The sequence below is a fragment of the Felis catus genome, chromosome X (genome assembly GCF_018350175.1).
Source record: "Felis catus isolate Fca126 chromosome X, F.catus_Fca126_mat1.0, whole genome shotgun sequence".
NCBI classification, from domain to species: Eukaryota; Metazoa; Chordata; class Mammalia; order Carnivora; family Felidae; genus Felis; species Felis catus.
In genome coordinates, this window is record NC_058386.1 from 41,769,577 (window position 1) to 42,044,345 (window position 274,769).

The following is a 274,769-nucleotide window of genomic DNA, read 5'->3' on the forward strand; positions in this document are numbered from 1 at the left end:
AAGAAATGTGATTTTAAAAAAATACGAAATTTTATAGAATGTCAATTACTCAATACATGTAAAAGATAAATGAGCAGGACATTAAACAGAGTGCACTTAGTTATGGATACCCTACCCCCCCCCCCCCATCTCCCTGGACATAAATGAACTCATCCGCTGATTGGCAGATGAGCTACATTTGCTGACATCCTGGCCCGCTACCCTAAAAGGGTTAGCTTTCTGCCACACCAGCAAAGACTCTCAGGACTCACGGTTCACACTCTGGGCTGGGAATCCATCCTGGGGAACAAGGTAAGCAGACGCTGACACAGCTGGGCCAGTATGGCCTTAGTCCCCTCCAGAGGTGTCCACCCTGAGCATCGCAGCATTTATAGAAGGTGGTCATTGGCTAGTCTGCAGAAGCTGCTTGAAATAGGCAAGAGGATGGTCGCATTTAGGACATGACTCTGCAGTGGAGTCAACATTCTCCCAGGCAGGTGCTCCACCAAGCACATCATCCACTTCTTTCAGCTTTGGATACTTTGTTTTGTTACCTTGCAGGTGATGTTGTGCAGGTAGGGGCAGGTGTTGCAGGCGAAGCGGCGGGAGCACTGTCCCTCCTCCACGATCAGCCCATTCCTCTAGTCCGGGTGGAAGAGTCAAGGGGACGTGCTAAAAAAAAAATTGTTTTTTCTAAATCTTGTTACATATAGTTAAAGTTGCATTTGGTGTGATTGAAACAGACTCCAGGTAGTTAGACAACTATTACTGAGTTAATCTACAATATATTCCTGTGGGGTAAAAAAGGGTGTTATACTTATCATCTTTATTTAACACAAAAGAACACAGAGTTCTGATGAGCTGGAGATGGGTCTCAGCAAATCTATTAAGTTACATTTCACAGAAACGTTTTTTTACTTTTAAAAAACATGTTTCCAACTTTATTTTTACATTTCAAACCTACAGAAAAGCTGGCAGTGAACACCCATATAGCCTGCATTTAGACTCGCCAAATGTTAATATTTGACCGTATTTGCTTTCTCTGTTTCCAGACTCAGCAATAATTATTGACATGACTACATAGAATTCCACGTTTTAGACGACCTCAGATTAAAAAGAAAATTCTAACATTTATTTATTTTTGATAGAGAGAGAGCGAGCAAGCGAGCACGGGCGTGAGCGGGGGAGGGGCAGAGAGAGAGGGAGACAGAATCCAAAGCAAGTTCCAGGCTCTGAGCTGTCGGCACCGAGCCCGACAGGATGGCCTCAGATTTTTGAGCTACTCCTATGTTATTGGATGTTTGGATGTGTCCAGTTTTTTCTGTGGTTAACACCCAGGATGGGATAACAGTCTTTGCTTTCCTATTTTTGTATAATACTATGATGATTTCCTCATGATAAATCTCTCAAAGTATTGATCTAAAGGATGTCACTGCATTGTAAACCAAGTATTGACAATTGTACACATATTTCCAGTAACAAACTTCCTCATCTAAGCTCTACATCATTGGTTTGCTGACCTTTGATGTTTTTCTACAGCCTGCAGTCTAAGAACACTGGTTTCACTTTTTTAAATGCTTGAAGAAAGTAAAAAGAATATTTTGTGACGTGTGAAAATTCTATAAAATTCAAGTTTCAGTGTCCAATAATAAAGTTTTATTGGAACACAGCTATACTCATGTCTGTGGATGCTTTCATGCTTCTAGTGGTAGAGTAGTTGCCAAAGAGACCATGTGGCCTGAAAACCCTAAAGTATTTACTATCTGGCCTTTTATTTTTTTTAATGTTTATTTATTTATTTTGAGAGAGGGAGAGAGAGCCAGAGAGAGAGAGGAAGAGAAAGAATCCCAAGCAGGCTCTGCGCTGTTAGCGTATATAGTCTGACGTGAGGCTCGATCTCATGAACGGTGAGATCATGACCTGAGCCGAAATGAGGAGCTGGACGCTTAACCGACTGAGCCACCCAGGCGCCCCACTATCTGGCCTTTTATAGGAAAAGTCTGCCAACCTCAATCATGTCAGCTCTATACAACCATGTTAATCACCAATACGTATGTTGGAGCTCTAAGTATGTGGGCCTACCAAGCTTCAACTGGTGACCTCTCACCTGGCTTACGGATACGGGTGTTTTCAGGCTGGTGCTTCTGGGAGGTATGAGGCCGACACTGTCTGTCATCTCCATTTGTATTTTCCCTCCCTCCCAGCCAACCTCCTGCCCACAAGCCTCCCCCGGCTTTGACTTAGAGATCTCTGTCTTGCCCTTACCTAAGAAGAGCAAGAAATGACTGAGGCCCAGATGAATTAGAGCTAAACTCTTGATTCACTGCCTCCTTTATTTTCCACTGGGTATTTGGAACCCGTTAAGAATACATCTCATGGGGCGCCTGGGTGGCGCACTCGGTTAAGCGTCCGACTTCAGCCAGGTCACGATCTCGCGGTCCGTGAGTTCGAGCCCCGCGTCGGGCTCTGGGCTGATGGCTCGGAGCCTGGAGCCTGTTTCCGATTCTGTGTCTCCCTCTCTCTCTGCCCCTCCCCCGTTCATGCTCTGTCTCTCTCTGTCCCAAAAAATAAAAATAAATAAATAAATAAAAAAGAATACATCTCATAAAATTGAAAAATAAAGGTAGGCTCACAAAAAGTATAAAGCAAGTAGAAAATTAACGTCAGGGGAAATTGGGATGTAGGTATGAAATTCTCTTCCGTGCTTAGCTGTGAATTTGTCTCTAAGCTTCCTACAGCAATAGCAAAAAGGGAAATGAGGTTAGTTATGTGACGGGTATTGCCCACGAGGAAAAAGCATACCAGTTCATCAGCAGAAGGATATATTTCATGCCATTCACCAGGAAACAATAAAATTAGAACTCTCCCTCACTTCCTACACTAAAATAAATTCCAGGTGGATTAAAGATTTAAATGTAAAAATGGAACCATCAGTGTGCTAGAAGGAAAAAATGGGAGAACATTTTTTATTATTATCTTAGAGTGAAGTCCCTTCTAGTCATGACATAAAATTCGGAAGTCATGAGAGAATATATTGACACACTGTATTCATAAATTTTTTTGTTGCTTAGAAATATTTTATTTTACATAGACTTATCAGACCATAGACTAATGTTAATAGCATCATTATTCTATGCAATTTTAAAAATACATATAAATATACTGTGTATCTAAAATGATTAATTTAACCAGTTCCCTGTGTAGACATTTAAATTATTTAGTTTTCCTGTATCAGAAACCATAAACATGCTTTTGGCTAATCTCTATGTACGAGTCTAATTTTTTTATTAATTTTTTAATGTTTATTTAATTTCAAGAGAAAGAGACAGAGCAGGAGTGGGGGAGGGGCAGAGAGAGAGGGAGACACAGAATCCAAATCAGGCTCCAGGCTCTGAGCTGTCAGCACAGAGCCCGATCTGGGGCTCGAACCCACGAACCGCGAGATCATGACGTGAGCCAAAGTTGGCTGCTTAACCATCTGAGCCACCCAGGGGCCTCTATGAGTCTAACTTTTAAAAAGTTTTTTATTATGGAATCTTTCAAACATATACAAAAGGGTAAGGAAAAGTGTAATAAATCCCCATGAATCCATCATTTAGCTTCAAGAATTATCAACATACAGCAATCTCATCTCATTTATACCATTCCATTTTCCTCTCTCACTTATTGAAGCAAATCTCAGATATGATACCGTTTTATCCTTAGATGAAGTGTGTACTTCTAAAAGATAAGCACTCTTTATAAAAACTGTGGTTGTCTCATGTTTAAACCATATGTGTGTTGTAGAAAAAATTGGGAATAGTAGATAACTGTGTTAGTTTTCCATTGCTGTGTAACAATTTACCCATCGTGTTCATAAAATTAATGTATGCAGGGTTAACCTTAAAAACCCTGAGGCCAAATGGCAGATTGCAAAAAAAAAAAAAACCATTTGCAACAGATGCAGTCAATGGCTGGTTAATTAATGCGTAAAGTACTACAAATCTATACAAAAGCCCAACAATTTAGAAGAAACAAGACAGACACAATTCACAGATATGCAAATCACTTTTGAATACATGAAAATGTGTTCATGCTCGATCATACTAGAGAAATGCAAAATAAAACATGTGAAATGCTGTTTTTCACCTACAGGGTGGAGAAGACCAGAAGGGTTTGTAATATACTGTTGGTGTCACAGCTTAAGTTCTTCAGGAAGCAGATACTGACATGGGGGTTAGAAGTCCAGGTCTACAGGGCATCCGTGAAAGAAAAAGGGGCAAAGCAGGATTGAGCCGAGGGACGTTCAGACCATGATGCCAACCTGACAAACATGGAGTTCAACGTGGATCTCCACATGGAGCTCCAGAGCAAAGATTGTCCGTTAGGGGAGTCCCACCTAGTCCTTTGAATCTCCTCATTGCTCGGTCATTGCCTAGAGACAGCCCTGACGATAGCTGGACCCTGGTGTGAGAGCTGAGGTGAAGCCCAGTGGAGCTAACTGGAGACTGAGTCTCAAGTAACCCCGCTTCTCACAGCTGGGCCCTGAGCCCTTCCCTGAAGAGGAATCGGAGAAGCTCCTCTCCACGTTGGCTGCGGTTGACAGGTATGCGGGGAGGCTAGTACTGTTACATACTTGGGGAGTAAATACAGAAGTACTTTTTAAAAATTTTACCTTTCTTGGGGCCCCTGGGTGGCTCGGTCAGTTAGGCAGCTGACTTCGGCTCAGGTCATGATCTCACGGTCTGTGGGTTCGAGCCCTGCATGGGGCTCTGTGCTGGCAGCTCAGAGCCTGGAGCCTGCTTCCGATTCTGTGTCTCCCTCTCTCTCTCTGCCCCTCCCCTTCTTGCTCTCTGTCTCTTTCTCAAATAATAAACATTAAAAAATTTTTTTTTAATTTTACTTTTCTTTATTGTGGTGAAACACACGTACTATAAAATTTACCATTTTAGCCATTTGTAAGTTTACTTCAGCGGCATTAAGTACGTTCACATTTTTGTGCACCCATCACCACCATCTGTCCCCAGAACTTTTTCATCTGGAATATCTTTTACCAGTTTAAAGTATACTTACTTTTTGATCTATGAATTCTGCTTCTGGGAATTCATCTTACAGGTATATTAACACCATTATGTATCAAAGTATTACCGGAGCACGCATGGCAGCGTTGTGTGTGTAGCAAAATACTGGAAACAAGCCAAGTGTCCATGAATAGTGGATGGGTCTAATTAATTAAGGTACATCTATACAAAAGAACATGAACAATTTGCCAGAAAGTTGTGATCCGGTGCCTGGATGTGCCTAACAACATGACCTCAAAATAATACATTTTTAAAAATAAAATTCTAGGGGCGCCTGGGTGGCGCAGTCGGTTAAGCGTCCGACTTCAGCCAGGTCACGATCTCACGGTCCGTGAGTTCGAGCCCCGCGTCAGGCTCTGGGCTGATGGCTCAGAGCCTGGAGCCTGTTTCCGATTCTGTGTCTCCCTCTCTCTCTCTGCCCCTCCCCCGTTCATACTCTGTCTCTCTCTGTCCCAAAAATAAATAAACGTTGAAAAAAAAAATAAAAAAAAATAAAATTCTAAAACGTCTTTTACTAGTTCTTGTCAGCCAGGTCACCTAGCAAAAACTTCTCTCTGTCTTTGTTTCTCCAGGAGCATATTTTTGTTTCATTAAAATTTTTTTCTTGTTTAAAAATAATTACAGCTTCACCAGGATTTGGAAAGATAGCACAGGGAATTCCTGTATACACTTTGCCCGGTTTCCTATAGTGGTTAAATCGTATGTAACTATAGTACAGTGTCAAACAAAGGCAGCTATCTGACGTCAGTCCAATGTGTGTGTGTAGCTCTGTGCTCTTTTATTATGGGTGCACATTCGATGAACCTCTACTACAATGCAGAAATATCCTCTCACTGTAATGATCTGCCTCATGCTACCCTTTTGTAGTCACCCCTACCCCTCTTCCCGCTATCCCTAACTCCTCACAGCCACTACTCTGTTTTCCATGTCATAATTTTCTATACTTTATAATTCCTATAAGTTTGTCATTTTGAGCATGTTTTATAAATAGAATTATACAGTATGTGTCCTTTTGAGATGCACTCTTTTTTTTTTTTTTTTCTCATTCAGCACAACACTCTGGAGATCCATCTAAGTTGCAGGTATTAATAGTTTCTTCCTTTTATTGCTGAGTAGTATTCCATGGTGTGGATGTATCACAGTGTATTTAACCATTCACATAGTCCTCACTTGGACATTTAGGGTGTTTCAAATTTTTGGCTAGTACAAACAAGGCTGCAATGAACGATTGTGTACAGGTTTTGTGTGGACTTAAGTTTCCGTGTCTGTAGGATTAATGTCCAGGAGCTCAACTGTTGGGCTGCAGGAGAAGTGTATGTTGAATTTCTTTAAGAAAATGTCAAACTATTTCCTAGAGTGTCTGTACCATTTTACATTCCCACCAGCAATGCATGAGAGAGCCGATATCTCCTCACCCTCACTAGCATTTGGCATTGTCACTATTTTTTTAATCTGTTCTAATAGATGTGTAGTGATATCTCATTGTGGTCTTAGTTTTTATTTCCCTAATGGCTAATGATATAGAACAAATTTTTATGGGCGCATTTTACCTATGTATATCATCTCCAAAAAATTATTTTGGGGGCGCCTGGGTGGCTCAGTCGGTTAAGTGTCAGGACTTCGGCTCAGGTCATGATCGTGCAGTTTGTGGGTTCGAGCCCCGCGTTGGGCTCTGCACTGACAGCTCAGAGCCTGGAGCCTGCTTTGGATTCCGTGTCTGCTCTCTCTCTGCCCCTCCCCCGTTCATGCTCTGTCTCTCTCTGTCTCAAAAATAAATAAAAGTTTAAAAAAATAAATTTTTTTAATTTTTAGAGAGGGAGTGTGTGTGTGGGGGGGGGGGAGGGGCAGGGAGGGAGGGAGAGAGAGAGAGAGAGAGAGAGAGAGAGAGAGAGAGAGAGAATCCCAAGCAGGCTCTGCACTGAGTGGGGCTCGATCCCACTACCATGGGATCATGACCTGAGCCAAAATCAAGAGTTGGATACTTAACCAACTGAGCCACCCAGGCAACCCTGTATGTCATCTTTAAATTTTTTTAATGTTTATTTATTTTTGAGAGAGAGAGACAGAGCATGAGCAGGGGAGGAGCAGAGAGAGAGAGGGAGACACAGAATCCGAAGCAGGCTCCAGGCTCTGAGCTGTCAGCACAGAGCCCGACGCAGGGCTCGAACTCACAAATCGTGAGATCATGACCTGAGCTGAAGCCGGATGCTTAACCGACTGAGCCACCCAGGCACCCCCTGTATGTCATCTTTAATGAAATGTCTCTTCATGCCCCTTGCTTATTTATACATTATATCAATGGAATAATACCGTATGTAACCTTTTGGGATGGATTTTTTCACTCAGAAGTCCCTAGAGGTTCATCCAAGTTGTTGTATCAGTAGTCCAATCCTCTTTATTGCTGAGTAGTGTTCCATGGTGTGTATGACCATAGTTTAACCATTCACCTGTTGTAGAACATTTGGGTTGGTTACTATAAACATCAGGGGACAGGTTTTTATGTGGACATAAATTTTCATGTCTCTGGAATAAACACCCAAGAGTAAAATTGCTGGATCCATGTTTAATTTTATAAGAAACTGCCAAATTGTTTTCCAGAGTGGCTGTATCATTTTACAGTCCCACCAGCAATGTATAAGCGACCCAGTTTCTCTGCATCCTCCCTAGCCTTTGGTGTTGTCACTATTTTTTCAAATTTAATCATTCAGCTAGGTGTGTGCTGATATCTCATCATGGCCTTAGTTTGCATTTCTCTGATAGCCAGTAATATGGAACATATTGTCACATGCTTGTTTGTTATCTGTATATCCTTTTTGGTGAAACGTCTTTTTACGTCCTTTGCTTATCCTTTTCTAATTGGATTGGTTTTTCCCCCCTTTCTTAAAAACCTTTACTTTGAGACATCAGGGAAAAATCTGACAGGTACACATGGAAAAGTAAGACATGATCACAGTTAAAAGTGAAGACAATCTAACCAGAAAGGTTTAATGACTGTCAGCTAATGTTGAAGCTAAAGTTCTGAGTGTGACATGCTTTGGGACTGAGAGGAATGGTAATTAGTATTCCTCTCCTTCCTCTTCACCCTCTCCTTCAGTAGGATCCACACCGACCTCCTCATAATCCTTCTCAAGGGCAGCCATGTCCTCACGGGCCTCAGAAAACTCTCCTTCCTCTATGCGCTTACCCACATACCAGTGAACAAAGGCATGCTTGGCATACCTCAGGTCAAACTTGTAGTCCAGGTGAGCCCAGGCCTCAGTGATGGCCATGGTGTTGCTCAGCATGCACACAGCTCGCTGTACTTTGGCCAGGTCTCCACCAGGTACCACAGTGAGAGGCTGGTAATCAATGCCAACTTTGAAGCCAATGGGACACCAGTCTACAAACTGGATGCTGCACTTGGTCTTGATAGTGGCAATGGCAGCACTGACATCTTTGGGAACCATGTCGCCATGGTGCAACAGGCAGCAAGCCATATATTTACCATGGGGAGCGTCATATTTCACCACCTGATTGGCTGGCCCAAAGCATGCAGGTGTTCATGGTACACTTCTCAGCAGAGATGGCAGGGGCATATGTGGCCAGAGGGAAGTGGATGTGGGGATAGGGCACCTGGTTGGTTTGGAATTCTGTTAGATGAACATTCAGCCCTCCATCAAATCTAAGGGAAGCGGTGATGGAAGACATAATCTGGCTAATAAGGCAGTTAAGGTTAGTGTAGGTTGCATGTTCAATACTGAGGTTTCTAAAACAGATGTCATAGATGGCCTCATCGTCTACCATAAAGGCACAATCAGAGGGCTCCAGGGTGGTATGGGTAGTGAGGATGGAGTTGTAGGGCTCAATCACAGGAGTGGAAACCTGGGGGGCTGGGTAAGTGGAGAACTCCAGCTTGGATTTCTTGCCATAATCGATGGAGAGATATTCCATGAGCAGGGATGTGAACCCGGAACCAGTTTCCCCTCCAAAGCTGTGGAAAAACCAAGAAGCCCTGAAGACCTGTGCACTGGTAGGCCAATTTCCGAATTTGGTCCAAGACAAGGTCAATGATCATTTACCTTGATCACTGATCCTTGCCAGTGGTGTAGTACCCTCAAGCATAGTTATTGGCCGCATCTCCCTTGCCTGTGGTGAGCTGCTCAGGGTGGAAGAGCTGGCGGTAGATGCCAGTGAGAACTTCATCAATGATTGTGGGTTCCAGGTCTACAAACACTGCCCTGGGCACATGCTTGCCAGCACCCGTCTCACTGAAGAAGGTGTTGAAGGAGTCATCTCCCCCAGGGGTCTTGTCACTTCGCATCTGGCCATCGGACTGGATGCAGTGTTCCAGGCAATAGAGCTTCCAGCAGGCATTGCCTTTCTGGACACCAGCCTGGTGAACGTGGATGGAAGTGCACTCACACATAGTGGCTATGGGTTAGCAGGCGCAGGAGACAGGAGTAGACACTGGGTCCCAGATACTGTCCTTGACAGGCTAAGAGTCAAGGTAAGTAATGCACTGGTTTGTTTGTTTGTTTGTTTGTTTTTTAACTGTTGAGTTTTGAGAGTTCTTTGTATACGCTAGATACAGGTCTTCTGTCATATATTTGGTTTGCAAGGATTTTCTCCTAGTCTTTTTGTTCCTTTTTAAAAGGATATTTTTTCTTTAATTTAATTTTGATGGCTGAGCAGAGAGAGGGGGACAGAGGATCTGAAGCCAGCTCTACACTGACACCAGGGAGCCTGATGCGGGGCTCAAACTCACAAACCGTGAGATCACCACCTGAGCCGAAGTCTGACGGTTAACTGACTGAGCCACCCAGATGCCCCTCTTTTTGTTCTTTTAAACAAAGCAACAGGTTTTAATTTTGAAGTCCAATTTATTGATTGCTTTTTCTTTTTTGGATTATGGTTTTAGTGTCAGGTCTTCACAAGACAAAACTCCCATGATTTTTTCCCATGTTTTCCTCTAAAAGTTTTGTAGATTTATGTTTAAATTTACAATGCTTTTTAATATTCTTTTTTTTAAGTTTATTTATTTTGAGAGAGACAGAGCGCGAGCGGGAGAGGGACAGAGAGAGAGGGAGACACAGAACTCAAAGTGGGTTTCAGGCTCTGTGCACAGAGCCCGATGTGGGTCTCGAATTCACAAAACTGCGAGATCATGACCTGAGCTGAAGTTGGACACTCAACCGACTGAGCCACCCAGATGCCCCATGTGACTTCACGTGTTCTGTCTTCCTTTCTGATGTTTTGCAATGTATATTATAAATTGTAGACAGTATTTCAATTTGTGGTCTTAAAAATGAATTGTAATTTCTTTCATTTTTGTATTTTGTCATCTGTAATGGTTATACACAAATACTTCTTTAAGTTATTTTTATTTCTGTTTTTGTTAGTTATGTTTGAAACTAAGCGCTACAAAAAAAAACTAGCAATCCATCCAAAACTTGCTTTTAAAAAAAGTCTGCCAATATACTCCTTTGAAAATTTGACTTTGTTAAGTGATTTTTAAAAATCAGTTTTTGTGAGAACATAAAAATAACAATCATTTGATTTTATAAAGTAAAATATTTCAGATTACCGCCAAACAACGTTTGAAAGCAAATTTGTTTATGGATAATACAAAAGGGTTATTTAGAATCATGGACATATAGGGCAGTGACTACCGGGTATAATACATAGTAGAAAGATATGCTTACTGAACTATTAATTAGTCTGCTGAATTCATGCTAATCAAACTGAATTATCAATATATCTTTATAACTGGGTTCTAATAGATAATGGGCATAATTTAGTTAAGTACTATATAGAATGTTAATAATGAAGCTAAATATTTAATGTATGGATTTATATATTCTGAACAATTCTCTATGGCCCTTTTTCTGTAAAAGGATGAGAGAGTATACATTTTAGGCTTTGAGAACCATCAAAACACATAGAATGACTGAATGGATGAAAAAAACAAGATCCATCTTTGTGCAGCCTACAAGAGACTCATTTCAGACTGAAAGACATCTGCAGATTGAACGTGAGGGGACGGAGAAATATCTATCATGTAAATGGATGTTAAAAGAAAGCTGGGGTTGCAATACTTATCTCAGCAAAATAGACTTTAAAACAAAGACTTTACAAGAGACAAAGAAGGACACTATATAATAATAAAGGGGACAATCCAACAAGAAGATATAACACTTGTAAAGATTTATGCATCCAACATGGGAGGACCCAAATACATAAAACAGTTAATAACAAACATAAAAGAACTAACTTATAGTAATACAAAAATAATAGGAGACTTTAACACCCCACTTACGTCAATGGACAGATACTCCAAACAGAAAATGAAAAAGGAAACAGTGGCTTTGAATGACGCACTGGACCAGATGGATCTAATAGATATATTCAGAACATTCCATCCTAAAACAGCAGAAGACACATTGTTTTCAAGTGCACTTGGAACATTCTCCAGAATAGATAACATGTGAGGCCACAAAACAAGTCTCAACAAACTAAAAAAAATCAAAGTCATAATGGAGAAACATGTGGAAAAGACTTAGAAGCAATAGTCAGTGCAGTGGCATTGAGAATTCCTAGTGTCCGGAGGGGAGCCTATATATATATCATTACCCACTGAAAGCAATCAGGGATCCTTTGCAAAATGAGTGATTTTAGGACTGTAGAAAGAAGTGTGTGAGATGATATCAGACCATCTTGTTATTCCAGCTAGCCAGCAAGTTTTCAAAAGCTACTATAGTCATGTCAAAAGAACTCAGAAACCAAATGAAGAAGCTTCCACTGGTGAAAGATGGGACAATTTGAACATCATTAGGGATAACTGCAATGGTTTGAAGCACATTGAATATGTTTAAATCCAAGAGTTCATATTGATACAAAAACAACTCTTAGGTCACATTTGGAGATGCTCATAAACCACTTCATTAATTTAAAACTGGCTTAAAAAAAGGGAAGAATCAAACATTTATTCTGCTGTTCTTGTATGATTTTTTTTTTTTTACTGAAGATAACAGAATAATTGATGAGAGAAGAGTTTTCTTGATGAAGGTGTTTTTCTAACAAGTGAAGAAGGGTGATAGAAAATCATTACTTTGCGAACCATTTTGAGTTAGCGTAACTAGGCAATAACCACCAGTTACTGATCAAATCACAAAAAATGACAATCTAACATCCCAACCTGATGAAAGCACATTGGTCACACCACCTCTGAAGCATTTGTGACAAAAAGTTGAATCAGAATCTTATCAATAGATCTAACCACCAATTTACCAGAGATGTAGAAAACAGAGGAACATGTGAACTAACACCATGGGATGCATTTGGAAATTCATTCCAAGTACATTAATTTTGAACTTCTTGAAGACTATCTCTTTTCATCAACAAATACATGCAAGGAGGGATAAAAGAGGTGGATAAGTACTATAGATTAAGAAATTTAAGAAAGCTATCAACCAACCAGAATGTGAGAGCCTTATCTGTATCATGATTCAAACAATTCATTTAAAACTGTGTGCTACATGGAACACCTGGGTAGCTCAGTCAGTTAAGTGTCTAAGAGTTTGGCTCAAGTCAGAATCTCGTGGTTCATGAGTTTGAGCCCTGCATAGGGCTGTCTGCACAGAGCCCACTTCAGATTCTGTCTCCCTCTCTTTCTGCCCCTCCCCTGCTTGTGCATGCATGCACTCTCTCTCTCTTTCTGTCTCTCAAAAATGGATGAACATTTAAAAAAACTATGATACACTTGGGGAGATTTGAACACTGGATATTTGCTGTTAAGCTGGAATTGTAAAATTTTTAGGTGTGATAATGATATTATAGTCATTGTTTTCAAAGACATCCTTATTTGGGGGAGTAACATTAAATAAACATGGTGTCTGGAATTTGCTTTGAAATAATCCAGGGGAAAGCAAGCAGGGATATAGAAAAAAAGTCCACACCTTGTATCAGTTTCCAGTCATAACAGTTTCCTCCCTTTTTATTTATTTTATTTTATTTTATTTTATTTATTTTTTTCCTCTCTTTTTAAAATGAAATTGATTTGGTGGAGAATTCTGGTCATTGGCTCTGTAGAATGTTCCACAACCTGGATTCAATTGACTTTTTTTCATCATGGAGTCTTCTTTGTTTTTTAACATTTGTTTATTTTTTGAGAGACAGAGATAGAGCATGAGTTGGGGAGGGGAAGAGAGAGAGGTAGATACAGAATCTGATGCAGGCTCCAGGCTCTGAGCTGACAGCACAGACCCTGACACAGGGGTCGACTCCACGAACCAGAAGATCATGACCTGAGCCGAAGTTGGACATTTAACCGACTGAGCCACCCAGGCGCCCCCATCATGAAGTTGTCTAATTTGATTTCCCATTATTCGCATTTCATGTAAATGTGACCTATATCTGGATGCTGGATTAAATTTAGGTTCAATTTTTTTTTTTTGTGATCATTCTTCATAAGTGGTGTTGTGTGCTTCCCATTGCCATGTATTCTTGTTGACAGACATAACGTCTATCATCTGATCTTTAGTGATGCTAAGATTGATATGCAGATTCAGGTGATACCAACTAGGTCTTGAGTTAATGAGTAATTGTTTACAATATTCTATAAATGTTTTAAAGTAAATGTTATCCGTAGTTATTTCTCCCTTTTCATTCTATTTTCAGGATGCCTTTTCTCTTTTTTTTTCTAATTAGCTTTGGTACATGTTTACCTTATTAAATTTTTCAAAGAATCAGAATGAGCTCATTGTTCTTTAAAATATATTTTATGGTTGGAGCGCCTGGGTGGCTCAGTCGGTTGAGTGTCCGACTCTTGATATCTGCTCAGGTCGTGGTTTTGCAGTCGTGGGATTGAGCCCCGCATCGGGCTCCATACTGAGCACAGAACCTGCTTGGGATACTCTCTCTCTCTGCCTCCCCTCTCTCTGCCCCACCCTCAAAATAAATAAATAAACATTTTAAATATTTTTATGATCGTGGAGAAAATAGTACAATGACTCCACCTTGTACTTACCATCCAGCTTCAATAGGTATCAACCTTTTGCCAGTATTTGAGCTGAATTGTTTTTTAAAAAAACAAACCTTTAATTTGGAATCATTTTAGATTTACAAAAAAGGTGCAAAGATAGTAGGAAGAGTTTCTGTATAACCCTTGCTCAATTTCCTCCATTATTCAAGATCTTACATTTCCATGGTATATTTTTTGAAAATGAAGAAACCAATAGTGACACATTGCTATTAATGAAACTCTACACTTTATTTGGATCTCACCAGTTTTTCCCATTAATGTCCTTTTTCTGTTCTAGAATCCAGTCCAGGTACCATCCTGCATTTAGTTGTCATATCTCCTCAGTCTCCTCTGGTCTGTGACAGTCTCTCACTCCCTCCTTGTTTTTTGTGACCTTGGCAGTCTTGAGGAGTACTGGCCAGGTATCCTGTAGAATGTCCCCCAGTCTGGGTATGTCTGATGTTTTTCTCTTGATTATACTAGATTATGAGTATGAGGAGAGGGATAACAGTAGAAGGTATTTTTGGCATGATGACTCTTTAAACACATATTGTCCTGCCTCCCTCCATCTTGGAAGGAGACTCAAGTTCTGCCCTCTGCAGATGGAAAGGGCCAAGAACTATTTGGTTCCAGCACCTCCTGGTTAGGGTAAGTTGAAGTATATCAACATCAAAAATCTCTCCTGAGATTTTGTAAAACTACGATATTCTAATTCTTTCTAATGATTTGGGGATTCAGTAACAATTTTTTGAGCAAACCAGGTCTCAATTTATAGTGCTCTGTGAAATGGGTATGTACCTTTCTGCTCAGAGAAACATTTATTTATCTTAACTGTCTCAGAACCAGTCTTTCCTCTCAATACTAATACTCTTGGATGTGTGTTTGTCTTTGACACCTCACTCCTTCAGCCTGCTTTTTTTTCCAGCAGAATTTAATATCACCCAATATATAATTTATTATTAGTCTAATTTCTGCCCTTCACCAGTAGAATGTAACTTCTCTGTATGTGCTGTGGTTTGTGATCATTCACTGATGAATCCTCAGCGCCTCTATGTAGCAAGCTCTGAATAAATAGCTGAATGAACTTAATAAATGAGTAAGCCAGAGATAAGCACCTAAATGCAGGCAGTGGGGCCTGAAACACAGGTATTTTGCCAGCAGGAGGAGCTGCATTTGAGCGGAATGGAACATTTCATTGACTAGTGCTTTATGGTGCACAGCAAAATTCTAGCCAACACTTCTCTGATTTGACCATGCACCTGAAATCCCTGAGGATCTTTCTTAGGATCATGGTCACTTTTTAAAATGTTTTTTAATTTATTCTTGAGAAAGAGAGAGAGAGAGACAGAGAGAGACAGAATCCCAAGCAGTCTCCAGGCTCTGAGCTGTCAGCACAGAGCCTGACACAGGGCTCGAACTCACAAATCGTGAGATCATGACCTGAGCTGAAGTCAGATGCTTAACTGACTGAGCCGCCCAGGTGCCCCAGGATCATGGTCATTTTTATTCAGGAGGTCTGTGTTAGGACTCAAGATTCTTCATTTCTAACATGTTCCCAGGTCATGTGCTTGGTTCACACACTACACATGAATTAGCAACATTGTATGACCATCTCCTAGGTATATTAAGGAATAACAACATCCCTGATAATTCCAAAACTTTAAGTTTCTTTCTATAGACGTAGTGCTTGGGAGAGTTTAGGCTTTGGAGACAGACAGACCTGCATTCAAATCCTGACTCAGACTATTTCCCACTGGGCATGTTAATAATCCTGTCTGTTTTAGGTTAATAATCGTCTGTGTCCATGTTTTCTCAGCCATTAAGTGGGGGAAAGAATATGTACTTGGCAGAATTATAAGAATTGAATGGACAAATGCAGGTAAAGTTCTCAGGATGATCTCTAGCACATAGTGAGTCTTCAGGAAATAGCACTTTAAAATAATCAATATGAATATAGTAGAGCACTTTACATTTTACAAGTCTTTCCCAAATAAGATAGAAACAGAGAGGGAGGCAAACCATAAAAAACTCTTAAATATAAAGAACAAACTGAGGGTTGCTGGAGGGGAGGTGGGTGGAGGGATGGGCTAAATGGGTGATGGGCATTAAGGAGGGCACTTGCTGAGATGAGCACTGGATGTTGTATGTAACTGATGAATCACCGAATTCTACTCCTGAAGCCAATACTGCATTATATGTTAACTCACTTGAATTTAAATAAAAAATAAAAATAAATAAAAGACTTTCCCATGTGTAGTTTGGCCCACTGCCGTGGTATAGCTAATGATTTAGGTTGCATTACTGCTGGCTGATGGTTGTTGATGAAGCAAGACTACAGGTACCACTGGATCAAGGAGGAATGAGGTTGACCTGGCCAGCTACATTCTCAAACTTGGAACTGTTAATTTCTTCCTCATGGACAGCCAGATTGAGTCCTCTTTACTGATGCTGGGTGAGACACGACTACCCTGAATTCTTATGACAGCAGTGTGTGAATGTGTAGGGAGAGAGGAAGAGCTCAAAATTAGTGTGTGTGGAAGCATCCAGGCTTGTGACTGTGAAATGTGAGAAGCCTGGATTCTCTTGGCTCTACTGTCTCAGTAGCCTGCCTGTTTCCTGAAAAAGACTCAGGGGAGGAAATAATGACTTCTGGATTGATGACAAATTTGTCACAAGTGAATAAGAATTTGATCTTTCTCCAAAAGGTGGGCACCAGGCAGACATTTCTCCTTTGCCTGGCAAGGAGTTTCTGGAAGCACATGGTAGCAACTGCTACCTGGATTCCTGATCATGTTTTGCCAGGTCTCTGGGCCACTTGTGGGTAGGAGTGACTACACAGACATGCTCCCATTCAACTCCTCACCCAGGCTGTCTGCCCTCCCCTGTGGATCACGTTCTGCTGAGTGCTGTGGTGGACACTACAGGAGGAGATAAATATTCTTTGTCTCAAGAAATTCATGTTCTCACCGGGGATATCACTTTTCAGTTGTTGAGTGTTTTGCTCATGTGTACATTGTTTTGGGGATTGTGCTCAATTTTGGAGAAAGAGAGGAGTAAGTCTGGAAGAACTGAGTCCAGTATTGGAAATATAAGTGAAGGCATGTTTTAGAGGTGCTATTAGAGTTATGAGACTGGATACATTGCCTTGGGAGTGAGTGTGGACACTGAGACTTAGGGTAGAAGACCCATCTAAATATCCTCTGAATCAGGTCTCCATGCCACAGGGCTTTCACCTCACTCATCTTCCTATGAACATTAGAGGAAACAGTATCTCACTGAGACAGAATCTGTGTGGTTTTTTTGGAATCAGTGGCCTTCAGGTATGTGGCTATGGACTTCCCCTGAGGAAGAGTGGGATTTGTTGGACCTCACTCAGAGGACCCCATACAGAGATGTGACATAGAAGAACTACAGCAATCTGATGATAGTATGCAAAACTGGCATCATTCCTTTACTTACTCATTTATGGGGCAAGTATTTCCTAAGCACCTATTGCATTCCTGGGTGCGGGTTGAGGATTGGGAAAACACCAGTACATGGGACAGAATGATCCTTGCTATCATGGGGCTTGTTGTCTAATGACTTCCCTATGAGATGAAGACCTGTACTTTTCACTGACTTTTCGTTTCCTCCATGGTTAAAAGGCTTGGGGTTCCTTAAATGTGTATCTAAGTTTGGGCATGAGTTTCAGGTATCAGAGACCCTCACAGTATATTGGGGGCACAGAATGGATATTTGAGTTTGGGATCCTTTTGAAAGACTTATATTGGGGGCGCCTGGGTGGCTCAGTCGGTTGAGCATCTGACTTCAGTTCAGGTCATGATCTCATGGCTCGTGAGTTCAAGTCCCACACTGGGCTCTCTGCTGTCAGTGCACAGCCCACTTCAGATCCTCTGTCGCCCCCTCTCTCTGCCCCTCCCCCATGCTTCCTCTCTCAAAAGTAAACAAACATTAAAAAAAAAAGAAAAAAAGAAAGACATATTGGATTGGTGAGAAATTTGGTTTGCTCATTTGCCACGTTTACAGGCATATTTGCTTGTCTTTAGAACCCCTGAGAGTGCAAAGGTTGGCGGTTTCATGGAAGCTCTTCTTATCCTCTGTGCAATTGTCCCACATCATGTACTCTTTCTCATGAGCAGGACATCAACCATACAAACCTAATTTCAGTGAGAGACCTATTTATGTTCTTTAAGTTTAACATTTTCATATGGGCTCTTAATCAACTTCTCCCCACTGGAGATTTCTTTTTTTTTAACTTTATTTTTTATTTTTTAAAATTTACATCCAAATTAGTTAGTATATAGTGAAGCAATGATTTCAGGAGTAGATTCCTTAATGCCCCTTACTCATTTAGCCCATCCCCCCCTCCCACAATCCCTCCAGCAACCCTCAGTTGGTTCTCCATATTTATGAGTCTCTTTTGTTTTGTCCCCCTCCCTGTTTTTATATTATTTTTGTTTCCCTTCCCTTTCCCCACTGGGGATTTCCGATAACTTCTTTTTGTTAACATCCATCACAATTGTCATAGAATCATTGTTAGTAAATCACCTAAAACGTCTACACCTTATCCCTGTAATTGCCAATATGCCTATACAGCCCAGGCTCTAAAAATCTGTCTTTTCTCATAATTGCATGTTTCCCCATTTAGGGTCTGTATTTTGAATTTGGAAGAAATCTATATTGGCCATACTGACTTTTTTTTTTTTTTGGTATATTACATCCCCATGACTTATTTATTTTATAACTGGAAGTTTGTACCCCTTGACCCCACACTGACTTTTTAAATCTTCATTCTGGCATTTCTTTCTCCATATTTTAAATATTTGTCAAGTTTGTTTCAGACTGAGGTTCTACTTAAGCACCCAGGGTCAATCTCTTAGCAGGGCATATTTGGGCATCAACCATGCAATGACCCGAGCATTATACGAGTCACATGGGGTGATTCTTTGTCCTTTACATTAAGAGAATACTGGAAAGGCTCTGAATTCGAAAAATTCATGTGTGGTAGGCTTCCCCAAAGACATTCAGGTGTGAATCCCTAGAGCCTGTAAATGTTGCCTTATATGGCAAAAAAGGACTTTGCAGATGTGATTCAGTTAAGAATCTTGAGGTGGAGAGAGTATACTAAATTATTCAGGTGGGCCCTAAATGAAATAACCAATGTCTGTATATGAGGGAAGCTGAGGTGACTACAGAAGAGGCGAAGGTGATGTGATGACAGAAGCAGACGTTGAAGATGGAGGAGGGGCCCACAAACCAAGAAATACAGGCAGCCACTACAAGCTGAAAAAGGTAAGAAAGCAGGTTCTTTCCTCAGAGCCTCCAGAAAGAACAAGCACTGCCAACACCTTGACTTTAGTCCAGCAAAATCGATTTCAGACTTCTGACCTCCACAACTGTAAGGTAATACATTTGTGTTGTTTTAAGCCACTAAGTTTGTGGTAATTTGTGGAAGAGGCAACAGGAAACTAATGCACCATCTAAAAACTGGGAAAGGCATCTAAGCAAGTGGAATTCACTCAGGAGAAAGCAGGAAAGGGCCTATGAATATTATAAACTTAGCTCAAAACACATTTCCACTGAAAATTCATGTATGTGTTTCCATTAACTTGACTCAGATATTGAGTGTTTATAAAATAATTAAGCCTTAAACCATTATAAAATCTGTGTATGAAAATAACAAGCATGCCTCATTGCAGAAGAATCACCCTTTCAACCTGGAAAAAAACTTAAGGGAGGAGCCATATACACGCACAGGAAATCATTCAAAAATATAATGTCCTTCATAGACATAATGGCAGGACAGAATTCCAGTGGGGATGGAATGAATGGGTTGAAAGCAATGAATAGAATTTCCACAGTCATCACTCATCTCTTCATCAATAGGAGAGATTGTATTCTGAAGAGAAACCCAATGAATATACCATTTCTTTTGAAGTTTTCAACATAAGAGCTAACTCTTTACTCAGTACCAGAGAATACATACCAGGCTGAAGGTCTATGAATGCAATGAATTTGGAAAAACCATCAGGGATTTCCCTACACTTAGGAATCATGTGAAAACTCACACTGGAGAGTATGAAAATTAATAAAAGGAAACCTTATTTAGAATGGACTTAGGGAGGCCAGCAGGGGAAGCTCTCATGCCCTGCCACTTGTCAATTGCAGACCCAGCAGGAAGAGAGTAACCTTGCAAGCTAATTCTATTTTACTATTCCAGCAGGAGGAAGTTTTCTTCCTCCCCCACCAATAGCCCAGCCAATGAAAGTCATAGCTCAGCCAATGAGAAACCACTATACTTGGAATTCCCAGTTTACTCCAATAGCCTTCTTGTTTATAAAAGCCTTCTCAGGGGTGCCTGGCAGGCTCAGTTGGTTAAGAGTCTGACTCTTGATTTCAGATCAGGTCATGATCTCATGGTTAATGGGATCAAGCCCCATGTCCGGCTCTGTGCTGACAGCAGAGAGCCTGCTTGGCATTCTCTATTCTGATCTCTCTGTCCCTCTCCCACTCATTCTCTTTCTCTCTTTCATTCTCTCTCCCTCCATCTCTCTTAAAATAAATAAATAAACTTTAAAAAATCCTTCCCAACTTCCCCTTTTCCTCTGTAAAAGAGTATTCTTCTCCTTTGTACTCCAGACAAAGCCCATATTTTTGCTGCAGCTTGCTTGTCTCAGATTGCAAATGTTTGCTATTCCCAAATAAATTCCTCTTTTTCTGGTAAAACAACTGAAGTTTTCGTTTTAAGATTAATAGGAGAAATCCTTTGGATGTATTCAATGTGGGAAGACCTTTAGTGTAAGCATATCCATTAAGGCATACATGAGAATTCACAATAGAGCAAATCATTATGAATGAAATCAATGTGGAAAAGTGTCCAACACAAATGCTTACCTTAAAAAGCAAAAGAGACTCTGTAATGGAGAAACTGTATGGATATTAGGCTGAAAATACCTCTGGTTGTCCCACATCGCTTAGGAGTCACCCAAAGATGCACACTGGATAAAAAATCTTCTGAGCATAATCAACAGGGAAAAGATTTCAGTCTGAGGGCTCAGGATAATACACATTGGGGAAAAACCCTATGAGTGCAAAATTTGTGGAAAGACTTTGGTGATTCCTCTTCCCTCGGGAAACACGTGAGATTTCGTGCTGGAAGGAAACTAGGGATGTTTTCACTTACTGTACACGTGGGAACTTAAAATGGGAGTGAAACCTTATAAATGCTATAGATATGTAATTGCCTTTATCAGTATCTCACCTTCAGAATGGACCACTAGGTCATTAATTTTTGTTCTTTTGCAATGTAAACATTTAAGACTATAAATGTCCCTTTAACTAATTCTTTAGCTACATCACACAAGGCTTATTATTTACCATTGCCTTCGAATTTCATTCTAAATATTGTCACATTTCCATAATGACAACTTAAGTGATACATGGTTTATTTCAAATTTTATTTACTATTTAATATGTGTATATTTCAATTATATTTTTGTCTTGTAATATCAAATTGTGTACAAAGAACATTATCTTTATTAAATTGATTCTTTGATATTTGTTGGGGCTTATTTTCTGCTCTAGTATGGCAAATGCTTCTAGCTACTTATCTATTATCCATTCTTCCCTTCTGCCATGCTTAGGGAATACTGATTTTTCTCAGTTTAGTAATATGCACTATTATGAGTAAATTATCTCCCAGCTTTTAACAGTAATAAACAGATCCATCTCTGCCTGTCTCCTGTGTTTCTTGGTTCTGAACTTGAAAGCAGATAAGATAGGTGTTATTTCTACATAGTTTGTGTGTCCTCTGTCCACTTATATATTCATATTGTCTCCTGAATGTCTATATGGGCCTATTTCTTAACAGTGCTGATTGACTAGGCATCTCTCTGTGTGCACATCTGTCTCCAAAGGAGACATCCAGATGGCTGACAGACACATGAAAACATGCTCAACATCACTCATCATCAGGGAAATGCAAATCAAAACCACAATGAGATATCATTTCACATGTGTCAGAATGACTAAAATAAAAAACTCAAGAAACAACACGTGTTGACGAGGGTGTGGAGAAAAAGGAACCCTCATGTACTGTTGGTGGGAATGCAAACTGGTGCAGCCACTCTGGAAAACAGTGTGGAGGTTCCTCAAAAAGTTATAAATAGAACTATCCTGTAATCCAGCAATTGCACTACTAGGTATTTACCCAAAGGAGACAAAAATACTGATTCAAAGGGGTACATGTATCCCAATGTTTATAGCAGCATTATCAACAGTAGCCAAACTATGGAAAGAGCCCAAGTGTTCATTGACTAATAATGGATAAAGAAGATGTGGTGTATATATATACAATGGAATATGACTCAGCTATCAAAAAGAATGAAATCTTGCCTTTTGGAAGACAAGAATGGAGCTAGACTGTATTATGCTAAGTGAAATAATACCCTATGATTTCACTCACATGTGAAATTTAGGAAACAAAACAGATGAACATATGGGAAGGGGAAAAAAGAGAGAGAGGGAAACAACCCATAAGACACTCTTAACTATAGAAAACAAACTGAGGGTTGATGGAGGAAGGTGGGTAAGGGATGGGCTAAATGGGTGATGAGTATTAAGGAAGGCACTCGTTATGACGAACATTGGGTGTTATATGTAAGTGATGAATCACTGAATTCTACTCCTGAAACCAATATTACACTATATGTTGACTAACTAGAATTTAAATAAAAATTTTTAGATTTTTTAATGTTTATTTTTTTGAGAGATAAATGTTTATTTACTTTTAAGAGAGAGAGACAGAGCATGGGTGAGGGAGGGGCAGAGACAGAGAGACAGAGAATCTGAAATAGACTCCAGGTTCTGAGCTGTCAGCATAGAGCCTGATGCGGGGCTCGGCCTCAGGAATGGTGAGATCATGACCTAAGCTGAAGTCGGACGCTGAACCGACTAAGCCACCCAGGCGCCCTAAATAAAAATTAAAAAAAAAAAAAAAGAAAAGAAATGATAGCCTTTAAATAAAAAGAAGAAATGTTGAAAGTCTAAGGATGGTGTAGTTATATTAACAGTAGACAATATAGACATTAAAGTCAAAATATTAAAGGAATAACTGCATAATGATAAAAAAGTTCAAATCACTTTAAAAAGGCTTAATTCTAAAACCATATGCACTTAATACACATATAATGCTCTCAAAACATACAAACCAAAACTTGATAGAAATACTAAGAAAAAATGGGAAATCTGTGATACCACACTTTACCTGTTTCAGCTATCACTTGCTGTCACTTGATCACAGCTATCATTTGCGAGGATGTTGGGGAACAACTCAGATTTGATGCCTCTAGTGAACATCTTCAGGTATCACTACCACACTTATAGATGTTATAGTAGGATCAAAGACAAGGTGTTGGGGCCAAAAAATCTGGATTGTAAACTTGGCTCAATCACAGAATTCATAAAGATTCAGGCATATAATCTAAACTCTCTATACCTGGATCAGTAAAATGGCAATAATAATCCATATATATATATATATATATATATATATATGTATATTAGGATTTAGTGGGAGAATAAATTAAATAGTTCATGTGTTGGAAAGTTTTTTCTGCCTATCATTTCCCTAGCTTGTTCTGCCCATGTGAAATACCAACATTCAGGGGTATGTCTGTTCCGTTACCCTTCTAGGTGCTCAGCAGATCACAGTTCTTCTTTGGGGGACTTATGTGTTTCCTGGGCCATGGGAAACAGGGCTGTCACGTGAAGTTTTCACAATATGTACAACAGAGGTGACATATTTATCGTAGCAGAATGTGGACATGATGCTCACTTGTGGCCAATTATGTAGGGTGAGGTACTCCAAGTGTTTTCTCTCCTCATTGCCACCCCCATGAGCTATGCCTCATAAGCCCTGGGAAAGACTGGACACGGTCATTCCCTGATTGGGATCTGGAGTACTCATACCCACATCCTTGGCCTCTTTGCTATTTTCTAACACTTTCTATTCTCATCAGCTAAACAAGAAACTGGGCTTAAGATCTCCTCCTGTCCAGCCCATGCAATAACAAATCACAGAGAAGCCCTGCTCTGTGGGGGTAAAGAAATCCCTTCACTTTGGTACATTATTTAGGGAGCCTATTCTGGAAAGTCTCCACCCTGCTTTCCTGAAGTTGGTTAAAAAACACCACAAATAACCAAACTGGTTAAACCTTGCTTATCTGTTTATTTATTTTTTTGCTAGGTCCCCTGTATAAGCCACAAAGACCAAAGCTAGCTTCACAACCACACTCCTTTCCAAGTTGCACTTTCTTTCACTTTCAGTGACTTTAGGCTTCTTGTTTTCCTTCCTTGACCACAAGAAAGAAATCAAGGATGGAGTTATAGTGAATCTAGTAAATCTGATAATTCATTCACAATAGGGAAAAACAGGAAGCAGTCTAAATTTCCAATAACTTGTGAATGGGTAGACAAATTTTGATACATTCATAGGATGGAATATTACTCAGCAATGAAAAGAAAAATACTGATACAACATGGATGAATGTCAAAAGCATTATGCTGAGTGAAAGAAACCAGACACAAAATACTCCATATAACTACAGATGTATGGATTCCATATGACTCTGTGACTCCATATGCAATACTGTGTACTGTGTGATTACCTGAAAGTCTAGAACAGATGCATCTAGTCTACAGTGACAGAAAGAAGGTCAGCAGTTACCTTGGTGGGAGGCAGTGTGTGGACCAAAAGTGTCATGAGGGAGACTTCTGGGGAATATTCTATATCTTGGTTTGAGTGAGTTGTCAAAACTCATCAAACTGTACACTTAATACTTGAGCATATTATACACTTTACTGTGTATATTATACCTCAATAAAAGAAAAGTTAACAAGCAAAACAAAATGTAGAATACAGGATTTATCTCAGAACAATACCAACTCACACCTTTTTGAAGGAGCATAGGTCTGTTTCTCCTGAGCATATTGATGCTTTCACAGATTCTGCTTCTCTAACCTTTGCACCCATGGGGATCTTCCTGTTGTCCTCTCCCTGCCTGAAGTTTCACTTGAGGGTGTTGGGGACAGAGTAGTGACAACTGCAGGAGTAGAGAGGATGGATCAGTTTTTTCTCTCCTCAGGGCTACAACAATGCCTGGACCAGGATTAGTGCCATAAATATATGCTGAGTGAATGATGTCAGAAAGTCTCCCACAGTCACCAAGAGGTCATTTCACTTCATGGAATATTTAATTTTTTAATGTTTATTTATTTTTGAGAGAGAGAGAGAGAGAGAGAGAGAGAGAGAGAGAGAGAGAGAGAGAGAGAATGAGTGGGGGAGGGGCGAAGAGAGAGGGAGACACAGAATCTGAAGCAGGCTCCAGGCTCAGAGCTGTCAGCGCAGAGCCCAACGCGGGGCTCTGACCCATGAACTGAACCATGAGATCATGACTTGAGCCGAAGTTGGATACTTAACCGACTGAGCCACCCAGGCGCCCCACTTCATGGACTCTTTAAAGTGCACAGTTCCCCATGACTAATTTGGTTAGTATGCAAGAAAAATCTTTTTCACTCCGCGAAGGAGGGATGCGATAGTGTAGAGCAGTGAGGACGGTTTGCTAATCTTTTCCCATGATTCCATCTCCATTGGGTTACCAGCAGGTGTTTCCCAAGAGTCGGTACCCTACAGATTTTACATAGACATGCATACAGGTAACTATCTTGTTGGTACAAATTGACCCAAAATATATATTCCCACATATTTCTATTTTTTAAATTTGGGGTATAATTTACATACATTAAAATGTTCCCGTATTAGGTATGTAGTGTGTTGAGTTTTCATAAATGTATAGGCCCATGTACTTTCACCCTGACCAAGATATTTCCATCACTCCAGAAAGTTCAGTTATGGCCTCTTCTCAGCCAATCCTCCCCATTCAGTGGTAAGCATTATTCTGACTTCTATCACTATGGATTAGCTTTGTTTGTTCTAGAACTTCATTTAAATGGAACCATACAATATGTACTCTTTTCTTTCTGGCTTCTTTTACTCAGCATATTGATTTTGAGATTCCTCTATGATGTTGTGTGTATCAGGCTTTTGGTTCCATTTTATTGCGGAATAGTATTTCATTGTATGGATATACCACAGGTTGTTTATATAGTCTCCTGTTGTTGGATAGTTTGGATCTATTATGAATAAAGTTTTTATGAACATTTATGAGGGACAGTGGGTTGGTTTCTGGAGTGGGAGCCATAACCTATGTCCTTCAGGAATGGTCAGTGTTTGGCCTCTCCATAAGTCACTTTTGGAAACTGTGTGGGCCAGTGATTGACAGTCTGGGAAGAATGATGATTGGAAACCTGCTGGGGGCATGGCACTGGCACGCCTGTGTTGCGTATTATTTGAAGTTCCCGTGGAAAGCAGATAAGGGCTGTCTCTTGGATGTAGTAATTGGCCATCACTGGATTAATGATGTGAGGAGCCTGGGACATGCCAGTAATTGGGGACTTTGAAGTGTCCTCTGGCAGTCCCTGTAGTCCAGCCATGGGTGGCTTCTGCTGCTCAGCAAATGACTGGCAGCAAGAGGAATCAGAGGTATGGTCCCAGGGACCGGGGCCTGAGGTGACCACAGATCAACAGTCCTGAGTTGGTCTGTCACTGGGGGACCTGATGTACACCTGGTTTCCAGGGTCCAAGAAGGAGGTGGGGAGGGTGAGTTTGAGTTTTCCTCTCTGTCACAAGAGGGAGGGCCATGTAGATTGCCCTGGATGTGCACTGAAATATGCAAAAGTTCTGTTTACGTACATGAAATGTTGTCACCTCTCAGCCTGAGTGCTTTGAAGACAATAGAAAATAGAAGTGTCGTATACTGGGAACTGGCCCTGTATGGGATTCACTATTGCAGAGTGTGGACACTTTGGAGCCAGCTGACCTTGGCTTACATATTTCCCTGTCCTTCCATTTGCTAGCAGCGTGACCTTGGGGCAAATGACCTAGCATCGTTGCACTTCGGCTGCTTCTACTGTCAAATGTGCCTAATGATAACCATTGTCATCTAGCTGACAGGGTTGCAGTGAAAATACAGTGAAATACTCATTAATGGTCACCAGGGCCTCAGGGGAGGGGCAGGTGGGTCACAGAAGCAGCAGATTCCAGACTTGCTGCCCCTGAGACAGCTCACCATCCTCCTGCTGAGAGTGAGCACCGTGTGGCTGATGTCCCACATCCAGAGCCTTGTGTGTTTCAGTGGAAAATGTGACGCAGCTGATGGAGGAAAGGTGGGATGGGAGGGTCAGTCCCACATCTGGGGAAGGCAGCTCCCTACAGAGTGTCTGCAGGCAAGGTCCAGGTAGGAGTGGCCAATGGCCCTAGGCAGGGAGATGCTACCTCTGATCCCCAGCACAGGCCATGCACTATCCATTGGCTCTTTGCAGATGCTCAGCTGATCCACACTAGACCTTCCTTTTCCCCTGGCACAACACTGTTAAACCGAATTCAAATTTCACCAATCTTTCCACTGAGATCTTTTTTTTGTTTGTTTCAGGATCTCCTCCAATCTTTAACAGTTCCTATCTTTCCTTGTCTTTCATGACCTTGACACTTTGGAAGAGTACAATTCAGGCATTTTGTAGAATGTCTCTCAGTTTCTGTTTGTCTGATGTTTTCTCATGATTAGTTGAAGTTATGCATTTTAGCAAGAATACCACAGAAATGTCCATCTCAGTGTACCTTATTAGGAGGTACATGATGTCAATGTTAACCTTGAGGTTAAGGTAGTATCTCCTGGTTTCTCCATTGTGAAGTTTCTAATTTTCATGTTGTATTTAATAAATATCTTGAGGGAGATACTTTGAGACTATGCAAATATTCTGCTTCTATTCCAACTTTTGTCCACTAATTTTTTCATCCATCAGTGGATCTTTCCTACATACATATTACTGTGGTGTTTGCCCAATAGTTATTTTGTATTTTCCTCATTTCTTCTATAGTTATTCATTGGATTTCTTCTGTATGAAAGAGTTATTCCTTCTCTTTCATTTATTAAATTTTCTCTATATATCAGTCTGAACTCATGGATAGTTATTTAATTCTCTGGGTTATCCTCGAATGCTATCATTATTTATTGTGTGGTTCAAATTGTTTTAACTATGGACATTGGGAGTGCCTTCAGGATGGCTCCTGTGTCCTTTTCTTATTTTGAAATAAACTTTTTATCTAGAATAGCTTTAGACTTAGAGAAATGTTTCAAAGAGAGTACAGAGAGTTCCCATGTACCCATCCCCCAGTTTTTCTATTGTTCATATCTTACATTTCTATGGTACATTTGTCACAACTAAGTAACCAACATTATCACATTACCATGAACTAAACTATACACTTTGTTTGGATTTCACTAGTTTTAAACTGCTCTCCTTTTTCTGTTCCAGGATTCCATCCAGGATGCCACTTTACATTTAGTCATCATGTCCCTTTGCCTCCTGTAGAGTGTAACAGTTCCTTAAAATTTCCTTGTTTGCGATGGCCTTGACAGTTTTGAGGAGCACTGGTCAGGTGATTGATAGAATGTCTTTCAGCTGGTTTTATCTGACATTTTCCTCATTACTAGATTAGGTTTTGGATTTGGGAAAGAATACCACAGAAGTAAAGTGCCAGGCTCATCACTTCATATCAGGTGTACATTATCACCAATAATGTCAACCTTGATTACTTGACGGGTGTTTGCCAGATTTCCCCATTGTAAATTTACTCCCCTGTCATTTCATACTCTACTCTTGGCAAGCAAGTTACTAAGAATACCCCCACCCCCGGGGGTGGGGGGAGGATGTTAAACACTGCCTCCTGGAAGAGGGAGTATCTATACAAATTACATGGAATTCTCCAAGTTATTTGTCTCTCTTCCCACACTTATTAATTTATTCCATCATATATTTATGTCAATATGGACTTATGGATATTTATTTTATTCCATGGGTTATAATCCAAGAATATAATTTGGCCATTAGGAGCTCCTCCAGGTTGGCTCCTGTATCTTTTTGACTTGCCCTGTCCTTTTTGGGGACATATTCTTACTTTTTGGCACCACAAGATGTTTCACACTCATCTCGCAGTCTCCCTGTTCTAGCCCTGGGCTCCACCATTTTTCTAAGAAGCAGATTCCTTTTATTGGAGAACAGTATTGACAGACCAAAATCTGAGCACCAAGTGTGCTCATTGACTAGTCAAATACTATTTTCCAGTGTTACCTAACGCATTCTTAGACTCCAAACCAAGAGACAGAAACCACACAGTAATTTTAAGAGAGAAGGTTTAATATAAGTAATCATTAACTATGATTATTTATTTAAAAATTTTTAAAATGTTTATTTATTTTTGAGACAATGCGAGAGACAGCGTGCAAGAAGCGGAGGGGCAGACAGAGGGAGACACAATCTGAAGCAGGCTCCGGGCTCCGAGCTGTCAGCCCAGAGCCCGACGCGGGGCTCGAACTCACGAACCACCAGATCATGACCTGAGCCGAAGTCAGAGGCTTAACCGACTGAGTCATTCAGGCACCCCTAACTATGATTATTTAATAGTAACTAAAGTAATTAAAGTAATAGAAGATTGTCTAGTAAGAAGTAAAGAGAACTCTAAAGAATAGAAGAGTAGTAGCATATATGTGGAGTAACCATTGTCTCTAGTGCTGAGATAAAACGTCTGAAAGAGGCCACTGCCCATCTCTCCACCCTGGCTTAGAACTGGATCTCACTGTCTGGTATGGCAGACACATTGGGTGGCAGAGAAGTTCGCTGATCTGCTGTGTTGATGGGGCTTGCCCTGTGGGATACAGAGGGAAGCTGTCCACAGGCAGGAGTCACACTTTGGAACTCAACAGCAAAGCCACCCAGGGGATGCTGGGGGACGCTGTTCATGGGATGTGCCACATGCTGCTGGGTTCTGGGTGCTGCTGGCCACCTAGAGATGAGTTGCAGAAGCCATGGGTGCTGTGGGAGCCCGGGGAGAGAGGCATACCAGAACTAGGAAGAGAAATCTTTTCCTCATTCTGTGTCTTTCTAGTGCCCTCTACTGATAATTGGAACACTTAGGCCAATTCTTTTCTTTCTCCTCGTCTTCAGTGTCCTTATAATATTAATTTTTAATATAGGTATACCAGGCACATTAATTTGTTAATTTTATGCAATTTATGGTTCCCTCCACATTGTAATTTTTTTGGAGTATGTGACACTATACCAAAAAGATATATTCAGAAAATTGTCTCTTACCTTCTTATTCCTACTACTCTGTCCTGTTTCCATTTATCCCCTCTAGGTAAATAAGCTCTTTAGTTTCTGCTTTATCTTCCTGTGTTTCTTTCATATAAATGGACAAGCACATGTATGTCTTCTTATATCGCCTTCTTTCTATGAAGTGTAGCATACTCTAGATACTCTTTAGAGCTTTGCTGTTTTTCACTTAACAGTATGTTCTCAACAATGCTTTATATCAGTTCGTAATATTCCTTTTGTTGTAGATAGGGTATATTTCTAGACATGGGACTGCTGATTTAAGAGGTAAGAGGAAATGTGATTTTGTCAGGTATTGCCCAATTCCCTGCCAGAAGGGTTGAACCAGTTTGCATTCCTATCAGAAATATACAAGTGTTTGTTTACCCACAATCTCACCAGCACAATATATTGTTATACTTTTAATTTTTACCAATATGACAGATAAGAAATGGAACCTCAGTGTTATTTTGATGTACATTTCTCTAATCGCAAGTGAATTTAAACTTAAAAAATGTGTTTGGTGGCCATATTGTATCTTTTTATGTGAATTGTCTGTTCATGCCTCCATTTTCATGAGGTTTTTGAGACCCTTGTCTCTCAATTTCTCAGAGTTCTTTAGGTCAGGGGTCAGCAAAGCAGATCCCATAGGCCAAATCTAGTCCATCACCAGTTTTTATAAATGAAGTGTTGTAGGAACACAGCCAAACTCATTTGTTTACCTATTGTTTATGCTGTTTTTACACTACAACTGCAGAGTTGATTGGTTGTGACAGGGACCATCAAAGCCAAAAATATTTACTCCTTTACATAAAAGGCTTGCTGGCCCCTGGTTTCCATATTACAGATTAGCCCTTGACTGTGCTAAAATATTGCAAATATTTTCTCCAAGTTTGCCATTTGTATTTTGACTTTGTTTCTAGTGTGTTTTGCCATGCACATTAGTTGTTTGCAAATGACATATCTTAAAGGGTTAGTATCCAAAATACATAAAGAACTTACACAACTAAACACCCCAAAACAAATAATCCGATTTAAAAATGGGCAGAATCCATTAATAGACATTTTTCTAAAGAAGACAGAGATGGCCAACAGACACATGAAAAGATGCTCAATATCACTCATCATCAGGGAAATACAAATCAAAACTACATTAAGCTATCACCTCACACCTATCAGAATGGCTAAAATTAACAATACAGGAAATAGCAGGTGTTGGTGAGGATGCACCGAAAGGGGAACTCTTATGCACTGTGGATGGGAATGCACACTGATGCAGACACTGTGGAAGACAGTATGGAAGTTCCTCAAAAAGTTAAAAATAGAACTACCCTGCAATCCAGCAATTGCACTACTAGGTATTTACCCAAAGGATACAAAAGTACTGATTTGAGGTGATACATGCATCTTGATATTTATAGCAGCATTATCAACAAGAGCCAAATTATGGAAAAAGCCCAAATGTCCATCAACTGATGAAGAGATAAAGAAGATGTGATATATATACAATACAATATTATTCACCCATAAAAAGGAATGGAATCTTGCCATTTTCGACAACACGGATGGAGCTAGAGAGTATAATTCTAAGCAAAATAAGCCAGTCAGAGAAAGACAAATACCATAGGATTTCACTCACATGTAGAATTTAAGAAACAAAACAGATGGACAGAGGGGAAAAAAAGAGAAGTAAACCAGAAAGCAGACTCTTAACTATAGAGAACAAACGAAGGGTTATCAGAGGAGAGGCGGGTAGGAGATGGGTGGATTAAATGGGTGAAGGGTATTAAGGAGGGCACTTGTTGGGGTGAGCACTGGGTATTGTATGTAAGTGATGAATCACTGGATTCTACACCTGAAGCTAATGCAACACTGTATGTTAACTAACTGGAATTTAATAAAAGCTTAAAACAAAATAAATAAACATAAATAAATCAATCTTCTGTCTTTTTAAAAGTTTTTAAATTTTTATTTATTTTCTTAAAGTTTTTATTTTAATTCCAGTTAGTTAGCATACAGTGTTATATTAGTTTCAGGTATACAATATAGTGATTCAACAGTTCCGTACATCACGCAGTGCTCATCACAATAAGTGTACTCCTTAATCCCCATCACCTATTTAGCCCATCCCCCCCCCTCACCCCTCTCCCCTCTGGTAACCATCAGTTTGTTTTCTACAGTTTAAGAGTCTGTTTCTTGATTTCTCTCTTTCTCTCTCTCTCTCTGTCATTTTTCCCCTTGCTTGTTTTGTTTGTTTGTTTGTTTCTTAAATTCCACATATGGGTGAAAGCATATCATGATTCTTTCTCTGATTTATTTTGCTTAGCATTATACTCTCTAGCTCCATCCATGCCGTTGCAAAAGGCAAGATTTCATTTTTTTTTATGGCTGAATAATATTCCATTGTACATTGTGGAGTTATTTCTAGAGAGTGTATTGTAAGTCCTGAATGGTGAATGGGGCAATAGCTGAAATATCAGCAATGTTCTAGTCTCAAGGCTGTCGAATGCGATAGCATTATGAGATACAGAACTCCATGATCCCCCAGAGGACAGTTAGATACAAACTCCACTGTAACTCCCCGGCACTCCTTGAAACTACATGTACTCCCTGCATGCCTTCACGTAGCCACCAGGTGCATGTCTGATTAATGTCTAAAGATCCTTTGTGTTCTCTTCCCATGCTTTGATATTTTTTGATACTCATATCTAAGAAAATACAAAATAAAGTCTGTGTGTAGTCTGCTGCTTCTGCTCTCCCGCAGAGCAGCCCTGGACATCCACTCAATCTAGTGTCCGAGAACTTTTTCTTCAGTGAGCGGCCACAGTATGTATATACCACTTCTTCTTTATCCATTCATCAATCGATGGATGCTTGGGCTACTTCTATATCTTGGCTATTGTAAATGATGCTGCTATAAACATTGGGGTGCACGTGTCCCTTTGAATGAGCGTTTTTGTATTCTTTGGGTAAATATCCAGTAGTAAGATTGCTGGGTCATAAGGTACTTCTATTTTTAACTTTTTGAGGAACCTCCATACTGTTTCCACAGTGCCTGCGCCAGTTTGCATTTCCACCAACAGCGCAAGAAGGTTCTTCTTTCTCCACATCCTCACCAACACTTGTTCCTTGTGTTGTTGATTTTAGCCATTCTGACAAGTGTGAAGTGATATTTCATTGTAGTTTTGATTTGCATTTACCTGATGATAAGTGATGTTGAGCACCTTTTCAGGTGTCTGTTAGCCATCTCTATGTCTTCTTTGGAAAAATGTTTATTCATGTCTTCTGACTATTTCTTAATGAATTAGATTATTTGTTTTTGGGTGATGTGTTTGATAAGTTCTTTATAGATTTTGGATACTAGCCCATTAGCAGATATGTCATTTGCAAATATCTTCTCCCATTCTTTAGGTTGACTTTTAGTTTTGTTTTTTGTGTTCTTTATTGTACTGCATCCTTTAATTTTGATGAGGTCCCAATAGTTTATTTTTGCTTTTGTTTCCCTTGGCTCAGGAGACATACCTAGAATGAAGTTGCTATGGCTGATGTCAAAGAGGTTACTGTCTGTGGTCGCCTCTAGGATTTTTATGGTTTCAGGTCTCACATTTGTGTCTTAAATCCATTTGAATTTATTTTTGTGTACAGTGTAAGAAAGTGGTCTAGTTTCATTCTTTTGCATATTATTGTGCAGTTTCCTCAACACCATTTGTTGCAGAGATTGTCTTTCTTCCATCGGATATTCTTTCCTGCTTTGTCGAAGATTAATTGACTGTATAGCTGTGGGTTCATTTCTGAGTTTTCTCTTCTGTTCCATTGACCTATGTGTCTATTTTTGTGCCAGTACCATACTGTCTTTATCACTACAGCTTTGTAATATAACTTCAAGTCCAGAATTGTGATGCCTCCAGCTTTGCTTTTCTTTTTCAAGGTTTCTTTGGCTACTTGGGGTCTTTTGTGGTTTCATACTAATGTTAGGATTGTTTGTTCTAGCTTTGAGAAAAATTGCTGTTGGTATTTTGCTAGGGATTTCATTGAATGTATAGATCACTTTGGGTAGTAAGGACATTTTAACAATATTTTTTTTTTCTAATTCATGAGCATGGAATGTTTTCCCATTTCTTTGTCTCATCTTCAATTTTTTTCATCTGTGTTTATAGTTGTCAGAGTACAGACCTTTTACCTCCTTGGATAGGTTAATTCCCAAATATCTTATTGTTTTGGTGCACTTGTAAATGGGATCAATTCCTTAATTTCTCTTTCTGCTTCATTATTGGTATATAGAAATGCAATAGCTTTCTATATGTTGATTTTGTATCCTGCAATTTTACTAATTTCATGTGTCAGTTCTAATAGTTTTTTGTGGAGTCTTTCGGGTTTTCTACATATAGTATCATGTCATCTGCAAAGAGCGAAACTTTTACTTCTTCCTTGCTGATTTGAATGCCTTTTATTTTGTATTGCTGTCTGATTGCTGTGGCTAGGTCTTCCAGTACTATGTTAAATAACGGTGGTGAGAATGGACATCCCTGTTTTGTTCCTGACTGTAGAGAAGTTCTCAGTTTTTCCCAATTGAGGATGTTGTTAGCTGTGGGTTTTTCATAGATGGCCTTATTATGTTGAAGTATGTTCCCTCTAAACCTACTTTGTTGAGGGTTTGTATCATGAATAGATGTTGTACTTTGTCAAATGCTTTTTCTGTATCCGTTGAAATTATTATATGGCTCTTATCCTTTCTTTCATTATGTGGTGTATCATGTTGATTGATTTGCAAATATTGAACCACCCTGGTAACCGAAGAATAAATCCCACTTGATCATGGTGATTTGTTTAATGTTTTTATTGGATTAGGTTTGCTAGTATTTTATTTAGAATTTTGCATCCATGTTCATCAGGAATAATGGCCTGTGGTTCTCTTTTTTAGTGGAGCCTTTATCTGGTTTTGGTATCAGCATAATGCTAACCTCATAGAATGAATTTGGAAGTTTTCTGTCTTTTTTCTATTTTTTTGGAAAAGTTTAAGAAGAGTAGCTATTATCTCTTCTTTAAATGTTTGGTAGAATTCATCTGTGAAGCCATCTGGCCCTGGACTTTTGTTTGTTGGGAGTTTTCTGATTACTGATTCAATTCCTTTGCTCGTTATCAGTCTGTTCAAGTTTTCTATTTCTTACTGTTTCAGTTTTGGTAGTTTATATGATTCTAGAAATTTGACTGTTTCTTCCAGGTTGTCAAATTTGTTGGCATATAGTTTTTCATAACATTCTTGGCATGTAGTTTTTCATAACATTCTAACTGTTGTATTTCTGTGGTGTTGGTTGTTATTTTTCCTCTCTCATGTGTGATGTTATTTTTTTGGTCCTTCATCTTTTCTTTTTGGTAAGTGTGACTAGAGGTTTATGAATTTTATTAATTTTTTCAGAGAACCAGCTTATTGTTGCATTGATCTGTTCTATTTTTTTTTAGTTTCTATATCATTTATTTCTGCTCTAATCTTTATTATTTCCTTCCTTCTGCTTGTTTTAGGTTTTGTTTGTTGTTCTTTTTTCTAGCTCCTTTAGGTGTAAGGTTAAGTTGTTTATTTGAGATTTTTCTTGCTTCTTGAGGTAGGCCTGTATTGCTATAGACTTCTGTTGATGTTGATGGGATTTCTCTGTGCCTCCTGAATCTGGATGTCTGTTTCCTTCCCTAGATTAAGGCATTTTTCTGCTGTTATTTCTTCAAATAAAATTTCTGCCCCCTTTTCTCTCTGTTCTTCTTCTGAGACTACTGTAATACAAATTTTATTACATTTGATGGAATCACTGACTTCCTTAAGTCTATTCTTATGTTACATAATTCTTTTTTCTCTCTTTTGTTCAGCTCCATTACTTTCAACGCCTTTTCCTTCTAGGCCACTACTTCATTCCCCTGCTTCTTCCAGCCAGCTGTTCATTGAAGGAAGCCTGTTTCCAATCTCATTTATTGCATTCTTCATCTCTGACTGATTCTTTTCAAACTAATTTATCTATGTGGTAAGGGTCTCACTGATGTCTTCCATTCTTTTCTCAAGCCCAATGAGTATCCTTATGATAATTGCTTTAAATTCTCCATCAGACATGTGACTTTTATCTGTTTCACTTAGATCTGTGGCTGTGCCCTTATCTTGTTCTTTCATTTGAGATTAATTTCTCTGTCTTGGCATTTTGTCTAAGTCTTTGACTTCTTCTGTATGTTAGGAAAGCCAGTTATGTCTCCTGTTCCTGAAAGTAATGACCTTCTGAAGAAGAAGTTATGTATTTCCCAGGACCTACTGTTTCAGGGAGTGTCTCCAGTGTGTGCTGCATGTGCTCTGCTGTTGTATTTTGGCTGTTGTATCTTTCAGCCAATCGTTTGCAAAGGCTACTTGCCTGCAGTGGGCAATGTTTGGTCCCTGGCCTGAATGTGGCTCATTTTAACTTGGTGTGCTCTGGTCTGCCTGTGAAATGAGACCTGGCAACAACTCTACCGGAACTGAAGCCCCGCAGAACTCTCTGGTCAGGAGATGTGTGGTCAGGGCTTGTGCTGTTCTTCTGGGGAGGAGCCTGCCATGCTGTACAGAGGAAATCTTGACTAGGAAGGGCAGTCCCACAATATCACAGGGGCCTGGGCTTGGTGTAAGCAAGTTAGGCAGCCAGTGTCTGCACTAAGCTCTTTACCTCAGGTGGCTCTGTGTTTATGCTGAGGGGTGATGGAGGGAAATGGCACCAGATATCTCAGATATCTCAGATACCAGATATCTCAGATATCTCAGAGAGGAATCTCCATGAACACTGCCTGCCAGGGACAAGCCCCAAGAAGAGCAAATAATCTTCCCACTGTGTGTCCCAGATGTTTTTCAGATTGCTATTTCCATGCTGTCTGCCCCAGGTTGTTTGCCTGCCTTCTTTCCAGGAACAGGGCAGTGCTCTCCAGTCTCTACCCACCAAGCCCTGTGACCTTTAACACTCTAGGTCTTAAGCCCCATTGGTTGCAAGAAACTCACAAAATTCAGCCCCTCTCATTTTCCAAGCTAATGGCTCTGGGGAAACATTCTCCTGTGCATTCCCCTGTGTGCTCCTCACTCTCTAGCCCTTCTCTACAATCACAGCTCCCTCCACTCCATAGCACCTGTGATCCATTTCTCCACTAGACCACATCTCTGCACTATCTACCTTCTTTGATGTAGACTTTCCTCTCCCTTTAATTGTGGAGTTTGTTCTGCCAGTCTTCAGGTTGATTTCTGGGGTGTTTAGGATGATTTGATAGTTATCTAGTTGTGTTTGTAGGATGAGATGAACCTAGGGTCCTCCTACTCCACTGCCATTTTGAAAAATCTCCTTAATAGTTGCATTTTTAATGTATTAGTCTCTGAAATCATGCAAAAAATAAGTGTAGTTGTGCACCGTTATTTTAATAATACTACCTTTTATAATTTCCCATCTATTTACCTTTACTGAAATCTTTTTTTAAACATTTATTCATTTTTGAGAGACAGAGAGCAAACAGAGTGGGGCAGAGAGAGAGGAAGACACAGAATCTGAAGCAGGCTTCAGGCTCTGAGCTGTCAGCACAGACCCTGACAAGAGGCTCGAACTCACAAACCATGAGATCATGACCTGAACCAAAGTCAGACGCTTAACCGACTGAGTCACCCAGGCGCCCCTGAAATCTTTATTTATTTATTTTTTTGTATGGCTTCAAGTTTCTGTTTATTGTCCTTTCATTTCAACCTGCAAGACTCCCTTTAGCAGTTCTTACAGGGCAAGTCTAGTGGTAATGAACTCTGTTAGCTTTTGTTTACCTGGGATTGTCATAATTTCTTTCTTACATTTGAAGGACAACTTTTCTGGAATAGAATTCTTGGTTGACAGGTTTTTTTTTTCTTAGCATTTTGAATCCCTTATATGTGATGAGTCACTACTCTCTTGCTGCTTTCAAAATTCTTTGTCTTTTGAAGGTTTGTTTGCAATGTGTCCTGATGTAGCTCTCTTTAGGTAAATCTTACCTAAAGTTTACTGAGCTTCTTGGATGTTTATATTCGTATCTTTCATCAGGTTATGAAGTTTTTGGCCATTCTTTCTTAAGTATTCTCTCTTCTCCAGAGTTCTGAAATAGTTACACCAGGAAGATTCTGCAATTGTTGTCTAGATGGGAGACAGATTTCTGGTGCTTCCTACTCCTCCATCTTCTCAGAATCCTCTTCTTGTCAACTTATCTTTTAAAAATTGTTTATTTATTTATTTTGAGAGAGAGAGAGCAGGACAGGGACAGAAAGAGAAGGAGAGAGAGAGAATCCCAAGCAGGCACTGTGCTGTCAGTGCAGAGCCTGACATGGGGCTCAATCTCATGAACTGTGAGATCATGACCTGAGCCAAAATCAAGAATTGGATGCTTAACCACCTGAGTCACCAAGGTGCTCCCTTATCAACTGATTTTTTTAATAAAATGCAAAGTATTTTTGATTGAGAAGGGGTTGTCTTTTCCTTTTTAAAAATTTTTAAAATTTTTGAATTTTTAAAAAAAATTTTATGAATATAATTTATCGTCATATTAGTTTACATACAACACCCAGTGCGCACCCCAACAAGTGCCCTCCTTAATGCCTATCACCCATTTCCCCCTCTTCCCCACCCCAGCACCAAAGTTGAACACTCAGAGACACCCTTAGTTTGTTCTCTGTATTTAATAGTCTCTTGTGGTTTGCCTCCTTCCCTCTAGGCTTGTATCTATTTTTCCCCCTGGTTTTTCAATAAATATTTCTGGAGGGGTGCCTAGGTGGCTCAGTCAGTTAAGTGTCTGACTCTTGGTTTCAGGTTATGATCTCATGGTTTTGTGAGTTTAAGCCCTGCATCAGGCTCTGTGCTGGCTGTGGAGCCTGCTTGGGATTCTCTCTCTCTCTCTTTCTCTCTCTGCCCCACCTCTGCTTGCACTGTCTCTGTCTCTCTCAAAATAAGTAAATTTTAAAAACTTAAAAAAATAATTAATTCTGGAGAAATTGAATATCCATATAAAAAACTCTCAAAAAAAACCCAAAACAAGATGAACTTCAACCTACATCTCACATCTTATACAAAAATTAATTCACACAGATCATGACCTATATGTTAAATATACAATTATAAAACTTCTGAAAGAAAATATGAGAGAAAATCTTTGTGGTCTTGGATTAGGCAAAAAGTTTTATATATGATACCCAAAGCATGATCCATAAGAGATTTTTAACTTATTAGATGTTATAAAAACCAAAATTATATGTACAGAAACAGTCTGCAGAGGAAAGGTTAATTTTAAAGTATCCACTCCTGGACTGGTTCATGTTCTTGCTCCATCCCATCTGGATGGCCATCCTAGTGTTTGTCTCTAAGGAGGTGCTCTTTCTTTCTCACAAAGCACTTAGCATCTCACATATCTGGGAAGTCAGAAGAAACCAAAGCAATAAGTCAAGAATCACTAGCGATTGTTGTAGGAGCACTGGGCTGGGAGTCAGGGCATTCACATCCAGCTTTGCCTTAACTGTGTGGTGGAGGAGAGAACCCTGCTATCCACACAGTGATGCAAAGCAGAATGACAGAATTGCTGTGGAAAAACTGAAGAAGGAAGAGAAAGGGGTTTGGAGAAGGCATCCTAGTGGGGCAAGCATCTGAGCTTAGTTTTGGAAGATAAGCAGAATGTTGACAGGCAAAAACAGATGAACATGGAACAGATATGAGAGGTATAATCAGCAACCCCCCATCCTTTATAATCCCAGGATTAAAGTAAAAGGAACACCACTCACTGTTATAACTATGCCCACAAGTACATTCGAAAGAGACACAGGTCACCCAGTTGGAAAAGAAGTAGAGGGAACTTTACAGGTGGTGGTGCCAAAGCTGAGTCTTGAAAGGTGAGCAGAAACTAGCAAAAAAGAAGGGCAGATCTGAGCAAAGGCCTGGTATGTGGAGCCTATGCTGGATTGACAAGAGAGTGAATATCCAGGATGACCTGAGGGTTTGACACCTGGAGGGCCTGGGAAGAGGACGTGTCTGTCACAGGGAAGTGGGCCCCTGTCATAGACAACTTTGAGGGGAACATCATAGAGTGCAGAACTGATTCTGATTCTGGGGATCGAAGGAGGATTCCCAGGGAGGATGGTGACATATTTCTTTATCTGCAGCCCTTTGGGAATACAATCCTGTAGGCAAAATGGATCAGCCAGCCACATCGCAGAGGAAGAAGTTCATTATGATGTAAAATATGAGAAACCTAAACTAGTGCTGTGGAATTGAGAATGAAGGAAAACAGCAGTAAAGAAACATTGGAGAAGTAGGTATGAAGCCAGAGGTGAAGGAGAGAGAAAAGCTGTCCAAGACTCACTGAGTTGGCCACAGTCTTGAAAAATAATTCAAAGAGAAGTTAAAACATTAGCTTGGACACCACAAGTAGTGCTTATAAACTTTCACGACCATAGCGAGTGGGTTAAAATTTTCTTTAGAGCTCACAGACTACTTCTGAGTTCAGCCTGGATTTCTTATCTCTTGCCCAGATCCCTAAACTGGGTTAGATATAAGCTGTGAAGATTTAGCTAGGGGCACTGTCATTAGATGCCAGGCTTGAATCAAGGAAAAATAGTTTCTTCACAGAAAGATCTTAAACATTTGTTGAACACTGATTTTCTTGTCAAAGATATTTAAACATAACTCTAATGTAAATGTCAGCGTATATTTGCTTTTATCTTCAAGGAATAATACAGAACCAGATAAATTACAGTAATTTTCCATTTTGCAACAACACTTGAGGGGCAGGGCCCCTGATGCATTCCTTTGATCATTGTTGGTCATTGGACACCCCTGTGTGCCAGGCAGTAAACTGGGCATTGGGCAACCAGAAGTGACCAAGACCAACATTGCTCCTACCTTCATTTCTAGTGAAGAAGACAGGCACAAAACAGGTATGAAGAGTTCAGGCAATGCCCCCATTTCCTTCTTAATTTCAAGATTAAAATAAAAGGAATTTCCTTGCTTTTTTTATTTAAAAAAAAAAACTTTTTTAACGTTTATTTATTTTTGAGGCAGAGAGAGACAGAGCATGAACGGGGGAGGGTCAGAGAGAGAGGGAGACACAGAATCTGAAACAGGCTCCAGGCTCTGAGTGGTCAGCACAGAACCCGACACAGGGCCCGACGCGGGGCTCGAACTCACAGACCGCGAGATCATGACCTGAGCCCAAGTCAGGCGCTTAACCAACTGAGCCACCCAGGTGCCCCGGAACTTCCTTGCTTTTATAATTATGTCCATGGGTACCTGGGTGGCTCAGTCGGTTAGGTGTCCGACTCTTGGTTTTGGCTCAGGTCATGATCTCACAGTTTTGTGGGTTGGAGCCCTGCATTGGGCTCTGTGCTGGAGGCGTGGAGACTGCATAGGATTCTTTCTCTCCCTCTATCTCTCCGCTCCTCCCTGACTCATGCTGTCTCTGTCTCTCTCAAAAATAAATAAACTTAAAAAAATAATTATGTCCAAAAGTTCATTCAGAAGAGAGTCTGGTCATCCAGATGAAAAGGAAGCAGAGAGAGCTTTGCAGACAGTGATGCCAAAGCTAAGTCTTGAAGAGTGAGTGGGAATTGAAAGAGCAGTGGGGTTGTAATATTCTATAATGGGAATATTTGTTTTCTAAATCACCTTTTGTTCTAATATATTTTTCTTCATATTTATTTTACAGCATTTAATTGTGTATAAGATTGAATTTTTTTACATATTCATGGTGAATCATGTCATTTTGAAATTACCTTTTCAATCCCAATGAATAACTTTTTGTCTTAGTCTCTTTAGTCTGATATTAAAATAACTGACCTAGGGGCGCCTGGGTGGCGCAGTCGATTAAGCGTCCGACTTCAGCCAGGTCACGATCTCGCGGTCCGGGAGTTCGAGCCCCGAGTCGGGCTCTGGGCTGATGGCTCAGAGCCTGGAGCCTGTTTCCGATTCTGTGTCTCCCTGTCTCTCTGCCCCTCCCCCGTTCATGCTCTGTCTCTCTGTGTCCCAAAAATAAATAAACGTTGAAAAAAAAATTATAAAAAAAAATAAAATAACTGACCCTGCTTCATTTTTTTTTTAATTTTTTTTTAACGTTTATTTATTTTTGAGACAGAGAGAGAGGCAGAGCATGAACGGGGGAGGGTCAGAGAGAGGGAGACACGGAATCCGAAACAGGCTCCGGGCTCCGAGCTGTCAGCACACAGCCCGACGCGGGGCTCGAACTCACGGACCGCGAGATCATGACCTGAGCCAAAGTCAGCCGCTCAACCGACTGAGCCACCCAGGCGCCCCGACCTTGCTTCATTTTGATTAGCATGTACCTAGAAAATTTTCTTCTATCCCTTTGCTTCAAATGTTTCTGTATCTTAATGATTTGCTAAGTTTGGCATAAACAGCATATGACTAGGTTTGTTATTTTTCATCCAAAATGGCAATCTTTGACCTTAACTGGAGAGTTTACCCCATTAATAACTTTTTATTACTGATTATGTAATAAAATATGAACTTGAAATGTGAACTTATTCCTACTTTCTTACATTTTGATTTCTTTTTTTCCTGGCTTTTCTAGAAATCTTTTTCTCTTTTCTTGACTAAGTGTTTTTGTTTGTTTTTCTCATTGCTCACTACACAATTAAAATAATAGAAGATGGTAAAATAGTAATGACACGACATTATTCAAAATAACCGGAAATGATAACGGGATCAATTTTCCTGTCATATACAATAATGCAATGATCAATCACTCCAATATATGAAACTCGGTATTGACGCCAGAAGAGACAAATGTATCCATGTAGGCCTGAGGTGATGTTCTGAAGAATGGCACACGTGTAGCTGTATCATTTCTTTGTAACCATGTTCTTCTAACTTTTGTCTGTATATCAACTCTGCAGAGGATCTTGAGCAAGCAGAAACCCAACACATCCACGAGGGGGCGGAGCTAAAGTCGCTACCGGAACCGGAAGTAGCTCTGTCAACCATTTCACGGCACTTGCCTGGAGGCTCCGGACAGTTAAGCGTCTGTTCGGTGCTGAGGTATTTTTAAGGGTTTTGAAGAGGGACTGTAGGTTCTGTGACTGGAGAGGTGTGTGTGGGGGTCATTAAAGTGGTTGTTGGCGTTGGTAATGGCGGGGTCAGGTAATGGGTTGGAGTCGGGATAGTGACTCGTTGCAGTTTGAGTTGAAAGCAAGGGGTCACTAATTTCCGTCTTTCTTTTCTCATATTTTTGTCCTAAAGTTCCACATTTGGGTATGTATTGCTTTCGGTCTTATTAAGTGATAAGTTTTTTCCAATTTCAGTTATTTTTCTTTTTACCAAGAGTTACTTAAAAGTGCCTTTTCAATTTTCAAAAGTTAAACCGTTTATTAATTTCAAATGCAACTTATTTGTGCCTTATGTGATACTCATTCATTGGAATGTGTTCAGACTTCCTTTAAGGCTAATTTTAGGGTCAGTTTTTTATTAATATTATATCTCTAACTCAATAATAGTGTGAGTTCTCCAACTGATAATGGTCTTATTCAAAAGTGTATATTCTTTCAGTGTGTGTGCCTGCTCTTTTAACCACTGAAAGTGATTTGTGTGTGTGTATGCATATATATGTGTATATACAAAATGTATGTGTGTGTGCATATCTATATCTATATACGCACACACACATAAATTTTCAAAATTTTTGTATATTTATATATTTTACTTGGTGTCACTGGGTTCACATAGGAGTACTTTTCAGAATAAAGATCACAAAATTATTCTAGGTAAGTGAGTCATGGCAGACAGGTCATGATCTGGCATGTGCATGTGGGGAGTGGGGGTGGATAGGGCTTGGCATGGCCTAGGACATGGAAGGTAAGGCAGAACTGGGTATGTACAGGAAGTGGGAGAAACAAATGAGGCTGAGAGAGTCTGGGAAGAGGGAAGGGCCTTGTATGTTTGTATGAGGCAGGGTTAGGTATGCCTTGGCGTAGTGTATGGGGCTCACAGGGCTGGGACTGTAAGGTGAGACAGAATGTGTCCAAGAGGGCAGTCTGGCAGGCGGGGCCTGGAGAGACTGGGTAGGGCAGGCAGGTGGGTGGAGCATGTCTGAGGTGTGGGGTCATGCATGTTTGGGTGGGCTAGGCAGAGGTGGCTTATTTGGGTCCATGGTACAGGGCAAGCAGGGTTGCAAGTATGTCCTGAAGGATGGGGCAGGGCAGGCTGTATTGACCAACTGTGAAGGAGTGTAGTCCAGCCTTTTTGGGCAGATAGGCAGGGCTTTATGCATTTTGGTGGGCAAAATGGGGGTGAGAAGGACCAGCCAGGTGTGTCTGGATAAAGTGGGCAAGCAGGGACAGGTGGTGCCATTCAGTCCCAGGCAGGTGCAGTGGGACCTGGCCATGTTGGCCAGAAGGTGGGACCAGGAGTGTTGGGACAGGGTAAGTCTGTTTCCACTCAGTGCTGACCCAGAGTCCTCCTCCCATCATCACAGGAGCCCTACTTGTAATTCCTGGTCTCTGGTGAGTTTAGGACACAGGGTGGATGGGGGAGTGGAGCTAGTGCAAGGGTTTGCCCTTCACACTGCCCACTGCCCATTCAATCACAGCTTCCTACTTTGGAATGCAGAAGTCCAGGCTGTCCCAGAAGTACCAGGTGCTGGCAGTGCCATTAGCAATAAAAGAGGCCTCTCAGATAACAGCCTCACTCCAGCTGTTGTCTGAAAAGGACCTTCCTCAGGGCTGAAACCTATGCCAGGACATTTGGAGAGGGGACTTTAGACAAAGCCTGATAAGTGTATGGCAGGCCTCTGGGTGGAAAGAAGGGGACAGTGAAGACAGAGAGGGTCATCAGTTTGGAGAATGAAGTGAGGCAGTGTCCAAGTATCATTTAAGAAACAAGTTGAGAAGACCTGCCAGCATTTTCCTGGCCTACAGTCCTGGATGAGTGACACTGAGAAGTTTCCGCTCCTGGATCCTGAAATGCAGGAAGCAGCAGTGAAAGTGAAGACAAAGAAGTTGAATAAAAAGGTGGAGTGCAAGGCGACAGAAATGGTGGAATGGGGGGCATGAAGACAGGGGTCGGGTGGAACACAGGGCTGGGTTGCAAGGTTAGGAAGCTGACATAAACTCTCCTATCCTTGCCTTGACCACTCTTGTCCCACAGAAAGAGAAGAAGAAGAAGAAGCGAAAGCTCATGTCAAAGCGTAAACACCAAGAGAAGGCAGATGCCAAGGATTTGGCCTCGCTGCAGCAGTGCCTGGGACCTGGCTGTGTGTATCCTACCCGGCCAGGCTCCAAGTACTGCTCAGATGATTGTGGCATGAAGCTCGCAGCTGAGTGAGTGAAGTTAAACGACAGGGTGTGGAGTAGGGCATAATATATGCCATCCGTAAGTCTGTCTATCCCTCTACCTGTGTATCCTCCCACCATTCATCCACCTACCCACCCATCCATTCACCCTTACAGTCACCTGCCCACTGAACCACCCATACACATTCCATCCACCAACCCACGCATCCATCCTTATAGTTATTTGCCCACCTATCCATCCACCATTCAATCACCTTTCACCACCATTCGGTCACTCACCCATTTTTTCTTTTGATGTCCCTACCTACCCATTCCATTTCTTGTTGCCTCCTTTTCTAGCCGCATCTATGCGATTCTGCCCCAGCGCATCCAGCAGTGGCGGAAGAGCCCCTGTATTGCTGAGGAGCATAGCAAGAAAATGCTTGAGCGCATCCACCAAGAGCAGCAGGACACTCACACCCGCCTGAAGGACCTGGAGTGCCATTTCTATGAACTTGAGGCCATAATTCTGCGTGGCAAGCAGCAGCCTGTGTGCAAGGATGAGGAGGTGCGTGGGAGTGGGTGGGATGGAGCAGAAAGGTATTTGCTATCTTGCCCACTCTTCACTGGCCCTTCCACTGTCCTGTGCAGATCAACAAAAGTAACAGGAACAATGCAAACCTGCAGATCTTCTGTGTCTCCTGCGGGCAGTCAGTTAACATGCATGTCGCCCTGCGCCACATGGAACACTGTTTTGTCAAGGTTAGGGAATTGGCTGGGGGAGGAGGAGGTAAACGTGTTTTTGGCTGGGTGGGATCCATAAGGAGGAGGGCATGTTTGGTGCCTGGGTGTTTGTTGTAAAAATGCAACACACATCCATGGTTCTACCCATTTGTGCTTCTCTTCCATCCTTAGTAGGAGGGCCAAGACTGGAACATCAGCCAATGGTGAGGGGGGACATTGGCTGGGCAGACAGGAGCATAGGAGCCACAGGGACAAATGTGTTGTTTGGGGCTTGTCATGGGAGGGCATGCTGTGTAAGTCCACAGTTTCTCCCATTTGTACTCTTTCTTCCCAGTATGAAGGCAAGTCGTCCTTCGGGTCCATGTATCCCACTTGCATTGAAGGGTGAGTGTGGGTGCTAGTTGAGGTCAAAGGCATGATGTGGACAGGGTCAGGAGCAGGGTGGGAAAGATCAGAGGGTGTGTTCAGAGGCAGAGGTGGATAGGTTAGTGGCAGGGTATGGGTGGGGTTAGGGACAAAATATGGGCTTTGGGGTTCAGGTGGGACCTCCCTTCTTCTGACCCTTAGCACTTCACTTTCATCCTCCCCCCAGGGCCACCAGGCTCTTCTGTGATGTTTACAACCCAAAGAGTAAGAGGTACTGTAAGCGGCTTCAGGTGCTGTGTCCTGAGCACTCGAGAGATCCCAAGGTGACTCTTCTTTCCCTACCTCATCATCTTTCATTCCTCCCCTTCTCCCTGCCGTATTCCTCTCTTCCTCTTTGCTTGATTGCCTCCTATTTCTTTCTTCCTTCTGCCTGACTGCCTTCATATCTTCTGACCAACTCCCATGTGTCCCCTTCTCCCTTTCTGACCACCCCACATTCCCTGCTCCTTGCTGGCTGATTACCTTCTGTTCTTACTTTTTCTCTGCCTGACCTACCCCCCTACATTTCTCTCTCCCTCCTCTCTGCCTGACCATTTCTGTTTCCTTTGCTCCTCATGTATAACCATTCCCCATTCTTCTCCTTTCCTTGCTTGACCATCATACATTCCTTTCCCACCCCTTGCTGGACTGTCCCACCTTCCTCTCTTCCTCCCTGTATGACCTCCCTCTCTTCCTTACTTTCTGACTTTCCTTCGTTCTTATTCTGCATGCCTCACTGCCTCCAGTCATCTTCTCCCTTCTTGTCATCTCCTAAATCCTTTCTTCCTCCCTGTTTAGCCAACCCCTATTACTCCCACCCTCCCTGTCTCATTCCTCACTTTTTTTCCATGCTTTACCAACCCTCTTCCATCTACTTCTCCCTGTCAGACCTTCCCTCCATCCTTACTCTCACTCTGGTTTGATCTCTTTCTGTTCTTCCATCTTTTCTGCCTGATCACCTCCATTCCTCTATTCCTGCTTATTTAACTTCTTCCTTCATCTTCTGTGCAGGATAATTCCCCTTTTGCCTCCTCTTCTCTACCTAATCCCTGAATTCCTTTCTCCCCCCCACCCCCGCTGAGTTATTCCCCATTCTTCTCCTTCCTGCCAGAGTGCCCTCCATTTCCCATTCTCCTCATAATGCCTGACTGATCACTCCATTTCTATCCTCCTCTGTACCTCATCATCCCTTATTCTTCCTCACAGGCATCAGATGATGAGGTGTGCGGTTGCCCACTAGTGCACAATGTCTTTGAGTTCACTGGTAATTTCTGTCGCCTACCTAAACGCGTATGCAACCTCCACTATTGCTGGGAGAAGCTGAGGCGTGCTGAGGTGGACCTAGAGCGTATTCGCATGGTAGGCCACAATGGTGACTGGGGCTGAAAGGGTGGGATAGCATCCTGAAATCCTTCTCTCATGTTTACCTCCCACAGTTGAACAAGCTGGAAGAGCTACTTGAGCAGGAGCACAAGGTGCGCACAGCTATGACAAACCGGGCAGGGCTTCTGGCCCTGATGCTTCACGAGACAGTCCAGCATGACCCGCTCACCACTGACCTGCGCTCCAAAGCAGACAGCTGAGCCCTGCTTGACTGAGATCCTGTACCCAACGCTCCGTGCAAGGGAGACACTCAATGAATTCTTCACACACTAGTTCCTATAACCACTTTTTTCTTAGGTCATCTTAGAGTTTCTCTGTGTTTCTCTGTTCGCCATTTGGTCTCCTGTCTCTGCTTACCCCTGGATGGGAAGGGGTCCTCAAAATCGCTCTCTGTTGCCATCATTCCCCATCCCTCTCTCTCTTTCTTCCCTGAAACTTGGCAGGGCCAAGGATCTGCCCTGCCTTCATCCCCCACTGTCCAGAATTTTGTTGACAAACTTTGGAAGAACAAAGGATATTAATAGCCCCTGAGGGCCCTCTAACCTGTCTCTCTGGCCACAAACCCAATTTCAAACCTCTGATGGCGGTGGGTGGCAGTGCAACTGTACTTAGGAGGAGGCTGCGGTGCACATGCAGAGTGGCTGTGAAGTGACACCCACTCAGGGCTCAGTGGGCCCTCTTCTGTCAGGGGAGCTATGACCGTATAAAGAAGGCGCCAATGGCTTTTGTTCCTGGCAGTCCCCCATTCTAGGCCATCAGACGTGTAGTTGGCACCTGATTAGTGCACAGCCCATTCATCAACTTCTATGCAATCGTTAATATTCCCCAGGCCAAAGGTGTTACAAAAATGGGATGGGAGATAGATGAGTGTAGGATAATCCCCCCCTGATGATTCCACTTTGGGACACTGAGGAGGATTCAAGGTATCATGGCAGTCATGCCCCTGCCCATGTTGTTCCACACCTTATCATCATATGAGGTCCCAGCTCTTTTTGTCAGCCTTGGCCCCTGCCAGTCCAGTCCTGGTCTGTCTCCCCCAGCACTTCCTATCACATCCTCTCCTGCTCCCTCCACCACACTGCTCTGGGTCTGTCCTTTCCAGCCTGCCCTGTACATTGAAGCCCCTTGTGGTCATGACCATTTCACACCTGTAGAGTTGCCAGAGGAAGACTGAGACCTCTGCCATATCTGCCTTTGTCAGCCCCAGCCAGGTCTCCTGTGGAGGTGTGTCCGATAATGCTGCCTGTGGGTACTGGTATGTTTGAAATGAGAGACTTGAACACTTTTCTTAACTTTTCTCTACTCACTGGTCCCTTATGATTTTTTTCATTAATCTTCATAATTCCTTTTTTCCAGGGACTCACACATTTCACTTAAATGGTTAGGTATGTTGCTCTTGACTTATACCTAATAGTCCCCCATAGTTAGTTTATATTACTACCTAACCTCATGCAATGTCTCCCCTTTAAATTACTAATTAGTGCACTTTTGTACTTCTCTTGATCAGATTTTCCAGGGGCTAAGCCACATAATTAATTGATTATTTGAAAGAACTGGCTTTTTAATTTATTCATATTCCTTATTATATTTATTTTATTTATTTAAACTTTCATTTTTATTAATTCCCGCTTCTTGATATTTTGTTTGGTGTTTCATTTTCATATGTTTACTTCATTTCTTTGTTCTTGTTCTGATCTTTTGAAGCAAATTCTTAACTCAGTTATATTAGTGTGTTCAGTCTCCTGTTTATATAAGTATAAATAAATAGATATAGATAGATATAGATGATATAGATATAGATATAGATATAGATATAGATATAGTAAAGGATTTCAGGCCACACACTTTCCTCTAAATGCACTTATAGCTCCTGAACTTTGGTATGAAAGGTGAAACTTCAGAATTGATTTCTTACTTTGATCCTAGCTGTTGAAGAAAGTTTCTTAGTGTCTAACTATTAAGTATTCATTATTTTTTCTTTCTTTTTTGTAATTATGATTTTTCTATGATCAGAGAATGTGGCCTGTTGAATCTAAACTTGTAGGGGTGCCTGGGTGGCTTAGTCGGTTGAGTGTCTGACTTCAGCTCAGGTCATGATCTCATGGCTTGTGGGTTCGAGCCCTGCGTTGGGCTCTGTGCTGCCAGTTCAGAGCCTGGAGCCTGCTTCAGATCCTGTGTCTCCCTTTCTATCTGCCCCTCCCTGGTTCACACTCTGTCTCTCTTACTCTCAAAAATAAATAAGCATAAAAATTTTTTTTGAAAAAAAAAAAAGATTTTCTTTGTAGGTCATATATTCCACTGAATTGAAAAACTTTCATGGAGGGGCGCCTGGGTGGCGCAGTCGGTTAAGCGTCCGACTTCAGCCAGGTCAAGATCTCGCGGTCCGGGAGTTCGAGCCCCGTGTCAGGCTCTGGGCTGATGGCTCGGAGTCTGGAGCCTGTTTCCGATTCTGTGTCTCCCTCTCTCTCTGCCCCTCCCCCGTTCATGCTCTGTCTCTCTCTGTCCCAAAAATAAATAAAAACGCTGGAAAAAAAAAAAAAACTTTCATGGATATAAAAGAAGAAAATATATTCTTTGCTAGGTACAGATTATTCATTAAGGCTTTCAATCTAGTTTGATGATTAATGTTTCTTTACTCTGATTCTTTTTTTTGTCTACTTCAGCTGTTATATTACAAAAAGATACAATAAATGCAATAATCTTTTAAAACACATTCTCCTTGTGGTTCTGTGTTTTGTGGGGGTGGCGGGGGGGGGGGGAAGCAGCATCCTAAATTGTATATCTTAGGCCATATTGCAGCATGACATTATGTATTTTCCTTGTTTTGTCTTTTTTTGTTTTTCCTTGTTTGAATGCTTTTAACCTTGAGTTTAATTTGATAAGTACATCACCACTGCTGCTTTTATTTTGCTGCCACTCGCCTTATGTATCTTTGCCTAAATCTTTATTTTGCATTTTTATCTTTAAGATACACTTTTTGTAACTGCGTATGTTTTTTTTCTTAATCCCACATTAGTGTCTTGAGATTCAGTCCATTTAAATTTGTATAATTATGCTAATTTTATCTTTTTGTATTGTGCTCATTACTGATTTTACTATTTCCTAAATACAACTTTTATCCTTTTCTTCTTCCTAGTAGCTCAGTGAAGTTTCTGTTCATGTTTGTCCCTCCCCCTTACCTCATTAGTTTGGAAATGTTTATTTTTACTAATTGTTCATTATATAAATTTTCACTTCTAACAGACATGATTTAATTTGTTTTCTCTATTATTTGACCAGAATATAATTAGACCTTTCTTTTTCTCTTTAGAAAAAAATTTTTAATGTTTATTTTCGAAAGAGAGAGAGAGAGACAGAGCGTGAGCAGGGGAGGGACAGAGAGAGAGGGAGACACAGAATCTGAAGTGGGGTCCAGGCTCTGAGCTGTCAGCAGAGAGCCCAACACGGAGCTCGAACCCACGAGCTGTGAGATCATGACCTGAGCCAAAGTTGGACACTTAACCGACTGAGCAACCCAGGCGCCTCTAATTAGACCTTTCATTATAAAGAAAAATGCTCCTGTATCGTTTGGATAAATTGCTAGTAGTGCTATTAGAGCCCAAAGGTCCATCAACTGATGAGTGGATAAAGAAAATGTGATTTATATATACAATGGAATACTACTTGGCAATGAGAAAGAATGAAATCCTGCCATTTCAACAACATGGATGGAACTAGAAGGTATTATGCTAAGTGAAATCTGTCAGAGAAAGACAGATATCACATGTTTTCACTATGTGGAACTTGAGAAACTTAACAGAAGACCATGGGGGAAGGGAAAGGGAAAAAATAGTTTCAAACAGAAAGGAAGGCAAACCATAAAAGATTCTTTTTTAAAAAATGTTTATTTATTTTTGAGAGAGAGACAGAGAGACAGAGTGTGAGTGGGGGAGGGGCAGAGAGAGATGGAGACACAGAATCCAAAGCAGGCTCCAGCCTCCGAGCTGTCAGCACACAGCCCGACATGGGGTTCGAACTCACTGACCTCACTGAACTCACTGATCATGCATGGTCTGAGCTGATGTGGGACACTCAACCGCTGAGCTACCCAGGCACCCCAAGAGATTCTTTTTTTTTTTAATTTTTAAAATGTTAATTTATTTTTGAGAGAGACAGAGACAGGATGCGAGTGGGTTAGGGAGAGAGAGAGAGGGAGACACAATCTGAAGCAGGCTCCAGGCTCCGAGCTGTCAGCACAGAGCCCAACATGGGCTTCAAACTCACGAGCTGTGAGATCATGACCTGAGCCGAAGTCCGAGGCTCAACTGACTGAACCACGCAGGCGCCCCCCAAGAGATTCTTAAATACAGAGAATAAACTGAGGATTGATGGGAGGATGGGGAAAGGGGAAAATGGGTGATAGGCATGAGGAGGGCACTTGTTGGGTTGAGCACTGGGTGTTATATATAAGCAATGCATCATGGGAATCTACCCGCAAAACCAAGAGCACACTGCATACTCTGTATGTTAGCTAACTTGACAATAAATTATATTAAAAAGAAAAAAGAAATATGCTCTATCCTCTATATTTGTCTCAGCAAGATTAATAATATTACTTATGGGTTTTTCTAGAGAATTTTAAACTGTTTATTTGAAGACTTTTTCTTAAACTAAGTCAATTCTGCTTCAAGACAATTTACTTTAACATTTTAATTCAAAATCCCCAGTCACATTGTCGTAATTTAACTATAGCTATCTGCATGTATTTTACAACAATCATTGCTAACCATTGTTTTGTTCTTTTATTTTCAGATCTATCTTCTGATTTAGTATTCATTTATTTAAAATACTTCCTTTAGTGTTTTCCTCAAATAGAGTAAGTTGGTGGAATACTCTTAAATATTTGATGTCTGAAACTATCATGGTTTTGCACTGACTGAGGAATGGTATTTTGGGAAGAGGTGTAGGATCTCTGCATTGGAGTCCTCATTTCTCTATGATCTATGGGAAGTAGCTTCCAAGATGGCCTCCAGAAATTCATGCTTCCTGGTATTCATGACCTGTGTAATCCCTTTTATTTGAGTAACTTGCTTTTCACCAATAGCATACTTTAAAATTGAGGATACATCACCTTTGTGATTAGATTACAAGAGATGGTGGCTTCTGTCTTTGCTAACAGGCTTTCTTTGTTGGCTTCAGTGAAGCAACTTGATATATTGGAAAGGCCTGTGTAGCAGTGTCCTCCAACCATCAGTCAGTAAGAAACAGAGGCTCTTAGTTCAACAGCCCAAATGAACTACATAAATGTCCATGGAAGCAGATCCTTCCCTAGTTGAGGCTTCAGATGAGTCCCTAACCTTGGCTGACACCTTATTTGCAGCCACTTGAAAGAACCTGAAACAGGACCAAGCTAAGTTGTGCTCAGATTCTTGACCCATATAAGCTACAAAATAATGTGTGTGTTGTTTTAGACCACTATGTCTGTGGGGATGTGGAGCCATACTATTAGGCCTGGAAGGCCAGTGATTTTGGGAGGAACACCAGGTTGATTTCTGGAGTGGGAGCCATAACCTATGTCCTTCAGAATGGTCAGTGTTTGGCCTCTCCATAAGTCACTTTTGGAAACTGTGTGGGCCAGTGATTGACAGTCTGGGAAGAATGATGATTGGAAACCTGCTGGGGGCATGGCACTGGCACGCCTGTGTTGCGTATTATTTGAAGTTCCCGTGGAAAGCAGATAAAGGCTGTCTCTTGGATGTAGTAATTGGCCATCACTGGATTAATGATGTGAGGAGCCTGGGACATGCCAGTAATTGGGGACTTTGAAGTGTCCTCTGGCAGTCCCTGTAGTCCAGCCATGGGTGGCTTCTGCTGCTCAGCAAATGACTGGCAGCAAGAGGAATCAGAGGTATGGTCCCAGGGACCGGGGCCTGAGGTGACCACAGATCAACAGTCCTGAGTTGGTCTGTCACTGGGGGACCTGATGTACACCTGGTTTCCAGGGTCCAAGAAGGAGGTGGGGAGGGTGAGTTTGAGTTTTCCTCTCTGTCACAAGAGGGAGGGCCATGTAGATTGCCCTGGATGTGCACTGAAATATGCAAAAGTTCTGTTTACGTACATGAAATGTTGTCACCTCTCAGCCTGAGTGCTTTGAAGACAATAGAAAATAGAAGTGTCGTATACTGGGAACTGGCCCTGTATGGGATTCACTATTGCAGAGTGTGGACACTTTGGAGCCAGCTGACCTTGGCTTACATATTTCCCTGTCCTTCCATTTGCTAGCAGCGTGACCTTGGGGCAAATGACCTAGCATCGTTGCACTTCGGCTGCTTCTACTGTCAAATGTGCCTAATGATAACCATTGTCATCTAGCTGACAGGGTTGCAGTGAAAATACAGTGAAATACTCATTAATGGTCACCAGGGCCTCAGGGGAGGGGCAGGTGGGTCACAGAAGCAGCAGATTCCAGACTTGCTGCCCCTGAGACAGCTCACCATCCTCCTGCTGAGAGTGAGCACCGTGTGGCTGATGTTCCACATCCAGAGCCTTGTGTGTTTCAGCTGATGGAAGAAAGGTGGGATGGGAGGATCACCCCCCCCCATATCTGCTGGAGTAGGGAAGTGGCTCCTTACAGGGTGTCTGCTGGATAATTCCAGGTGGGGTGCAGCCCTAGGCAGGGAGATACTACCTTACCCAGAACCCCCAGCACAGGCCCTGCACTACCCATTGCGTCTTTGCAGATGCTCAGCCAATTCCCACCAGAGCCTCCTCTTCCCCCCCCCCCCCCCCCCAATTCTGGACATTTGCTGATTTGTCCTCTATCCTGATATAGGGCAGAAAAATCCCTTTTCTTTGGAACTGAGAAGACGGTAGGGTAATAGAGTGACAATAGTCTCCAGGGCCCTTCCAGTTTGTCCTCCTTTCAAAGACAATAAAATGGCCTGAGAAAAAAACATGACTTACCCAGGCTTCTCAGAATGTGAGTGACAGCACTGGACTGGGACCAGGTCTCCTGAATGTGTCCTCCACCCTTGCCGCACGACAACCAAACCAAGTTTCCCACTAAAAGTTCCCCTTGAGAATATGTAAACAAGAGAAGATGATGACAGAGGCAGACCCTGCCTGACAGCTTCATACTTTCTTGTGGATGCTGTCACCTCTGTGACAGGCTCCTTGTCTCAGGGGCCTAGGGTCATGTGGTCAGTAAGACCTTACATATTCTAAGACTCCATTATTTTAGTTTTGTTTATTATATAATTATATTCATGACAGAAAGCTATACACTAAATCAGAGAAAGAAGAAAGTTAAAATGACCTCTAACTCTATCATCTGAATATAAATTCCATTAACATTTTTATTTATTCATTTCCTGATATTTCTTCTGGGCATGTGCTCTGGTGTTTATGTGCATGAGTGTTTAGTATATTCTTTTAATTTAGATTAGAACTAGAATCATGTTATTTTGTTACTATCTTTTTTTGCTTTGTTTTCTAACCAAAATATTTTCCTGTGTCAGCAAATATTTTTTATACAATTTTAGCAGAGCTGCATAATATTGATTCTTTAAATGTATCATAATTTTTATAACCAACATACTGTTAGTAAACATTTACAGGGGCACCTGGGTGGCGCAGTCGGTTAAGCGTCCGACTTCAGCCAGGTCACGATCTCGCGGTCCGTGAGTTCAAGCCCCGCGTCGGGCTCTGGGCTGATGGCTCAGAGCCTGGAGCCTGTTTCCGATTCTGTGTCTCCCTCTCTCTCTGCCCCTCCCCCGTTCATGCTCTGTTTCTCTCTGTCCCAAAAATAAATAAACGTTGAAAAAAAAATTAAAAAAAAAAACATTTACAAAGGATGGTTTTAGTTTTGACTGTTATTAACACCAAATGTAGTGAGATTCCTACATTGAAATCTTTTTGCATGTATATGATTATTTTCTGGAAATTGAAATCTTGGATCACGGTGTAGGATAGATATTAAATGGTAAATTATTTAGGAGAGGACAGTTGTACACTTGCTCCCAATGAAAAGCCTGCCTTTTCCAAGGGTCATGCGATGTCAGTCACAGATATACAGCTTGTGGCCACAGAAATGTGGTGGTTCCTTTTCTAGTTGAAGTATGGAGGTTTCCAGACTCATGAATCTGAGCTCTGCAAAGCAGCTTCTCATTCTCTCCCCTGCAACTTTGACTTTTCAGGCCCATGCTCCTTCCCAAGAAAAGCAGGAAATAACCAATTTTTTTTCATGAGTTATCATTAATTCATGTATTTGTTTGTTTCACCCATTGCTTTTCCAGTGTTTTTTTTTTTAGGGGGGGGGGCATGTAAGAATCCCTGTATTAATATAGCAGCATTATCTACAATAGCCAAATTATGGAAGCAGCCCAAGTGTCCACTGACTGATGAATTGATTAAAAAATATATGGTATATATGTGCAGTGGAATATTACTCAGCCATAGAAAAGAATGACATCTTGCCATTTGCAATGACATGGATGGAGTTAGAGAGTATAATGCTAAGCTAAATGAGTCAGTAAGAGAAAGACAAATACCATATGCTTTCATTCCTATGTGGAATTTAAGAAACAAAAAAAATTAGCAAAGTGGAAAAACAGAGAGAGAGGCAAACCAAGAAACAGACTCTGAACTATAGAGAACAAACTAATGGTTACCAGAAGGGATGTCATTGGGGAGATGAATTAAATAGGTGATGGGGATTAAGGAGCGCATTTGTTCTGATGAGCACAGGGTTCTGTATGGGAGTGCTGAGTCACCATATTGTACACCTGAAAGTAATATTACATTGTATGTTAAGTAACTGGAATTTAAATAAAAAATTAAAAATAATCTATTTTAAATATGTTATCCTAATTGTATAAAATACAATTTCAGTAGGGAATATAACTGTTTCAAGATACAAAAATTAGATAGCATTTCTTCCCTGCATATATAATCCCTTAGTGGCAATCCATTAATTCAAAGAAAAAAAATCCATAGAGGGGGGCCTGGATGGTTCAGTTGGTTAAGCTTCTGACTTTGGCTCAGGTCATGATCTCACGGTTTGTCAGTTTGAGCCCCACATTGGGCTTGTACGGACAGTGCAAAGCCTGCTTCAGATTCTCTGTCTCCCTCTCTGTACCTCCCCCACTCTCTCTCTCTCAAAAATAAATAAACATTAATACACACACACACACAATGTGTGTGTGTGTATATATATTTATACATACATATATATATATATATATATATATATATATATATATATATATGAATTTTAATCCATACATTTTCTGGGGCACCTGAGTGGCTCAGTTGGTTAAGTGTCCAACTTCGGCTCAGGTCATGATCTTGTGGACTGTGGGTTCGAGCCCTGCATCAGGCTCTGTGCTGATGGCTCAGAGCCTGGAACCTGGTTCGGATTCTGTGTCTCCCTCTCTCTCTCTCTCTCTCTCTGCCCCTCCCCCATTCATGTTCTGTCTCTCTCTCTCTCTCTCAAAAATAAATACACATTTAAAAAAATCCATACATTTTCCATAATGGAGTCCAGCATTTGTCCTCAAAATTTTTTAAAATTCATTTTGCTTCACTGAATGTCACATACTACTTCTTATACATAGAGTTATTGGACATCAGATACCTTTTCTTTACTTCCACATCTTTGCACTTTGCATCGCACATCTTATCTTTCAATTTAAGTTCTTCCAATACTGACAGGTAAACTTATTCCCCCATGGAGAATTTACCTTTACTACCTACTTGTATTTATTTTGTAGTTTTCAGGGTTGCTACAAGACCAGGAACGTGTATAATATATTTCTCTCTTCTCAGTTCCAAGCATAGCATCAGGTACTCAACTGGCCACGAGTAGTGTTTTTGGAAGCTCTCAAAATAACTGAAGAATTAAGAAAGCTTAGTTTAGTCCTTATAGTTTAGTAAAGAATAACTTTTACTGTATGGACATAGTGAATTGTAAAAATTCCAATTATGCTTTTTCTCCTAAAAAATATTGTATAATATTAAGTATTTAGTAGGCATACTATGTTACACACGATGATGAAAACTTATTAAACACTATTTTTTTAATTTTTAAAGTTTATTTATTTTTGAGAGACAGAGAGAAATAGGGCATGAGCGAGAGAGGAGCAGAGAAAGAGGGAGACACAGAATCTGAAGCAGGCTCTAGGCTCTGAGCTGTCAGCACAGAGCCCGAAGCGGGGCTTGAACTCCAAACCGTGAGATCATGACCTAAGCTGAAGTCGGACACTTAACCAACCGAGCCACCCAGGTGCCCCTTAAACATTATTAACCAGAAGGTATGAATTTTCTTGGACTGGAGCAGGAAAAGTTCAAGATGAATCTAAATGTTCTGTTGTCCTGGAAAGTCAGGATATGCTGAAGGAATCATGGGGACATGTCAAAAGGTCGTAAGATTCCAGCTGGAAGTGATTTCTACTGGCCAAAGCTGAGAATGTCTTAAAATTTTCAAAATAAAATTTCATAATAAATATAGTAATAGATTATAAACTGATTGAATAAAATAAGGATCCTTGAGTCTGTTTGTTTATAAATAAATGAAAAAGAAATTCTACCTCTTTATAGGAGAATGTCAGCTAATAAATACAAAAGACATTTGGAGTTAGGAAATTACTATCTATAAGCTAGTGGATAGAAGTTAGAGAAGGAACAGGGTATTCACATAATCTCAAAGAATTTCCCCATAAATTATTTATCAAAGAGAGAATAGTGATTTTACAATGGAGAAACCTGGTAAACTCCCCATTAACTGAGTGATTAAAGCTAATCTCACCTATCCTGGGACAAACAGATATCCTGGCCTACTGATATGTTGCACTGAGGAGGATACAACATCATTGCAGTAGTATTCCTGACAAAAAAATGGATAACCCAATCTTATAGAGAAACAATCTCATCCCCAATTTGAGGGACATTCTACCAAATAACTAGTCTGTACTCTCTTTTTTTAAAAATGTTTATTTATTTTGAGAGAGCATGAGCAGGGGAAGGGCAGAGAGAGAGGGAGAGAGAGAATCCCAAGTAGGCTCTGTGCTGTCAGCACAGAGTCTGACTCAGAGCTTGATCTCACGACCATGAGATCATGACCTGAGCCGAGATCAAGAGTCAGATGCTCAGCTGACTGAACCACCCAGCTGTCCCTACTAGTCTTTAGTCTTAAAAAATTTCAGGTCAATAAAAGAAGGAAGTCTAAAGAACTGCTCCAGATTAAGGGGAGACTAGAGAGATATGATTAGTAAATGCAGTACAATGCATGATAATGGATTGGATCCTGGACTGGGAGGAGAATAGCTATAAAAAATAATTTTGATGTGATCTCAGTGTGGTTTTGATTTGTATTTCCCTGATGAGGAGTGATGTTGAGCATCTTTTCATGTGCCTGTTGGCCACCTGGATGTCTTCTTTAGAGAAGTGTCTATTTATGTCTTCTGCCCATTTCTTCACTGGATTATTTGTTTTTTGGGTGTGGAGTTTGGTAATTTCTTTATAGATTTTGGATACCAGCCCTTTATCTGATATGTCATTTGCAAATATCTCTTCCCATTCCTTCCATGGGGGGTGGGATGGAGGGGAAAGTGGGTGATAGGCATGGAGGAGGGCACCTGTTGGGATGAGCGCTGGGTGTTGTATGGAAACCAATTTGACAATAAATTTCATATTAAAAAAATAAAAAATTAAAATTAAAAAAATAATTTTGAACAGTTTAAAAAATCTGTAATGGGCTGTTGATTAGATGATAGTATTCAATTAATATTCAATTTCTTAACTTTGATAATTGTACTATGGATACCTATGAAAAAGTTCTTGTAATCAGGAGATGTTTCGGAAAACATTACATGTGTGTGTATACATACATAAATATATACACACGTATACATATATAGAGAAAGAGGGAAATAGACTGATAATGTGAATGAGGAAAAATATAAACAGTTGGAGAATCTGGGTAAAGGTTGGGGAGTTCCTTATGCAGATCTTCCTTGGCTTACACTGAGATTACATCCTGATAAACCCATCAAAAGTTGAAATTATAGCAAGTTAAAAATGCATTTGATACACTTAACCTACTGAATATCATAGCTCAGCTTAGCTTACCTAAAATGTGCTCAGAACACCTAAAGTAGCCTCCAGTTGGGAAAAATCATCTGACACAAAGCTTATTTTATAATAATGTGTGAATATCTTATATAATTTATTGAATCCTGGACTGAAAATGAAAAACAGGATGGTTGTATGGGTGCAGAACAGTTGTACGTGTTGCAGTTTACTTTTACTGTGTGGCTGACTAGGAGCTGTGGTTGCTGCCACTTTCCAGCATCACAAGAGAAGATCATATCACATATTGCAGCCCTAGAAAATACCCAAATTCAAAATTTGGAGTACAGTTTCTACTGAATGTCTATCCCTTTCTCAATGTCATAAAATAAAAAAAAATCATAAGTCAAACCATTGTAAGTCAGGGATCATCTGTATTATTCTTGCAATTCTTTTGCAAGTTTAAAATTATCTCATGGCACAAAAACAGACACATAGACCAATGGAATAGAATAGAAACCCCAGAACTAAACCCACAAACGTATGGCCAACTCATCTTTGACAAAGCAGGAAAGAACATCCAATGGAAAAAAGACAGCCTCTTTAACAAATGGTGCTGGGAGAACTGGACAGCAACATGCAGAAGGTTGAAACTAGACCACTTTCTCACACCATTCACAAAAATAAACTCAAAATGGATAAAGGACCTAAATGTGAGACAGGAAACCATCAAAACCTTAGAGGAGAAAGCAGGAAAAGACCTCTCTGACCTCAGCCGTAACAATCTCTTACTTGACACATCCCCAAAGGCAAGGGAAGTAAAATCAAAAGTGAATTACTGGGACCTTATGAAGATAAAAAGCTTCTGCACAGCAAAGGAAACAACCAACAAAACTAAAAGGCAACCAACGGAATGGGAAAAGATATTCGCAAACGACATATCGGACAAAGGGCTAGTCTCCAAAATCTATAAAGAGCTCACCAAACTCCACACCCGAAAAACAAATAACCCAGTGAAGAAATGGGCAGAAAACATGAATAGACACTTCTCTAAAGAAGACATCCGGATGGCCAACAGGCACATGAAAAGATGTTCAGCGTCGCTCCTTATCAGGGAAATACAAATCAAAACCACACTCAGGTATCACCTCATGCCAGTCAGAGTGGCCAAAATGAACAAATCAGGAGACTATAGATGCTGGAGAGGATGTGGAGAAACGGGAACCCTCTTGCACTGTTGGTGGGAATGCAAATTGGTGCAGCCGCTCTGGAAAGCAGTGTGGAGGTTCCTCAGAAAATTAAAAATAGACCTACCCTATGACCCAGCAATAGCACTGCTAGGAATTTATCCAAGGGATACAGGAGTACTGATGCATAGGGCCACTTGTACCCCAATGTTCATAGCAGCACTCTCAACAATAGCCAAATTATGGAAAGAGCCTAAATGTCCATCAACTGATGAATGGATAAAGAAATTGTGGTTTATATACACAATGGAATACTACGTGGCAATGAGAAAAAATGAAATATGGCCTTTTGTAGCAACGTGGATGGAACTGGAGAGTGTGATGCTAAGTGAAATAAGCCATACAGAGAAAGACAGATACCATATGGTTTCACTCTTATGTGGACCCTGAGAAACTTAACAGGAACCCATGGGGGAGGGGAAGGAAAAAAAAAAACAAACAGGTTAGAGTGGGAGAGAGCCAAAGCATAAGAGACTCTTAAAAACTGAGAACAAACTGAGGGTTGATGGGGGGTGGGAGGGAGGAGAGGGTGGGTGATGGGTATTGAGGAGGGCACCTTTTGGGATGAGCACTGGGTGTTGTATGGAAACCAATTTGTCAATAAATTTCATATAAAAAAAATAAAATAAAATACTTTAATAAAAAAAATAAAATAAAATTATCTCAAAGTCAATAAAAAGACATTTTTTTGGCATAAAAACAGACACTCAGATCAATGGAGCAAAATAGAGAACCCAGAAATGGACCCACAAACATATGGCCAATTAATCTTTGACAAAGCAGGAAAGAATATCCAATGGAAAAAAGACAGTCTCTGTAACAAATGGTTCTGGGAGAACTGGACAGCAACATGTGGAAGAATGAAACTAGACCACTTTCTTACACCATTCACAAAAATAAGCTCACAATGGATGAAGGACCTGAATGTGAGACAGGAAACCATCAAAACCCTAGAGGAGAAAGCAGGAAAAAACCTCTCTGATGTTAGCCGCAGCAATTTCTTATTTGACACATCTCCAAAGGCAAGGGAATTAAAAGGAAAACTGAACTATTGGGACTTCATCAAGATAAAAAGCTTCTGCACTGCAAAAGAAACAATCAAAAAAACTAAAAGGCAACCGATGGAAGGGGAAAGATATTTGTAATGACATATCAGATAAAGGGCTAGTATCCAAAATCTATAAAGAATTCACCAAACTCGACACCCGAAAAACAAATAATCCAATGAAGAAATGTGCAGAAGACATGAATAGACACTTTTTTAAAGAAGACATCGAGATGGCCAACAGACACATGAAAATATGCTCAACATCGCTCCTTATCAGGGAAATACAAATCAAAACCACACTGAGATATCATCTCACACCAGTCAGAGTGGCTAAAATGAACAAATCAGGAGACTATAGATGCTGGAGAGGATGTGGAGAAACAGGAATCCTCTTGCACTGTTGGTGGGAATGCAAACTGGTGCAGCTGCTCTGGAAAACAGTGTGGATGTTCCTCAAAAAATTAAAAATAGATAACCCTATGATCCAGCAATAGCACTGCTAAGAATTTACCCAAGGGATACAGGAGTGCTGATGCATAGCAGCACTTGTACCCCAATGTTTATAGCAGTACTTTCAAGAATAGCCAAATTAGGGAAAGAGCCTAAATGTCCATCAACTGATGAATGGATAAAGAAGATGTGGTTTATACATACAATGGAATACCACTTGGCAATGAGAATGAAATCTGGCCATTTGTAGCAATGTGGATGGAACTGGAGAGTATTATGCTAAGTGAAATAAGTCAGGCAGAGAAAGACAGATACCATATGTTTTCACTCATATGTAGATCCTGAGAAACTTAACAGAAGACCATGTGGGAGGGGAAGGGGGGAAAGAAAAAGTTACAGAGAGGGAAGGAGGCAAACCATAAGAGACTCTTAAATACTGAAAACGAACTGAGGGTTGATGGGGGGTGGGGGAGAGGGGAAAGTGGGTGATGGGTATTGAGGAGGGCATCTGCTGGGATGAGCACTGGGTATTGTATGGAAACCAATTTGACAATAAATGATGTTTAATAAAAAAATCTCTGTTCATGAGGAATATAGGTCTCTAGTTCTCTTTTCTTATTAGGTCACCTCTCTTATTCATGATGTTGATAATTTGTTGTTTTTACTCCATTTTTCTGATAAGGCTGGCTATAAGCTTATAAATTTTATTGATCTTAAAGAATAAGCTTTTGGGTTTCATTGATTTTCTGTATTGCTTTTCTATTTTCTATTTAATTAACTTCTCTTGATCTTTCTTATTTCCTTCTTAGTTTTGGTTTCATTTGCTTTTAGCTTTCTAGTTGTATAAGGTAGAATTCAATATGCAACTTTCTTTTCTTTTTTTAATTTTTTTAATGTTTATTTATTTTTGAGACAGAAAGAGACAGAGCATGAGCGGGGGAGGGGTAGAGAGAGACAGGGAGACACAGAATCTGAAGCAGGCTCCAGGCTAGGAGCTGTTAGCACAGAGCCTGACGTGGGGCTCAAACCCACGAGCCATTAGATCATGACCTGAACTGAATTCAGATGCTTAACTGACTGAGCCACCCAGGCGTCCCACTTTCTTTTCTAATATAGTTATTTAGTACTTAAAATTTCCCTTTTATGTACTCCATCCCACAAAATTAGCTGCATTGCACAAAATTTAATATGCTGTGGTTTCATTGTCACCTAGTCTAAAATACTTCTAATTTCCCTTCTGAATTATTCTCTAATGCATGGGTCACTTAGATGTGTATTATTTACTTTTCAAATACTTACGGATTTTGTAAATAACTTTCTTTTTAAAAAGTTTTTCTTTAAATTACAGCTAATTAACATACTGTGTAATATTAATTTTAGGTATAGAATATAGTGATTCAATACTTCCATACAACACCCAGGGCTCGTCCAAAACAGTGCACTCCCTAATCCCCATCACCTATTTAACCCATCCCCACACCTGCCTCCCCTCTGGCAACCATCAGTTTGTTCTCTATACTTAAGACTCTGTTTCTTGGTTTGCCTCTCTTTTTTCCCCCTTTGCTCATTTGTTTCTTAAATTCCACATATGAGTGAAATCATATGATATTTTTCTTTCTCTGATTGTCATATTTCATTTAGTGTAATAGTCTCTAGCTCCATCCACATCATTGCAAATGGAAAATTTTTATTCTTTGTTATGGCTGAGTAATATTCCAGTATATATATATATATATATATATATATATATATATATATATACTCCTTTATCCATTCATCAGTTGATGGACACTTTGTCTGTGCCCATTTTTTAATAGGATTATTCACTTTTTGGGTGTTGAGTATGATAAGTTCTTTATAGATTTTCGATACTAACCCTTTATCAGATATGTCATTTGAAAATATCTTCTCTCATTCCACAGGCTGCCTTTTAGTTTTGTTCATTGTTTCCTTTGCTATGCAGAAGATTTTTATTTTGATTTACTTCCAATAGTTTATTTTTGCTTTTGTTTCCCTTGCCTCATGAGACATATCTAGAAACAAGTTGCTATGGCCAATGTCAAGGAGGTAACTTCCTGTGTTCTCTTCTAGGACTCTTATGGTTTTCAGGTCTCAGATTTAGGTCTTTAACCTATTTTGAATTTATTTTTGTGTCTAATTTCATTCTTTTGCAGGTTGCTGTCCAGTTTTCCCGGAACCATTTGTTAAAGAGACTGTCTTTTTCCTATTGGATATTCTTTCCTGTTTTGTGAAAGATTAATTAACCATATAATTGTGGGTTCATTTCTGGGCTTTCTATTCTGTTCCATTGATCTATGTATCTGTTTTTGTGCCAGTACCATACTGTGTTGACCACTACGGCTTTGTAATATAACTTGAAGCCTGTAATTGTGATACCTCCAACTTTGCTTTTCCTTTTCAAGATTGCTGTGGCTATTTAGGGTCTTTTGTGGTTCCATACAAATTTTAGGATTGTTCTAGCTCTGAGAAAAATTCTGTTGGTATTTTGATAGGGATTGCATTAAATGTGTGGATTGCTTTGGGAAGTAGAGGCATTGTTAACAACATTTGTTCTTCCAGTACATGAGTATGGAAGGTTTTTTCATTTGTGTTGTCTTCAATTTCTTTCAGTGTTTTATAGTTTTCAGAGTATAAGTCTTTCACCTCTTTGGTTATGTTTATTCCCAGGTCTCTTATTGTTTTTGCTGCAATTGTAAATGAAATTCATTCCTTAATTTATCTTTCTGATACTTCATTAGTATTAGCAGTAGTATATAGAAATTAGTAGTATATATAAGTATATAAAATATATATATATATATAGTGTATTAGCATATAGTTATTAGCATATACAAATGCAACAAACTTCTGTCTATTGATTTTATATCCTGCAACTTTACTGAAGTCATTTATCAATTCTAGTAGGTTTATGATGTATTTTAGGATTTTCTCTATATAGTAACATATCATCTGCAAATGTTAACAGTTTTATTTCTTCATTACCAATTTGGCTGTCTTTTATTTCTGTTTGGTGTCTGATTGCTATGGCTAGGACTTCCAGTATTTTGTTGAATAAAAGGAGTAAGAGTAGGCATCCTCGTCTTGTTCCTGATCATAGAGAAAAAGCTCTCAGTTTTTCTCCATTGAGTATGATGTTAGCTGTGGGATTTTCCATATATGGCCTTTATTATGTTGACATATGTCCCCTCTAACCCAACTTTGTTGACAGTTTTCATCCTGAATGGATGTTTTACTTTGTCAAATGCTTTTTCTGCATCTATTTAAATCATCATATGGTTCTTATCCTTTATTTTATTAATGTGGTATATCACATTGATTGATTTGTGAATATTGAAACACTCTTGCATCACAGGAATAAATCCCACTTGATTGTGGTGAATGATTTTTTTTAAAATGTATTGTTGGATTTGGTTTGCTAGTATTTTACTGAGAATTTTTGCATTCGTGTTCATCAGGGATATTGGCCTGTATTTCTCTTTTTTTTTTTTTAAAGATTTTTTCAACGTTTATTTATTTTTGGGACAGAGAGAGACAGAGCATGAACGGGGGAGGGGCAGAGAGAGAGGGAGACACAGAATCGGAAACAGGCTCCAAGCTCTGAGCCATCAGCCCAGAGCCTGACGCGGGGCTCGAACTCACGGACCGCGAGATCGTGACCTGGCTGAAGTCGGACGCTTAACCGACTGCACCACCCAGGCGCCCCTAGGTATTAATTCTTTAAGTGTTTGGTAGAGGGGCGCCTGAGTGGCTCAGTCAGTTAAGTATCCAACTTTGGCTCAGGTCATGATCTCATGGTTCATGATTTCAAGCCCCGCATCAGGCTCTCTGCTGTCATTGCAGAGCCTGCTTGGGATTCTCTGTCTCCCTGTCTCTCTGCCCCTCCCTTGCTCTCTCATGAGCTCTCTCTCTCTCTCTCTCTCTCAAAAATAAACTTTTAAAAAATTAAAAAAAGCATTTGGTGGAATTCATCTATGAAGCCATCTGGCCCTGTACTGTTGTTTGTTGGGAGTTTTCTGATTACTCATTCAATTTCCTTGTTGGTTATCAGTCTGTTCAAGTTTTTTTATTTCTTCTTGTTTCAGTTTTGGTTTTTTATATGTTTCTAAAAATTTATCCATTTCTTCCAGATTGTCCAATTTGTTGGAATATATATTTTTCATAATATTCTCTTATGATTGTTTATATTTCTGTGGTGTTGATTGTTCTTCCTCCTCTATTGTTGGTGATTTTATTTATTTGTTCCTTTCTCTTTCCTTTTTGGTAAGACTGGCTAGAGGTTTGTCAATTTTGTGAATTTTTTCAAAGAATCAGCTTCTGGTTTCATTGATCTGTTATACATTATTGTTTTAATTTCTAGAACATTTATTTCTGCTCTAATCTGTGTTATTTTCTTCCTTCTGCTGGCTGTAGGCTCTTTTTTTTGGTTCTTTTTCTAGTTCCTTTGGGTGTAAGGAGATTTTTCTTTCTTCTTAAGATATTCCTATATTACTATATACTTCCCTTTTAGGACCACGTTTGCTGCATCCAAAAGGTTTTGGACCATTGTGTTTTCATTTGTTTCCATGTATTTTTTAGTATCTTCTTTGATTTCCTGGTTGATCCATTCATTGTTTAGTAGCATGTTGTTTAATCTCCATGTATTTGTAGCTTTTCTATATTTTTTTCCTGTGGTTGATTTCTAGTTTTATAGCATTGTGGCCAGAGAAGGTGCATGGTATGATTTCAATCTTTCTGTATTTGTTGAGGCCTGATTTGTGAGCTAATATATTATCTATTCTGGAGAATGTCCCATGTGCACTTGAAAAGAATGTGTATTCTGCTGTTTTAGGATGGAATGTTCTGAATATAAATATTCTGCAGGGCCTCAGTTCTACTGGAAGTGGTGTCACAAGCAGACCTGAGCACACCAAGTTAAATGTCACCACATTCAGGCCAGGGACCAAACACAGACCACAGCAGGCAAAGAGAGTTTCTGCAGAAGATTGGCTGAAGAATAGAGCATCCAAAACACAATAGCAGAGCACATGCAACACATACCAGAGACACTCCCTGAAGCACCAGGTTCTGGGAACTACATAACCCCTTCTTCATAAAGCCATTACTTTCAGGAGCTGGAGACATAACGGGCTTTTCTGATACACAGAAGAAGGCAGAGATCTAGATATAATGCCAAGACAGTGAAATTTATCCCAAATGAAAGAACAAGATAAGGCCATGGCCACACATCTAAGTAAAACAGATATAAGTAACATGCCTTATGGAGAATTTAAAGCAACAATCATAAGGATACTCACTGGCTTGAGAAAAGAATAGAAGACATCAGTGAGACCCTTACCATAGAGATAAAAGAGTTAAAAAGGAATCAGTCAGAGAGGAAGAATGCAATGAACAAGATTGGAAACACGCTTGATGAAATGGACAGCAGGTTGGAGGAAGCAGGGGAATCAATTAATGACTTAGAAGACAAAGTAATGGAAAATAATGAAGCTGAACAAAAGTGAGAAAAAAGAATATTGCAACATGAGGATGGACTTAGGGAAGTCAGTGACTCCATCAAATGTAATAACATTTGTATTACAGGAGTCCCAGAAGACGAAGAGAGAAAAGGGGGTAGGAAAAATTTTTGAGGATATAATAGCTAAAAACTTCCCTAATCTGGGAAAGGAAACAAACATCCAGATTCAGGGGGTACAGAGAACTCCACAAATATCAACAAAAGCAGGCTAACACCAAGACTTATTGTAAATAAATTTGCAAAATATAGAGATAAAGAGAAACTATTAAAAGCAGCAAGACAAAAGAGGTCCTTAATTTACAAGGCACGGCCCACATAAGTCTAGCTGGAGACTTCTCAACAGAAACTTGTCAAACCAGAAGGGAGTGGCATGATATATTCAAAGTGCTGAATGGGAAAAATCTTCAGGCAAGAATATTCTATCCAGCAAGACTATCATTCAGAATAGAAGGAGAGATAAGGAGTTTCCCAGACAAACAAAAACTAAAGAAGTTTGTGACCACTAAACAAGCCCTGCAAAAAATATTTATTTTTATAACATTTATTCATTTTTGAGAGTGAGAGAAACAGAGCATGAGTTGGGGAGGGGCAGAGAGAGTGGGAGACACAGAATCAGAAGCAGGCTCTAGGCACAGAGCCCGACGTGGGGCTCAAACTCACAAACCATGAGATCATGGCCTGAGCCAAGGTCGGATGCTTAACCGACTGAGCCACCCAGGTGCCCTGTGGATTCCCTTGGATTCTTTGGATTAGTGTTAACATGGTAATTATTTTCCATCCTTTTACAGTTGGCCCTTAAACAATGTAGGGGTTAGGGGTGCTGACCTGCCATATAGTCAAAAATGCATATAAGTTTTGACTCCCCCCCCAACTTAACTACTAATAGCCAAATGTTGATCAAAAGCTTACTGATAAGGGGGGACTACTGTATCTTAATTGTGGTGTGGATATGCAAACTTATATATGTGATAAAATGTATAGAACTAAATACATACACAAATAAATAAAAGTAAAGCTGGGAAAATTGGAATTAAAGTCAGTGTATTGTATCAACATCAACATCCTGGTTGTGATGTCATATCATAGTTTAGCAAGATGTTACCATTGGAGGAAACTGGGTGCTACGGATGGGATGTCTGTGTTCCCCACCTCCAAATTTCATACTTTGAAATCCTATCCCCCAAGGTAATTGTATTAGTAGGTGAGAACTTTGGGAGATAATTAGGTCATGAGGTTGGAGCCTTCATGAATGGGTTTGGTGCCCTTACAGGAAGAGATATGAGAGCTTGATGTCACTCTCTTTGCCATGTAAGGATTCATTGATGAGATGACCATCAGCAAACCAAGAAGGGGCTGCCACCAGACACTGGAACTGCTGGCACCTTAATCCTGAAGTTCTTAGCCTTCAAAACTATGAGAAATAAATTTTTGTTGTTTAAACTATCCAGTCTATGGTATTGTTATAGCAGCCTGAACAGACTAAGACACTGGGTAAAGAGTACACAGGATCTCTCTGTATTATTTCTTACAACTGTATGTGAGTCCACAATTATTTTAAATTCCAATTAAAAAAGATAATTGTGGGGCAACTAAGGAAATTCATATACCAAATAGGTAACAAATGATATTAAGAAAGCATTGTCAATATTTAAACTATGATAATGGTGGGGCGCCTAGGTGGCTCAGTCAGTTGAGCATCCGACTTCAGCTCAGGTCATGATCTCACCATTTGTGAGTTTGAGCCCTGCGTTGGGCTCTGAGCTGACATATCAGAGCCTGGAGCCTGCTTTGGATTCTGTGCCTCCCTCTTTCTCCGCCCCTACATGCTTTCTCTCTCTCTCTCTCAAAAATAAATAAACATAAAAAAATAAAGCATGACAATTGTATTGTAAAACAGAGATACATACTAAAGGAAGTAGGAATGAAATATCATTTCAGTAATTTGCTTTCAAACAATCTAGCAGTAGTTGATAAAACAAGATTGGTTATATGCTCATAACTGTTGATAATTATTGTACATGGGTGATGGGTATAAAGGGGTTCATTATACTTTTTTGCATTTCTGAAATCTTGAATATTATACACTACACATGGGTAAGTTCTGTAATGTCAAAAATTAAAAGACAATGTTTTTAGAAAAAAAGGAAGAAATGACCACAATAAAAAGCAGGACTGAAAATGATATATGACTAATGCTCCTTATAACTTTGATCTATCTGTGGTTTAAGCAGTGTCACAAGGCTGACCAAGAAAAATAATTACGGAGGATTACTAAAGTACATTCAGCCCATCCATTGATACATATACTTTAGTTTTTTCTCTTTGTATGAAGTCAGACCGTCAGAAAGGTGTGTCCTCAGACACGGTTTGGGTTGCTTGCTATAATACATTTGCTGAGATCTGCTTTGACCCTAGGCCTTTGGCTTCTTCTGAAGAATGCTCTAGAGCAAAGGTAGGGAAGTACACTCATTGTTTTTTTATACATTGTCTATGGCTACTCTCATGCTTCGAAAGCAGAGTTGAGTACAGTTGAGTAGTTGTAACAGAGACTGTATGACCCACAAAGCCAAACATGTTTACTATCTAGCCCTACAGAAAGTTTTCCAAGCCCTGCTTTAGAAGACAGTCAAAGCAAACATTGTACTATCTGCAAGATGGGTTGTTATGCATGACACTGTCTCTCTATTATTAGGCTGACTATATGTCCAAGTTTATACTGGCTGTCACAGCGTAAATATGAACAGAGTCCTTATCTATCAATTTACTATGAAGATTAAAAATCTTTTTGAAAATCGAGGAAGTCTTTACCACAGAGGAATTGTCACATGGTGCAGACAATTTACTCACATAACTGTGTATTTCTTTCATTCTGTGTCACAAAGAACACAAATTTGCAGCATAATTTGAGTAGCCATGTTACCACAATTCATCCAGCATTGTGTATAGTTTAAAAAAAAATTTTAACGTTTATTCAGTTAATTCACAACGTTTATTCACAAATGGTGAGATCATGACCTGAGCTGAAGTTGGCCGCTTAACCGACTGAGCCACCCAGGTGCCCCTGTGTATAATTTTATTTTGATCAATTAGACCTACAGTCTAATTAACGATCTGTTGTGGACTTTGTCCATTCTGTCTGTATTTTCCCTGATCCTAACTTAATGAATTGTATGTTGTTCATTTTCCTATATTGATTATTATAAACCTCCTAAATCCAATATTAAATGGAAGCAGCAACTAAACATATAAAGGAACAAATGGCAATTTGCCAGAGACAGTATTTCCTGACTCTTTGGGGGAAAGATAAGAGATCTGTAGAGTCAGAGTTGGGGAGGTGAGGGGGTACAGGTGAGAAGGTACCTTGCAGAATCTAGAAGCAGCAGGGAGATCCCTCCCCTCACCCCTAGGCTGTGGCACTGACTCCCCCACCCCCCATCCCACCTTTCCTCCATCAACTGCATCCCATTTTCAATCAAAATCAAAACATGCAGGGCTCTGGATGTGGGACATCAACCACGTGGTGCTCATGCAACAGGAGGACGGTTAGATGTCTCAAGGAGAGTCTAGAATCTGTCATACCCTGGTAACTGGTGCTAGGAGATGAGGCTATCTCACCCTATCATGCTATCTCATGCGAGGAGCCACATCCCTCTGTAGCCAGGGTTGGGGACCACTGGGGACAGCTCAGGTTAGCTGGCATGTTACTGCTGGGCCTCAGCCCTTGGGCTCTCTTACTGACAACTCGGCTCTTCCCACAAGCTTGAAGCCAGACAGGCATCTGTGGACTCAAACCAGCTGCTGGGGCTGGGAGGTAGGTCCTGCAGCCTTCACTATGGGGTGTGGTCCAGGGACTTTTCAGAGACTCCAAGAAACCCTGGAAAGACAGTGCCCACGTTGTCAGTTGCTCCACATTCACCCCACAAATCCTTCCCGGGGCATCCAGGGGTGACTCACTGTGCAGGATACTATAGAATAGAAAAGTTCAGAAAAAAACTAACTCTTAATTAATAACCATGGTTGAATATAGGAAAGATGATAAAATTTGGACTAAATTCTGTAAAGGTTTGAATCCCAGCTCACTCACATTTTAGCTGGGAGAGTATTAAGTAGTTACCTGTGGATACAGATTCTAATACAAGGATGAATATGTCTGTTTACTGGGTGGTTAAGATGAGATGATACTTTTTTTTTTAATTTTTTTTTTCAACGTTTTTTATTTATTTTTGGGACAGAGCGAGACAGAGCATGAACAGGGGAGGGGCAGAGAAAGAGGGAGACACAGAATCCGAAACAGGCTCCAGGCTCTGAGCCATCAGCCCAGAGCCTGACGCGGCGCTCGAACTCAGGACTGCGAGATCGTGACCTGGCTGAAGTCAGACGCTTAACCGACTGCGCCACCCAGGCGCCCCCGAGATGATACTTTTAAAGGTAAGTGCTGAATAAATGTTAGTAATTACTGTTATTAAAAAGTACGTATCAGGTATCTCATTTAATTTTCACAACTCTGACAATTAGTTGTTACTATTATTATTCTACCCATTTTACAGATGAGAAAATAGAGACTTAGAAATTTTACAACGTTTATTTATTTTTGGGACAGAGAGAGACAGAGCATGAACGGGGGAGGGGCAGAGAGAGAGGGAGACACAGAATCGGAAACAGGCTCCAGGCTCTGAGCCATCAGCCCAGAGCCTAACGCGGGGCTCGAACTCACAGACCGCGAGATCGTGACCTGGCTGAAGTCGGACGCTTAACCGACTGCGCCACCCAGGCGCCCCAAGACTTAGAAATTTTAAAGTCCTATGCATTAAGGTCACAAAGCTAGCAAATGGAATGACAGGATTCAACCCACATCTATTGGTTCCAAAAATCACACTCTCAGGTACTACGTAATATTGCATTAAGTGCCCAATTCCTGGCCTACTCTAACCTACTGATAATTGGTCACCACAGGCCCCAGACTCCTGAGACCACATAATTGGCACCTCTGGCTGGTAGCAGAAGCTGCCAGTGATTGACTGAACCACATCAAATGCAGGGTGCTACTGAAAAACTAACCGAATATTGACATGGCATAGGCTCTTAACATAAACTCAGAGATTACAAACTACTTTTCCAAAAGGTAATTAGCCTAGCTTTCAGAGGCCCCTCAAATAATGCCAAACACAAGATCCCAATAACATACCCCCACCAGGAATCCAATCATTGATCTCCCCAGACAGCCAATCAAGGATCCTTACAGTGTCTAAAACTGACCAATGGAGAGGTCAGATGCTGACCTTCCAGGCCCCTATTAACTGATTCCACATGGCCACAAGTCTTAATACCCATAGGACTCCAAATCACTGATCCCAAGTATTTTCAAAATATGACCCCCAAGGCTCTCATTTAGTCACTCACTGTCCACATCAGCCCTTCAATCATCATCTTGCAGAAGCCTTAATCACTGATTCCTACAATCAGTGATTCCTACAAAAATGCAATCACTTTCCAAAAATATGCCCAAGTATTATTTGCTAAGGGCTCCCTCAAATCCAGATTGACTATTGTCAAATAAGCGACTCTGGCGGGACTTTCCATCATTGATACCATTAGGCCTGAAATCAGTGGTTCTGAATGCTACCTGTATATCAGAATGAAGCTAGGATCTTCTAAACATGCTTATGGAAGGTTCTGCTCCTGAATTAGTGTAACAGGATACCTGTAGGCCCATGCATCGCATCTGTATTTGTAAAAACCCTACAAGAGATTCTGATGCACTGGGAACAACAGTCCTGAATCACTGATCCTCCCCCCAACATGGCTTCCTAGCACCAGACTTCTTACTTACAACAATGAAATCCAGAGTCATTTAACATCTATAGACCATGGAGGGAAAAGAACTGCAAGGTAAGGAGACTATATCCCTCCCAAAGATGTCATTTCTCAGCTTGGGCCAAATAGGGGCAGTTTCATTTTTTTATTTTTTTTAAATATAATTAATTGTCAAATTGGTTTCTATATAACACCCAGTGCTCAGCCAGGAAGGGCAGTTTTAGACATGAAATAATTTGTTCCATCAATTTACCATATTTGAGGAAAACTTTGAAGGAAGTATTCTAACTAGAGGAATATTGAATCAGATGTGTGATCTCCAAATAAAAGAGCAAAACAATGAATACACGCACACACACACACAGAGAATCATCCAACACCACAAGATCTTTGAAGACAACAGGATGCATATGTATGCAAGTATGTGCATAATCATAACAGAGGAAGAAAATGTGGCTGGGAGTGTGAAATAAAAATGCTAAGTATCTTAAGACAGACACTTAGAAAATATGAATGGGCTGTGATAAAATTTTTAAGTTATCTTTGAAAATGTCACAAGTAGAACTGTTCATCTTGCTGAAGAAAATTAAAAGGAGAGGGCGTGTCTCGACAGGTATAATTTTATTTTGATCAACTAACAGAGAAAACATAAACTTAATTAAACTTGATAGAAGTGGGAAGATATAACCTCGAAGGTTATATAAAAATTAAAATTCCCTGACTTAAAAGGTAGGTGGGTTGGAGAGAGGGTGAATGATCATACCTACATTAGGTCATCAAAAGTAAGAAGGGGAAGGGCACCTGGGTAGCTCAGTCAGTTAAGCGTCTGACTTTGGCTCAGGTCATGATCTTGTAGTCTGTGGGTTTGAACCCCATGTCCGGTTCCGTGCTGACAGCTCGGAGTCTGAAGCCTGCTTCAGATTCTGTGTCTCTCTCACTCTCTGCCCCTCCCACACTCATGCTCTGTTTATCTCTCTCTCTCTCTCTCTCTCAAAAATAAATAAACATTAAAAAAACCCAAAATTAAAAAAAAGTAAGAAAAGGAATAAGAAATCAGAAAATAACATAATTAGTAAACATAAAATAAGAAACAAGGCATAAAATTAGGTATATTATGGTTATGTGAAGTTGAATTGGCTGATTCATTCTGTCAAAAATGAGATAGTACTGGAATAAAAAAGCAAGCACAATGAATCATAGTTATAAGAAACATGACTACAATATAGTGACAAATTGCAAAATAAAGAGCTGGGCAAAAATACATCAAGGAAAGTCCAGAAACAGGAAAAGCCTCTCTGGTGATATAATTATCAAAAAGAAATTCAAATCAAAAGCATCCAATCAGCATAAAGGGATTATATATGAAGGCAGAACTACTGTGCTAAGAAGCCTAGGAAGAGTTGGTGTGAGTGGGTGGCTCAATCGGTTAAGCTCAGGTCGTGTCTCGCAGTCTGTGGGTTCGAGCCCCGCATCAGTCTCTGTGCTGATAGCTCAGAGCCTGGAGCCTGCATCAGATTCTGTGTCTCCCTCTCTGCCCCTCCTCCCCTCAAGTAATAAATAAACATTAAAAAAAAAGAAGCCTAGGAAGAATGAACTTAGGAACCCAATCCCAAATAGCCAAAACAATTTTGAAAAAGAACACAGCTGGAGGTTTTACACTTCCTGATTTCAAAACTTACTACAAAGCTACAGTAATCAAAACAGTGCAGTATGGCATCAGGACAGACACAGATTAATTGAATAGAATTGAGTCCAGAAATAAATCCTTGCATACATAGCCAAATGATTTTTGACAAAGGTGCCAAAAACATTCAATGGAAAAAGAATAGGGTCTTCACTAAATGGTATTGGGGAAACTGTACATCCACACATAAAGGATTACACACACCATATGCAAAAATTGACTCAAAATAAGTCAAAGGCCTAAATATAAGACCTGAAATTATAAAACTATTAGAAGAAGCCATAAGGAAAAAGTTTCATGGCATTGGATTTGACAGGGAATTCCTGGATATGACACCAAAAGCACAGGGGGGAAAAAAGAAAGCAAAATTAGACTAATTGGACTACATCAAAATTTTAAAAACTTCTGTGCACCAAGGGACGCAGTCAACAGAGTGAAAAAGGTATCCTACAGAATGGGAAAAATATGTGCAAATCATGTATCTGATTAGGGGCTAATGTTCAGGATATATAAAACACTACAACTCAAAAACCACAAAAAAAAAAAAAAAACAAATGGCCTGATTAAAACACAGGTAAAGGTCTTGAAGAGACATTTCTCCACAGATGACATACAAATGGACAACTAGCATATGAAAAAATGCTCAACATCACAAATCATTAGAGAAATGCAGATCAAAACCATCATGAGATATCACCTCACACCCATTAGGATGGCTACTATCCAAAAACCAGAAAATGATGTATCAGCAAGGATGTGGAAAAATTGGAAACTTTGTGCACTGTTGGGAATATAAAATTGTACAGTCACCATGGAAAACAGTATGACGGGTCCTTAAAAATGTAAAAATAGAATTAACAAACGCTCTAATAACCTCACTTCTGAGTATATATCTAAAAGAACTGAAAGCCAGATCTCAAAGAGATATTTGCACACCCATGCTCATAGCAATATTCACAGCAGCCCAAGTGTCCATCAAGAGATGAGGGAATAAACAAAATGTAGCACATATACACAATGGAATATTATTCGGCCTCAAAAAGGAAGAAAATTCTGAGACATGCTATGTAACATGGATGAACTTTGAAGACATTAAGCTAAGTGAGGCAAGCCAGTCACAAAAGACTACTGTATGATACCATTTACATAAGCTACCTAGAGTAGTCAAACCAAAGGTCAAAGGGTGGTTGCCAGGGACTAAGGGGGAGGGGAAATAGGGAGTTGCTGTTTAATGGGTATAGAGTTCCAGTTTTGCAAGATGAAAAAGTTCTAGAAACTGGTTGTACAATAATGTGAATATACTTAACAATATTGGACTGTACACTTAGAAATGGTAAAGATGGCAAAGTTGATGGTATGTGTTTTTACCAAAACAAAAATAATTAAAAATAGATAAATAGGTAAAAACTAAAAACTGGACTCCAGGTGCACCCACAGTCCTGCTATATGCTTCATATCAAAAGTTATTGGACAGGGGCGCCTGGGTGGCTCAGTCGACTAAGTGTCCAACTTCGGCTCAGGTCATGATCGTGTGTGGTTCATGACTTCAAGCCCTCCTTCAGATCCTCTGTCCCCCTCTCTCTCTGCTTCTCCCCCATTCATGCTCTCTCTCTCTCTCTCAAAAACAAACAAACAAACAAACAAAGGTATTGGACATAGCAAAAGCTATATTTATAAGAAAATTTCCAGTCCTACATGATTTTGTTATTAAGAGAAAACCTCAAAATAAAGAAGCTGAGTACTCAACCTAAGCAATTAGAAAACACACAGGGGCGCCTGGGTGGCTCAGTCAGTTAAGCATCCAATTCTTCACTTTGGCTCAGATCATGATTGCACGGTTCATGGGTTTGAGCCCGGGATTAGGCTCTGTGCTGGTGGTGTGAAGCCTGCTTGGGATTCTGTCTCCCTCTCTCTCTGCCCCTCCCCTGTTTGCTCTCTCTCTCTCTCTCTCTCTCTCTCTCAAAATAAACAAAATAAACTTAAAGAAAAAACACAAAAGTATGTTTATAAGACCCTCAAGTAGTAATAATCAATGAAAATAAAACAAATGCATTATATGTGTGTGTATGTTATACGTACACGTAACGTATAAATAAAGTGAAGGGCTGATCCTTTGAAATGATCAGTTGCATAAATAAATTCCTAGCATACCTGATAAAAGAAATTGAAAGAAAAAAATACATATTAGGAGTGAGTGGATATTACTAGTAGAGGAGATATTCCACTAAATATTATTTCCAGTAGAATACCATGGGCAACTCCATAGCAACACTTAAATGTGGAGGTGAAACAGGTGCTTCCACGGCAAAATATAAATTTACAAAATTAATGTGAAATAAGAAACAACGTGGGTGCCTGGGTGGCTCAGTCAGTTAAGTGTCTGACTTCGGCTCACGTCATGATCTCACGGTTGATGAGTTGGAGTTCCGCATCAAGTTCTGCACTGACAACAAGGAGCCTGCTTGGGATTCTCTCTCTCCCTCTCTCCCTCTTTCTCTGCCCCTCCCTGACTCATGCTTTCTCTTTCACAAAATAAACAAATAAACTTACCAAAAAAAAAAAAAAAACAAAAGAAACCCTAAGTGATCCATGAAAAGAAATCAGAAAGTTTGTATGTGTATCATTTTATTTTTTAAAATTAATTTATTTATTTTGAGAGAGACAGAGACAGGAAGAATAGGGGAGGGGCAAAGAGACAGGGAAAGAGAGAGAATTCCAGGCAATGTGGGGCTCAAATCCACAAAGTCATGAGATCATGACCTGAGCCGAAACCAAGAGTCAAACACTTAACTGACTCAGCCACCCAGGCACCCCTTGTATGTGTATCATTTTAAAAAACTCTAGTTCTCTGTATTATTTTTTGTAATGTCCTGTGAATTCATAATTATTTCAAAGTAAAAAACTAAGTACAAAAAAGACACCAGGATGAAACTGACTTAATATGGAGTGCAAATTTACTTTTTTTAAAAAGAGTATTTCTACACTTAAAATTTTTTTAATGTTTATTTATTTTTGAGAGAGAGAGACAGAGCATGAAGGGAGGGGCAAAGAGTGAGGGAGTCACAGAATCCAAAGCAGGCTCCAGGCTCCGAGCTGTCAGCACAGAGCCCGACATGGGGCTTGAACTCACAAACCATGAGATCATGACCTAAGCCAAATTCGGACGCTCAACTGACTGAGCCACCCAGGCACCCCTGATTTTTTTAAATGTTTATTTATTTTTGAGAGAGAGAGAGAGAGAGAGAGAGAGAGAGTTTCTACACTTTATAAACAGTTCCACACCAGGGGTTGGCAAATTATAAGCTACAGGTCACACCTGGTCCATATCCTATTTCTGTGAACTAAATTTTATTGGGAAACAACCATATCCATTCATTTACATAGTGCCTATGGCTGCTTTTGCTACAACAGCACAGTCTAGTAGGTGCAATAGACACTGCAGTAATGGCAAAACCCAAAATATTTACTATCTGGCCCTTTACAGAAAAAGTTTGTCCATCCCTATTTTAAACAACAGAAAGACCTGGAAATCTTCCAAAATCATTTTACGAAGCATTATAACCTAACCTTAAAGAATATAGTCCTGGGTGGCTCAGATGGTTAAGCGTCCAACTTTGGCTCAGGTCATGATCTCACGGCTTGTGAGTTTGAGCCCCGCATCCAGCACTGTGCTGACAGCTCAGAGCCTGGAGCCTGCTTCAGATTCTGTGTCTTCCTATCTCTCTCTCTCTCCCCCTCCCATGCTCTGTCTCTGTCTGTGTCTCTCTTTCTCAAAAAATAAATAAACATTAGAAAAAAATATAGTCCTAAAACAAACAAGCAATTATCTGGAGATTATTTCCTCTTACAGATGCTAAGATCTTAAATAAAATATTAGTAATCTGAATCCAGCAAGTATCAAAAGAAAAATTTACCACATGACCAAATTGGGTTTTCAAGTAAGGCAAAGATGATTAATGTTGGTACGTTTATCAGTTTATTTACTATATCAATAATTTCAAAGGAAAAACATCCCAATTGTATCAGCAGATATAAAAAAGATATTTGACACAATTCAGCAGTAATTCTCAAATTAAAACAAGACTATAAGGAAACTATGAAAATTCAGCAAAAATCATAGTCTTGAAATCACCAGGAAGCATAATACTAAATGGTAAAATGCTGAAGACATTTCCATTAAAACTAGTGACAACATGGGGCTGTTTCTATTGCAACAGTGTTTTGAAGGCTCTAGCTAATTCAATTAAATATGAAACTGAAATAAACTGGTTAAATATGGAGAAGGGAGAGAAAATCAGTGTGTGTGTGTGTGTGTGTGTGTGTGTGTTATTTTTTAATGTATTTAAATCCAAGTTAGTTAACATATAGTGTTATAATGATTTCAGGAACAGAATTTAGTGATTCATCTCTTAAATATAACATCCAGTGCTCATCCCAACAAGTGCCCTCCTTTTTAAAAACTTTTCTAATGTTTATTTTTATTTTTGAGAGAGGCAGAGACAGAGCACGAGCAGGGGAGGAGCAGAGAGAAGGAGACACAGAATCGGAAGCAGGCTCCAGGCTCTGAGCTGTCAGCACAGCTTGAACTCATGAGCCCTGAGATCATGACCTGAGCTGAAGTCAGACGCTTAACCAACTGAGCCACCCAGGCGCCTCCCAACAAGTGACCTCCTTAATGCCCACCGCCCATTTAGCCCATTTGCAGGTCGTATCATTGTATACTCAGAAGATTAGCATAAGGAATTTCATTAAGGTGGTGGGATACAAGAAAATAAGTACAGCAGACTGAAACATATGGAGAGAAAAAAATTCTATCTTCAATAATGACAACAAACGAAACACCTAAAAATCCCACAAAATATGGGGCGCCTGCATGGCTTAGTTGGTTGAGCATCCAACTTCGGCTCAGGTCATGATCTCACAGCTTGTGACTTCGAGCCCCACATTGGGCTCTGTGCTGACAGCTCAGAGCCTGGAGCCTGCTTCTGATTTTGTGTCTCCATCTCTCTGTCTGTACTTCTCTCTCTCTCTCTCATTCTCTCTCTCTCTCTCCCTCTCAAAAATAAATAAACATTAAAAAATCCTACAAAATACAAGAATAGTACTGGACACAAAATAAGAAAACTAATAGTTATTATTTTAGAATATGATACAAAATTTAAGCACATGGAGAGACAAACCATATCCCTGGACAGAAATATAATAAAATAAAGACCTCACTGCTTCAAGGTTAACCCTATTGAAGTAATGAAGTGCCAAACAGCATTCCAATTCTTTTCCAATTTGGTAAAACAATTTCAAACTCTTATATGGAATTTAAAAAGCCAAGAAAATTATGTAAAGAAATACTGATAGGGTCTTTGAACTAGCAGATATTAAAAATTACATTAGGGGTGCCTGGGTGGCTCAGTTGGCTAAGTGTCTGGCTTATGACTTCAGCTCAGGTCATGATCTTGCAGTTTGTGAGTTCAATCCCTGCATCAGGCTCTGCACTGACAACATGGAGCCTGCTTGGGATTCTCTCTCTCCCTTTCTCTGTCCCTCTCCCACTTGTGTTCTCTCTCTCTCAAAAAATAAATAAATTAATTAATTTTTTAAAAGTTAAAAAAATTAAAAACTTACAATAACAATGAATGCAATCAAAACAAGGATAAATCAGCCAGTAAAATATAGGGAAATGTCCAGGCATTGATCTTAATGCATATAGGAATAGATATAACACTGGTGATGTTCAAATGAGGGAGTACAGGAAAGTTCAATATGTAAAAGCCAGGGGAGGGAGAGAAGAATGAACAAAGGATACAGGAATGCACAGAAGGAATCTAAGGCCCAATTAACCAGAAAAGATGTTCAACCTCACTGAGAGGTGGAAAAAGTAACACAGAACTAGGTATAATTATTCACCCCTCAGAATGATAAAAATGAAAAGTACAACATCATTCCGTGCTGGAGAGGATTTGGGAAAATGGGGTATTTATACATTGCTGGTATGAATATTTCATAAATCTGTATGTATGTATACATATATATTACATGTATTGGGTATGTAATATATATTATATATATACATATTATATACATATATACTTATATATGTATATATACATATATGTACATACATACATATATACATACATATATATGTATACATATATATGTATGTAATATACTGTATATGTATACGTATATATATGTATGTAATATAATGTATATAAAATTTTTGAGAGTCAACTAGCAATATCTAATGTAAAAATATACACACCTGTACCTCATAAGTTTCAAACAATACACAAAAATTGACACAAGCAAAACGAAATGCACAAAATCACTGTCACACTGCCCTCTACAGAGCAAGTAGGTGACAAAAGACCAGAGAGAGTATACAAGTTTTGAAAACCAGAATTAACAACTGGAGAACACATATTTTTTTAAAGCAATAAATGGAATATTTATGGGAAGATGCAAAGGACTTTATCATAAAGGCAAGACTCCACAGGTTTCAAGAAACATTCATGCCACAATTCACATTCTCTTACAAAGTGAGAAACTAGGTTAGAAATCAGTAACAGATTAACTGTTTATTGCAAATAGAAATGCACTTCAAATGACATGTGTGAAATGAAAAAAAATCGTAACTGAAATTTTGAAATATTTGGAAATGAACAATAATACCATATAATACATCTTTTGGGCCTTATATGGAAATGTGAGGCCTTAAGGCTTACATTAGAAAAAGTTAAAGCTGAATAACAATTAGCTGGGCATCCAATGTAAAAGACCCCAACACTGAATCCACACAAGCCCCATCACCAACACTGATGATCTGCATAACTCAGCACAGTAGACCAGGAGAGGTAACTACTGAAAACTCACCTCAGCCCGGCTCGAGTACTAACCCGCATGCCCCTGAAAACCCCTTCTCTTCTGAGTTCTGACTTTTAATAGCACGGCGTCCAAGGGAGGAATGGGTTGGGCGGGTGTCTGGTGCGCATGCTCAAAAGCACCTGCGAAGCTACGGTCTGCAGTCAACAGGGCGCAGTTACCGAGCAGTCTGTGAAAGTTTCCTTACCATCCCCAGTTCTGTTGGGCTCAGAATATGACTGTTCGCAAGTGGCGCTGCTCCATGGGGACTGCCATCTTGGAAGGGTGTCCATGCCGTATGGTGGAAGAAACTTGCCTTCCATCTAAGTAGAACAGTGGGGCTGCCCTGGGAAGAGGTGGCCAGCCCTTCTTTGAGTAGACTTCTTGGAGACAGGAGTCTTTGGATTTATGCTCTGGAGCTCTTCTGGAGACACTATGGGGCGCCTAAGGGACAGAGCACAGGGGAGAGGGGAATCATTACTAATGAAAACAGAGTGAGAACCTAAGTGACTCTGAGAGGTAATACTGGGGGGAAGGGGAGAAATGTCACAATAGTAGCCTCCCCTGGGTGATATTATAGAGTGTTCTAGAAGGGATGCAGTAGGAGCATATAGTCCCCCACCCCCCAGATAACCACAGGAGAGGGGAGAAATGTCTGAGTCGTAGCATCTAGTCCCACCACCTTAGGCAGGGGAGTGAGGGCCTAAAGGTGACTGTAATCTCAAACAGCCCCTACACCAGCCAAACCACCTCAACTAAAATAATAATAGGCATCAGAAAAAATAAATTTTACATTGATATGTCAATGGTTGTTTTCTCTATCTAAATGTAATGTGTCAATAAAAGCATCTTCTAGGTCACTCTATTATTCATACCTCCTTATGAAATAAAACCTAAGTAATAATTATGCAGGTGAAGCAATTACCACAAATTTTCAACACTGCTCCACAGTGTTTGCTGCCCCTTAACACCTCAAATATGGAAATTACGGAGATGCCATTGACCCTCCGGTGCAGAGGTAACTATGTCTTCAAAGGATGAATTGCTACACATTCTTCAAAACCCAGTTCACATATCTCTTATGGGAAGCCCTCCCTGACTGGGGTAGGAGAGGCCACACCAGCTGAAGGCCCTTCTGACTCAGCAGGTGGAGAAAGCTTTTTGAAAAGACCTAGGCCTGAGCTCTGGTATTCTCCATCTTTGTGCCCTCAGACCAGTCACATCCTTTTTGGACCCCAGTTCAACATTCTGGACAGTAGTGGACTGGACTCTCTAATGACCAAGTACTCCTCTGTCCCTCCCACAGCCCTGGATTGGATAATAGTTTGTTGAGTGAGAAAATAAAAGAAGAAATTGAATCTTTAGAAGCTTGCTAGCATACAGACATGTATAAAAAACAGCAATAATGTCAATTTTGTTAGCTTGATAATGGTAACGTCAATTTTATTATGTGTGATGGTTCTGCTAAAAGAAGGGGGATGCCTGGCTGGCTTAGTTGGGAGACCGTGTGACTCCTGATCTTGGGGTCATGAGTTTGAGCCCCAAATTTTGGGTATAGGGATTGCTTAAATAAAAACTTCTAAAAAGGAGGAGGAGATGAATAAAAAAATGAAAGCAAAGTATCCTTAGATGCTAGAGATTCATCCTGAAGTATATGGGTGAAATGATATGAAGTCTGGTATCAGCTTTCAAATACTCAAACAAGGGAGGACACGAGTGAGGAGTAGAAGAGTGAGGGGTAGAAGAACAAGAAAGACAGAATGTTGATAACTGTTAAAAATCAGTGACAGGTACATGGGGATTTGGTATGCTATTTCATCATGAAAAGTCTTTCTTTTAAAGATTTTATTTTTAGGGGTGCCTGGGTGGCTCAGTCGGTTAAGCATCTGTCTTTAGTTCAGGTCATGATCTCGGGGTTCGTGAGTTCGAGCCCCACCTCAGGTTCTGTGTTGACAGCTCCGAGCCTGGAGCCTGCTTCAGATTCTGTGTCTCCTTCTCTCCGCCCCTCCCCTGCTTGCGCTTTGTTGCTCTCTCTCTCTCTCTCTCTCTCAAAAATAAATAAACATTAAAAACAAAAATTTAAAGACTTTAAGTAATCTCTACACCCAACATGGGGCTTGAACTCACAACCCCAAGATCAAGAGTCACATGCTCTATCAACTGAGTCAGCCAGGTGCTCCTGAAAAGTTTTTTTTTTTTAATTTTTAAATGTTTATTTAGTTTTGAAAGAGAGAGAGAGAGAGACAGAGTGCGAGTGGGGGAGGGGCAGAGAGAGGGAGACAGAGAATCCAAAGCAGGCTCCAGGCTCCAAGCTGTCAGCACAGAGCCTGACGGGGGGGGGGGGGGGGGGGGGGGGGGGGCTTGAACTCATGAACTGTGAGATCATGACTTGAGCCGAATTTGGTCACTTAACCAACTGAGCCATCCAGGCACGCCAATTTTTTTTTAATGAGGACAACAAATGGATAGAATATTGACAACTAATAATGTTAATATTAGAAAAAATAGATTTCAAAGTGATGAATTTTAAGAGAAATAAACAGATTTCTTCATTTAAAAGCATACAGTCATTGAGAGAATGCACCAATCATGAGCATTTATGTGTGTGTGTGTGTGTGTGTGTGTGCACGCATGTATGCTTTTAAAATATATAAAACAAAAACTGATACAAAAGGGAAGTTTTTGCAAATATTCAATTACAGCATAAGAATTATATTTCTCACAGAAATGGACAGGTCAAGGGATGAAATGTGTAAGGTATACAGATTGGAATAATACAACTTAAAAATTTGATATTGTGTATGTCAACATTCAATCTTTATTTTGTACTCAACAGAGAATGCACATTTTTATACATAAATGAAACATGCTGAAAAAAATTCTCCTTGCACTATGCCATAAGGGAATACTTAGGTTAAGGAGGAAATTAAAACAGATGACCAACATCATCCATGTGATGTGTAAAGTGATACACTTACAACGATTCATATCACAAAGTAAATTTATTAGTAAATGAGAAAGACTGAAACCGATTATTTAAGCTTTCAGCCCAAATTGGAGAAAAGGGAAAAAAATATCCACAGAGGAATTAAGTATAAGCTAAAACAGAAAAAATAAAATTAGCAAATCATTAATGGTCAAAGAGATGCACATTGAGACCACAGTGAGATCCCATATATACCCTCTCATTTGGCAAAAATAAAGCAATTGGGCAAGACTTAATGTTGGTGAGGGTGTGGACCCACAAGATCTCTTACACTATTCATGGAAGGGTAAATTAGTGAAGCCACTTTGGAAAACTGTTTGGCATCCCCTTCTATAAATACCTCACCACACTGCGAGTCCACTCCTAGGAGTAACCCCAAGAGAAACTCTTGCCCACATGCCCAGAAAACATGTAAAAGGACATTCATGAAAGCCTGTTCACAACATAAAAACCTGGAAACAAATCAGATGCTCACCAAAGGAGTCAAAATGAACAATGTACAGTGAGACCCAACAATATGAGAAGTATTATGTAGAAAAAATTAATCAGAAACAATTGTATGCAGTATGACACATTCATTCCAACTTTTTATTGTGAACATTTTTTTCAGACATAAAGAAAAGTTGAAAGAATTTTAAAGTGGGTGTGCATAAAAACACATTTTATTATATTTATCTCTCATACTCATTTATACACCCTCTTTCCACTCATCAACTCATCTTTTTCTGATGCATTTCAATACGTTTTACAATAACCAGCACACATCACCCCTAAAGACTTCAACATGCATATCATAAACTGAAGGTCCATACTTGTTTACATTTTTTTTATTGATAGTGAAGAGGTTTTTTTTGAATTTTCTTTTTTTATTTTTTTTTCAATATATGAAGTTTATTGTCAAATTGGTTTCCATACAACACCCAGTGCTCATCCCAAAAGGTGCCCTCCTCAATACCCATCACCCACCCTCCCCTCCCTCCCACCCCCCATCAACCCTCAGTTTGTTCTCAGTTTTTAAGAGTCCCTTATGCTTTGGCTCTCTTCCACTCTAACCTCTTTTTTTTTTTTTTTATTCTTTCTCATTGCCACGTAGAACTCCATTGTGTATATAAACCACAATTTCTTTATCCATTCACCAGTTGATAGACATTTAGGCTCTTTCCATAATTTGGCCATTGTTGAGAGTGCTGCTCTAAACATTGGGGTACAAGTGCCCCTATGCATCAGTACTCCTGTGTCCCTTGGGTAAATTCCTAGCAGTGCTATTGCTTGAAAAATAACAGCTTTGTGTTGATACTGAAGGTTAAGAGATAACAGCCTTGCTTTACTCTTGTAAACTATGCCTCATACTCTTGTAAATTAGGCTTCACCAATTAAGGAAACAAAAAGTCCAAAGAAAAGAGCATCAGAGGCAGGGTCAAGGAGATCCACTGGTTGCAACTTAGAGGCAGAAAGTCTAAAATAAACACCTCATTAGGCAACTGTTTCTAACTCATCTGGCAACTGTTTCTGACTCATCTGGAAACTTTCTTTGTTCTGTTCCCAGGTGATGATAAAACGATGTGATCGGCTTTAAAAACTCTGTGCCCCGGCTGTTCAGGGCTGCACTCTTATCAAGAGTGTTGGTCCCGATCCGTTGGCCTTGCCTCTCATTGTAATAAACTTTGTTGTGACTGTCACTGGTGCCCACAGCATTCTGTTTCAGGAGTCGTGTGGATGCAGCAAGATTCACATGAAACTTCACACTAAAGGCCCATACACCTCCGATAGCCAACACATCATGTCAAGCTTTCAACAAAAACTTATAAAAGCAGGCTAAAAGCAAGTGAGAAGGAAAGCTGCTAAAAGCAGATTAAAAAGGACCAGCCAGATGTCTGAGGCCAGATATTCCCCTTGTATGCTTTTGGCTTCTGCAATATTGCTTGCCTCTCAAATCAGCCAGCGGTCAGGAAACAGATATGTGTAAAAGATCAGTAAAACCTGAGCAGAATGCTCAGCCTTTGGAGGTGACTCCACTGGGCTGGCACCTGTGTGAAATAAACAGTCTTTCCTGGTTCCCTGAGTGCATGTTGCTTGTCTCTTCCTGGGTGCTGAGTATTCACTGTAACACAAGAAAAACAGTTTAAAGAAACAAAGCATGCGTCAGAACCAGACACAGATATGACATAGAGTTTGAAATTATCATCTAGGAAATTTAAACTAACTATGTAAAGTTAAAATAAGTATGTTAAGGATCCTAATGGTAAATACAGACAACATGTAACAACAGACAGGTATTGCAAGAAGAGACGTGGAAACCCTAAGAAAGAATTGAAAGGAAATGCCAAAAATCAAAAACATTGTAACAGAAATTAAGAATGCCTTTCATGGGCTCATAAGTAGACTGGACATAGCAAAGGAAGGAATCAGTGAGGTTGAAGATAATATCAATAGAAACTTCCCAGACTGAAATGCACATAGAAAAAAATATCAAATAAAAGACCCCACACAGAATATCCTAGAACTGTGAGACAATTATAAAGGGTGTAACATATGCACAGTTGGAAAATCAGAAGAAGAAAGAGAGAAAGAAGCAGAAAAAATTTGAAGAAATAATAACGGAGAATTTTACAAAATTTATGGCAGACACCAAACCACGGATTCATCAAGTTCAGTGACCACCATATGGCATAAGTACCAAAACAATCTACACCTAGGCATATGATATTCAAACTGAAGTACCAATGGCAGAAAGAAAATCTTGAAAGAATCCAGAGCGGGGAAAGCCATCTTATCTATAGGGGAACGAAGATAAGAATTATATCAGACTTTTTTCTTGGAAAGCATTCCAGCAATAAGAGAACAGAATGAAATTTTTCAAGTGTTAAAAGAAAAAAACACCCAACAACTTAGAATTCTATAACCAGTGAAAATACCCTTCAAAAGTGAGGGAGAAATAAAGACTTTCCCAGCAAACACACATTGAGAGAATTCATCACCAGATCTACCTTGCAAGAAACATTAAAAGAAGTTCTTCAGAAAGAAGGAAAATAATATAGGTCTGAAAGTAAGATCTACATTAAAAAAGCAGAGTGCTGGAGAGGAATCAATGAAGTTCAAAGGAACTGGGATATGCCAACCCCAAATATACCAATTTGGCTTAAGGAGTGTTTTGAGCTGAAAGCAATTAGCTCTCTGCCTTCCAGATTTCCATTTGAAAGCAGGGCATAGATTTCTTTTCTGTAAAGGAAATTTCCATTTGTAAAGGTGTCCTCCTCTCCTATACTAGGAAAAGGAAAAAAGATGCTGGAGACAACTCCTTTCTCACCTGATAACTTGAGTCTGCATAACAAACCTTACTAAACAATCCTTATTTGCCCATCACCTTCCCACAATTTATTCCCCCATCCCAAGACCAAATTTCCTTTTCCTTTATTTAATTTCTTCTCTACACTCAATTACCCTTTGTTAAAATGGAATATAACTCCCCAGGTCTAATTATCTCTTTGGGGTCTTCACTTCTTTCTGCTTTGAAAGGCAGGCTCCATAACTGTTTCTCCTGTTAATCTGGTTTTCTTTTGGTCAGTTTAATTAGCAGGGCCCCAGGTACACAATTTAAGAAGGGAGAGGAGGGGCGCCTGGGTGGCTCAGTCGGTTAAGTGTTCGGCTTCGGCTCAGGTCTTGATCTTACGGTTCATGAGTTTGGGAGCCCTGCATCAGGCTCTGTGCTGACAGCTCGGAGCCTGGATCCTGCTTCAGATTCTTTGTCTCCCTCTCTCTATGCCCCTCCCCCACTCACACTCGGTCTCTCGAAAATAAATAAACATTAAAAATTTTTAAAAAAAAGAGGGTAGAGGAAAAAGGATTTTGTCCCCTACAAAGTTAAACTATTTTATTTTTCTTGTTCTAAATCAATCTAATAGTCAGCTACTTATTCAAAATAATAATAGTTATCATGTGTTACATGATTATAACATATAGATAAATGAAATAAATGACAGCAACAGTATAAAGGACAAGAGGGAGGAATTGTGAATACTTAGCTATAAGACCTGCGCTGCCCATGAAGTAGTATAGTGTTAATTGAAAGTAGCCTTGGATTAGTGGTAAATGTATATTGCAAACTCAGGGGAAACCACTAAAAATTTTAAAAAGAAGTATAATTGGTTTGCTAAGAGATGAGAGAAAATGGAATAATATATAATGATCAATTAAAAGCAGAGAAGGCAAAAATTATGGAAAGATTTTTAAAAAGGAAAATAACAAGTGCAATGAATAGAAAACAGTTCAAAATATGGTAAATACTTCTTAAAATTTTTTTTTAAAGTTTATTTACTTTGAAAGAGAGAGAGAGTGTGTGTGTGCAGGGAAAAGGCAGAGAGGGAGAGAGAATTGTATCAGCGCAGAGCCCAATGTGAGGCTCAGTCCCATGAACCATGAGGTCATGACCTGAGCCAAAATCAAGAGTCGGACAGTCAACGGACTGAGCCACCCAAGTGCCCCAAACGTTAATTAATTAATTAGTTAATCATGGTAAATATTAATCCAAGTATATCAGTAATCACTTTAAATGTGAATGATCTAAAGACACCTATTAGAATACAGGGACTTTTGGAGTGGATAAAAAAAAAACAAAAAACAAAACAAAATCCAGCTATGTTGTTGTCCATAAGAAACCCATTTTAACATGTGTAAATGTGTAACATGTATACATGTATAACATGTATAACTATGTTTAAATATATAAATAGAAGTGCTAACACTAATGAAAAGGAAGACGAAGTAGCTATATTAATTTCAGACAAAACAGACTTCAATACAATTACATTTATCAGGGATAAAGAGGGATATTACATAGTGCTAAAAGGGTCAATTCTCCCAGAAGGCCTAACAATCAGTGTGCATGCACCTAACAACAGAGCATCAAAATACCTAAGGAAAAAATGGACAGACAGCAGGGAGAAATGGACAAATCCACTACTATAGGTGGAGACTTCAACACCGCTCTTTTAGTAATTGATAGATTTGACAGGGAGAAAATCAGTAAAGATATAGTTGAACTGAACAGAACCATCAATAAACTGGATCTAATTGACAGTTTTAGAATACTTCATCCAATAACAGCAGAACACATTCTTCTCATGCTCACATGAAACATTCCCCATGATAGACCACTTTTTGGGTCACAAAACACACCTTAACAGGTTTAAAATAATAGAAATAATAAGTATGATCTTATATCACAATGGAATAAAACCAGAAACAGAAAGATAGCTAATAGAAAGATAGCTTTAAAATATCCTAAAGTGGGGCACCTGGGTGGCTCAGTCGGTTAAGCGGCCGACTTCGGCTCAGGTCATGATCTTGCGGTCCGTGAGTTTGAGCCCCGCGTCGGGCTCTGTGCTGACAGCTCAGAGCCTGGAGCCTGTTTCAGATTCTGTGTCTCCCTCTCTCTGGCCCTCCCCCGTTCATGCTCTGTCTCTCTCTGTCTCAAAAATAAATAAACGTTAAAAAAAATTTTTTTTAATAAAATAAAATATCCTAAAGTATTTATGGGAGTCTGGGTGGTTCAGTAGATGGAGCGTCTGACTTTTGATTTCAGCTCAGGTCATGATCTCACAGTTCACGGGATCAAGCCCTGTGTTGGACTCTGTGCTGGCAGTGCAGAACCTGCTTAGAATTCTCTCTCTCTCCCTCTTTCTCTCTGCCCTTCCCCTGCTTGCATGCTGTCTCGCTCTCAAAATAAATAAACTTAAAAATATATTTGAAGGAAACAAAAACTAAAAATACAACTTATGAAAATTTGTGGGATACAGTGAAAGCAATGTTTAAAAGGAAATTTGTGGGGTTTTTGTTTATTTGTTCTATATGTTTCAAGTTTTTATTTAAATTCTAGTTAGTTAGCGGATAGTGTAATCTTGGTTTCAGGAGTAGAATTTAGTGATTCATCACTTACATATAACACCCAGTGCTCATCCCAACAAGTGCCTTCTTTAATACCATCACCCATTTAGGCCACCCCCCCACCTCTCCTCCAGCAACCCTTAGTGTGTTCTCTATAGTTTGGAGTCTGTTTCTTGGCTTGCCTCCCTCTCTTTCTTTTCCTTTCCTCTATGTTCATCTGTTTTGTTTCTTAAATTCCACATATGAGTGAGATCATATGGTATTTGTATTTCTCTGACTGACTTATTTAATTTAGCATAATATACTCTAGCTCCATCCACATCATTGCAATGGCAAGATTTCATTCTTTTTGATGGCTAAGTAATATTCCTGTGTGTGTGTGTGTGTGTGTGTGTGTGTGTGTGTGTGTGTGTTTATCCTTTCATCAGTTGATGGACATTTGGGCTCTTTCCATAATGTGGCTATTGTAGATAATGCTGCTATAAACATCAGGGTGCATGTGCCCCTTTGATTCTGTATTTTTGTGTTCTTTGGGTAAATACCTAGTAGTGCAATTGCTGAGTCATAGGGTAGTTCTATTTTTAACTTTTTGAGGAACCTCCATACTGTTTTCCAGATTGGCCGCACTAGTTTGCATTCCCACCAACAATGTAAGAGAGTTCCCTTTTTTCCACATCGTCACACAACATCTCTTGTTTCTTATGTTCTTAATTTTAGCCATTCTGACAGGTGCAGTGGTATCTCATTGTGGTTTTGATTTGTATTTCCCTGATGATGAGTGATGTTGAACATCTTTTCACGCATCTCTTAACCATCTGGATATCTCCTTTGGAACAATGTGTGTCCATGTCTTCTGCCTATTTCTTAACTGGATTATTTCTTTTTTTTGGGTGTTGAGTTTGAGAAATTCTTTATAGATTTTGGATACTAATCCTTTATCAGATATGTCTTTTGCAAATATCTTCTTCCATCCCATAGGTCACCTTTTAGTTTTATTGATTGTTTCCTTTGCTGTGCAGAAGCTTTTTATCTTTTCTTTTTCTTTTTCTTTTTTGACAGAGTGAGAGAGTGTGAGCAGGGGAGGGGCAGAGAGAGGAGTGAGAGAGAATCCCAAGCAGGGTCTTCACTGTCTGTGCAGAACCTGATGCAGGGCTCAATCTCAGGAACTGTGACATGATGGCTAGAACCAAAATCAAGAGTTGGACACTTAACCAATTGAACCCCATCCAGGCATCCCCAGAAGCTTTTTATTTTGAAGTCCCAATAGTTCGTTTTTGCTTTTGTTTCCCTTGCCTCTGGAGAAATGTCTAGTAAGGAGTTACTATAGCCAATGTCAAAGAGATTGCTGTCTCTGGCCTCCTCTAGTATTAAAGGGAAATTTGTAACCTTGAATATTGAATATTGAATATTGGAAAAGGAGAAAGACTAACATCAATAATCTAAGCTTTCTCCTTAGGAAACATACAAATGGCCATTAAGCAAACAGAAAGATTCATTAGACAGCAGGAAAATGCTAATTAGAACCACAATGAGATATCACTTGACATCCATTAAAATGGCTAAAACTAAAACGACAATTTCACCCAGCATTGGCAAGGATGAGGAACATCTGGGACTATCATAAACTGCTGGTGGGAATGTAAAATTGTAAAAGTACATTGGAAAACAGCTTGGGAGTTTCTTAAACATGTAAACATATACCTACCATTGACCCAGCCTTTCCACTCTTACATATATACCCAAAAGATATAACAGCTATGTCCACACATAGACTTATACATGAATATTTATAATAGCCCAAACCTGGGAAGAATACAGAGATCCATTAAGAGTTGAATGGATAGACTAATTGTGATGGATCCATACAATGTAATACTATGCAGCAATAAAAAGTAAGTGATACACAGAACAACCTGAATGATTTCAAAATAATTATGCTGGATGAAAGAAGCCAGAGACAGAAGAGAAACACTGTATTATTCCATTTCTATAATATCCTAGAAAATGCACATGAATCTCTAATGACAGAAAACACATCAGTGGTTATTTGGAAGTGAGGATGGAGGAACTTATGAAGAAATTTGGTGGGGGGCAGTGATAGAAATATTTGTTATCTTGATTGTGGTGATGTTAACATGTGTGTATATTGACTTGTAAAGTTCTGCGGAAAAATAAAAAATTTAGAGCATCCTAATTTAGAAACATCAAAGAAAAAAGTTCCTAAGTAAAACATTAGAAAACAGAATCCAACAGTACATTAAAAGAATATTATGTCATAACCAAATAAGGCTAAAGGAGGACTACAAGGGAGTTTAAAATTTTCAAAGAATATTAGTATGAATCATCATATTAATTGAACTAAACATGGACAAAAATCATTAAGAGAAAAACTAATACAGATGATTTTATTTTATTTTTATTTTTTTATTTTTTTAATTTTTTTTTCAACGTTTATTTATTTTTGGGACAGAGACAGACAGAGCATGAACGGGGGAGGGGCAGAGAGAGAGGGAGACACAGAATCGGAAACAGGCTCCAGGCTCTGAGCCATCAGCCCAGAGCCCGACACGGGGCTCGAACTCACAGACCGCGAGATCGTGACCTGGCTGAAGTCGGACGCTTAACCGACTGCGCCACCCAGGCGCCCCCAGATGATTTTAAACATATGAAAAGATACTCAATCACTTTCGTACTAAGAGAAATGAAAATTAAAACTATACTTGGGATATCATTTCTCACTTATCAGGTTGGCAAAAATCTAAAAATTTAACAACTCTCTCTGTTGGTGAAGTTGTGGGAAAATGGACACTCTCATCTATAGTTGGGGGGTAGTCAAAGTGATACAATCATATGGAGGTGAATATGAAAATATTCAGCAAATTCTAAATGCATTTAATTATGGCTCAGAAACTACATTTCTGGGACTCTATTCTAGGAATACACCTATACATATTTGGAAGGTATAGTACAAGGTGGTTCATTGTGGCATTGTTTGAAATAGAAAATACTGGAAAATCCAAGTGTTCATCAGTAGGACTCAAAGAAATCAATGAAATCAAATGATCAGCATGATTCCAGTCAACAGAATCAAGAAGCATCTAGATGTAACATTAGAAGTAAGAATAAACATGGTTTCAGAGCAAGACAAAGAAAAATCAGGGGACTAGTATATATGAAAAATCGCAATTTGGGAGGGAAACTGGAATCTATGAGTACAGACTGTGTCCAGGAGTTCTAGTAGAATGTTATGATAGTACTTATTATTCATTAATTGCACTGATATTTCTTAAGCACGAATTGTGTATTATGTACACATTATGATGCAAATACATTATGATGCTGGCACATAAATATAATAATTCTCAACAAACAAACATGCAAGAGGAAGGAAAACTCTTTTCTTTTAAAGTAGACTCCACACCCAGCGTGGAGTCCAAAACAGAGCTTGAACTCACGACCCTGAGATCAAGACCTGAGCTGAGTCAAGAGACAGACGCTTAACCAACTGAGCCACCGAGGCACCCCAGGAAACTGTTTACAGAACAATGCCAACTAATAAATAGAGAAAAATAAAGAATTAGAAAACCGCCATTTTGCAAACCCCAAGTTAATCATTGTTTAGGCAAAGATCATCAATGGATGATAAAACTATTTTGTGAATGCTTACTGAGTGTTGTGGGCTGAATTTTGTTCCCCCCAAATTCGTATGTTGAAGCCCTAACCCTCAGTATCCAAGAATATGACATATTTGGAAATAGGGTCTTTAAAGAGGTGATCCAATCTGACTGGTGTCTTTATATTTTAATGTTTATTTATTTTTGAGAGAGAGACAGAGACAGAGACAGAGACAGAGTGAGAGTGAGGGAGGGGCAGAGAGAGAGGGAGACACAGAATCTGAAGCAGGTTCCAGGCTTTGAGCTGACAGCACAGAGCCTGATTTGGGGCTTGAACTCACGGACCGTGAGATCATGACCTGAGCTGAAGTGGAACGTTTAACCAACTGAGCCACCCAAGTGCCCCAAGACTGGTGTCTTTATAAAAGGAGATTAGAATTTACAAAGAGATACCGGGTACACAGAGGAGCAACCTTGTGAGAATGTGGCAAGAGGGGGACCATATGCAAGCCAAGGAGAGAGGCCTCAGGAGAAACCAAACCTGCCAACATCTTGATCTTGGATTTCCAGCCCCTGGAACTGTGAGAAAATGGATTTCTGTTATTTAAGCTACCCACTTTGTGGTGTTATGTTATGGCAGCCCTAGCAAACTAATACATTGAGGGAAAAGATTATTCACAGTGTCCCCAAAGAATCACCCCACGGGTAAGTAATTAAATACAAAAGAAAAAAGATTTCTTTGCAATGAAGAAGTTAAACTTAGCATTACCAAATACAGGATGCATGGACACACGTTTCCAGACATGACTCACTAAGAAGGACATATCACCCAAGCTCTTTGACCTGAATCTATTCATGAGGAAACAATGAGAAATGCAGAACCATCTACAACACAATTGGCAAATGCTGGTCAAAAATATCAAGGTCATGACAGACAAAAGAGGCTGGGAAAATTCTCTTAGATTATAGAGAGATTAGAGACTAAAGAGGCATGATGCTATGCACAATGCCAAATGTCATGCATGAACCCTGTTTGGATTTGGGATTTTAAAAAGTTGGAAAGAAATTTGAGGATAATTAGAAAAATTTGAATTTGGGATACATAATATTATTGTATCCTTGTTAAATTTCTTAGGCGTGATGAGGTGTTTGTAAGGAGTTGGGGGGAAGTGATGGAATTCTTCTGTATCCTGATGGCAGTGGTGGTTACACAAATCTATACATGTATTCAAATTAATGAACTAGACACCAAAAAGTTAATTTTACTATATGATAATTTTTAAATTAAATTGAAAATCATACCTTAAATTTCTTAGATGTGAGAATGGGCTCGTGGCTATGTAAAAAAAAATAAAGTCTTTGTTCTTAGGAGCGTGGAAATATGCAAAGATCACCGAAATGAGAACAGAAACTACACAGGTCTCTATAGCAAGGGAGTCAGCCACTATCACGTGGGAAAGTTTTATAGTGAAAGAAGGAAAGACTTTATGTATGCCTTGTGGAAATAAATGAAGACAGACCAAAAGAGAAAAGCAAAGGCCATTTATTCCAAGCTTGCTATAGCAAGGAAGTTCAACATTGTCACTTGCTTTTTGGCAGAGATTCAAAGGCAAGCAGAAGAATGGGAAAACTTTACAGTAAGAAAAGGGAAGGCTTCAGGTATGCCCTAATTGCAAAGCCATTGGCATGGGGAAGCTGTAGGCAAGCTAACTAGAAGCGGGGCATCCTGGGTGATTGGTTTGGGGAGCAGATTTGGTTTTCTCTGGTTGGACCTGAGCCGGAAGTGGAGAGTGGAGGCAAAAAATAAGGAGGCTGGTGGTCATTGACCAGATCCTAACTATCTAGACCCATTGCTGCAGGGGTAGCGGTTTGGCTTCCCAGGCTTGTTGCTACAGAGCTTGTAGGTCAGAGTTCTATTGTCATATACAGTTGACCCTTTAACAACGCAGGAGTTAGAGGCACCGACCTCCCTTCCCCCAACACAGTGGAATAACTTTTGATTTGCCCCAAATGTAACTACTAATAACCTACTGTTGACTAGATGCCTTACCAATAACACAGTCGATTAATACATATTTTTTAAAAATTTTTTAATGTTTATTTATTTTTGAGACAGAGAGAGACAGAGCATGAACGCGGGAGAGTCAGAGAGAGGGAGACACAGAATCGGAAGCAGGCTCCAGGCTCCGAGCTGTCAGCACAGGGCCCGACGCGTGGCTCGAACTCACGAACCTCGATCATGACCTGAGCTGAAGTCAGCCGCCTAACTGACTGAGCCACCCAGGCGCCCTGATTGATACATATTTTGTACGTGCTTTGTATTATATACTGTATTCCTACAATAAAGCCAGCTAGAGAAGAGAATGATATTAAGAAAATCATAAGAGAAAATACATTTACAATACCGTATTTATTGAAAAAATTCTGCCTGTAAGTGGACCTCCGCAGTTAAAACTCCCATTGTTCAAGGATCAACTGTATGTGGTCTAGCCATTATCTGTTTGTATATTCAGTCCCTCAGGAGATACATGCTGAGTATTTAGCCTTTAGGGAGCATGATGTCCACAGTTTACTGTAGAAAGGTATTATAAAACAAACATGCCAGAGTCCTTCCCTTCCCTTTCCTTCCTCTTTCTTTCTTCCTCCCTTTCTTTCTTTTTCTTTCTTTCTTTCTTTCTTTCTTTCTTTCTTTCTTTCTATTTCTTTCTTCTTTCTTCTTTCTTTCTTTCTTTCTTTCTTTCTTTCTTTCTTTCTTTCTTTCTTCCTTTCATTATCTATCCCTTCCCCTCCAGCATGAACTTTGACTAGCAGATAAGCCACAAGGCTTACAAAAATAATTCTCAGAAAGTGCTGTTCTTCTGGTATGTGGCTCTCATCGAGAGAGGGGAACAAAAACAAGAGCAACCCTCTAACTGTGAGTTTCCCTTAAAGTACACAAAACTATCACCTAAGCCCAAACTGCAAAGATACATATTCAACTTTCCCTTATAAAAACCCTAATCCTGCTTCAATCAGGGTGTTACCTAATGCCCATCAGCTGAATACAACCTTCAATGACTTAAATAATTTTCTTTGGACATTATTTTTATTTATTTATTTATAAAAGTTTATTTATTTGAGAGGGGGGAGGGGCAGACAGAGAGAGAGAGAGAGAGAGAGAGAGAGAGAGAGAACCCCAGCTCTGAGCTGTCAGCTTCCACCCTGACATGGGGCTTGAACTTATGAACCATGAGATCATGACTTGAGCCCAAACTAAGAGTTGGATGCTGACCCACCCAGGCTCCCCTGGACATCATTTTTAAATGATGGGGCCTGTATGTATGTACGTATGTATAAAAAGATAAAGCAAATGTGGCAAAAGGTAACAGTTATTATATCCAGGTGGAGGGCATTTGAATGTTCATAGCACAATTCTTTCAACTTTTGTATAATGTAAAAATTTTCCATTAAAAAGCTGAGTGTAGGGGAGTGCCTGGGTGGCTCAGTTGGTTAAGCATCTGACTTTGGCTCAGGTCATGATCTCATGGTTCGTGAGTTCAAGCCCTGCATCAGGCTCTGAGCTGTCAGCTAGCTCAGAGCCTGGAGCCTGTCTTCAGACTCTGTGTCTCCCTCTCCCTCTGTCCCTCCCCTGCTTTCTCTCTCTTTCTCTCTCTCTCTCTCTCTCTCAAAAATAAATAAAACAAAACATTTTTTTTAAAGTTGGGTGTAGGGGCACCTGGCTGGCTCAGTTGGCAGAGTGTGTAACTCTTGATCTCAGGGTTGTGAGTTTGAACCCCACATTGGTTGGAGAGATCACTTAAAAATTAAAAAAAAAACTTAAAGGGGCGCCTGGGTGGCTTAGTCAGTTGAGCGTCCGACTTCGGCTCAGGTCATGATCTCACGGTTCATGAGTTTGAGCCCCGCATCAGCCTCTGTGCTGACAGCTCTGAGCCTGGAGCCTGCTTCAGATCTTGTGTCTCCCTCTCTCTCTGCCCCTCCCCTGCTTGCACTCTCTTCCTCTCTCTCTCTCTCTCAAAAATAAACATTAAAAAAAATTTAAAAAACCTAAAAAATAAAATAAAAATTAAAAGCTGGGTGTAGAATAAGTAAGCTGAGGTTCCTGCTTAGCCATTGAACCTGATGCTTTCATGAAGTGTTCTATCTCTGTCAGTGGGAGACAGATAATATGTTACAATGTTGTGAAATATTTTTCATCTACTAAAAGAAAGTGTGCAAGACAAGACTGATCAGAAGACTGATTTTTGTATTTACTGTAGGACAAAGAGGTGCTCATCATTATGTCCTTAGCTGCAGATGTGAAAATATTCTGACCTTGCATTCTTACTTGTTTTCAACTGGACGTTGGCATAAATGGGAAGATTCACAACTGGCCTGCTCCAGGATTCAAGACAGTCATTTGTAGAGTTTAAAAGGAAACTCCGATCTCTAGGGGCTCCTGGGTGACTCAGTCAGTTGAGTGTCCAACTCCTCATTTTGGCTCAGGTCATGATCCCAGGGTCATGGGATCCAGCCCCATATAGAGCTCCGTGCTAAGCGTGGATCCTGCTTAATATTTTCTCTCTCTCCCTCTGCCCCTCTTCCCTTCCTCACACTCTCTCTGAAATTTAAAAAAAAAAAAAGGAGACTGATCTATTTGACGTGGCAACTCCCCTCCCTCCCACATTTCTAACTCATGTCACTGTCCCATCCACCCCCTTTAGCAGTTATCAACTTTTGATAAACAATGTTTATTGCCCTCTTTCCCACTAGGATGCTGGGCTCATGAAGCTAGGAATTTAGGGCCTGTTTTGTTTTGCCAAACATCAAGCATCAAGAGCAGTGACTGGCGATCAACAAATATTTTATGGATGAACAAATAGGGTCTTATATATACTTATAAGTTCTGCATCTTTTTACTGTTTCCTGCATTACTCCTACCAAGTCAATTTTGTAACTAGTTGTGTCATTCAGAGATGCTTGCAGAGTCTTTTGAAGGGAATAAGTAATCTTTTAAGACGATGAACCTGGTTGTGTTTTACTGCTCTCTGCATGTGTGGTGGAGATACCAAAAATAAAGTAGTTGATTACTCCACCTATGTGAGAAGCAGAAATCACTTCATTATCAGCGTGAACAAGTAAAGGAGCAAACAGCACATGAATACAATCATTTCCGGTAAAAAGGAAGGGTAGGGGCATCTGGGTGGCTGGGTCAGTTAAGCGTCCAACTCATGATCTCTGTTTGTGAGATGGAGCCCCGCATCAGGCTCTGCGCTGACAGTGGGGAAACTACTTGGGATCTTCTCTCTCTCCCTCTCTCTCTGCCCCTCCCCTCCTTGCTCTCTCAATCTCTCTCTGTCTCAAAATAATAAAAAAAAACATTAAAAATGTTTTAAAGGAAGGCTATGAAGAAAACAAAAGCATGGTGAGGAGCTAGAGAGTAGTGGGGTAAGTCAGGAAAGAAAGACATCTAAAGAAAAGACACTTGAGCAGGTGTAATGGAACCAGAGCATCTCTGTCAGGGGCTACAGTAAGTGTCAAGGTCTGGAGTTCCTGCCTCTCTGCTCATCCTACCACTGGATGGCATCTCTAGGCTGGGGCCAAAGATTTTCTTGCCCCATTCAAGGAAAGGACAGCACTTTTCTCCATGCCGACTTTCTCTTTTTATATTTAGATTTTTATCTAACAGTTTAATTTTCCCAATTAATTTAAATAGTTTTAATAATAAGGTTAGTACTTAATGTGTCTACCACCCATTGTATGGCCTTGACAATAACCCCCATCTGTCCATGTGGTCCCCCAATTCATTGCCCTGCCTCCCCTTAACTGAGGTAAATATCATCCTGAATCCCAAGTTCATCAATCTTTTATTTTTTAATATGATTTTATCACAACTACACACAATCCTAAATAATTTATGTTCTTTATACTAGTAGCTTTTAATTTTGTGAAAGTGTGTTATTCTTTATATAATCTTTTGGGAATTACAGGGCTCTTTTCCTTTAATATTCATCCATATTGTTGAGCATTGTTCTAGTTTATTCATTTTGACTCCTGTTGATGAGCATCCATTTTTGTTTCCTGGTTTTGCTGTTGTGAACAGATTGTCATGCATATCCTAGGTTTGTGCAGAGTGTTTCTTTTGGGTATATTCCTAAGAGTGGACTGGTTGGATTGTGAGATATGTAAATATTCACCGTAGGAGGGAATGCCTACTTTCTAAAGCTGTTACACTGATTCACATTCCTTCAACAGGGCAAAAAGATCCTGTGGGTGCACATCCTCTTGGTATTTACGGAATGAAATTTTTGTAAATTGAATGGGTGTAAAACATAACCTCATTATGTCTTGATTTGTATTTCTCTGATCGCTAATGACTTTGAACATCTCTTCATATGTTTATTGGCTCTATCTTTCCTTCTCTGAAATGGTCTAACAGATGACCTATTATTTTTTTAAACATAACCGTAGTACTATTAGGATGTTCAACATTAACAATGATTCTTTTTTAATGTTTATTTATTTTTGAGAGAGAGAGAGAGAGAGAGAGAGAGAGAGAAAGAGAGAAGGCAGGGGGAGGGGTGGGGGGGGCAGAAGATCTGAAGGGGGCTATGCGCTGACAGCAGGAAGTCCAATGTGGGGTTCAAACTCAAGAACCACGAGACCATGACCTGAGCCAAAAGTTGGAGGCCTAACCGACTGAGCCAGCCAGGCCCCCATGTAAACACAACTTTTATATGCACAGGGAATCCAAAAAATTCATTTGATTCACTTTATTGCCATATTTATTTTATTGCAATGGTCTGGATCCAAACCTGAGATATCTTCAAGGTATGCCTGTAGATCACCACTGAAATGTTTTATATATCAGGAAATCATTTTAATATGATTATCTTTCTTACAAGCCATGAGATCATGACCTGAGCTGAAGTCGGAGGCTTAACCAAATGAGCCATTCAGGCACTGCCTCCCCCTTTTTTCATTAACAGTGATTCTTGGAGCTCTGTATAGAAGTGTCTGCATGCCAGACATGCTACCCTTGATTCAATTTCTTCTTCGTTTATTCATTCAATAAACTCTCAGACCAGGCTTATAGATGTAGAAAGAGAATTTGGAATAGAGAGTCCAACACTGTAAAAAGCAAAAATTATCTCAGACTATAAAAACCTGCCCTGCCATTCATCAGGCTGGGAGAACAATCACAGATGCAAAATTAACAGGAAACATTATTTCTCCCAAGGACTGCAGCTGTAATGTCACACAGAGCTCTATTTTGAGTGACTACTACTTTCTTAGTTGCCGGGAAACTTCCTTCTCTACAATCATAGACTATCAAAAAACTGCCATTCAAAACGGTATCAGTACGAATGAAACATCCTACTCTTGCTGGAGACTCTAAGTCACTTAGACCCAAAAATGTAGCCATGATTTTCAAACCTGAACAGAGATAAGGGTACTTAGACACAACACTCTACATCTATCTTAATTTTATCGTTTCCAAAAAAACAGGACTCGGTTCACTTTGCAGTTCACATACGGCCTTGTTTTGCTTTCATGTTACCAAAACACTTTCATTTATATTTCACCTGAACTTCACCAGTTTTCAGAATCCTATAACTCTATCTTTTCCTTTGATGAGTGAAATAATCCGTGGTTCCTCTGGTGTGTGGTCTCCCTCATTGATTGATGGATCTTTCAGACCACAAATTAGTCCCAGATGGTCTTAGGCTGAGTAGGACACCCTTACATTCCAGACTGTTAAACTGAGACCCAGAGGGGATGTGACTGGGCTGAGAGCATCCAGCAAGTTCATACCTGAGACTGTGTCAGTTCCTCTCAAAACATCTTCCTCACCTGACGATTCAGAAAGGCCTTCAGCGGCGCACAGGGCCTTCTACCTCGATCAGGAGGATTCCCTGGAGGAGGAGATATCTGAACTTGGTTTTGAAGGAAAAGTATGCATTCCCAGGTAATGGCAACGGGACTTCTCTTTCTGCCCAGTGACATCTCCTAGAAGGGTATAGGCATCTCCAGAATTTCTATATGAGAAGTACTATTAGGGACAACAAACTGGCTGAAGTCAGGCAGAATCGGTCTTGTCTTAAAACTACATTTTCAAAGGGACTATCACTATGCAGATTTTATTTTATGTGGAAATAAAAATAATGGTTCCCTAAAGATGCTTTTATTGCCATATTGCTTTAGATTAAGAAAAAATCAAAAGATATATTATTTTATGCCTTTTATTTTATCTGGGGTTGCTGGAGTGGGAGATAATGTAGACTAATGGGAGCATTCAGACCCCCACAGCCAACCCCCACAAGCACAGCAGAGGGGAATCTAACACTGACTTCTCCCCTTTTCCCCCCAGTGCTACATCCTAGTAGGGTTTGCACACCCCCAATTTCTTCCCCTTCTTCCTTCGTGGTATGTTCCAGGAGGGGACTGTAAACCAGTCTGACTTCTCCCCCTTCTCATCCTGTGGTATCTGCCAGGAGAGAACAGCCACTGGCACGTCTGCGTCTTTCCAGAGGCCCTTCAACTTCTCTGAACATTATTGCACAGATCCAGAGTACAGATGCAAAGACCCCCTCCCCCAGGAAGACCGCCCAGAATAACGTTCGCACCCATGCTCTGCGCCACCTGTGAGACGGCTACACTGCTCTGCCTTGTGAGTTTAGAGGCTTCCCCACCCTCCGTACGGAATGATCACTCCCCCAACATGGCGCACCCCACAGGGAAGCGCGACCTGGGCGCGGCCATTTTCCCCGCTTGATAACACGGGCGAGGGGCACTGAATGCGCCAAAGCACCGACTCCGTAACGTCCCCACGTTGACTTTGGGCTGACAGTGGCTTCGAATGTGGTTTTGCGCGTGTGCAGAACCACGCCCCCTTCGTTCCTCGCCCCAAACCCTGAGAAGGGGCGGTGCTAGGGTTGGTGACCGGAAGCAGCTACGGTTCTCAGCAGTGGTTCAATAGTTGTCGGGAGGATCTCTTTGCACTGTGTCGGAGGGATGTGGAGGTGATGGGTCCCCAGGGAGGGTGAGTGTTGGGGAGTTCTGTGTGGTCAGTGGTAGAATCGGTTGTTCAACCGTAGTTGGATGATTCGATCATTATTTTCCTCTTCTGTCAACGTTAAGATCCTGAACTTCACTCCAAGACCCACAAGGTTTGGTGCATTATGTTCTGAGTGTTCCCTAAGAGTTGATTTTTCTTCTGCCCCAGGTACTTAGAAGTGCGTTTTTAGTTTCCAGAAGTTTATCTTTTTAATAGATTTCTAACCTTAGTCTTCTGTGGTAAGAAAAGTGGCTACGTGAAGCTCCCTCCTTGAAATAGGAAGACACTCATGGTCTAGGCCATAGTTAATTTTTATAAATGTTCCGTATTTTAATCAGAAATAATATTTAGTTGTTTAGTTGTCAACTGTGTCATACAAAATTTGCACTCTTTGTTGTCTTTTTCTCCTGTTACTGACAGAGGAGAGAGAAACTCTCCAGTGTGATGGTGATTGGTGCATTTCTTTCCTGCTGTCCATGATGCCTTTTGAGTTAATAATGTATAAAGTGTGAGACTTAGATTGAAGCTCATCTGTTTGGATGTCCAATTACTCAAGCACCATTTGTTGAAAACTAGCCTTCCTTCCTTGACTTGTTTTGCGCCTTTGTCAAAAATAAATTGGCCATACTTGTGTGGGGCTATTTTTAGGTTCTTTATTCTTTATTTTGGAATGTTGAACCAGCCTTACATTCCAGGAATAATTCTCACTTGGTTTGGGTGTATAGTTCTTTTTATATGTTGAAGGAATTGATTAGCTAATGCTTTTTTTCTGAGGGATTTTTGAGACTCAGTTTATGACAGATACTGGCCTATAGTTTTGTTTGTTTGTTTGTTTTTTTGTTCTGTCTTTGTCTGGTTTTAGAATTAGGGTAATATACAACTCATAGAATGAGTTGGGAAGTATTCTTTTGTTTTGTATTTTCTGGAAGAGATTGTGTAGAGTTATGCTAATTTTTCTTTAAGTGTTTGGTAGCATTCTCCAGTGAAACCATCTGGGCTTGAACATTTCCTTTTGGAAGCTGTTTGATTATGGCTCCAACTTCTATAGTAGTTATAGGACTATTGAGATTATTTTTTTCAGACTATTTAATAGTGGGTGAGTTGTGGGAGTTTGTGTTTTGTGGAGAATTGGACTATTTCATCCAAATTGTTGGATATATGTGCATTTAAGTTGTTTATGGTATTCCCTCACTTTCCGTTTAATGGAAAGTTTAGCGTCTGTAGTTATATCTTCTGTTTCAGTTCTGATATTGGTAATTTGTATCTTCTTTTTATATTTTTTCAGTCTTACTAGAGGATTACCAATTTTATCAATCTTTTCAAAGAACCAGCTTTTGGTTTCATTGATTGTTCTCTATTGTTTTTCTGTTTTCAATTTCTTTCTTTCTTTCTTTCTTTCTTTCTTTCTTTCTTTCTTTCTTTCTTCCTGTGTTTACATATATATTTTTTTCTCAACTATTTTTGTTTATTACAGGTGTACTATAGAGTGATTCAACAATTTGGTAAGTGTTTTAAATTTATTGATTTATGCTCTTTTATTTATTACTTCCTTCCTTTGGCTTGCTTTGAGTTTTCTTTGTTCGTTTTCTAGTTTCTTGAGATGGGAGCTTAAATTATTGATTTAAGTCCTTAATTCTTTTCTTTTAAAAAATTTTTAAAACATTAATTTTTGAGAGAAAGAGAGACAGAACACGAGCATGGGAGGGACAGAGAGAGAGGGAGACACAGAATCTGAAACAGGCTCCAGGCTCTGAGCTGTCAGCACAGAGCCCGACGTGGGGCTTGAACCCAGGAACCATGAGATCATGACCTGAGCCGAAGTCGGATACCCAACCAACTGAGCCACCCACACGCCCCATCTTAATTCTTTTCTAATATAAACATTTAGTACTATAAATTTCCCTCTCAACACTGCTTTATCTGCATCCAAAAAATTATGATATGTTGTGTTTTTAGTTTCAATTCATTACTTTTTAATTTCCATTGATCCATGGATTATATAGAAATTATTGGGGTGCCTGGGTGGCTCAGTCGGTTAAGCGTCCGACTTCGGCTCAGGTCACAATCTCACTGTCCGTGGGTTTGAGCCCCGCGTCGGGCTCTGTGCTGACTGCTCAGAGCCTGGAGCCTGTTTCAGATTCTGTGTCTCCCTCTCTCTCTGACCCTCCCCCGTTCATGCTCTGTCTGTCTCTGTCTCAAAAATAAATAAATGTTAAAAAAATTAAAAAAAAAATAAATTATTGTTTGATTTCCAAGTGTTTAGACACTTTCCTGTTATCTTTCTGTATTGATTTCCAGTTTGATGATATTAGAGAACATACGCTATATGATTTCAATTTACTGAGGTTTGTTTAATGACCCTGGGTGTGGTAGGTATTGGAGAATATTGCATGGGTGCTTGAAGAGAAAGTGTATTGTTAGTATTTGGCTGGAATGGGATGGATATGTTTAGTTAGTCCACCCTTTTCTTGGTCCTTTGATTAAGGGAAGTAGGCTTTTCTCAGAGTTTTTGTCTCTGTACCTGTTGACAGTTCTGAGTTATAAGCTTCTCCAGTGCCCTGTTTGTGATATATGGGAGGAAAAGGAAACCTAGGGAACTCACCACTGTGTTGTTCCTCAGACCCTGAGATCCATGGGCTATCTGCCTTTCCTTTCTACATCTCAGAGTCTTACTATTTGTATTTGTTGTGTGATGTCTTTTTTTTCCTGGTCTCTTATACATTTATTGTTCTCTTTTGTTTTTTCCCTGTATTAACTTTGTTAATTTACACCTTGCTAGGGAAGCACCTGTTTCACATCAATATGAAAATATGTTGCTATACAGTTATGCATAATATCCCACAATAAGTAGTTTGAAACACTGCCTTATCTGGGAAAGATATCTATATCTATATCTACATGTATATCTACATCTACATCTATATATCTATATCTATACTTATTATATGTTTTAAGCTATCCTCCTTTATCTGGTTTGCCATGGGGTTATCTCTGACATTGGTCATTTCAAAGGACTAGCTCTTTGTTTTCTTAAACCCCTTATTATATTTATTTGAATAATTTAAGATTTTATTTTTATTAGCAACTACTTTATTTTTTTGGTGGAGGGGGCTTTGCCTAGTTTTGTTTTTTCTAATTCTAATGTTTTAGGCTGAACACATAGTTCTTTTGTTGTTATATTTATTTTTAATAAAATCAACCATTTAAAGGTGTAAATTTCATTCTATATGACTTTAGTGTGTCCCATGACTTCTGGTAAAAATTGTGTGGCTTCTGTATTGACTTCCCACTTACCCTGGATTATTTAGGAATGCCTTCCTTTTCTTTTAAAACAGATTTATTTAAAAAAGTACAAATTAAAAAATAAATCAGATTTATTTAGATATACAAAATAGATTTAGATATATTCCAGTAACATAAAATTCATCCATTTAAAGTATACAGTTCAGTGGTTTTTAGTACATTCACAGAGTTGTGAAATCATTATCACAGTCTAATTTTAGAGCATTTTCAATACCCCAGAAAGAAACCTGGTACACATTAGCAGATATTCACCATTCACGCCACCCCACACTCCCAGCCTAGGCAACTACTAACCAAGTTTCTGTGTCTATGTATTTGCTTATTCTGAATATTTTACATAAGTGGAATCATAAAATCTGTGGTCTTATGTGACTGGCTTCTTTCAAGTAAGATAGTGATTTCATGGTTTATTCATGTTGTAGCATGTATTAATACTTCTTTTTTATTGCCACATGATATTCCATTGTATGGCTATACTAAATTTTGGTTATCCATTTTCAGATGATGGACATTTATGTGGTTTCCAGACTTTGGCTACTGTGAATAATACTGCTGTGAATAGTTGTGTATATAAGTTTTGGAGCAGACGTGTGTTTCCATTTCTCTTGGCTAGGTACCTAGGAGTGGCATTGCTGGATCATATGGTGACTCTATGAGTAACATTTTGAGGAACTGCCAAACTGTTCTTCAGGGTGGCTATCCCATTTTACAATTCCACTGACAATATATGATCCAATTGATTTGCATCTCACCAATGCCTGTTACTACTGTCTTTCCCCCCCCCCCCCTTATTTTAGCCATCCTGATGGATGTGAAGCAGTCTCCTAATGAATAGAATATTTTGGTTTTGCTTTGCATTTCCGTAATGACTAATGATATTGAACATCTTAAAAAAATTTTTTTAATGTTTATTTAGTTTTGAGAGAGAGAGAGAGCGTGAACATGGGAGGGGCAGAGAGAGAGGGAGACACAGAATCTGAAGCAGGCTCCAGGCTCTGAGCTGTCAGCACAGAGCCCAGTGTGGGGCTTGAGCTCACGAACAGTGAGATCGTGACCTGAGCTGAAGTTGGACACTTCATCAACTGAGCCACCCAGGTGCCCCTATATTGAACATCTTATACTATGATCAGACAATGTAGCCTGTCAATTCCCAGTATAAAAACATCTACCAGATTTCCTTCCTGGCCAAACTATTTGGTGGAATTTTATAAAAGTTAATGCGCATAAGAAAAGAAAGCATAGTCCCTCTTTCTTTGGTATAACATGTTTATGTATTTAAAATTCAACTTGATCATGCCTTTTATTTTACTCCTTATTTACTTTCTTGTTGCCTCTTTATCCCATTTCTTATTTTTGTTGTCTTTCTTACTTCTGTTCCTCTTCATTTTATAAAGGATACTTTCCCTTTCCTACCAAGAATGACTAAATCTATAGTGCTTCCATTAGTTGATCAGAATAAAATTGTTCCTCAACATAGACACAGAGACATCCTCTCCTCCCTAGACCCCGTAAAAGGAGAAACAGTTTTATCTCTGAATATTTTGAAGTAATTAAAACATTACAGTCCCAGGCTATTAATATTTTCCTTATGGCATATCTCTTCTGTTTTAAGAAACTTTCCTCTTTTTTTATTCCAAACCTCAGTCATGTTTTCAACATCTGTTAAACAGAACCATGTTTATTTTAAGCCGACCACACAAAAGGTACTGTGTTGTAGTGTTGAGAATGTGAGCTTTGAAGCCAGGTAGACTGGGTTTGACTTAACATCACTAAATCCCTGTTTCTGTGTGCATAAAATGAAATAATAATGATTATGGCAACGTGTAGGGGACAGGATTGTTGTGCAAATTCAGGGAGGTACCTGCTTTTGCATATTCCATGATTCCGTGTAATCACAATGCTTGCTAATATGAATTAAATGTTTTACTTGGGCCAGCCTGGTGCTAAGTGTCTTATGAACAGCACTGCATTTAATTTTCACAGCCTCATGAGGTAGTTTTGACTCATTTTGAAAAGAAAATGAAGAAACATTTTTTGACATGTTTATTTTTGAGAGAGTGCAAGTGGAGGAGGGGCAGAGAGTGGGGGACAGAGGATCTGAAGCGGGCTCCCCGCTGACAGCAGTAGGCTAGCCCGATGTGGGGCTCAAACCCACAAACTGCATGATCATGACCGGAGCCGAAGTCAGACACTCAACCGACTGAGCTACCCAGGTGCCCCTTTTAATTTTTTAAAAATATTTTTGAGAGAGAGAAAACGAAGAAACATTTTTATACTCTCGTAGCTAAAAGTTGGCAGAGCTAGAATGTAAGCCTTTATTAATTTTAATCTAAATCTCATGGTCTTGCTCATCTTCCATTTTGACGAATAACCAGAATCGATATTGACTGGACTTTGTCTACCCCGCAGTATCCAGTGCCAGGAACTGTACTTGGGTGCCTCCAGGAAGTGTTCGTGGGGTGACTGCTGAATGACTGACTATGTGGACTCTGTCTTTCCAGGTTTCTTGGAGTCTCTGTTGAGCCCGTGGGCCAGACCCCATAGCGGAGGCTGCAGAAACTTCCGGCCCCAGCAGCTCTGTTTGAGTCCACGGACCCCACCTGGCTTCTGGCTCTTGGGAGGAGCATCAGGAAGAGAGCTGGAGGGCTGAGGCCCAGCGGGAACATGCCAGCCAACCAGAGCTCTCCCGGGCCATCCCTGGCTCTGGCTGTGGGGAGATGTGACAACCCGTGTGAGGTGAGGAGGAAAGGGTGCCCAGGGGCAGGAATTCATCCAGAATGAAAGATAGTATCTGATTATTTTAATTTGTACAACTTGTATTTTAATCAAGCAGCATAATGAGGGAATTTTTATTGGTCATTCCTTTCCCTTGTGTGAATTTCCTTCTCTTGTCTATTGCTGTTTTATTTATCTTAGCTTATGGACTTTTTTAAATTGAGCTATAATTAACATAGGATATTCTATTAGTTTCAGATGTACAGCATATTGATTGGAAAGTTTTATACATTACTAAATACCACAATAAGTGTACTCACCATCTGTCACCATACAATGTTATTACAGTATTACTGACTCTGTTCCCTATGCTGTACTTTTCATCCCTGTGACTTATTTATTTTATATCTAGAGGTTTGTACCTCTTACTCCCCCTTATCTATTTTGCTCATTCCCCCATTGACCTCTCCTCTGGCAACCACCAGTTTGTTCTCTGTCTTTAAGAATCTGTTTGTTTTGGTTTTTGGGTTGTTCGTTTTGTTTTGTTCTTAAGATTCCACAGATAAGTGAAATCCTATGGTATTTGACTTTCTCTGTCTGACTTATTTCACTTAGCATAATAGCCTCTAGGTCCATTCATGTTGTCATAAATGGTGAGATTTCATTCTTTTTTAAAAGATTTTATTTTTAAGTAATCTCTACACCCAGTGTGGGGCTCAAACCCACAGCCCCGAGATCGAGAGTCACACATGCCACTGACTGAGCCAGCTAGGTGCATCGAGATTTCATTCGTTTTTATGGCTGAGTAATATTCCATTCTTCATGGTGTGTGTGTGTGTGTGTGTGTGTGTGTGTACCACATCTTCTTTATCCATTCATCTATTGACAGACACTTGGGTTGCTTCCTTATCTTGACTATTGTAAATAATGCTGCAATAAACATAGGGGTGCATATATCTTTTTGAATAAGTATTTTCATTGTCTTTGGGTAAATACACAGTAGTGGAATCAGTGGATCATATGGTAATTCTATTTTTAATTTTTTGAGTAATTAAATTACTGTCTTCCAAAGTGGTAGTACCCATTTACATTCCCACTAACAGCGCACGAAGGTTCCCTTTTCTCCACATCATCACCGACACTTATTTGATTCTAGCCATTCTGACTGGTGTCAGGTTACATCTCATTGTGGTTTTGATTTGCACTTTCCTGATGATTAGTGATGTTGAGCATCTTTTCATGTGCCTGTTGGCCATCTGGATGTCTTTTTTGGGAAGATGTCTATGTAGGTCCTCTGCCTAGATTTGAATCAGATTACTTGGACCTTTTTGGTGTTGAATTGTATAAATCCTTTATATATTTTGGATATTAACCCCTTATTGGATATGTATTTTTAAGTATCCTCTCCTATTCGCTAGGTTGCCTTCTTGTTTTGTTGATGGTTTCCTTTGCTGTGCAAAACCTTTTTATTTTGGTATAGTCCCAGTAGTTTATTTTTGCTTTTGTTTCTTTTGCCTCAGGAGAAATATCCATAAATATGGATTAGTGCCTGTGTTTTCTTTTAGAAGTTTTATGGTTTCAGGTCTTACATTTAGGTTTTCAATCCATTTTGAGTTTATTTTGCATATATTGTAAGAAAGTGGCCCATTTTCGTTCTTTTGCATGTAGCTGTCCAGTTTTCCCAATACCATTTACTGAAAAAGACAGTCTTTTCCCTATTCTATATTCTTACCTACCTTTGTTATAGACCAATTGACCGTATACATGTGGGTTTATTTTTGGGCTCTCTTTCCTGTTCCATTGATCTGTGTGACAGGTTTTCTGTCAGTACTATGATATTTTGATTATTACAGCAGATCTTGAAATCCAGGATTGTGGGGGCGCCTGGGTGGCGCAGTCGGTTAAACGTCCGACTTCAGCCAGGTCACGATCTCACGGTCCGTGAGTTCGAGCCCCACGTCGGGTTCTGGGCTGATGGCTCAGAGCCTGGAGCCTGCTTCCGATTCTGTGTCTCCCTCTCTCTCTGCCCCTCCCTCATTCATGCTCTGTCTCTCTCTGTCCCAAAAATAAATAAACGTTGAAAAAAAAATTTAAAAAAAACAAAAGAGGAAATCCAGGATTGTGAAACCTCCAGCTTAGTTCTTCTTTCTCAAGGCTGCTTTGGCTATTTGGTGTCTTGTGGTTCTGTACAAATTTTAGGAATATTTATTCTAGTTCTGTGGAAATTGTTGCTATTTTGAAGGGATTGCATTGAATCCATAGTTCACTTTGGGTAATATGGACATTTTAAAAATATGAATTCTTCCAAACCATGATCTGAGTGTATCTTTCCTTTTGTTTGTGTCATTTTCTTTTTTCAATTTTTTTAAGTTTACTTATTTATTTGAGAGAGACAGAGACAACACGAATGGGGAAGGGGCAGAGAGAGAGGATGAGAGAGAATCCCAAGCAGGCTCCGTGCTGCCAGCGCAGAACTCGATGTGGGGCTTGAACTCATGAAACTGTGAGGTCATGACCTGAGCCAAAATAAGAGTCAGATGCTTAACCTTCTGAGCTACCTGGCGCCCCTGGTGGTGTTATTTTCTTTTCTTTTCTTTTCTTTTCTTTTTTATCATCAATGTTTTATAGTTTGCAGAGTACAGATCATTTACCTCCTTGGTAAAATTTTTTCCTAGGTATTTTATTCTTTTTTGGTACAATTGTAAATGGGATTGTTTTCTCAATTTCTTTTTTGGCTACTTCATTATTAGTATATAGAGATGCAACAGGTTTCTATATATGGATTTTGTATTCTGTAGCTTTACTGAATTTATTTTTCAGTTCTACTGGTTTTTTGGTGAAGTCTTTATAGAGTTTTCTATATAGAGTATCATGTCATCTGCAAATAGTGATATTTTACTTCTTCTTTACTCATTTGGCTGCCTTTTATGTCTTTTTTCTTGTCTGATTGCTGTGGTTAGGACTTTCAGTACTATGTTGAATAAAAGTGGTGAGAGTGGACATCCTTGTCTTGTTCCTGATCTTAGAGGAAAAGCTTTCAGTTTCTTACCATTAACTATGATGTTAGCTGTGGGTTTTTCATGTATGGCCTTTATTATGTTGAAGCATGTTTCCTCTAAACCCACTTTATTGAGAGTTTTTATTATGAATGAATACTGTATTTTGTCAAATGCTTTTTCTGCATTTATTGAAATGATCATATAGTTTTTATCTTTTCTCTTGTTAATGTGATATATGGAATAAATTTCACTTGATTATGGGTTAGGATTTTAATATATTGTTGGATTCCATTTGCTAATATTTTGTTGCGGATTTTTGCATCTATGTTCATCAGAAATATTGGCCTGTATTTTTCTTTTTTTGTAGTGTCCTTGTCTGGTTTTGGTATCAGGGAAATGCTGGCCTTGTAGGATGAACTTGGAAGTTTTCTTCCCCCTTTTATTTTTTGGAATAGTTTGAGAATAGGTAGTAACTCTTTTTTAAACATTTCACCTGTGAAGCCATCTGTTCCTGGACTTTTGTTTGTTGGGTGTTTTTTGATTACTGATTCAGTTTAATTGCTGATAATTAGTCTGTTCAAATTTTCTGTTTCTTTTGGGTCCAATTTTGGGAGATCATATGTTTCTAGGAATGTATCTAGTTCTTCTTGCTTGTCCAATTTGTTGGAATGTAATTTTTGATAATATTCTCTTACGATCCTTTGTATTTCTGTGATGTCGCTTGTTATTTCTTCTTTTTCTTTTCTAGTTTTATTTGTTTGAATATTCTTTTTTCTTGATGAGTCTGATTCAAGGTTTATAAATTTTGTTGATCTTTTCAAAGAACCAGCTCTTGGTTTCATTGATCTTTTCTATTGGGTTTTTTTTGTTGTTGTTGTTGGTCTTTATCCCATTTATTTCAGGTCTAATATTTATTATTTCCTTCCTTCCCTAGCTTTGGGCTTTGTTTGTTCTTCTTTCTCTAGCTCCTTTAGATGTAAGGTTAGGTTGTTTACTTGAAATTTTTCTTGCTTCTTGAGGTAGGCTTGTATCTCTATAAACTTCCCTCTTAGAGGTGCTTTTGCTGAGTCCCAAAGATTTTGGACCATTGTGTTTTCATTTTCATCTGTCTGTATGTATTTTTTGATTTCCTCTTTGATTTCTTGGTTGAACTATTTGTGGCTTAGTAGCATGTTGTTTAGCCTCCATGTGTTTGTGTTCTTTCCAGAGTGTTTCTATTTGATTTCTAGTTTCATAGCTTATGGTTTTTTTAAAGTTTTTTTTTTTAATATTAAGTTTCATGACCCTTTATGGTTCTTGTATATTTTTGTGAATATTTTTTGCCACTTTGTAATTTGAAATTAGTTTTTTGTTTTATTTACAAGTGGTAAAGGGTGTCAAACAGTTCTGTAAGTCGTATTTTATTTTATTTCATTTTTAATGTTTATTTTTTCTCTTAGTTTTTTAATGTTTATTTTTGAGAGAGGGAGAGGGAGAGAGAGAGAAAGAGAGTGTGAGTGGGGGACGGGCAGAGAGAGAGGGGGACACAGAATGTGAAGCAGGCTCCAGGCTCTGAGCTGTCAGCACAGGGCCCTACGTGGGGCTCTAACTCATGCACCATGAGATCATGACCTGAGCTGAAGTCGAATGCTTAACTGACTGAGCCACTCAGGCACCCCTACTTACACGTTTTTAACTTTTTTTTTTCCATTATAACCCAGTACAGTTACTATAATGACCTGGATTTTGTAGTTTAAGTTCCTCTGGAGTTTGATGGTTTTTTTTGTATACTGTGATTCCCTCTTTACTGCCAGCCAGTTGGCTCCAGAATACTGTTCCTTTCAGGAACAAGCTTTTTTAATTGTTTTAAATGTTTGTTTATTTTTGAGAGAGAGAAAGAGAGAGCGAGAGCATGAGCATGAGTAGGGGAGGAGCAGAGAGAGAGGGAGACAGAATCTGAAGCAGGCTCTGCGCTGGCAGCAGAGAGCCCGAGGTGGAGCTCAAACTCATGAACCCCGTGAGATCATGACCTGAGCCAAAGTCAGAAGCTTAACCCACTGAGCCAACCAGGCGCCCCAAATGTTTGTTTATTTTAGAGAAAGAGAGACAGACAGCATGAGCAGGGGAGGGACAGAGAGAGAGGGAGACACAAAATCCAAAGCAGGCTCCAGGCTCTGAGCTGTCAGCACAGAGCCCAACGCGGGCTCAAATTCACAAACTGCAAGAACATAAGCTGAGCCAGTCGGTTCCTTAACTGACTGAGCCACTCAGGTCTAAATTGACTTTTAGAATGGTTCTTCCCTGCTTTGTTTCTGCCAGATTCCAGCTTGCTGGAGGCAAACATTCTTAATCTTTTCAATGGATTCAATTTTTTTTTTTTTTAAGTTTTGGCTTAAATTATCTGTTGACTTTCCATTATGGAAGGTGGAGATTTAGCTTTTCCATACACCCCACCAACATAAACGTTTGCCTATAAATACTGTTTTGATCAGATTCATCATAAGTGTTTATTACTGTGACTATTTAGAGTTGGATCACATAGTGCCTATGCTGTGATTACTGTTTCCGCACAACTCTTTCTTTTCCCTGGAATTAATAATTTTCTGGTTTAGTCATTTCTTTGCTTTACTAGATACATATCAATGATTCAAGTCCAAATTCTTCACAGTTGTTTAAATCTCCTCTCTGCATATTCAGACATATTAGGTAATAATCATAATGACAATAATTATAAACACTCATGTCATGTTTACCATGTGCCAGCAGTGTTATATGCACACAACATATACTAACGCATCTTCATAACAACCTCCTGGAGCTGGTTGACTTGCTGAAGACTGGTCAGGTAGCTCTCAGCTTCACCCGCAGCTATTACCTTGGTAATACATTTGCCATCCCCTAAACAATCTTTCTTACCTCTGTCTTGTGTCCTATCCCCTTTCCTGGGGATCCTCTGCCTTCTTTCCTGTTTCCTGGGTCCTGTGTCTTCCTCTTTCTTGATTTACCCCCTCATTTTGTGGGAGTACATTCTTCAGTCTATCCCTGAGAATGGATGCATGACAGGTAGATTTTATGAAACTTTGTATGTTTGACAATTTCATGCAAGAATATATTATTTACTATCTATAATTGTATAAGTACATTTATAGAAATAAAAAAGTAATACATGCCATGGAAATATACTTACTTGACCTTGACACTAAAATATATCTTTTTGGCTGATTATAGAATTCTAGGTTGGAAATCATTTTTGTGCAGAATTTTATTGTTAAATTTTTTTTAATGTTTATTCATTTTTGAGAGACAGGGAGCATGAGTAGGGGTGGGGAGGTACAGAGAGAGGGAGACACAGAATCTGAAGCAGGCTCCAGGCTCCGAGGTGTTAGCACAGAGCTCAAAGCAGGGCTCTGACCCACAAACCACAAGATCATGACCTGAGCCGAAGTCGGATGCTTAACTGACTGAGCTACCCAGGTGCCACAATTGTGCAGAGTTTTAAAAGCCTAGTTTCCAGTCTAGTCCTTTTCTATTCACGCACACATTTTTCTCAGCTTTACAGAAAAACGGTTATTTGGTTGTTGATTCTCCATTTTAAAAAATTCTTTGTTCTGATTTTCATTTCTTTTTCTTTTGTTCTCTTTTCTAGTTGTTTTTTTTTTTAAAAAATTATCTCCCAGGTCTTCTTTTGTGTTGCTCATTAATACTTATATTTTTATTTCAAATAGCTATTTTTATTTTCAGAATATTTTTAAGAGAGAGAGAAAGAGAGCAGGGGAGAGGGGCAGAGGGAGAGAGAGAGAGAGAGAGAGAGAGAGAGAGAGAGAGAGAGCGCACGCATCTTAAGCAGATTCCACGCTCAGCATGGAGCCCAACACAGGGCTCAATCCCATGACCCTGGGATCATGACCTGAGCTGAAATCAAGAGTCGATGCTCAACCAACTGAGCCACCCAGGTGCCCCCTGTTTTCAGAATTTTATAAAGGCTTTATGGGTGTAGTGTCTTATCAGTCTAAGGATATTAGTAATAGTTTTTTAGTTTAATTTTTTGAATAATGATATGGACACATGGCTCAAAAGTTAAAAAAATGTAAAACTGTATACAATTTAAAAACGTAAAAGTGTACAGTCTAAATTCTCTTACCATCTTTCTCCTCTCAGCTTGGTTCTCTCTAATATATTCTAACCAATTTAGTTACTTTTCTCTGAATGATTAGGGTTTTTTATGTAAATAAAAGCAGCTGTGAACACATTCTTTATCCTTTTTATTTCATGAATGGTGGCCTACTAAACATATCAGTTTTATTAATTTTCAGTCTTTTGGTGAAATACAGTATGAATTACAAACAATGCTGCCATGAACACTTTTTATCATGTCTCCTCATGTACATGTGTACCCCTGTCTCTTAACTATATATATAGGGGTGGAGTTAATGGGTCATAGCTTAAGCCTATATGTAAAATTTTTTATTGTAAAATACATCTTACATACATACAGAAAAGTGTACAAAACACACATGTATAGCTCAGTGATTTTTCACGATAGGTCTAGAAAGTATCCTTACTCAGCATTCCAGGATCTCCCTACTCCCAAAGATAACTACTACCCTGACTTTTACAATAATCACTTCCATTAAGAGGATCACAAGCCTCAGGGTAGGAGAAGAAATAGACAAGACAGGACTTATATAAGAATATATAAAGACTTGTATAAGAATATATAAAGAACAACAAAACAGTAAGAAAAAGCAGACTACCCAGTAGTTCAGAGACTTTATTTGAACAGACATGTAACCAAAGAAGATGCACAAATAGCTAATAAACACCTGAGAAGGGGCTCAATCTCATTAGTCATTAGGGAAATGCACAATTTCAACCACAATGTAATACCACTACACTGTCACCAGAATGGCTAAGATTAAGAAGACTGACAATGACAAGTGTTGAGTGGATAAAGAGCCATATCAGTGGCTCATATGCTCGTGTCAGCGCATACAGCTGTTGATACATTAGCTTATATCTGCAGTTCTGTGCTGCTGGTGGGGCTATAAATTGGCACAGTGTCTTTGGAAGACATTTTAGCCTTCTTCCTCCAAGCATGTGTAGACCATATGAGGAAACAATTCTCCCAGGAAAATGTGCAACAGAAACCCTTGGCTGATGTACCAGGACTCGTGTATAAATGCTTCCTGTAGCATTACTTGCAACAGCCAGAACCTAGAAATAGCTTAAATGTCTATTAACAGTAGACTGGTTAAATAAAGTGAACATAATATTGAGTAAAAGAAGCCAGACACAAACAAATTTGTGTTATTTCAATTTGCGTAAAGTTTAAGGCAGGCCAAAAAAATCTGTATTGTACAGGGGTGTATGGTGAGGTTGTCGAACTAGAAAGTAAATCAAGGAAGTGGTTACCATCAGAGGTAGGACAGTGGTTTTCTTGATTGGCGGGAGTTAGGGGTCGGGGAGAGGAAAGAGGCATGAGGAACGCTTCTGGGCAAGGAACTAGCACTGTTCTGTTTCCACACTAGGGTGAGAATTAGTCGGTATTTGCCTTGAATAATCAGTAAGCCAAATATTTATGTTTCATATATTTTTACATGAATAGTATATTTCATAATAAAATCTTTTGAAAAGAAAAATTTTTTTAAGTTTTTAACTTTAATTCCAGTATCATTAATATACATGTTAGTTTCAGCTGTACAATATATGATTCAGCAATTCTGTACATTACTCAGGATCAGGATCATCAGGATAAGTGTACTCTTTAAACCTCTTCACCTATTTAACCCAACCCCTCACCCACCTCCCCTCTGGTAACCATCGGTTTGTTCTCTATAGTTGAGAGTCTCTTTCTTGATTTGTCTCTCTCTCTCTTCTTTTTTCCTGTGCGCATTTGTTTTGTTTCTTAAATTCCACATATAAGTGAAATCATATGGTATTTGCCTTTCTCTGACTGGGTTTTTTCACTTAGCATTATACTTTCTAGATCCATCCATGTTGTTGCAAATGGCAAGATTTCATTCTTTTTTATGGCTGAGTAATATTCCAGTGTGTGTGTGTGTGTGTGTGTGTGTGTGTGTGTGTGTGTGTGTGTATACCACATCTTTTTTATCCATTCATCTATGGGTGGACACTTGGGCTGCTTCCATAATTTGGCTATTGTAGATAATGCTGCTATAAACAGAGGGGTGCCTGTATCCCTTTGAATTAGTGTTTTTGTATTTTGGGGGGAAATATCCAGTAGTGCAATTACTGGATCATAGGGTAGTTCTATGAGGAACATTTACACTGTTTTCCACAGTGGCTGTACCAGTTTGCATTCCCACCAACAGTGTATGACTGTACCCTCTAATTTTGACCCCAGTCTCCCATATACCCTTTGCAAAGGCAGATGCACACACACGCACACACACACTCACACACTCACACCTCTATATCCATTTTTGAGTTTTCAATATTTGCTTTTCCTACTTAATAAATCTTGGTGATCATTCAGTGTTAGTGGATGTAATGAGTTACATATTCTTTTTAAAGACTGAATTGAAATCTTACTCTAATATGTGGATATATCAAAATATAACCAGTCTCCTCTTTATGGACATTTAAGATATGTCCAATCTTTTGCTATTACAAACAGTGCTGCAATGGAAATCCTTATACATGTTTCACTTGACACAAAAGGGAGTGTGTTTAAAGAGAAATATCTGCAAATGGAATTCTCAGAAGAAATTAATAATGCATTTTCATTTTTTTATTTTTGGAGAGAGAGAGCATGCACGATTGAGTGAGAGGGGGAGAGGGAGAGAGAGAGAGAGAGAGAGAGAGAGAGAGAGAGAGAGAGAGAGAGAAAATCTTAAGCAGGTTCCACACTCAGCACAGAGCTCAGCTTGGGGCTTGATCCCATGACACTCGGATCATGACCTGAGCTGAAGTCAAGAGTCGGACACTCAGCTGACCAAGCCACCCAGGCACCCTGGCATTTTGGCCTTCCTTGTGGTTTCTATCAGTTACAGAAGAGTGCCTGTTTTTACCATACCCGGTGGAGTACAGTGTCTTGTCATATTTGTTTTTTCTTTTGGGCACATTGGATAGATGAAAACATGGTGTCTCCATATGGATCTAATTTGCATTACTCTCAGTATGGCCAAAGTTAAATATATTTGACTGTGTTAAAACAGCCATTTATATTATTTTTCCTGTGCTGTTTTTAAATTTTCTTTGCCCATTTTTCTATTAGGTTGTTGCCATTTTTTAAATGTTTATTTATTTTGAGAGAGAGAGAGAGACAGACAGAGAGAGAGAGAAAGAATGCGAGCAGGGAATGGGCAGGGAGAGAGGGAGAGAGAATCCCAAGCAGGCCCCTTTCTGTCAGCATAGAGCCTGATGCAGGCTCGATCTCACAACCATGAGATCATGACCTGTGCCAAAATAAAAAGTTGGACACTTAACCAACTGAGCTACCCAGGCACCCCTAGGTTGTTGCTATTTGTATCTTAAGGAGAGTAGCTCTTTGTCTTTTATAGGAGACCCAAATATTTGTCCTCATTTGTCTCTTAAATGAAAATTTTGGTGTTTTCTCCAGGTATTTTACATAATTGTGTTTATGAATCTTTTATGTCCTCCAAGTTTTGTATCATAACTAGGAAGGCTTTCCCCAATGCTCAGCTATGCTTGAGCAGTTTTTTTTTTTCAGTACTTTAATGTTTTTACCTTTAACCTCTACTTCTCTGACTATCTAGATTTTCGGTGGTTGTTTTAAAGCCTTAGGTAGGAATCAATTTTTTTTAAACATTTATTTATTATTGAGAGACAGAGAGAGACAGACCGTGAGCAGGGGAGGGGCAGAGAGAGAGGGAGACACAGAATCTGAAGCAGGCTCCAGGCACAGAGCCCGGTGTGGGGCTCAGACCCACGAACCATGAGATCATGACCTGAACTAAAGTCAGACGCTTAACTGAGCCACCCAGGCACCCCAAGGTAGAGATCCATTTTCATTTTTTCTTCAAGATGCCTATTGATCTGTCCCAACACCATTTATTGAATGACCTATATTTTCCCCACTAACATACAATACTACATTAGTATATGTATATATTCTAATATGTAACTCTGGGTGTATTTATGGACCTTATTCTGTTCCATTGATCTAATAATAGTCATAATCTTTGTGATTCTAATTCCCCTATATTTATAATTTATTCTAATAGATTGTAGGACTAAGTCTCTGATTACCCTTCTTTATCAGAAATATACTGTACTCTTGATTGTTTTAATTTTTGTACGCAATTTATAATCAGCTTGCCAAATTTAAAAACAAATCTCCTTGCTGTTGTCAGTGAGCTTGCATTACATTTATATTTTAAGGTAGAATCATTTGTCCCTTTATGACGATTCAGATTTCCTGCTAAAGAATAAGGTATGTCATCTATATTTTTTCAAAGAATCTTTGCATTTCCCATTAGTGTGTTAATATTTTCTTCAAATATATTCTTGACATCAGTTTTTGTTTCTATTATCTAAAGGAAAAATAACAATGCAAATATATGAGTGTATATCATCACAAATTGGACCTGAAATTATAATTCTATACACAAGAGGTAGTTGGAGAGTGGGTAAAAGGAAAAACAAAGAATACTGTGGTTCTCTTATTCTTTTGTTTTTTTGTTTTAATGTTTGTTTATTTTTGAGAGAGAGAAAGTGTAAGTCAGGGAGGTGCAGAGAGAGAGGAGGACAGTGGATCTGAATTGGGCCCTGATGTGGGGCTCGAACTCATGAACTGTGAGATCCTAACCTGAGCCAAAGTCAGATGCTCAACTGACTGAGCCACCTAGGTGCCCCTCTGTTATTCTTATTATGATAAAGATATAGATATTGCTAGAGCTTGTTAGAGAAACATACATATAACTATGGTCTTACGCTGGAATAAGTGAGCAGAAAAATGAAAATAGAATGGGTAATTTTCAAATGAGCATTAAATAAGGAAACACCCAAAAGTTGATTTGTCAAGGAGATTAAAAGAAACGAAAAGAACTATATAAATAGCAGAAATCAGTCCTAGTGTTATAGTAATCACATATTATGAATGCATTAAAATCATTCCTTAAAAGAAAGAGATTCTCAGACTGGATGGGAAAGAAAAGCAAAAACTGTCCAAGGTCAAGCATTATTTTATAAACTCTAGTTACACTTAAAATGAAAAGATGGAGGAAATGTGAAAATAAAGGAATAGAAAATGATAGACTTGGCAAATAAGAACCAGTAGAAACCTGGAGCTGCATTTTTTTTTATTTTTATTTTTTTTATATGAAATTTATTGACAAATTGGTTTCCATACAACACCCAGTGCTCATCCCAAAAGGTGCCCTCCTCAATACCCATCACCCACCCTCTCCTCCCTCCCACCCCCCATCACCCTCAGCCGTAGCAATCTCTTACTCGACACATCCCCAAAGGCAAGGGAATTAAAAGCAAAAGTGAATTACTGGGACCTTATGAAGATAAAAAGCTTCTGCACAGCAAAGGAAACAACCAACGAAACTAAAAGGCAACCAACGGAATGGGAAAAGATATTCGCAAATGACATATCGGACAAAGGGCTAGTATCCAAAATCTATAAAGAGCTCACCAAACTCCACACCCGAAAAACAAATAACCCAGTGAAGAAATGGGCAGAAAACATGAATAGACACTTCTCTAAAGAAGACATCCGGATGGCCAACAGGCACATGAAAAGATGTTCAGCGTCGCTCCTTATCAGGGAAATACAAATCAAAACCACACTCAGGTATCACCTCACGCCAGTCAGAGTGGCCAAAATGAACAAATCTGGAGCTGCATTTTTAATATCAGACCAGAGGGAATGGAAGGTGAAATATATCACAAGGGATGAAGGTAAATGGTTCAAACTATTAAATGCTAAGAAATATAAAAATGATCAACACCCTTAAAGCTGATGATATATATCCTTAAAGTATGTAAAATTGAAACTAGCAGAAGTAGTTGGGGCGCCTGGGTGGCTCAGTCGGTTGGGCGTCCAACTTCAGCTCAGGTCATGATCTCGCGATCTGTGAGTTCGAGCCCCACATTGGGCTCTGTGCTGACAGCTCAGAGCCTGGAGCCTGTTTCAGATTCTGTGTCTCCCTCTTTCTCTTTCCTCTCCCGCTCATGCTCTGTCTCTCTCTTCTCAAAAATAAATAAACGTTAAAAAAAAAAAGAAACTAGCGGAAGTAGCTAATTCTACCCTTAGCCATTTTAACCTACCCTTGGTCACACAAAGCAAAATAATCTAAAGCTTTGCTATAATGTAGGTGGTGATATTCTACAACCACAGAGAATTAAAAATAAAAAGCAAAAAGCTAGCAAAAATAAATAATACCTGCAAACATTAAAATATTTTACATGAATATATTTTTAATTTTTTTTAACATTTATTTATTTTTTGAGAGACTGAGGAAGACAGAGTGTGAGCAGGGGAGAGGCAGAGAGAGAGGGAGACACAGAATCCGAAGCAGGCTCCAGGCTCTGAGCTGTCAGCACAGAGGCTGACATGGGGCTTAAACCCGTGAACCATGGGATCATGATCTGAGCCGAAGTCAGATATTTAACTGACTGAGCCACCCAGGAGCTTCTACATGAATATGTTTTAAATAGAAAACAATTTTACAAAAGACATAGAGGGTGTCTTAGCTCGAGCTGTCATAATGAAATACCTTAGACCTGGTGGCTTAAGCAACAGTATTTTTTCCCTTACAATTCTGAGGACTGGAAGTCGGAGATTCTGATGCCAGCAGGGTTGGGTTCTAGTGAGGACCTGGCATGTAGGTAACCATCATCTCACTTTCTTCACGTGATCTCTTCTTTGTGTGCACGCGGACGGGAATTGCAGAGAGCCAACAGGTTCTCTGGTGTTTCTTCCTATAAGGGCAGTCATATTAAAGGCCCCAGTCTAATCCCATCATTAGGGCCCCATCCTCATAAGGTCATGTGTTCATTACCTTCCAAAGGCCATATCTCTGCATACCAAGTCATTGGGATCAGGGCTTCAACATAGGAATTTTAGGGGGACACAAGCATCCAGTCCATAACAGGTGAGCTTCAAGTGGCACATTTTTAAGTTTATGCAGTAAAGCAAAACTTGCAGGTAGAGGGAAAATGAGAGGGTTGAATGCCTTTACATCTGCCCTCCCTGTGCCCGTGAACTTTCCTTTCTGTTAAAAAGAAATGAGCTCTCCACTGAACCCCTTCCCACCCCCATATAGGTATCTCCTCTCTTTCCTGTATCATCACCTTTCCTCTTCTGTGCTGGTACCTTCCCAAAGCATATAACGTGCAGTCACATTTGTCATGTCAAAAATTCTCCCCTCGACTCCTGATCCACTTCCAGCCAAGCTGTTTCACCAGATAAGTAATTCCTGTAAGCTCACAGACAAGACCTTCTGTTCTATATATGTTTAATGTCCTCTCCTGTTGGTTGGGTTTTTGGCCAGGGACTTGGTTCCTCAAACTGGGGTTGGGGGCGTCACTCCCCCTATAGCCCTCCCCCATTGTACCGTTCCTCTCTGCCCATCCTAGGAGTCTCAGTTAACCCAACCTCCCAGCCCTCAACTCTTTGTTTCTTGGGCTCCAAGCCTCCATTCTCCCTACATACTCTATATCCCTGCGAGAATCCTGCTTTCCCTAGGGTCTCTTATACTTTCTGTTTAATGTTTTGGTACAGAAGCCTGACCAAGGGAACACCCGCTACAGATCAGTCTCGCTTGTGCATAGTGACGGGGCAATTATAAATGAAATGTTATCAAACGGAATCTAGCAGTTCCTTAAAAATGCTTCCTTTCTGAGCACATGGTTCAATATTATGAAATCTCTAGGTAATTCACCATATTAGCATACCATTGGAGAAAAGTGATTTGATAAAATTCAACATCCATTCTTGATTTTAAAAAGTATCGAAGTTGAGCATTTCACACTTCGGTTCCTTCCCCAGACTCACAGTAGGGATTGTCACTGACACAATGGGGTTTGATTAATGACATCCAGAATTCTTCATTTTGAATTGAGTCCTTTATCTTTATATATTGCCTTCCTGTGTCTTGTTTCATACTTTTCCAGAATTCTCCTCTGACTGATACTAAAATGGAGACCTTGCTTCCTTTTTGTGGATGCGTCTTTATACATTGATGATGTCCAGAATTCTTTATTTTGGATTGAGTCTTTTATTTAGAAAGTGTCTTCCCCTGTCTTATTTAATTTTGTTGTCCCAGAATTCTCTTCTGATTGATATTAAAATGGAGACCTTGCTTCCTTTCTGCTGGCATTTGCTCATCCTTTTTATCATTATCACTCTGAGTCGTTTTTGTAGAGCATTTTTGCTATACAACATATGAACAGTGTGTTTTACATGTCTTCTAATTTTAAAAAAATGTTTATTTTTGAGAGAGAGAGAGAGAGAGAGAGAGAGAGGGAGGGAGAGAGAGAATCCCAAGCAGGCTCCACATTGTGAGCGTAGAGCCCAATGCAGGGCTTGCACCTGCAAACTGTTAAGAGCATGACCTGAGCCGAAATCAAGAGTCAGATGCTTTACTGACTGAGCCCACCCAGGTGCCCCTGACGTCTTCTAATTTTAATGCTGCTTTTTAAAATATCTTTCACTACCTGGTCTGTTTTGCTTTGTTTTGAGTTCCTTCTAGTAATTTGGGAGGGTTGAATTCTTTTTTGGTTCTTTCAGTGGTTACTACTATAAAAATATAATTAATATTCCAATTATTGAAACAGTATCTACTAACTGCCCAGTATGAGTAATGACAAGATTTGTATACTGCTATTTCAAGAGTTCTTTTATTTGTTGTAAGCTTTCCTTGAATTTTATTTGAGAGCTTGTCTGTTCAATTTGTTTGGGTCAGTCTAGGGACACAAATTATATGTATATTGAATTTCCTGTCTTCCCTGTTTTTGTTGTTTTTTTTCTCTAGCAGATTTTAAAGTCTTCATTTCCACCTCACTTTGTTTACTAGTCATAATTCTTTCTCTGTCCCCTGTTCTCCGGGCAGGAATTGTTCTAGACATCATTTCTATATTATTTCTTGTTTGTTTTGTTTTTTCACTTTTTTTTATTGAGGTCTGCCAATATATTACACCAATTTAAAAAAAAATTTTAATGTTTATTTTTTTTGAGAGAGAGAGACAAAGACCGAGCATGAGCAGGGGAGGGGCAGAGAGAGAGGGGGACACAGACCCAAAGCAGGCTCCAGGCTCTGAGCTGTCAGCACAGAGCCCAACATGGGGCTGGAACTCACGAACTGTGAGATCATGACCTGAGCCGAAGTCAGATGCTTAACTGACTGAGCCACCCAGATGCCCCAATATTACACCAGTTTTTAACGCAGCTGAAGCAAGTGTCTTTTCAAAGTTGGTTACTTCAAATCAGAATCCACATGAAGTGCACACATTGCATTTTTTTTTCAGTTTTTATTTTCATTCCAGTTAGTTAACATACAGTGTTATATTAGGTTCAGCTGTGCAACATAGTGATTCGAACACTTCCATTCATCACTCGGTGCTCCTCAGGACGAGTGCACTCCTGAATCCCCATCCCTTATTTCACCCATTCCCCGCCCCCCCCACCTCCCTTCTGGTAACCAGAAGTTTGTTTTCTATAGTTAAGAGTCTGTTTCTTGATTTCTCTCTGTCTCTCTCTGTCTCTCTCTCCCCCTTTGCTCATTTGTCTTGTTTCTTAAATTCCACATAGGAGAGAAATAATATGGTATTTGTCTTTCTCTGACTTATTTCGCTTAGCGTGCTACTCCCTAGCTCCATCCGTGCCATTGCATTTTGTTCCTGTGTCTCTGTCAAGAATGGGAAGGGTCTGAGACTTTATCTACTTGCAAGCTAACAAACAAGCCTGCCACAGTGGCCTGGATGCTGGCAGAAGATGTGAGACTTCTGGGTCAGAGAAAGAGGACTTAATACCCTTGGCATTTGTGCCAGTTCCCTAAGTCCCGGTTCCTACAGGGTGACATGAAGAGGACCACGTGACACTTGCACACACAGTGGGTTACTTAGATTACCCGAATCTTTTTTTTTTTAATGTTTATTTTTGAGAGAGCAAGGGAGCGTGCATGTGTGCGCAAGCAGAGGAGAAGCTGAGAGAGGGGGACAGAGGATCCAAAGCGGGTTCTGCGCTAAAAGCAGCGAGCCCGATGCGGGGCTCGAACCCTCAAACTGCGGGATCATGACCTGAGCCAAAGTTGGGCGCTTAACCCACTGAGCCACTTATGCGTCCCCACCTGAGTCTTTTATAATGAGTAGTAAGCAAACCTATCCTTTGCCCTGGAGCGGGGCACACACATGTCCCAAGGCTGTTTGCAATGAGAACATCCTTGAGGTGATAGTCCAGACCAAAAGGACAGTCTGTGCTTGTGCCCACAAGACATGTAGAAGTGTGAGAGTCCCATGGAGAATTGTCTCCCAACAGTGTCCACCCCTCATTTCTATATTGTCTTGCCTTCTGCAAATTTTCTCATGAGTACACTATTCCATTGGCCACTCTGATTAATCTGACTGAGGGAGGCTAGGGCCAAATCTGTTGTCTCATGCAGCACTTAGTTGAAGTTATTATCAACAGGACCCGAAGTGGCAGAATGAGGCCGTTGTACAGTATTTTGCTCAACCATGACCTCCAGGGTTCTAGACTCCATCAGCTGAACGTACCCCATAAGTCCTTAAGGTTTACCTTTCAAAGCCAGGTGCTTTTCTCCTTAAGTTTCTGTATTAACCTTTCTGCTTGGCCTGAGACACTAATCCAGGTGCCACAGCATGTATTAGCAATTGCACAGATTCTGCCTTGGCAATTTCGTCATCTGTGACAACCCTGGACAGTAAGCTGAGGCTGACCAGAACACCCTCTAAGGCCAAGGTAGTTTGATTGATCACCTCAGCTAAAATCAAGGACAAATGTCTTAACCACGTTTTCTTTTTCTTTTAATTTTTTTTTGATGTTTTATTTATTTTTGAGAGAGAGAGAGAGAACACAAGCAGGGGAGGAGCAGAGAGAGAGAGGGAGACACAGAATCCAAAGCAGGCTCCAGGCTCTGAGCTGCCAGCCCAGAGCCCAACGCGGGACTCGAACCCAGGAACTGGGAGATCATGACCTGAGCTGAAGTCAGATGCTTAACCGACTGAGCCACTCAGGTGCCCTTCTTAACCACCTTTTCTATGGATGATTCCTGTTATAGGAACAACTTCCCTCAGTGTGCACATAAATACCAAGGCATTGGGGCACCTGGGTGGCTCAGTCAGTTGAGCATCCGACTTCAGCTCAGGTCATGATCTCATACCTCGTGGGTTCAAGCCCTGCGTTGGGCTCTGTGCTGACAGCTCAGAGCCTGGAGCTTGCTTCGGATTCTGTGTCTCCCTCTCTCTCTGCCCCTAACCTACTCACATTCTGTCTCTGTCTCTCTCAGAAATAAATAAACATTAAAAAATTAAAAAAAAGCCACCAAGCCATTTATCCCTCTAGGAAGCTCCTCCTAGCAAACCAAGAGTAGCCTCCTTTTGGAGAGATCTCCAGAATCATTTAAGGGCTACCTGAACCACCAGTCCCTACCGTAAACACTTGCAGGTCACTTATGACCACCCCTAAGATGCAAAGCACTATGATTTTTTTTGAGGGGTGGGGAAGGCAAGTTAATGTCTGGCTTCCACACATAAAGCACAGTTCCAGGGTGTCCCTCCTGAATGAAAGTGGCATTTACAACAGGTGGAGCCCTCTAAGTAGGACCCCTAGCAGTCAGGGGACACAGGTTGAGATTGCTTCCAATGTGACCTGTCAGCCAGCCGATAGCCTTTACCTGTTAAAGACAAAACCGAACAAGAAAGGAGATTGATTTCTGTTCAGGCTGTTGTAGTAAGGAGAGCCCCCCAGATCTGAAGATCAGACTGTCTCAGTAGGGTAGTTTTACCTTTTACTCTCATAGGGAGGAGTAGACAAGTTATAGGAGGGCGATTTACAGGTGGAATTGTTTCTGCATTGGGGGAAGTCTCAGCTGAAAAGAAAATGTTTATCTCTGTGTCTAGCTAGTTTAAGTGGGACAGACTGCCAATCTCAGTTAATCATTCATGAGACAAAGAATGGGGAATTGGAAGGTCTGTGTTTGGCCTTTCAGCAGATTCAACAAAAGGAGAAAGGTCTGTGTTTGGCTTTGTCACAGGTAAACTCAGGAGTCTTATGGAGGTTATGAGAACAGGTGGACAGCAAGTCTTATCTAAAGTATATGGGGCAAGGTATTCTTTGCCATAAGTTATTTCCAAGAATACAAAAGGGTGAGATGATTTCTTAACTGTTGCTATTTCCAGGGCTCAGGTGGAATTCAGCATTCAACATTGTCAGACCCCCTCTTGTTCAAGATAACCATAAGGTTGTCCTTAAGCAACTTTGTCTGGAAACAAGGCGATGTGAGCAATGCCCAGGTCTATATGATTTTCAGTCCAGATTTGGTCTCCACAGGTAAAATTGTCAGTTCAAATTTGGCCTCTGTATGCAAAGTCAGTTGGAGGAGTAGTTGTTCTTAGGTCTGTTGTTGTTGAATCATTTGTCAAGACTGGCTGAATAGTAGCATTTAAGACTCTGGGAAGGATGCATTCCCAACCGCAAGGGGTAAGATTATAAACAGTAGCCTTCTTGAATTTAGTGATTATTTGGCCTGTGGTGCGTATCCAAGTGCAATGAGATGTGTTGTTGGCTGTGGCTAGGAAGGAGGTCAAGAGCTACACCATTCTCCATAATGACTTGGGCCAGTGAGTTTAAATGTACTCACTGTGCTCCTAAGGTAGAAGTGGTATCATTTATTACTTCGGCAAGGGTTGAGTAGGGATTTTTTTTTCTAGTGGTATAATTCCTTTGGTGGGTGAAGTGGCTCTCATAAAGAGATGCTTCCCAGGGGCGCCTGGGTGGCTCAGTCAGTTAAGCGTCTGAATTTGGCTCAGGTCATGATCTCACCATTCCTGAGTTCGAGCCCCGCGTTGGGCTTTCTGCTCTCAGCACAGCCTGTTTCAGATCCTCTGTGTCCCTTTCTCTCTGTCCCTCCCATGCTTGCGTGCTCTCTCTTTCTCAAAAATAAACATTTAAATAAAGAGATGGTGCATAGAGAATTGCTGATTTCCCAGGGAAGTTCAAGGACACCCTATAGTCACCTCATTTTGGAGTGACTGTTGAAGTCTCCAAAGGGACATGTGGTCAGCAGGTGGAGTGGTAGTTTTCAACATTTGAAGGTCCCAGACAAGGATTATAAAGACACAGGAAAGATCCATGTGAGGAAGGCAGGGGTAGGCTGGCAGCTATAAAAAAAAGTAGTTTCATAGGGGTCACAGACAGTGTTTGTGTTGTGGGAACTGTTACTTTTTTTTTAATGTTTCTTTATTTTTGAGAGAGAGAGACACAGAGACAGAGTGCGAGTGAGGGGGGAGGGGCAGAGAGAGAGGGAGATAAAGAATCCAAAGCAGGCTCCAAGCTCCCAGCTGTCAGCACAGAGCCTGATGCCAGGCTTGAACTCATGAATTGTGAGATCATGACCTGAGCCGAAGTCAGATGCTTAACCGACTGAGCCATCCAGGCACCCCTGGGAACCATTATTAATAAATGGCTGTTGTTAACCTTGGCATGGCCCCTCAGGACAGAAGAGTCTTTAGGGAGAACTAAGCCAAGTCTGTAAGGCTGATCGGAAAGTGGTAGAGGAGAAAATGGTGGTTATCAGGGATGAAGAGGGCTCCTATATATTTTTTTATACCCGATCCTGAGGAAGTGAGTTGTGGAGTTGGGAGATTTCAAGAGAAGCATTAATTATGTTGGGGAATAAGGTATAGTTAGTATATACCGAAAGGTTGGGATTGATGGTGTGGGGTGGTTTAAATACCAGTATGGACCACTAAGGGCAGACAGGATGTGCTGAGGGGAATGGTTGATTAGATTGTTGGTCCTGAGGGTCTGATGAAGGATGAGACATGCTTGAGTGCAGTATAACAGTTGAAAATCGAACGAGGGATTTCATCTTCTTTGTTCATACGGTGGGGATGTAAAGGGGAGAGGACCACCATGAGGGGCCAATTCACCTTACAGGGTTGGATCGAGAGATGGTTGGGTTAGAGGTCAATGGAAGAGAAGGAGAGATACAGAAAGATGCATAATGCCAGAGGTTAATTTTGACTGAAACAAACCCAAATTCTAATTTTGCTTAAGTGTAATATTTGATGCTAAAACTTCTTAAACAACCTATACATAAACTTTTTAAACCTCAGCCAACTTTGATTACAGCAAATAAAATTCCCTTTCTGTGAACTTTCTACAACTTTTGGTGTCCATTCAGGTTTTGTCCTGCGATTTCCTCTTTCTCATTCTGGAACAACCAGTCATTTTACTTTAGGAAAAACTGCTTGCTTTTTCCTTAACAGAAACATACCCTGCATAACCTTGCATACAAAATTATCCCTCTCTGCCACTCTTGCTCCTAGCAGAATCTCATTCACATATTATTGATTATGACTTTTTTCTTTTTGAGAGAAAGGGCACAAGTGAGCAAGGGGCAGAGAGAGAGAGAGAGAGAGAGAGAGAGAGAGAGAGAGAGAGAGAGAGAAGTGGGGAAAAAAGAGAGGCAAACCAGAAAACAGACTCTCAACTATACAGAACAAAGGGTTGCTGGAGGGGAGATGGGTGGGGGGATGGGCTAAATGGATGATGGGGATTAAGGAGGGCACTTGTTATGATGAGCACCGGGTGTTATATGTAAGTGATGAATCACTAAATTCTACACCTGAAACTAATATTACACTGTATGTTAATGAACTGGAATTTAAATAAAAACTTGGAAAAAGGAAGAGTGGACATGGCTATAGCATTAAAAAGCTGAAATCCATCAGTAATCTAAGAGCTTCCTTTCAAATGATACTCTACATCAAAAAATTGAGATTGAACAGGAACAAACATACATTTTTATTCTGCTTGGGTAATTCTTTCTAAATTTTCCCAGGTTTACTGGGTAACTTTTGAGCTCACCTGATGTGGGGCTTATGCTTACCCAATGCAGGGCAGGAGATGACCTGATGTGGGACTCGAACTCATGAACTGTGAGATCATGACCTGAGTCGAAGTCAGATGCTTAACGACTGAGCCACCCAGACGCCCTGTTTACAACTTCTAACTGCAATAGCTTCTATTTCACAGAGAAAACCAGGGGCTGTGAATAACTGTGAATTGTCTGCCTGCATCAACATTTTGTAGCCAACCAGCAGGTCTTATGAATATACATCTCACAGTTTTTCATAGCATTCACATCCTTGGTAGTACAACTTCTCACAGTGGCAAAACCAAACATGTTCATTGACAGAATCAATATATGTAACCTCCCTGCACCATATAAAAATAAGTTGCAAAAGGTATGTAAACTTAAAATTAATCTTAATGTTTCAGTTTTATGTCTTATCTAGAAATGATACAGGTGTCTAACGAATATCCATTAACATAAGTCCAAGGTTACAATAAGTTACCTAAAGATATTGGAAACTATCTTTAAGGTAACACACTACAAAACATAATTACTGTTGAAATACAGTTTGTCAGAAAGGTGGTTCAGTTTGGTTAAATACAGATTTATATATTTCATAACCTTAAACCTCTGATAGATGAGATGCTAGCTTATGCACTCAGTAAACGTGGGTAAATTTAGAAAGAATTACCCAAGCAGAATAAAAATGTATGTTTATTCCTTTTCAATCTCAATTTTTGATGTAGGGAATCGTTTGAAAGGAAGCTCTTAGATCACTCATGGATTTCAGCTTTTTAATGTTATAGCCATGTCCACTGTTTTTTTTTTTTTTTCCTTTTTCAAGTTTTTGTTTAAATTCCAGTTTGTTAACATACAGTGTAATTTCATGCAGTGTAGTTTCAGGTGTAGAATTTAGTGATTCATCACTTACACATAACACCCGGTGCTCATCATAACAAGTGCCCTCCTTAATCCCCATCACCCATTTAGCCCATCCCCCCACCCACCTCCCCTCCAGCAACCCTCAGTTTGTTCTGTATAGTTGAGAGTCTGTTTTCTGGTTTGTCTCCCTTCCCCGCCCCCCGCCATGTTCATCTGTTTTGTTTCTTAAATTCCACATATGAGTGAAATCATATAGTGTTTGTCTTTGACTTAATTATTTCATTCAACATTATACTCTCTAATTCCATTCACATTGTTGCAAATGACAATATTTCATTCCTTTTTTTATGGCTAAGTAATATTCCATTATATATATACCACATCTTCTTTATCCATTCACCAGTCGATGGACACTTGGGCTCTTTCCATAATTTGGCTATTGTTGACAGTGCTGCTATAAACATCGGGGTGCATGTACCCCTTCAAAGCAGTATTTTTGTATCCTTTGGGTAAATACAAGTGCGATTTCTGGATCATAGAGTAGTTCTAGTTTTAACTTTTTGAGGAAACTCTATACTGTTCTCCAGAGTGGCTGCAGCAGTTTGCATTCCTACCAGCAGTGCGAGAGGGTTCCCCTTTTTCCGCATTCTCGCCAGTGGACCTGTTGTTTCCTGTTAATCTTAGCTATTCTGACAGGTGTGAGGTGGTATCTCATTGTACTTTTGATTTGTATTTCCCTGATGATGAGTGATGTTGAGCATATTTTCATGAGTCTGTTAGCCATCTGGATGTCTTCTTTGGAAAAATGTCTATTCATGTCTTCTGCCTAGCCATGTCCATTCTTTTTTTTTTTTAATTTAGTTATTTATCTTTCAGAGAGAGCGAGCACATAAGCAGGGGAGGGGCAGAGAGAGAGAGGGAGACACAGAATCTGAAGCAGGCTCCAGGCTCTGCGCTGTCAGCACAGAGCCTGATGCGGGGCTCGAACTCATCAACGGTAAGGTCGTGACCTGAGCTGAAGTTGGATGCTCAACTGACTGAGCCACCCAGGCACTCCGCTATGTCCATTCTTAACAGAAGTAATAGTCACTTAGCCTGCAGGGGAGTACAGAGAAGTCGGTGATCCAGTGATTGACGGTCATTTGGAATGAAAAGCAAGATGGCAATTTTCCAGGAAGCACTGATGTGCTGAGCACCTCCCCAGTAATGCTGCCTGATGGACAGAACTTTCTCTGTCCACTGAGTTCATGCTTATTTTGTAGACTTCAGTCAGACATTCTGGATTCTTCAGGCAAATATTTTATCTAATGGAAAATGACATTGCAATCTGTTGCTTTGCTTGTCCTTCAAGGCAATCTGGCGCATAGAGCAAAGGCTTTCAAACAAGCAAGGGTTGTTAAAGCAACCCTTAGAGCAAGGGTTTTTAAAAGGTCATTGAGCCTTTTTGCACACATTTTGAACTGTGAGGCAAGGGGAGAAGTACATTTTACATGGTGACTGGTATATACATCCTGACTGTATATATACACATGCTCACACTGTACACACACACAAATATAATAAACCAAAGTTTTAGAAGCAGTACCCTTTAGAAATAATGTGCTGGGATATTTTCTCTCCTTTTCTCTTTTACTCTATTTCGTTAAAAATAAAAGCTGCTTGCAATTTTAGACAAGTATGCTTGTATTATACTTGATGCTGGTAATGCAGAAGACATGGCTGTTTTTTATTAACCAATAATATTAAACTAGTTCCATTTGCCCAAGATTTACCTCAGTTATTTGAACTTGAGTTCTTAAAATATTTGAGTTAGTTTCTGTAAGAATACCTTGTTGTAAGCACATTGAAAGTATTAGAAGTTCAAAGGTATTTAATTTGGTGGAATTTTAGGACTCTTCATTTTTCCCTCGAGGTAGGAATACATTACTTCCTCATAGGCATGTAAACACACATACAGACACAAATAGAGGGCTGATAGCTCACTGGTTCATGTGAAAGAGCTATTTTTTCCCCAGGGGGCTTACTGGGGTAGTGGAGCTAAACAGAACCCTGTGCTGGGTACTGAGAGAACCCGGTAAGACAGAAGGAGGTTTAGATGGAAGAAAGTCATGCGGTGGGTTATCCAGATCCACCATAGGTATGGTGTGTATATCCTGAGGGAGGGTGGTAGGAAAATAAGAGGTGTTAGTAGTGGAATTTGTTGCCTTGAGTCCACTAGCAAGGTGATGGGATGTCCATGGCTTGGGGATGATTATTTCCACTCGCACATTGAGTCAGGTGTGGGCACAAGTGGGAGGGTCCCTTTGAAGAAAAAGCCATTGAGGAGATGGAATTTTAGACTTGTTCCCTTTTTTAAAAAAAAAATGTTTATTTATTTTTAGAGAGAGAGGGAGAAAGAGAGCAAGCAAAGGAAGGGCAGAGAGAGAGGGAGAGAGAGAGAGGGAGAGAGAGAGAGAGAGAGAGAGAGAGAGAGAGAGAGAGAATCCCAAGCAGGCTCCACACTGTCAGTGCACAGCCCAATGCGGGATTGGACTCCCAAACCACGAGATCATGACCTGAGCCAAAATAAGAGTCAGGTGCTTAACGGTCTGAGCCACGCAGGTGCCCCTAGACTCTTGTTCCCTTTTGTATTTTTAGGCCAAGAAATCCCAAGTCTGGTGCCCCTTTCCTTTTTAAAAATAATGTGGAGGTTTTGGGTGGAGCAGATTGACCTGGCTTGTTTTCTTCTAATTATTTAAGTTGAAAAGTCTTGGGTTTGCATTGTGTTAACTAGGGGAATCCTTATGGTCTTGAGCTAGTTAGTGTATATATTTAGGAGAGAAGAGTAGTTCGCCAGTTTACATTATGTTTTTGGATAATGTCTTTAATTTCTGGTTGTAAGCCATCAACAGTTAGCGACCAAGGTGGATGCAATTTGATGGTTGAGAGTGAGAGTGGAGTAATTTTTTCAAATGTTTTCTAATCTGTCTGTAGTTAGAGATCAACTCACCTCTCTGTTGTCTGCAGTGTTGTATCTTTGACCAATAAATTTTTGAGGGGACTTCGGTGGGAATGGATTGCAAAAGGCTCTCCCCAACATTGTGATTCAACTTCTCTATACAGTATGCTGAGCTCACCACAAGTGTAGCGACCATCTGTCACCATGCAATGTTATTACAATACTATGGACTATATCTCCTATGCTGTGCCTTTTATTCCTGTGACTTATTCATTCCATAACTGGAAGCCTGCATCTCCTACTCCCCTTCTCCCATTTTGCCCATCCCCTCACTCCCCTCCCCTCTGGCAACCATCTGTTCTCTGTATTTATGGATCTGATTCTGCCTCTTGTTTATTCATTTTTTTTTAAGATTCCACATGAGTGAAAGCATGTGGTATTTGTCTTTCTCTGACTTATTTCACTTAGCATAACAATACCCTCTGTGTCCACCCATGTTGTTGCAAATGGCATAATCTCATCTTTTTTATAGCTGTATAATATTCCTCTGTGTGTGTGTGTTTGTATTTATTTATACACCACATCTTCCTTATCCATTTGTTTATCAGTGGACGTTTAGGTTGCTTCCATATCTTGGCTATTGTAAATAATGCTACAGTAAACATAGGGGTGCATACATCTTTTCGAGTTAGTGTTTTTGTTTTTGGGGGGTAAACGCCCAGTAGTGGAATTAATGGATCATATGGTATTTCTTTTTTGTTTAATGTTTGTTTATTTTTGAGAGAGAGCTCATTGTGATTTTGGTTTGCATTTCTAGGATGATTAGTGATGCTGAGTGTCTTTTCATGTGTCTTTTGGCCATCTGTATGTCTTCTATTCAGGTTCTCTGCCAAGTTTTTAATTGGACTCTGTGTTTTTTTTTTTTTTATGTTGACTTGTATATGTTCTGTATGTATTCTGATATTAACCCCTCATTGGATAAATCATTTGTGAATACCTTCTCCCATTCAGTAGGTTACCTTTATGTTTTGTTGATGGTTTCCTTTGCTGTGCAAAAGCTTTTTATTTTGGTGTAGTCCCAAAAGTTTTTGTTTTTGTCTCCCTTACCTAAGGAGACATACCTAGAAAAATATTGCTACAGCTGATGTTAGAGAAATTATTGCCTGTGTTCTCTTCTAGAGTTTTTATGGTTTCAGGTCTTACATTTATAAAGGGCTTTAATCCATCTTGAGTTTTTTTTTTCTGAATGATGTCAGAAAATGGTCCAGTTTCATTCTTTTGCATGTACCTGTTTAGTTTTCCCAACACCGTTTATTGAAGAGACTGTCTTTTGACCCTTGTATATTCTTGCCTCCTTCACTGTAAACTAATTGGCCATATAATCATGGGTTTGTTTCTGGGCTCTCTAGTTTGTTCCACTATTCTATGTGTCTATTTATGTGCCAGTGCCATACTGTTTTGATTACTGAGGCTTTGTAGTAAATCTTGAAATCTGGGATTGTGATCCCTCCAGCTTTGTTCTTCTTTCTCAAGATTGCTTTGGCCATTCAGGGTCTTTTGTGATTCTATATGAATTTTGGGATTGTTTATTCTAGTTTTGTGAGAAGTGCGGTTGGTACTTTGCTCTCCCTTATGGTTTTTTTTTTTTAATTTTTCAACATTTATTTATTTTTGGGACAGAGAGAGACAGAGCATGAACGGGGGAGGGGCAGAGAGAGAGGGAGACACAGAATCGGAAACAGGCTCCAGGCTCTGAGCCATCAGCCCAGAGCCTGATGCGGGGCTCGAACTCACGGGCCGCGAGATCGTGACCTGGCTGAAGTCGGACGCTTAACCGACTGTGCCACCCAGGCGCCCCTCCCTTATGGTTTTAACTTGCATGCTAGCCTCGGAGGAGGTGTTGTGATTTTTTTGAAGGTCCATCGTTGGGGCCCATTAGCAGTTGTATTAGTTGACATAAACCAGGGAGCCCAGGAGACTATGCCCCAAAGGCCAGTCTGAATAGATGGCTAAATTCCTCTTTGTTGTTACAGGGGTCTGGAAAATCTTTAACAATTGTATGTAAAGCTGAACGAGACCAGGCCTTGTTCAGCTAGGCACTCAGGTTGTTGACCTTCCATCATAGTTGGAGAATGGCAGTAATCCAGGTGAGGGTAGGTGTTTGGGAGCAGTGAAGTATAATGAGCCACAGAAGGTAGAAGAGGGGGAGTAGGGGCTAAAGGCGGGATAAAAGGAATCTACAGAATAAGGAGTAATCATAAGTAGGGGAAAGGACTAGGGTGGCACACAAGGAGGGTTCTGGTGAGGAAAGGGTTGTAAGGAGGTGAAGGAAGAGCAGGAGGGGTAGGCTGGTGGTGAGAGAGATAGTCCTTAAGGGACTGTACAGTTTGGGATAGATTGAAGGCATTTTCTCATTTTTCAGCCTCTTTGTGCCAAACAAAGAAGCTGACCATTGGTGAAAAGAGATCTTAGAGCCCTAAGATTTGAGGGTGCTTCATAAATGAACAGGTTTAGGGAGATCTCAAATGCCCCAAAGGGGACAATGGAGTTCTAAGTTGTCCTTAGTTATCAAAATATGCTATTTTTGGAGGCATTGAATTGTCGCCATAGTGGCGAGGCATGTAATCAGCAGGAGTTTTTTGAAGGAGTTGAGAACTGGATGGAAAGTTTCCAGTGGATACCAACATTGAACAAAATCCAGCAACAAGATAAAACCAGAAGAGCATTCAAAGAATGAAAATCACATCCTTACTGTACTACCATGGACAGTGTCCAAGCACAGAGATCAGAAGTTGAACTCGTCATGGGATCCCCGAATCACCAGTCAGGGAAGGAGCACAGTGTGCTGCAGGGACCTCAGTACCTGGGTGGGGAAGATGGGGTTCCCGGGGTGGGCTTTCCAGTCCTAATTCAAGTCATGGCACCATACTGTCCAAGACAAAAACTGAATAAGCAAGAAGATTGATTTTATTCAGGCTATTGCAATCAAGAGAGCACTTGAAATCTGAAAACTGGAGTGCTTGGGCAGGGCAGTTTTGTCTTTTACTTTCACAGGAGGGAGTAAGCAAGTTGTAGTGGGGAGATTTATGGGTGGTATTGTTTTAGCAATCAGGAAGAGTCTCAAATCAGCTGAAAAAGAAATGTTTTTTTTTTTTTTGAAAAAGAAATGTTTGTCTCTGTGTCTGCCTAGTTTAAGAGGGACAAATTTCTTTTATTTTTCTTTACTTTCTTTTTTTAATAAATTTATTTTTTAATTTATATCCAAGTTAGTTAACATAATGCTGTAATAATTTCAGGAGTAGATTGCAGTGATTCATTCCCTATGTATAACACCCAGTGCTCATCCCAACAAGTGTCTTCCCTAATGCCCCTTACCCATTTAGCCCATCCCTCTACCCACAACCCCTCCAGCAACCCTCAGTTTGTTCTCTTGTATTTAAGAGTGAGAGAGACAAATTTCTCATCTCACTTAATCATTCATGAGACAAAGAACAGGGAGTTGGAGGGTCAGTGTCTGGCCTTGTCTGCAGGTTCAGGCCAAAGGGGAAAGGTTTGCATTTGGCCTTGTCACAGGTAAATAAGGGAGGTGTTTGAAACTCTTATGGGAGTCATGAGGAAGAGTGGATAGCCAGGCTTATCTAAGTTCTATGGGAAGAATGATTCTTTGTGGCGAGCCATTTCTTGAGGAAGAACACAAACAGGTGGGGGTATTTCTTAACTGTCACTATTTCCAGGGCTCAGGTGACGTTCAGCATTATCAAGCATTCTCAATTCTGTTTGGAGGCTGGAGTCTAGTCCTATATGTCTGTGCCACCAGCCACCTGGCATTCTTCTGCCTCTCAGAATGGCTGACTGGTGGCTAAGGGAAGTGGTTCAAGGAGACATTTAGAGGTGTTGACAGCTGTTCTGCCTGTGAGATGCAGGAGCCGGGGCCCCTTCCTGCCGTTTCTGATAGACTTCTCGGCAACATGAAGGGGAAGGGTGATAACATCCTGGTTGCATGTATTGGCAGACCCGATCATCGTTAAATTTAAGGCCCTTGCAACAGTTTGGGGGAGGTGCACCAAGACACTTTCCTTTGTGAGGAAGTCTCCAGGGGCAGTTATGAAAGACCAAGATCATTAACGTCCCTCCTTTTTCTGACCTCTTGGGATCAAAGGTGTTTCTTCTTCAGGTTCTGTGTTGATGCTCACCCTCTACTGACAAAAAAAAAAAAATCGTTATGGCCTATGCTAGTAACTGTAAAAATGCCCACCCCAAGTCGTCTCCTACTAGTTCCCAGACCTTTCCTCTGACTGGGTCAGATGCAAGAGGGGCAAGGGCGTTTTTATAAATTTACAGAGATCATTACATTCTGCACTTTAGCCCATGTGGGTCACTGTAAGGGGGCACAGTGAATAATGTTCTAAACCAAGTAGTAATTGTCCTTATGATCTAGGGCAATGTCAATCCAACCAGAGAGTTCAAGTGGCTGAACCAGAATTAAATTTATTGTATCTTTTTAATGTATATTTATTTATTTATTTTGAGAGAGAGAGAGAGAGCATGCATAAGCAGGGAGGGGCAGAGAGAGAGAGAGAGACAGGGAGAGGTAGAATCCCAAGCAGGCTTCCTACTGTCAGCGCTGAGCCTGATGTGGGACTCAAACTCACGAACCGTGAGATCATGACCTGAGCCAAAATCAAGAGTTGGGCGCTTAACTCACTAAGCCACCCAGGCACCCCCAGAATTAAATTTAAATCTTAGGCTCCCTCCCTTCTGGCTGGGCTGCCACCCAGTGGGTTAGCGAAGTCTGGGGTTGTTCTTAGGTGAAAGAAAGAGGATTATACCCAGGAACTTTTAAGACAGCATCCCAAACTGTCAAAATATGTCCATATAACCCCTAACACCTTTTGTTCTGATCATTACCCAGGGAATGGCTGAAAGATTATTCTGGGGACAGCCATATTCATTGATCAAACTTCCTTGCTAGGGTATATGGACCAGGAAGAGGTGGGGGAGGTAGAGTCTGAAGTTCTTTTGGGCCCATTTTTGAGGAGGCCATTCCAGTGCTCAACAATACCAGATGCCAGTGTAGATGTCCATTGAATACCTTGACTATCAGCCCACAGTTACATGGCTTTTTTGTAATAAAAGAAGAACCATCTTCAGGCTGCAAATAGTCCAGAAAGCTGACAACCTGACGCACATTAATTCTAAGTGCCACAATTGTGTGGCTGGAGCCAGATGAGCAGACCGAAACAGTCACACTTTCACCTGAAAAAAATGTCAACAGGGGTGCAACACCAGTGAAAGCCCTAAGAGGGGGCTTGAGGTGTGATACAGTCAGTTTGTCATGAGTAGGTGGGGCCATATTTCATGCAACATGTCCTTCCTCCTTACAATGAATGGATCATCTTTGGGAAGGAGTGACAAGTCTGGCATGCAATGGTTAACTTCTGCGTCAGAAAGGTAGAGTCTTGACATTTGTGCCCAGTCTGTGTTGATGGATGTGTTGCCATGTCCAATATGATGATGGATGCAGAAAGCAGTGGCAGTAAGCTGGGCAGAGAAGGCTCAGCCAGCAGCTTTATTCTAGTCAGTGTCATCAGAGAATGGCCCTTTACCATAGGCATCTATCTGGGTGACCCAGACTGTTGCAGTTACAAGCTGCGATTTGTTTCCACAGTCCATGATACCAAAGAGGGCTGTCCAGTCTCTCAGTCTACAGTCTTCCAAGTGGGAGACTGAATAGCTGGACATTGGCAATAGCTCAAGGATCAAAAAATACCAAAGGGGGGAGTGCACCTGGTTGGCTCAGTTGGTTAAGCGTCCGACTTTGGCTCAGGTCATGATCTCGTGGTTCATGAGTTTGAGCCTCGCGTCAGGCACTGTTCTGACAGCTCAGAGTCTGGAACCTGCTTTGGATTCTGGATCTCCTTTTCTCTCTCAAAACCAAATAAACATTAAACAATTTAAGTAAGCAAATTCTTAAGAAAAAAATACATCAAAGGAAATATTGGCTATGTCCTGAGAATGGCCTTGACTTCTGCCTTCTGAGTGGAGTGTCCACATCTCGTCTCAGTTCTGCTGAGATAGAATAGCTACAGAGCCTAGTGGAAAACATTAGATTCCAGCTTGGCCAAACCATCAGTGGATCAGGTCCAGGCATTTGGGGAAACCTCTGTGAATCAAGGCCCTCATTAAGCCCAGCAGCCTTGCTCTCCTTGGGAGAGTGGGAAATACATTTCCTCCAAAGGAATAGCTGTCCTGTTTTCATATAAAGCTAATATGCTGGGGTGCCTAGGTGGCTCAGTTGGTTGAGCATCCAACTTCGGCTCAAGTCATGATCTCACAGCTCTTGAGTTTGAGCCTCACGTCCAGCTCTGTGCTGGCAGCTCGGAGCCTGGAGCCCGCTTTAGATTCTGTGTCTCCATCTCCCTCTGCTCCTCCCCCGCTCATGATCTCTCTCTCTCTCTCTCTCTCTCTCTCTCTCTCTCTCTCTCTTTCTCTGTCGCTCTGTCTCAAAACAAATAAACTTTAAAAAAAATAATTTGCATAATTCCTGAACAACAGTGGAAATAAAGTGACTTCCTCTGTCTGATTCCATGTGCTCTAGTATCCCCAAAGTGGGAATTATATATTTTTTAAAGCTTATTTATTTTATTTTGAGAGATAGCGTGAGTGGGTGAGGGGCAGAGAGAGAGAGACAGAGAGACAGAGAGACAGAGAGACAGAGAGACAGAGAGAGAGAATCCCAAACAGGCTCCACAGTGTCAGCATGAAGCCGGACACAGGGCTTGAACCCAAGAACTGCGAGATCATGACCTGAGCCAAAATCTCGAGTTGAACATTTAACCCACTGGGCCACCCAGGCGCCCCAGGAGTTATATTTATTAAAGAATGTTTACCATCGCCTGAGCATTGGTTTTGGAGAAAGGAAAACTTCAGACCCTCTTCACATCATATATACCATATCTAGACAAAACCTCTTACCTTCTGCAAGCATCAGTGTATGAAATCCCACTGCCACCAGGTCCTGGTAAAGTTGGTTGGGGAAAACCTCTGGCACTTACCTTGAGAATGGCCTGGAAAGAACTCGGCTGACAAATAGCACATCTCTTTAATATGTTTTGAGTACATTCATCTTTTTGTGAGCAGAGTAAGAGTCTCATGCCTTTAAAATCCCTCTCTGGCTTAGCTGATTTTGTTGATGACCCAACAATACCCTCCAAGTATGTAGAGACCGTGGACCAGGAATTATATTGTCAGGTAATTCCCATGGTACAGTTGAATTTCTTTTTTGCCCCTTTCTTAATCTGTTTGTCCATTTCCTTTTGGCAGGCATCTTTTTAAAAAAGAAGGAAGATTTCCTGTTGTATTAGAAGTGGGGCTTCTAAGCCGAGTCTGCCACGTTTTAACAGTGACTTTCGCAGCTCGGGCAGCAAAATCCTTGCCTTTAGAAATGTAGTCATTCTGTCCTGTATGTGCTCTGCAATGGAGTACTGATATCTGGGCAGGCAGTTGTGAAGCCACTGACAACTCAGATATTAATTTTTCACGAGACATTTTAGTTCTCATTGAAGTCAAGGACCCCCTAGTTTTTCACATTTTCCCTGTTACATAACAGACACCAAACACATATTTACTATCAGTAGATAGACTCGCTTTAAGTCCTAAGCCAAGCATTGTAGCCCTAACATTGCTATTTGCTTGGCTGCTGCTCATTTAATTTCAGGCAAAGCATAATAAGCTGCCAAGATTTCCTGAGCAGCCGCCACAATGTTTGAAGCCTCAAGGTGGCCCTTTTCCTCCCGGGTAAATGACCCAGCGGTAAATATTTATCAAATGTGCATTTTGAACAGGAATATCGGAAAAATCAGGTTGCTGCCCAGTGTCTTCTGTTACCATTATACACTCATGATCATCTGTTTGGTCAGGATCCAGTAAAAGAGCAGCAGGGTTTAGGAGATTACATCTTCCAAGCACAAGATTAGGACTGGATAATAATGCTTATTCATGGTCAGATGGGGTACCAATAAATGCTGGCTCTTATGTACTTGGAAGATAGCTGGCATAGCATGTGGGACATGCAGATAAGTCAAGTGACCCAAGGTAAGGGCTTGAGTCTTTTCACTAAGTGTGGTGGCTGCTTCCACCACTCCAGGGCATCCAGAACTGAGAAATATGCCATTGGTCTATAGTTTTAGCCCATCTTTTTTTTCTTGTTTGTTTTAGATGACACTTTTTATTCGTATAATAATAAAACAAAAATAACATTTTATTGCATAGGTAACGTACTGAAAACTACAATGGGAAGCGAGTGTGCCAATATCTTATACAAATGATATATTTCATAAAGTAATGCACATCTAAAATTGGATTATTAAAAATTTCGTAAAATAGATGTTGCAAAATTTTGTTACTTCAAAAAGCATATTCATCTGATTTTTTTTTTTGCAAATGGCAAGATTTTATTCTTTTTCATTGTGGTTTTTCTTATTTTTAATGTTTTATTTATTTTTGAGAGAGAGAGAGAGACAGAGCGTGAGTGGGGGAAGGGGCAGAGAGAGAGAGACACACAGAATCCGAGGCAGGCTCCAGGCTCTGAGCTATTAGCACAGAGCCCAACGCAGGGCTTGAACCCACGAACTGTGGGGTCATGACCTGAGCCAAAGTCGGATGCTTAACCATGTGAGCCCCCCCCCCCGGCACCCCGAACCCCATCTTTTGAGTGAAAATTCCACGAAACAAGTGGGAAGGTTTTTTAAGATTTGGAATCCCCAAAGATGGGGGGAGCCTATAGCCAATTTCAGTTGTTCACAAGCCTCTTCAGGTTCTAGGGACCAAATCAGAATCTCTGAAGACTCACTATGTAAGTGCTCCACTAAAGGTTATGTCCTCTCTGTGGAAGCTGGGATCCACTGTGTATAGTACCCTACCAGTCCCTCAAGTTGTCTGAATGTCTTAGTGTAATAGAACCTTCCATCTGCTAAATTACAGCCTTCCCCTGTCAACAGATTCCCTAAATGTCTTACTTCAGCATGGCAATATTAGAATTTGTCCAAGGAGGCCGTGTGCCTCAGAGAAGCAAGGAATTGTAACAAAGCCAAAGTCCCAGCCTTGTATTGTTCTTCAGGTTTCAGAGGCTGCTAGCACATAACATACATATTGAATAATTGTAGATTCCTCCAGTGGGACAGATTTCACTAAGCTTTCCTGTGAATGGCTAGAGAAAGTAGTAGGAGAGTCCCTTGCCATAAATACTGGAGTCCTTAATGAGTAAAATCAGACAAGAATTTAGACTCATAAGCTAGAGGAACAGAAAAAAAAAGCAGGACACAGATACACTACAGAAACACACTTTGTAGACTCTGGCACCAAAGTCAGAATAGTTGCAGGGTTAGGAACTATAGGGGTTAATGGAACAACAAATTTATTTACTTCTCTAAACTCTTGTACAAATCTATATAGCGATTGTCCATTGTCATCAAATTTTATCTTCTTTCTTTACTGGAAGTGTGGGGGTATTAGAGGGTGAATTCCCTTTTTAAATTATCCCTGGTTTTTCCAATTCTCTTATAACCGATTTTATTCTCTCTAATTGGGCTCTCTGCAAAGAATATTGATTTATACATGGCCACAGCTCATCCTTTTGGAAAGCTACTTCTATCGATTCTCTGTCTTCAATTGAACCAATATTATTATTTTCTAGGGCCCGAAGCAATGCATTGATTTGTCTCAGTTTGGGGTATTTTTCCAGCACGGTGTGAGACTGCCGCTCTCTCCCATACCCCTTTTCTTTCTGAAGGCACATAGCCACCAAATCAGGTGTCTTTTCTGTAGGCAGCGCCAGAGCAGTCTGTCCAGGGTACAGAATATGGTGGCTTTTATTTTGCACAGCAAATTTGCAAGTGGGTCTCTTGCCAGTAGGTTTACAGGAGAAGGAAAGCATATTCTTCATCAGGTGGCCTATCTTTATGGAAACTATGGAAGAAAAGGAACAAATAGAAAACATCAACAACCTGTGTGGACCTACCACTAGATGAAAGTGACAGATTTCTGAGGGAATTTCAGAATAAGTAGCATCAGTATTTACCAGAAAAGGCAAGCATAGTTTAGCCTGCGGGAAAGTTATTGAACTTGTGGTTCGCCAGGACCCACCTCCAAGACTTCCTCGATCTGTCAGGGTTTTTTTTTTTAAGTTTATTTATTTATTTTTGAGAGAGAGCAAGCAGGGGAGGGGCAGAGAGAGAGAGAGGGGAAGTGAGAATCCCAAGCAGGCTTTGTGCTGTCAGTGCAGAGCAAGATGTAGGGCTCAATCTCACAAACCCCTCCCCCGCTCGTGCTCTGTCTGTTGCTCTCAAAAATAAACATTAAAAAAAAAAAAGAAGGGACTCTTGGAGGTGAAAGCTAGCATAAGCATGAGATGGAATCGGACACAAATCTCACACAGGGCAAATAACTCATTACCGGCTCCAAAAGCGGTGCCCCTGCTCCTCTTTGCAGGGAAATCTGCTAATTAACAGAACTGCCTGTCTCAAAGATCATAGCTTCCTTCTTACCAGGAGTCAGTGGAGACGGGAAGGAATAAAGAGATCCAGCAGAAGAAGGGGAGCAAGGGAGTGGGACAGCAGAGAAAGGAGGAGAGTTTAGTAAAGAAAAAGTGACTTTAATGCTCTCATTTCTTCTTCCATTTTGTCATTCTTTCTAAATAACTTTTAACTTTTTCCCTGGAATGATATTTATCCCATGAGCACAAGTAATTCATTTGCTCAGGGTGAGGTCCTTGTAAAAACCCACACAGATAAGTTAATTCACTCGAACCAAAGGCATTGTCCTCAGGCCACTGTGATACTGGCTTTTCATTTCAAATAGATTCCATTCCAAATGTTCTCTAGAGATACAAGAGCTCTTTTAGAAAAACACGTGCAGGCAACATTCGTGGCTTACCATATTTTTCCACCATCAAAGCTGGTGGTGGTCCTGATGGATTTTAGGTCCTGTATTTTGCATGTTTACTCGAGAATAAAATCTAGAATTCGAAAAGCATGATTCATCCAGCTAGTATTTGAAAAGAGCACAGAGTTAGAAGGGAGACATGTTATAGTTCGCCTTCAGCTGGTCTGCTTAGTTCAGGAACTTTAAGGCTATGCCATCCTCAGCAGATTGTTGCGGAAAATTAAAAACAAAATCTCCTGGCAACCCCATGGGTAATCTGCTAAAAAGATTGCAGAGAGAGGGGCGCCTGGGTGGCTCATTCAGTTAAGCGTCTGACTCTTGATTTAGGCTCAGGTCATGATCTCATGATTCGTGAGTTTGGGCCTCCCATCGAGCTCTGCACTGACAGTGCAAAGTCTGCTTGGGATTCTCTCTCTCTCCCTCTCTCTCTCTGCCCCTCCCAAGCTTGTTCTCTCTCCCTCTCTAAATAAACAAACAAACAAACAAACAAACAAACTTTTTAAAAAGAGAGACAGAGGCAGATTGCAGAAACGGAAAGAAATCTCACCCTCGGGGCGCCTGGGTGGCGCAGTCGGTTAAGCGTCCGACTTCAGCCAGGTCACGATCTCGCAGTCCATGAGTTCGAGCCCCGCGTCAGGCTCTGGGCTGATGGCTCAGAACCTGGAGCCTGTTTCCGATTCTGTGTCTCCCTCTCTCTCTGCCCGTCCCCCGTTCATGCTTTGTCTCTCTCTGTCCCAAAAATAAAAATAAACGTTGAAAAAAAAATAAAAAAAAAAAAAGAAATCTCACCCTCTTTTGTAGCTGAGCAGATACAGTCCATTATATGCACGTTTTCAAGATAAATGGTAACCAGTCCTCATGGAGATTACTTGGTAGCACCATTTGCTCCACATTCTTTCATAGTTCATCCTAAATTCACCTGGCCATTGGAGTGGCCATCTGTGCTAGTTCATTGCATAGAAAGGCAAAATCAAATTTCCCCTGCCTCTGTGACAAGCAGGTAGTACAGTTTAGAGCCAGGCACCTAGGCTAAGCTCCCAGCCTGACAGGGAAATAGGGACGCCATCGTCCTTTACATTCAAAGAGATGGCTTCCAGGCCCTTAAGAAAAACCTCCCTGGGTTGTAATGCTGACAAAAGCCTTATTTAGCCTTTTTAAAGATTTGCATACATATCCAAGGGGCAGAGGAAAGATTTACAGATACCAGGTTTTTTTTTAAGTTTTTTTTTAAGTTTATTTATTTTTGAGAGAGAGAGAGGTACAGAATGTGAGCAGGGGAGGAGCAGAGAGACAGGGAGACACAGAATCTGAAGCAGGCTCCAGGCTCTAAGCTGTCAGAACAGAGCCCGATGCGGGGCTCAAACCCACGAGCTGTGAGATCATGACCCTAGCCGAAGTCGGACACCCAACTGACCGCCCAACTGACCGAGCTACCCAGACTCCCCACAAATGCCAGTTTTCTTAAGGAAATGCTCTAAGGGAAGGGGGTGGGGGGGAAAGGTCTCTATTTGGGCTACAGGGAAAGTTCCCTGTTTTTAACCTTCCAGGCTGTTGGTACCCTAAGCTGCAGTCCCCCCAGGGGCGACTCAGGTTGTCCTTGACAGCTGCCTGCACAGGCAGTGAGTTGCATGACAGAAAATGAACACGGAGCCTGGGTAATCGGCTGCTTACTAGCAGCCTGCAAGGCGGCCTCAAGGCTGCTTGCTGCAGACGCAAACCTGAAAAATGCCAAGGAACGAGTGTTCAGGGCCTTGCTTTCTTGTCCTACCCAGCAGGCTGTATGGGAGCACAAGAGACCCATGGAGGAGTGTCTTCCAACCCCACTGGAACAGAAAAGAAAACTTAAGGCAGTGTCTAACCCAGCATCCCAAATGCCATCGGTCTGTGCAGTATATTTAGTTACAGTCACCATGTCTGGAAGAGCCAGGGCCATGGGACTGACAGCTGAATTCCATTGGCAGAAATCCATAGTGAGCTGCAGCTTCTGCTAGTATTATTTTTAAAAGTTTATTTATTTTGAGAGAGAGAGAGAGAGAGAGCAGGGGAGGGGCAGAGAGAGAGGGAGAAGGAAGATTCCAAGCAGGCTCCCCCCACTGTCAGCACAGAGTCGGATGTGGGGCTCAAACTCATGAACCGCAAGATCATGACCTGAGCCAAAACCGAGAGTTGGACACTTAATTAACTGACTGAGCCACCCGGGTACCCCTCTGCTAGTCTTTTTCACTGGCCATATAGGGCTGTTTTATTGATGTGTTCCTTATCTTATTGTACCTGCTACATATTAGTCTTAATCAAGGCTATGACTTGCCTTTGTCCTCCAGGGATTCTCTGTTATTTCTGTTGGGCCACGTGGGAGAGGCTAGGGAGATAGGTTGGGGAGCAGTGTGCATGCCTCACTATCATGTCTCTTCATATGGCAGTCCCTGAACAGGTGAACCCCCTTCAGACTTTATGAACATTCACAGAACAAGCATGTAAAACACCATACCAGTGATGCATTTAGTCATGGAAGCTGCAATGACAGTACATTGAATTGGCCTAAAGCCACCCCCCCACCCCAGTCCCTTTAGCTTCCTTTCCTTGCTAATCCATGCCAAAACCCCATCAGTTGAATTTGGGTGCCCCCTTGTTCCCTTGAGATAAGATAGTTTGGTTTCGGGCAACTCTCTCCAACAGAGCCTTAAAAAATCTGAGCTCTGGGGCGCCTGGGTGGCTCATTCATTTAAGCATCCAACTTCAGCTCAGGTCATGATCTCGTGGTTTATGAGTTTAAACCCCGCATCAGGCTCTGTGCCAACAGCTCAGAGCCTGCTTGGGGTTCTCTCTCTCCCTTTCTCTCTGCCCCTCCCCCGCTCATGCTTTTTCTCTCCCTCTCTCTGTCTCTCTCAAAATAAATAAGTAAACTTAAAAAAAAATCTGAGCTCTCCCATCCCTGAAGGGGTGTCTATGGCCTTTGGTCTCTCTTGGGAACAGGGAGCCTCTGTCCCATTCCTAGTCATTTCTTCACAGCAGCTGTTTTCAGGGTAGACAGAGAGAAAGGGATGAGACATGGAGTGAGAGGGCGGATGCACGCCATCCGGCAAGTCCTTATGTTTACTTTTGGGTTTGAACGATAAAGCGGCTACTCAGCTCACCCAAATGAACATCTTATGTTTTCAGGATGTGCAGAGCTCTCTATAAGGTGGCTAAGTCTTCATGACTGGCACCATCCATTTCAACTTTGGGGATGCCCCAATTCTACAACCACAGCCACATTGCTTACCAGCTGTGCCCATTGACTAACTCAGGCTTTGTGAGGACAGTAGCAACTTTTATTCAAGGATATCCACTTAAAATTTTTTTAATGTTTATTTATTTTAGAGAGAGAGAGAGAGAGACAGACAGAGCACAAGCGAGGGCGGGGAGAGCAGAGAGAGAGGGAGACACAGAATCCGAAGCAGGCTCTAGGCTTCGAGCTCTCAGCACAGAACCCAAAGCGGGGCTCGAACCCATGAACCGTGAGATCATGACCTGAGCCGAAGTTAGGATATCCACTTTAATCTGGGGCACTCACTGGTCATTTTAATGACAGTGTAGGGGAGGAAAAATTTTGACCTTGACCTTCTTCAGGTCCCTTGCTGGGTCTGAAAATTAAACTGACAAAAGACAGATTCATGAGAGAAGAGCATACAGATTTAGTTAATATAAGTTTTATGTGTCAGAGGAGCCTTCATAAGGTGAACATCGACATACTCATTTCTGGTTCCCATGGGCTTCCCTCAGATCCCCTTAATTGGCCCATGTATTACTTCTATCACTTCTGTAACAAATGGCCACAACTTTAGTGGCTTGAGACAAGCAAAATATGTTATTTTCTAGTACTGTAGTTCAGAAGTCAGAAATAACTCTCACTGAGCTAAAATCAGGGTGCCAGGCAAGCTGCACTCTTTTCTGAAGGCTCAAGAGGAGAATCCATTTGCCCTTCCCAGCTTCTGGAGGCCACTCACATTCCTTGGCTTGTGGCCCTCTTCTTTCATCTTTAAAGCCAACAACAACAGCATATGGATTCTTCTCATATTGTATCACTCTGACCTTATGTTTCTAAGGACCCTTGTGATTACATTGGCCTCACCCAGATAATCCCAAATACTCTTCCTGTTTTAGGGGCGGCTAATTAGCAATCTTAATTCCATCTCTAACCTTAACGCCCTTTTGCCATGTAGTATCATGTAGTCACATGTCCCAGGGATTAGGATGTGAACACCTTTGTGGCAGTGGCGAGCGGCAGGGGGTGAGGGGTGGTCATCATTCTGCCTACCAGAGGCCCACGAAGCCCTCATTCTTTTTCCAGAAAGCCACATCTCTGTGCGCAACCATTCCTAATCACCAAAAACTTCCAAGAACTGTGAAGGGTCTGACATTTTATCCTATTTGCAAGCTATAACAACTTACCTGCCACCATTTTATGGAGTCTGGCAGAAGAGACAAGACTCCTGAGTCAGAGACAAAGGACTTTAATACTCACAACAGTAGTGGGAGCCAGAGTGTGAACATTTGTGCCAATTCTCTAAGCCTCGATTGCCACAGGGTGACACGAAGAGGGCCAGATGGTACTTGCCCGTGCAGTGGGTTCCATTAGATGAAAGGAACTCGAAAGCTTTTGGACCCCAAATCTTTCATAATGAGCAGTAAGCCTGCCTGATCTTTGCCTGGAGGGAGAAATTATCTTGAGTGTAATTTCTTACATTACCTATCCCATAGCTCTGGAGTTGGGGGACTCTATCTTATAAGGCTGTTTGCTGTATAAACATGTTTGAAAAGATGGCTTGGAAAAAAAGGCAGTCAGTGAGGGTGCTTGCAAGGCATGCAGAAATGTGAGAGACCCCTGGAGAGTTGTCTCTCAAGTCTCTTTTAATCTGTAACAGATCTGCCACGTTCTCCTCCTTTGCATTTCCCCCTTGCTATTTGTTTCTTGAAGAAACTGGGCTATTTTTCCTCAACCGTGTCCCACATTTTGGGAATTGGCTAGTTGTATTCTTGTGGTTGTTTATTTAACAGTTCCTGTATCTCCATTTTAATTTGAACTGACAAATCTCAAGGCTTGATCAATTCATATTGAATTTTTTAGTCAGAATACTTCGTAGGTGGTGGTGAATGCTTGCTAATTCATCCCTCTGGCAGCCACATAATGCCTGGTTGTCTCTCTCAGTGTGTTCAGGGGTGTCAACCCGAGCCATAGATGGTGAAGTTCCTTCAGTCTTTGACCCTAATGGTTTTCCACCCACTGAAGATCTCTGCTTTTATTAGCACCAATTAGCTCGAAAACTTCTGCAAAGAAAAGATTTCCATAATCAACTATTTATCTTAAAATGCAGTGCTTAGAGGAAAAATAATCATTTTAGAGGATATCTTTTTTCTTTAAGTTTATTTATTTATTTATTTATTTTTTATATGAAATTTATTGTCAAATTGGTTTCCATACAACACCCAGTGCTCATCCCAAAAGGTGCCCTCCTCAATACCCATCACCCACCCTCTCCTCCCTCCCACCCCCCATCAACCCTCAGTTTGTTCTCAGTTTTCAACAGTCTCTTATGCTTTGGCTCTCTCCCACTCTAACCTCTTTTTTTTTTTTCCTTCCCCTCCCCCATGGGTTCCTGTTAAGTTTCTCAGGATCCACATAAGAGTGAAACCGTATGGTATCTGTCTTTCTCTGTATGGCTTATTTCACTTAGCATCACACTCTCCAGTTCCATCCACGTTGCTACAAAAGGCCATATTTCATTTTTTCTCATTGCCACGTAGTATTCCATTGTGTATATAAACCACAATTTCTTTATCCATTCATCAGTTGATGGACATTTAGGCTCTTTCCATAATTTGGCTATTGTTGAGAGTGCTGCTATGAACATTGGGGTACAAGTGGCCCTATGCATCAGTACTCCTGTATCCCTTGGATAAATCCCTAGCAGTGCTATTGCTGGGTCATAGGGTAGGTCTATTTTTAATTTTCTGAGGAACCTCCACACTGCTTTCCAGAGCGGCTGCACCAATTTGCATTCCCACCAACAGTGCAAGAGGGTTCCCGTTTCTCCACATCCTCTCCAGCATCTAGAGTCTCCTGATTTGTTCATTTTGGCCACTCTGACTGGTGTGAGGTGATACCTGAGTGTGGTTTTGATTTGTATTTCCCTGATAAGGAGCGACGCTGAACATCTTTTCACGTGCCTGTTGGCCATCCGGATGTCTTCTTTAGAGAAGTGTCTATTCATGTTTTCTGCCCATTTCTTCACTGGGTTATTTGTTTTTCGGGTGTGGAGTTTGGTAATTTCTTTATAGATTTTGGATACCAGCCCTTTATCTGATATGTCATTTGCGAATATCTTTTCCCATTCTGTTGGTTGCCTTTTAGTTTTGTTGGTTGTTTCCTTTGCTGTGCAGAAGCTTTTTATCTTCATAAGGTCCCAGTAATTCACTTTTGCTTTTAATTCCCTTGCCTTTGGGGATGTGTCGAGTAAGAGATTGCTACGGCTGAGGTCAGAGAGGTCTTTTCCTGCTTTCTCCTCTAGGGTTTTGATGGTTTCCTGTCTCACATTCAGGTCCTTTATCCATTTTGAGTTTATTTTTGTGAATGGTGTGAGAAAGTGGTCTAGTTTCAACCTTCTGCATGTTGCTGCCCAGTTCTCCCAGCACCATTTGTTAAAGAGGCTGTCTTTTTTTCCATTGGATGTTCTTTCCTGCTTTGTCAAAGATGAGTTGGCCATACGTTTGTGGGTCTAGTTCTGGGGTTTCTATTCTATTCCATTGGTCTATGTGTCTGTTTTTGTGCCAATACCATGCTGTCTTGATGATGACAGCTTTGTAGTAGAGGCTAAAGTCTGGGATTGTGATGCCTCCTGCTTTGGTCTTCTTCTTCAAAATTCCTTTGGCTATTCGGGGCCTTTTGTGGTTCCATATGAATTTTAGGATTGTTTGTTCTAGTTTCAAGAAGAATGCTGGTGCAATTTTGATTGGGATTGCATTGAATGTGTAGATAGCTTTGGGTAGTATTGACATTTTGACAATATTTATTCTTCCAATCCATGAGCAGGGAATGTCTTTCCATTTCTTTAAATCTTCTTCAATTACCTTCATAAGCTTTCTATAGTTTTCAGCATACAGATCCTTTACATCTTTGGTTAGATTTATTCCTAGGTATTTTATGCTTCTTGGTGCAATTGTGAATGGGATCAGTTTCTTTATTTGTCTTTCTGTTGCTTCATTGTTAGTGTATAAGAATGCCACTGATTTCTGTTCATTGATTTTGTATCCTGCAACTTTGCTGAATTCCTGTATCAGTTCTAGCAGACTTTTGGTGGAGTCTATCGGATTTTCCATGTATAATATCATGTCATCTGCAAAAAGCGAAAGCTTGACTTCATCTTTGCCAATTTTGATGCCTTTGATTTCCTTTTGTTGTCTGATTGCTGATGCTAGAACTTCCAGCACTATGTTAAACAGCAGCGGTGAGAGTGGGCATCCCTGTCGTGTTCCTGATCTCAGGGAGAAAGCTCTCAGTTTTTCCCCGTTGAGGATGATGTTAGCTGTGGGCTTTTCATAGATGGCTTTTATGATCTTTAAGTATGTTCCTTCTATCCCGACTTTCTCAAGGGTTTTTATTAAGAAAGGGTGCTGGATTTTGTCAAAGGCCTTTTCTGCATCGATTGACAGGATCATATGGTTCTTCTCTTTTTTTTTGTTAATGTTATGTATCACGTTGATTGATTTGCGAATGTTGAACCAGCCCTGCATCCCAGGAATGAATCCCACTTGATCATGGTGAATAATTCTTTTTATATGCCGTTGAATTCGATTTGCTAGTATCTTATTGAGAATTTTTGCATCCATATTCATCAGGGATATTGGCCTGTAGTTCTCTTTTTTTACTGGGTCTCTGTCTGGTTTAGGAATCAAAGTAATGCTGGCTTCATAGAATGAGTCTGGAAGTTTTCCTTCCCTTTCTATTTCTTGGAATAGCTTGAGAAGGATAGGTATTATCTCTGCTTTAAACGTCTGGTAGAACTCCCCTGGGAAGCCATCTGGTCCTGGACTCTTATTTGTTGGGAGGTTTTTGATAACCGATTCAATTTCTTCGCTGGTTATGGGTCTGTTCAAGCTTTCGATTTCCTCCTGATTGAGTTTTGGAAGAGTGTGGGTGTTCAGGAATTTGTCCATTTCTTCCAGGTTGTCCAATTTGTTGGCATATAATTTTTATAGTATTCCCTGATAATTGTTTGTATCTCTGAGGGATTGGTTGTAATAATTCCATTTTCATTCATGATTTTATCTATTTGGGTCATCTCCCTTTTCTTTTTGAGAAGCCTGGCTAGAGGTTTGTCAATTTTGTTTATTTTTTCAAAAAACCAACTCTTGGTTTCGTTGATCTGCTCTACAGTTTTTTTAGATTCTATATTGTTTATTTCTGCTCTGATCTTTATTATTTCTCTTCTTCTGCTGGGTTTAGGCTGCCTTTGCTGTTCTGCTTCTAGTTCCTTTAGGTGTGCTGTTAGGTTTTGTATTTGAGATTTTTCTTGTTTCTTGAGATAGGCCTGGATTGCAATGTATTTTCCTCTCAGGACTGCCTTCGCTGCGTCCCAAAGCGTTTGGATTGTTGTATTTTCATTTTCGTTTGTTTCCATATATTTTTTAATTTCTTCTCTAATTGCCTGGTTGACCCACTCATTCGTTAGTAGGGTGTTCTTTAACCTCCATGCTTTTGGAGGTTTTCCAGACTTTTTTCTGTGGTTGATTTCAAGCTTCATAGCATTGTGGTCTGAAAGTATGCATGGTATAATTTCAATTCTTGTAAACTTATGAAGGGCTGTTTTGTGACCCAGTATATGATCTATCTTGGAGAATGTTCCGTGTGCACTCGAGAAGAAAGTATATTCTGTTGCTTTGGGATGCAGAGTTCTAAATATATCTGTCAAGTCCATCTGATCCAATGTCTCATTCAGGGCCCTTGTTTCTTTATTGACCGTGTGTCTAGATGATCTATCCATTTCTGTAAGTGGGGTGTTAAAGTCCCCTGCAATTACCACATTCTTATCAATAAGGTTGCTTATGTTTATGAGTAATTGTTTTATATATTTGGGGGCTCCGGTATTCGGCGCATAGACATTTATAATTGTTAGCTCTTCCTGATGGATAGACCCTGTAACTATTATATAATGTCCTTCTTCATCTCTTGTTACAGTCTTTAATTTAAAGTCTAGTTTGTCTGATATAAGTATGGCTACTCCAGCTTTCTTTTGGCTTCCAGTAGCATGATAAATAGTTCTCCATCCCCTCACTCTCAATCTAAAGGTGTCCTCAGGTCTAAAATGAGTCTCTTGTAGACAGCAAATAGATGGGTCTTGTGTTTTTATCCATTCTGATACCCTATGTCTTTTGGTTGGCGCATTTAATCCATTTACATTCAGTGTTATTATAGAAAGATACGGGTTTAGGGGCGCCTGGGTGGCGCAGTCGGTTAAGCGTCCGACTTCAGCCAGGTCACGATCTCGCGGTCCGTGAGTTCGAGCCCCGCGTCAGGCTCTGGGCTGATGGCTCAGAGCCTGGAACCTGTTTCTGATTCTGTGTCTCCCTCTCTCTCTGCCCCTCCCCCATTCATGCTCTGTCCCTCTCTGTCCCAAAAATAAATAAATGTTGAAAAAAAAAATTAAAAAGAAAGATACGGGTTTAGAGTCATTGTGATGTCTGTATGTTTTATGTTTGTAGTGATGTCTCTGGGACTTTGTCTCACAGGGTCCCCCTTAGGATCTCTTGTAGGGCTGGTTTAGTGGTGACAAATTCCTTCAGTTTTTGTTTGTTTGGGAAAACCTTTATCTCTCCTTCTATTCTAAATGACAGACTTGCTGGATAAAGGATTCTCGGCTGCATATTTTTTCTGTCTAGCACCCTGAAAATCTCGTGCCAATTCTTTCTGGCCTGCCAAGTTTCAAAAGAAAGATCAGTCACGAGTCTTATAGGTCTCCCTTTATATGTGAGGGCACGTTTACTCCTTGCTGCTTTCAGAATTTTCTCTTTATCCTTGTATTTTGCCAGTTTCACTATGATATGTCATGCAGAAGATCGATTCAAGTTACGTCTGAAGGGAGTTCTCTGTGCCTCTTGGATTTCAATGCCTTTTTCCTTCCCCAGTTCAGGGAAGTTCTCAGCTATTATTTCTTCAAGTATCCCTTCAGCACCTTTCCCTCTCTCTTCCTCCTCTGGGATACCAATTATGCGTATATTATTTCTTTTTAGTGTATCACTTAGTTCTCTAATTTTCCCCTCATACTCCTGGATTTTTTTATCTCTCTTTTTCTCAGCTTCCTCTTTTTCTATAACTTTATCTTCTAGTTCACCTATTCTCTCCTCTGCCTCTTCAATCCGAGCTGTGGTGGTTTCCATTTTGTTATGCATTTCGTTTAAAGCGTTTTTCAGCTCCTCGTGACTGTTCCTTAGTCCCTTGATCTCTGTAGCAAGAGATTCTCTGCTGTCCTGTATACTGTTTTCAAGCCCAGCGATTAATTTTATGACTATTATTCTAAATTCACTTTCTGTTATATTATTTAAATCCTTTTTGATCAGCTCATTAGCTGTTGTTATTTTCTGGAGATTCTTCTGAGGGGAATTCTTCCGCTTGGTCATTTTGGATAGTCCCTGGCATGGTGAGGACCTGCAGGGCACTTCCCCTGTGCTGTGGTATATAACTGGAGTTGGTGGGCGGGGCCGCAGTCCGACCTGATGTCTGCCCCCAGCCCACCGCTGGGGCCATAGTCAGACTGGTGTGTGCCTTCTCTTCCCCTCTCCTAGGGGCGGGATTCACTGTGGGGTGGCGTGGCCCGTCTGGGCTACTTGCACACTGCCAGGCTTGTGATGCTGGGGATCTGGCGTATTAGCTGGGGTGGGTAGGCAAGGTGCACGGGGGCAGGAGGGGCAGGCTTAGCTCGCTTCTCCTTAGGTGATCCACTTCAGGAGGGGCCCTGTGGCAGCAGGAGGGAGTCAGATCCCCTGCCGGAGGTTTGGCTCCGCAGAAGCGCAGAGTTGGGTGTTTGCGCGGAGGGAGCAAGTTCCCTGGCAGGAACTGGTTCTCTTTGGGATTTGGGCTGGGGGATGGGCGGGGGAGATGGCGCTGGCGAGCACCTTTGTTCCCCACCAAACTGAGCTCTGTCGTCGGGGGGCTCAGCAGCTCTCCCTCCCTTTGTCCTCCAGCCTTCCCGCTTTCCGAGCAGAGCTGTTAACTTATGACCTCCCAGACACTAAGTCGCACTTGCTGTCGGAACACAGTCAGGCCCCTCCGCTTTTGCAAGCCAGACTCGGGGTCTCTGCTTGGCCGGTGAGCCGCCCCTCCGCCTGGCTCCCTCCCGTCAGTCCGTGGAGCGCGCACCGCCTCGCCGCCCTTCCTACCCTCTTCCGTGGGCCTCTCGTCTGCGCTTGGCTCCGGCGACTCCGTTCTGCTAATCCTCTGGCGGTTTTTTGGGTTATTTAGGCAGGTGTAGGTGGAATCTAAGTGATCAGCAGGACGCGCGGTGAGCCCAGCGTCCTCCTACGCCGCCATCTTCCCTCCTCTCCAGTTTATTTATTTTGACGAGAGAGAGAGAGAGAGAGAGAGAGAGAGAGAGAGAGAGAGGGAGAGAGGGAGAGGGAGAGAAAGGGAGCGCACAAGCAAGGGAGGGACAGAAAGAGAAAGAGAGAGAGAGAGAATCCCAAGCAGGCTCTGTGCTGCCAGTGCAGAGCCCTGTGCAGGGCCCAAACCGTGAGACCATGACCTGAGCTGAAACCAAGAGTTGGACACTTAACCAACTGAGCCACCCAGATGCCCCATGAAAGATAATCGTATTAAAATGATTTCCTGATATATAAAATGCTTCAGTGGTGATCTATAGGCATACCTTGAAGGTATCTCAGGTTTGGATCCATACCATTGCAATAAAGTGAATATTGCAATAAAGCGAATTGAATGAATTTTTTGGATTCCCTGTGCATATAAAAGTTATGTTTACATGGGGGCCTGGGTGGCTCAGTTGGTTAAGCCTCTGACTTTTGGCTCAGGTCATGATCCCGTGGTTCATTAGTTCAAGCCCCACATCAGGCTGTCTGCTGTCAGCACAGAGCCTGCTTCAGATCCTCTGTCTCCTCTCTCTGCCCCTCCCCCACTCTCTGACATGCGCTCTTTGTCTCTCTCTCTCTCTCTCTCTCTCTCTCTCAAAAATAAACATTTTTTAAAAAGTTATGTTTACACTATACCATAGTCTATAATAAAGTATGCAATACCATTCTGTCTAAAAAAATGTCCATGCCTTAATTAAAAAACACTTTATTGCTAAAAAATGCTAACCATCACCTAAGCTTTCAGCAAGTCAGAATCTTTTTGCTGGCAGAGGATCTTGCCTCAGTTTCGATGGCCATTGACTGATCAGGGTGATGTATGCTGAAGGTCGGGGTGACTGTGGCAATTTCTTAAAGTAAGACAACAGTGAAGTTTACTGCATTGATTAACTCTTCTTTTCACAAATGATTTCTCTGTGGCATGTGATGCTGTTTGATAGCATTTTACCCACAGTAACATTTCTTTCAAAATTGGAGCCAATCCTCTCAAACCCTGTCACTGATTTATCAATTAAGTTTATGTAATATTCTAAATCCTTTGCTGTCATTTCAACAATCTTCACAGCATCTTCACCTTCTGCGGCACCTGGATGGCTCAGTAGGTAGCAGATGTGACTCTTGATCTTGAAGTCATGAGTACAAGCCCCATGTTTGAGATAGAACTTACTTAAAAAAAAAAAAAAAAGAAAGAAACCATTTTCGGGGCTCCTGGGTGGCTCAGTCTGTTAAACTTCAGCTCAGGTCATGATCTCACAGGTTGTGGGTTTAAGCCCCACGTCGGGCTCTGTACTGACAGCTTGGAGCCTGGAGCCTGGAGCCTGCTTCGGATTCTATGTCTCCCTCTCTCTCTGCCCCTCCCCCACTTGCACTCTGTCTCTCTCTCTCTCTCTCTCTCTCTCTCTCTCTCTCTCTCTCTCTTTGTCTCTCAGAAAATAAGTAAACATTGGGGCGCCTGGGTGGCTCAGTCGGTTGAGCGTCTGACTTCAGCTCAGGTCATGATCTCGCACATGATCTCAGAGCCTGGAATCTGCTTCAGATTCTGTGTCTCCCTCTCTTTCTCTGCCTCTCCCCTGCTCATGCTCTGTCTCTCTCTGTCTCAAAAATGAATAAAAACATTAAAAAAATTAAAAAAAGTAAGCATTAAAAAAATTAAAGAGGCGTCTGGGTGGCTCGATCAGTTGGTTGGGCGTCTGACTTTAGCTCAGGTCATGATCTCGCAGTCTGTGAGTTTGAGCCCCACGTCGGGCTCTGCGCTGACAGCTCAGAGCCTGGAGCCTGCTTCAGATTCTGTCTCCATCTCTCTCTGCCTCTCCCCCTCTCTCACTCTGTCTCTCTCTCAAAAATAAAATAAAAACATAAAAAAATTTTTTTTTTAAAAAAAGCCACTTTCTTTGCTCATCCGTAAGAAGCAACTCCTCATTCAGTAAAGTTCATCGTGAGACTGTAGCAGTTCAGTTCCATCTTCAGGCTCCACTTCTAATTCTAGTTCTCTTGCTATTTCCCCCACATCTGCACTTACTTCTCCACTGAAGTCTTGAATCCCCCCCCCCCAAAATCGTCCGTGATGGTTGGTTGGAATCAATTTCTTCTAAACTCCTGTTAATGTTGATATTTTGACCTCTTCCCGTGAATCATGAATGTTCTTAATGGCATCTAGAATGGTGAATCCTTTTCAGAAGGTTTTCGATTTACTTTGCCCACATCCATCAGAGGAATCTGTGGCAGCTATAGTCTTACAAAACGGGCTTCTTAAATAGACTTGAAAGTTGAAGTTACTCCTTGATCCATGGGCTGCAGAACGAATGTGATGTTAGCAGGCATGAGAACAACATTAATCTCATTGTACATCTCCATCAGAGCTCTTGGGTGACCAGGTGCATTGTCAATGAGCAGTAATATTTTGAAAGGAATCTTTTTTTTTTCTGAACAGTGGGTCTCAACAGTAGGCTTAATATATTCAGTAAACCATATTGTAAACAGGTGTGCTGCCATCCAGACTATGTTGTTCCATTTATAGAGCACAGGCAGAGTAGATTCGGCATAATTCTTAAGGGCCCTAGGATTTTCAGAATGGCAAATAAGCGTTGGCTTCAGCTTAAAGTTACCAGTTGAATTAACCCCTAACAAGAGAGTCCTTTGAGGCTTTGAAACCAGGCATTGACTTCTTTCTAGCTATGAAAGTCCTAGATGGCATCTTCTCCCAATAAAAACCTGTTTCATCTGCATTAAAAATATGTTGTTTAATGTGGCCCCCTTCATTAATTATCTTTGCTAGATCTTCTGAACACCTTGCTCCAGCTTCTACATCAGCAGTTGCTTTTTTCATCTTGCACTTTTTAAAATAATTTTTTAAATGTTTTTATTTTTAAGAGAGAGACAGAGCACCAGCAAGGGTGGGACAGAGAGAGAGGGAGACATAGAATCGGAAGCAGGCTCCAGGCTCTGAGCTCTCATCACAGAGCCCGACGTGGGGCTGGAACCCATGAACTGTGAGATCATGACCTGAGCCGAAGTCGGATGCTTAACCGACTGAGCCACCCAGGCGCCCCAACCTTGCACTTTTATGTTAGGGACACAGCTTCTTTCCTTAAGCCTCATGAACCAACCTCTGCTAGCTTCAGCCTTTTTTCTGTGGCTTCCTCACCTCTCTCAACCTTCGCAGAGTTGAGAAGAGTTAGGGCCTTGCTTTGCATTGGGCTTTGGCTTCAGGGAATGTTTTTGCTGATTTGGTATCTTCTGTCCAGACCACTCAGACTTTCTCCATATCAGCAAGAAGGTTGTTCCACTTCCTTATCATTAGTGTGTTCACTGGAGAAGCACTTTTAATTTCCTTCAAGAACTTGGCTGACTGGTTCAAGAGGCCTGGCTTTTGGTTTATCTCAGCTTTTGACATGCCTTCCTCACTCACTAAGCTTAATCATTTCTAGCTTTTGGTCTAAAGTGAGCCGTGTGACTTTTCCTTTCACTTAAACACTTAAGAAGCCATTGTAGGGTTATTAATCGGTCCAATTTCAATATTGCTGTGTCTCAGGGAATAGGGAGTCCTGCCCAAAGAGAGGGAGGGGGATGGGGGGATCGGCTGGTCAAGCGAACAGTCAGAACACACACAACATTTATCAATTAAGTTCACGGTCTTATGTGGGTGCAGTTCGTGGCACTACCAAACCAATTGCAATAGTACCATCAAAGATCACTGATCTGAGATCACCATAACAAATAAAATAATAATGAAAGAGATTGAAATATTGCGAGAATTACCAAAATGTGACACAAAGACACAAAAGGAGCAAATGCTGTTGGAAACATGGCACTGATAGACGTGCTTCAAGGCAAGATCTCAACAGACCTTCCATTTGTAAAAAATGCAGTGTCTGCAAAATGCAATAAAGTGAAGCACAGTAAAACAAGGTATGCCTGTGTTATGAAAAGAATGCATGTTACTTTCATGATCAGACCCTAGCGTACTTCCTTAGATTTTTTTTTTCTTATAATCACCTGCCTGACATATTGTATAGTCTTCTCTCCTTTTTTTACAGAGCCATTCGTTCTTTCATTAATCACCATGCGTTTTCCTTTTTCCATACCTTTCCCTTTGTCTTTTCTAGAAAATACTTTCCCCCATTTGTCTCCATCACACTTTTTCCCCAAGATCCTATATAAACTGTACCAACTCTAAGCACTCGAGTAGACTTACTTTTTCTGTGGAGCCCACAGTGTACCTCAAATATATTTCTAACATACACTTTTGTGTGTGTGTGTTTTGAAACTGAGTTATATTTGAAAGACATTGAATTATATATAGTTTGATGAGTTTTGACAAATATATATATATGTATATATATATATAATTGACCAATATATTTATATATGTAACCATCACTCAAACTGAAATACAGAATGTGTCCATCACCCTTGCAAGTTCCCTTTTGACTAGTCAATTTCTTACCCCCGAGGCAACCAGTTTTAAGATTTTTAATCCCTATAGATTAGCCCTGCTTGTTCTTGATTGTCACATAAATAGAATCATTTGTTCTGTGTTTGGCTTCTATTTATAAAATAAAATATATTTGGGGCACCTCAGTAGCTCAGTTGATTAAGTGTCCAACTTCGGTTCAAGTCATGATCTCACGGTTCTTGAGTTCAAGCCCCGCGTCAGGCTCTGTGCTGACAGCTCAAAGCCTGGAGCCTGCTTCAGATTCTGTGTCTCCCTCTCTCTCTGCCCTTCCTCTGCTTGTACTCTGTCTCTCTCTGTCTCAAAAATAAATAAACATTAAAAATTTTTAAAAATAAAATATTTTTTAATGTTATTTTAATTCAAGTTAGTTAACATACAGTGTAGTCTTAGTTTCAGGAGTAGAGCCCAGTGATTCATCTCTTGCCTATGACATCCAGTGCTCATCCCGAAAAGTGCCCTCCTTAATGCCTGTCACCCATAAAGTAAAATATTTTTGAGAGTCATTCAGGTTGTATCTGTCACCAGCTCTTTCCTTTTTATCACTGAGTATTCCATTGTATGAATATACCATATTTTGTTTATGCAGTCACCTGCTGATGAACATATTGAATGTCTTCTAGTATTTGGTTATCATGAGTAAAGCCTGCTATAAACACTCTTGTAGAATTTTTCTGAGGATATATGTTTGCATTTTATTTTAGTAACTACAGAGGAATGGAAACACTAGATTATAGGGTGGGTGTATGTTTAACTTTATTAGAAACTGCCACACAGGGTTCCAAAGTGATGATTCAGTTTACATTCCTTCCAGCAATTTTTTAGTTTATTATAAATTTTAGCTTTTCTAGTGAGTGTACAGTGCTATTTCAGTGTAATTTAAATTGCATTTTCCTCATATTCTTTGAGTAAATATACAGTAGTGCAATTACTAAATCATATAGTAATTCTATTTTTAATTTTTTGAACAGTCTCCATACTGTTTTCCACAGTTATGCACCTTTATGTTTATTGCAGCATTAGTGACAATAGCCAAATTATGGAAGCAACCAAAGTGTCTATTGGATAGATGAATGAATAAGGACGATGTGGTATATATACATACACAATAGAATATTACTCAGCCATAAAAAAGAATCTTACTATTTGCAACAACATGGATGGATCTAGAGAGTATAATGATAAGTGAAATAAGCAAGTTAGAGAGACAATTACCGTATAATTTCACTCATATGTAGAATTTAAGAAACAAAACAAACAAAAGAAAAAGAGACAAACCAAAAACCAAACTCTTAGCTATAGAGAACAAACAGATGGTTAGCAGAGGAAAGGTGGGTTGGGAGATGTGTGAAACAGGTGATGGGGATTAAGAGTATACTTACCTTGGGGCACCTGGGTGGCTCAGTCAGTTAAGCATCCAACTTCAGCTCAGGTCATGATCTCACGGTGAGTTTGAGCCCCGCATCCGGCTCTGTGCTGACCGCTCAGAGCCTGGAGCCTGCTTCAGATTCTGTGTCTCCCTCTCTCTCTGCCCCTCCCCTGCTCATGCTCTGTCTCTGTCTCAAAAATAAATAAAAACATTAAAAAAGGAGAGAGTACACTTATCTTAACAAGCACTGGGTGATGTATAGAATTGTTGAATCACTATAGTGTATACCTGAAACTAACTGTATGTTAATTGCACTGGAATTAAAATAAATTTTTTACAAAATAAATAAATTGCATTTTCCTCATAACAAATGATATTGAACAACTTTTCATATGCTTCATTGGCCATTTGTATCTTTTTTGGTGTCTGTTTAAGTTTTTTCCCTTTTAAAAAAGTTGGGTTATGTGTCTTTTTGTTATTACTTTGTAGTTCTTTCTACATTCTTACTGTGGGTGTTTTGTATATGTGTGTATATATATATTGCAAATTTTTTCTCCCAGTCCACGTCTTGACTTTTCATTTTCTTTTAAATTTTTTTTTCAACGCTTTTTATTTATTTTTGGGACAGAGAGAGACAGAGCATGAACGGGGGAGGGGCAGAGAGAGAGGGAAACACAGAATCGGAAACAGGCTCCAGGCTCCGAGCCATCAGCCCAGAGCCTGACGCGGGGCTCGAACTCACGGACCGCGAGATCGTGACCTGGCTGAAGTCGGACGCTTAACTGACTGCGCCACCCAGGCGCCCCTGGAAATTTTAATTTTTGTAAGCTCCTATTTATCAAAATTTTCTTTTATATTTGTTGCTTTTTGCACTATGTCAAGAAATCCTTGCTTGACCCAGTGTTGCAAAGATACCCTTATGTTTTCTTCTAGAGCATTTTTAGTTTTGTTTTTTTTTTCTTTTTAAAATTATAATTTAACTAACATGAAATGTCATATTGGTTTTAGGTGTGCAACATCTTGATTCAACAATTTTATGTTAGTGCTTGGAACAATAAATGTCAACATACGTTATTACAGTGTCATTGACTGTATTTCCTCTGCTGTACTTTCCGTCTCATGACTTATCTATTTTATAACTATAAGTTTGTACCTTTTAATCCCCTTTACCTATTTCACCCATCCTCCCTTCCACCTCCCCTCTGGCAATCACCAGTTTGTTCTCTGTATTTAAGAGTCTGCTTTTTCTTCTCTCCCTCTTTTTTTTTTAAATGTTTATTTATTTTTGAGAGAGACAGAGACAGAGTATGAGCAGGGGAGGGGCAGGGAGAGGGACACAGAATCTGAAGCAGGCTCCAGGCTCCGAGCTGTTAGCACAGAGCCCAGTGTGAGGCTCGAACTCACAGACCTAACAGACTGAGCCACCCAGGCACCCCAAGAGTCTGATTTTTCATTTGTTTCTTCATTTGTTTTGTTTTTTAGATTCCACATATAAGTGAAATCATACGGTATTTATCTTCTCTGTCTGACTTATTTTACTTAGCATAATTACCCTCTAGGTCCATCCATGTTGTCACAAATGGCAAGATCTCATTCTTTCTTATGGCTGAGTAATATTTCATCACACACACACACACATATATAATTCATATATATATACACGTGTATATATATTTTTTTATCCATTTTCTTTATCCGTTCATCTATGGATGGACACTTGGGTTGCTTCCACAATTTGGCTATTGTAAATGTCATGCTGCAATAAACATAGGGGTGCATATATCTTTTCGAATTAGTGTTTTCATTTTCTTTGGGTAGGTACCCAATAGTGGAATGCTGGATCATATGGTATTTTATTTTTAATGTTTTGAGGAACCTCCACACTGTTTTCCACAGTGGCTGTACCAACTAATTTACATTCCCACCGACAGTGCACAAATGTTCCTGTTTCTCCACATCCTCACCAACACTTATTATTTCTTTTTGATTGTAGTCATTCTGACAAGTGTAAGGTGATCTCTCACTGTGGTTTTGAGTTGCATTTCCCGGCTGATGAGTGATGTTGAGCATCTTTTCATGTATCTGTTGGCCATCTGTATGTCTTTTTTGGAAAAATATCTATTCAGGTCTTCTGCCCATTGTTAAATCAGATTATTTGGGATTTTTTGTTTTTGGTGTTGAGTTGTATAAGTTCTGTATGTATTTTGGATACTAACCCCTTATTGGATATATCATTTGCCAATATCTTCTTTCATTTACTAGGTTGCTTTTTTGGTTTGTTGATCATTTCTTTGCTATGCAGAAGCTTTTTATTTTGGTGTAGTCCTAATAGTTTATGTTTGCTTTTGTTTCCTTTTCCTGAGGAGACATATCTACAGAAATGGTGCTAAGACTGATGTCAAGGAAATTACTGCCTATGTTTTCCTCTAAGAGCTTTATGGCTTCAGGTCTCACATTTAAATCTTTAATCCATGTGAGTTTATGTTTATGTATGATGTAAGAAGGTGGTCCAGTTTCATTCTTTTGCATGTAGCTGTCCAGTTTTCCCAGCACCATTTATTAAAGAGGTTGTCCTTTACCCATTGTATATATTTTTTCTCTTTTGTTGTAAATTAATTGACCATATATGGATGGTTTGCTTCTTGCCTCTCTCTTCTTTCTATTGATCTAAGTATCAGTTTTTATGCTAATACCATAATGTTTTGATTACTAGAGCTTTGGAAAATAGTTTGAAATCAGGGTTATGATATCCCCTACTTTGTTCTTTCTCAAGATTGCTTTGGCTATTCAGGGTCTTTTGTGGTTCCATACATACTTTAGGTTTGTTCTATTTCTGTGAAAAATGCCATTGGAATTTTGACAGGGATTGCAGTGAATCTGTAGATTGCTTTTGGTAATATGGACATTTTAACAATATTAATTCTTCCAACCCATGAACACAGAATATCTTTCTATTTACATATCTTATTTAGTTTCTTTCATCAGTGTGTTATAATTTTCAATGTATAGGTCTTTCACCACCTTGGTTAAATTTATTGGTAGATATTTTTCTTGATGCAGTTATAAATTTGGGGGATTGTTTTCTTAATTTCTTCTTCTGGTAATTTATTATTAGTGTACACAAACACAACAGGTTTTTGCATATTGATTTTGTGTCCTTGCCACTTTATTAAATTCATTTTTTAGTTCTAACAGGTTTTTTTTTGGTGGAGTCTTTAGGGTTTTCTATATATAATGTGATGTCCTCTGCGAATAGTGATAGTTTTCCTTCTTCCTTTTCGATTTGGATGCCTTTTATTTCTTTTTCTTGTCTATTTGCTCTAGTTAGGAGTTGCAATACTCTGTTGAATAAAAGTGACAAGAATGGACATCTTTGTCTTGTTTCTGATCCTAGAAAAGCTTTCAGCTTCCCACTGTTGGTTATGATGTTAGCTGTGGGCTCGTCATATATGGTTTTTATTGTGTTGTGATACCTTCTGTCTATACCTGCTTTGTTGAGAGTTTTTATCATAAATGGATGTTGAACTGGGGCGCCTGGGTGGCCCAGTCGGTTAAGTGTCATACTTTGGCTCAGGTCATGATCTCACGGTTCGTGGGTTCCAGCCCCATGCGGGCTCTGTGCTGTCAGCCTGGAGCCTGTTTTGGATTCTGTGTCTCCCTTGCTTTCTGCCCCTCCCCTACTCGCGCTCTATCTCTCTCTCAAAAATAAATAAATGTTTTAAAAAATTAAAATAAATGGATGTTGAACTTTGTTAAATTCTTTTTTTGCATCTATTGAGATGATCATATGATTTTTATCCATTTTGTTAGTGTGGTGTGTCATATTTATTGATTTGCAGATGTTGAACCATCTTTATGTCACTGGAATAAATCCCACTTGATCATTTTGTACGATTTTTTTAATGTATTGTTGAATTCAGTTTGGTAATATTTTGTCTCTTATGGTTAGAGAGTCTCTTATGGTTAGGCTCCCTCTCTCTCTAAGTTTTTTTTTTCCCTTCCCCTCCCCCATGGTCTTCTGTTAAGTTTCTCAGGATCCACATAAGAGTGAAAACATATGGTGTCTGTCTTTCTCTGTATGACTTATTTCACTTAGCATAACATTCCAGTTCCATCCACGTTGCTACAAATGGCCAGATTTCATTTTTTCTCATTGCCATGTAATATTTCATTGTGTATATAAACCACAATTTCTTTATCCATTCGTCAGTTGATGCACATTTAGGCTCTTTCCATAATTTGGCTATTGTTGAGAGTGCTGCTATAAACATTGGGGTACAAGTGCCCCTATGCATGAGTACTCCTGTATCCCTTGGGTAAATTCCTAGCAGTGCTATTGCTGGGTCATAGGGTAGCTCTATTTTTAATTTTTTGAGGAACCTTCACACTGTTTTCCAGAGTGGCTGCAAATTGTTGTTAAATTTTGTATGTGGTATAAGGTATGGGCCACGGTTTGTTTTTTTTTCATCCAAAACTTACATCCGTTGTTCCAGCACAATTTTTGAAAAGACCTTCCTTTTCCCCAATGAATTACTGTGGTGCCTTTGTCAAAAAGAGTTTGTCTGTATGGGTATGGTTCTGTTTCTGGACTCTGTTCTGTTCTATTGATATATCTATCTGTACTTACATCAATACCACACTGTCTGAAGTATTGTAGCTTTATAGTAAGTCTTAACACTACATATAAATCCCTGCTTTGGCTATTCTAGGTTCTTTGCCTAGCCACATAAACATTAACATCTCCTTGCCAGTTTTTACCAAAAAGTTGACAAATAATTGATTGAACAAGTAGAAGACAAATGAGTATGGTGATAGAAAATTTCAATAACACTCAACCAATTTGATGTATATATTAATAGAATACTACAGCCGTCAATAGCTGTATATATATTCTTTTCCAGGGATACATGAAACATTCTCCTAGATAGACCATATGTAGAAATCACACAGAGTATATTTTCTGACACTGTGGAATTAAGTTAGAAACGAATAACAAAAAAGCATCAAGAGAAAATGGCTGTATTTTTGACAAATAAATTAAAGCAATAGTAGAGGGAGCTATGTATAATTTAATTAAAAAAAGGTACACATGCTTCCTTCTAAAAGTTATAGAACACAAACTTCCCATTAAAATTAACAACAAAATAGGATCAAGGTCAAATCCTGTACAAAACTATTATTCTTAAAAATGTATGACTGACTGGGGTACCTGGGTGGCTCAGTCGGTTAAGTGCCTGACTTTGGCTCAGATCACGATCTCATGGTTTGTGAGTTCAAGCCCCGCATGGGGCTCTGTGCTGAGAGCTCAGAGCCTGGAGCCTGCTTCGGATACTGTGTCTCCCTCTCTCTCTGCCCCTCCCCAGCTTGTGCTCTGTTTCTCTCTCTCAAAAACAAGTGGACATTAAAATTTTTTTAAATGTATGACTGACTGTTGTACCAATGAATAGCAAAAATTTACAATTCAATATTTGTATTCTACACAACATTATATATAACTAGGTATTTAATAGACACACCATATAGCATATTCTAGTGAAAGTCATTTAAAAAATTCTTTGGGGTGCCTAGGTGGCTCAGTCGGTTAAGCATCTGACTCTTGATTTTGGATCAGGTCATGATCTCACAACTTGTGAGTTCGAACCCCACATAGGGCTGTCCGCCGACAGCACGGAGTCTGCTTGGAATTCTCTGTCTCCTTCTCTATCTGCCCCTCCCCCACGAATGCTCTCTCTGTGTCTCAAAAATAAATAAATAAACACTTAAAATAAAATAAAATAAAAGAATTTCTTACTGATCTTCTCCCTATCACCCACTGCTGGCCATGTCACCCTGAGCAGGATTGTGTTGTTACAGGGCTCCGTGTCGTTCGAGGATGTGACTGTGGACTTCAGCAGGGAGGAGTGGCAGCAGTTGGACTCTACACAGAGACGCCTGTACCAGGATGTGATGCTGGAAAACTACAGCCACCTGCTCTCATTGGGTAAGCACAGCCATTCTAAGAATCTACAAAGGAGCATGTAACGGATAAAATTGTATCCTCCCTGTAAAATATGTTGAAGTCCTGACCTCCAGTACCTCAGAATATGACCTCTTTTGGAATTAGGGCCTTTATAGAAGTAATCAAGCTTAAATGAGGTCATTAGGGTGGGTCCTAATCTGGTACTACTGGTGTACTTAAAATAAGGGAAATCTAGCCAGAGAGACACATACACACGGAGGAAAGACCGGGTGAAGACACATAAAGAAAAGAAGATGGCCGCGTCGCTAGAGTGATGCATCTGTAAGCCAAGAAATGCCCAAGACCACCAAGATGTTGGAGAGCAACATGAAACGGTTCCTTCCTGTTTTGAAGGTTCTACTTCAAAAAGAGCATGGCCTTACTGATACCTTGATTTTGGACTTCTGGCTTCCAGAACTGTGAGACAGGAAATTTCTGTTATTTCAAGCTGTCCAGCTTGTGGTATTTTATCATAGCAGCCCTAGGAAAGTAAGATGAATTTTTATACTTGGGAAGTGGGTTGCTGCTGTAACAAATACTGAAAAAAACATGGAAGTGGCTTTGGAATTGGGCAATGGGTAGAGGCTGGAAAGGTTTTAGGTACTTCACAGAAAAGGCCTAGATTGCTTTGAAGAGATTGCTGATAGGAATGTTAAAGGGGCTTTTGGTGAGGTCTCAGAGTGAGGAGCATGGAAACTGGAGGAAAGGAGATCCTTGTTATAAGGTGGCAGAGAGCTTGACTGAATTCTGTTCTGTTGAGTGGAAAGTAGAAATTGTAAGTGACAAACTTGGAATTTTAGCTGAGGGCATTTTTTTCCTTTAATGTTTATTTATTTTGAGAGCAAGAGAGCACGTGCTAGCAGCGGAGAGAGAGAGAGAGGAAGAGAGAGAATCCCAAGCAGGCTCCACACTGTCAGCGCAGAGCCTGATGCAGGGCTGAATCCCATGAAGTGTGAGATCATGACCTGAGTCAAAATCAAGAGTCGGACACTTAACTGACAACCACCCAGGCGCCCCTAGCTGAGGAAATTTCTAAGTAGTGTTAAAAGGCATGGCCTATGCTTTCCTTGCTGCTTATAGTAAAATGTAGGAGGAAAGAAAGACAGTGAAGAGGAATTGTTAGTAAAAGTGAAGCAGAACTTGAAGATATGGAAAATGTTTGGCCTATCCATATCACAAAAAATGAGATGGACTCTGGAAAGAACACCAAAGGGGTGGACAACCAGTCGCTAAGGAGATGAGATGTATGCCTGGCGGATCCAGTCAACCCTGTCGGTAGAAATACTGCCAGCTTAGACTGAAGAGGACGGAGACAGGAAAAAATGAGCTGTCCAGGAAAATGAGGGAAGGCTGTAGGCTAGCTGGGATTGTGCAGATAGGACGTAGGCTGGTAAAACCGTTTGGCTGTGTACATGCGTTTTCCTTCAAGAAGAGGGATGAATGACTTCAGGGATGGGTCAGAGGCCAACAGGGCGGCTGCCACCACCACAGGCCCAGAAGTCCCTGTCTGGGAAAATGGCATGTGACAGACCATCACCTCCTCAGTTCCAGAGGGCAAGCCACCTGCTTGGTTCCAGGCCTGAAGGGGCAGAGCTCTCACCCAGGGTCAAGGGTGTGGAGTTGCCACATCTGATCTGAGGTCACACCTCATGACAACTTTCGGCTCTCTTGAATTGCTGCTTCAAAGTTCTTTTCAACTCTCCCTTATAGTACTTGTCGACTGTCACGTTTGTGCCATTATTTAGCCTTAGATGGAGTTTGCCACCCACCTTGGGAAGCATGCTCAAGCAGCACACTCCGGGAAGACCCAGGCTCAGTGCTCTAGGGGTTACTACTGACCTCTCACCATCTATAGGCTGGGGCTTGATCAGAAGGACTTGGGCCCCCTGTGAGTGGGGAGTGGGTCTCTCCTGCTGGCCACATTTCTTGTGTCCCACCACTGGGTGAGGATTCAGCACTGGACTCTTCCATGTTCACTGCCCATTACTGAAGGAGTCTTTGGTTCTTTTTTTAAAAATTTTTTAAATGTTCGTTTATTTTTGAGAGGGAGGGCAGGGAGAGGGGCAGAGAGAGAGGGAGGCACAGAATCTAAAGGAGGCTCCAGGCTCTGAGCTGTCAGCACAGAGCCCGACGTGGGGCTCGAACTCAGGAACCTGGAGATCATGACTTGAGCCAAAGTCAGACGCTTAACCGACTGAGCCACCCAGGCGCCCCGAAGGAGTCCTTGTTAAGTGTCCTTTCTTCCACGTGCTAATAACGCTTAAATTCAGCGAGTAAATTGAGACCAAGTAGGAAGCTAAAAGCTGTTTCTCTATAGAAGTGCAGTTATCCTCAGAGGATGGCAGGGCTTTGCTCCAAAATCCAAAGGTTTGCTCTGTGATTCTCCTGTGAGGGCCTGCCAAAAGCTTCATCCCTATCTGCCACGAACACTTCAAACACCACTGGATCTGCCAGATCATATGGCCCAGTGGCAGAGCAACTTCTGTGGCAGTCTGGATCTGTAAAAAGCCTTCTTTCATTCTGGGCTTTGTTCAAAACTAGCAATTTTTTGGATCACATGGTAAATGGGCCAGGATAGCACACCCAGATGAGGAATATATTGCCTCTGAAGTCTGTAGAGGCCCAGTAGGCATTATCCCTCTTTTACTTATAGGAAGAACCAGATGCAAAAACTTATTCTTCACTTGGAGATTTCTAGGGGTCCAGTGGCATGGAACTTTCCCTCAGGTAGATGGCCCCTAAATTTTTGTCAGATTTATGTCCTACCCTGTGACATACAAATATCTCACCAGTAAGTCAAGGGTCATTACTACCTCTCGTTCATAAGGTCCAGTCAGCATAATGTCATAAATGCAATGGGTCAACGTGATATCTTGTGGAAGGGAAAGGCAGTCAAGATCCCTGCAGACTGGGGCACTTGGGTGGCTCAGTCAGTTGAGCATCAGACTCTTGGTTTCAGCTCAGGTCATGATCTTGCAGTTTGTGAGTTCGAGCCCCTCATCAGGCTCCATGCTGGCGGTGCAGAGCCTGCTTGGGATTCTGTCTCTCTCCCCAACTCTCTGCTCTCCCCCTCCCATTACCCCCACTCACTTGTTCTCTCTCTCAAAATAAATAAATAAACTTAAAAAAAAAAAGATCCCTGCAGACTAAATTATGACATAGAACTGAAAGGCTGATATATTTCTGAGGTAGGACAGTAAAGGTATATATATAGTTGGTCGTAACAACTGAAAGCAAACTGTTTCTAGTAGTCTCTACTAACAGGTATTGCCAAAAAAAAAAAAAAACCCAACCCACACATCTGTCAGATCAATAGCTACCATACCAGGTACGAAGGGATGCATTAATTTGCTTAAGCAGTGAACCCGTGTCTCGTACAGCAGCTGCTATTGGAATTACCACCTGGTTAAGTTTATGATGAGCCACTGTCATTCTCCAAGATCTATTTGTCCTCTGCACAGGCCAGATAGGTGAGTTGAATAGAGATGTGGTGGAACTCACCACCCTGGCATCCTTCAGGTTCTTGATGGTGGCCCTAATCTCTGCAATTCTTACAGGAATGCATATTTCCTTGGTTTACTATTTTCCTAGTAGAGGCAGTTCTAGTGGCTTCCACTGGTCCTTTCTCACTGTAATAGTCCTCACTGCACAGGTCAGGGAACCAGTATGGGGATTCTGCCAGTTGCTGCATATCTGTATTCTAATTTTGCATTCCTGAACCAGGGAGATAACCACAGGATGGGTTTGGGGGACTGCTGGGCCCCCTGTGAGATGGAGCTGCGCTGAATCGCAATTGATCACTTTACTTCCATAAGCCCCTATGCTGTGTAGTGGGCCACAGTGACATCCCGCATCTCCTGGAATTAGTGTCCATTTAGAACTGGTGTCCAATGATCTCTGAAAAACCTCACTATGTCCTTTGCCTCAACGCACAGTCACCCTGACAAGGGGACTGTAAATCCCTTTAGAGAAGGCTGGGAGAAAGATTAGTAGTATAAATTTTGACAGTGTAGTGGGGGTCCTTCCTCAGGGGAGCTGTCTCCCCTTCATTCAGAGATTTCTGGGTCTGTAAACTCGCTCAAGTCTGAAAATTGATGGAGGAGCTGAGACTCTGTTTTTATGTTTCAAGTTAGACTTCTGTTCACTTGAGCTAGAACTCTTCTCTTTATACAGATCAAGTAAGAATTTAATAGATTGCTGGGGTGTCTGGGTGGCTCAGTCGATTAAACATCTAACTTCAGCTCAGGTCATGATCTCACGGTTCGTGAGTTCGAGCCCCATGTCAGGCTCTGTGCTGACAGCTCAGAGCCTAGAGCCTGCTTCAGATTTTCTCTCTCTCTCTCTCTCTCAAAGATAAATAAACATTAAAAAATTTTTAAAAGAATTTAGTAGATTGCTCATCTATTTTCTAGAGACATCATGATCAACTAGCCAACACCATGGGTCTCTCTGCAAGTCAGACTATTCTGATCACTGCTTTGACCCTGCTGTCCACTATAGTAGCTGTGCCCACCTTGCATTTAGCAATTCAGTGCCTCCATGTGGCCCCTGCCACCCCAGGATCCAATTATGCCCATTGCATTTGGGTTTCCCAATTGAGTGGCAGCACTTCCACTATAATTGTGTGTCCTACAGAGAAGAAGCAATCACAGAAATCTTCAAGGATTCTGCCCCCTCCCCACACCCACCCAAATTTGTTTGTCACAGCCATGGTCACAGATATGTCCTCTGGATCCTCCCAGTGCGGGACAGAATGTCTTACATGATAAACCCACTCTAACATCCCAGTATCCCCAAGCCTTTGGATGCCTTTCTGTATAGTATAGAGAGTTCTTCCAAAGCAGTTCTCCATTTCAGCTGCATTTAGTACAGGCCATGTTTTGATCCACGTTTCTGCCAACCAAGCAAAATGTTCAAGCCCTCTCTAACCCAAGTGGCAACATTAATTTCAGAATCTGTTTAGTGTGCACATACCACTAAATCTGGCCTGATCCAACTTTATGTTCTTTCCATTATCCCTCACTCTTTTAAAGTTTATTTATTTTGACAGAGAGAGAGAGAGAGTGGGGAAAGGGAAGAGAGAGAAAGGGAGAGAGAATCCCAAGCACACTCCACACTGTCAGCACAGAACCCAATGCAGGGCTTGATCCCACAAACTGTGAGATCGTGACCTGAGCTGAAATCAAGGGTCGGATGCTCAAGTGACTGAGTCACCCAGGTGCCCCCATTATCCCACACTCTTCATACCCATTTTTACCCAGATTTCCCAGATTTCTGTCTATATAAATTGGACAAATAATGCAGTTCTTTTGCACCTTCTCATGAATTTACACTATATCTCACTCTTTGGGCCCTGATGAGACTTGAGTCTAGTTAGAGGTCTAGAAGCAAATAAGGGTATGTCCTGGGAGAACTCAGCAGTACCTTGCAATGCAAGTACCTCAGAGGAGGCCATTGCAAGGTCCTCGGGCAAAGTAGGGTTAGTCTTCTCAGAGAGGGGTAGAAGGGCTACTTCTACTGGCAAAGAAGACTCATCAGAATGTAGAAGTTCAGCGTCCTCGTATGTTTCCATTCCAATTTTTAGGTTTCCTTCCTTCTCAGTCAGTTCCCTCACCTGAATAGCAGGCACCTTGTGAGGTTGGGAATTCAGTTTGTGTTGTAATGTAGCCATTCACAGGATGAGACTCTGGGTTTGGTTTTCAGCAATATCAACTCTGCAGCTACAGGAGGTAGGGGTTTCTTTCAGGAAAGACATAGAAATGTTCAGGTCATGTATGCAGTGCTTGAGCTGGGAAATCAAATCCCTGAGTGCATCCTTTAGTTTCCGGCCCCCCACTTTGACCAGCATAATTAAGAGCAACCAGGCAATCTTATACTTGTAAGTTTGACAAAAATGTCTAGGGTATCAAATATAAGGTCCTGCAGAAAGACACCTCTCATCAGCATTTGATTAGGAGTATCCAGGGGTGATATTTTGCATATCTCTTTTGCCACATCATGCCATGGACTATTAGTGTCCTCTTTACTACTGGAAATAGAGTCGTTAGCGCATTCAAATCTAATCAGAATAGGGAACAAATTCTAGAAACCCCATAGCCAGTTCAGAAAACTCATTCTTACTATTCTTTTCCTCTAGAGTCACCCTCAAAATCTGTATTATGGCTCTCCAGAGAAATGGAACCAATAAGATACGGTTATATACGTATACAGAGTACACCCACACACTATACATACATACACATACATAGAGACAGAGAGAATGAATACATGTACATATACACAGAATATGGGAAAGAGGTTTATTTTAAGGAACTGGCTCACCTGACTGCAGGGACTGACAATTCTGAAATGTATAGGGCAGGCCTGCAGGCTGGAAATTCGGGTGAGCTGATATTGTAATCCTGAGTCTGGAATCTTCAGGGCAGGCCAGAACACTGCAAACCGAAGCAAGGTGTCTGTGTTGCAGTCTTGAGGTAGAATTCCTTCTTTCACTAGCCGTTCCTTGTTCCCTCTGCCCTCAGCAAACACCTCAGTGGGTTGTGGTTCTTCACCTAGTGGGGTGACCTGAAAATTCATTCCTTGAAGGATCTGCCTGAATTGGATTGTTGTAGTCAATGTAGTTTCCATTGAATTTAATCACAGGACACAGTAGTACTAAGAGACCCCCCCCCCCCCAAGGGATTTCCTGTATTCCAGACATGCTTCTTCCTCTTTTCCATTGTGGGGCAGGAGTCCAATTCCCCTGAGTAATCAGGATCAGTCACCCAGGCCAGCACAGTAATTCCCTTCTTTGCCTTTTGATTCAGAGATGTGAGGGGCCCAAAATGTCAGGTGGCAGATAAGTCTCCCAGTTCAGTGGAATCACTATTGTGTCTCCCAGTGGAAGCATTCCTCCCTTTGGAACAGCAGAGCTTAAGGTCATAAGAACAGGAAGCAAATATTTTGCTAATGGACCAGGAGAGGTAATAGTGAATGGTGCCACTCCTGGGCTGGGGCCAACGGAGTGGGGCCACCGCCATTGTAGGCTTGGAGGATAGAATATTGAGCCAATAAGAATTACTCTCAAAACTTAAAATCTAGTGGAATTTGCCTTGTTAGGCTTTGGACTTTGTTGGGACCTGTGATCCCTTTTTTCATTCCAGTTTCTCCCTTTTGAAATGGGAATGTCTATCCTATGCCTGTCCTACCACGGTATTTTGGCAGATAAGTTGTCTGCTTTCACAGGTTTGCGTGGAGAGAAACTGCCCCAAGATGATTCACACTCCCAACTCATTCATAACCAATTTGGGTGATTTAGATAAGATTTGAGACTTTGAGTTGATATTTTGATAGATTTTGAACTTAAGACTTGATGCTGGAATGATTAAGACTTTGGGGATATTGGGATGGGGTTAGTATATTTTGCACGTGGGAAGGACATGAATTTGGGGGGTCAGAGGGCAGATTTTTATAGGTTGAATTGTGTGTCCCCTGAAAAAAAGATATACAGAAGTCTGAACCCCCAGTACCCAACAATGCGACCTTATTTGGAAACAGCGTCTTTATAGAGGTAATCAAGTTAAATTTTGTTAATGTTTATTTATTTTGAGAGACAGAAAGCATGAGAGGGGAGGAACAGAGAGAATCCCAAGCAGGCTCTGTGCTGACAGAGCTCACGACTGTGAGATCATGACCTGAGCCAAAATCAAGAGTTGGTTGCTTAACCAACTGAGCCACCCAAGCACCCCTGAAGAAATCAAGTTAAAATGAGTTCATTGGGGTGGGCCCTAATCTAATATGACTGGTGTCCTGGGGCGCCTGGGTGGCTCAGTTGGCTAAGCGTCCGACTTCAGCTCAGGTCATGATCTCAAGGTTCCTGGGTTGGAGCCCTGTGTCGGCCTTTGTGCTGACAGCTCAGAGCCTGGAACCTGTTTCAAATTCTGTTTCTCCCTCTCTCTCTGCCCCTCCCCTGCTTTCTCTCTCTCTCTCTCTCTCTCTCTCTCTCTCTCTCTCAAAAATAAATAAACATTAAAAAAGATTTTTAATATGACTGGTGTCCTTATAAAAAAAGGGAAATTTGGGCATAGAAATAGACACACATAGAGGGAAGACGGCCATGTAACTGAAGTGATGCACTTACAAGCTTAAGAACATCAAAGAATGGAACGTCGTTGCTGGCAAAGAACAAGCTAGAAGAGTCAAGGAAGGATTCTCCCTTACATCTGTGAGAGAGGGCATGGCCCTGCTAAACACTTTGATTTCAGACTTGAGCCTCCAGAAGTGTGAGACAATGATGTTCTGCTGTTTTAAGTCACCCAGGTTTTGGTACTTTGTGAGAGCAGCCCTAGGAAACGAACACAGAGCCTCCATGAGAGTATTTCCATTCTCAGCTGCTGAGAACTCTGCGACATCTGATGTGTGTGCTGGTGGCATCCTTGATTGGTCTGAGATGCTTCAGTCCATTAACCTCTGTGATTATTGCTCTTTTCCCAGTGAAATGTGGTTACTTTTTTAAAGAACAAGTGGAAAGCAATTAGCTGGACCCAATTCTATCATGTCCTGTTAACAGGGTATGAAGTTCCCAAACCAGAAGTCATCTTCAAGTTGGAGCAAGGAGAGGAGCCATGGATTTTGGAGAGAAAAACCCCACATCAGAGCTGTTCGGGTGAGTGAGTGCAACCCAGGCAGATCTGGGGGCACAGAAACACTTTTCTTTTCCTAAGAGGTTGGTGCCTTTAAAATTCTATTATTTCTACCATCCTGAAGGTTCTAAACTTTGGAAGCTGCTTAAGGAAAAATAACATTGGCCTCTTAGGTACCAGACTGCTCTCTCCCTTTATTTCCCTTACTGTTGTCAACTGTCTTTTTGGCCTGACTTGTGTCCAGGAGAATTGCTACAGTTCCTACGCTCTGGATCATATGCCAGGGTTCCTCCCTATAGATCTTGCTTTTTTGGATGTTCTGTCCTTCCATCACATTTTTATGCTTCATTATTTAAACCCCACCCCCAGGGTCTTAGATTCTTATCATATACTTTCAGGTTCTTTTTGTTGTTAATTTTTTTAAATCTTCCTTTATTTTTGAGAGAGAGAGAGAGAAAGCAGGGGAGGCGCAGAGAGAGGGGAAGACACAGAATCTGAAGCAGGCTCCAGGCTCTGGGCTGTCAGCACAAAGCCCGACGCGGGGCTTGAACCCACGAACTGCGAGATCACGACCTGAGCCGAAGTCAGATGCTCGACTGACTGAGCCACCCAGGCACCCGTATACTTTTAGGTTCTAATGAGTTTGCCTTCTTTGTAAACCAACTTGTTGCCTCACTCCGCCTTCTTTCTCCTAAGTTTTATCTTCTCACATCTAAGATACCAATAAACTGTCATCTACAACCAGCCTCACCTCCTCCTCTCTCTGTAGGAATTGCTTTCATATTCCTTACTCCTCTCCACCTCCCCATCACAATGCATCTCTCCCATCTTCTGACCTTAGGATCATTGTCATTTAGCATTTTTTCTTTTAAATAAGTCAGCCGTATTCAGGTATAATTTACATACAATCAGATGTATCCATTTCAAGTACACAAAGAAGATACACACACAAAAATGAGCCTTTATGCCCCTAGTAGTTAGTATGTACCACCCCTTTAGCCCCGGGCAACCGTTGACCTGCTTTCTGTCACTATAGATTAGATTTGTCTTTATTAGGGTTTCATATGAATAAAATCATACTATATATACCCTTTTGGGTCTGGCTTCATTTGTTTGGCATAATGATTTTGTGATTCATCCGTGTTATTGAGTATATAACTAGTTTACTCCTTTTATTTTATTTTTTAATGTTTACTTTTGAGAGAGAGAGACATACAGCAGAGTACGAGTGGGGGAGGGGCACAGAGAGAGGGAGACACAGAATCCAAAACAGGATCCAGGCTCTGAGCTGTCAGCAGAGCCCGACACGGGGCTCGAACTCACAGACTACGAGATCATGACCTGAGCCGAAGTCAACACTTAACTCACTGAGCCACCCAGGTGCCCTTAGCTTATTCCTTTTAAATGCTGAATACTGTTCCCTGATATGAGTAGATTGCCATGTTTATCTATACACCTGTTGATGACAGGTGGTTATTATTTGGTTATTGTGAATAAAGCTGTAGTGAACATTCTGGTATGTCTTTGTGTAACCATATGTTCACATTTCTCTTGGGTAAATACCTAGGAGTGGAGTTGGTGGGTGATATAATTGTGTAAGTATATGCTTGCCTTTATAAGACGTGGCCAGGGGCGCCTGGGTGGCTCATTTAGTTAAGCATCTGACTCTTGATTTCAGCCCAGGTCGTGATCTCACGGTTTGGGTGTTCAAGCCCACGTCGGGCTCTTCACCGATGGTGCGGAGCCTACATGGGATTCTCTCTCTCTCCGTCTCTCTCTGCCTACACTCGCTCGCTCTCTCGTTCTTGCTCTCTCTCTCTCTCAAAGTAAATAAACTTAAACTTTTTTTAATAAAATAAAATAAAAATAAAAATAAGACATGGCCAAACTATCTTCCAAAGTGGCTGTGATTTTACACTTCCAGCAGCAACACACAAGAATTTCAGTTGCTCCACATTCTTGCCAGCCCTTGCCACCATCAATCTCTTTCATTTTTGCTATTATCCTGGATGTGTAATGGCATCTCATTATGATTTTAAGTTACATTCCTCTGATGAGTAATGAAAAGTATTTTTTCATGTGCTTAGTGACCTTTGTACATTTTTGTTTGAAGTGTCTGTTCAACTATCTTTCCCATTTTTTTTTTTATTGGGTTGTTTCCTTAATGAGTTTTCAGAGTGCTTTATATTTGCTGGCTGTAACTCCTGTGCCAGATATATCCATTGTCAACATTTTGTTTTAATTTGTGGCTTTCACTTCTATCTTCCTACTGGTGTCTGTCAAAAAGCAAACATTTTTGGGGCGCCTGGGTGACTCAGTTGGTTAAGCGTCCAACTCTTGGTTTCTGCTCAGGTCATGATCTCATGGTTTCGTGAGTTCGAGCCCCACACTGGGCTGTGCACTGACAGCACAGAGCCTGCTTGGGATTCTCTCTCTCTCCCCTTCTCTCTGCGCCTACCCCACTCACTCTTTGTCTCTCTCAAAATAAATAAGTAAACTTCAAAACGAAAAGATAGTTTGTAACTCACAGTTCCCAAGAAGAGGAGACATGCCACACTGGGAAGCCCCAGGGTCAGTCAGAAGGCCAAAGTCATGAGGGGAAAGCACAGCAAGAGCCTTTATTGTTATTTTCCTGGGAAAGAATGGGTAAGACAGAGTGAGCAGGCTGGGAAGGTTTACCATTGGCTAGTTTGAGTAATTTCAGCAGGGCTTCTGGGGTGTAGGGACTGTCTGTAGTTACCTGGTACCTGGTATTGAGGTGATTAGGGCAGCGGGATAGTGGCTCAACCTGTGAGAACTTAATAAAGGAGATAGTTGGTGGACATGGGCTCTGGATTGGTTGGTTTGCATATGAAAGTTATGCTTACAGGGAAGTCATTTGCTATCTCTGGGCATGAACTAGCACTGGGAGAGGCATTCTCTCCAGGATGAGCAAGGCACCAGATGGCAGAGCATCAAGAATACAGAAAATAAGGGGTGCCTGGGTGGCTCAGTCAGTTAAGCATTCTGACTTTGGCTCAGGTCATGATCTCACGGTTCGTGAGTTTGAGCCCCACATCGGGCTCTGTGCTGACAGCTCAGAGCCTGGAGCCTGCTTCGGACTCTGTGTCTCCCTCTGTCTTTGCTCCTCCCTCGCTTGTGCTCTCTCTCTGTCTCTCTCTCTCTCTCTCTCTCTCTCTCTGTGTGTGTGTGTGTGTGTGTGTGTGTGTCTGTCTGTCTCTCTCAAAAATAAATAAACATTAAAAATAAATTTTAAAAAAGAATACAGAAAATAAGATAAAGATGATATGATACACACACGCACACATGCTGGAATACTATTCGGGCATAAAAAAGAATGAAATCCTGCCATTTGCAACAACATGGATGGATCTAGAGACTATAATACTAAGCGAAATAAGTTAGAGAAAGACAAATACCATATGATTTCACTCATATGCGGTATTTAAGAGATAAAATAAATGAACAAAGGAAAAAAAGAGAAAGAGAAACAAACCAAGAAACAGACTCTCAACTACAGAGGACAGACTGATGGTTACCAGAGCGGGGGGGGGGGGGGGGGGGAAGGAGGGATGGGTGAAAATAGGTGAGGAAGATTAAGAGTACACTTCTCATGATAAGCACTAAGCAATGTATAGGGTTGTTGAATCAGTATACTGTGCACCTGAAACTAATACAGCATGTACGTTAACTATAGTGGGCTTAAAGTTAAAAACTTAAAAAAAAAACAAAATAAGAAAATACAGTTAATATACTGTCCTTTTGGCAAACCCACACTTGCTTTATTACTGTAGCTTTTATAATGAGTCTTGAACTCAGGTAGTCTGCCGGGATTTTATTTGGAGTTGAGTTGACTCTATGGACCAATTTTATGAGAAATGGTATCTTCACAATATTGAGCCTTCTAATCCATGAGCATGGCATACTTTCTGCATTTATTTGGGTGTTTGATTGCTTTCAGCAATGTTTTATGGTTGTCAGTGTAGAAGTCTTATGCATCCTTCATTAAATTTATCCCTAAGTATTTGATGCTTTTTGACACTATTGTAAAATGGCATTGTTTTTTAAATTTTATTTTCAGATTGTTCATTGCTAGTATGTATAAATTGCTCATGATTGATTTTTGTACATTGACTTTGTATCCTGAGGCATTTCTACATCCACCTATTAGTTTTCTTGTAGGTTCCTTGGGGTTTTTCATGCAAGCAATCATTATCACTTCAGAAACACTTTTACGGGATGCCTGGGCAGCTCAGTCGGTTGAGCATCCGACTCCGGCTCAGGTCATAGTTTCAGGGTCTGTGAGTTCAAGCCCCACGTCGGGTTCTCTGCTGCTGTCAGCACAGAGCCCACTTCGGATCCTCTGTCTCCCTCTCTTTCTGCCCCTTCCCCTACTTACTGTCTTTTTCAAAAATAATAAACATTTTTGTTAAAAAAAGAAACATTTTTACTTTTTCCTTTACAATTTCATGCTTTTTCTTACTTTTCCTTATTTCACTAAGACCTTCAATTTGATGTTGAGTAGAAGTGGTGAGTGTGGGCACGCTTGCCTTGTTCCTGATATTAGGGATAAAAAATTCATACCATTGTGTATGATGTTTTTTGAAGCTGCCCTTTATCGAGTTATAGGAGTTCTTTTTTTAAATTTTTTATTAACATTTATTTATTTTCAAGAGGGGGGGAGGGGCGGAAAGAGAGGGAGACACAGAATCTGAAGCAGGCTCCAGGCGCTGAGCTGTTAGCACAGAGCCTAATGCGGGGCTTGAACCCACGAACTGTGAGATCATGACCTGAACTGAAGTTGGACGCTCAGGGAACTGAGCCACCTAGGTACCCTGATAGAAGTTCTTTTTAAATCTAGCTTAAGAGTTTTTTAAAATCATGGTTACATGTTGAATTTTGTCAAATGTTTTTTTCCTCATCTTATTAATCATATGAGTTGTTTTTATTTTGTTAATATGTGAGTTATTTATTTTCAAATGTTAAATTAACCTTATATTTCTGAGATAGATACTAGTTGTTTATGATATATAACCCTTAATATATATTGTTGAGTTATATTAACTGATATTTTGTTTTAAATATTTTCATTTTCATAAGTGATTTTGGTTGTAGTTTTCCTTTTTTTCAGTGTTGTCAGGTTTTGGTATTAGGATTATGCTGGCCACATAAATGAGTTGTGAAGTGTTCCCTTTTCTATTTTCTGAAATAGTCTGTGGAAGATTGTTATTCTTGGGGCGCCTGGGTGGCTCAATTGGCTGAGCATCCAACTTTGGCTCACGTCATGATCTCACTGTTTGTGAGTTCAAGCCCCACATCGGGCTCTGTGCTGACAGTTCAGAGCCTGGAGCCTGCTTCAGATATCTCCCTCTCTCTCTGCCCCCCCCGCCCCGCACTCTGTTTTTTTCTCTCTCTCTCAAAAGTAAATAGACATTTAAAAAAGGCTTTAAAAAGGTTTACTGCTTGTGCATTATGTTCTATCATAATAGAAATCTATTAAAATAATTAGCAAAATGAATCGCACAGAAGGTGTCTGCTTTTGGAATTTGGAAAAAGTCTTGCTAGCAATATGATCAGATTAATGTTCAAAGTAAAAGGCTCAAACTGCTTAATGAAGCATAAACATGTTTCTCTTATCCTTTGTTGTCTAATTTATTTTTCTTTTCAAATTTTTATTTAAATCCTAGTTAAGGGGCGCCTGGGTGGCTCAGTCGGTTAAGCATCTGACTTCGGCTCAGGTCATGATCTCACAGTTTGTGAGTTCAAGTCCTGCGTCAGGCTCTGTGTTGACAGCTTGGAGCCTGGAGCCTGCTTCAGAATCTGTGTCTCCCTCTCTCTCTCTGCCCCTCCCCTACTCACACTCTGTCTCTCTCTCTCTCTCTCTCTCTCTCTCTCAAAAATAAATCAACATAAAAATTAAAAAAAAATAAATCCTAGTTAACATACAGTACAATATTGGTTTCAGGAATAGAATTCAGTGATTCATCACTTACATACAACACCCAGTGCTCATCATAACAAGTGCCCTATTTAGTACCCATCACCCATGTAGCCCATCCCTGCACCCACATCCCCTCCAAGAACCCTCAGTTTGTTCTCTATTGTTAAGAATCTCTTATTGTTTGTTTCCCTCTCTCTTTTTTTACACTCCCATATGTTCATCCGTTTTGTTTTCTTAAATTCCACACAAGTGAAAACATACGGCATTTGTCTTTCTCTGCCTAACTTATTTCGCTTAGCATATATACTCCAGCTCCATCCACATCATTGCAAATGGCAAGATTTCATTCTTTTTGATGGATGGGTAATATTCGTGTGTGTGTGTGTGTGTGTGTGTGTGTGTGTGTGTGTGTGTGTGGTGTGTATACATGCCATATCTTCTTTATCCAATCATCATTCAATGGACATTTGGGCTCTCTCCATAGTTTGGCTGTTGTTGATAATGCTGTTATAAACATGGTGCGTGTACCCCTTTGAATCTGTATTTTTGTATCCTTTTGGTAAATACCTAGAAGTGCAACTGCTGGATTGTAGGGTAGTTCTACTTTTAGTTTTTTGAGGAGCCTCCGTACTGTTTTCAGAGCAGCTACACCAGTTTGTATTCCCACCAGCAGTGCAAGAGGGTTCTGCTTTCTCCACATCTTTGCCAACACCTTGTTGTTTCCTGTGTTGTTAATTTTAGCCATTCTGACAGGTGTCTCATCAAGTGGTATCTCATCATGGTTTTGATTTGTATTTTCCTGGTGATGACTGATGTTGAGCATCTTTTTGTGTGTCTGTTAGCCATTTGGATGTCTTCTTTGGAAAAATGTCTATTCATGTCTTTTGCCTGTTTCTTTTTTTTTAATGTTTTTATTTATTTTTGAGACAGAGGAGGGGCAGAGAGAGAAAGGGAGACACAGAATCTGAAGCAGGCTCCAGGTTCCGAGCTGTCGGCACAGAGCCCGACACAGGGCTCAAACTCACAGACTGTGAGATCATGACCTGAGCTGAAGTCAGACGCTTAACCGACTGAGCCACCCAGGCGCCCCATCTTTTTCCTATTTCTTAACTGGAGTATTTGTTTTTTGGGTGTTGAGTTTGAGAAGTTCTTTATACATTTTGGTTTCTAACCCTTCATCAGATATATCATTTGCAAATATCTTCTCCTATTCCATAGGCTACCTTTTAGTTTTGTTGATTGTTTCCTTCACTGTGCAGGAGATTTTATCTTCATGAAGTCCCAGTAGTTCATTTTTGCTTTTGTTTCCCTTGCCTCCAGTGATGTGTCTAGTAAGAAGTTGCTATGGCTGAGGTCAAAGGGGTTGCTGCCTACGTTCTCTTCTAGGGTTTTGATGGTTTGCTTTCTCTCACATTTAGGTCCTTCATCCATTTGGAATTTACTTTTGTATATGGTATAAGAAAGTGATCCAGTTTCATTCTTCTGCATGTTGCTGTCCAGTTTTCCCAACACCATTTGCTGAAGAGACTGTATTTCTTTATATTGGATATTCTTTCCTGCTTTGTCGAAGATTAGTTGACCATATAGTTGTGGGTCTATTTCTGGATTTTCTATTTTGTTCTATTGATCTATGTGTCTGTTTTTGTACCAGTACCATACTGTCTTGATGATTAGAGCTTTGTTATATAGCTTGAAGTCTGGAATCATGATGTCTCCAGCTTTGCTTTTCTTTTTCAAGATTGCTTTGGCTATTCAGGGTCTTTTGTAGTTCCATGCAAACTTTAGGATTGTTTGTTCTAGCTCTTGAAAAATGCTGGTGGTATTTTGATAGGGATTGCAGTAAATATGTAGATTGCTTTAGGGAGTATAGACATTTTAACAATGTTTGTTCTTCCAATCCAGGAGCGTGGAATAATTTTCCATTTTTTTGTGTCCTCTTCAATTTCTTTCATAAGCTTTCTATAGTTTTCAGAGATCTTGTATCTCTTTGGTTAGGTTTATTCCTAGGTATCTTGTAGTTCTTTGGTGCAGTTGCAAATGGGATCAATTCCTTGATTTCTTTTTCTGCTGTTTCATAAGTGGTGTATAGAAATGCAACAGATTTCTGAGCATTGATTTAATATTCTGCAACTTTGCTGAATTCATGTATTAGTTCTAACAACATTTTGGTGGAGTCTTTCGGGTTTTCTACATAGAGTATCATGTCATCTGCAAATAGTGAAGTTTGACTTCTTCCTTGCCAATTTGGGTACCTTTTATTTTTTTTTAATTTTATTTTTTAAAATTTACATCCAAATTAGTTAGCATATGGTGCAACAATGATTTCAGGAGTAGATTCCTTAATGCCCCTTACCCATTTAGCCCATCTCCCTTCCCACAACCCCTCCCGTAACCCTCAGTTTGTTCTCCATATTTATGAGTCTCTTCTGTTTTGTCCCCTCCCTGTTTTTATATTATTTTTGTTTCCCTTCCCTTATGTTCATCTGTTTTGTCTCTTAAACCTTTTATTTCTTTTTGTTATCTGATTGCTGAAGCTAAGACTTCAGCACTATGTTAAATAGTAATGGTGAGAGTGGACATCCCTGTCTTATTCCTGACTAGAGAGGAAGAGCTCTCGGCATAAATATGTTTTCCAGTGGCACAAAAGAAATTAAGTGCTAAGCAGGCTAAATGGAGGAAGAAGGTATAAATGTATCTTTTGATTTAAGAATAAACTGGACTTTTTGAGGCATTTTTGTGAGTGGCAAATAGAATGCAAGCTTGCACCACAGGTTTTATCTAGACCGTCGACTCTTCATTTATGTACTGTTCATTGAATCTGTGGGCTCAGGAAAAGTGTAGGGAAGCTTTTTATTGCAGATTTTTTGCATTAAAAATTGGTACTGGTGATGTAAATATTGTCCAATACAGCAGGGGTTTAGAAGCTAACTTAATTATTTATAAGTTTTATATTTATACTCATTATATATATTATATTAATATATAATATAATAATATATTATATAATTATATATAATTTAAAGTGAAAAGCAGAACCTCTTCTGTATATTAATATGTATAATATTATAATTATATATATACACACACATATATATATATATATATATATATATATAATATATATAATTTAAAGTGAAAAACAGAACCACTTCTAAAACCATGACTCGGAATCCAGTGCTTAATATCTCCAGAATACATTAAAGCCAAGCGTGTGAGAATAAAAACACGACGTAAGAATAAAAGGATGAGATTTTTGGCTGGGATATGTATCCAGAATACAGCATCAAAGTGACCAACGGGGTAAAACTGAACTTCATGACTCAGAGCATTCTCACAATCTAAAATCTCTTGCTGAGGAAATAATGTATAATTTTTCCATTTTAAAATTATCAAGAATCTCATATGTCTCATGCACGATACTGGTCATGGAAACATCTGTGATTCCCACTCTGGGTGAAAATAGTGTATTCATTATGTTGACGCTGGGGCACCTGGGTGGCTCAGTCGGTTGAGCGTCTGACTTCAGCTCAGGTCATGATCTCACAGTCCATGAGTTCGAGCCCCACATCAGGCTCTGTGCTGACCGCTTGCTCAGAGCCTGGAGCCTGCTTCAGATTCTGTGTCTCCTTCTCTCTCTGCCCCTCCCCCACTCACGCTTTGTCTCACTCTGTTTCTCAAAAATAAATAAATAAATGTAAAAAAAAAATTTTAAATTATATTAAAGCTTATTTGCAGTAACAGATTATAAGGTAAAGTGACTTAAATACTGAAGAATATTCCTCTCTCAGATAAAGTTGCTAATATCACAGCCCTTTGGAAAACCTTGTTGCTCATGTTTATTTGGGAATCCAGGTTCCTTCCATTACATAATCCGGCCATCTCTTGGGTTTGTGCGTGCGTGTGTGTGTGTGTGTGTGTGTGCCACCTGCACCTTTGTATCTGTGTTGCTGCCAAGGCCAGGTTTTAGTAAAGCAAGAAGGCCGAAGAGGGTATAGAGAAAACATGCCTCCTGTCGCAGTGCGCCGACTTGAAAGTGGCAGCTATCGTATTCTCTCACGTTCTGTTGATGAGAACGTTGTCACATGGCCAAACCAATTTTCTCAAAGGAGGCTGAGAAATGCTATCATGACTGGGCAGCCATATGCCTGGCTACTTTCCTGTTATTGCAAAAGAATGCTGAAATAGGTTCTAGTGGACAGCTTTCAGTCTACCACAGATAGCTGATCTTCTCTCTGATTTTATGCTTCTTGTTAGATGTGTATGATTTTAGGTCCAACAAAACAGTTATACCTAGATGGAGAGTTGGAGTGTGGATATCTACTTATTCTTTTATATAGGCCAGAATAGCTATCACCCCCAGTATTTTTCCTATAGGCATAAGTTTTTCTCGATTTTATGAAGATTGACATACATCACTGTATAGATTTAAGGTGTACTGCATCATGATCTAACTTAAATACATCGTGGAAGATCAGCACAATAAGTTTAGTTAAAACCCATTGCATAAGATACCAAAAAAAAAAAGGTTTTTTTTTTTCCTTATGATGAGAACTTTAATGATCTACTCTGCTGGCAAATTAAATTGGCTTTTTGATCACATTAATTTGGTCTAGTTGCTAATAAACAAAAAGGAACAAGACTAGTGAGGATTTAGAATCAAAAGCTAATGAGGACTTAGACTCTGAATCACCTCCTCCAAACCTAGTCTATCCACAGATTATTTTCCCTTAAAACCTTTGTCTTTTAAAACTTCGGTCCACCCTACTTTATATCTGAGCCTCCTACCAAAATAGAGCTAGATAGGTTATGTTGAACTCCTATCTCCAATGCTTAATAACTTACGTTTTAGTGCAAATTATACGTATAACCATTCTGAGCTTTACTTTCCTTATCTACGATAGGTAGATAATAATAGAAATACCTAATAATAGAAAATACCTCAAAGGGCTTTTGAAAGGATTAAGTGAGTGAGTGTGTGTGTTTCTTTTTTTTTATTTTTTACTTTTTTTAATGTTTACTTTTGAGAGAGGGAGAGAGAGAGAGAGAGAGAGAGACAAAGTGTGAGTGGGGGAGGGGCAGAGAGAGAGGGAGACACAGAATCCGAAGCAGGCTCCAGGCTCTGAGCTGTCAGCAAAGAGCCTAGGCAAGACTGGAACCTACAAACTGTGAGATTATGACCTGAGCTGAAGCCTGACGCTTAACTGACTGAGCCACCCAGGTGCCCCACTGTCTTGAAATTCTCAATAATGTGAAATTTTGACATTTTTAATGTTTATTTATTTTTGAGAGTTGGGGCGGAGGGGGAGAGCAGGCTCCAGGATCCAAGGTGTCAGCACAGAGCCTGACGCGGGGCTTGAACTTAGGAGCCACAAGATCATGACCTGAGCTGAAGTCGTACGCTTAACTGACTGAGCCACCCAGGCACCCCAATGTGTGTATGTATTTCTCAGAACAATGCTTGGAACATCATAAGTGTCATGCAGGAACTTGGCACATAGTAAGTGCTATATGTGTATTTCTTGTTATCACTGTCATTATCATCATCATATATACTGGTTTCCCTGTGTTCAATTTGGATTAGCTTATGTGTACCTTTTAATACCCTGCTATCTATTCTTTGTGTCAATTTTACTTTTTCTTTCTCTTTTTAGATGGGAGGCTTGGGATTAAGACCCCACAAAGAAGAATTTCTGGAAAAGCTTCATTTCATAGTGAAATGGAGGGTGAAGATACAACAGATGATTCATTGTATTCCATTTTAGAAGAACTGTGGCAAGATTCTGAACAGATTAAAAGATATCAGGAAAAACAGAGCAAACCTCTGAGTCATGCTGTTTTCATCAATAAGAAAATATTGAATACAGAGTGGGACTTTGAATATAAAGACAGTGGAAAATTTGTGCCTTCAAGCCCAAATCGTATTCCTTCACAGAAAAGACCCCATAAACGTGACTCATTTGGAAAGAGTTTTAAGCAGAATTTAGACTTACATACTCCTAGTAAAAACATTGCAACAAAGAATTTTGATAAAAATATTGGACGTGGTCAAGTTTTCACTCAGAGCTCTTCTTATACTAGCCATGCAAATACTCCTACAGGAGGGCAATTCTGTGAAAGTAATCAGTGTGGAAAAGTCCTCAGCCTTAAACAAGCATTCAGTCACAATCTGAAATTTCCTGCTGGGGAGAAAACAAATGTGTGTACTGACTTTGGGAAGATCTTCACCCAGAAGTCACACCTCTTTGCACCCCAGAGAATCCATACTATGGAAAAACCTCGCGAACTTGGCAAATGTGTAAATGTTTTTACACAGAAGCCACTACTCAGTATATATCTGAGAGTTCATAGAGACGAAAAATTGTACATATGTCCTGACTGTGGGAAGGCATTCATCCATAATTCAGAATTAATTATGCATAAGAAAACTCATACTAGAGAAAAACCCTATAAATGCAGTGAATGTGGAAAATCATTTTTCCAGGTGTCATCTCTACTTAGGCATCAGACCACTCATACTGGAGAAAAACTCTATGAATGCAGTGAATGTGGGAAAGGCTTCTCCCTGAACTCAGCCCTCAATGTGCATCAGAAAATTCATACTGGGGAGAGACACCACAAATGTAGTGAGTGTGGGAAAGCCTTTACCCAAAAATCAACACTCAGGATGCATCAGAGAATTCACACAGGAGAGAGATCTTATATATGTACTGAATGTGGGCAGGCCTTCATCCAGAAAGCACACTTGATTGCCCATCAAAGAATTCATACTGGAGAGAAGCCTTATGAATGCAGTGACTGTGGGAAGTCTTTCCCTTCTAAGTCACAACTCCAGATGCATAAGCGAATTCACACAGGAGAGAAACCCTATATATGCACTGAATGTGGGAAGGCCTTTACCAACAGATCAAATCTCAATACTCACCAGAAATCTCATACTGGAGAGAAGTCTTACATATGTGCTGAATGTGGAAAGGCCTTCACTGACCGGTCAAATTTCAATAAACACCAGACCATTCATACGGGAGAGAAACCCTATGTTTGTGCTGACTGTGGCAGGGCCTTCATCCAGAAGTCAGAGTTAATTACACATCAGAGAATTCATACTACAGAGAAGCCTTATAAATGTCCTGAATGTGAAAAATCCTTCTCCAAGAAACCACATCTCAAAGTACATCAGCGAATTCACACAGGAGAGAAACCTTACATGTGTGCCGAATGTGGGAAGGCCTTCACTGACCGGTCAAATTTCAATAAGCACCAGACAATTCATACTGGAGAGAAGCCCTATAAATGCAGTGACTGTGGAAAGGGCTTCACTCAGAAATCAGTTCTGAGTATGCATCGCAATATTCATACATGAAAGTAACCCTGTTTCTTAAAAATGAGAAAGCCTTATCACAGAAGTCAGGTCTACATGTGTATTATGAAATCTATCCAAGACAGACCCTACATGAATACACTGCATAATAAAAAGCATTTTTCAGACTCTTGCACCTGAGATGAGAAAAACTATTCAAGAGACCCTCTAAGAATGCATTGATTCAAAGGGACTTTTCATATTTGCATGGCTTCACAAAATAGAATCGAATCCTGTCAGTTTGGGGAAAATGCTGTCAGTTTGATGCATTAGGTAAAGCCTTCCTGTAGAAAGTGTGATAAGGCAAATTGTTACCCAACTCTTTATAGATGGAGTGAGCAAAATTATGTAAATGACAGTCATGTTTACTGTGTTATATTAGGCAATTTAAAGTGGCAACAAAGTGAAAGGAAGAACAACAAAATAATGTATTTGATGTATAAACCTACACTCAGTTCTGTAGGGTGTTTGTGGCAGAACACATTGCACAACAGAAGGAATAATTGAATTGAAATTCTTTTTTGAATTTAATATAATTGTGTCTGTCAAATATGTTTCCTATTGAATCCTCCCACGAATCCACAGTTTTAATGTCATTATGGTTTTATATATACCCACATCTGCAGATATACTCTTACATGAACACATAAATATAATCCTATCATTCATACTGGTTTCCACAACATTCTATTTTTATCTTCTTTAATTGTGGTACAATGCAAAATAGCCACAGACCTCTCCCATCCTTTTATGCACACCCCTTTGCAATGTTACTCTTTTTTTCTTTTATTAAGAGGTAGAACTCTGTCTACTCCTTGACTCTCAGCTTGGCCATGTGATTTGCTTTGGCCAATATACATTAGCAAAGAGATTCAAGAAGAGACCTGGAGAAAAGTCTGCCTTGAGGCTTATCTTCTCTTGCTGTTCTTTGGAATTATGAGACCTTCCTGTGAAGAAACTCAAGAGTACTCAGCTGGAGGGTGAGAAGCCACATGGAACAGAAATGAGCCAGCACAGATGAGGCCTCTTAGACCAACTGCCAGACATGAGAGTGAGGCCTTCCTCAACCTCCAGCCCCAGCCAAACTGGCCCACACCAAAAGAGCCATACCAGTTAACCAGGCCAACCAGAATTGGGGGATAAATAAAATGATTCTTGTTTTAAGCTGCTAAGTTTTTGGTAGTTTGTTGCACAGAAAATGCTAAGCAATACCTAAAAGTGTATGCTTGCGGAGGTATTGTACCAAAACCTAAGACATGTGGCATTAGCTTTGGGCCTGGGCGGCAGGTGGAGACTGGAAAAACAATGAGGAAAACTGTTAAGAAAGGCTGAAAAAGATGGCAGCTTATGTTATTTACTAAGGAAAAGAATAACAAAACAGTTACCATGCTGTGTGAGAAGATAGAGAATATACCAGATGAACTTGTGGATCTGGCTAAGGAGATTTCCAACAGAATGTTGGAAATATCAATTGGCTTCTTTTTAGCTGCATATGGTAAGGTACAAAAAGAGATGAACTAAGGAAATAACTGTTCCATTTGCAAGCAGAATTCAGAAGAAATATTTAAAAAGCCAGGACTTGCTGGGTTGGAAAATAACTATTTCTCACATCTCCAGTCTCTCCGGACATCAAAATATTCTCAAGGTGAAAAGTGGCCTCAGGGTAGAGATCAAATCATGGGTGTGGCTATAAGACCCTTTGTTAAAATGTGTGGAATATTTAAGTTGGTGTTTGGGAAACTCTCTCAGCTAAACCAGATGGCTTCTAAAAACTTCATGACATCGTCCAGTAACCTGACATATTGATAAAGTAGAGAAGGGGCCTGTCTTAAAAAGAATGGTCAGTGTGGCATTTGGGGCGTGGAGTAAATACAAACCAGATTCATAGAACACCTATAAAGTTTCTAATAGAGTTTTACTACCTCCAGGTTGGACTTAAAGGAATTGAAATAGTCCAAAATGAAAAGTGGTCTCTGGACTACCTTTTCTAACTTCTATGAACATGAAGCAAGCAGAGAAAGTTATTCAGCTGCCATTTCTTATGGAAAAAGAAGGATGTCTCAGAAAGGAGACCCAAGAACAATATATTAAAATGGACTGGGAAGCTGTTCCCAGGTAGAACTGTGACCCAATCAAGAAACATCCTGCCCCTGGAGCAGGGAGATCTGACAACATTTGCTCTGTGGGATTTCAGAATTATTATGGAACAGTGACTAATATGTGCCTCTTGTTCCTCCCTTCTTTTAAATGAAAGTGTCTATTGCAGTTCTCCAGTCCCTACCCTATCTTTCCATTTGTGTGTGTGTGTTTTGAGTGTGTGTGTGTGTGGGGGGGGGTGATGGTCATATAACCTACCATTTAGCTCACAGGTCTCTGCATCAAGAAACAAATTGCACCCAAGGAGCTTCAGCCACATCTGAACCTGATACAGAAGACTTGAGGTCCTGGATTTGATGCCATAATTTGGGATAAGACATTTGGAGGTCTTGGAATGAGGATGAACATATTTTGCATGGTGTGATATATAAATAGTGACCAGAAGATAGATTGTGTTAGATAGAAAAACGTTACAAATTTCTACCATCCCTATATGTGTGTCCCTTTACAATCTTTATTTTGCTTTGTGTTTCAGTTGGGATAACTTCTATTAACCTATCTTCAAGTTCACTGATTTTAACCCCTTCCCTGTTAGGTCTGTTTAACCCCTACTTCTGTTAGGTCTACTGATGAACCCATGAAAGGCATTCTTCATCTCAGTTATGTTTTCTTTTTTATTTCTAGCATTTCCATTTGACTCTTCTAGTTTTCATTTTTCTGCTGAAATTCCCCATCTGTTCATACCTATTGTTCACACTTCCCACCATCCTCTCTAACATATGAATCATTGTTATTTTAAATTCCCTATTTGATAGTACTAACAACTGGGTCAGCTGAGTCTAGATTTATTTTTATTGCTCTGTCTCTTAACAGCAGATTGTTTGTTCTGTTTTGCATCTAATAATTTTTGGCTGAATGTAAGATATTGTATGTAGGAGAGTAGAAACTGAGATAAATAATATTTATTCCTGGAAATAATCATGGCTGCTCTTTTGATAAATCATTAGAGAGAAAGGGGGGAAGGTCCATCTAGTCAGAATTTGGGCTGGATTTAGGTTTTGTTGTTGCTGTGGTTATCTTCATAGACTTCAAATTTCTCTAGTATTACCTTGGGCTTAATGTAGGCATTGGTTTTACAGATCATTTTTCTCAATATTCTTGCACCACCCTTGCCTTTAGACCTTTCCTGTGTGCCTGCATCTCAGGGAGGATCTCTCTCCATGCCCATGTCTCTCCCTTAGTAGTAGACTAATGTTATTACTTGGATCGTAGTGACCCGATGAGTAGGGGGCAGGAGTTGTCCTAAACCAACCTTAGTTTTAGGCAGGCCCTGTATCCCTAGGTCTTGAGGGTGGTGCTTTTTCAGTGATCCTGCACCTCCCTGTTGGTAACATGCCTTTAATGGTCTGAGCTCAGGATGATTACCTGCCCTTCCCCCAAGAATGGAAGTTTTTTTTTTTCCCTTTTCCCTTTTCCCTTTTCTCTAGCCACAGTGGATCTGCACCTGTATCTGGGAACAACAGGGTTTGCATCACTTGTCTTTAAGTGGCTTAAGGCTTTTGTTCATTAAGGAAATAGGGTCCCATTGGGGCTTCGTGCTATTTCTGTATCAGCAGCTTTCCCCTTGCAGGCCTATACCACTGAGAGAGGCTTTCTCCAGTCTCCTTCCCTACCCCCATTATTTCTTATGAGGATCCAGTGGAGGTTTGTAGGGAAGAGCTTGCAAGTGAAGGCCAACTACCTTTAGGTCTCCAGCCCTCAGTGCTTCTATATTCTCATATTATCCCACACTCAGCCTTTAGAACTTCATTAAAACTTCTTGCTGAAATTTTAACTGCTGGCATGGTGGGCCCATATTCCTTCTTGCTTTGCCACAGGTGATCCAGGGACAACTTCGTGTCTCCCTTGAGGCACTTGTCTTATATATAAGCTAGTTGGTTGCTCTATGATCTTAGTTCTCTGGTGAGTTCAAGAAAAGTTATGATTTTATAGATTACCCATATTTTCTTCTTATTATAAGAATGGGAGCTATGCTCTTTCCAGATGTCTATATCCTAGGCAGAAGCCAGAAACCTGGACGGTCTCCTTTGGCCACTAGCAGCAGAAAATATGCACCCCCCCCCCTTCAATGTGACTCTTCCACTTCACCCATCAAGAGAGAGAGTCTATTTCTCCATCCCTTGAAACTGGGATCGCCATTTCTTTGGCCAATGGGACATTAGCAAATATGACATAAGCAGAGGTTTGATAAGTGCTTGCATATTGAGGTTTGCCCATTCTTGCTCCTCTTTGGAAATCTAAGAACAAGGGTTGTGCTGTTAGATGATGAGAGACTTCATGGAGCAGTGATGGAACAGAGATAACCCATCCCAGTTAAAATTCCCTACACCAACCAGATTTTCATCTGCCAGACATGCAAATGAAGCTATACTAGCCACCCAACCCTAGCCACCCACAAGCCCACTGTGGTCAGTGTCACCTGAGCTGACCCTGCATGATCCACACTTCCTGGTATCCACGCCTTTTTATAATCTCCTCCTCAAGCTTGGGCTGGATTTAGTGACTTGATTCTAATAAATAGAATGAGGCTGAGGTAATGGGATGTTACTTCCAAGGTGAGGTTACAGAGGGATGTGGCTTCTGTTTTGGATACTCAGATGGCTCACCCTAGGGGAAGCTAGTTGCCATCTCATGAGGCAGATCTATGGAGAGACCCATGTGAGTGAGTTTGGGAACATATCCTCCCAGCGTAGCCTTCAGATGAGAGCCCCAAATGACAGTCTTTTGAAGATCTTCAGCCAGAGGCACCCTTCTGAGCCTCACTTGAATTCCTGACCCACAGAAACTGTGAGATAAATATTTGTTGTTTTAAGCTGCTAAATTTTAGGGTAACTTGTAACATATTAATAGATTAATAATACACTGACCCAGACTAGAAAAACTCTGCCATCCATCTCACCCATCCCAGACAACTCACAGAATCATGGATTAAGTATTGATTGTTTTAAGCCACTAAGTTTTGGGTGGCTTGTTACCCAGAAAAAGGTAACTAATACATTTACTATTTACTGAATTTCCTTCTCCACTCTTCATCTCCAACAGATAAACAGTACTAATCAACTACTATGAACACTTTTCATGTTTTAATCTGTGCTCTTAATTATATATAGACATATGTATGTTACCATGCTTATAATCAGAGAGAAGCTATGTAAGAATTGTTTTTTTTCCTTGATTTTCAAATATGGGATCTTCTCATACAACTGTCTCTGCATCTTGCTTTATTCCCCAATAATAACTATTTTGAATGGTTGCATGATAGTTCATAGGGATGAATATAAAATAGTTTATTCAATCTTTTTCTTATTAAGGTTTATACACCTGTCACTTCTCAGCCTTTTGGCTAAGATCAAGTGAAGATTTAGACACACACACACACACATCCTTTTTTCAACCTTTTGTTACTAGGAGCAATGCGGTTAAAAATATTAAGAGTTAGTTTGTATAGTGGTTAGGTAGATGGGCTCAAGAACCTGTCTGCTAGGGTTTTAATCCTGGCTCTACTAGTTACTGGCTGTGTTACCGTAGGCAGGTTAGTTAACCTTTTTGTCCTATTTTCTTCAGCTTTAAAGGATGTTCACACTAGTACCTATCTTAAAGATTTGACATGAGAAGTGTATTAGCTTCTTAGGGCTGCTGTAACAAATTGAGTGGCTTAAAACAACAGAAATTGTTTGGTCTTACAGTTATGGAGGCCAGAAGTCTGAAATCAAAGTGTCAGCAGGGCCATGTTCCCTCTGAAATCCCTAGGAAAGGAACTGTTCCATACCTGTCTCCTGGCTTCTGGTAGCCTCGGGCATTCCTTGGCATTAGATAACATCAATCACATGGCCATTTTCTCCCCATGTATCTTCACATTATATTCCCTTTGCATGTCTGTCTCTGTGTCTAATCTTCTTCTTGTAAGGACACAAGTCATATTGAATTAAGCCCACTCTAATGTTAACTTGGTTGCTTTCTATAAAGACTTTTTCCAAACAAGTTTACATTGTGAGGTGCTGGGGGTTAGAACTTGGACATATCTTTTCGGGGAGACATGATTACCCATAACAAGAAGTTAATGCACTTACCTGTATAAAGCACTTAGAACTATGCATGGAGAGTTCTTGATGAATATTAGATATACCCCACTTCCTGTACCTGCTCAAGTCCCCCTATAATTCTCTGTGCCTGGGCAGGATATGAGAGCTTCTCTGTGGTGTCTTAGTCTCATCCAGTTACCTAAAGAAAATGTATTGGGTAACTGGAAAAGTAGGCCTCAGACCAAGGTTTTTGCTTCCAACGTTTGAGGACCAGGCCAAGAGGGATTCATCTATAGAGGATAACAGGAAGGAGCAGCCAGAGGTAAAAACATACCAGGTGAGGAAGGGGCTGACAGAAGACAGTGTTGGAAACACTGTGGAAGCAGTGCTTTAGCGGGGAAATTGTCCAGACTGGAGGTCAACTCATATGAGGATGGAAAACTGCTTCTTGAAATTTGTGACAAGGAGGTCATTGTTAACTTAGATGAGTGTTATTTAAATTTTTTTTAATGTTTACTTTTTTTTTTGAGAGAGAGAGACGGAGCACAAGCGGGGGAGGGGCAGAGAGAGAGAGGGAGACACAGAATCCGAAGCAGGCTCCAGGCTCTGAGCTGTCAGCACAGAGCCCCACGTGGGGCTTGAACTCATGAACCATGAGATCATGACCTGAGCCGAAGTCAGACGCTTAACCTACTGAGCCACCCAGGCGCCCCAATGAGTGTTATTTTAAAAGTGAATTTAACTAAAGGGAAAAAACTTAGCAAACCTGAAGGAATTTCTGAACTCAGGTAATGTTACTTCACCACAAAACTTTTTCAGTAGAAAAATAATTAGGTCATTGGGCTGTACTGCTCTGTTGTCTGGGTTATACTAAGAAATGCATTTTTCAAGAGTCCTATTTGGCTCCAGATTAGAATTGTCCAGAAGTAAAAATTGCATGAGGTTTGGGAGGTCAAAGTGAAGGAATAACCATTACTCTACAAGTCTGAGATTAGATACAGTAGAGGACAGATGCAGAGGTACCCAGAAAGTTTTAATTTTTCCTCTCTCTCTTCCATTCTATATTCCATCCTTCTTTGTATCTCCCAGCCCTGCTGACCACCAGTGATCCCAGGTCTACCACCAGATGCTTGGTTGAGGCCCATAAAGGCAACAGCTTTTCATAGACTTCTCTTTAAGTTCTCCCTTGACAATCTCACTGTGGCAGCTGGATGTGCCTGGCTTCTCAGATTTTCCTGCAAGCTCTGCCTTATCCTCCCATGCCAGCATTTCAAAAGGGCTGTTTTAGTGACTTCTCTAATCTTCCATCTCCCCTTTCCATACCTTTACTTTCCCAGCTACTCTCACAATTGTGCATGATCGAATTCATATTAAAAAACTCCTTATTCCATAATAATTATAGTGAATCCACTCCCTAATTGAACCCTGACTGCTAAGTTACTTCCTTTTCCTGAAAACTTAGTGAGTGTTGCTTTTCTAAAATTGGGTGATGCCATTGAGAAGTCTTAGGCTAATCTCTCTTTTTGTCTTGTATCTTTCTGCCTTATGATTCTTTTATATACTCAAAGTTCATGATCTTTAGAAGCATATGCCTTGGTCTTGATTTTTGTGAATTAATTTTAGTTACAGAGAGCAGTTTCAATCATGATTCAAGCCTTTCATTTCAGTGAAGTTTTAATTTACCTAAATTTTTTTCTGATCCATTTCTTCTTCGAGGATATCAATTATGCATATATAATATGTCTTTGTCATCTTCTCCATCCATTTCATACCAGTCTACATTCATGTAATATCATTATTTATTTTAGTTGTGAGTGGTTATCTCTAGCCTCCTGTTCAAAGATAGATCTCCGTGAATCTCTCATATTCCTTATTGTCTGGATATTAACAGCCAGTGTGTTCAGATTTATTTATATTCCAGGACAGTAAAGATAGAAAATGTCTTTCTCCCTGGAGAAATTCCCAGAAAAGATCTGCCTACATTCCAGTACGATAGTGTCAGTCTCTCTCTCTCTCTCTCTCTCTCTCTCTCTCTGAAGAGGAGGATGGGCAATAAAACAATATAGCAATATTGGTTTTCCCCCACATTTTAATTATTCAAATTTCCTATCATATAGAAATACTGAAAGAACAGTACAGTGAACACACATAACTTTCACCTAGATTCAACAATGTATATGTAATTTTTTTTCTGAAAAGTTGATGGTAAGTTATAGACATAGCATTACACTCATAAATACTTGAGCATCCATTTCCTAAAAATAAGGACATTCTCCCACATAACTGGATTATCATTATCAACCTAATTCAATGATACTTCATATCTAGCCTATTTTCAGATTTCTTCCATTGACCCCCCAAATATATTTTACAGCTTTATTGAGGTATAATTAGCACATGGTAAATAGAATTTGATGAGTTTTGACATATACATGCACCTTTAAAACCATCATTACAATGACAAGCATGTCCCTTGTCATCCAACTGTCCCTCCCCACACCCTTCCCCATCCACAGGCACCACTGATCTGTTTTCAGTCATTATAGATAAGTTGCATTTTCTACAATTTTGTATAAATGGAATCATACAATAGGCACTCTTGTTTGGCTTCTTGCATTTACCGTAATTATTTTGTGATTTATTTGTGTTGTTACATGTATCTATATACGTTCCTTTTTATTGCTAAGTGGTATTTCATTGTATAGATATACCAAATTTGTTTATCCATTCATGTGTTGATTAACATGTGTTATTTCTAATTACAAATAAATTACAATAAAGCTGATATGAACATTTATGTACAAGTCTTTGTGTGGACATAGCTTTCATTTATCTTGTATAAATATCTGGGAATGAATGGTTTGGTTATATGGTGAGTGTATATTTAACTTTTTAAGAAACTGCTAAACTGTTTTCCAAAGTGGTGTACCAGTCTTGTATTCCAGCGGTATATAAGTGTTTCATTTGCTTCACATCTTTGTCCTCATTGGGCATGATGATTCCTATTAATTTAAGCCATTTTAGTGGGAGTGAAGTGGTATCTCACTGTGGTTTTAATGTACATTCTCCTAATAACTAATGCTGTTGAGAATCTTGTGCTTGTTTGTCATTTATATATCATCTTGGTTGATGTTTCCCTGAAAATATTTCGCCCATTTTTAAATTGGGCTGTTTGTCTTATTATTGAATTGTAAGAGTCCTTTATGTATCCTAGATAATAAGTCCTTTGTTAGGTATATATTTTGCAAACATTTTTCTCCCAGGTTTGCCTTTTCATCTCAATAACAGAAGAGAAAAAACTTTTAATTTTAATGATTCCAATTCATTTATACTTTCTTTTATAGCTCATGCTTTTTGAGTAATGGTTAAGAAATTTTTGCAGAACTCAAAGTCACTAAGATTTTATCTTATGCTTTCATCTAGGTGTGTTATAATATTGGCTCCTCTATTTATTTTTAAAGATTTTATTTTTAAGTTATCTCCACATGGACCCAACTTGGAGCTCAAACTCACAACCCCAAGACCAAGAGTCACTCACTCTACCGACTGAGCCAGCCAGGCACCCCAATATTGGCTCTTTTAGTTCTGTGATCCATTTTTATTTACTTTTCTATATGGTCTTACTTAGGAAAATATTTAAGTTCGTTTTGTTTTGCATATGGCTGTTCAATTGTTCTAGAACCATTTGTTGAAAAAAATTATTCTTGCTCCACTGAATTGCCTTGTCATCTTTGTAAAAAATCAGTTGGCAGTATTATTTCTTGAAGTACTTCAGTTCTGTTTTTCTCTTTGTCCATTTTTTTTTACATTTATTTATGTTTTGAGAGACATAGAGAGACAGAGCACAAGTTGGGGAGGGGCAGAGAGAGAAGGAGACACAGACTCTGAAGCAGGCTCCAGGCTCCGTGCTGTCAGCACAGAGCCTGACGCGGGGCTCGAACTCACAAACCGCGAGATGCTGACCTGAGCCGAAGTCGGACGCTTAATCGACTGAGCCACCCAGGCACTCCTCTTTGTCCATCTTTTTATTTATTTATTTATTTTTAAAATTTTTTTTTCAACGTTTTATTTATTTTTGGGACAGAGAGAGACAGAGCATGAACGGGGGAGGGACAGAGAGAGAGGGAGACACAGAATCGGAAACAGGCTCCAGGCTCCGAGCCATCAGCCCAGAGCCTGACGCGGGGCTCGAACTCCCGGACCGCGAGATCGTGACCTGGCTGAAGTCGGACGCTTAACCGACTGTGCCACCCAGGCGCCCCGCTCTTTGTCCATCTTAATGCCAGTACCACTACTGGTATTGCTGTAGATTCTGTATTACTATAGCATTAGTGCTTACTGTAGCTTCCTGAAGTCAGTTGGTATAAGTCCTCCAACTTTACTTTTCTACAGTCGTTTTGACTATTGTAGGTCTTTTGAAATTCCATATGAATTTTAGAATCAGTTTGTTGGTTACTATAAAACTATAAAATAGCCTGTTTGAGTTTTGATTGAGATTGAATTGAATCTATAGATCTATTTGTAAATAATTGACATTTTAACAATATTGAGTTTTCAGGTCCATGAACAGGATATATCTTTCCATTTATTTTATTATGAAATTACTCTACCCTGGTTTAAAAAAATTATACAATAATAGCCACTCCATTTTTTCTTTTGATTAATTTTAGCAAGTATATATTTTTACGTATATATAAATATATATAATCTCTAGCCCTCCAGAGACTGTGCTGATACCACATGGCCCAAAGCCCCTACCATAAATTATACTCTTAGTGTAGACTGTCCAGCATGGCTCAAGCCTTCAGGTAAACAGACTCTCTTATCAAACAAGACACTCCAAAGGCTTAGAAGTTACCTCATAGAAGCCAGGGCAAAGGACCAAACCTTTCTTTGGGCAAGGTTAATCCTTTACTGTACACTAAGCTTTTTCTGTTTCAGAATGCAATCCAGGATATCACATTCCTTTTAGATGTCACGTTTCTTTAGTCTCCTCCAGTCTGTGACAGCCTCTTGGTATTTCTTGGTCTTCCATGAGCTTGACACTTTTGAAGAGTAGTCATGTATCTTGTAGATTGTCTCTCAGTTTTTGTCTGTTTTATCAAGAACAGATGAGGTTATATATTTGAGGAATGGATATCACAGAGATCATGTGCCCTTCTCATTGCATTGTTTCAGGGAACAGATGGTATCAACATGACTTATTACTGGTGATATTAACCTTGGTTACTTTGTTATAGTGGTATCTCCCAAGTTTCTCTGTTATAAAGTTATTATTTTTCATCTTTCCATAATCTTCATTAGAAATGAGTCAAAGTCCTCAATATTAAAGGAGAAGGGGGATTAAGCTCCACTTTCTGGTTAGAGAGGTAGCAAAGAGTTTATGGTCATATTTTAAAACCACCACAAGGGAATTACTTTGAGGTTATGCAAATATCCTGTTTCTCCTTAAAGTTTTACCCAGTAATTTTAGCATTCATCAGTGGATCTTACCTTAGGCAATACTGCTGTCTTGTTCTAATAGTAATTTTCTGTTTCCCTCATTGCTTCTGCATTTATTAATTGAGATTCTTCTGTAAGAAAGATTTGCCCTTTCCATCTTCTATTTATTTACTTATTCATTCAGTTATTTGTTTATAGCAATATGAATTGATGGACATTTATTTTATTCTTTGTGTTATAATCCAATACTGCATTTTTTAAATATGTGGCACAAATTGTTACAGATTTGGCCATTGTTAGGTCTTTGAAGTTGGTTCCTGCATCCCTCTGACATGCCCCCATTCTTTTATTGTAGAAGAGGGCACTTCCTTATCTACTAGAACTATAGGATGGTCCAGGGTCATCTTGAATTTTCCATATTCCGGATCTAGAGTCAGCTATTAATTTCTCCAATGATATCTGGTTCCTTTGCTGGAAATTGGCATTAGAAACCAAACCCTTGGTATTAGTTGTGTTCATTGCTACTGTTGTATTACTGCTAATAGTGTCGAAGAGCAAGGAAATACATACAGATATCCTAACCCATGTACACATACATATTTATTTTTATTTCTTTAGCTGTGTATATCTTTAAATAAACAAGAGTTTATACTGATATTTTTGACTCAAACCCAGTACCAAAGGGTTCCTTTAGCCTTCTCCCTGTTCTTGTTTATTTATACTTTTTTCTCTGACAGGAAAGAAAAACAGTTGATTCCATTTGTGTGAGCCAATTTTAGGATTCTCTATATTGTTCTCCATTCTCTATTCTGTTCCATCAATCTCTGCTTCTTATGCTTTGTCAATACTACACTGTTTTGATAACTGAGTCTCTACAGTGAGTCATAAAATTTAGTAATGCAAATATTCCAACTTTGTTTTATTTTTCAGAATTGTTTTGGCTATTCTTGCCCCTTTATTTTTTTTTCTTTTTCAAATTTCTATTTAAATTCTAGTTAGTTAACATATAGTGTAATATTGTTTTCAGGAGTAGAAGTTAGTGACTCATCACTTACATACAACACCCCGTGGTCAACAAGTGCCTTCCTTAATACCCATCACCTATTTAGCCCATCCCCCACCCACATCCCTCCATCAACCCTCAGTTTATTCTCTATCATAAAGAGTCTCTTATGGTTTGTTTCCCTCTTGTTTTTTCCCTTTCACACATGTTCATCTGTTTTGTTTCTTAACTTCCACGTATGAGTGAAATCATATGACATTTGTCTTTCTCTGCCTGACTTATTTCACTTAGCATAATATACTCAAGCTCCATCCACATCATTACAAATGGCAATATTTCATTCCTTTACAAGGCTGAGTAATGGATTATAGGGTAGTTCTATTTTTAGTCCTTTGAGGAGCCACCATACTGTTTTCCACAGTGGCTGCACCAGTTTGCATTCCCACCAGCAGTGCACAAGGGTTCCTTTTTCTCTGCATCCTCGCAACACCTGTTGTTTCTTGTGTTCTTAATTTTAGCTATTCTGACAGGTGTGAGGTGGTATCTCATTATGACTTTGATTTATATTTCTCTGATGATGAGTGATGTTGAACATCTTTTCATGTGTCTGTTAACCATCTGGATGTCTTCGGTGGAAAAGTGTCTATTCATGTCTTCTGCCCATTACTTCACTGGATTATTTGGTTTTTGGGTGTTGATTTTGTTAAGTTTTTTATAGATTTTGGATACTAACCCTTTATCAGATATGTCATGTGTAAATATCTTCTCCCATTCTGTAGTCTTGCTCCTTTATTTTACCACATTAATTTTTGAATTAGTTTGTTTGTATCTAAAAAACAAAGGCTTGCTGGGAATATGACTGGGATTACCTTGTATCTATAGATCAAATTGAAGAGAATTGTCATCTTAATTTTTTGAGTATGGTCCTTCTTCCCATTCATTTAGATGATGTTTGATTTCTCTCATCGATTTTTTTTTTTTTTTTTACTTTCAATATACAGATCCCATACAAATTTTGTTAGGTATCTACCTAAGTAGTTCATTTTTGTGTTTTGTGGTGATATTGTATGTGTTATATTTTTAAATTTCAAATTCCTATTGTTCATAACTGGTATATAGGAAATAAATGACTTTCATATATTGACAGTATATCCTGAGACTTTACTAAACTCCCTAGTTCTAGTTGTAGATTTTTAAATTATCCCTGTGTGGACAACAATGTCTGGAAATAGAGTTTTCTTTCTTTCTTTCTAATATGAATGTCTCTTATTTCTTTTTCTTATCTGACAGCTCTATCTAGGACTTGCAACAGAATGTTGAATAGTCAGAGAGGGCATCCTTGCCTTTTTTCTGATCTTAGGAAGAAAGCATACAATATTTCACCATTCAGTATGATGTAGGGTTTGTGTAGATGCTATTTAAGTTAAGGAATTTCCATTATATTCCTAGCTTGCTTTGAACTTTTATAATAAATAAATATTTAATTTCATAAACTGCTTTCTTTGCATCTACTGAGATAATTATATGGCATGACTTACATAGTCTGTTAATATGGTGAATTAAAATGATTGATTTTCATATGTTGAAAGACCCTTGCATTCCTGGCATGAACCCTCATTGTTGTGATGTGTAAGATATATAAATATGTGTGTGTGTGTGGGGGGGTGATCTCCTTTATAAAATCTCTTGTATGTTTTCTATATCTTTTAATAAATGTAAGTATATAAAATATATTTACATATTTATATATGGCTAATATTTTAATGAAGACTTTTGTGTCATGTTCGTGAGAGATATTGGTCTTCAGATTTCTTTTTCTGTCATATCTTTTTCTAACTGTAGTATTTGGATAAAGCTTGCCTAATAAAATGAGTTGGGAAGTGTCCCCTCCTCTTTTTCTGAAAGAAGTTATGTACTCCGAAATGTTGGCAAGGATATGGAGAAATTGGAACCTACACACATTTCTTATGGGAATGTAAAATTGAACCACCTCCATGGAGAATAGTTTGGCAGTTCCTCAATAAGTTAAATATAGAATTACCATATGATTCATTGATTCTACTTATAGGTATATATCCTAAATAGTTGAAAACATGTGTTCAAATAAAAACTTGTACGCAGATATTCATAGAGGCACTATTCACAATAGCTGAAAGGTGGAAATAACCCAAGTGTCCGTCAGCTGATGAGTGGATAAAGAAAATGTGGTATATTCACACAGCCATAAAAACAAATGAAGCATGGTTGCATGCTGCAACATAAACTTTGAAAACATTATGCTACGTGAAAGTAGCCAGATGCAAAAGGCCACATATTGTATGATTCCATTTATTTTATTTATTTTGAGAAAGAGAGAGCACAAACAGGGGAGAGGCAGAGAGAGAGGGAGAGAGAGAATCCCAGGCCAGCTCCACGCTGCCAGCACAGAGCCCAATGCAGGGCTCAGTTTCACAAACTGTGAGATCATGACCTGAGCTGAGATTAAGAGTCAGTCACTTAACTGATGCATAGGGGCACTTGTACCCCAATGTTTATAGCAGCACTCTCAACAATAGCCAAATTATGGAAAGAGCCTAAATGTCCATCAACTGATGAATGGATAAAGAAATTGTGGTTTATATACACAATGGAGTACTATGTGGCAATGAGAAAGAATGAAATATGGCCCCTTGTAGCCACGTGGATGGAACTGGAGAGTGTGATGCTAAGTGAAATAAGCCATACAGAGAAAGACAGATACCATATAGTTTCCCTCTTATGTGGATCCTGAGAAACTTAACAGAAACCCATGGGGGAGGGGAAGGAAAAAAAAAAGAGGTTAGAGTGGGAGAGAGCCAAAGCATAAGAGACTCTTAAAAACTGAGAACAAACTGAGGGTTGATGGGGGGTGGGAGGGAGGGGAGGGTGGGTGATGGGTATTGAGGAGGGCACCTTTTGGGATGAGCACTGGGTGTTGTATGGAAACCAATTTGACAATAAACTTCATATATTGAAAAAAAAAAAAAGAGTCAGTCACTTAACCAACTGAGCCACCCAAGTGCCCCTCTATGTTTCCATTTAAAGGAAATACCCAGCGGGGCGCCTGGGTGGCGCAGTCGGTTAAGCGTCCGACTTCAGCCAGGTCACGATCTCGCGGTCCGTGAGTTCGAGCCCCGCGTTGGGCTCTGGGCTGATGGCTCAGAGCCTGGAGCCTGTTTCCGATTCTGTGTCTCCCTCTCTCTCTGCCCCTCCCCCGTTCATGCTCTGTCTCTCTCTGTCCCAAAAATAAGTAAACGTTGAAAAAAAAATTTAAAGGAAATACCCAGAATAGGCAAATCTGTAGAGACAGACAGTAGTAGTTGTTGCCAGAGGCTGGTGGGAGAGTGGGATGACAGGTGACTGCTTAATGGATTGGTTTCCTTTTGGGGTGATGGAAATATTCTGGAACTAGATAGCGGTGATGGTTGCTGAACATTGTGAATATACTAAATGCTACCAAATTGTACATTTTAAAGTGGATAAAGCATGAATTTGGGAGGGGCTGCCCCTAGAGTGAGGGTGTCTGCGACGGGACGGCTGCTTGGCCTGCCCCTCCTTTCGGTGATGACCATTGTCCTCCAGAACAAGGATGGAGGAAATAGCCCAGGAATCAGCAGGATCACCAATTGTCCAGTTTCAGTCTTTGGAGAGCCAGTCTGAGGGTCTGTCCCCAGAGCCTCAGTTCGCACAGGGAACTGACATAGAACAGGAGCTCGACGGGGCTCCACCTGTTCCCCAGGTGCCTGCTCTTCCCCATGAGGGAAGCCCAGGAGACCAGGCAGCCACGCTCCTGCCAGCCAGGTACCAGGAGTTTGTGACATTTGAGGATGTGGCTGTGCACCTTACTCGAGAGGAATGGGGATGCCTGGACCCTGTTCAGAGGAATCTCTACAGAGAAGTGATGTTAGAGAATAATGGGAACGTGGTCTCAGTGGGCTACTTCTCTGCCTTCCTCCACCCAGTTTCATAGTGTGAATTCCTGCCTGGCCCTGAGTCGTACCCAGGCAAGTGCTTTCTCTGGAGAAACACTTGGCAGTTCTTTCAGCTGGAATCTCCAAGAGATGGCCCAGGTATCGACTTCCCATCGATATTGCTCGGCCCTGCTTGGAAACTCCTTTTCCACGATTGTAAGATATTAACGATTGATGGTCTCAGGATGCCACCACTATGTAAAATTGCAGCTCCTCAGATGACCTTTGTTAAATTTCTGAAGGGCCAAGGAGGCCCTAAGTTGCAGCCAGATGCATTTTGAACCTGAGTTCTGAGTTCATTCATAAGCCACGGTTAGTGGTCATCTACTTGTGTTCTGTGAAACTACAAAGTTCAACTCCAGCTCTTCAGTTATGATCTTTTCATGTTTTAGAATGTGGGACATATGCTGTGCACTGTTCTTTTCTGAGTGAACGTGACCCTGCCATTTCTGTTGCCTAATTTTCCTACAACCCCTGGACTTTCTTCATATTTAATACTCTAGTCTTCTCCTTTACATCCCTGTGGCCCCTTCCAAAGCCCTGCCTTTGTCTCCTTTACTCTTTGTGGTGCTATACAGATTGATGCATTTATATGACCTTTCCTGATCAAGTTTTCCTTAGCTCTGTCCTTCATGGATGGGAGATGGGAGGGCAAAAGAATTGAATTTCCTTATTTCAGGGTATTAAACTGAATGTATATTTAACAACTTTGTAAACTGTAAAGTGACATGTAATTGTAAACTACTGTTAATTTTATCTAATAATTACATAATTTCCAACAGTTAAAAAAAAGATGAATTTTGTGTTACGTATATTTTACCACAAAAAAGTGTATCATAGACCTAAATGTAAAACATAAAAATATAAAACTTCTAGAAGAAAACATGGAAGATGGAAGAAGAGCTTGTGATCTTGGGTTAGCAAAGATTTCTTACATATGAGATGAAAAAGTACAATCCATTAAAAAAAATCAATAAATTGGGAGTGCCTAGGTGCCTCAGTCAGTTAAGCAGCTGACTCTTGATTTTGGCTCAGGTCATGGTCTCACAATTCATAAGTTTGAGCCCCGGGTCAGGCTGTGCACTGACAGTGTGGAGCCTACTTGGGATTCTCTCCCTCTCTTTCTCTCTCTCTCTGCCCCTCCCCTCCTTGCACTTGCTCTCTCTCTCTCTCTCAAAAATAAATAAACATCTTTTAAAAATCTATAAATGAAAAATTAAAAATTAAATTCAATTAATTAATTTAATTTAATTAAAAATTAAAAATCTATAAATTAGACTTCATTCATGTCTGTGGTGGTGGATACATGACTCTGCATTTGTCGGAACCCATAGAAATGTATATGACAAAATGTGAATTTTATAATATATAATTTTTTTAATATTTATTTTTTGAGAGAGAGAAACAGAGCATGAACAGAGGAGGGGCAGAGAGAGAGAGGGAGAGACAGAATTGAAGCAGGCTCCAGGCTCTGAGCTGTCAGCACAGAGCCTGAAGCGGGGCTCAAACTCACAAACCTTGAAATCATAACCTGAGCAGAAGTTGGACACTTAACCGACTGAGCCACCCAGGTGCCCCAATATATAATTTTTTAAAAAGGGATATGGAGGTGATGGGCATTGAGGAGAGCACTTTTTGGGATGAGCACTGGCTGGGTGTTGTATAGAAGTCAATTTGACAATAAATTATATTTTTAAAAAATAAATAAAATAAAATAAAAGAGATATGGGGGGGACCTAAAATGGAACAAAAACTTTAAAAAATGAACCTAATTGGTTTACAAATCACTAAGACTACACTGAAGGGGTGGGGAAGAAAAGACATAACCTACTTAATTTGGAAAATAGCATTTCTGCTGGATATTAGTGAAAAGAACTGAACATAGTGTACTATAGTTAATAAATTTTTTTCTCCCAGGGGTATGGGTTGGCAATTTTGAATTTTTTTTATGTGAATACAATAGTTGAACAAATAAGTAAATTCACTGTAGTTAATGAGAGCCAGATTTCTCACTGTGAGTGAAAGATGTTAAAATTAAGGAAAAGGGTAAGGTTGGAATGAGCCCTGTGGTGTTGGGTTGGAATCAGAGGCGGGTAGGTAGGTAGAGAGGTAAGTAGGTAGGCAGGTAGGTAGATGGAAGACAGAGATGGAGAGAGAGAAAGAAAAGAGAGTAGGAAGGTAGGGATGGAGGGAGAAAAAAAAGAAGGAAAGAAAGAAAGAAAGAAAGAAAGAAAGAAAGAAGAAATAGAGAGAGAAAGGGAGAAAGGGGTAAAGAGACAGTGAGAAAGGAAGAAAGAAAAAAGACAAAATGTGTGCGACATGGGATAATAATACATTCATATATTTCCAAGTCTCCAAGTTACCTAAGATAGTGTAGAAGCAATAATAGCCCAATGAGTACCAGTGAACATAGGTGGTAGTCAGAAGGAACCAGAGTTCCTTGAAGAAGTATTTGAACTGGGACAGGGAAAATACAAGATGAGTTGGGGCATCTTGTAGTCCCAGAAATTAAGGAAGTACTCAAAAAAAATTTTTTTAAATGTGGGCATATCAAACAAGCACTATAGCCAACCTGAAAGAGCTTGTAATGGCCATAGGTGGAACAATTTGAACCAGAAAATAATGATACTATTAGATTATAACCCATAGAATAAAATAAATGAGTCCAAATTGATGTAAATAACTAATTGAATAAATAAATGAGGGCAAAGAGGCAACTTTTACTTACAGAATAATTCTAATTAATAAATGTGAAAAGAATGAGATCAGAAAAGCGCTATTAGAATACCACTGTAATAATTGTTGCAGACAAGATCCATACATAGGTACTAAAATTAGTAGGTGAAAGTTTGATGAGAAACAATGTATTTGCATAGTCTCAACATATCTTCCCCAAGATATTTATTAATTACAAAGGGAAAATAGTAACTTTGTGGTTTAGAAACCTGGCATTGAGTGTCAACTTCAGCTCAGGTCAGCTCAGGTCATGATCTCACAGTCTGTGGGTTCGAGCCCCCCATCAGGCTCTGTGCTGACAGCTCAGAGCCTGGAGCCTGCGTGGGATTCTGTATCTCCATCTCTCTCTGCCCCTCCCCTGTTCATGTTCTTTCTCTCTCTGTCTTTCAAAATAAATAAAACATAAAAAAAATTTTTAAATGTGTAGCCTCAGTAAAGGCCATACATGAAAAACTCACAGCCAACATCATCCTTAATGGAGAAAAACTGAGGGCTTTTCTTCTAAGGTCAAAAACAAGACAAAGATGTCCATTCTCACTACTTTTATTTAACATAGTCCTGAAAGTCCTAGCAACAGCAATCAGAAAACAAAAAGAAATGAAAGGATGTAAGGCAGAAGTAAAACTGTCACTATTTGCATATGACACGATACTATGTATAGAAAACCCTAAAGACTCCACCAAAAAACTGCTAAAACTGATAAATGAAATCAGCAAAGTTGCAGGATATAAAATCAATGTGCAGAAATCTGTTGCATTTCTATACACCAATAATGAATCAGCAGAAAGAGAAATTAAGAAAACAATCCCATTTGCAATTGCACATAAAATAATAGGGTACCTAGGAATAAATCTAACCAAAGAGGTGAAAAACCTATACTCGTAAAAGCATAAAACATTGATGAAAGAAATTGAAGATGACACAAAGACATAGAAAGAATTTTTATGTTTGTGGATTGGAAAAACAAATCTTATTAAAATGTCTATACTACCCAAAGCAATCTACAGATTTAATGCAATCCTTATCAAAATACCAACAGCAGTTTTCAGAGAACTAGAACAAAAAATCCTAAAATTTGTATGAAACCACAAAAGACCCCAAATAGCCAAAGCAATCTTGAAAAAGAAAAGTGAAGCTGGTGGCATGACAATTCCAGACTTCAAGTTATATTACAAAGCTGTAGTAATATAAACAGTATGGTACTCCACAAAAGTAGAACAGAATAGAAAATCCAGAAATAAGCCCACAATTACATGGTCAATTAATCTTCAACAGAGCAAGAAAGAATATCCAATGGTGCTGGGAAAACTGGGCAGCACCATGCAAAAGAATGAATCTGGACCATTTCTTTGGCAGTAACTTCTTTGACATTGGCTATAGTAACTTCTTTCTATATATGTCTCCAGAGGCAAGGGAAACAAACGCAGAAATAAGCTATTGGGACTTCAAAATAAAAGGCTTCTGCACAGCGAAGGAAACAATCAACAAAACTAAAAGGCACGTTTAGAATGGGAGAAGATATTTGCAAATGACATATCTGATAAACGGTTAGTATCCAAACTCTATAAAGAACTCAAACTCCGACACCAAATAAACAGATAATTCACTTTAAAAAATGGGCAGAAGACACGAATGGACATTTTTTCAAAGAAGACATCCAGATGGCCAACAGACACATGAAAAGACGCTCAACATCACTCATCATCAGGGAAATACAAATCAAAAGTACAATAAGATATCACCTCACACCTGCAAGAATGGCTAAAAATCAACAACACAAGAAACAACAGGTATTGGTGAAGATGTGGAGGAAAAAGAACACTCATGCACTGTTGGTGAGAATGCAAACTAGTGAAGCCACTGTTGAAAACAGTATGGAGGTTCCTCAAAAAGTTAAAAATACAACTACCTAATGATCTAGCAATTGTACTACTGGGTATTTACCCAAAGAATACAACAACACTAATTCAAAGAGATACATGCATCCCTATGTTTATAGCAGCATTATTTACAACAGCCACGATATAGAAGCAGACCAAATGCCTAGATGAATGGATAAAAAAGATATGGTATGTATGGGTGGGTGTGTGTGTGTGTGTGTGTGTGTGTGTGTGTGTAATATTATTCAGCCATAAAAAGAATGAAATCTTGCCATTTGCAATGACATGGATGGAGCTAGTGAGTATAATGCTAAGTTAAATAAACCAGTCAGACAAAGACAAATACCAAATGACTTCACTCATACATGGAATTTAAGAAACAAAACAAAAAGAAAAGAGGAAAAGAGAGACAAATCAAGAAACAGACTCATTTTTTTTTGTTTTGTTTTAGAGAGAGAGAGTGAGAGAGAGAGAATCTTAAGCAGGCTCCATGCTCAGCATGGAGCCCAGTGTGGGGCTTGATCTCATGACCATGAAATCATGACCTGAGCTGAAATCAACAGTCAGATGCTTGACTGAACCACCTAGGTGCCCCAAGAGGTGAGGTGGGGGGGATGTGTTAAATAGGCGATGGGGGTTAAGGAATGTACTTGTGATGAGCACACAATGAGGTATGTAAGTGTTGAATTAGTATACTGTACACCTGAAACTAATATAACACTGTATGTTAACTAACTGGAATTAAAATATAAGCAAAAAAATTGTAGCTTCAACCTAATAATAAGAAAACATAAAACCAACCCAAACTGAGGGACATCCTGCAAAATAGCTGACCAGTACTCTTCAAAAGTGTCAAGGCCATGAAAGACAATTAAAGACTAAGGGGCTGTACAGAGTGGATGACACAATAAAGCTGTGAAAACTAAATTACCATGTGGTGTCTTGGATTGTTTCCTGGAACTGAAAAGGAACATTAGTGGAAGAACTGGTGAAATCTGAATAAAGTCTTTAGGTCAAGTAATGATATTGTTCTAACGTTGATTTCTAGTTTTGATAATTATATCAATGATTATATAAAATGATTATGCAATGTGTTAACATGAGCAATATGCAATATGTTAATATGAAAGGAAACTAGGTGAAGGGAATAGAACTCTGTACTATTTTTTCAACTTTTTTCTGTCTAAAATTATTTCAGGGGTGCCTAAATGGCTCAGTTGGTTAAGTGTCCAGCTCTTGATTTCAGCTCAGGTCATGACCCTGCAGTTTGTGAGATCCAGCCCCACGTTGGGCTCTCTGAGTATAATGCTAAGTCAAATAAGCCATTCAGAGAAAAACAAATACCATATGATTTCACTCATGAGAAACAAAATAAACAGAAGGGAAAAGAAAAGACAAACCAAAACCCAGACTCTTAACTACAGAGAACAAATAAATGGTTACCAGAGGTGAGGTTAGTGGGGGGATGGGTGAAATAGGTGAAGGAGATTAAGAGTACACTTATCTTGATAAGTAATGAATACTATATGGAATTGTCAAATCAGTATATTGTATACCTGAAACTAATATAACACTGTATATTAACTACACATAAATCAATAAGTTAATAAGTAAGTAAATAAATAAATAAATAACAGTTTCAGTAGAAACAGAAAAAAAATTTTTTTAAAGTGTGAGGGGTGCCTGGGTGGCTCAGTCGGTTAAGTGTCTGATTCTTGATTTCAGCTCAGATCATGATCTCACGATTTGTGACATCAAGCCCCGCATCAGGCTCTGTGCTGAAAGTGAGGAGGCTGTTTGGGATTCTCTCTCCACCTCTCACTGCCCCTCCCTCACTTGTGCATGAACTCTCTCTCTCTCTCTCTGAAAATAAATAAACGTTTATAAAAACAATAAAATATTTCAAAATAAATGGTTAAAGTTTATGAATGATTATGATCAAAAAAGTAAAAGATGTAGAATTGTTGGTCTCATAGTAAGTATATGGTTAACTTTATAAGAAACTGTGGAACTAGTTTCCAAGGTGGTTATACCATTTCACACTCCCACCAGGAACTTATGGGAGTTCCAGCTGCTCCACATCTTCACCAACAGTGGGTATATCAATGTATATTGTGGTAGTCAGCTTCTAAGATGGCCCCAATGATACCACCTTCTAGTATTCACTCCCTTGTATAATCCTCTCCCCCCGAGTGAGGCTAGACTTATCAATTCACTTCTAATGAAGAGAATTCAGCAAAAGTGATGGAATGTCACTTCCAGGATTAAGTTATAAAAGATTGTGGCATCCATGTTGGGCACTCTATCTTGTATCACTTATACTGACAAAAGAAAAATTCCATGTTTTGAGCAGTCCTGTGTTTTAAGCTGCTGAATTATGGGTAATTTGTTACTCAGCTATAAATAACTAACACACATATCCAAACCACATTAAGGTATTATCCTTCAACTGTGATATGGTGGGGGGAGGGGGAAGGTTGATGATGGAATGGGGACACAGGCAGTCTCATACAGTGATGTTATAAGTATAAAATAAAAATAGTAGAGCTCTTATGGGGCTCATTTAGTACTTTAAAAATGGAGAAGTATTTACCTTTGAGAAATTCCACTTCTAAGAATTTATTAGAGACATATGATGTAAAACATATGTTTATATACATATGATCATGTAAATGTGTGTGTGTGTGTGTGTGTGTGTGTGTGTGTCAAGAGAATGAGAAGATAAGCTACAGGCTGGACTGGGAGAAAATATTTCCAAAGGATACCTGATAAAGGATTATTATCCAAAATATACAAAGAACTCTTAAACTCAGCAATAAGAAAACAAAGAACCCAATTTGAAAAAAAAAAAAAAGGTTAGAGAGGGAGGGAGCCAAAACATAAGAGATTCTTAAAAACTGAGAACAGGGGCGCCTGGGTGGCGCAGTCGGTTAAGCGTCCGATTTCAGCCAGGTCACGATCTCGCGGTCCGTGAGTTCGAGCCCCGTGTCAGGCTCTGGGCTGATGGCTCGGAGCCTGGAGCCTGTTTCCGATTCTGTGTCTCCCTCTCTCTGACCCTCCCCCGTTCATGCTCTGTCTCTCTCTGTCCCAAAAATAAATAAACGTTGAAAAAAAATTATAAAAAAAAAAACTGAGAACAAACTGAGGGTTGATGGGGGGTGGGAGGGAGGGGAGGGTGGGTGATGGGTATTGAGGAGGGCACCTGTGGGGATGAGCACTGGGTGTTGTATAGAAACCAATTTGACAATAAATTTCATATTTAAAAAAATAAATAAAAATGGGCAGAAGAGCTCTCTCTCTCCCTTTCCCCCTACATGCATAGCATCCCCTACTATCAACATCCCCCATCAGAGTAGTACCTTTGTTAAAATTGATGAACCTACATTAACATCACCCCATAGTTTATGTTTGAGTTCACTCTTGGTGTTGTACATTCTATGGGTTTTGAAAAATGTATAATGGCATGTATCTGCTATTACAGTATCATACAAAATAGTTTTGGTGTCTTAAAAGTCTTCTGTGCTCCACCTATTTATGATTCCCTACCTCCTATCCCCTGGCAACCACTGTTTTTTGTTTGCTTTTTTTGTCTTGTTTTTTGTTGTTGTTGCTGTTTGTTTGTTTGTTTTTGCTGCTTTCATAGTTTCCCTTTCTCCAGAATGTCATATAGTTGGAATAATACAGTATGTGGCCTTTTAAGATTGATTTCTGTCACTTAGTAATATGCAGTTAAGGTCTTCCCATGTCTTTTCATGTTTTTTAGCTTCTTTTTCATAGTAAATAATATCCCAATGGGGTGCCTGGGTGGCTCAGTCGGTTAAGCGTCTGACTTTGGCTCAGGTCACGATCTCATAGTTTGTGGGTTTCAGCCCCATGTCGGGCACTGTGCTGACAGCTCAGAGCCTGGAGCCTGCTTCGGATTCTGTGTCTCCCTCTCTCTCTCTGCCCCTTCCTTGCTCACGCTCTCTCTCTCAAAAATAAATAAACATTTTTTAAAAATGCAAATAAATAAATAAATAAAATCCCATTGTCTAGATATACCACAGTTTACCTATCCATTCACCTACTGAAAGACATCTTGGTTGCTTCCAAGTTTTGACACTTGTAAATAAGGCTGCTACAAACAACTATGTATAGGTTTTCATATGGATACAAGTTTTCAAGTTATTTGGATAAATACCAAGGAGTGCAATTTTTGGATCGTGTGGTAAGAGTATGTTCAGTTTTATAAGAAACCACCAAACTGTCTTCCAAAGTGGCTGTACCATTTGCATTCCTACCACTAATAAATGAGAGTTCATGTTGCTCACCAACATTTCGTGTTGTCAGTGATTTGGATTTTTAGCATTTTAATAGATGTGTAATTGTATCCCATTGTTGTTTTAATTTGTAATTCCCTAATGACATATGACATGGAGTATTTTGTCATGCTTATTTATCATCTGTATATATTCTTTGGCGAGGTGTCTATTCAGGTCTTTTGCCCATTTTTCTTTTTTTTATTATTCCTTTGCCCATTTTTAAGTTTATTTATTTATTTTGAGAGAGCTAGAGATAGAACGGGGGAGGGGCATGGAGAGAGGGGGAGAGAGAATCCCAAGCAGGCTCCTCACTTTCAGCACAGAGTCCGATGCAGGGCTCAATGTCACAAACCATGAGATCATGACCTGAGCTGAAATCAAGAATCAGACACTTAACCAACAGAGCCACCCAGGCACCCCTCACACTTTTAAGAAAAGTTTTTTTCTGTTTTTAATGAAACTGCTTTATTTATTTATTTATTTATTTATTTATGTGTGGTTAATATACAGTGTTATATTAGTTTCAAGTATACAATATGCTGATTCAACAATTCTATATATTATTTATTACTCATCAAGATAAGTGTACTCTTAATCCCCTTCACCTATTTCACCCATCCCCCCACTAACCTCACCTCTGGTAACCATTTATTTGTTCTCTGTAGTTAAGAGTCTGGTTTTTGGTTTGTCTCTTCTTTTCCCTTTTGTTTATTTTCTTTCTTAAATTCTACATATGAGTAAAATCATATGGTATTTGTCTTTCTCTACCTGGCTTATTTCACTTAGCATATACTCTCTAGTTCCATCTATGTTGTTGCAAATGGCAAGATTTCATTCTTTTTTAAGCCTGAATAATATTCCATTGAATATATATACCACTTCTTCTTTATCCATTCATCTATCAATGGACATTTGGGCTGTTTCCATAATTTGGCTATTGTAAATAATGCTGCAATAAATTCAGGGGTGTATGCATCCTTTCAAATTAGTGTTTCATTTTCTTTAGGTAAATACCCAGTAGTGTGATTACTGAATCATAGGGTAGTTCTATTTTTAATTTTTTGAGGAACCCCGTCAACAGTTGCACAAAGGTTCCCTTTTCTTCACATCCTTGCCAACACTTGTTGTTTCTTGTGTTTTTGATTTTAACATTTCTGACAGGTGAGAAATTTTAACATTTCTGGGGTATATAAAAACAGTAAGGGAGGCAAACCATAAGAGACTCTTAAATGCAGAGAACAAACTGAGGGTTGTTGGAGGGAGGTGGGTGAGGGGATGGGTTAAATGGGTGATGGACATTAAGGAGGGCACTTTTGGGGATGAACATTGGGTATCCTATGTAAGAGATGAGACACTGGGTTCTACTCCTGGAGCCAAGACTACATTGTATGTTAACTCACTTTGAATTTAAATTCAAAAAAGAAACAACCTTATAAAAATAGACTTTTTAAAATGCAGTTTTATGTTCACAACAAAACTTAGAGGAAGCTACAGATTTCTCTGTAGCCCATTCTCTGTCTCCTTTCTCTCTGCCCATCCTCCCTCTCTCTCTCTCCCTCTCTCTCTCTCAAAAATAAACTATAAAAAAGTGTGCATGTGGACTGAAAAAAATAAAAAATAAAAATCTATTAAATAATAACATATGGAAACAGTTATGTTGTAGTATTGTCTGTACTACTAGAAGACTAGTAATAACTCAATTGTTCATCAATAGAAATAAAATATGGTGATATGCACACTGGAATACATTGAAATAACAAAACCATGTATATATTCATAGGCAGATCTTTAGAATATATTAAGAATAGAAGACCAAACTAGGTATAGAACAGTATATATAGCATGCTAAATTATGTGTGAGGAAAGGGGATAAGTAAAAATATATATTGGTATTGCTTATATTTGCAGAAAGAAAACCAAGTAAACCAACAAGCGAATTAAATAAATTTTTGCTAAAACCTAGACATGTGTGTGAAAGTGTGCACATACACTCACACACATGGGTGGGAGTGGGACTTCTTAATTTATATATTGTTATATCACTTTGATTTCTGAAACATGTAAATTTATTACCAAATCTTAAATAGGTATATTTATGAAAAATAAAATAAAAACATAATCCTGGAGGAGAGAAGAAGCTGTTTGAGTTCTGAATACACTCCCTACTGTCAGTTTCCCACTCAGGTAGGTTATACACATACGTTCTAGAGATAATTAAACCGCAAGAATGGTTCACATGAGCAGCCCCACCCAGGCCACAATTCCGTGTTGTTGGATTGCCTGATGTTTGTGGAGAAACAAAGCTCTAACAGACAGGGGGCCATTGTATCTAGGGCACCAGACTCAGTGTTCCTTCTTCCACTGGAGCAGTTTCAATCCCCTCCCCATCCTATATGCCTCTGAGAATTAACAGATGTAAACGTTCCCTGAAATGCAGCCTTGTCTCCTACTGGAGGTAGACGCAAGCTGGGCTGGAGGAAGTCATTCCTCGACTTCCTCACTTTGTTCCTCCAAAGCCCTCAGTATGGACCACACATTCTTTCTGACCTCTGCTTTGCTCCTGGTTCTGTCCATTAGCACTCATGCACCCCAAGTCCCTTTAATATGACTTGGACTTGTGTAATTCTGGATAAACTCCTGAAAATTCCCTACCATGGGTATCACAACAAGGGGTTCTAGAAGGGCCATAAATACCATCTCTTGATGCAGCTGCATGGGAGGAGCTTGGGAAGTGGTTCTATACACTATCTTCTGGAGATTTTGAAATGAAGAAATCTTGAATCTGTGAATGCTTGATCCATTTCTGCCTCTACAGTGTTGTGGCTTGTTTGTTGGTCAAAACCTCCATCACTCAGGCAATATGGTATTACCCTATAAACTTCAACAGAGCTATTTACATACTTTTTTCATACATATCTCCCACCAGAACACAGTCACCTCAACTCTGTTCTTGTGGAGGGAGTAAGGTGGATCCCTGGGGCTTAATAGGTCCTGGTGAACTGCAAGCATTCAGTCCCTCACCCCATAAACTCTCCTCAGTTCCAATGTTCCTCATTCCCTTGAAAACAATCAAGGCCCCTCAAGGGACTAGACCTCTGGTTTGTGGAAACACCTGAAAATAAAGAGAAATGTGATCATGTCTATAAAAGGACATACCCCAGCACGATACTTCTCATTGCAGATGAGTCCACAAATTCCATTCACTTGCACTCCGTTGTCTCTGTAAACAACTCTCCCACTTGCCCCACTGCACCAGTATAAGTACCTGGGATGCCCTTTTAGGCATTCTCTCCAGATCCCAGGACAGAGTTTGAAGGACCAGCCAACCATGGCTATATTTACACCCATCCACACCCCAGGATGTTCTGATCAGCATAGCCAGGCTCCGAAGTTGAATCCTCAGAGACAGACACTTTGTGCTGACCATTGGGATATAGCCTCTGTTCCCTTCAGACTCTTTTAGGAATAAGGTTTCAAATCCTTTCTATTATCCTTTTTGTAATCCTAAATTTTATTCGGGAATATCTATATGAAGTAATGATATACCTTCTCTTAAAATGTATATTTCTTCACTCTGTTCCACCTAAAAAGAACTGGAAATGATGACCAATCCAGAGCCATGAGAACACCTAGGAACCCAGATTGTGGGCTCAAATACCATCTCCCACCTAAAGGAACAGCTCCTGGAGAAATGTCTGATTTTCAGGTCTGGGGTAGCAAAGATATATATGATAAACCTGGAACCTGAAACATCAGAAAGCAGAGAAGCTATCAAAGAGTGCTAATTCATGCCAAACAGACCCAGGAGCCAACCCAAACAGGCTCCTATTGGCCAAAGATGGGACACCTATGTAGCAGTAAATAACTGCAATGGATTGAAATATATCAAATATGGTTTTTTATTATTTAAAAAATTTTTAATGTTTTTATTTATTTTTTAGATTTTAATTTTTATTTATTTTTTAAACACAACTTATTAACAAATTGCCTTTCATACAACACCCAGTGCTCATCCCAACAAGTGCCCTCCTCAATGCCCATCACCCATTTTGCCCTCTCCCCCACCCCAGCTCCAAAGTTGAACACTCAGAGACACCCTCAGTTTGTTGTCTGTATTTAAGAGTCTCTTGTGGTTTGCTTCCCTCCCTCTCTGTTTGTAACTATTTTTCCCCTTCTCTTCCCCCATGGTCTTCTGTTAAGTTAGTATTACGTCTTTAGAGGATGCAAGATAATCATCTCATTATTTGATAATTGACCAAAAAAAGAATCAAACATTTATCCTGACCTTTTTATGTGAACTGTACTTCAGCATAGCCAGATAAAGAAAAAAAGATAGAATTGAAATTCACCATTGTCAACTTCTAATGAATTAATGGATCTAGGAAACAATCATCAACAGGTGATACTATTACAACAAGAGAAAAACTGGTCAACATGTTCCTTCTGTAATGGTCTTCTGTGTTGTGGTCTTGCCAAAAAAAGAAAAATATAATTTGCATGTGACCAACCCCTAAATATAACTATCAATTTATAGGAAATTAAAAATATAAAAGAATATCTTTGACAATATCATGGGGATATAATCAGCAAAATTCAGACTATGGGAAATAGTACACGATAAATGACCTGGGTTTTTCAATAACAACAATTAAAATGTAAGAAAAGCTATTTTAGAGGAGACTCTATAGATTAAATGCACATAAAAATTATTAGACATTTACAATATATACCCCTTGTAGGGTGTAGACCCTATGATGACCTTATGATTCCTGACACCTGGTATTCATGCCCTTTATAATTTGTGAGTGTGGACAGGACCTGTGACTTGCTTCTAGTCAATAGAATATGGCAAAGGTGGGGCGCCTGGGTGGCTCAATTGGTTAAGTGTCTGACTCTTGATTTCAGCTCAGGTCATGATTGACACAGGATTGAGCCCTGTGTCATGCTCTGCACTGACAGCATGGAGACTTCTTGGAATTCTCTCTCCCTTTCTCTCTGCCTCTCCCTCACTCTCCCTCAAAATAAATGAATAAACACTTAAAAAAGAATATGGCTTTACAAGGTTGTATTAGAGGCTAAAGTCTGGGATTGTGATGCCTCCCGCTTTGGTTTTTTTCTTCAATATTTGGCTATTGGGGTCTTTTGTAGTTCCATAAAAATTTTAGGATTGTTTGTTCCAGCTTTGAGAAGAATGCTGGTGCAATTTTGATTGGGATTGCATTGAATGGGTAGATTGCTTTGGGTAGTATTGACATTTTAACAATATTTATTCTTCCAATCCATGAGCATGGAATGTTTTTCCATTTCTTTCTGTCTTCTTCAGTTTCCTTCATAAGCTTTCTATAGTTTTCAGCATACAGTACTCATCAAGACAGTATGGTATTGGCACAAAAACAGACACGTAGACCAATGGAATAGAATAGAGAACCCAGAATTGGGCTCACAAATGTATGGCCAACTAATCTTTGACAAAGCAGGAAAGGGCACCCAATGGAAAAAAGACAGTCTCTTTAGCAAATGGTGCCGGGAGAACTGGACAGCAAAATGCAGAAGAATAAAACTAGACCACTTTATTACACCATATACAAAAATAAACTCAAAATGGATGAAAGACCTAAATGTGAGACAGGAAACCATCAAAACCCTAGAGAAGAAAACAGGCAACAACCTGTTTTACCTCAGCCACAGCAATTTCCTTCTCGACACATCTCTTTGCAAAGGCAGGGAATTAAAAGCAAAAATGAACTATTGGGACCTCATCAAGATAAAAATCTTCTGCACTGCAAAGGAAACAATCAACAAAACTAAATGGCAACTGACGGAATGGGAAAAGATATTTGCAAATGACATATCAGATAAAAGGTTAGTATCCAAAATCTATAAAGAACTTACCAAACTCAACACCTGAAAAACAAATAATCCAGTGAAGAAATGGGCAGAAGACATGAATAGACACTTTTCCAAAGAAGACATCCAGATGGCCAACAGGCACATGAAAAGATGCTCAATGTCGCTCGTCATCAGGGAAATACAAATCAAAGCCACACTGAGATACCACCGCACACTGGTCAGAGTGGCTAAAATGAACAAATCAGGAAACTACAGATGCTGGTGAGGATGTGGAGAAACGGGAACCCCCTTGCACTGTTGGTGCGAATGCAAACTGCTGCAGCTGCTCTGGAAAACAGTGTGGAGGTTATTCAAAAAGTTAAAAATAGAACTATCTTATGACCCAGCAATAGCACTACTAAGAATTTACCCAAGGAATACAGGAGTGCTGATGCATAGGGGCACATGTACCCCAATGTTTATAGCAGCGCTTTCAACAATAACCAAATTATGGAAAGAACTTAAATGTGTCTCAACTGATGAATGGATAAAGAAGATGTGGCTTGTATATACAATGGAATACTACTTGGCAATGAGAAAGAATGAAGTCATGCCATTTGTAGCAACGTGGATGGAACTGAAAGGTACTATGCTCAGTGCAATAAGTTAGTCAGAGAAGGATAGATATCATGTTTTCACTCATATGTGGATATTGAGAAACTTAACAGAAGACCATGGGGGAAGTGAAGGGGAAAAATAGTTACAAACAGAGAGGGAGGGAGGCAAAACACAAGACTGCTAAATACAGAAAACAAACTGAGGGTGGATAGGGGCGTGGGGGAGAGGGAAAATGGGTGATGGGCATTGAGGAGGGCACTTGTTAGGATGAGCACTGGGTGTTGTATGTAAGCCAATTTGACAATAAATTATATTTAAAAAAGAATATGGCAAAGGAGAGGGGATTTTGCACATGTAGATCAATTGATTTTTAGTTAATAAGGGCATATTACCCCATCTGTGCCTGCTTAATCATGTTAAAAATTCTAAAAGGGGGACTGGGCCCTCTCTGAGGTCAGAGACTCTCTAACTATGGGTAGCTTTGAAGAAATAAATGTCATAAAGTGACTATAATAGAGAAGCCCACATGGCAAGGAAATATGGGCAGCCACTAGGAGCTGAGGTAAAGGGAGAAATACATAATTCAACAATAATAAGTGGAGATTTCAATACCTCACTTTCAATAATGGACAAAACAAGTAAGAAGAAGATCAAGAAGGAAACAGAAGACATGAAGAACAATAAAAATCAATTAGATCAAAAGATATCTATAGAGCACTCCACTCAACAGTCTTAAACTACATGTTACACATGAAACATTCTCCAGAAGAGAGCATATGCTAGGCCATAAAGTAATCATCAGTGAAATTAAAACAATTGAAATCATACAAAGTATTTACTGTGACCACAATGGAAAAAAATGGAAATCAATAGAAGAAACACTGGAAAATTAATAAATATGTGGAAATTACACAACACACTCTTAAACAATCAATGGATCAAAGTAAAAAAATAAAAGTGAACTTAGAAAGTACTTTTAGGGGGCGCCTGGGTGGCGCAGTCGGTTAAGCGTCCGACTTCAGCCAGGTCACGATCTCGCGGTCCATGAGTTCGAGCCCCGTGTCAGGCTCTGGGCTGATGGCTCAGAGCCTGGAGCCTGCTTCCGATTCTGTGTCTCCCTTTCTCTCTGCCCCTCCCCCATTCATGCTCTGTCTCTCTCTGTCCCAAAAATAAATAAACGTTGAAAAAAAAATTAAAAAAAAAAAAGAAAGTACTTTTAGGCAAATGAAAACAAAAACAAAATTTATGGGATGCAGTTAAGCAGTGCTTAGAGGGAAATGTACAAGCTGTAAATTCCTCTATTAAAAAATAAGAAAGATCTCAAATCAATAATCTAACCTTCCATCCTAACAAACTATAAAAAGAAGAACAAACACCAGAGCAACCAGAAGGAAGGAAATAAAAAACAGGAGGGGAAATGAATGAAATGGAGAATGAAAAACAATAAATACCTCAACAAAACCAAAAATTGTTCTTTAAAAAGGTCAAAAAACTTGAAAAGTTTCTAGCTGGATTGATCAAGAAAAAAAGAGAAAATATTCAAATTACTAAAATCAGGAATGAAATAAGGGGTATCATTATTGACCCCACAATAATAAAAAGGATCATAAGACACCACCGCTATGGGCAGAATGTCCATATTGAAAGTCCAACAAAATTCATATGTTGAAATCCATTGCCCAATGTGATGGTATTTGGAGGTGGGGCATTTGGGAGGTGATGAGAGCATGAAGGCAGAGCCCTCGTAAATGGAATTAGTGCCTTTATAAAAGAGACCCCACAGAGATCTCTAGTCCCTTCCACCATGGGAGGTTACAATGAGAAATTAAGGGCTCACCAGACACCAAATCTTTTGGTATCATGATCTTGGACTTCTCAGCCTCCAGAGCTTTGAGAAATAAATGTTTGTTGTTTATAAGCCACCCAGTTTATGGTATTTTGGTTATAGTAGCCTGAAGGGATTAGGACACCTATTAATAACTGTATGTCAACAAATGAGATAATTTAGATGAAATAGCCTAATTTCAAGAAAGACAGAAACTACCAAGATTGGTTCAATAAATAAACCAGGGGCACCTGGGTGGCTCAGTCAGTTAAGAATCCGACTTCAGCCCAGGTCATGATCTCACATTTTGCGAGTTCGAGCCCCGCTTCGGGCTCTGTGCTGACAGTGCAGAGCCTGAAGCTGGTTTCAAATTCTGAATGTCCCCATCTCTCTTCTGCCCCTTCCCCACTCTCTCTCTCTCTCTCTCAAAAATAAACATTAATAAATAAATAAATGAATAAATAAAATAGACCATAGCAGTATTAACTATAATAGCCAAATTATGGAAATAGCCCAAGTGTCCATCAACTGATGAATGGATAAAGATGTGGCATATATATATATATATATATATATATATATATTACTCAGCCATACAAAAGAATGAAATCTTGCCATTTGCAACAACGTGGATGGAACTAGAATGTATTATGCTAAGTGAAAGAAATCAGTCAGAGAAAGACAAATACCATGATTTCATTCATACATGGAATTTACAAACGAGCAAGGGTAAAAAAAGAGAAAGAGAGGCCAACCAAGAAACACACTTTAAACTACTGAGAAGAAACTGATGGTTACCAGAGGGGAGGTGGGTGTGGGGATGGACTAAATAGGTGATGGGGATTAAGGATGCACTTGTGATGAGTGCCAGGTGTTGTATGGAAGTGTTGAATCACTATATTGTACACTGAAAACTAATAATATACTGTACGTTAACAAACTGGAATTTAAATGGAAACTTTAAAAAAAGAAATAGACCACCTAGATTGGCCTATAACAAGCAAAATGATAGAATTTATAATTTTAAAACTTCCAACAAAGGAAACCCCAGGCCCAAATGGTCTCATTGGTGAATTCTTGCAAACATTTAAAGAATTGTTACCAAAGTTCACAAGCTCATCCAAAAAATAGAAGGGAAACACTTCCCAACTCACTCTATAAGGCTAGTATTACACTAATATCAAAACTAGATAAAGATACCACAAGAAAATAAAACTACAGACCAATAAACTTTATGAACATGCAAAAAATTGTCAACAAAATACTAGAAAAACAAATCCAGCAACATAAAAAAAGGATTATATACCATTGAGCAGGTGGGATTTTATGCAAGAAATGCAAGGTTGATTTAACATGTGAAAATCAATGTAACAAATACACAAAATTAATAAAATAAAAGATTAAAAACCATATGGTCATCTCAGTAGACACAGAAAAAGCATTTGACAAAATCCAATACCCTTTCAGGATAAAAACACCGAAAAACTAGGATCAGAAGTAACTTTCTCAGTGTAATAAGACCATCTACAAAAAATCCACAGTTAACATCACATTTAATGGCGAAAGACTGCTTTCTTCTCACTAAGATCAGGAACAAGACAAGGGTGTCTGGTCTCACCACTTAAATTGAACATTGTACTGGAAGTTATAGCCAGGGAAATTAGGCAAGAAAAAGAAATAAAATGCAGCCAGGTTGGAAAGGAATACGTAAAAATCTTTCATACGACATGATTTTTTATATAAAATCCAAAGGGATCCACAAAAAAACTTGTTGGAACTAATAATTTTTCTTTCAGCGGCAAGATACAACTTTATCTTATTATTGACAGCTCCCTGTGGTCTCCCTCTACCGCCTAAGTAAAAACAAATGTCTCTTGTATACTTTTACTTGAACATAGCTATTGCTCTGAATTTAATCAATTGCTGGATCCGTCATCTTCCACTCAACTCTTTCAATAGAATTCAATAGCTGTTCCTTTGAAAACTTCAGAAGGTCATATTCCTCTAACAAGTCCGTTCTGGTACTTAAGGTTCCCGTTATTAATCTAAACCTTCAGGCTTATAAGGATTGTACCCTAACCCCAAGTCAACAAAATGTTGCTTCTTAGGTCACTACAAATATTGGCAGATTCTAGTCCACCCAGAGCAGGACAGAGCATTGAGAGTAGGCCAGATATGATAGCCAAGTTGCTATCATCAAAGGCACTCCAGCCTGCTTTGCAGAAACTGTTTAATTCAACTGAGTTTGTCTACCATAAGGGACACAAAATTGGCTTATTCCTGTTCTAATAAATGATACTCACACTACACTTATGCCCCAATAGGGTACTACTTCTAACACAGACATTAGGCCTATATTTGCCTGCCACACACAAACCAGTATAAACTCTGGTATGACTGGGGATGGAAAATATTGCCCTTGATTCCTTAATGGCCACCCTAAGGCAGGCTGTATGAGGTCGCCAACACCTTTTGCTGAACCTGGATTAATGACATAGCTGGCTTGGATCCAGACTAAGAGTCTGGCTGCTGTCCATCCTCCAGTGGGTCTGATTATTCTATTTGGAGTCATAACCATGGTCACTCCTATCTTATGTCACCTAAGACAAATAGAAAAGACTTCATCCAAGCCCTTATCAGTACAAATAACTGGGGCAACTGATGGGATGGCTTATGATTCTAAAAAAAAAAAAAAATCCCTAGCTTGATACATGAAAGGTCAGGCAGTACAGTTGGCGGGGGAACAGCTTTGCCATGGCAGCATGGTCAACTTGCACAGCTCCACATAGGCCACACAGGAAAATGCTAGGCCGAAGTTTGACATGAGTCTTGGCAGAATGCCCTGCAGTTTTACCTGGAACATAGCAAGACAAGCAGTTTCATGAAAAGCTGCTGTGAAGCAGTTTCCCATCTGCCTCTCTACATTATGGGAGACCATCACAAGGCCATTTCTCGTCCATCTCCCTGGTTTACTTGAGCACAAGACTTTGCTGTAACCTTCTGCATAAGTCTATAAAACTTCTTGGCTGTAGTTTAGAGTTGGGACTTCAATGGAAGAATGTTCTTAATGTACCCAGGATTTGTTTTAATCATGCAAACATGGAGATTACTATCATGAAGAAAGATTTTGATATTCACAGATCCCTAGAAACAAGAGGCAGGGTATACCATGCAGGACCACATGGGGAAGCATCAGGGTCAGCCAGGAGGCAGAAGGAGTGAGAAGAAAATGTGGGCAAAAGCTTTTATTGTCGTTTCTGAGCGAAGTAACAGGCAAGGCAGGTGAAGCAGTCTTGCAATTGGCTAGCTTGAACAATTTCAGTGAGCACTGGGGCTTAAAAGCTGTCCCTAGCTGTCTGGTACCTGGCCATGGGGTGATCAGGGCAGGCGGAGAGAGCCAGGAGTGTGAGAACCCAATAAAGAAGGTGGTTGGGGATATGGACTCTGGATTGGTTGGTTTGGATATGACAGGTACACTTGCAGGTCAGTTTTTTGCTATCTCCAGGAATTAGTTAACCGTTGGAGGGACAAGCCCTTCAGGGTCAGTAAGGCCCCAGGTGTCCAAACAACTACAGAAACAAAAAAAATCGGTTGTTACACAGAGCTGCCCATGATGCCTGTCATCTGGCTCCTCCCATTTGGTATCATTCTGTGGGACAAGAGATATGGAGAGCTGACACCAAGCTGATCTTGCTTTTGCTGGGTCTATAAGTAATAAACTATGAGAATGAATTTGGGTTTGTTGTCTACTTACTGGCTTAATATGAAAGTATGATGAGCCAACCTAACAGCTGCAGTAGTGATCCTTGTGGCCCTGCTAGCCACTGCACTACTGTTAATGGACTTATTAATTCACAGAAGTTTTCCAACAAATGAAGCAGCTCATCACCTGATGGTACCTACTGATTGACAAGCCTCATCCATGCCATGGAGTTTCCAATCAGCTTTATATTGAGTCATAATGAAAGGACCTCTAGACATTTGAGAAACATCTCCAACATTAAATACAGAGAGCAAATAGACATCTTTAAAAGGAACTCAGAGGAAATAGAGACAATATAAAGAGCAGAAACAGGAATAAGGAACTATGAACAAAAATAAGAGAATTTGGGGAATTAAATACATATAAAATCAAATGTAAAATTAGTCAATAGAATGAATGAAAGATTCTATGATTGAATGATTGAAAGATTGAGAATACAGAGCAAAAAATCAAAGAAAGAGACAATAAAAAGAAAAGAAATTAGAGGACCCATCCATAAGTTCAATATCTGAGTTTCCAGAAAGAGGAAACAAAAAAATGCATTGGGGGGTTCACAATAAAACAAAACAAGATTTTTTAAATGTTTTTTAAAGTTTATTTCTTTATTTTGAGAGAGAGAAAGTGTGAGTGGGGAAGGGGCAGACAGAGAGGAAGTGAGAGAGAATCACAAGCAGGCTCTGCACTGTCAGCATGGAGCCCAACGTGGGTCCCAAACCCATGAACCGTGAGATCACGACCTGAGCCAAAGCCAGATGCTTAACTGACTGAGCCACCCAGGTTCCCCAAAACAAAACAAGTTTTTAAAAAATTTTCCAGAACTGAGGAAAATAGTATCTAGGGAATGCATGAAAAATAAAACTATACAGAGTGAAATTTCAGAATGAGGCCAAATCTCAAGACTAGCTGCTGCTTTGGCTGATACTTGAGGTCTTGAAAGTTATTTTTTAGGGCTTATACTGTGATATTTCCTGTAGACAGGCCTCCTCAATAGTAAGAGAGTAATGCCAGTGTTAAATGCAACATAATGTTTTGAAGAGTTATGAGATACCAGCTGTGTACTGGCAGATAATTACAGATCCTAAAGATAGTTTAAAAGAGTCTGGGAACATGTTAAAATATAAAACATAACTTAGTTCATGAGTTTCTTTGTCTACTCACTGGCAGAGCCACCATGAACAGCTGTGCATGTTGCATACTGCAGAACTCCAGGGAGTGCCATTCATCTAGACTATAACGTGAATAGTTCCCCTGGAGTTGTATAATGAGGTGGCCCTTCTCACTCAAGTCCAAATCCTTGACTACCTTAACTTCTTTTTTTTTTAATTTTTTATTCATTTTTGAGAGAGAGACAGACAGACACAGAGCACAAGTGGGGACAGGACAGAGAGAGGGAGACACAGAAACCGAAGCAGGCTCCAGGCTCTGAGCTGTCAGCACAGATCCCGATGCGGGGGTTGAACACACAAACCGTGAGATCATGACCTGAGCCGAAGTCAGATGCTTAACTGTCTGAGCCACCCAGGTGCCCCTCAACTTCTTTTTTATTCGCTCAGCCTTCAACAATTGATCTGCAAGAGGGGGGACTTGGTCTAGATAATGTGACTGCCCCATTCCAGCACTATATATGAATTTAATTCTACTGGAAGAGTAGCAGCTGAACTCATGTCCAGAAGTCCTCTGCTCAGTGCAGTTGATTGGGTCTCCCACAGGGATTTTGTGACCTTAGGACTCACAGACAACATGGTATTTTGGATTATACTCAAAGGAGTCTCTCTTCATGATACATGGACTCTGTGGAATTTTCAACAAGCACAATGATTTAGGCCAATTAATATTTTCTCCAATTATTTCTTCACTTCTGATTTCAAATAAATCCGTAGGGAAGAATTAGACATAAGCCTTCATTGATCACTTCTAACATTGACCACGTGCTCATTTTTGCTCATCCATCTATAAAAATCACTTCTAAGGTTCTCTTTGAGAGGTGGCTAAAGAGCAAAGGCTTTTGTTATCCACTTGTCATCAATATAAAGGACAGGTCATATAGCAGCTAAAAGAAGGTCTAGGCTCTGAAAGATGAGCAGGCTTCAGGCTCTGAGCTGTCAGCACAGAGCCTGATGCAGGGCTCGAACTCACAAACTGTGAGAACATGACCTGAGCTGAAGTCAGACATTTAACCAACTGAGCCACCCAGGTGCCCCTCTCTTCTATTGTTTTGGAATAGTTTGAGAAGAATAGGAATTAACTCCTCTTTTATTTGGGGGGTGGGGATTTTTTTTGTTTTGTTTCATTTTTTTGTTTTTATTTAAGTTTTTTGTGGCCATGCACTGAAGAAGAAGTTCTCAGACGCTAGACTGAGCGGACGTGCAGGGCTTGCCTCTGCGAGAGAGCAGCAACAGCCAGGGTCTGCACATAGCTTTTATTTTATGTTTCATCAGATATAAACATCAAAGAATTTCAAAGAATGGAAAGAAAACACAAAGAGTCTCCAGACATCAACCAGACACACATCTGTTGTTTACATGAAAGCATGCAGGGAATATGTGCAGTTTCAAGGACTGCCAGGCAATTACAGTGGGTCTGTTTCTTAACTGTCCTCTGGGGGATCATGGGGCTCTGGATCTCATAATGCTATCACGTTCGACAGCCTTGAGACCAGAACATCACTGACATTTCAGAGATTGCCCCATTCACTTTCCCAGGGCTTACAGTACATTCTCTAGAAATAACTCCACAGTTTTTATTTTAATTCTAATGTTAGTTAACATGTGCTGTTACATTAGTTTCAGGTGTACAATATAGTACAATATAGTAATTCAACAGTTCACCCTGTGCTCACCATGACAAGTGCATTCCTTATTCCCCATCACCAATTTAACCCATCCCTCATGTTGCTCCCCTCTGGTAACCATCAGATTGTTCTCTATAACTAAGAGTCTGTGTCTCCTCTTTAACTATTTGGTAGAATTCACCTGTGAAGGCATCTGGTTCTGTACTTCTGTTTGTTAGGAATTTTTTGATTACCAATTTAATTTTATTACTGGTAATCAGTCTGTTCAAATTTTCTATTTCTCCCGATTCAATTTTGGGAGTTACATGTTTCTAGGAATTTATCCATTTATTTTAGGTTGCCCAATCTTTTGGCATATAGTTTTTCATAATATTCTCTTATAATCCTTGGTATTTATGTGGTGTTGGTTGTTGTTTCTCCTCCTTTGTTTCTAATTCTTTTTCATTAAGTCCTCTCTCTTTTTCTCTTGATGAGTTTGGCTAACAGTTTATCAGTTTTATTGATCTTTTTAATGAACAAGTTCCTAGTTTCATTGATTGGTCCTATTGGGGTTTTAGTCTCTATTTCATTTATTTCTGCTCTAATTTTTATTATTTCCTTTATTCTACTGGCTTTCAGTTTTGCTTGTTCTTTTTTATTCCCACCCTTTGGGTGTAAGTTGAAGTTGTTTGATTTTTACTTCTTCCTTGAGGTAGGCCTGTAGAACATCTTTTGCTCCATCCCAAAGATTTTGGACTGTTGTGTTTTCATCTTCATTTGTCTCCATATATTCATTTATTTCCTCTTTGATTTCTTGGTTGACCCATTCACTGTTTAGTAGCATGTTATTTAGCCTCCATGTATTTGTGTTCTCTCCAGATTTTTTGCTTGTGATTGATTTTAGGTTCATACCATTGTGACTGGAAAAATTGCATGATATTTCAATCTTAATTTATTGAGACTTGTTTTGTGGCCTAACATGTGATCTATTCTGGAGAATGTTCCATGTGCTCTTGAAAAGAATGTGAATTCCACTGTTTTTGGATAGAATATTCTAAATATATGTATTAGGTCTACCTGGTCCAGTGTGCCCTTCAAAGCCACTGTTTCCTTGTTGGTTTTCTTCCATCAATTTTCCATTGATGTAAGTAGTGCGTTAAGTCCCCTACTATTATTGTATCACTGCCAATTTCTTCCTTATAGCTGTTAATAGTTGCTTTGTATATTTAAGTACTCCCATGTTGTGTGCATAAATATTTATAACTGTTATATCCTATTGTATGGAACCACAAAAGCCAAGAAATCCTGAAAAAGAAATCTTGAGAAAAAAGAACAAAGCTGGAAGCATCACAATCCCAGATTTCAAGATATATTACAAAGCTGTAGTAATCAAAACAATATGGTACTGACATAAAAATAACACATAGATCAATAGAACAGAATAGAGAGTCCAGAAATAATCCACACTTATATGGTCAATTTACCTACAACAAAGGAGGCAAAAATACGCAATGGGGAAAAGACAATCTCTTCAACAAATGGCACTGGAAGAACTGGACAGTTATCTGCAAAAGAATGATACTGTACCACCTTCTTACACTATACACAAAAATAAACTTGAAATGGATTAAAGACCTAAATGTGATACCTGAAACCATAAAACTCATAGAAGAAAACATAGGCAGTAATTTCCTTGACATAAGCTTTGGAAACATTTTTATAGGTATGTCTCCTCAGGCAAGGGAAACAAAAGCAAAATCAAACTCTTGGGAGTACAGAAAAATGAAAAGATTTTGCACAGCGAAGGAAACCATCAACAAAAGAAAAAGGCTTTTTCAGGACCTACTGAATGTCAGAAGATATTTCCAAGTGATATATCCAATAAGAGGCTAATATTCAAAATATATAAAGAACCTCTACAACTCAACACCAAAAAACCCACAAATGATCCAATTAAAAAATGGGCAGAGGAACTGAATAGACATTTTTCAAAGAATATGTATGGGTGGCCAATAAACACATGAAAGGTGCCCAACATCATTAACCATGAGGGAAATGCAAATCAAAATCACAATGAGATATCACCTTACACATGTCAGAATGTCTAAAAGCAAAAATGCAAGAAATAACATGTGCTGACAAGGATGTGAAGGAAAAAGAACCCTAATGCACTGTTTATGGGAATGTAAATTAGTGAAGCCACTGTGGGAAAACTGTATGGAGGTTCCTCAAAAAATTAAAAATAGAATTACCATATGATCCACTGATTCCACTACTGGTTATTTACCCAAAGAAAATGAAAACACTAATTCAAAAAGATATATACAACCCTATGTTTATTGCAGCATTATTTACAATAGCCAAGATATGGAAGCAGCTCAATGTCCATCCCTAGATGAATGGATAAAGAAGATGTGATATATATAGACAATGGAATATTACTTAGCCATAAAGAAGAATGAGTGAGATCTTGCCATTTGTGACAACATGGCTGGACCTAGAGGGTATGATGCTTAGTGAAATAAGTCAGTCAGAGAAAGACAAATACCATATGATTTCACTCATATGTGGAATTTAAAAAACAAAACAAATAAACAAAGAATAAAAGAGACAAACAAAAAAACAGGATCTTAAATACTGAGAAGAAAATGGTGGTTTCCAAAGCAGAGATCGGTGGGAGGCGGGGTGAAAATGTAAATATCTTAAACACGCTAATTAAAGACAGAGATGTCAAAATATAAAGAACAAACAAACTTAACCCAACTATATGCTATCTACAAAAACTCACTTCAAACATGATACACATATGTTAAATATTAAAGGATGGGAAAAATGTACCATGCAAACACTAACAAAAAGAAAGTTGAAATGACAGTTTTAATATCGGACAAAATGGACCAAAGAGCAAAGAAAATTACTAGGAATCAATTAAAGCATTACATAATAATAGAGATCAATTCACCAAGAAGACACAATAATCCTAAAAGTATATGCACTTAACAACAGAGCTTCCAAGTACATGAAGCAAAACTAATAGAACTGAAAGGAGAAACAGACAAATTGTTAATATAGTTGGAGACTTCAATACTCCTCTCTCAGTAATGGGTAGAACTATCGGATAGAAAATAGGCATAGAAATAAAATAACTGAACAGCACCATTAAGCAACTTGTTCTAATTTATATTTATAGAATACTCTACCCAACAACAGAATATGCATTTTTTTCATGTACACATGAAGCATTCACAAGGATAGACCATATCCTGGGTCATAAGACAAGTCTTAATGAATTTAAAAGAATTTAAGTAATATGAATCGGTTTTGAACTATAATGGAGTTAAAATATAAATCAATAACAGAAAGATAACAGAAAAATCTTTACCTGGTCATCCCCTACTCACTTCTCATTCTCTAAAACACTTCTACTTGGGAAGGTCTTTCCTGACCCCTCTTAACATCAAACCCCTTGTTATATGTTCTCATCGCACCCTATACTTCCCATGCCCTAATAGTTATCATACATAGCTATCATACATAGTTATCAGATCATAGTATCATAGCTATAATACTTAAAACTAATTGCTTAATGTCTGTCTTATCTGTAAGATAATAAAATCCGAGAGGACAGGCATCTAGTACTGGGCCAGGGCAAATTAGGCACTGAATGCATCATTGTTTGAGTTGAGCCCTCTGGTCTACCCTCTTCATTTTACAGATGAAACTGGAGGCAAGTCCAAAGAAGTGAAATAATTCACTGAAGGCCACCCAAAATTGTTGCTTGCAAACAAGAATTAGAGTCCAGTTTTTCAAACTACCAGTCCAGGGTCCTTTCCACATCACTGTCTCCTTCCTAACACTGCTGCTACTTTAATTTCCCACACAACAGGCACTTACCCAGGATTACTTCTAGACAAGAAGTATAATTTAGTTTAGATTGTGTACTAATAATTCCTTGGCCCATACCTTCCCCATCCTGTGTGCAATTAAACAGGAATATTGCTCTCACTTTCTCTGTAGTCAGGCTGATATTCCTATTTTGACCTCATGTGGCCAAGCACATGGGTCATGTAGGAGTACAAATTATCTTCACAGTCTTGTTCTGTGTTCTGAAAAAGGAAAGACCACATAACAACATTTATTTGGTGCACTTGTCCAATGACTCCTCAGTCAGGGAACATCTCTCTGGGATCTGGGTGTGTTCTTGTCTATGAAGCATGCCTATGCATACAATGGAAATCATTAGAGAAACTCAAAGCCACCAACTAGCCAAGAGTCAAATCCACCATGTTAATTCTAATTTAATGATGAGAGGTAGCTGCTAAAAAAAAAAAAAAGAGAGATTAGAGAGAATAAGAGAGAGTGTCAACCTCATAAAAATACGCACAATAACCCCGGTGCTGTATATGTGTCACAACTGTAATAATAATTACCTCTTTCAGATGACTATAAATACTTTGGAAATCCTTCAGATAGTGAAAGAATCTGAAAATGGCATTTAAGAACCCATATTCTCGCATTGTAAGTTGCACACAGTAAAGTCCACCATTGCTTTTGTTTTATTTGGCTGCAGATAAGGGGCTCATTATACTTGAGATATCTTTCAAGATAACTTTCAAGATTATTTCTTAGTAAAACAACTTAATACATGAGGCCCAGAGAATGAATGTGGCTAGAGGTTTATAAATTTTATTGACTTAATTAAAGAACAAGCTTCTGGTTTCGTTGATTTTTCTTTTTTTCTCTCTGTTTTATTTGTTATTAGTTTCTTCTCCAATCTGTATTATTTCCTATCTTTTGCTTATTCTGGGTGAGATTTGTTTTTTTTAATTTTTAAATTGTTTTCATTTTTGAGAGAGAGATAGAAAGAATGAGCAAGCACAAGCTGGGGAGAGGCACAGAGAGAGGAAGTCCCAAGTAGACTCCATATTCAGCTCAACACAGGTCTCAGTCCCACAATCATGAGATCATGACCTGAGCCAAAATCAAGAGATGCCTCACCAACTGAACCACCCAGGCACCCTAGATTTGTTCTTTTTTTACTAATTTCTTAATGTGGAAACTGAGGCAAATTATTTGAGGCCTTTCTTATTTTTCAATATTGGTGTTAACTGCTGGGAATTTCCTTTAAATAGTTCTTATAGCGGCATTTCACAAAGTTTGATATGTTGTGTTTTCATTTTTATTCTATTCAAAATGCCACCACAGGGATTTTTTTTTTCTTTGTCCTGCACCCTCTCCCAAGTTCCTCTTCTCCAACTCAGCTGGAGGCCCCCTTTGTGTGCCCAGACTCATACGTAGGTACAGAAGGACCCTTCATGTATGGAAATAGACCCTCCACATTAATGAACAGTGATTTTACATTGTGACTATTTCCCCCCTTCAGTGCATATACATGTGCTCTTAGTCCCAAGATATTTTTCCATTATTATTTCTTTACAGTTTGATAGGACTCCTTTTGTTTTGTTCAAGTTTTTTTTTATTTTAATTACACTTATTTAACATAATGTGTTATATTAGTTTTGGGGGTACAATATAGTAATTCAGTAGTTCCATACATCACCCTGTGCTCATCACAGGTGCACTCCTTAGTCTCCATCACCTATTTAACTCACCCCCTCAGTCCCCTCTCCTCTGGCAACCATCAATTGCGTGATAGGATCCCTTTAATACATCATATAGAACGTGGATTTTTGGAATGAAAGTGAATTGCTTCCACCCCAGACCAACAGACACACAGCTTTTGTCCAAGACCTGTGGAGCAAGACGCTTGGAGTCACATATTGTCACACTTATGTTTACAGGATTTTATTTTTCTAGTTGTTTTCTTTCCCTTTTTATGATTTATGGTTCTGGATTATTCGCACTTTTTACCTCCTAACTATGGTATATACAGACCCCTATCCTTATTATTTCTCTTTACATCCTTAGCCACTCTTTGACGTGACCTCCACTCATAAATACATTTTTTTCGTTATTTGACTAAAGCACATGTTCAAAATGAGGGTCAGGCTTTCTCAACGTTCTTTTGGTAACACCCAACTTCCATTTAAAGCAATTTATTATAATAGATCAGGTGGCTTTCAGAGTAATTGGACTCAACCACTGAGAGACTTTTTAGATGTCAAATACCCCAATAGGCCAAACCAAAATCTAAAACTCCTTATCCTACCTAGAAAAGGACATTCCTACCTTCACTGAAACAGTACTTGGGAATATTCTGTGGACTTTAACTTTTGTAACTGAACTTTCAACAAAATAGAATTGGGGAAGAATTGAGGAAAAGATGATGTTTACGCAGAAGCTGTCTCACATTTACACACCTTACCCAAAAAAGGCATATTACGTAAGTGCAGCCCTAAGTTCTTTTAGTTTAAATCTACTTGATGGCCTCTATTACTAAAATTGTCAATTCTTGGCATCAGACCACACTTGCTAAATGGTATAAAACGTTACAGTAATATTTGACAACCTTCATTAGTTATTTTGACCAAAGCTAGATCACTCAGTGGCCCCTAATGGATTTGTATTGGATTTGTGACATAAACGCCTATTGACTTTTAACTGCAAATTACACTAGGATCTTTTATCCTGGTAAACTAATGCCTGCCTTCAGAATAGTCCTTGATATCACTCAGGGTCTCTTTTAGACCATTAAGTTTCCTTTTTAGAGGAAGAAATCTTTAGATAATCTGATTCAAGGAGAGAAACTAGACCTTGATTTGAGTTCAAAGATTTTAGCTACCTAAGAGGAATTTTGGACTGCCTTCTGCCACAATGCGTCTTCATTCTACACTTTATAAGAAGAAAGAAAAGTGGGAAAAATCCTACATGCTACTGTTCAGAGAATAGCAGAAGAACTAAACAATGTCACTAAGACCATAGAATCTCTTGCCCGAGGTTATGAAATCAGAGAAACAGTGGTTAAGCATACAGCCACTCTAAATATATTGACCTCTCAGGATAGAAGAATGTTGTACCTACATTCCAACAGACTCTTTGGAATCCTTAACATTACTAAAAACACCAGAGAAACAAACAAGCAAATCAATATATTTTGTATTTTTGCTAGTGCCCCAACATCTGATTCTGCGTGGTCTTCAGATTAGAAGTGGGATCTGCAATTTTCATTTCACTTGAGTAAACTTGGTTCCTGACTTACAAGTGGACTACGCATTCTTACTATACTCATTCTTCTAGTATTTATCCGTATCATAGTGTTCAAATATGGGGCTTCCAGAGTCTTGAATGCTGCTATGCAGCCACTATTCTGTTTGATGATCCAACACTAAGCTGCCGTTGAAGAAATGTGAAGAATGTACATTTTATCCAACTACCGACTATGTTCTCCAAACCGTCTTTAGATCAGGGGAAGCCGGACAATGGTTAAGATCTGAATTTCATAGAATAATGTTCTATGGTTGACCTCACCTGTCCTTGGCCAAAAGACTGAGTGAAAGAGTAAAACCCTGTCTGGGATAGAAAGAGTGAAAATCACCTCAGAGTGATAAAGAAAAACACAGCCTTGCTATTAATTGGGCTGAAGTGACAGGCACAGATAAAGGCAATTGCAAAGTTAACGAGAAATACTTTCTCCCAAAGTCATACAGCAGCTGTAAAGTACCAAAAAGACACCCTCTTTCTGTTACTACTGCTTTCTTACCAACGACTCCAGACCCACTTTCCTATTTTAATCGGTTACTGGGTATTTCCAACTGCCAAGATGCCCCTGCCGTTACATACGTAGGAGTGCATCCACATCCCCATCCTGCACACACTCTAGCTTCACTCCAGCTTTGGATTCCACCTGTGCGTCCCGCCTCTCCACCTTCCTTTGAAATCCACTGATTCTCGCCCCCCCTTGCAGGGCACGCTCCCCATAGGATCCGCACAGAGCTCTCAGTCCTCATTGGTCTGTTTCTTCTCCTCCAGTCCCAACTCGCACACTAATCTAGAGTCCTCTGCCATCCTGTCCAATTCCATAAACCACGGCCCTTCTCCTCTCTCCGTTGGTCAGTTTGGTTCTACTCAGGTTCGCCCCATCCTTGGAGACGGTAAAGGCAGTGCTCAGCGGTACTGGAGCAGCGGCAGTCTCAGGCACGAGTCTATTCTGGGGACTAGGAAGGCTACACTTCGGCCCCCTACTCAGGTTGGACTAACCGAAACACGGTATATTTGCTCACACAAAAGTGAAGACTGAGTTACTTTTGACTATTCCAAGGCACTGACGCAGAGTGTGTAGAAAGCGGGGCATGGAGTACATTCTACATGGAGGGCACGGCGTGGAGGGCGACCTACAAAGTGGGCGAGACTTACGGGACATTCTACGTGAAGGGCGGGGTGAGCGGGACATTTACATAAAAGGCGGTGTGTGGGGGAGGGTCTACGTTGTGAGCAGGGCAAGTGGAGAGGTCTACGTGGTGGGCGGGACAGGTAGGGTACGTAAAAGGGTGTGGGTCATTCTACGTGGAGGGCGGGGTATGTGGAGCCGGCAGAGCGAATGGGATGGGGCGGGGACAGGGCGAGATGAACGTTTACGTGAAGGAAGGGGCTGACAAGTTGGGAGGGGCTGTGAAGGTATTCTACGTGTGGGCGGGTCGTGTGGGTCATTCTACGTGCAGGGCGGGGTGAGAGGGGGTTATTCTACGTGTGGGCGGAGCGAGCGGGACGTATACGTGGAGGCGGGGCTAGAGAGACGCTCTACGTGGAGGGCAGGGCAGGGGGCAGTCAACATGGTGGGGCACGCGAAGTCGTTCTATGTGTGAGCAGGGCGAGTGGCCCGCTCTACGTGGTGGGCGGGAAATGTAGGTTACGTAAAGGCGCATGTAGGGGGTGTTCTACGTGAGGGTGGGGCAGGCCGGGCGTGTGTTGCACTCCTCATGGTGGGCGGGACATGTGAGTCACTCTACGTGAAGGGTGGGATGTGGGGGACGTGCTACGTGGGGGCGGGACAAAAGGGTCATTCTACGTGGAAGGAGGGGCTAGGGCGCTCTAACGTAGTGGGCGGGGTATGTGAAGTCGATCTACGTGTGGGCGGGGCGAGTGGCGTGCTCTACGTGGTGGGCGGGACATGTGGGTTTACGTAGAAGGCGGGTGTTGGTGTTCTACGTGAGGGCGGGCCAGGCGTGTGTCGCGCCCTACGTGGTGGGCGGGACATGTGGGTCGTTCTACGTGGAGGGCGGGGCTGGGGCGTTTCAAGGTGGTGGGCAGCGTACGCGAAATCGTTCTACGTGAGGGCGGGGCGGGCAGGGCATGTGTCGCACTCTACGTGGTGGGCGGGGCATGTGGGTCAACTACGTAGAGAGCGGGATGTGGGGGACGTACTATTGGGGCGGGGCATGAGGGACGTTTTACGTGAAAGGCGGGGCTGGGGCGGTCTAACGTAGTGGGCGGGGTACACAAAGTGTATCTACGTGTGGGCGGGGCGTGTGTTGCGCTTTACGTGTTGGACGAGACACGTGGGTCGTTCTCCGTAAAGGGCGGGATAGGGGGGACGTACTACGTAAGGGCAGGACAAGAGGGACGTTCTACGTGGAAGGAGGGGCTAGGGCGCTCAAACGTAGTGGGCGGGGTGTGAAGTCGATCTACGTGTGGGCGGGGCGAGTGGCGCGGTCTACGTGGTGGGAGGGACATGTGGCTTTACGTAAAGGCGCGTATTGGTGTTCTACGTGAGGGCAGGCCAGGCGTGTGTCGCGTTCTACGTGGTGGGCGGGATATGTGGGTCGTATTACGTGAAGGGCGGGGCTGGGGCGTTTTAACGTGGTGGGCAGCGTACGCGAAATCGTTCTACGTGAGGGCGGGGCGCTGCAGGGCATGTATCGCACTCGACGTGGTGGGCGGGACATGTGGGTCATTCTACGTGGAGGGCGGGATGTGGGGGCGTACTTTGTGGGGGCGTGGCAAGAGGGACGTTCTACGTGAAAGGTGGGGCTGGGGCGGTCTAACGTAGTGGGCGGGGCACGCAAAGTAATTTACGTGTGGGCGGGCGAGTGGCGCGCTCTACGTGGTGGGCGGGACATGTAGGTTCACGTATGGGCGCATGTAGGGGGCGTTCCACGTGAGGGCGCGGCGGGCTGGGCATGTGTCATACTCTACGTGGTGGGTGGGATGTGGGAGACGTACTACGTGAGGGAGGGGCTAGGAGGACGCTCTACGTGGAAGGCGGAGCTGTGATTCAGTCTAACGTAGTGGGCGGGGTATGCGAGGTCGTTCTACGTATGGGCGGGGCGAGTGGCACGCTCTACGTGGTGGGCGGGACGTGGGTTTACGTGGAGGATGCGTGTGGTGGGCGTTTACGTGTGGGCCGGGCGTGTGACGCACTCTACGTGGTGGGCGGTGCATGTGGGTCATTCTACGTGGAGGGCGGAATGTAGGGGTGTATTACGTGGGGCGCGGCAAGAGGGACGTTCTACGTGGAAGGCTGGGTTGTAGGGTGTTTTAACGTGGTGGGCGGGGCATGCGAAGTCGTTCAAAGTGTTGGTGGGGCGAGTGGCGCGCTCTACGTGGTGGGCAGGGCATTTGAGGCGCTCTGTGGGGCGGGGCGTGCTGGACGTTCCACGTGGAGGGCGGGGAATTCAGGAGCATTCTAACGGATGGGGCGTTTGTAGAGCGCCCCATACGCCCCGCCCGTCACGTTTCTGTCCGCCCACTAGATGGGTGCGGTGTTTCAAGAGCACCGCCGGTGGGACGCCTGGATGGCTCAGTCGGTTAAGCGTCCGACTTCGGCTCAGGTCACGATCTCACAGTTCGTGAGTTCGAGCCCCGTGTCAGGCTCTGTGCTGCCAGCTCGGAGCCTGGAGCCTGCTTCTGCTTCTGTGTCTCCCTCTCTCTCTGCCCCTTCCCTGTTCATGTTGTGTCTCTCTCTGTCTCAAAAATAAATAAACATTAAAAAAATAAAAAGAGCACCACCTGAGCTTGTGGGCTTTCTTGTGGGCGTGTCTTTCGGGGCTGGAGCTGCGCGCGGTTGGGAGCTGGCAGCGGCGACCCCTAGCCTTTAGGAGCTCGAGCTGTGGACATACTGAGTCTCCGAGGTTTGTGGTCCGTGTAAACTTGGGCATTTTGTCCTTTTCTTATCCCTGCCTCAGTTTCTTCACTTACAACACTAAGATGAAGATGGTAGGTGTAGCTCCCTCATGACTGGTGCAGAGCGTTCTGAGCTAGGCTGTGAGCATACTAAAATGGAGTGATGGACTTTCTAGGGCGAGAAAGGGGCATCCTGATTAGGGGGAGATAGACAGGTGCTAACAGAAGTAGTAACATCAGTTAACATCCAGGCCTTAGGTGCTAGCACTGTGCTAAGTGCTTTACTTTCTTCAATTTCTTAAAAATCTTCTAACAAGGTACGAAGTAAGTACTGTCATCCCCATTTTATCAGGCCAAGGAGGGCAGTTCTTCCAGGTGCTGGGCCTCTCTCCTGAGCTCTGCCCCCTCATATGTCGCAGCCTCTTGCTTGTGAGTCCTCTGCCCTCCAGGTGTTCTTAGGATGGCGGGTGCTCTCCCAAGGGATGGACTTGTCTTGACACTACAGCAGTTCCTCCTGCGGCTGTGAAGGAGGTGGCCTGGCTGTGGGGACTGCATGAGAACAAGACCCACATGAATTACAAGGTCAACCAGACCTGGTGGTACTACCATCATACAGTAAGGCCAAAACACAGACCCAATTCAGACCCACCACAGAGCACTGTGTGAACCTCCAACATTTAGATCTCTTAATTCATTTTCTGACTTCTCCTGGACCCAGAAAATGGATGCACTGAGCACTCCCCCTAACATTGTGTCAATGATTCCATTTTCTTATTGATGCGGGGTCTTGCAACCCAACAGAAAAGAAAGAATTCTTGAGATGTATTTTGGTGCAAAAAGGTGTTTTATTGTATAGCGCTGGGACAGGACCAGAGAGCAGAAAGAGGTACACTGTGATTGTGAGGAATGACTGCTGCACATACTTTTTAAGTTTGGGTACGGGGAGGGCAGAGATAACGTAAGCAGAGGGATTTGTGCATATTAAAGAAGAGTTACAGGATTCTAGAGGTCTGGCTATAGTCAAGATAAGGTTGCTTTTAGTCTCTAGCAAAGCATTAACATTAAGGCAGCTATGAGTTCCTTGAGAAATGTCACGTTCTGCACATCTCAGGTATTTATCAATGGGCTGCAACTTGTATGAAAATTGAATTTTGGCTATATTTCTCTTGCCTTTGTTCTCTTCATCATTATCATATTTCCTATACCTAAACCTTCTATAATATCAATAGTGATTTCTAGTCAATTATCTGGGATACACAAGGCAGCACTAGACTTCCCTAAAATTTATATCAGTTATGTCCTTTTCTTGACTCATTCCTTTCAGCTAAAAGCTTCAAAACACTATAAACGTCCTCTGGGTTCCTAAACCAATCCTTTGACTCCAGATTTGTATTGATGCCTAAGGCATCCCAGATCCACACAGGCCCAATAATCCAAACCTAGGAGGCTTCAATATTTATACCAATTATTATCTTCTGAAATCCATAGGCTCACCCTATGACATTCATAACCAACCTTGAGATCCCCTTCAGACCTGGGCTTTGAACTCTCAGCCCACACTGTATGCCCTGGTTGAAGAAAGTCATCCAAAGGCATGACTGCCAGTTGACCTGTGAGCTGGACCTGGGCAATAGAGTCTCCTCACTCCCTCCCCTGTTCTTGAAATATGGCTTCCACCTGCCTTTCCTACTTCCAGAAGCTGATCCAAGGACATTGCTTGAGATAGGGATGTGGTGTTGAAAACACCTGCATGGTATATATGACTGAACCTAGTTAAGGCCGCTGTATAAATTTTTAAGTTTTGGCAGGGAGGAGCAGAGATTCACTAGTCTTGCTGCTACTGAAGACATGGCCTCATATGTAAGCTCCCTTTGCTCATTAAAACTGCCACCTACCAACCTGGAGTGGGCTGCCTCTTTCTTTAGTCTCTCCCTGCCTTCTGCATTCAGGGGCCAATTTCAGATTATATCCAGGAAGTTCCTGAGGAGGTTACAAACCAATACCCCACAAAAAAGACCCTAAGATCCTTACACCTGTGCTCTATGTCCTTTAGGGATGATACTAATGATGTTGCTTCCTTATTTAATTTTTAGCTCAAGCCTCCAAAGTAATATTAATGAAACTGCTGCACATATCCTCTGGAACTGCCTGAGCATCCCCTAGATCCTCCAGTTTTGTCGAGGATCACCAAATCAACTTCACAACTCCCATATATTTTTTTTAATTTAAATTTTAGTTAACATACAGTGCAATATTGGTTTCAGGAGTAGAATTCAGTGATTTGTCACTTACATACAACACCCAGTACTCATCCCAACAAGTGCCCTGCCATCACCCATCTAGCTCATCTCCCACCCACCTCCCTCCATCAACCCTCAGTTTGTTCTCTTAAGAGTCTCTTGTGGTTTGTTTCCTTCTCTTCCCCTCCCTTCCCATATGTTCATCTGTTTTGTTTCTTAAATTCCACATATGAGTGAAATCATATGGTATTTGTCTTTGACTGACTTATTTTGCTTAGCATAATAGATTCTAGCTCCATCCACATTGGTGCAAATGTCAAGGTTTCATTCTTTTTGATGTGTATGTGATCCACATACACATACACCACATCTTCTTTATCCATTTGTCAGTCGATGGACATTTGGGCTCTTTCCATAATTTAGCTATTGCTGATAGTGCTACTATGAACATTGGGGTTCATGTGTCCCTTTAAATCAGCACTTTTATGTTCTTTGGATAAATACTTAGTAGTGCAATTGCTGGATCATAGGGTAGTTCTACTTTTAGTTTTTTGAGGAGCCTCCATACTGTTTTCCAGAGTGGCTGCACCAGTTTGCATTCCCACCAACAGTGCAAGAAGTTTCCCCTTCCCCTCCATTCTTCACCAACACCTGTTGTTTCTTGTGTTGTTTACTTTAGCCATTCTGACATGTATGAGATGATATCTCATTGTAGTTTTGATTTGCATTTCCCTAATGATGAGTGATGTTGCGCATCTTTTCATGTGTCTGTTAGCCATCTGGATGTCTTATTTGGAATAGTGTCTATTCATGTCTTCCACCCATTTCTTAACTGGGGTGTTTATTTTTTGGATGTTTGATAAGTTCTTCATTTTTTAAAATATTGTTTTACAGTTTATTTAGAGAGAGAGAGAGACCGTGCACAAGAGTGGGGGAGGGGCAAAGAGGGAGAGAGAGAATCCCAAGCAGTCTTCATGCTATCATTGCAGAGCCTGACACAGGGCTTGATCTCACAAACCATGAAATCATGACCTTAGCTGAATTCACGAGTCAGATGCTTAATCGATTGAGCCACCCAGGCACCCAGATAAGTTTTTTATAGATTTTGGATACTAACCCTTTATCAGATATGTAATTTGCAAATATCTTTTCCCATGCTGTAGACTGCCTTTTAGTTTTGCTGATTGTTTCCTTCACTGTGCAGAAGCTTTTTGTCTTGATAAAGCCCCAGTAGTTCAGGTTTGCTTTTGTTTCCCTTGCCTTTGGCTACATGTCTATTAAGTTGCTCCAGCTGAGGTCAAAGAGGTTGCCACCTGTGTTCTCCTCTAGGATTTTGATGGTTTCCTGTCTCACATTTAGGTCTTTCATCCATTTGGAATTTATTCATGTGTATGGTGGAAGAAATTGGTCCAGTTTCTGCTGCATGTTGCTGTCCAATTTTCCCAGCACCATTTGTTGAAGAGACATTTTTCCATTGGATATTCTTTCCTGCTTTGTCAAAGATGAGTTGTGGGTCCATTTCTGGGTTTTCTATTCTAGTCCATTCATCTATGTGTCTGTTTTTGTGTCAGTACCATTCTGTCTTGATAACTACAGCTTTGCAATATAGCTTGAAATCTGGAATCATGATGCCTCTAGTTTTCTTTTTTCTTTTTTATGATTGCTTTAGCTATTTGGGGTCCTTTGTGGTTCCATAGAAATTTTAGGATGGTTTGTTCTAGCTCTGCAAAAAAAAATTTTTGATGGTATTTTGATAGGGACTGCATTAAATGTGTACATTGCTTTGGGTAGTATAGACATTTTAACAATGTTTTTTCTTCTAATCCATGAGCATGGAATCCTTTTCCATTGCTTTGTGTCCTCTTCAATTTCTTTCATAGGTGTCCTATAGTTTTCAGAGTATAGATCTTTTTTAATGTTAGTTTATTTTGAGAGAGAGAGAGAGAGCATGCATGCAAGAGGTGGGGATGGGTATAGAGAGGGAGAGAGAGAGAGAGAGAGAGAGAGAGAGAGAGAGAGAGAGAAAGAATCTTAAGCAGGCTCCACATTCATCATGGAGCCCAACACAGGGCTCAATCTCATGATCGTGATAGCATGACTTGAGTCAAAATCAAGAGTCGGGCACCCCTCAGAGTAGATATCTTTTACCTCTTTAGTTAAGTTTATTCCTAGGTATCTTACTGTTTTGGGTGCAATTGCAAATGGGATCAATTCCTTGATTTCTCTTTCTCCTGCTTCGTTATTGGTGTATAAAAATGCAGCAGTTTTCTGCACATTGATTTTATATCCTGAAACTGAATTCATGTATTAGTTCTATAACCCCCATATTAATACTAATTGTTTAGGGGCGCCTGGGTGGCTCAGTCGGTTAAGCGTCCGACTTCGGCTCAGGTCATGATCTCACGGTCCGTGAGTTCGAGCCCCGCGTTGGGCTCTGTGCTGACAGCTCAGAGTCTGGAGGCTGTTTCAGATTCTGTGTCTCCCTCTCTCTCTGCCCCTCCCCTGTTCATGCTCTGTCTCTCTCTGTCTCAAAAATAAAAAAACGTTAAAAAAATTAAGAAAATATACTAATTGTTTAATTTCTTGCCTTAATACCCTAGCTAAAACCACCAAAACTATATTATGATCTCTCTTCACCCTGTCCCCTAGGCCCTAAGACAACCCTGGGTGCCTAGATTGGCCCTAAAATTTTCTAGAATTTAACATTCTTACTGTATTTCTTTAGATAAAGATCTTTAAAACAGTAGTTTTAATTTTGACCTCTTATGGTCCCTTCCAGCTACCCCTCCCCCCACCATAAATCCTAAAGCATCCCTGAATAAGGCCTGAGACCGCCAACTAGCTCTGTAACAGTAAAAAGGTGAGGGTGAGTGAAATGCTATGAGTGAGGGGGCGTGGAGGGAGAGACACGGAGGGTGGGGGAGGGAGAAGACCGCATCAGAAAGAAGAAAAAAAATTGGTAGTGGGGAGACCTGGTGGAGGCTCCCCTGCAGGAGTGTGAGCCCCAGCCTGGGCACTCTAGTGGTAAGAGGAAGGTGGAAGGAGTAATCATAGAAGTCCTGTGTGAAGAAGGGGGAGGAAGAGGAGGGAGGGGTTGTGGACATAGAGGAGGGTCTGACCTGCCTCCCTCCTATGAAAGGAAGAGGACAGAAGGATAGAAGTTTTGTGAGAAGAGTGAATGGGAGGTGGGGCATGGGAGGGAGGGATGACAGGGTCATGGAGAGGAGGTAGTGGAAAGAATATTGTGAAGGAGGCACACAGAAGTCCTGGGTGAAGAACAGGTGGAAGGATGTTGTAGGGGAGGCACACAGAAGTCCCATAAGAGAAGGCAGTGGAGGAGGAGGGGAAGGACTAATAAGTAAGTAAGTAAGTAAGTAAGTAAATAAATAAATAAATAAATAAATATCTCATTTACTTTCATCTCTTTCATAGTATTTGAAATCACTTTGTTCTTTATATAACTTCTTGAGGATGCTTAGCTAATAAGTTTTAATCACATATTTGCAATATATTCATTTAAGATGAAAAACTTTGTATGTTCCTTTAAGCTGCATCCCACAATTTTTTTTCCATAAATCTTTTAACTGAAATGAAGCATCTATTTAGGGAAGCGTACATGTTTTAAGGGTACAGCTCAATGAATTTTTAGAAAGTGAGCACAACCTCGTAACCACCACTGAGATCAAGAAATTGAACATTCCCAGTGACCCAGGAGTGGCTGTTTCGCGCCTCCCCTACCCCGTGGTGTGTACTTACACTGCTTTGGAAATGTGAAGAGGCATTTTCAGTTGTCACAATACTGGGCAGGACTAAAATCATTTGTCAGGTGGCATCAGAGAGAGAAAACATCCTGCAGGGTGTGGTAGAGCTCTGCCCAACACAGAACTGTCCCACCCAAAATGCAAACAGCTTTCCCACTGACAAACATGGGGGCAGGAAAGCTCATCCTTGGGGCACCTGGGTGGCTTAGTTGGTTAAGCATCTGACTTCGGCTCTGGCCATGATCTCGCAGTTCATGAGTTCAAGCCCCACATCTGGCTCTCTGCTGTCAGCACAGAGCCTGCTTCAGATCCTGTGTCTCCCCCTCTGTGCCCCTCCTCTGCTTGCTCTCTCTCTCTCTCTTTCTCTCTGTCTCAAAAATAAATAAACATAAAAAAAACCTCCTCCTTGGTCCCAGTCCGTGGTCTGTTACACCCTCCATTCCAGACTCCTCATTCCCTGGTGTTTGCAGTTACCTACCAGTACCTGTGCGTTGTCCCTCCTGATGTGTCTACCTGGAAATGCCCTTTCCCAATCAGCCTTAGGGACATGATGCAACTTTCAAAACAGCTCTTCCATAGCTTTACAGCTTGTTACGTGTCCACGCTTCCTGGCTATAAGCCCCTGGAGGACAGGAAACGTGAATTCTGGATTTCTGTGCCCCCAAACACTCAGGAAAATCCCAGGTACAATAACAGGAGTTCAAAAAAGTTTTTTTTTTAATATGGATACTCAGTGGTGTAGTGTTTGTTATGTTACTTTGTGGGGTGGGAGGAAGCTTTAATACAGTGGGTAATTTGCCATGAGCATCTGTTGTGCTGTTGGTCTTGCAAGTATAGCACTCATATATACAAGGGAATAAATAATAAGTGCATAGCATGATGAATTTAACAAATGAGAACATCCCTGTAACCATTGTTCGTTTCAAGGAACAAAATGTTACCTGTGTCAAAGCCCGCCAGCCAAAGACCACCAGGGACACGCCTGTGGTTGAGCAAGTTGAATTTATTACTCAGTGCAGTGAAGGAGAATGCACACAGGATATGGGGGAGGATTGAAGAAGCCAGAAGCGGATCTAGAGCAGGTGCTGTCAGGAAGCAGGGGTATCTGAAATCTATATGGTGGAAGGAATGAAGAGAGACTAAAAGTAATTGGTAAAAAGTAGGAGTCGCTCATCTTGGCTGAGAAAGGGGGGGGGGTGCTTGATCATTTTTGTGGTTTGGACAATGTTCACGTTTTTGTTTGTAGTCAGACATGATTACAGATGTTGTCTTGATCCATCACGGTCATAGAGTGACTTTGTTTTTCTTCTGTGAAATTGTTCCTGTTCAACAGGTGAACGCCAAGGCCAAACTCTGTCAGGCCAGCTCCCTGGCATCAGGAGCTGCCCCTTTCGCACCAGCATCCCAGAATTCCCCTCCTAGCTACTTCCAGGAACAGTCCCTGCAAAGGTAACCATCATCCTGACTTCTCTCAAGCTAGATTAGCTGTGTCTGTGTTTGAACTTTATCTAAATGGCATCACATGGTATGCCCTCTTTTAGGTCAGCCTTCCAGCCATCATTATCTTAGGAGATTCACCCACATTATTGCATCTACCTGTAGCTCATTTTCATTACTTTCTAGTATTCTGTTCTACAGATGTGCCACAGATCTTTTGTCCATTCTACTGCAGATTGACCTTTCTTCTTACTCGCGGTATAATTGACATAACATATTAGTTGCAGGTGTACAGCATAATGATGTGGTCTTTGCATACATTGCAAAATGATCACAGTAAGTCTAGTTAACATCTGTTACCATACATAGTTACAAAAAATTCTTTTTCTTGTGATGACAACTTTTAAGATCTACTCTTTTAGCACCTTCCAAATATGAATTCTTTATGCACTTTGGACATTGGTCCCTTATCAAATATATGATATGCAAATATTTTCTCCCATTCAGTAGGTTGCCTTTTCATTTTGTTAATAGTTTGCTTTGCTGTGCAAAAGATTTTAGTGTGATGTAGTTCCACTTGTTTATTTTTGCTTTTATTTTGGTAGCAGGCATGGGGGTGGCCACACTGAGTTCTGTTTGCTTGTGGGATGTTGCATACCTGTGAGATATGCTGACCTCCAGTCAATTTGGTGGTATGAAAATGGGGCAGTTTCAAAGTTAACTGGATTCTTCCACCCTCATTTATTCCAAAAAAAAAAGGTTTTTTGGTTGTGGCAGAGATCATTAAAGCAGAAGGTCCCCAATGGGGAAAGGCACATTTCAGGAGGCAGAGTTCAGCTGCCTCTCCACATCAGGGAATTGTCCTTCCTAAGTTAAACCCCAAAGGTCCTAGGGTGTGAGAAGCCAAATTCCATCACAGATGGACTCCAAACAAAAATCAGCTACTCTTTACAAACGGAAACCTCGAATTTTATTCTGTTTGTTGTAGAGAGCAATGGTTACTTGAGTCAAATGTATGGAGAAGTTATTTTATTTACATTTTTAAATTTTTATTTATTTTTGAAGGAGAGAGAGACAGAGCATGAGTGGGGGAGGGGCAGAGAGAGAAGGAGACACAGAATCCAAAGCAGGCCCCAGGCTCCCAGCTGTCAGCACAGAGCCCGATGCGGGGCGCGAACTCACAGACTGTGAGATCATGACCTGAGCTGAAGTCGGACACCCAACCGACTGAGCCACCCAGGCACCCCTTATTTAAAGTTTTGATACCCAAAATCATGTTTCTAGTGTAATATAGGCTTGACAGAGACAGAAACCAAGGGCATACCATCAGTACCAGATACACCCTTCACAGCTAACATTAGCCATAGGTGGAGACTGGTGCAGTAGCCCTTAAAGGGGCCCAACAATGTCTATCCCACTCACATTAAAAAGCGAAAAGAAAAAGAGTAAGATTTTTTTTTAGCTACACGACAGAGCTATTCAAAGTACACAAGTAGTAACTTTTCATCTGTTCAGTGCCAACTTTGTCTCACACTATGTACGGACAGTGAGCTCCACATTTCCTTTCACTGAGTCAGAGTCTTACATTGCCTGCTCTCCCTCACCTACCCCTGGCATCTTGATGTGGGACAGGCCAGAGTGACAGCATTCCTGCTCTGTTCTGCTCTTCTTCACCTAGGCCAGTCTGGTTCTCAGCTAGAAAATGAAAATTTGTGTACAATGCTACTACAAGGAAGAGTCACTGAAGCTTTCACTTACAAGAGACCGCCATTCTCTGTGCCAGTGTGGTTAACACAGCCAGAGGACAGAGGGGCCCAGAAGAGCCTCTGCCCACAGTTAAGTCTTTGCTGTGCTGGACAGAGTGGCTGCAGCAAAAGTTATTGGTCCATTGGGTATAGGAGAGTAGTTAAAGTCAAGGAGGCAGGTCACCTGGGGGCAGATCCCAGTTCCTTCATCATCCAGCTGGGTGGCTCTTACCCAGACCCTGAGGCCCTCCCCAATTTCCCCTGTAAGTCAGGCCTGCTGCCAACCTCACAGAGGAGCTGTGAGGATTAAATGACAGCAAGTATGTAACTTCCATGGCACTGTGTCTTCCCCTAGTGATTGATCATTAGACATTGGCTGTTCTTGTTACAAGTCTTTTCAGAAGAACACGCAAGCCATTGACCAGTGTTCCAAGAAAAATGGATCTTCAGGTTTCACAGAGGAGACCAGGTAAAAAAAAAAATGATTTAAAGCAGAATATGATCAATGCGTGACCTAGATAAAGATGAACCTAATGTCATGGAGTTCAGGTCATGTTCTTTTGAGCTAATTCTTTAAAAATGGGAAGATTTAGTAGACTGACTTCAGAGAGGTGAAATTCCAGGAGGGAGGCTTCACATGGACAAGAGCAAGGAGATGTGAAAGTGTGGGATGTACTTACAGCCTGAAGCCCCATCTAAGATGATTCATGAGACTTAAGACAGGAAACCCAGGGTGGGGCCCCTTCACAGGGGTGGGAATCTTATTTGGAATACACAGGAGAGTCATTGAAGGGAGAATGTGCATATAACGATCCCAACTTGCTAGTAATCACAGAAATCGTAAGATGAGGTATGGAAAGTGGCCACAGAAATTAGGTGAAGTAACGAGAAATTTTTCAGGCCCAGGTAGGAAATTTCTTTCCTCTTCCACACATTCAGAAACCCAAATCTTTGCACACTTATGGTATGCTGGGATTATGCTAAGTGAAGAGATACAGAGTACTATAAAATGGAGTCTGCTCTGGAGGAGCTTTAAAATCTATCTGGAGGGGGCACCTGGGTGGCTCAGTCGGTTAAGCATCCAACTTCAGCTCAGGTCATGATCTCGCAGTTCGTGAGTTCGAGCTCCACGTCGGGTTCTCTGCTGTCAGCGTGGAGCCCGCTTTCTGATCCTCTGTCTCCCTGTCTCTCTGCCCCTACCCTACTCTCACATGCATGCTCTCTCTCTCAAAAATAAAAAATAAACGTTAAAAAATCTACCTGGAGGACACCCCCATAAATAGTGATTTTCACACAATGAGGAACCAAGAAGACAAATGTTGGACTCTGGCTGGGAGGGTAGTGTGGCCCAAGGCTGCTAGCACTGAGATGGGGGAAGAATTAGGGTGGAAATGGAACTACTATAATGAAGATCCCTCAAAGTGCTTTGACTCAAACAGACAGAGGCTCATTTTCCCTCCCGCAAGAGTCCAGGGTGATTGGTGGCGCTCTGTGGGTAGAGGGTAACAGGGCACACTGCTGTCCCCCAAAGCACTGTCCCTATCTGCTGCACGGTGAGACTTCTTGGGTCCCAGGCCACCAGGGGGAAGAGTATAGGTCCCATTGGCAGGGGTGACTGGAACTGACTCCTGATACCCTGGGAAACCATGTCACACAAGGTCTCTTGCAGTGCAGCTTCTCAGTCCCCCAGGGGCAGAGGCTGAACCCTAGTCCCTAACAGAGGATCCAGCACTTTGCCGACTGAGAAATGACTCCAAGAGTCAATGCACAACAGCATTTCAAAAGTACTATGCATCTGTCACCTGGGTGCTGCTCCAGGTGGGTTCCCGAGGAAGTGGGGGACTCGCTACAGTTGAGAAGGTGCAGAAAGGGCCCGGGGAGTGGGGATCTCAGCCACAATCTAAAGAAGTGTATTCCATTGCACGTGGACAGAAATGGTGGTGGGGCACACAGGAAGGGCTGAAGCAGAGCAGCTCCAGTGCTGGCTGGGGGTCACTCTTGCAAGAGGGTGTGAGCAGAGGTTTCCCAGACGGGGGGGACAGGGCTGGATGATCCCTCAGGGGGTAGGCCCCAAGAAGCCCACCGAGTGATGGGAACAAAAGAGGGTGCTTCTCCACCCTCTGCAACAGAGAGAGGCTTGACAGGGACATGCAGGCCAGGTGGAAGCCTCCTGTTGGGGGCCAGCTGGACTCTTCCAGAGGAATCCTGAGCACGTCCCATCTTCCCAGCTATCTCTGCCAGGCTGCCAGTTTGTTGAAGACTTTGGGCTCTGCCTCCCTTTGGAAAGGAGACAGCGTGTGATGGGTGGGGTCTAGGGTCAGGATGATGGCCTTTTTGTTTGGGTGAGATGGAGGGAGGAGTTGATAAAAGGAAGTATTGAGTCATTGTCCTGTTCTGGGTGAGGATTGTTAGGGACTTGTGCTCTGTCTCACACAAAGCAAAGAGAGAGGTCTCAATATGTCATTAGGGAACAGGGAAATGCTTTGTAGTGCCCTGGATGAATTTCAGTGCAGTAGAATACATAAATATAGTTCTAAAATACTCCTCAGGGCATGTGGGTGGCTCAGTCGGTTAAGCATCCAACTTTGGTTAGGTCATGATCTCCTGTTTCATGAGTTCAGGCCCCACATCAGTCTGTCTGCTGTCAGCACAGAACCTGCTTCAGATCCTCTGTCTTCCTCTCTCTGTCCCTCCCTTGATCTCTCTCTCGCTCACTCACTCTCTCTCACTCTCTCTCGCTTTCTGTCAAAAATAAATAAACACTTGGGGTGCCTGGGTGGCTCAGTCGGTTGAGCATCCGACTTCGGCTCAGGTCATGATCTCACAGTTCATGAGTTCGAGCCCCGTGTCGAGCTCTGTGCTGACAGCTCAGAGCCTGGAGCCTGCTTTGGATTCTGTGTCTCCCTCTGTCTCTGCCTCTCTCCTGCTCATACTCTGTTTCTCTGCCTCTCAAAAATAAGTAAACATTAAAACTTTTTCAAAATAGACATTAATTATATTATACATTTGGCAGTTTCTGTCCTTTTTTATCATGACTTTGCTGTGTTGCAGTAGAAGACCACATGCTCCATCACTTCTCTTCTAGGGGAAATTTTTCTAGGGCAGACTCAGAAGTTGCCCCATGGAAGAAGGTGATGTGACTACACCAAATTCCCTCCCAGGTTAGGCTTTCCTCTAACCTTTTCATTACAGCTTCTATCTCCTCTGTTGTGGGGTCTGTACATTTTTAAAGGATTCCCCCAGTAGAGTTACATTGGGTGACAGTTTCACCCAAATATTTCTGCAGCCTTATTAATGGCCTTGGTGGGCCCAGCAAATGTTATAATACCTGTGAGCAAGTAGTTGTGGGTTTGGGTGGAAAGTAGTTGTGGATTTGGGTAGAGACACTCCCATGCAGAGAGTGGTTAGGTTTCTCCACGGGATGGGGCACCTGGGTGGTTTAGTGGTTAAGCATCTGACTTTGGTTCAGGTCATGATGTCACAGTCCGTGAGTTCAAGTCCTGCATCAGGTGAGCACAAGCCTCACTTCAGGTGAGCTCAAGCGCCACATGGGCGAACATGAGCCCCTGTCTGGGTGAATATGAGGCCCTCTTTGAGTGAGCCCCGCTTCTCTCTCTGCCCCTCATGAGATTATGTCTCTTTCTTTCTCTCCCTGCCCCCGCCCCTTGCTCACTTGCTCTCTCTCTCTCTCTCTCTCTCTCTTCTCAAAAAAAAAAAAAAAAAAAGATTTCTCCATGGGATCATATATGAGTTTTGTGAGAATTTTCCCTGCTGTAACACCTAAGAGCTCTGCTAGTTCACTGTGGCAGCCAATGTTACAATTGTTGCAGAGCCTCCCTCCACTCTGAGTGTAAGGTCAACTTGCCCTTGGTGTTGTGAGAGAACGTTAAAGAGGAATTCCCAAGCTGATTGAGAGAGAGAGAGAGAGAAAGTGGGAGAGGGGCAGAGAGAGAGAGGGAGGCACAGAATCTGAAGCAGGCTCCAGGCTCTGTGCTGACAGCTCAGAGGCTTGAACCCACGTGAGGCTTGAACCCACGAACTGCAAGATCATGAACTGAGCCTAAGTCAGATGCTTAACCAATTGAGCCACCCAGACGCCCCCAAAGCTATGCTATTTTTTAATTGAGGTATAATTGACATATAACATTATATTAGTTTCAGGTGTATAACATAATGATTCAATATTGTTATATACCATGAAATGATCACCACAAAAGTCTAGCTAACATCTGTCACCATATATTGTCAAAAAATTTTTTTCCTTGTTCTAAGGACTTAAAAAAATTTTTTTAATGTTTATTTAGTTTTGAGAGAGAGAGAGAGAGAGAGAGAGAGAGAGAGAGAGAGAGCGCACAAGCAGGGGACAGGCAGAGAGAGGGAGACATAGAATCCGAAGCAGGCTCCAGGCTCCGAGCTGTCAGCCCTGAGCCTGACATGGGGCTCGAACCCATAAACCGCGAGACCATAACCTGAGCCGAAATCAGATGCCCAACCGACTGGGCCACCCAGGCACCCTACCTTGTGCTAAGGACTTTTAAGATTTGCTCTCTTAGAAACTTTCAAATATGCAATACAATATTATTAGCTATAATTACCATGCTGGACATTACATCCCCAGGACTTATTTATTTTATAATAAAAAGGTAAGTTTGTACCTTTTGACTCCTTTTACCCATTCGCCCACCTCACAACCCCTGACACTGACAGCCATCAATCTGTTCTCTATATCTATGTGCTTGGTTTTAGTTTTTGGCTTTTTTAAGATTCCACATATAAGTGAGATCATATGGTATTTGTGTTTCCCTGTTTGGCTTATTTCACTTAGAATAATGCTTTGGGGGCACCCGGCCAGATCAGTCAGTAGAGCATGTGACTTTTGATCTCAGGGTCATGAGTTCAAGCCCCACATTGGGCATAGAGCTTATTAAAATAAAATAAAATAATAGGATAATGCTCTGAAGGTCCATCCATGTTGTTGCAAATGGCAAGGTTTCATTCTTTTTAATGGCTGAATAATATTTCATTATATATGCCATATTTTTTAATCCATTCATTTATCAGTAGACACTTAGATTGTTTCCATATGCTGTCTGTTATAAATAGTGTTGTAATGCACATGGGGATGCATATATCTTTTTACATTTTTTAATGATTAAATTGCTTTTATTATATTGTTATTTTTGTTTTAATCTTTTTTCTTTTTTGATTTCAGTGTAGTTGACCCACAATGTTACAATTACTTTCAGGTGTACAACATAGTGATCCAACAAGTATATACATTATGCTAAGCTCATCTCAAGTGTAGCTACAATCTGTCACCACACAATGCTATTACAATACCACTGGCTATATTCCCTATGCTGTGCCCTTTATTCTTGGGATTTATTCATTCCACAACTGGAAGCCTGTATATTCCCCTCCCCTTTACCCATTTTGCCCAGCCCCCCACCCTACCCAGTTGGTAACCATCACTTTTTCCTCTGTATTTATAGATCTGATTCTGCCTTTTGTTTGTTTATTCATTTGCATATATCTTTTTGAATTCATATTTTTGGTTTCTTTGGATAAATATCTAGAAGTGAAATTCCTGGATTATATGTAGTTCTACTTTTGCTTTTTTTTTGAGGAAACTCCACACTGTTTTCCACAGTAGCTGCACAAATTTACATTCCCACCAAGAGTGCACAAGTGTTATCTTTCCTCCACATCCTCACCAAAACTTGTTATTTCTTATAACTGCCATTCTAACAGATGTGAGGTGATATCTCATTGTGATTTTGATTTGAATTTCCCTGATGATTAATGATGTTGAGCATCTTTTCTGTGTCTGTTGGCCATCTGTATGTCTCCTTTGGGAAAATGTCTATTCATGTTCTCTGTCCATTTTTTAACGGGATTGTTTTTTTGATGTTGAGTTATATATGTTCTTTATATATTTTGGATACTAACCCTTTATCAGATATATCATTTGCAAACATCTTCTCCCATTCACTAGGTTGCCTTTTTTGTTTTGTCTATGGTTTGGGGTTTTGTTTTGTTTTGTTTTGCTGTGCAAGAGCTTTTTATTTTAGTTTAGTTCTAATTGTTTAATTTTGCTTTTGTTCCCTTTGCCTTAAAGGATATAGCTAGAAAAATGTTGCTACAGCCAATGTCAGAGAAATTACTGTCTATGTTACCTTCTAGGATTTTTTTATGGTTTCAAGTCTCATGTTTAGATCTTTAATCCATTTTGAATTTATTTTTGCATATGGTGTAAGAAAGTGGTCCAGTTTCATTCTTTTGCATGTTGCTGTCTAGTTTTCCCAGTGCAGCTAACATCCTACTCAGTGGTGAAAAACGGAGATATTTTCCTCTAAGATCAGAAACAGGACAAAGATGTCCACTCTCACCACTTTTATTCAACGTAGTACTAGAAGTCCTAGTCACAGCAGTCAGACAAGAAAATGATATGAGTCATTCATATTGATAAGGCAGAAATTAAACTGTCATTATTTTCAGATGACACAATACATATGCATAGAAAAACCTGAAGATTCCATCAAAACCCTACTAGAAGTAATAAATTCAGTAAAGTTTAAGGATACAAAATTAACACCCAGAAAATAATATTGTTTATATACTCTAGCAACAAAGTAGCAGAAAGAGAAATTAAGAAAACAGTTGCATTTATTATTGTACCAAAAAGAATAAAATACCTAGGAATAAACTTAACCACAGAGGCAAAAGTCCTGTACTTAGAAAACTATAAAACATTGATGAAAGAAATTGAAACTGACAAAAATGGAAAGATATACTTTGCTCATGTATTGGAAGAATTAATATTGTTAAAATGTCCATGCTACCCAAAGTAATCTATAGATTTGATGCAATTCGTATCAAAATACCAACAGAGGGATGCCTGGGTGGCTCAGTCAGTTAAGCATCCAACTTCGGCTCAGGTCATGATCTCGCAGTTCGTGAGTTCGAGCCCTGCGTCGGGCTCTGTGCTGACAGCTCGGAACCTGGAGCCTGCTTCGGATCCTGTGTCTCCCTCTCTCTCTGCCCCTCCCCACTTGTGCTCTGTCTCTATCAAAAATAAATAAAATATAAAAAAACAATAAAAAAAACTTAAAAAAAACCCAAAAAACAAAATACCAACAGAATTTTTCACAGAGGTAGAAAAATGACACTAAAACTTCTATGGAACTACAAAATACCCAAAAGACAAAGCAATCTTAAAAAAAAAAAAATGAACAAAGCTGGAGGTATCACAATCCCAGATTTCAAGATATACTACAAACCTATAGTAATCAAAACAGTATGGTGGCGGCACAAATATAGACACATAGATCAGTATAACAGAATAGAGACCCCAGAAATATACTCACACTTACTTAACAAAGGAGGCAGGAATATACGTATGGAAAAGAGTCTCTTCATTAGATAGCGTTTTCATTTTGTTGATGATTTCCTTTTTTTTTTTTTTGCATTAGCTTTTAACATTATATAGTCCCACTTATTTATTTTTGCTTTTGTTGCCTTTGCTTTTGGAGTCAGATCAGATCCAAAAAATCATCACCAAGACAGATGTTACATAGCTTCCTGTCTATGTTTTCTTCTAGGAGTTTTATGGTTTCAGATCTTAAATTCAGCTGTTTATTCCATTTTGAGTTGTTTTTTATGCATGGTGTAATATAGTCTAATGCTTTTGCACGTTGCTGTACAGTTTCAAGAGCCTTTATTGAAGAGACTGTCCTACTAGCATGTGATGCAGTCCCTAATGGCTTTGTACTCTGCCATGACAGTTCCTCTATTAATGATCCATTTTCGGGGTGCCTGGATGACTCAGTCAGTTAAGTGACTGACTCTTGATTTCAGCTCAGGTCATGATCTCATGCTTCATGAGATTTAACCCCACATTGGGCTCTGTGCTAAGTGTAGAGTCTGCTTGAGATTCTCTCTCCCTCTCCCTCTGCCCTTCCCCCACTCAATCTTTCCATTCTCTCTCTCCCTTTCTTTCTCTCTCACTCAAAATAAATAAATAAAACATCTAAAAAGTTTTCTTCAGAGGAGAGGAAGATGGTGGCGGCATAGGAGGACCTTAGGCTTGTCTCATCCCACGAACACAAGATAACCATCAAATCATCCTAAATATGCCAGATATCAGCCTGAACACTGACAGAACACACTCCACAACTAAAGGGAGAGAAGAAGCCACACTGAAGAGGGTAGGAAGTACAGAGATGTGGTTTAGGGGAGAAACAGATCGTGGCTGCTGCAGAAAGGAGGGAACCATGGTCCTGGAGAAGGGTGAGAGAGAGAGGAACACACAATGAGAATGTTTCCCCAAAACTGTTGGCTTGGAAAAGAAGAGGGACTGATTTTTGTGAGTTCTTACAACCAGTGGGGCCTGGAGTTTTAAGTTCAGCAGCCTTGGCTGAGATAGAGCCTGAAAGGCACTGCGCTGCTCCTGGAGAGAAGGCAGGGAAACCATTCAGAGGCAGACAGTGTTGGAACAGTGATCTGAAGAGCTCCTGGGGCACACAGTGAGGGAGATTATTCACTCTTCTTGCAGTGGATCCCTGAGAGGTATATAATTTTTCCTAATGTTCTCTTATAATTATTTTTTATTTCTGTGGTGTTGGTTTTTATTTCTCCTCTTTAATTTGTGATTTTTTTAATTTATTTCGGTACTTTCTCTTTTCTTTTTGCTGAGTCTGGCTAGAGACTTTCTAGAGTATGGCTACTGCAGCTTTATTTTGACATTCATTATGTGATAAATGTTTCTCCATCCCCTCACTTTCAATCTGCAGGTGTCTTTAGGTCTAAAAGGAGTCTCTTGAAGGCAACATATAGATGGGTCTTTTTTTCAACCATTCTGACACCCTATGTCTTTTGATTGGAGCATTTAGTCCATTTACATTCAGAGTAATTATTGATAGATATGTATATTGTGCCATATTTTTACTTGTTTATGGACATTTCTCTGATCCTTTCTTGTCTTTATCACTTTTGTTCTCTCCTTTGTGCTCAAATTGTTCTCTTTTCTATTTCTTACAGGCCTGGCTTAGTGGTCATGAACTCCTTTAGTTTTTGTTTATCTGGGAAACTCTTTATCTCTCCTTCTATTCTGAATGCAGCCTTGCCAAAAACAGTATCCTTGGCTGCAGATTTTTCCCACTCAGCACTTTGAATATATCATGCCACTCCCTTCTGGCTTGCCAAGGTTTTTTTTTTGTTTTGTTTTTTGATAAATCTGCAGCTAGCCTTATGGGTCTTCCCTTGTAAGTTAAGAACTTATTTATTATTATTATTATTATTTTTTTACCATGAATGCTTTTATTTAATCATTTTTGTTTACAACTGAAACTCTGGGAACTCGAAGTTAACATCCTTGCCCATGAGCTTCTTATAGATGCCAGAGAAAGTTTCAATCTTGTATTCCACATTGTTCTGCTGTGCTTTATCCCAATGTACCTTTATGAGCTGGCTGCCATCCAGTTTCACATGGATTCTCTTGCCTACAAACTCGCTTGGGAAAAGTAAGTCCTCCAGGATCACATCGTGCACGGCTATCAATGTGCGGCTCCTGGGACGCTTTTGCTTATTTTTTGTACAGCTTTTTCGAGTTGACTTAGAATTCTCCTCTGAGCAATAAAGACAACATGCTTCCCACTGAACTTACATGACAATCAGCACAGAGTCTCTATCTTCCCATCAATAAATTCATCATCTGTGTAAAATTTTATTTTTAAGTAATCTATACACCCAACCTGGGGCTTGAACCCACAACCCCAAGATCAAGACTTGCATATTCTACTACTGAGCCAGTCAGGCACCCCTAGCTAGGACTTGTTTTGTCCTGCTTCTTTTTAATTTAATTATAATATGTCTTGGTGTTGGCCTACTTTTGTTGATTTAGATGAGAGATCTCTGTGCCTCTTGGATCTGGATATCTTTTTCCTTCCCCAGAATAGGACGTTTTCAGCTATTATTTCCTCAAATAAATTTTCTGCTCCCTTTTCCCTCTCTTCTTCTGGGACTACTATAATACAAATGTTATTACGTTTGATGGAGTCACAGAGTTCCCTAAGTCTATTCTTGTGTTGTGTAATTCTTGTTTCTCTTTTTTTTGTCAGCTTTGTTGTTTTCCATTAATTTGTCTTCTAATTCCTCTGCTTCTTCCAGCTTACTGTTCACTGTATGAAGCCTATTTCCAATCTCATTTATTGAATTCTTCCTCTCTAACTGATTCTTTTAAAACTCTTCTATCTCTGTGGTAAGGGTCTCATGAGTATCTTCTATTCTATGAGTATCCTTATGATTTTTGCTTTAAATTCTCCATCAGACTGGGTGGCTCAGTCAGTTAGGCTTCTGACTTCAGCTCAGGTCATGATCTCTCAGTCCATGAGTTCAAGCCCCACATCCAGCTCTGTGCTGACAGCTCAGAGCCTAGAGCCTGCTTTGGATTCTGTGTCTCCCCCTCTCTCTGCCCCTCCCCATCTCACACTTGGTGTCTGTCTCTCTCTCTCTCAAAAATAAATAAACATTAAAAAAATAATAAATTCTCCATCAGGCATGTTACTTATATCTGTTTTGCTTAGATCTCTGGCCATGGCCTTTTCTTGTCCTTCATTTGGGATAAATTCCTCCATCTTGGCATTTTATCTAAGTCTCTTCCTTCTTCTCTGTGTTAGAATAGCCAGTTATGTTTCCTATTTCTGAGAATAATGACTTTATAAAGAAGAGGTCATGTAGCACTCAGGGAATGTTTCTGGTATGTGCTTCATGCACTGTGCTCTTGTATTCTAGCTGCTCTGTCCTTCAGGCCAGGCGTCTGCAGAAGCTCTCCTTGTTTCTTGTGGACACTGTTTGGTCCCTGGTCTAAATGTAGTCGGTATTGAGTAGATGTGCTCTGGTCTGCTTGTGAAATGAGACCTGACATCACCGCCACCAGAACTGAGGCCTCCATCTCCTCAGCAGCTTTCTGATGCCTCCAAATATTGTCTTTTATCCACTTTTTTATTTGACCTCAGCAGGAGAGTTGGTCTGCTGAAAGCTTCTCTGTCATCACCAAAAGCAGAAGTTTCTCTAATTAGATTTTTGTTTCTCGTCCAACATGTAACGTAAACCAGGTTGAATGCAGGCATTCTTTTTGTGAACAGAGAAGATGTTCCCACAAAACGTTTCCTCATCATCCAGGGATGGCTACTTAGATGGAGTCATATGTCATTACAAAATCAGTGATGTTTGAGGATGAGGAAGAAACTTAGCTTTCAAAACCTAAAAATAAAAGATACCATGTAGGACACAATAATCATAAGTACCAAATTGTCTGGGGGAGCCTTCCTTGCCCCCAGAGACCAGGTGGCTGTAATTCTCCAATATCACATCTCCACACAGAGTTTTATGAACAGGGCCCAGGTGCTGCCACTCTTGCCAGGTGAAGTCCTCAACCTTATCTTCAAATGTCACTTATCTTGTGATTGCTCCATCTGAAATGATCATCTGTTAGAGAAGGTCATCAAGAGGATGTGACCACCAGGTGGCCTGTGAGCTAGAACCAGGCTGTTGGAGGCTCCTCACCTCCTCTCCTGTCATGTCCTTGGAATGTATACTCTGCCCACCATTCCCAAGTGAGAGCTGTTTGCAAGGATGCAGCCTTAAGAGAGTGATATGTTGTGGAGACTACTTGGATTGTATACATGACTAAACCCCCTTAAGGCCTCTCTATAAACTGTTAAAATTCTGGCAGGCAGACACGGAGATCTGATCATCTTATGACCACCTAAGACAAGCCTCATAACTTCCCTTGCTTATTAAAGCTGTCACTTACCAATATGGAGTGGGTTGTCTCTTTCTTTGGTCTCTCATTGCACTCCATGAATGGGGGCCAGTTTGTGAAACAATAATTGGTGAGCCAAACAAAAGTCCAAACAAATGCATTGGTTTGCAACCCTCTTGGGAGCTCCCAGAGTACAATCTGAAACTGGAAACTGGTACTCAGAGGACAGGGAGAGAACAAAGGAAGAGGCAGGCCACTCCAGGTTAGTATGTAGCAGGTTTAATAAGCAAAGGAAACTTACATACAAGATTTGTCTTAAGCAGAAGCAAGATGAGTATATCCCTGCACCTACCCAGCAAATCTTAAAAATTTATATAGAGAGAAGCTTTAACTGTGTTTAGTCAAGTATACTACGCAGATGTTCTCAACACCACATCATTATCTCTGGACAGATTTGGATCTCTTTGGGGCCTATCTTTGGAGAAGCCTCTGGGAGTAGGAAAGACAAATGGAACCTGAACTTCAAAGAAAGGGTGGGAAGTAAGGGGCCTTCAATTGCCCTGTGTCCAGCTTACAGGTTAACTGTCAAATACTTCCTCTTGATGACTTTCTCCAACAAAATGGGCCTTGGGAAAAAGACATCCATAGGGGAAATCCCGAGGTGGCCATCAACCTCTCTGTGGGTAAGGGTGGCCCAGATATTAGATGCTTGTGGACTACTATGTGAGTAGGGGGATGCCCCATAACACTCGCTGGTTTGATGTGCTTGTTTGAGGAACAATGCAGAGTGTACTGCAGCAGAGAATGGAAAAAAAAAATGGCTGCTGCAGTGGGCTGACCACCTCTGTAAATAGTTCATCTGCCCAACTAGAGGCTGAAACTCAAGTTAGAAAGTTCGGAGAAGAGCTGAAATTAGAAAAGGACATGCAGTTGTCCACTACTTTGCTATGTTGGGGGCTGACAGACAAGGTGGGGGAACAGGATAATAAGTTGGAGACCTTAGCATGCCATTTTGCAAAGCTAGGAGGGTACAAGCTGCTACAGATTAAGGTCTGAACACTTGTGGAAAAATCTGATTAGGATGCTGAGAGGTGGAATCCCTGGGAAAGTGAGGAGAGTGGAGAGGAGGGTATTGTGGTGATTGACAGTGGAAGAGACAAAGTGCCCCATGCTATATGACCCCTGATACAAAGGAAAATTTTAAATAGTAATTATCCTGACTTCTTTTTTTAATGTTTTATTTATTTTTGAGAGAGACAGAGAGAGAGAAAGAGAGAGAGAGAGAGAGAGACAGAGAGAGACAGAGTGCGAGTGGAGGAGGGGCAGAGAGAGGGAGACACAGAATCTGAAGCAGGCTCCAGGCTCCGAGCTGTCAGCACAGAGCCTGATGCAGGGCTCGAACCCATGAACTGTGAGATCATGACCTGAGCTGAAGTTGGATGCTTAACCAACTAAATCACCCAGGTACCCCGCCCCCCCCCGCCCCCCCCCCCCCCGACTTCCGATAATAGAGAAATATATCCCAAACCCCCTAGGAAAAAAATTTGCATTCTTTCTCTGTCCCTTAAGATTGTAAATCTCATCCTGTCTTTGAAAAGTAAACACCCCAGGAGATAACTAAAACACTGCCCACGATTGCCTGAGACTGAAGAGAAAAAAGGGGAAATAGGCTTTGAAAAATACTACTACAGAAGCTACCTTGCCCCAAATCCATCCCACAGTTTCCAGAAGGTTACTTGTTAAGGGCAAATACAAATCATAAGTCCCCACAAATGTTAATGAAAAGTTTTAGCCAGGTAAGTGGGTAACCTTAACTTGTTCCATCTGATAAGTTTTAATATCAATAGTGTGCTCATGTAAAACTAAAACTTAATTTTCTTTCATCTGCTAAAAGAACAGTTTTCTTGTACTATTGATCTGTTCTTAATGAAGTCGTGAAAGGTTTTTCTTACCTTTTAAGTAATCTGCCTCGAAAACAAAGATTCTATGTTTTATCAAAATAATTTCCTGTGTTCAATGTTGTCTTTATGTCTTTGATTACTTAAGAAAACAGTATTCTTTATTGAAACAGCTAAGGTTTTGTAACGATGTAACTTTCTGTATTTGCTTTTGAAGTCTTTGTTACTGATTAAATGGACAACTAAGTATTGTTTCACAGTGATCTATGATTCTGTTTAATCAAGTGTTTTAAATTATTTTGATATTTTTAGGGGCGCCTGGGTGGCTCAGTTGGTTAAGTGTCTGACTTAGGCTCAGGTCATGATCTCATGGTTTGTGAGTTCAAGCCCACATTGGGCTCTGTGCTGACAGCTCAGAGCCTGGACCCTGCTTCAGATTCTGTGTCTCCCTCTCTCTCTACCCCTCCCCCACTCGTGCTCGCTCTCTCTCTCTCTCTCTCTCTCTCTCTCAGAAATAAATAAACATTGAAAAAAATTAAAAATTCTTTCGATATTTTTGACAAATGTCACAAAAATCAAATTCTGAAGTTTTTTTTACTTCAAACTAACTGGGATTTTCTAGACGATCCCTGGAACATCTCAAAAGATGTGTTCTTTCCTTATAAAAGGAAGATATTAAACTAATTAGGCTTATTTGATATGTTAAATTACAAGGGAAGCATTGTCAAATAAGAAGTGGTGCTGAACTTTCATTAGGTTATATTTATATATGTTATATAAGTGCTCCAGAAATTGTATGAAATTTCTAAAACTCTGATATGCCCTGGTATAATGTTATCAATCATAATTCTAGTTATTTTTTTTTGTTTTATTTTATTTTTTATTTTTTAAAATTTACATCCAAATTAGCATATAGTGAAACAACGATTTCAGGAGTAGATTCCTTAATGCCCCTTACCCATTTAGTCCATCCCCCCTCCCACAACCCCTCCAGCAACCCTCGGTTTGTTGTCCATATTTATGATTCTCTTCCTTTTTGTCCCCCTCCCTGTTTTTATATTATTTTTGTTTCCCTTCCCTATGTTCATTCTAGTTATTTTTTAAAGGATGTCACAGAAATAGCAAACTTTCCCCCAGATCTTTCTTACCACTTTTCTCAGACTCCTTCTCTCCCAGCAGAGCCTCAGAAAGCCTGTCACTCCCTGCCTTTTCTCCTGGGCCATAGCAACACTTTTCTTGGTGTGTCTTTCGCTACATATGCCCTTTTTGTATAAATAAAATATAATTTAGAGTTGTTCTCTCAAAAAAAAGAAAGAAAGAAAAAAAGGAAAAACTTTCCTTGTCAATTGGATTTTAATGAACTCTCATCAGATCTTTAATCATGACCATTTTTAAGTCTTTTGTCATCTACAGATAGTTATTCTTTTTCTGTACTGCTTTTTCAAAAGTGTTACTGCAAAAGTGTTCCTACAAAAGTGTTTCACCTTCAAGGAAATTCGCAGAAAAGACTCTAACAGGTATTGGTTTCTGGTAACTAAGAACTTGCCTTCACGTGGGAGGAACAACAATGGACCTTTCAAGTGCTTCCCTAAGGCTACTTGCACAGCCCCACAGTGTGTCATGGGAGGGTAGCCGGAGACCTGTCCCTGTTCTCTTTCCCCACATTGGGTAAAATGAGCCCATTACATTGATGATATAATGTTAACATGTGAAGATTTTCTTCTGCTGTAGGACACTCTCCTGACTTTTCTGGAACATCTGTAAGAGGATGAGTCATTGAACCCACAGATAATTCAAGTCCCAGGCACAACGGTAGTTTTTGGAAGTTGTTTGGGTAAGATGCTCATTGTCTCAGACAATGAACTTGTGACAATGTCTTATGATTGATAAAATATAAGCCTATCCAACCCCTAAGAACATGAAAGAAATGCAAACCTTTGTAGGAATTTTGGGTTTGGGGAGGACTTTTGTTCTCCACTTGGCACAGTGCCTTCCTTCATCCCTTATACTGCCTGGTAAAGAAAGGGCAGGTGTGGGACTGAGGATCAAAACAGCAAGACCCCTTTGAGAAGACAAAAATACTAATGAAGCAGATTAAAGCTATGGGAATCTCCCAAGCCTGTAGGGCTATGCATTGAGTTAGATGTGACTCCAGGAGATATAGATTGGGTACTGTGGCAGAAGCAACAGGAGAGAGAATCCATAGGATTTTGGTCCCAGCTCTGGAAGGGGGCAGAAGCCCAACATACCCCCATAGAGTGACAGCTTCTAAAGGTATACACAGCACTCCTTCAGGTAGAGCCTCTCATGAAGAAAAACATATCATGGTAAGAACTTGCCTCCCTATCGAAGGGTAGGTTGAGAGTATGTTCCATCTACCCACCTCTGCCATGGTTCAAACACCCACTTTGACTAAGTCACATGCCTATTTGTGACAGAAGAGTATCCCGTCTCTCAGCCCACTGGTTCTAGAAATGCAGGTGCTACTAGGCCCTTTAGAGTATGTAGATCCTCCAAATGCCCATGCCCCTACTCCTGTGGCAACTCTGCAGCCTGTAGAGTGGGAGTGTGGGTAACTCCTGTCGATGCCTGGTATACAGATGCCTAAAAACAGGACCAAGCCACAGAAGCCATAAGGCTGAACTGAGAGTAGTTTGGTGATTGCTCATGAGCCCCAGCTGTTAACCCTTGGCACTGACAGTTGGGCTGTTCTAAAGGGGTTAACCCTATGACTTGGACAATGGGAAGGCAAGTAGTGGATGATCATGAATAACCCTCTTGGGGTCAGGATAGGTGGAAAGGCATTTAGATTCACCTTTGAGAACCTGAGGCAGTCTTTTCAGTCTTCTACATCCTAGGTCATAAGGCACTGAAACCCCCTGGCATTCAGGCAGCTGATGCCCCAGCTTGAGTACAAGCTCTAACAACAGACTCTTCAATAGATATAACAGATTAGGTGCATAGCAAGAGTGGCCACCATAGCACCCATGTGGGGTGGCATATTGCCCTTGAAATGCAGTGACTTGGTCAATGCAATAGCAGCATGTCCCTGTATGTTCTAAACAGTGCCCAAGGCAGCTGCTGATAAAAGTCTGAGAACATCCATGGGAGTTTTCAACTGGTGAGAGATTAGCAAATTGATTATATTGGTCTCCCTTCCTCTGAGTGAAGGTTCTAAATATGCCTTTGTTTGTATGGACACTGCATCTGGCCTAAGATTTCCCCCATCACTGTGCAAACCAGGCTGCCACCATTAGGGGATTAGAAAAGCTGCATAAGTACAGATACCCTCATTGACTAGACAGTTATGGGGGTCACAGTCCAAAGGTCATAATGTGCAAGATTGGGCAAAAGAATGTGGCATTCAACAGAGGTTCCATCTCCCCTGTAACCCACAAGCAGCAGGACTGATAGGAAGAATGGAATATTAAAGCAGCAGATTAAATTACTAACAAGTAGGGGTGTGCCTGGCTGTCTCAGTTGGTGGAACATGCAACTCTTGATCTTGGGGTCATGAGTTCAAGCTCCACATTGGGCATGAAACCTACTTGAAATTAAAAAATTTTAAGTGAAATAAATTACTAACAGGTAAAACCACATTGGCCAGGTGAACTAAAGTACTGTTGTAGCCTTTAAAACATTAATGATCAACCAGTAGGGCCTGTTGCCCCCTATGCCAGTCAGGGGACAATTTCTGAGGCACCCAACACTAATAAGGTATGGAAGTCATAGGAGACAGCCATTGCCCTAACTTTCACCATGGATCAGCATGCTATGCTGCTCAGAACACACCTAGGAAAGGCATTACCTACTGGAATTTGCAATGGGGCATTTCACCAGGATGGTCAAGTTCCTAAAATTTCCAATCTACCTTTCCTCAAGGCCAGGTGGGCACATTCTGTTTTCCACTAGTATGATCATCTGGCCACCATCCTTGTCTCCTCCATTGGCCTGGAGGGTGTTATAGCATGTATAGAAACCTTACTAAATTCACCCAACAAAATGATAGCAAAGTCTTCATTTTATTTAATACTGCAATGTCTCTAATGAAAAAACTGTCCTCCAGAAAAAGATTGCCTTGGACATTATTACTGCTTTGCAAAGAGGCACCTGTGCCATTATCCAGTGTTGTGTGTTCATACCTGATGAGTCTGCTAATGTACCACCCTTATTAAATCACATGAGTGTACAAGTGAATGTCTTGAGTGACCCATCCCCAAGCCTATAGGAATTAATAACTCAGTGGCTTGGGTCATGGGGTTCTTGGTGGAAAAAACTTGAGGAATTATCTTAATCTGGGTTTCCTTTTGCATGTGCCCATACTGTTGCTGTGGGTGTCTGCCTACAATGCAGCCAGATAGCCTCCAAAGGAGCTTCTTCCATGCTAGTGATACCTCTTGCTGACTGATCAGGGCCCATTTCAGAAGAGGGGCATGTGTAAGATTATAAGAGCCAGTCACAAGGGCTGGAATGTCGGAGGAGGTCATCAAGAGGACATGACTTCCAGTTGATTCGTGAGCTGGACCCAGGCAATGAGAGGCTCCTCACCTCTCCTGTCCTTGGAATGTACACTCTGTCCACCATTCTCACAGTGGGAGCCATTTTCAAGGATGCAGAATTCAGAGTAGTGTGTCAATATATGGCTGGTATATGTGACTGAACCTAGTTAAGGCCTCTGTAAACTTAAGATCCTGGCTGGCAGGTGTGGAGATCTCATCTTGCAGTCACCCAAGACAAGCCTCATAGGTAATTTCCCTTGCTTATTAACTTACCACCTACCAATCAGAAATAGTCTGCCTCTTTCTTTGGTCTCTCCTTGCCCTCTGTGTACAGGGGCCAGTTAGCAAACCAAAATCATCCCTAGGTGATGAAAAGATATATGGGACCTTCTTGCCTGTAAAGTGCTGAAAATGTTCAGGGGTGAAAAGGTCCTGATCCTTTTGGACGCTGGAGGTGCTTGTTCTCTCACCTCCCAAGAGAAATGGCTAGACTTCACCAGGATATATATAATTGGGCAGCTTTGTTATGTAGTCCATGAAGCTACCCCTTTCTCAGTATTCAGAGGCCCCCAAGTCCAAGCAGGTGCTGTAAATTCTGAATCATGTCCTCTTACAATTGATCAAGTTACCAAACCAGACCTGATCTTCACATTTGAGAAAGAAGAGCCTTGGATGGCAGAAAAACCTAAAGTTGCATAGGTGAGTGAGAACTAGGAAGACTAGGGATGGTGCATGGAAGGTTCCAGCTGGTGAGGGAGGTTTCTTCGACATGCCATCAACATACCTTTGGTCTTCCTTAAAGGAGAGGAGGTAGGCCTCCAATGATTGTAGGACGTGGGTATGAACCCCTCACATATTAAATGACCTTTCCACATCCATCCCTCCCCCCCCCCCCCATATTCTTTACTTAGCTTTGAGAAAGAACCATGCCTGCCTTTTTTGTCCTCAGAATCTTGTAGCTGCCCCTTTCAGCTGGAACAAGCCCTTCTAGGTCATACTCCCTTTCCCTGGCCTTTTCATTTTCTAACCCTCCAGTTATCACCTGTCCCTTTTCTTATGCATTCCAGCACCTATATATCTGTCCTTCACTTTGTGACCTTTGTTTCTTCTTCCTTCTCTCACCCTTGTGAGAAGCCCCAAGCTGTTTTCTCCCTGTTTTACAATCAGATTCCACCCCACCTACATGTAAACTTCTTTCAAGGATCTCCATTACATGGCCCCATCTGTTAGTCTTCTGTTCCCCAAAATTGAAGCCATGGTGTTTTCTAGTTGATGGCAGTACAAAGAAAAACAGTTTCTGTGTTTGAGCTTATATTTAGCAGCCTTGCAAAATTCACTTAAGTCTATTTCTAGATGCTTTTGGGTTTTTCTGTGTGTGTGTCATCTGTAAAAATTGAGAGCTTTATTCCTTTCATGACTCCTCTCCTGTCTTGCTGTATTTCATGAAGGCCTCCAGTACAGTATAGTGTTGAATAGAAGTGGGCACAAGAAGCCCCCTAGTCTCATTCCTAATCTCAGGGGAAAAATTTTTACTGTCACCATTAAGTTTTTGTTTTCTTAACACACCCTTTATCAGACTAAGCAAATCCGTCCTATGCTAGTTTGCTAAGAATTTATATATGGATGGGTATTGAATCGTATGAGATCCCCTTTTCTGCATCTATAGAGATTACATGATTTTCTCCATGAATTACATTGACTAAATGATCTTCATTGGCATAAAGTTTTTTTATAGTTTCCTAATTTTTTTAATGTTTATAAAATCTGTAGTGAAGTCCACTATATCATTCCTAATTTGAAAATTTGTGTTTTCCCATTTTTTTCTTGATCAGTCTAGGGTTTCTCACTTTTATTAATCTTTTCAAAGAATTCCCTTTGATTTTCGCTTATTGCTTGTCCTCTAGAGGACATGAAAACAAGTATGATGGAGGAAACTCCTCAGTGTTAAGCATAGATAGGAAGCTAGAAGCTTGAGATATACCAAAACTCATAAGGTGTGAAGTATAAAGAATGAGTAAGCAAGCTGCTTTTGAAGCACAGGCAGAATTCATAAGATGTGTTAAATACAGTTGGCAAGTAAGTTAGTAGGTGATAGGATACACTAAAGATAAATAGAATGGAATATATGATGGAACAAGCAAGTGTTAAAGATAGTAAGGAATGCAAAGACTAGGTCATAAGGTATCCTAACACCTGAGCCAACAGCTAAATTTTACTTAAATTCACCACTAGTTGGTGATGCTCAGTATTGTTGCATGGATCACAGATAAAACCCGGGACTGTGCAGGAAGCTATTGGTGAGTTACAGTGGAGGCAAACAGGGTATGTCAATGCCCCTGAGCATTTTCAGTCTGACCAGGCCCCTTGTTTCAACTTCAAACTCTGGTCCTCATAATCCAGGAGGCTGATGCAAGAGATAGGGAAACACAAAGGGAGAGCAAAGATAAGGTGTATGAACATTACATAACAAAGGATTCAGGAAATGTGGTCCTTCACCCTGTTTGTATCCTATTCTAAACTTACCCATCTCTTCCCCTTTGCTTCTTGGTGGGTTTTTAAATACATATATCTTAGTGTTTTTAAACTGACAATAAGCCACATGCCTTGAGCATTTTATTTTGGTCTGTGAGCCCTTCTATTCTAAGACCCCTGGGATAGCTTGCCTGGTAGTATATATTGGAGTCCATCACTGTATCAAGGGAATGTCTCATATTAACAATTCCCAAAGGATGAGGTGAGAAAAGATCATAATTCACAGCTGTGGACAGTTTGTCTTATTTACTAAAGAAATAAGACAATATGAAGTAACTGGTTAAAATATTGGGGGCCCAATACTGATCTGGGTGGTTATAGGGCCAATCAAGGGTCACAGGACCGATCTTAGGGATTCCAGGGTAGTCTTGAGGGTCCTAGGAAACAAGTTGAAGAAACATCATTATGTATATCATCTTAGAGATTTTAGCTAAAGCAAGAAGACAAATAACTGGCATAAATAATGGGAGACAGGATTCAGGGCTGGCCTATGGGCACAGCAGAGCTGATTTGGGGGTGCTATCGGGGATACATTTGTGATAGGGCCTCTCCCTCTCCCAATGTATACAAATAAGAACAAGAACATAGAACATGGAAGGGACATTTGTTGAGCACAGTGTCCCAAGCATGGGCTGTTCCCATCCTGTATACCTGTAATCATCGTGGGGTCCTCAGGGCAGCACCTCTTTGTGCAGAAACCTGTGACCACCTCCTGCCTCCTCCACTCAGTCCTCACCAAACCCCTATCACCAATACCATCAGATCCTGCATCACTGAGACTCCAAAACCCTGTGGCCCAACACAAGTCCCTGTTACGACAGATCCAGTGGTCTGTCCCTTGCTGATACCCATATTCTTCCTCTTCACACTTGCTAATGGTCTGCCATATTTTGCCGCTTGTCTGACTGCTCTTTACTCTGCCCCGTTCACCATCATTCCCACTAGGTTTTCTATCCCAACTTACTCCACTCTATCCACATTTTCAACCCACTTTCTGCCCATTCACTCAAACTACTCACTCCCACTCTTCCCAACATTACTCATATTGACTTATATTCTACTCTTCTCCAGTAACTCACCCCACTGGCTATTTA

At 40.5% G+C, this 274,769-nt stretch overlaps 2 protein-coding genes, 1 long non-coding RNA gene, 1 other non-coding gene and 2 pseudogenes across 10 annotated transcripts; 3 read left to right on the forward strand and 3 right to left on the reverse strand.

Annotated features, from left to right (window-relative positions):
• Window positions 1-8,055: 8,055 nt before the first annotated feature.
• Window positions 8,056-9,444, reverse strand: LOC101097380 (annotated as a pseudogene).
• Window positions 9,445-33,037: 23,593 nt separating this feature from the next.
• Window positions 33,038-50,266, forward strand: LOC101090336 (CXXC-type zinc finger protein 1-like). 4 transcript variants are annotated; one of them, XM_045050987.1, is made up of 12 exons: window positions 33,038-33,132; window positions 43,202-43,343; window positions 43,545-43,556; window positions 44,028-44,065; window positions 45,218-45,310; window positions 45,447-45,619; window positions 45,932-46,139; window positions 46,223-46,333; window positions 46,650-46,699; window positions 46,908-47,004; window positions 47,927-48,079; window positions 48,157-50,266. In XM_045050987.1, exons 5-12 carry the CDS (start codon window positions 45,224-45,226, stop codon window positions 48,301-48,303), a joined length of 1,026 nt encoding a protein of 341 aa, XP_044906922.1. In that variant the 5' UTR covers window positions 33,038-33,132; window positions 43,202-43,343; window positions 43,545-43,556; window positions 44,028-44,065; window positions 45,218-45,223; the 3' UTR covers window positions 48,304-50,266. The 4 variants fall into 4 exon arrangements, with proteins under 4 accessions (XP_044906922.1, XP_044906923.1, XP_044906921.1 ...); XM_045050988.1 differs by lacking the exon at window positions 44,028-44,065; XM_045050986.1 differs by having other exon boundaries at window positions 43,202-44,065.
• Window positions 50,267-82,343: 32,077 nt separating this feature from the next.
• On the reverse strand, window positions 82,344-104,148 carry LOC109496311. Its single transcript, XR_002152327.3, has 3 exons — window positions 103,875-104,148; window positions 103,063-103,163; window positions 82,344-83,232 (listed from the first exon to the last, which is right to left on the reverse strand). It is a non-coding gene; the product is annotated as an uncharacterized LOC109496311 (long non-coding RNA).
• Window positions 104,149-104,155: 7 nt separating this feature from the next.
• Window positions 104,156-194,710, forward strand: ZNF81 (zinc finger protein 81). 4 transcript variants are annotated; one of them, XM_011291715.4, is made up of 6 exons: window positions 104,156-104,290; window positions 105,780-105,807; window positions 110,110-110,344; window positions 170,382-170,508; window positions 179,075-179,170; window positions 190,740-194,710. In XM_011291715.4, exons 3-6 carry the CDS (start codon window positions 110,273-110,275, stop codon window positions 192,446-192,448), a joined length of 2,004 nt encoding a protein of 667 aa, XP_011290017.3. In that variant the 5' UTR covers window positions 104,156-104,290; window positions 105,780-105,807; window positions 110,110-110,272; the 3' UTR covers window positions 192,449-194,710. The 4 variants fall into 4 exon arrangements, with proteins under 4 accessions (XP_011290017.3, XP_044906532.1, XP_044906531.1 ...); XM_045050596.1 differs by having other exon boundaries at window positions 104,280-104,417; XM_045050597.1 differs by lacking the exon at window positions 105,780-105,807 and having other exon boundaries at window positions 104,157-104,290.
• Window positions 194,711-208,676: 13,966 nt separating this feature from the next.
• Window positions 208,677-209,218, forward strand: LOC101098608 (annotated as a pseudogene).
• Window positions 209,219-262,634: 53,416 nt separating this feature from the next.
• On the reverse strand, window positions 262,635-262,699 carry LOC111558854. The gene has a single exon (XR_002739980.1). It is a non-coding gene; the product is annotated as a small nucleolar RNA SNORD43 (small nucleolar RNA).
• Between the last annotated feature and the right edge of the window lie 12,070 nt (window positions 262,700-274,769).

Coding starts and splice junctions, on each gene's coding strand:
- LOC101090336 (XM_045050986.1), top strand. CDS start 45,224: ATGAGTGACACTGAGAAGTTTCCGCTCCTGGATCCTGAAATGCAGGAA. Junction 45,311..45,446: donor CAAAGAAGTTGAATAAAAAG/GTGGAGTGCAAG, acceptor CTTGTCCCACAG/AAAGAGAAGAAGAAGAAGAA. Junction 46,700..46,907: donor TATCCCACTTGCATTGAAGG/GTGAGTGTGGGT, acceptor TCCTCCCCCCAG/GGCCACCAGGCTCTTCTGTG.
- ZNF81 (XM_011291715.4), top strand. CDS start 110,273: ATGCCAGCCAACCAGAGCTCTCCCGGGCCATCCCTGGCTCTGGCTGTG. Junction 170,509..179,074: donor CAGCCACCTGCTCTCATTGG/GTAAGCACAGCC, acceptor TCCTGTTAACAG/GGTATGAAGTTCCCAAACCA. Junction 179,171..190,739: donor CCCACATCAGAGCTGTTCGG/GTGAGTGAGTGC, acceptor TTCTCTTTTTAG/ATGGGAGGCTTGGGATTAAG.